The sequence below is a fragment of the Amblyomma maculatum genome, chromosome 1 (assembly GCF_055883805.1).
Source record: "Amblyomma maculatum isolate TAMU_Amacu chromosome 1, ASM5588380v1, whole genome shotgun sequence".
NCBI lineage: Eukaryota > Metazoa > Arthropoda > Arachnida > Ixodida > Ixodidae > Amblyomma > Amblyomma maculatum.
In genome coordinates, this window is record NC_139344.1 from 353,421,669 (window position 1) to 353,632,052 (window position 210,384).

General features: G+C 44.9%; 6 protein-coding genes, 4 long non-coding RNA genes and 1 pseudogene across 13 annotated transcripts; 7 read left to right on the forward strand and 4 right to left on the reverse strand.

The window, feature by feature from the left end:
• Nucleotides 1-10,638: 10,638 nt before the first annotated feature.
• LOC146207806 (uncharacterized) lies at nucleotides 10,639-16,302 on the reverse strand. The gene is made up of 5 exons (XM_084587170.1): nucleotides 16,158-16,302; nucleotides 13,962-14,113; nucleotides 13,723-13,790; nucleotides 13,444-13,527; nucleotides 10,639-10,866 (listed from the first exon to the last, which is right to left on the reverse strand). Exons 1-5 carry the CDS (start codon nucleotides 16,272-16,274, stop codon nucleotides 10,730-10,732), a joined length of 558 nt encoding a protein of 185 aa, XP_084443296.1. The 5' UTR covers nucleotides 16,275-16,302; the 3' UTR covers nucleotides 10,639-10,729.
• A 14,462-nt stretch (nucleotides 16,303-30,764) lies between these two features.
• On the reverse strand, nucleotides 30,765-73,162 carry LOC146207807 (uncharacterized). The gene is made up of 3 exons (XR_014704257.1): nucleotides 73,026-73,162; nucleotides 68,561-68,735; nucleotides 30,765-31,232 (listed from the first exon to the last, which is right to left on the reverse strand). It is a non-coding gene; the product is annotated as an uncharacterized LOC146207807 (long non-coding RNA).
• LOC146207808 (uncharacterized) lies at nucleotides 39,307-40,224 on the forward strand (annotated as a pseudogene).
• Nucleotides 43,766-60,411, forward strand: LOC146207809 (uncharacterized). Of its 2 annotated transcripts, XR_014704264.1 has the most exons (4): nucleotides 43,766-43,850; nucleotides 43,943-44,170; nucleotides 44,273-44,444; nucleotides 57,052-60,411. It is a non-coding gene; the product is annotated as an uncharacterized LOC146207809 (long non-coding RNA). The 2 variants fall into 2 exon arrangements; XR_014704262.1 differs by lacking the exon at nucleotides 57,052-60,411 and having other exon boundaries at nucleotides 44,273-45,818.
• A 6,852-nt stretch (nucleotides 73,163-80,014) lies between the features above and the next one.
• LOC146207810 (solute carrier family 22 member 6-B-like) lies at nucleotides 80,015-81,787 on the forward strand. Its single transcript, XM_084577684.1, has one exon. The coding sequence runs from the start codon at nucleotides 80,015-80,017 to the stop codon at nucleotides 81,785-81,787; it is 1,773 nt and encodes a 590-aa protein (XP_084433810.1).
• Nucleotides 81,788-100,110: 18,323 nt separating this feature from the next.
• Nucleotides 100,111-118,942, forward strand: LOC146207811 (cytochrome P450 2M1-like). Its single transcript, XM_084590502.1, has 9 exons — nucleotides 100,111-100,276; nucleotides 104,422-104,601; nucleotides 105,946-106,043; nucleotides 109,365-109,516; nucleotides 112,776-112,984; nucleotides 114,053-114,178; nucleotides 114,676-114,780; nucleotides 117,138-117,269; nucleotides 118,590-118,942. Exons 1-9 carry the CDS (start codon nucleotides 100,114-100,116, stop codon nucleotides 118,940-118,942), a joined length of 1,518 nt encoding a protein of 505 aa, XP_084446628.1. The 5' UTR covers nucleotides 100,111-100,113.
• Nucleotides 118,943-122,277: 3,335 nt separating this feature from the next.
• Nucleotides 122,278-155,213, reverse strand: LOC146207812 (uncharacterized). Its single transcript, XR_014704268.1, has 3 exons — nucleotides 155,022-155,213; nucleotides 125,040-125,111; nucleotides 122,278-122,546 (listed from the first exon to the last, which is right to left on the reverse strand). It is a non-coding gene; the product is annotated as an uncharacterized LOC146207812 (long non-coding RNA).
• Nucleotides 128,325-136,187, forward strand: LOC146207813 (uncharacterized). Of its 2 annotated transcripts, XM_084587172.1 has the most exons (4): nucleotides 128,325-128,413; nucleotides 129,926-129,983; nucleotides 131,485-131,638; nucleotides 135,802-136,187. In XM_084587172.1, the coding sequence occupies exons 1-3, from the start codon at nucleotides 128,358-128,360 to the stop codon at nucleotides 131,590-131,592; spliced, it is 222 nt and encodes a 73-aa protein (XP_084443298.1). In that variant the 5' UTR covers nucleotides 128,325-128,357; the 3' UTR covers nucleotides 131,593-131,638; nucleotides 135,802-136,187. The 2 variants fall into 2 exon arrangements, with proteins under 2 accessions (XP_084443298.1, XP_084443297.1); XM_084587171.1 differs by lacking the exon at nucleotides 131,485-131,638.
• A 1,069-nt stretch (nucleotides 155,214-156,282) lies between the features above and the next one.
• Nucleotides 156,283-196,751, reverse strand: LOC146207814 (uncharacterized). The gene is made up of 4 exons (XR_014704266.1): nucleotides 196,592-196,751; nucleotides 183,617-183,726; nucleotides 183,474-183,541; nucleotides 156,283-156,445 (listed from the first exon to the last, which is right to left on the reverse strand). It is a non-coding gene; the product is annotated as an uncharacterized LOC146207814 (long non-coding RNA).
• Nucleotides 162,462-168,121, forward strand: LOC146207815 (uncharacterized). 2 transcript variants are annotated; one of them, XM_084590488.1, is made up of 3 exons: nucleotides 162,462-162,621; nucleotides 164,489-164,546; nucleotides 167,637-168,121. In XM_084590488.1, the coding sequence occupies exons 1-3, from the start codon at nucleotides 162,554-162,556 to the stop codon at nucleotides 167,955-167,957; spliced, it is 447 nt and encodes a 148-aa protein (XP_084446614.1). In that variant the 5' UTR covers nucleotides 162,462-162,553; the 3' UTR covers nucleotides 167,958-168,121. The 2 variants fall into 2 exon arrangements, with proteins under 2 accessions (XP_084446614.1, XP_084446604.1); XM_084590478.1 differs by lacking the exon at nucleotides 162,462-162,621 and adding an exon at nucleotides 164,071-164,126.
• A 4,384-nt stretch (nucleotides 196,752-201,135) lies between the features above and the next one.
• Nucleotides 201,136-206,712, forward strand: LOC146207816 (uncharacterized). Its single transcript, XM_084590530.1, has 3 exons — nucleotides 201,136-201,295; nucleotides 203,162-203,219; nucleotides 206,335-206,712. The coding sequence occupies exons 1-3, from the start codon at nucleotides 201,228-201,230 to the stop codon at nucleotides 206,653-206,655; spliced, it is 447 nt and encodes a 148-aa protein (XP_084446656.1). The 5' UTR covers nucleotides 201,136-201,227; the 3' UTR covers nucleotides 206,656-206,712.
• Nucleotides 206,713-210,384: the final 3,672 nt, after the last annotated feature.

Here is a 210,384-nt window from a genome sequence, read left to right on the forward strand (position 1 = left end):
AAACAGACACCGAGCGTTTTGATTATCTCCTCCGCACTGCATTCAAAGCAATCACGAAGTAGACCCTGTAAGTGTGAGCAAAGCGTTTGTAAGATCTGCGCCTGCAAAAAACTGTGGAAGACCTCGTGAAAGCACACTGTCAGGCCCAATCCTCCTGTTGAGCGAAACCTGACCTGGAAGGACGCCAATGCAACGCCTCAAACACTCGATTGCGTGACCGCACATGCCCAGCTGCCACCGACACCTTCGATCAGAGCGAGAATAAAGGTAGCCCTCTTCCGCCCAGTATGCAGAAACGCAAGAAAGCAGACAAGCACTAAAAAGGACGCTATTTCTTACTAACGACACGAATCTAAATATACCTTATACCGATGACGCAATATATCCAGCAGAACGAATATCTCTAGCGGTAGTTCAGGGGAAAAGAAATCCGATGGTGGTTTTCACCATTCAAACAACACTTAGCAGAGCGGCGATAGTGTCCACATGTAGTGCTGGCCGTCCCACGATGGGAAAAGACAACACGCAAATTATTTGTTATAGGCTATAAATCAGCATGTCGCACCTTGTTACAGGGTCTCAATTGATGAAACACCTACCAGTTACTGCAGCATTCAAACAACACCAACATCCCGAAATTCAGGACTGTCTGGACTCGTGGTCAAGCCTCCCTTTCTAGGAATAACTTGGTAAAGCGTTACCTCGACATCTTTCTAACCAAGAGTCAAAGGAACAGCTTAAGAATCACCGCTACAGCCATTAACCTGCACTTTCCATCTGCACCACATCCAACACGAGAGAGCTACGACCAACACCACACCTTAAACCTACATATGAATAAAACTGTCTCACGGTGGCAGCTGCAAACAAAACTTTATCCACGCGTCTTTTTTGAAAGCATATTTATGTCGACACCTTTTATTCTTCCTCCTTTTCTTCCTGTGGAAACGAAAACACTCTGTACACTTCATTTCCTACTATTCAAACCTACCCCCAAATCAAGCTCCCATATTGAATTCCAACGATTTTTCCTGAAACATACTTTCGTAAGCAAAAAACAAATTTGTATGAAGTGCATCTCAAGTCTTGCACAGCATTCGAATTATGTTTTAAAAATCTGTCGAAACCGCTATACCGGAAAGTAAGCTTTGAGCATATTTCGAATACGTGAAAAATAGAAATGCGTTTTTAGCACGCTAAAGATGTATTCAAAATGTACTTTTGTGAATATGAAATTAATTCGCGTTAATTAGACTTCGAGTATTGCTCAACACTGACACTTTTCTTTAAAATGAACACTTCTTCCTTCAGCGCGTCTAGCTTGATTACCTGCTACATCATGCTTTAAATCCATAATCGTATAGCAGCCCTCTGAACACTGCGCAAGGAATGGTCTGGAGGAACAAATGAGACAAGAAAATTCTCTTAATTGATGCCACAATGACTTCCGCCACGGATGACGTCTATTGCTATACGATGCCTACTGCGCCAGTTGTGTTTCATTAATGTTTCCACACGCAGGCACATAGACTGATGATTTACCGCGTAATAGGGATAAGGCTCAATTCTTTCGGTTTAAAATGCATGAAATATCAACCATGTAAACGTTTCAAAGCTCGATAGCAATGGGCATGAAAACGGAGACAAGGAAATGCTTGTGTACTTTTTTTATTTTCTTCCAGTACTGATAAGTATATTTACGGTGCATTTTCCATATTTTTTGCTCGAAAAGGGCACGCTTTTCTGATGCACTTTGAGTGTATTCGAAGTATGCTAGAGATCAATGTTTTTGAACCATTACTGGTATAAGGTCATGAGTGCATTGCTAATGCTTTGAAAGTACATTTTCAGTCTACTGGTGGAACATTTTTCATCCCTTAATAACAATCTGAAGTGAATAAAGCACATTCTTATGCGTTAGAAATATACCACGCGGATGAAAAATATATTTTGAGCATAGTTGTAAAATTGTGCAGTGTTGTACGCCATAATGCACTTATCCTGCATTTTAAGTACGGGGACAAAAAATACAAGATTAAATACATACAATGCAGTTGAAATACATCTTGACACAGCCTTTTTACTCTAAGGATTATAAAAAGTCCAATTAACACTTTCCAAAGATTACTTGTAGCACTCGGGAGATGAGAGATGGAGCCGAGAAGTAAAACCTCACGAGGTAGAACGTTGAAACACAGTACCATGAATTAAGCGCTCTTCATCGGCCGGGTGCCACTCTTGACCTTGACATGTTGAAAAAGGTTTGTAAAGAAAGATATTTGCTTGAGATGCCCACTTACCCCTACCGCAACCTTTAAATCCCCCCCTTATTTGCATATACTATGAGTTCAGAGCGACACTGTCCTAAAAACCGAAAACCAAATCATATTCCCCGTCATTATCAGCCTGACTACCCCAACTGCAGAGCCTTAAAATTAACCCAGTCATATGCCAGCTGCATGCATTTGATGCCGCAAACCTCTTAATATCATTCGGTCACCTTACTTTCCGCCGTGCCCTGCTACGCTTGCCTTCCCATGGAACCTACTATGCCACCCTCAGAGACGACCGTTTATCTTGTCTTCATATATGTGGATTGCCCACGCCCATTTCTTCTTCGTGATTACTACTAGAATTAGCCGAAGCCCACTCCAGCACAAACCGGTAAAATTCAAAGAATATGATGACTGACACAAAAGACTTCTGAAGAGCACAGTATAGACCTTTGAAGCGGTCATTTACAGATTAATTTCTTAGCTGCGCGCAGGTACCATGCCGGCCAACAAGAAGCACAAAAATAAAAGATCGATGAAAGTTGGCGGGGCCATGCCCTTTGGCTCTGCTGAGACTAGAGCTATTCACGAAAACATGCCGACGAAATAGCTTCAGGCAGCAGTGTTTTCACATTTACAAAAAAAAAATCATTTTGGCGATGCATACGTTTCTAAGTGCAACAGACAAATTAGGAAGGCGGATGTATTTTGTGGGGATTATTGATACAGCTAGCCCAAGGAAGGCTAAATTAGAGTGATATGAAAGATACTTTTGCCCTCTAGTGGGTGTAGTCAGGCTGGAGGCGAAGACGTTCCTTTTTCGATTTCTTTCTTTATGTGGCTTACCTGACAATAAGTTCACGAGCCTGGTTACAGTTTAAATCGCTCCCCCAAGTATTTAGCTGGCGAATACACTTTGAACCCAACGACAGCAAATATCCCTGGAGAAGGCCATTAATGGTATTAGATGGCAGTCATACTCGAAATGAACAATTAATTTTTAAGTGTGAGAGCTTAGTTTCGTAAAAAGGAGATAGCCGCATATTTTCTATTGCTTTTTTGCCATTCTGCTAACTGTATGACGGAATTTCGAAAAAAAAACAGCAATGTAATGCAACAGGTACGTCCTGCAGCCAGACGACAAAAACCTCAGCTGTAGAAATCAGTCCTTGTCTCTCTAATTTTCCGCTGCAGCCCAGATAAGGAACGGACATATAATTAAGAACCCCCGTGCGAACGTGATAAGATTTTATGCAACATTCACAATGTTTCTTCACTCGTAAAAGCCGAAAGAGCTGCTACGTGGTGACACTGCAACAGGGCTCCTGATAAACCTCGGCCACGCATAGGCTTCATTAAACTGCATCGAAGCCTGGCACACGACCTACTGTTACTTTGTTTCTATTTCGCCGCCCATCAGCTTTTTATGTCGTCGGCATAACTCACTCTCAAGTGGCCTGATATCGCTGTACGAAGCGATTGCTTTTCCGGTCGTGTTCTTCAATTATTGGAAGCTCAATTCTCATTACAAGCATATCCCGGGCGTTGCACACCCGACATATGTGTTATTTTTCAGTTCTTCGCTCCCATCCTGAGGGATATAGAACATAGCAAATTTTAAATGTAATAAAACGAATGCTCGTTTCAGTCATAAGGCTGCACTGTCTCACTCAGTTATAATTGCGAGTAATAATATCCGACCTGAAACAAAAAAGAATAATTTTCCCCGACCTGCAATGAGAACAAGCGACCTACAGTCAGATGAGGCAAGAGATTGGGTTTCAGTCGGAGAGTGCAGTCGAGGGCGGCAGTTTGTGATGCGTCCATTCTTATGGCCAAAGCAGTACTGGGCGATTGGGGTTCAGATAAAAAAATGTATACATGAAGACATGTTTACTGATGGACATTCATAACAGCACCATTTTGACAAACGAAATGACCTCATCTGGTTACAAGCACATAAACGAATGCACCGAAGCTCTTGGTATTTGTAGTAGCTGCGGCACTATAGCCATACAATCATGAAGCACAAGAATGTACTCTGAAAAGAAGAATATGTCATTACAGGCTCGCAAAAAAAAATGGAATTACACGATAAAACAACCTCCCCAATGTTTTGGGGACAGTTAACCTCCACCTACCACGCGCCTACACAGAAAGTTAAGAAACAGTAAATTACCTGCTGGACACACCACAACCATATAAAAAACTGGGCTCCGAAAAAGCTGCAGCATGAAGATTAATGCAGGCCAGCTCATTTCTAACTCTACAAGTACAGCTAAATGAACCCCACACAACCACCGCCCAACCGCTTTGGTGTAACGCCCATCCCACATTTTACCACTTTGCGTGGGGTCGCAAAGGAATAAACCCAAACATTTAGAAGAGACTCATCCATCGTATGGGAAGCGAAACAAATGAGCATGAAGCTCTGGAGGGCCAATAAGAAGTTATCCCACAGGTTCCCAAACAGGACAAGCCGGTGGAGTGCTAGAATGAAGATATTGCCCCATTTGATCCTCAAGCAACTGTAATGTCAATCTTTTTTCCTGATACTACTCCTTCTCAACCAAGGCCCCCTTTAACGCGTTAAAGGCACTGCGCCCCAGAAATTCCGACACTGGCGTAGGTGAGGATGCCTCTAGCAGGCGGTAGCTGGTAAATCATCATCATAATCATTTATAGCCTAGCTATACACCCACTGCACGTTAGTTAGTTATACGAGGTTTTATGGCGCATAAGCAACAGTGGCTATGAGGCGCCAAGCACAAGGTTAGATGATTTGTTTTGTAGAGTGCCTAGAGTTACCATACTCATCATCATCAGCCTAACTATACCCACTGCAGGGCGAAGGCCTCTCCCATATTTCTCCACTTAAGCCGGTCCTGTGCTAGCTGCATCCACTTGACCCCTGCGAACTTCTTAATCTCATCCGCCCACCTAACTTTCTGCCGCCCCTTGCTACGCTTTCCTTCCCTTGGAATCCAATTTGTTACCCTCAGCGACCATCGGTTATCCTCTCTTCGCACTACATGTCCTGCCCATGTCCATTTCTTCTTCTTAATTTCCAATAGAATGTCGGTAACTTGAGTTATTTCTCTGACCCACTCTGCACGCTTTCTATCTCTTAATGTTACCCCTACCATTTTTCGTTCAACAGCCTCGGGAAGGAACAGCAGTTTACATTAGGTAGCGAAATACTGGAAATAGTAGGCGAATATGTCTACTTAGGACAGGTAGTAACCGCAGATCCGGGCCATGAAAAGGAAATAACAAGAAGAATAAGATTGGGATGGAGCGCATTTGGCAAGCACTCGCAGATTATGACTAGCAGCTTACCGGTATCGCTCAAGAGGAAAGTATACAACAGTTGCATCTTGCCTGTACTCACCTATGGGGCTGAAACGTGGAGGCTAACCAAGAGAGTTCTACTTAACTTGAGGACCATACTCATATTTCATTTAAAACTGACTTTCTTAATAAAGATACAAACAAGAGCAAAATCGATCAATGCTTGTTCGCCTAAAAGCAGTGCAGGATGAAATGCAATATGCACACTGTAATATACAGTGAAATATATTTTCCCAAGTTCCTCAAGTCGTGGGCATGAGATTAAAATGTGACTGTAAGCTCATCACCGCACATTTCACGTACTGGTTAGTCTTTCTTTGTGTTTGGTTTTTGTCAACCTATTGCATGGAAAAGGCCGCCCTATCTTTCTCCAATTAACCCAGTCCTGTGCCACCTGTGTTCATCTATCTGCGGGAACTCCAACCTAAACTGCCCACCTAACATTTTGTATCGCCTGCTCGCCATCCCTTGCCTTGTCAGATGGAGGGGAGGGTGCATTGGGTGGAGCAGCCCTGTGAGGGTACAGACCTCAACCAACAACCATCATCATCCTACGGCAACCCCGGACAAGGCCCCTCACACCACAGGGGTGGGGAAGTTTTTGTTTTGGGGAGCGGGCGTTATCCCAGCCAAGGGACTCATGCAATCTGGATTCGCTCCGCCGGGGCGGGTTCGCAGTGCCAATGCACCGCCCACGCAACGCCTAGGCGGATGGAAGCCTGACGCGAGCAACACTCATAACAGCAGACTTCTATTCTTCGATTTTCTTCCTTGAATATGATCATTGGGTGTCCCCATTCTTCATAAAATTTCTTTGCGCCAAGGTGCCGCACTTCTCGCTGAAGGTGGAACCAAAGCTCCTTTCTGATCTTATTCTTCACTTCGAGGAGACACGGAGTCTTGGGGCTGAAGGCAGCGCGGCATCTTGCTACCCATACTTGGTAGTTGATTTCTGTGAGTGCCAAGATGAATTGTCTCCGTGCTTCACTGGGCAGCGGATTGAGGTACCTCCCTTGGAACTAAGATGCCTCGATGCGCGCGCCCCCCTGCACCCTACTTGGAACCGTGACGGTCACCTTAGAGACCACTAGTTATGTGGCCTTCGCTTTCTTTACACGGACTGCCCGTGCCAATTCGTCTTCTTGATTGCTACAAGAATGTTAATGACTCGCGTCTGTTGCCGGCACGCTTCCTTTCTCGTAACGTTACACAAGCCGTTTATCTTCCCTAATTCCTTCCGTGGCCCTGAATTTAAGCTGAACTATTTTCGTTACCCTCCACATTTCTGCCCCATAGGTGAGTGCCGGAAAGCTACAGTTGCTATATAGTTTCCTCTTGAGACACTTTCCTGTGGACACCTGAACCGCGTCGTAACAGCAGGCAGGAAGGTGGGAGTGAAAGTGGAGAGAAAGAGGAGCCGTAGTGGAGTGCTACGGAGTAAGTTCGACCACCTTGGGATCTTTAACGTGCGCTGGCATCTCCCAGCACGCGGACGCCACTTCGTTCGTGTGCTGTGCGATGTCAGCACACGTTAAAGATCCCCAGGTGGCCACACGTTTAACAAATCTGCAGTTATATGTTCTCCAGCTGCTTTCCTCCTTTTTGTAGCCTAAAGTTTTGATCACTTTCTTCTACATTACTCGCGAAATGTTTGATTGCTACGCACTACTTGCATTTTCATTATCCTCCTCATTACATTAGCTCCCATAGATCAGTGTAGATCTAGTCGGCTGTTTTGACTATAGTATCCACATTGCCCACCTTGTCTCTAAGTGCATATACATAAGTGCATATCAGTTCAGTCGTTCAGTCGTGTCCGACTCTTCGTGACCCTATTGACCATGTCACGCCACGCTTTCCGGTCTCTCACTATCTTCCAAACATCACATAACTTCATCTGCAGTGCCTCGAGGATACCATCTAACCATCGCGTTCGCTGCCTACCCCTTCTCCGGCGACCCTCAACCTTTCCCAACATTAAATCTTTCTCCAGCGACTCCTCTCTTCTCATCAGATGACCAAAGTAGCTGAGCTTTAACTTTAGAATTTGACCCTCCAATGAGCAGTCAGGGTTTATGGTCGACAACATTGACTGATTTGATCTTCTGGCAGTCCAGGAACTCTCAAGAGTCTTCGCCAGCACCACAATTCAAACGCGTCAATTCTTCGGCGGTCAGCCTTTTTCACAGTCCAACTCTCGCATCCATACATCACAACTGGAAAGACCATAGCACGAGTTATACGGATCTTGGTTGGCAGACTAATGTCTCTGCTCTTTACTAGGCGGTCAAGGCTAACCATTGCTCTCTTTCCCAGAAGCAGGCGTCTCCTAATTTCATGGCTGCAGTCTCCTTCCGAGGTAATCTTGGAGCCCAAGAGGAGAAAATCTGTCACAGCTTCCACTTCTTGTCCCTTGATGCTCCAGGACTTGATAGGGCAAGAATCCATGATCTTTGTCTTTTTAATGTTCAGTTTAAGCCCAAACTTCTCACTCTCTTCTTGTACGCGCATCAGAAGTCTCTTGAGTTCCGCTTCACTTTCTGCCTTTAAAGTGGTATCATCCGCATATCTAAGGTTGTTGATACGTTTTCCAGCAATCTTCACTCCAGCTGAAGACTCGTCCAGACCGGCCTTCCTCAAGATGCACTCTGCATATAGATTAAATAGGCAGGGCGACAGTATGCAGCCTTGCCTCACTCCTTTCTCAATCGGAAACCAATCAGTAAGACCATGCCCAGTTCTGACTGTGGCCTCTTGCCCTTCATACAGGTTCCTGAGGAGACAGATGAGGTGAATTGGAACTCCCATCTCTTGGAGAGCTTGCCACAATCTGCTGTGATCTACGCAGTCAAACGCTTTCGCATAATCAATAAAGCAGAAGTAGATGGGTTTCTGGAACTCTCTAGCTTTTTCCATGATCCAGCGAAGGTTGGCAACTTGGTCTCTAGTTCCTCTGCCCTTGCAAAACCCAGCTTGCACGTCCGGAAGCTCCCGATCCAGATACTGCTGCTGCCTACCTTGGAGGATTTTCAACATCACCTTGCTAGCATGCGAAATAAGCGCGATCGTGCGTTAGTTGGAACAATCTTTGGCACTGCCTTTCTAAGTGCATATACATGTGACCTTTGTCTATGCCTAATTTTTTTATCGACCGCTTTTAGGCTGCAGCCAATCTTTCAGAGCAAGCTATATTTTTCCTATATTATATTATACTTTCTTATGTCTATGACTGGACCCTGCCTGCGCGGAGGGTTGTGTGACGTCACAAAACAAGAAATGACTGTTGGCAGGAGCTTTCAACTTGGGCAAATCCTCTGAGATATAGGAAAGTGACATGGGAGCCGAACCCTCCGCGTCCCTCGGACCCGAAGTAACTCACGCTACACCTATGCCACATAGCCGTGGTCGCACGGCATGGTTACATCGGGAGACTTTTATTAGGTAAGTTGCTTTATTTCTCAGTCGAGCCTTCAGTGCAGGGCTCCGTGTGCCGCCGCGATCCTACAGAGCAGCTCTCGCTGGTCTTCCAGCTTCGTGCCAGTCAGAGGGGTCTCAAAAAGTTTCAGGGGCTGCCCATTCATGGCCCCATTGGCCACCGCGACCCTCTCAGCCTACCCGATCAGCCGGCGTTGGTCGGTCGAATAGTGCTGGAATGGGGAGGGTTATGGGAGGGAAGCGCTGGGTGCGGTTATGCAGGCCCAAATGGAATAGTAGAGTGTAGGTCGGTGTTGGCAGGTGGAGCATTTGTCTGAGTAGCGGGTGGGGAAGAGCAAGACTTCGTGATACAGGTTTTAGGATATTTGTGAGCCTGAAGTTGACGCCATACCAGAGATTCGGCCTTGGTAAGTGTTAGGTGCGTTGGCAGCATTGTTCTTTGTGTACCGTGATACTCTCTGATGTGGCGTAAGTGTGCAGAGCCATGAAGGCGCCCTCTGTGTCTTCTTCCTCTTACATTTCCGTCCAGAGTGCCCGGAAGGTTGCTGCTCGGATGAGAGCATGCGCACTCTCGTTGCTGGGAAAAAAGGCGTGACTATAGGGAGTCCCAAAGACGCGAACGGTGGGGAGTCTATTTGTGACAGCATGCGAGCAGCCTGCAAAGCTAACGTACTCTTGGCGAAGGCGCTGCACGCAGACTGTGAATCTGCAATTATCGTGTAAGTCTAGTGTAACACTAATGGCTTAGTGTAATGAAATGCCAAACCACGTAAAAATCATGTATGAAAGCAAGAGCCATGTCAATGGCAGTATGTTCAGCCAACGTGCTCCAACTCATGCCACGAACGAGCCCGTAAGCCTAAGTGAGCCATCCGCGCTCGTACAGCTAGCCTCATAGCGTCTGTGCCGGACAAGTATTTCACCGCGTCGACATGGAGAACATTTTGGTCAAAGCTGTACTGACGAAAGAGTACCTTGACTCTGGTTCTGCTGGCGTAAAGCTCAGGTTTCATCTTCGAGACCGGCGTGCCTTTAATCTTACCTGCGAGTGTGGACGTGCTGCTTCTGTTGCAAAGGAGTGGATGCCTCCGCGTAGACTAAATGGCACAGAATGGTTCGGCCCATCGCTATGTCTCGAAGACGCGTAAGCGGCCCGGTCTTTTGAACTTGCGCCAGCTCTTCGGCTGCAGTGTGTTGTGCATCCTAGATGCAGCTTACGGTGTGTCGAGGTGTACGGGGACAGACCGAAGGCTACCTTGACCACCGTCCGACGACAGACATTCTGGCGATTTAGCTCGCTTCGATTTAGCTGTTGATCCAGATTTAGCCATTGATAAATAGTATTCAGAATGAAATGCTATACCGTGCAAAAACCCTGTAAAAACGAGCTAGCGATCATCAAAGTCGGCTCAACAATGGTTGAACTACTGTTACTTTTTCAGCAAATAAAGCCACCTCTTTCACTATGGACAAAGGCGCTTATTTCTCCAGCGTTAATATTTAGGCCACAGGAGTGCTCCAAAAGTATATACCCAGCATAAACTGGGAACCCAGCTCTAGTAATGAACTAACAAAAAAAGTGCGAAATGCGATGTCAGCAAAAAATGGTGTATTTGGCAATGAGGCCGTTAAGCTGAAGCTTGACGTCGCTTTTGTTTTTCCAGACGTTTTTAAGGGTCGTCCGTTTCATTTTGGCAGAGCTCCTGGGTGTACTCTTCCACTGACACATCGCAAATGTCATGCAGCTGGTCCAGGCAGTACTGAGGAACGTCATTTTCCACTCGCTTTGATACCCAAAGCTGGCAGTCTGTACGAAGAAAAGGAAAGCATGGAAGCCTATCACTCTTCAATTGCAAATATTAACCGCATTATATGAAGTATAAGATGCGAAGGTGTACATGATATATGTCAATGCTGCATTGAAAGAATAATGGTGACTTTAAAATAAACTGTGTAACCTTATCCATAATGCTGTTGCAAAATAGAGCATGTGTGATGCACAGGACTGCAATAGCACCGAAATTCAGCAGGGCGAAGAACGCGATGCATGTTAATCGTACGAAATCTTAAGCAAAATGCTGTCTCGTACTGACTGCACCCGTAGGCTACTACCTACTGTCAAAATTGTGCGAAACACACCAGTTCCCGACATCGCTGCTGCTCAGTTTTAAAACCGTAAGGTTTTAAAATTGGCTGTCGGGAACGAACCTGCAATTCGTCGACCGTTAGGACGAAACAAATTGCCGCGGTAACGAATCCACGCTTTTTCCCTGCTTTCTAATTTATTTCATAGCTCTTCCCGCTATCCTCAGTTTGAGTTGACCTCTTTTAGCTTGTATCTACGTTGCTGCCCCAAAGGCGAGTGCTGGAAACATATAAGAGGTGTTATATATATTCCTGAGAAGGATGCTGGCAAACAGCCACACATCACATGAGAGCACCTGTAATTAAGTGTGCTGCCAAATGTATCTGCCACCTGCAATGACATGAGAAAGAAGGTTATGCACGCATCTACATGCTGAACTGCCAGTGCGCTAACTAGAAAGACTGAATAAGTACCTGCCCTGGATGTAGTCAAAGCGCGATTTCGCTTGCTCCAAGCACTCGGTAGAAGTTTTTACCCACCCGCGAGAAAGTCGTTCATTTGCACGATGGCCAAAAATTGCTCATTGGTGTAAATGATTCGCTTTCGGAAATAATACCGCCAGCGACGGAATAAGAGGCGAAATAAAAAAAAAAGTAAACAAAACAAGGACACGCAAGCTCTGCATTTAACGTATGACGCGACAGCGCTAACGACTCCTTTTTGCCGCTTCCCTTGCGAATCTTCTTTCGCATAGGTGCACATTGCTGCTCATCTTTCAATTTCTCTACTCTTATCCCATACAAACTAATTATTATACAGTCGCACACTACCAGATTACATGAAATGCCACCTGGCGTAGATAAGCAGAACCGCTTTAACCAAGGCGTACGTATGTGCTTGTGTGGCCTAAACGCGTCATGTTTAACACGGGATTTAAGGATCTTAGACTGTTCCTCTAATCTCAAAGGTAAAGCCTGGCGGCACCTGTTAAACGGCAATGTTATGTGTTGTGGCCAATCCGATGAATAGTCAGTGCGCAGGATGCTCAGGCTCGTTGAGGAGGAAGGCGGCCCAATGATTGCAGACCATCTACTTTTAGTGATCGAGGCCTGTAGCCAAATACTAACCGCCAGGGGCATGCCCGAGATTTTTCGCTAACAACGATGATGCCAGAGTTTACGCAGAAAGCGGTCTGCAACGTTGTTGCGTTAAAAAAAAAATGGCGGTGGTTTAGCTCTGGTTAAACCGGGTTGAATTGCGTTAGCAATACCTCCATGGCTGCGCTTATGGTTAAGAATGTAGTGTACCTCATGGTGTAGCTTGATATGTTTAGCTATGAGTGAAGACATGGCACACGAATGAACGACTAGTTTTCTTTGCCTTTATTAATCCTAATGAACACACTACGATGGTCCGTAAAGCTACGTGAGCATGTCAGAATCAGCCTGCCAGGACCCTGGCATTCACGTTACCTATAGTCCACTAAGGCACGTTCATGCGGCTTGGTTAAAACAGTATTCGGCTCGGCTGCGGCTCAAGGTCAAACGTGGCCCTTCCCGGGACTACGCGACGGGCTGAAACCTGGCTCAGTATTGCTAGCACAATAAAAAAAAGATTATTCTCTGCCATTTCTTCTTTTAAGGCCATACCTTTAAAATGCTCGTACTACAGGAACTCCGAAGTTGTCGGTGTTGTGAGCGAAACATCACAAGCTTGACTATGGCGCGCGGTACTTGGCAGGCGGTATGACCGAATGATGATTGGTTGGCAGGCTGTGTCACGTCACGAGATCACATGACATGACAGGGGATGTTAGCTCGGGCTTCTCTTTTAAGTGGGCGGGTGAGATGGAAACCGAAACTTCTGGGATCCTCGGGCTACGAGACACGCGTTGTAGCCCCCGCTGGCACATACGTACGTACGGATCAGTTAAAGCCGCTTCTTGTAGGTGCCTATGTCGGGTGGTCTTTGACATAATTTGGTAACATACGTCTGTGTCCTAATTAACATCTGCAAGTGAGGCACAACTCTGCAATCAAGCAGCATGCAATTAAAGTGCACGTACGCGAACGAGTACACGTAAAAAGCGGAGCTTAAGTGCCCCCTCATTTTTTGTTCATGTTACTTATTGTTCGGCGCCGCGGACACTGAGCTGAATGCGCTAATTCTGGCCTGGAATCAAAAACATCAAAATCAGGCTCTACAGCAGAGACGTTAGGAGATGTGCGCGCGCCCTGCCCTGTATTCACGCTAATCACTGCAAGCAAACGCTCATTGTTTAAACGTAGTTTCTCTCACTCTGTCCGTCGTACGGAATGTCCACAATGACGCAGTCCTTGTAGTCCGTATAAATGAAGTGAGCCACCCACGTCTGGCCCGGCTCTGCAAGGAAAATGTAAAATCTGATATCAAACGAAATAGAACATCGCTGCATACATTCGAATACTTATCTCGACGACCCATTTATAGCGCTCTTCTAGTTCACACATTAGCTAACAAGCGCCAAATGTTTTTCTCCAGTCTAGAAAGGAAATGGGGCATAAGCTGCTACTTCTTGAAAGTAATGTATGTACTTACTGTCACTCAGCTTCAAGACGACCTTGTCTGGTGCATCGCCCGCTGATAAACTCAAAACGACATTTCTTCTGAAATCACAAAAAAAAAAAACTTTAAATAAAAGGTTACATGAACTGATGAGCTCTTCATTGCTTCAGAGAATAAAGCGGTTTGTTGCAATAAAAAAAGAAGGCGAATTAACTGAATGAAAAAGGCTGGCCGAAGTAGCGGTTGTTGTCGATTTAAACGAAATCAACAACCTTTTGGTTCCGCCGTGACCCTTGAACATCCAAACGTAGGTGGAGGTCTTGGCGTCCATATCCAGCGATGTTCGCTTGTTAGTAAGACATTGGAATTCGGGGTCGTCTCCCGAAGAGTAAACGAGCACGACGTAGGGAAAATGGGCAAATAGCTGTAATAGAGAGAAAAAATGCTGCAAGAAAGTCCCTTTGCATCTGCCTTTGCGTAAACAAAAATGTGACGATTGCCTTGCAAGGTTAGGAGAAATTATATTTTTATGTAGACATCAGAAGAACTTTGCGAGCAAGTTTTAAAGACATATCCCAAAATGAATCCATATAACTTTCTGCGTTGCCGACGCATTTGTAATGCAGCACGATTAATAATTTAAACCGTTTAGCAAAGGCATTTTAACGAACATGCTCCATGGCTGTGGACTTGAGGAAAACATAACAGTTTTGAGTTACGGTTCGCGTTGTTAGCCTCTAGATCACGTCGGACACGTCGCAACACGCCCCAGTGCTGTTTTTAGCGGTCTGGGAACAATCTGAAGCATGAACGTACGGGTGTTCATAGACTACCAACAAAATGTATTGTGGTACTGTGTTTGCAGTGGACGAGTTGGTGAATTATCGCATTGCAAAACACCGGGGAAAGTCCATTTACAGGGATCAATGGTGAGGAAACAAGCGGCCCACATAGAGGAAGCTTGAAGGGCTCACCGCGAAGTAGCAATGGTTATTTTGTATACAGCTGCTGGTATCTGGCAGGATTTTAGAGGACTCTGACAAACACACAGTATAACGAAGGTGTTCACAATAGAAATGAAGTTGAGGGGGAATTAAATCTCGACCTTTAGGAAATGACAGGACAGTGTTAGTGGCTTCCATCTGCGGCCCTTCTTCTGAATCCTCGTTAGTCTACAAGCAATTTGCTGTTCGTTTAACCACCAGTACCTTCACCACTGCTTCTTCTCATTAGCATACAAACATAAGTTATCAGTCACGCGGAAAGCTTAAAACAACGCCTATGTCCGCCGTGTACGCCAAGCCTCTGTCACCTCTCACGTTTTGAACGCAGAACCACCTGCCCGGTTTAGAGAGGAACAAATGGGAAGATGGAAATATTACTTTTCATCATGCAAGGAAGGACCGGTTTAAGGAAGGACAAGAATATGGCCACCGAGGTGTTTAACGAAAACCCAGGATATAAAGAAAATTCGGGTATACCGTGCATTTACTGTGCTTCTCATTACTACACAAGCGAATTCGAAGAGGCGCATGCATTTTTTTATCAATCTAGTGCAGCGTCAGTATATTTTTACTTGTACATTACGCAAATTGAGCATTCCAGACTGCTCCGCGATGAAAAAAAAAAATAAGACCGCGACCTGTAATAATGCTGATATAAGGTGTTTACTGAACTTTTTAGGCGTCATTACTTTTAGTTCCGTTACCACTGTGTTGTCCTGCGAAATAGAAAATCTTTCCACGAGGCACCGAAACCTACATTAAAAAAAGTGCTGTATGCAGTACGTTAGCAATTCTTTGCCAACTATAATTATTTCCCATGGTGGTTGATGGCGATGACGGTAACCGAAGTAGCGTGTCTGATGGATGAAGTTAGCTTCCCTAGCACTCCTCAGTGAAACTGCTGATGTGGGCTCATTTTAATATATTGCCAGCGTCTGCCATATTATAGTTGGCGAAAGAGTTCGCGGTATGCTAATTGAGCTGTACATTTTCTGCTATCCCAACTGCTTTATTTTGTACAGAATAGAGTTCAACTACTGTTCAAGACATCCGCCTCACATGCTGTAAATGATGGATACGTGTGTATGCATGCCCGTGGTCTCATGCCTTAGGCTTATACGGGGTGCATTCTTTGGGAAATCGCTCCTTGATCCTAAAAACGGCCACAGCCGGCTTCCATAGCCTCAATGTAAATTTCGGTACCTCCTGGAAAGATTTTCTATCTACGGAGGGGTGTAAATGTGATCGCTTTTACTAATGGGGCAGTTTATCAGAAATGACTGGGTCATTTTTTATAAAGAATGTTCTAGCAATCGATCACTTACTTGAAAAATGTGACTTTTCATTTACCGCTGTCATTATTTGCATTTCATATAAAATAGTTCCAATTATTTACATGATTTCGATAGCGCGAACAGAGTGCATAAAATGTAAGCCTGGAGGCAAAATATTCTATAAACTTACCTCGAAAGCGTCTGTGACGTTTCGGGAAAGAATGTGCGGTGCCTTTCCTGATGTGGGGGCAACTAACAATGCAATATGAGCAGCGACTAGAACTAGTGCAAGCATGGTTAGCCTCATAACGTCGCCTAGCTGCAGCTACTCACACTGTGGTGAAGCTGCCTCCTAAGAGAGCTGATTTATACGCGCCACGCCGGCCAACTTTGTCAATTGTGCGACCAAAGTATAAAAAAAACAGCAATGTGCTTTACATTTGCTAATCTTTTTGTTTCCGCAATTGCAATCACCATTACATTGGCAGAAAAAAGTGTATGATGGTTTTTCTGAAAAAAAAAAAAATCACTTCATGGATGTGCAAAGGAGGCTGCCGCCCCACGGGGTCAAAAAATATAGAACTCGAATTCAGTATTTTCCTTTTAATTTCGCGCTGCTCCTGTCGCTAGCAAAGTGACATTTAATTAAATAACCCAGAGGGAACGCAACCTCATTTTATGAAAAGATAATAAGATAGGGTTCTTCACATCCAGAACTGGAAAGAGCAGTTCCGTAGCATGACGTAGTGCACGGTTCCTTATTAGCCTCAAACATGTGGGCTTCATTACACTGCCTCGCAGTCTTTGTAGACCGACATGAGAGTTTTCTTTTTCGCTTTATTTTCATCCAAAAGACTTATATCGTCGGCGTGACCCACTACAAACTGTAATGCCATCAAGGGAGAAGGAAATCGTTCGTAGTGTCCAGTTTGCCATGAACAGAATCTTTTCTGTTACTGGGTGGTGCAGGAATGCACCACCCAGCGGGCGAGCGTCCACGCTTGTGTGGCAGACGGCTCCCCAGCGACGCTGAAAGGTATCCTATTAAAAGCAATTGTCGCGTCTTTCTCAGGACACAGTAGTCAGCGCCGAAGGCTTGTGGAAACTTTATTCCCGTTTTCGGATTGCTTCACAGAGAAACCGGGCAGAACTGGCGTGCCTCAGCACGAGATTGAAACGGGTGATGCGCGCCCTTTCAGATGTAACCCGCGGCTGTTAAGCGCGCATAAGAGACAGCTTCTCGACAGCGCCTTTGGCGAAATAATTGATACTGGCGCTGTGAGAGCCTCATAAAGCCCCTGGGCGTCCCCAGTTGTTCTAGTACCAAAGATGGCTCGGTCGGGCTTGTGCTTATTATCGAAAGCTGAACACACTGACGAATAAGGTTGCGTACCCTTTCCAGTCGATCGAGGCTCTGATGTACGCGTTAGGGAACGCAAGGTTCTTCACAGTCCTGGATGCAAGCAGAGGGTACCTGCAGAGTGAGGTGGCGGAAGGTGACATTCAGAAAACCGCATTCACCTGCCACCGCGGCCTCTACGAATTTACTCGACTATACCGTTTGGTTTGTTTAATGCACCGAGCATGTTCATGCGATTGACGGACATCGTACTGGGCGATACAAGGTAGGTGCAAGGAGGCACAGAAGAGTCTGTGAATAGTCAGAAATGGCAAGAAAGATAGAACAAAATCGCAAAAATTGTGCCTTAAGAATTAGCTAATACAAAGAAAATATGACTAAATTGAGCACGACAAGCACACTACAGCCTTTGAAAAAGTAAAGGTCTAGAAAGCTGTTACCAAGGTCTGCATAGAAATGAGAAAAAAATAGTACTAGAATTAAGTGTCGTATATACAAAACAAATGGAGGCACAAAGGCACACAAACCATCACGCATGAAATCCTTTACAGTTTGTGAAGACGTCCGTTACTATGAATTTCTATAAAATTTTGTCCGAATTGGGGGGGGGGGGGGGGGGACAAAGGTTTACATAAAGTACACTGAGAAAAGAATGCCTGAAACATGAAAATATCACACAGCGGCCAACGGAAAAGAATTAAGGTAACATATGAAAAAGAAAATGCGAATAAATGTATACAATAAAATATGGTCAGAGAAAAAAAGTAATTAAATACCAGTAGTTAATAATGATAGATTAAAAAAATATGAAAAAAAAGCAATAGATAATAAAAAAAAATAAAGAGCACTGCAGAATCTACATTGGAGTAATGCAAAAGTACGGATGCTGCTGTTGATTGCTTCTAGTAGCTTAATTGAATTCTTGTTTGAGAAAGAGAGAGAGGGAGAAGACTTTATTTACACCGACATGTACCTCGGGCAGGGGCTCAGCCAGGGGACGGTCTCCTTGCTAGCTCTCCTGTGCCGTGGCCGCAGAGGTCTTAAGTAAGCCTCCTCCGCCAGGCGTAGGACGATCTTTTGTTCATCCGCATTTGGGCTGCGGATGTAGGACTCTCAGGTAATTTTACCAAGGGGATCAGTTTCTTTAGCTCCCGGAGAATCGGGACACTGCCAGATTCGGTGATTTTGACTCAGAGTGAGGCTAGCAATCACTTCTTGTTTGCCCCTTTTAGTCTTTGGTACTTCCAAATTGCGCGCCAATCCCGTCCTATACCTTTTTTTTTTTCGGCTCTACTTCCGGTTGCACGACGTCACATCCTTGACGTCATATCCACTACCGGCACCCGTTTCTTTCCGCTTTCACTCTCTACTCCCTTCCCTTATGGCGCGGTTAAGGTGTCCACAGAACAAAGGTGGCAGATACTGCGCCTTCCGTTTCCTGTGAACCAGTTGTTCTAACTAACTCATTGGGCTATTTATTTTTTCTGCAGCAACATTACGTCAGCCTCTATCGATTGACACCATTCATTAACCTCTACCATTTCTCAATTACCCGCAACTGCTGCGGACACGATTTTGCGGACGCGGTCTGCGGACCTGGTCTGCGGACACCGCGGACACGGTCTGCGGACAGACATCTGTGAGAATAGCGAAGTACCGTTTTCGCGTTAAGAAAATAGAGGGCCTCAAGTTGAATTCCAATGGCAGGCAGATCGCGAGCGCTCGACCGGAGCACTAACGGAGCGCCTCGTTCGCGCTGAGATCCCTTCCTCCATATTTGCCATTGGAACGCGTTTGATTCGGCGCTAGACGCTACCGGATCATTATAATCAACAGGATTACCTCAGCATCCCATGCGTGTTTATCTTCCTGTCCGCCACTTGCGTCCCACGTTGTGCGGCGCGTTTCGTCGGCGCTGGATACACTGCTGGAAATGGACTGCGCTGGCCGTCGGCCCAACAGTGAGTGCTTTGATGCATTCAGTCGTCTTTATTCTGTCCACTATTAAGGTGGTAGCCTTTAATGGCTCATGCTGTCTTGGACAAAGTGTGTCCTGCTTTTGAGGCGTTCTCATTGGCCAATGTGGGATGCGTCCCTGCCATCTGCAATGCCACTCTTGAACGCGCACTCTATGACAGGTGGCTGTTCCTGGGCCTACGAGGCTGGGGTCTGGTAGGTCAACGCCGCTTGCGGCAGGGGCTAGCCTGCCAGCGAATTTTGGGGCGGCTGTCGCGTGGCGTTACTTGGCGTGCGTTCAATGTGGGATCGGAGATGGCTGGAACACTAAATACGAGATTACTGGAAGGAAGGCGCAGTATCTGTCACTCTCTCCGACAAGTGTGCGTTTGGATGGTGCGCCATCGCTTCTGTCGCGTGCAAGTGTGGGATTGCAGATGGCAGGAACGCTAGACAAAAAGAGACCTCGGGCTTTCGCCTTTCACTACTTTAGTCGCTTAAGTCCCCTGTAAATTTAGTGCGTAGCACTACTAGCCGCAATCACGGATTTCGCCGGGGTCTATCCGAAGCCGCTAACTCTCTCTTCGTGAGCTTGAAGCGGAGAAAGAGAAGGTAAGGCTCCTCTATTTTTTTTAAAGGTAGGATGGATGGATGGAATAACGGGGTGGTAGCCGTAGCTATCATGCTCATTTTTCTCCATTTATCTTAATTATTGATTTAGAATGGTTAACTAAACCATCATTCTATTTATTAAATTTTGCTCCTACATTACTAACATTATGTCACTTCTCTGCTTTTAAGCCACCAATCTTCCAGCCGTTTTTTGCTAGTTTCCACCGCCAGTTTATTCACCCGGCCACTGTTATCTCTAAACCCCGGAGCTTCAGGAACAGTGTTTGCGCCTGCATCAACTTCCGGATGGATACCATTGCATTCGAGTATAATATGGTCAATTGTTTCACTGGAGTTTCCACATACAGCACATGCGTCATCTCCATTGTTAATTTTTTTTTTGTAGCTGCGTGTTCTAAGGCACCCTGATCTAGCTTCAAAAAGTAGGGCACTGCCTCTTGAGTTATCAAAGAAATCTTCCTTAGCGACAACTACACGAGCGCCCTCTCGAGGGGTCCAGGGGCAGCACTAGCAGACAACGCGTGGCACTCGAGCGTATACCGCGTACTCATGAAGCGGCGCTCGGTGCATACATAAACCGGTGAATTCAACAGATTTGTGTCCTCTGCTGCTCAGTAAACTTCAAAAGACAGGAATAATAACTTAAACATGCGTGTGTAGCATAAACGTCAACAAACAAAAAAAAACGCGTGCGTTAAACGAGCCGGCTCATTCTTCTGAGCCATCCTCGACTCAGTACAGCGTCTAGGAAACTGTTCATTAATTATGCCTTGAAATTAGTAGCGAACTTGAAGTAGAAACGATATTTCAGTAAACTTATTGGGCTCGTTTCTTTACTAAAAAATAAGTAGACTGCGAGTTTTCTGCAACTTTTGGGAACGTTGTTGCGCACAGAGCTATGATCAAATAGGGGTGTCATTGCGTTTGTAACTGTTCGGGTATACACCGTTGTACGCACTTTTTTTAGCGTGAGTTTATTTCGTTTACACAGTATTCCAATAGCTTTATTTTGGAGAAAAAGTCAGTTCCTTTGCAGCTGTGCATTACCAACGCATGTATATCTTCCAACAAATACAAAAAAAAAAAACTAGGATGTGATACAAAGCTCACGGTTAATGTTTTCTGACTTTTCTATTCTTTATTTGCTTTCTATTGGTTTCCTTATAGTCTGCCGGGTAATAATATCGCCAGTAAACTTGGATGCCGCCTCTTGAAACTTGACGAGTCCCTGTGCGCGTTAAGCGGAACTTGTTTGCATTCGATGCAACGCTGCGAGACTCCTCCGTTAAAACAATGGCTGAATAGCGTTTCACGCGCACGGTTGTTTTTGCATTTTTTGTGGTACAAAGTTTAGTTTTTATTTTTTAATTTTATACACCGATATTTAGCATAGGCAAATTTTGACTTTCCATTTCGATCCCTTTGACACAATCGCACCCTCCTCTTTTTACAATGTTTCATTTTTTATTTATTTCATTTAAATGATCAACTACTGTTACGGACTAAATTTTCGTAATAAGCATAATCAAGCATTGGCTTTTCATTCTGAACATTTTGGCAGCATTGATTCCACGCGTAATATTGCAGTCCTGATCTGTTCGGGAAAGTAAAGGGGCTCGAAACGGCAGTGACTTTTCAGTATAGAAAAACAGCGCAACTGACGTGGACGGAGGTGAAGTGACGTGGACGGAGGTGAAGAACCTCCGTCTTCACCTCCGTCCACGTCAGTTGCGCTGTTTTTCTATCATGTCACCATACCAACTCGCCCAGATGTCTCTTCTATTACTTTTCACTAGACATCCACAATACAAGTAATGACTACATAGTCGTAGCGTTCTTGATATTTTGCTCATGAAATAGCATATGCCCAGACAAAGGCCATCCCGGGTAAGCGAACGGCTTTTTAAGCAGACAGAAATCCCTTCGCATAGTCGGCTGTTTTCCGTGGCCATAAAAATCTTACGCCCGATCTCATGAGGTCATAGCTTCCTTCTGTTGCTATTATCGTCACCGCGAACAATGAAAAATTGTTTTTTTTTGCGTCTTCCACACTATTTCGGCAGCCGAAAGCACAGCAGCCCGACGCAGCCGCATGTCACGCACACGCTTCAAGATTTGAGTTCAGAGATGTAATGTAATTCTTGCGTCAGCTTAAACATTAAGTACTGCATATACACTCGTAAAGATGCAATAGAGGCATGTGAAGTACTTTTTGCTCAACTAATCGGCCAATATCAAGCTGGCAAGCGCAAACGCCATGCATTTCAGCGGCGCAGCGAGCACCGCTGGACCCTTTGGGCGGAGCTTGGCGGCGAAGAGGTCACGTGCAGCCAACCGGCCTATCGGAAGGAGGGGCGGCTGGATCAAGACCTGTCGCTACCTTTAAAAAATAGAGGAGGTAGGTAGGTAGGTAGCAACTTTAATGATATCAAAAAGAACCAAGTGGGGGGGGGGGGGGGGGGGGGTAAAGGGAAGTGAGTGAGCAGGACGACGATGGGCCCTCAGGCCGCTCTAGATGGCCGGGCACTTTTAAGCTTCGGCGACCCCTCGGGCCCAGCTCTGTGTCAGAAGCTGTACCTCCGGCAGCGAGCTTCGCAGAGCAGCCTCCCATCGCTCCTGATGTCTTGGCCCTTGCCACGGGGGCTTGGGTTTGTTTGGGCAGTTCAGGAAGACGTGAGTAAAGTCGGCTGTTGTGCTAGAACACAAGTGGCAGTGAGGAGAGGTTTCGCCACGGTTTATAATAGAGAGAAGGAAAGGGGTCATGACTGTGGCCGTCTGAAGTCTGCGCCAGAAAGCCTGGTCGCTTTTGGGAAGAGATTTATGCGGAGGAGGGTACAGCAGGCGGCAATTTCTATAAAATACGGTGAGGTCGTGGTAGTTAAGAAGCCGATCTCTGGCACTGCGAGACGAAGGCACCAGGTCGCTCTCAGCCCGGTTGACGAGTGCTCGGGCTTGGGAGTGAGCGGCCGTGTTGCCTGGGTGTTCGCTGTGCGCAGGGACCCAGAGGAGGGTGATGAGGTGGTTCGGTGGAGGGGATGATGCTAGAATGTTTGCGGTCGGGGAGTGGATTTTGCGATGGGCATAATTACTAATTGCTGTTTTGGAGTCTGAGAATATATACTCAGCAGAGGAGTGTGTGATTGCTAGGGCAATTGCTGCTTCAGCTTGCCGGGAATCCTGCAAATTTGGAATGGGCGCACTGACTATCGTGTTGTGGAATCCATCCACGACGGCTAATGCGAAAGCTGGTCGGTTTGAATATTCGGCAGCGTCTACGTAAACTGCCGGAGCGCCAGGAGGGTAGTGCTTGTGCAAAGTCTTGGCTCTAGCTTTCCGTCTCACACGATTATGCTCCGGGTGGGTATTTTTGGGAAGAGGCGGAATGTAAAGATAGTAGCTAACAGCGGTGGGAGGATTGCGCGTGGCCGAGGTATGACCGGGTAGGTTTATCCCAATTCGGCGCAGAAGAATTTGGCCGGTTTCGGTATGTGAGAGTCTGTGGTACTGACTAATGAGGTGAGCTTCTACCAGCTCTCCTAAGGTGTAGTGAACCCCTAGTTGAAGTAGTTTTTCAGTAGGCGTTGATTTAGGGAGGAGGAGAGCGCTTTTGTAAGCTGTGCGGATAAGTCTGTTGAGTTGCTCGGTCTCCATGGGTGTGAGGTAGAGGTAAGGGATGGAGTAGGTGATCCTGCATAGGCAAAATGCTTGAATGAGGCGACGTGTGTCTGCTTCCCTCATGCCGCGATGGCGATTGGCGATACGCTTAATTAGTGAGGGTGTATTCAAAATGGCAGCACGAATTAATTTTATGGTCTCGGCGTTGGAGCCGTTGTCAGAAATACTGAGACTTAAAATTTTGATTCTATTGACCCTGCGGATGGGGGTGTCGTTTAATGTGACTTGAATATTAGGGGGGTTTCGTTCTTTTAGGTCCATGACTATGAGCTCAGATTTAGCTGCCGAGCAGCTTAGACCAATTCTGCTTGCATGCGTAGCAACAGTGTCAGCGGCCAGCTGAAGTTTGGATTCTATTTCGCCATGGTTGCCGGTATTGACCCAGATGGTGATGTCATCCGCATACAAGGAGTGGTAGATGGAATTTTGTCAAGATCCCTCGCTAACGGGATAAGAGTAATGTTAAAAAGAAATGGGGACAAAACTGCTCCCTGGGGCGTTCCCTTACTGCCTAGCGTGAAAGGGCAAGTTTTTACTGTGCCTAATTGTAGGCAGACGGATCGGTTGCTGAGAAAGGCAGCAACATAGTCATGCGTGCGAGAGCCCATGTTTAGATCGCTCAGTGATTGTAAAATGCAGGAGTGAGCAACATTATCAAAGGCCTTCGTAAGGTCCAATGCAAGGATAGCTCTGGTGATGTGAGGGAAAACGGGATTGAGCACATCCTCCTCAATTTATAACATGACGTCTTGAGTTGACAGGCCCGCGCGGAAGCCAAGCATGGTGGTGGGGAAGAGCTGGTTTTGCTCCATGTATCGGTTAAGCCGATTTAGGATTACGTACTCCATGACTACCTGTGCAGGAGGTGAGAGAGATTGGTCTCAGATTCTTAAGGTATAAAGGTTTGTTAGGTTTTGGTATGAAAGTTACCTTGGCTGATTTCCATTCCGGGGGCAGCGTGCCCTGGTTAATCCCCAGGTGGTCGAAATTACTCCGTAGCCCTCCACTATGGCTCCTCTTTCTCTATTTCCACTTTCACTCCCACCTTCCTCCCTTCCCTTACGTGCGGTTGAGGTGTCCACAGAAAACAAGTGAGACAGTTACCGCGGCTTTCCTTTCCTATAACAATCAGATAAGGTGGCTACGCGCGCGTCTCAGCATTGAGGAGGTGGAGCAGCCGCGGAGCTGTAATAGAAGCTTCTCTCTTTCTGTCCATCCATCACTCCGTGAACTTGAGAGGAGGAAGGGAATGTGGCGACGCCTACATCCCGCGATCTAACACTGAGGGGGCGGAGCGACAGCATGATGCACCCAGTTAGAGAGTAAGACAGTGAGAGAGGGGCGTGTCAGTTGCGGAAGTGGCGGCCGTACTAGGGCAGCGTTGCACAAGCGTGTGTGCATTTGCTTCGCGTCGCAAGAAGCGCAACCGCGGGCGCTGTTTGTCTTTGTGACTGATTTAAAAAACTGATTTATTTATAGGAAGGGAAAGGCGCGGTAACTGTCTCACTTGTTTTCTGTGGACACCGCAACCGCGCTGTAAGGGAAGGAAGGAAGGTGGGAGTGAAAGCGGAAAGAGAGAAAGAGGAGCCGTAGTGGAGGGCTACAGAGTAATTTCGACCACCTGTGGATCTTTAACGTGCGCTGACATCGCACAGCACACGGACGCCTCTTCGTTTCGCCTCCATCGAAACGCAGCCGCCGAGGTCGGGTTCGAACCTGCCTTTGTGACTGCTGGCCATCTCTTGCGTGAGCTGAGGGTCAGAGTGGAAATCGCTGAAGTGTATGCATGAAAGGTATAGCGGGGATAAGCGGTGCTACGCACCTACTTCGTATTTGATTAACTATTCAAATCAGCCATATTTTTTATTGCTCGAAGTGAGAAAAAATTACGAGGGTCTTCAGCGACTAAAGTAGTGAAAGGCGAAAACCCGAGGTCTCATCTTATCTAGCGTGCCTGCACTTAAAGCGCGCCAAGGAACGCCACGCGACAGGAGCGATGGCGTACTATCCAAACGCGCACTACTGTGCCTTTCGTACAGAAGTAATCCTACACTTGAACGCGCACCAAGGAACACCCCGCGACAAGAGCGATGGCGTATGATCGAAACGCACACTTGTCGGAGAGTGTGACAGATACTGCGCCGGTCATGACGTGAAACGGAAGCGGGTACAACGTCACACTGGCTTCCCGCCAAACCTGCCAAATTCGGCAGAGCAAATATCGTCGCTCCACGGAGCGATCCGGGATCGACACGAGATCCCGATCTGCGATTGGAACAGACAACTCGCGCTCCGGTTCTGCCATTGGAATAGAACTTCTCTGGCCAGAGCAGAAAAAACTGCTCCGGATCTGCCATTGGAATTCAACACTAGATGTCTCTTAAAAGGAGAATGGCGAAAGCCTACCCTTCTTGTCTTATAATTTGCCTCCCATCGTTAGCCTCTTGTGGGCATTCGTTGCAGTACTACATATAATTGGTTTAGAGAAAAGGAAAGGCGCAGTATCTATCACACTCTCCAGCGTGTTTGGACGGTACACCATCGCTCCTGTCGCGTGGCGTTCCTTGGCGCACGTTCAAGTGTAGCATTGCAGATAGCAGGAACGCTAGACAAGATTACTTTTATCAGCGTTCGCTACATATAACTATAATTGGTTTGCAGGAAAGAAAAGGCGCAATATATCACACACACTCCGACAAGTGTGCGTTTGGACGGTCCCTCCTGTCGCGTGACGTTCCTTGGCGCGCGTTCAAGTGTGGGATTGCAGATGGCAGGAACGCGCATCCCGCCTCGGCAATCAGAACGCTGCAAAAGCGGGACACACTGTCCACGATAGCATGAGCCATTGAAGGCTTTCGCCTTAATAATGGTAATTGGTTCACGGGAAAGGAAACTATCTGTCACACTGCACTAAACTTCGCACGTGGGCGAGTTCATGTTTCTGCTTTTTGCATACTGACCTCGCCCACTGACAACCCGCCCCGCCACGTGGAGCTTATCTGGGTGCCTGCGCACTCGCGGAACCCTGACAACGAGGCCGCCAACAGCTTAGCCCGAGGTTTGAATGCCAGGCACAGGCGGTCCCAACGTCGGAGTTCTCCCGTGAGCGCATGCACACGTTTAAGGAGATGACTCAGGCCTACCGGGTCGAGAGACAGATCTACCCCCCACCTCACTCCTCCCTCAGCAATCACCACCAAACACTGGCGCCGCCTCCAGATGCGAACCCTCCCATCGCCTTACATTAGGTCCCGTTACCACCCCACTCTCACCGTCCCCTCTTGCACCCTTTGCAACCACCCCACTGCCACCCTCGCCCACATTCTATTCCAATGCCCGGCGGATCCTCCCCCGCGGGGTCTGGAGCACTTCACCACCTGGAAGGAATGAGACGCTTCTATGCTCCGAGGACCTGGTCCGGCAAAAGACCGCCACAGACCGAGCTGCCGACGTCATGCGTGAACCGTAGGAACATGAACGTTTGAGTGCAGTGGGGCCGTGCGGGAGACCAGGGGCCTGCGCGCCCCGAACTCTTCTGTTAAAATAAATATTTTTACTACTACTACTACTACTGGCTGAGCCTGGCCCTGATGGGAATGGGACAGGTGGGTCGCTGCCGCTTGCGGCGGGGGCTAGCCTGCCACCTAATTTTTATTTGTTGTAGACCGTCATTGCACCCGCCAGCCACCAAGTGGTAGACGACGGTTGTTGTGGCGCCTTTTTTATTCTCTTTTCTATTCTGTCCGCACGAGGGCACCGCCGGGGTGGTACAGTGGTAAGACGCCCGACTACTGTCCGAAATACCCGGGTCCGAACTCGACGGCTGCATTTCGGTGGAGGCGAAACAAAGAGGCGTCCGTGTGCTGTGCGATGTCAGCGCACGTTAAAGATCCCCAGGTGGTCGAAATTACTCTGAAGCCCTCCACTATGCCTCTTCTTTCTCTTTCCACCTTAACTCCCACCTTCCTCCCTTCCCTTATGGTGCGGTTCAGGTGTCCACAGACACAAGTGTGACAGATACTGCGCCTTTCCCTTCCTGTGAACCAATTATGTCCGCACGAGGCAATGGAGGTGGCTAAGCTACAGAGCCAGTAGCAGGCCCGTGCATTTTCTTTTCCTTCTTCCTACAGCCAAAGCATCGCACACGGACGCGTCTTCGTTTCGCCTCCATCGAAACGCAGCCGCCGCGGTCGGGATAGTTCCCGGGCACTCTGGCCCAGTAGTCGGGAGTCTTGCCAAAATCTATCAGAAAATAGTCCAATGCAGCACAAGCAATAGCAAAGTGTAGAATATGGATGAGGAAGGCAGCAGACACGCAGTAAGGGCCGCATGCCGCGCTTCGTGGGGTCTAACACACGAAGCGCGGGATAGTCAGTTTGCCTCTGCCAGTATCACTAAGTATAACGAGCTAAGTATAACTCTGTTGGACAAATAAAAGTTGTCTCTCTCTTGGCAGGCATGCAAAAAGTAGCTAAAGCTGGTGTGCGAAGTAGAAGCAAAGTCGATCTTTTACGCTTGTGCATCACTCGAGGAGAGGTCGTTGGCCTTCTCAAACCTGCAAATACACCGCTCACTGTAGTATCTTTTTATCGTCATCCAGGAAAAGCATCTCCTAACTGTGGTTGGATAAGTTTTCTCTGCAATAAGTACCCGGGCACCAAAATTTTAATTGGTGGAGGTATCAACGGTGCTCATACTTTGTGGGCCTACCCTATGGATTCTTCCCGGGATGCCCATATTCATGACAGTTTTCTAGACTATTCATTTTATCTTCTAAACAGACTGCAAACTTCAACGTGGAGATGATGGGGCGGTCTGTATTCGAATCCCTAACTTATTATGATAGTTAGGAACCGACAACCCTCGTTGGGATGTTGAACCAGATACTTGGGGCAGCGACCACAGCCCTACCGTAATCTCCATTACTCCTTTGTGCCTGCGGAAAATATGCCGCACCATTTGATTGACATCTTGGGATGCTGTTTGCTCAGATAATCCGGCTATGAAATTGATATACCGCTCTCTCTACGCTTTCGGCTCTTTTGACGACTCACACATTCTCCACTACTGTAAATAAGGATGATCGGAACCCGGACATGCACCTTTTAAATCCCTGGGCTTTTCGTCGCCAGGCGGATCGTTATGCTTATCATAACCCCGATGAGCCTTCAGCTATTCTTGCTCTTCATCGAGCACATGCACGGCGCTACCCAAAGCGAATTAGCAGGGAACGCTAGGCTGCATTGTGTGCACGCCTCTCCTGTACACAGGCAATCAACATCTTTGGCAGGTATTTCACACCATGGAACACCCTTTTCAAATATCTGATTACACCGAAAGCATTCGCCCGGCCCTGAATGTGGATGTAGCTTGATTTGCACAACAGGCAGCTCACTAGTATTTCCAAAATTACTATAGTCCTACTCCTCCTCCGGTGTTATCAAAGTCTAAACCCCCTGATTAGATTAACAGATTACTAGACTTCACTATAACAAAATTGCTATCATCCATTTATCGCCTCAAGAAAAACACTGCCCCCGGATACGACAGCAGACTTAATTCCTTGTTTCGTAATTTGGAAGGGTCTGCTTTAGTCTCTGCTCGATATGTTCAATGAGGTGTGGCATTCTGGAGTAATTCCGAGAGAATGGAAACATTTTATTGTAGTGCCATTACACAAATCAGGTCAATCGCCAGTTTCTCTAACGGCCTTCTGCCCTATTTCCTTTACGCCTACGATCTGAAAGCATTAACACTTCCTAGCAGCTCGCCTGCTAAAATGGTGGTTGGAATCGAATGACTTATCCAGAATCACAAATCGGGTTCTGTCCTCAAACAGGAATGGAAGACTGTTGCTGACGTACTAAACACTGTATAGATATACTTGACTATTCTCCCAAGTAATTTGTTCGTATTGTGATTGCTACAGACATCACAAAGGCATATGATAATGTCCTTCACTCTGCAATTCTTAGCTGCCTTCAGGATCTTGGTCTCCCGAATCGATTTCTTCTCTCAATTCACTCCTTTGTAACAAACAGAACCTTTCACATTCACGTGCATTGGAAGCCTTTTGGTCACTTAACCTCCAATCAAAGGGTGCCGTAGGGCTCCGTCCTCCTCCCCACATTATTTAACGTGGCATTTACTCCTCTTGTCCGAGCCCTAGAAAACATGCCTTCTATACATGTTCTTGCATGTGCCAACAATGCAACCTTGCGGCCCTGTCATCCAGATGCGTCTGTACAACAGTTGGCACTCCAACATACGCTGGATATCTTAACATCTGAACTCCCCGCTTTGGGTCTGTCCCTATCTTGTAATAAACCATGTTTCGGTCGCATCAGAAACAAACCTGGTTAACGAAAAGCAGCCCCTTTTACTTTTACGGTAGGTAATTCTTAAATTCATCAAGTGGAATGTGATTGTGTTCTAGGTCTTCTTCATACATCAGGAACTGAAATCCCTTGGCTAAATGCTACCCATAGATCGGCTGACGCTACACTTGGTCTGATTCGTCACATAGATATGTGCTCAGGCGCAGCGCATTCTGATACTGCTCGCCAAACCATGCGCTCCATCCATCAGCCTAGCCACACTAGCCACATATAGTGTCAGTTCAGTTCAGTCGTATCCCACTCTTCGTGACCCTATGGACCATATCACGCCATGCTTTCCAGTCTCTCACTATCTTCCTAACATTGCAGAACTTTATCTGCAGTGCCTCGGGGATGCCATCTAACCATAGAGTTCGCTGCCTGCCCCTTCTCCGGTAACCTTCAACCTTTCCCAACATCAAAGCTTTCTCCAGCGACTCCTCTCTTCTCATCAGATGACCAAAGTAGCTGAGCTTTAACTTAGAATATGACCCTCCAATGAGCAGTCAGGGTTTATGGTCGACTTAACCATAGCCTCCTTTATACTCTCTCTGCCTGTCAATGCGCCGCGCGAACAATACAGCGGCGCCGTCGGGTAGACTGACGTAGGCGTTGAGGCGCACGGGTACGAACGGTGGCGTAGGGGCAGGAGCGCTGCTCGAGAGGTAACTGCTACTAAGCATGAATCGTACATATTTAGTGTATTTATTTGTAAGGCCGACATCCTCTATGCATAAGAAGGGATCACGATACTTGTTAGGCAATGACACCAAAGCTATGACATTTTATGTGAGGAAGTTTCAAGAAATGTGTGCATGGATGGAAAAACTACATGACTGCTCTGCTAGCATCAATGGTAATAGAAAAATTACAATGCTGTGGTAAAACAAAATTTAGGAAAATAAGCCCCCGCATTTATTTACACATTTTACAACAGCAGCTATGCTACAAGAGTAACTACTTTTACAGCTTCATGACTTTTCGTCAGAATGGCTTCTGTCAAAGCAGCAGCTTATACAAATCATTCTTGTCTGTTATTGAAGAGGCGTAATTCACCACCAGTAGTAGGGTGTCTGATGAATCTAGTTGCCACAAGTAGAGAAAAATGTCCACCACGACTGCTGTCGCTGACAGTGCACTTGAGCAAGCTTGATTACAGGTGGCTGGAACAGACGCATCGGTCAGGTTTTTCAGTGAATTTCGAAGTCGTGGGTTTTCTTTTAAGCTTGTCTCCACAAACAGCTGCAGCGTGACTTCTTGTGATCTGTAAGAAACATTGGAATTTGTAAGGAGGACAATGTCTGTATCAGCTGTTACTTTCAATAATTCAGCGCGTCGTGCAAGCAATTTTTTTTTTACTTGGAAAACAAATATGCGCATCGCATCTTTCAGTTTCGCTGACTCCAAAGTAAATGACACAACAGGTAAAGCTTGTGTTTTTATTTTATCACATATTTGCGCAATTAGCCTATACATTGCAAAAGCAAAAAAAAATCCTGCGCTGGAGCACATGCAACATACCAAACAGACGAACTAACCTGGAAGAAAATTAGCACCGCAGAAGGAAATTAGCACTTGGTGACAGAAAAATTTCAAAGATGTCTGCATAGGGAAATTTACGGAGCATGTCAGAAACGCTACGCGGTTTAAATATAGTGATTAGTATAAATTTCCCTCTAAAAATGCAGTAATGCAGATCAACTATGCCTGCCCACTTACAATGCTGGAGCAGTGGAAACTTGTTCTGTCCGGACCACTTTGTCTGGTGTGCGTATGCCCATTTTGTGCCAATAAAGAAGTGCACAATTATGTAAAACTACAATATTTTCGCAGGTCAACTATTCCCAACGACTTAGCGACCACCCACTCAACGCTTGGATCTTATGCAAGACAAATGGCACTGCGCTTGTTGCCCATTGCACTTTCATAGCAGATAAAGGTGAGACATGCTCACATGGGGCTTATCTCGTTGCTACGAAAACTGGAGTGCGCATCAGGAACTCAGTTTCATGCACCCGGAAAAAAATATCTGGCTGCCAGCCTATGTTGAAAAAGTGCAGTTTAAACAGCTGGAAGATATCAGCTTCACCTCATCAAGAGGACGCAAAGAGCAGAGCGATGGCACACGAGCTGAAGGTCAGCAAAAGAGGAGGTTGGAAATTCCAGGACCTTCTACAGAGGAACTGAATGCACTTTATGATGAAATCAGAAAAGATGGTGCGGTACCAGCACTTTTCTCTGCGCTTAAGGATAGATGTGATGTGTTTCCAACCAACTAAAAAGCCAGTAGCACACCTAAAAAATCTGTTCACCGACGGTGCGTTAGGCGACAGCTATGAGGTGCTTGTGAACAAAGCAAGAGATTTCATGTCTACTTTCATCATTTCAGAGGACACCGTAAAGGAAGTAGTCATTAACGAAGCAGCAGGACACCATAAAGGAAGTAGAGTCCTTAACGAAGCAGCAGAGTGACTCTCCACACTGGTTCCTTTACAGAGCACGAAGAATAACTGCTTTTTCTATGAAGAAAGCATGCCATACTAAAGTAACAAATCCTAGTGTGTCCTTAATCAAAGAGATTTGCCATCCAGAAGCCCAAACTATAAAAGTAACAGCTATCATGTGGGGTAGGAATCGTGAGAAGGATGCCTTAGCAGCTTGCACACATAGTGAAGGCACAAAACTTGACAATTTCAAATGGTCCAAGTCAGGCCTGCACCTCAGCACTGGTATCCTTTTGCTGGGGCTACACCAGATGCTCTGGTCTCGTGTAGCTGCTGCGGAAAAGGTGTGGCAAAGTTTAAATGTCCATACGTGCTTAGGAATGCAACTGCATTCAGTGATTAAAGCACGTGCCTGACTGAAGTTAATGGGATCATGCAGCTTCAGAAAAGCCATGTGTAATTATTATCAAGTGCAGACACAGATGGCTGTGTGCCGTGAAGTACTGCGACTTTGTGGTTTGGGCATCGACTCTCCTTCACATAGAATGCATCAAGTGGGATGAAGATTTCTGTGAAAACATCTCAATTTCAGGAAGGTTCTTTGTGAATGCAGTGCTCCCTGGACTGTATGCCAAGTATTTCACCAACAGTGCTGGCACAGCTAACTGCCTTTTGTGGACAGGTGTATCGTTTTTGTAATGAACCAGAGACTGGCAAAATGGTTGCTTCTGACAGTGAAGCCTGCATGTAAAAATGGTTTCATTTGTCTTGCGCTGAACTGACACGAGCACCTAAAACTAAGCAGTGGTACTGCCCACATTGCAGAGGAGGCAAATAGAAGAAGTATGCTTAATTTTGGTTTTATTGCATACGGTATGTTGTGATGGCAGAGGCTTCAGTGTGCTTCAAACTCGTCCAACTTTTATGCATCTCTACAGTTGATGCTTATTTGTATTTTCCTCTGTAGTGCATATGTGTGCGTATATCACAAGACTTAGTGTATTTAACCTCTGCCTAGTTGCACTTTCCATAGTCAAGGATTCACAGAATCCTGTCTGGCGAGGGGCAAACATAGTGGCTGAAGAAAACATACACTCAGCAAGTACTGAAAAAAAGTTTAAAACATAATTCAAACCATTTCTTAGCCGTAATTTAAAGAAACTTTTTTTTTTTTTCAATACTTGGTGAGTGTACGTTCTGATGTATACATATGTTATTTGGTTCCTTCCCTAGGAGACTACCTAAACAATATCTATATACAGACATGCTCGAGTCACCTGCAACCCAAAAAGTGGCCAAATTCTTTCACAAATATGACACGGAATCTTCTCAGTTCACCTCAAAGTTTTCTCAACTGACACATGGCTTAGGTACCATTCAAAGGCTGGGATAATTTAAGTACAGTGATTCTTCTTGCTGGGTGCAGAAATGACAGCTCCCTTTTATAGGAGATATTTTAGTGCAGTCAACATATTAAAAATGATAAATGCTGGCATCATCATCATCAGCCGGACTACACCCACTGTAGGGCGAAGGCCTCCCCCATTTTCTGCCAATTACCCCTGTCCTGTGCAAGCTGCATCCACTTGACCCTTATCCATCTTATCCACCCATCTAATTTTCTGCTGCCCCCTGCAACGCTTACCTTCCCTTGGAATCAAATTGGTTACCCTTAGAGACTATCGGTTATTCTCTCTTCAAACTACATGTCCTGCCCAAGCAAATTTCGTTTAATTTTGACTGGAATATTACTAGCTTGAGTTATTTCTCTGACCCACTCTGCATGCTTCCTATCTCTTAACGTTACACCTACCATTTTCCGTTTTATGGCCCTCTGCATTGCCCTTAACTCTTTTAATTAAACTCCATGTTTCAGCCCCACAGACAAGTAAATGCAAATGTTACACACTTTCCTCTCGAGTAACACTGGTAAGCTGTTTGTCATAATGTTTGAGTACCTTCCAAATGCACTCCATCCGAATCTTATTTTCCTAGTTATTTCCCTTTCGCGGTTCAGCTCTGCGGTCACTACCTGTCCTAAATACATATTTGCCTACCACTTCAGATACTGCATTATCAATTTTAAACTGTTGTTCCTTTCCCAGGCTGTTTAGCATTACTTTAGTCTTCTGCATATTAATCTTTAAGCCTACCTTTCTGCTTCTCCTGTCTAGATCATTTATCATTAGTTGCAGTTGGTTTCCTGAGTTACTTAAAAAGGCAAAGTCATCAGCAAAATGCAGATTACTGAGATATTCTCCAGTGACCCTGATGCTTAACTGCTCCCACTCCATGCCTTTGAATACACTCTCTAAGCAAGCTGTAAATAGCACTAGGGAGATCATATCACCATGCCTAACATCTTTCTTAACTGGAAGTTTATCACTTTCTTTATGCAGAACTATGGTTGCTGTGCAGCCACTATAGATATCTTCTAGTACTTTCACATATGGCTCACCTACACCCCGACTTCACAATGCCTGCATGACTGCTGAGGTTTCAGTTCTGAATCAAATGCTTTCCGATAGTCATTGAATGCTATGTATAAAGGCTTGTTATATTCAGATCACTTTTCGATTACCTGGTTTATAGTGTGGATATGATCGATGGTAGAGCACCCTTTCCGAAATCCTGCTTGATCCTTTGGTTGATTTAAGTCTAAGGTTGTCTTGATCCTATTTGCGATTACCTTGGTAAATACCTTGTACATAACTAATAGTAAGCTGATTGATCTGTAATTTTTCAAGTCTTTAGCGTCCACTTATTTATTAAGATGTTAGCGTCCTTCCGCAATTCCGGTACTTTCGATGTGATCATACATTCCTTATACAGGATGGCCAGTTTTTCAAGCACTATATCCCCTCTGTCCTTCAACAAATCTGTAGTTACCTGATCCTCCTGAGCTGCTTTCCCTTTTTTTCATAGCTACTAAGGATTTCTTAAACTCGTCCTTTGTTACTGGCAGAACATCTGATTGCTTTTCATTACAGCCAACTTCATTCTTGTCCCGACTACTATGGCTACTGTAGGAGTCTGTTGTGTTGTGTTGGGTTTATTGGCGCATAAGCAACTGAGGCTATCATGCGCCAAGCTCGAGGTTAAAAAGCCAGTTTGGTGTATTTATGAATTGTAATTTGTTTTGGGTTATACTGTGTGTATGATATTGGCTTCTTTTAGAAAACTAATAATGCAGGATAAGTTGATAAGGGCATCTTCACCTAAAAACAATGCTGGGTGAAAAGGAGTTTGTTGCAGAATTTTGTGAAATGTTTTTTCTTACTGTTTTAAATTTTTTACATGTAAAAATTTTATATATTTACAATAAAAATAGGACGTAAAACATTTTTATGAATTATGCACTTAAAGGTCCACTGAAACGGCCACCAAGAAGCCACTGATAAACGTGTTCAGTGTGTAGAACAAATTCTTTTGGGCATTAACCCAAAGTATAACTCCTTGCAACAAAGCCAGTGATTTATTATTAATTTTTAAAAACAGCGGTTTTTGAAATTCGCGGGCAGAGAGGTCGTTGCTTGGCGGTGTCGCATGGAACTATTCCCTTAAATTGTGACGTCACGGGTGGGTTGACTGGCAAGGCTTGAGAGAAGCTGACATTCGCTGTGGCCACTGCAGCCATGACGTCACAGACACACTTCCGGTAGCTGCGAAAGTCGTCTGCTCGTGCGCTGCTCGAACTATGGGCGGGCTGTTGTTACACAGCTCGCCGTCCTTATCGGTTAGGCGGCCATTGCGCATCAAGTACAACAATTCAGAAGCGATGCAGTGATCGGCGGAACCAAGCTGCATTTACAAATATTTATATAATATGGTTTCAAGAGTACCGGAGTGTCGTCTGACGAGGCGTCAACAGCACGGTCAAGCACCGCACGATGGCAGCACCTCCTCGACCGCCGTAAACACCGTCGCTATAGGGGAGAAAACCTGGGCCAGGGGGCGCTGCGCCGCTCTGTGCGTCAGTGCCCTCCATGGAGACCCCGTCAAAATCTACGCGCAGCCCGGCCGCGTCGTCTGCTAGCCGCCGCATAGAAAAGCATGTTGTCGTCTGCTCCGCGCTGCTTTCTAGCACGTGTTTGCGCGCGCGCGCTCGGTTGTTTCTCTCCTCCTCCAGCCGCATTGTGGCCACCGTTGCGCTCTAACAATGAGGGGGGAAGAAGAAAGAAAGAAAAGAACTAGAAGGAAAATAATGACGGCGCACTTTTTTCGCGAAGCTTGTGTGGAAACGGTAACGGGATGGTTGTGGGCCTTTCTTTTTTTCTTTTTTTTTTGGGGGGGGGGGGGGGGGATATCTCGTACCGTTCGTGTGTCGTACTTCTCTAACTGGCGGTGCTGAAGCAGCCATCGTGGAACCGGGTCGGCCTCAAGAAACAGATATTCGTCATTAATGCGATCACTTTACGTCAATCATCCTATCCTCATACGCGATCCTGCTTCGGGAGCTCAAAACTGCGCGTTCGCTATAGGAGATAACTGAACTAGGAATTGCGCAGCGTAACAGTGGAATTAAGAAGACAAAGATTTCCGTGGAGAGATGTCCCCGTCTGCATGGAAAGTCGACAGACATTTCCTCGCTGTTCGTCTCGTGGAGAGGAAACTGCCGCAAAAATGGCATGCCTCGGCTTCTGGGGAATGACCCAGGTCGTTAAGAAACCCCTCATCGTTAACGGTAGCTAGGTCATTGATTTCGGATGGCAGCGCCGCAGCAGTGAACTTCCCCTGGCCGGTGTCGGCAGGAACCAAAGGGTAAGGCGGCATGCTTTGTGCCTTTGTAGGGAACGCATCCTAAACGCGCCGAAAACAGGCCCCCCGGCGCCGGCAGCACTGCCTAAAACGTTTGTCCCCAAAGAGCTGAATAGGCCCCTTTCAAGTGAGCAGTCACAAAGGGAAAGGAAGGAGCACTCGAAGGCTGGACCCTTCATTCTGTGAACAAGGACAGAGGCATCAAGAGGTGCCGCCTCAAGTCCTTCAAGATACCTGTCGTTTGCCTCCCGCCTTCAAGCAGCGAATTCGCGTTCATTTTTTTTTGTATGTCTGAGCCTGCCAACAAGCGCTCTTTGAAAACAATGTCCGGCGATCAATTCATCATAATTTCTTGCTTTCAAAAGCACCGATAAAAAACATGCCTCCAGCCAGCCTCTATGTCAGCCGGGGCACAGAAAAAAGCAAAATTAAGAAATCCCACTGGCAAAGAGCGCCGGCTTTGCGCGCGAGAACGCGCCGCCAACCCCCCTCTTCCTCACTCTCCTTCTCCCGCTCCGCGTGCACGCGCGGCTGAACGTAGCACGCGCTCCCGAGCGAGCGGGCTGCGCAGACTCCGCAGACAGCCGCGCACAGTGCGGGCGCGGATGCGCGTAGGTTTTGTAGTTCCTCTCCGCTCCGCTGGAAACCGAGCGCTGGCGTCGCGGAGCAAACTCCAGCTTTGGTTCCCTATGGCCCCTCTTCCCGCATACCGTACGCGCACGACACGGCGGATCGTTAGCACAGATGTCCGAAATAAAGCGTGCTAAAATTTGTTGGCGTCTGGAATACTGAGCCGAATATCAAGCATGATGCCCTCTTGAGGATCGCTGACCAGCAGCAAATTGCTGGTAAGAGCGATAGCCGTGGTCAAGCCAGTTGCCACTGGTGAATTTTGGCTTATCTGGTCTGCTAGTACTAGCTCTGCGATTAATGCGCCGCCAGAGTTATTCCTATAATTATTTTATTACGGTAGGATTGGATTCACAATGAGGCAGTTTCATAAGTAGACGATTTACAACAGCGTTGATCAGTTCCAAAGCGCCGACCGCCTCAGCTTCTAAGCGAAAAAATTGAGGCCTAGCGATGACTAGGGACGGTCCCGCATGGCGCTGTCGTTCGCTGCGCTCGCGCGCCCCACCCCAGCGGTAATTGTGTAACGTACCTCAGCCTGCTCATGACATCGTGTGCTGCCAGCGTTGCAAACTCGTATACTTTCATAGCTAAGGCCGCGCATTTTTTGACGTTATGCTCAGCAACAAGCCGTTAAAACGATATGCAAGCAAGACAAGGCTTCAGTACGCAGCTGCTGCGCTGTCGGCCGCAATCGAAGACGTCAGGCGGCACCATATTCTATAAATTGATCATTAAACGCGATACAGTGGGCAAATGAATAACTATGTGAAGCAGACCTACTCATACGTGTCGTGCACTCGGGCACCGATGAGTAGCATCCGTCAACAGACGCCGACATAACCTCGGTTAACAATGCAAACCGAGGTCGCCAAGCTCGGTTTGCGATAACCGCGGTTAGTGGTGTAACCATGGTTTGGCCCGCCGTGTAAGATGTAACATGGGCTAACCTCGGGTTCGCGGTTACACTAACCGTCGCTACGCAAACTAGCAAACTCCTCAGGCATGTGCGAGCAAGGACGGTTTGACGCGAGTACGCCAGCGAGCGAGCGCGTGGCAACCGAGAGGTCGTTGAAGTGACGTATTTCTGGGTGGAGCTTTGAACTTGCTTGTATTTTTTTTTTTGTGGCTTCCTTCACCGTACGAGTTGAGAGGGAAAATTGGAAGGGTCATTTTTAATCGCCGATATCTCTGGTGTTGCAGAAGCTAGATCGAAAATTTTTGCGGGCGAACGATGGGTGGTTCATTATCTATCAGTGTTATTGCGTTGTTTACCCTTCTTGGTGACCCATTTCAGTGGACCTTTAATTTGTAAATTGATTCCTGATATTTTTCTAGGTGGACATACCCCAACCGTGTGGTCGCATTAAGGCAGACGGGCTAAAATAGAAAAATATTAATGAACTCCAAGAAGCACTTCAAGAAGCAAGAGCTCTGGCCACTGAGAAGAGAATATATGTTGCTATTGCTGACTGCTCTTCTCATTGTAATCATGGCTTCAACGAAATGGAGGGTTTTAGCCAGACTGTAGATAAGAGTAGTTGAGCAAACAGGTGTGCTGGTGAGGGAAGGCATCACATCTGTTTCTGACATGAAAAAGTACCTACATTACCATGTGCATGATGTGCTTTTTCCAGGTAAAGAAAAACCTGACAGCAGTAGCAGAGCATTTTTCCCCACTGCTAAGGACATTAGTAACCACATCCAAAACACTCTCCGGAAAGACCGCTTCAGCGCTGTTGACCAAAAAAATGCACTTTAATCTGGTCACAAAAATTGAAATTGAGCAACCTGAAAGTTCAGTACTTTTTCAGCCATATGCTGTAAGCAAGAGTGAAAGTAGTTGCATGTCTGATAATATGGAAGAGAGTGTTGCGAGTGAGTACGAGCAGACACTGCTTTTTTGTTATCAATCAAAATTTATGAAAAATATGCTTTCAAAATATGGAAGTGCAGTTATCTGCTTAGATTCTACACACAAAAAAAGTGATTGTCCTCCCACTTTTTCTTATTACAAAAACACCATCAGGCTAGACAACTGTTGGTGCATTTATTGTGCACTTTGAAACTGCTGCTTTCATAGCTGAAGTTTTGAATGTTTTCAAAAAATGGGCTGGTCATCTTTCACCACAATATTGGCTGGTGGACTACTGTAAAGCCGAGATGAACGCCATACGGCAAACATTTCCTGAAAGTAGAATATCAATCTGTGATTTTTGCAGGTGCCAGGCATGGCATATGTGGCTCCGCAGAACAGAAAATGGTATTGGACATCCTGGCGAAGCTCTGAACCTTATGAAACGTGTAGGGGCAATGCTTGTAATGCTGATGAATTTCAAACAGCATTTGAAGAACTTGTGTATTTGGAGTATTAGAAGAATGAAAGGTTTCAATGTTATTTTGAAACAGTTTGGCTTGCTGTGAAGAAGCTTTGGGTCCTTTTCTACTGCCTTGAATATGACGTCTTCACGACAAACAATAATATTGAGGCACAAAACAGAGTACTCAAGACACACTACGTGAAAAGTGCAAGTGGGAAGCGATCTCTAACTTCCCTTGATACTATGCTGATACATTCATACCTTCCAGACTGTGAAAAATATGTGGAAGCAGAAATGAGGCAGTCTGCACTTTACAGACAGCACAGCGAGAACGCCCCGCATACCTGCATGGACAACCTCACAGCTTTATCAAGCATACGTTGAGGAAGATTGCAAATGCAGAAGAATACACACAAGCTGATATAGCTGCGCTGCGCACTGAAGGAACATTTTGTGTCCGTTCTGAAAGAACTGGGGACGTTTCTCACATTGTTGACTTTAGCAAGCCCACTTGCACTTGCCTTGGCTTCTGTAAACATATTACCCTTTAAACACTTCTGTGCCCTTTTTTAAATTTGCTGATAGGCATTCTTTTTTGTCATTACCTCATGCCTACCTGAATGGGCCACACATTACTTCGAACCTTTCTACGCCAACACTTTCATCATCCTGCAGTGATGCTGAGGCAGATGAAAGCTCAACAGAAACCTCTAGGGCTGCAGTGTCTGAGCCACCAGTTCCTACAGGGTCTTCAGAAATGCATAGAAAAACGGTGGAAGGTTGGGAAAAGTGCAGTTCGATCCCCTATCATTGTCATAATGAGGAAGTTCTCTCCAAAATGAATGTTTTTTTTTACTATGCTTTCAGAAGGCTAGCCAGTTCTGTGCCAGAAGGATGTTCATCACTGAAACCTCTGCCTAAACAAAGGCGGCTGCATGACAAATGACACCATTACAATTATTGCTTCAGAAAGGCACAGTTGTGCCCTGTCTCTCATTTCACCAAATAATTGAGCAGTCTTTTTTTTCTTTTACTGAAGGGTATAGGACGATGCCTCAGTAACCTGTGATTCATTGATAATGGTGCCTTGCAAAGTAACTCAGGTGATAAATTTAGTTGGTTGGTTTGTGGGGTTTAGCACCATAAAGCGACTCAGGCTATGAGAGACGCCGTAGTGGAGGACTCCGGAAATTTCGGCCACCTGGGGTTCTTTAACGTGCACTGACATCGCACAGCACACGGGCGCCTTGCTTTTCGCTTCCATTGAAAAGCGGCCGCCGAGGCCGGGACTTGATCCCGCGTCCTTGGGAACAGTAGTCGAGCGTCGTAACCACTGCGTCACCGCGGCAGGGTGGTGATGAATTTAGACAGGCAAAGTAAAACAATAGGACTAAAATTCTATATAGAGAAAACAAAAGTAACACTTAACAGGCTAGGGTATCAAGCAGGAGTTTATGATAGGTAGCAAGAACCTGAAAGTGATTAGGATTAGTACAGGTATAGCAACTGCCTGTCTCTTTGATAGCAGTCAAATAACTAGAAAAATAAAATTGACGTAGAGTACATTTGGCCGATACTAGCTCTCAGATCATGAATGGCAGCTGCCCAGTGGTCTCCCCCCAAAAAATAAATAGTACATGTGACAGCTGTATCTTTTCGGCACTTACCTATGGGGCAGCAATGAGGAGGCTAATAAAAAGGGTTCAACATAACTTTTAGACAGTGCAGATAGCTTTGGTATAGAAAATGATATGTTTAGTACTAAGAGACAGAAAGTGAGCAGATAGTGGTCAAGAATAAACGTGAGTTATTACTATGCTAATTGAAACTAAGAAATGGACATGCTAGGGCATTTAATATTGTTACGGCGAGCGCTGCGCCAGAAAAAGAAGAGGCGCGAGACGAGCACAAGACGAGCGCGTGGCGCCAGCGCGAGGGTTAGAGAAAAAAAGAAGAGCGCCGGGGCAAGTGGTGTTTGCCTGGTGTCCTCCGTTCTTCTGTGTCTATCTCTAGGTGGGCACAGCGTCCCACATTTTGGTGTCAGAAGTGGGTATTGTGGGACGCTGTGCTTTACTGGAAAAGTTCAAATAGTAATCAGGAGTGGGTTCATGCAAGGTGACATAATGCTTTCACTACTCACGGCATGTCCTCATGAGAAATGAAAACTTGTTATAAACGCTAACAGCACACTAGCAACTTCTTCTGCTGATGACAGATATCTGAGTAACTTAGGGGAAGAACTGTAATGCACACCAGAGGACCTGAACGTGTCCAGGGTGATAATAGGACTTAAAAGTGACATCAAGAAAACTGAAGTAAGTTAGCGAGGTATGAGAAGCAGAAAATACACTTGTCTATGCCAAGTAGCACTGCTCATCAGGAACCCAAAAATAAAGTTACCAGTGGAAGGAGTAACTGAGGGCAGCTTAAATGCCCCTTCAAGTGAAAAACCACACCTTACTAATATCTCTAACACGAAGCTAACATCAAAGAAGGTGAAATGGATGTGAGCAGGATACGTAACATGTAAGACAGGATAACTGAAAGTTACCTCACATAACAAACAGGGCGGAAGGGAGTCAAGTAAGCTGACAAAATGAGGAAATTCAAAAGCCACAGCTGGTGCTGGAAATAGAAGTGAATGAGTGAACGGAAGCTAATAACGAATGAAAGGAAAAGGTGGCTCCATAAGTCATTTCATATTGTAATTTTTTGTTCCTTTCACAGTCAGATGCAGTGCCTAACATGGTAGCAATGGAAAAAGAGGGACTGAGGAAAAGCCTAGAGGGCCTTAAGGATGCAGGAGTCACGGTATGCACTTTGACTACCGGTAATTCCAGGCTTCTGTACTTCACTATAACATAAAAGGCAATCTCTTAAGTAGTCCAAGGTTGAAAAAAAGCTTTTCTTGCGAGGAAAAGGCATGATATTGAAACAAACATCGGCTGAAGGAAAAGACAGATATAGAAATGTAAACCAGTTCGGCCATGTTTATACACGTGATGACCGCCGCGATAAGCATGTTTAAGCTAGTGGCATGGGCCGATGTGTCCGGTATGTGCAGAGTTCATTGGTTGTGGAAGGACTCTAGGAATAGGTGCAATGATAATGTTGATTCTCTGGCAGTGATTGCAGCCGAGTCCTGCACAACAGTGCGATATGCTTTTGAGATAATCTGCCAAGGCATTCTACTTGGCGCAACTATTAGCGACCCTCCCCACAGTACCAAAGAAAGAGTTCAAGCGGGCCGCCATTCCGCATGCAGCAGGCGTAAGCAAAACACAAAAGAATTTTCACTAGCTACAATGTTCAAGTATGCTAAGTGCCTACTGGCAAGCAGCAGCAGCAACATGTGCGTGGTAAGGACAGCCTGGAGTGCTCAAGATACTCGGAGCAGTTTATAAAGCCTCACGTAAAGATAGCGATACAGTAATTAAAAGCTTGGCGCTGCTCTGTAGACTCCATTGTCATCAGAGCCTCCGATATAGTAGCGTTTATTTGGCCTTTGAGCTGACGGGCTATTTGTCCAAAAGCTTTCACAACGCCAGTGCGTTGAGGTATGTCACGATGCTCCACTGCTTCTGCAAACAAATATTTTTTCTCAGTAATGAAAGTGTCTTGCCTGTTCTTGCTGTCTATTTTCAGACAGGCATCCTAATGTCAGGCGCTTCTGTCAAGTCGAAAAACTAGGCATCAAACATTGGTTTGAGGTATGGCACAATGCCAAAGGTAAGCAATTATGGTACTGTGTTGTTACTACAAGAGACTCAAGGGTATGCTTTGCACGCATAAAGATTTCTCGTTTTGTTCTTGGCCTCAAGAAAAAACATCAGGTGTGCAGCCACAAGCACCTACAATAGAGAAATGGATTGAAAGCATAATTGATCACCTTTACTGGGTGGCCGCTATGGGCCGAAGGAATGGAGACCTCGTGGTCTGCATGTGGAAGGGCTTGCTGAACCATGTTTGCAACAAGCACAATGGCCACAAGGGACCCTATGAAAAATGTCTGCATGCCCCTCTTGGAAAACGCCAGTGGTTGACATAAAGTAAGTGTTGGTGTCGGATGCTGTTACTTTAATTACTCCATATTGAATTTTAATCCCTAGTAATAGGATCAAAACTGGACTTCCAAATGCGATTTCTTTCAGATCACAAGGCCTTCCAGCATCTCAAGAAAATTGTGACCAATCGTTTGTTCTTGTGCGACATCCGTCAAAAATCTCCCGACGTGCAGACCTTTTCATTGGAGTGTTTCCACTGCCTGCTAATCCAGTTCTCTCCCGAGGCAAATGCCTTCCCTGAGGAAGGCATGCAAGCAAGGTACATATGTTTTCACATATGGCATGCAAGCAGATCAATATAATTTCTCTTGACATAGGACATGGCTGGCTGTGAAGCATTTCAATGAAAATGCCCTGCGAGCGTAAGCAGAGACAGCAGACTGAGAGCAACGATGGAGGATTAGGGTGTCCAAAGCAAGGAAGGGACACTTCACTGTCTGTCCAATTAAAGAGGAGCCAGCATACAGTAAGCAAACAATGTACACCAAACGAACACCTGTATATGGAAGCATTTTTTAAAAATTACAGCCTTCCCACAGGGCCACCAGACCTTCAGTAATAAGTCTTACTAGTCTAGGCAACAGATATACCGAATTATTAGCAGCTTGATGTGGATCATGCAAATATTTCATCTAATTCTGCTGTGGCCCATAATGATAAAGATAATACAGGGAAACGCTACGGAGATCACAAATGTTATAAGCATCGCATGGAACCCAATTTACGGCCAGCAAGGGCTGGGTAACTCATTTCATGAAGTATCTTGGTTTCAGCCCGTGACGGTGGACATCCATGTGACAAAAACCTCTTGACCTTGAGAAGAAGTTGGTCGGATTCCAGCGCTTCGTTATCAAACAGCAGCTAGATAAGGACTACAAACTAAGCGAAATCGGTAACGCCGATCAGACCCCAGTGTGTTCTGATATGCCTGTAGCGCATTCACTCAATGAGAAAGGCACAAAACAGGTGAAAGTAAGAACTGCTGGGTATGAGAAGCAACACTGTACCATAATGTTATGTTGCACGGCCAAAAACTGCCGCCCTGCATCATATTTAAGTGGACGACACTTCTAGCCAGAGAGGTTTTCTCTAAAAACGTCGTCATGTGCACTCATGAGAATGGATGAATGAGTAGTGCCCTTGTTGGAGACTGGGTGAAGACCGTTTCGCAATGCCACCCCGGGGCCCTGTTTTAAAGGAGTCACCCCTGGTTCTTGACTCTTACTGCGGCCACATGCCAGATGCCGTAAAATCCCTGCTCTTGAATGGCGGTACAGACATTGCAGTAATACCCTGAGATAAGATGAGCCAGATACAACCCCTCGAAATTGCCATCAACAAGCCATTTAGGGATAAAGCATTATGACTGGCTGATGCTGCAAGATCACCAGCTCACACCGACTGAGTGCACCGAGAGTGCTTTGCATAGCCAAGCGGCGAAATGGGTTGCCGTGACATGGGATGGAATTCCAGTCAGTGATTGTGGGCGCCTTTCAAAAGTGCAGCATCTCGAATGCTCTGGACGGCAGCAAGGAGAGTGTGCTGTGGGAACAAGCCAGCGACAAAGATGACGATGAGTAGGCAGTGGACATGCTATGATGAGAACCACAAGCACAATAAAATGTATTTTCTAGTCCCAGTCAATGGCTTTCCTCTCTCGACTTACATTCGAGTAAGCTTTTCTGACCTTCTGAATTTCTGAGGTCGGCCTACAATCAAGTAAGGCCTAGATTCGAGTCTTAGTGCAAGTTCGTGGCAAAAGATATTGGTTGTGAGATGAAATATCAGTGATATTGCCCCACCACTGTCCTTTGACGCCACCATGTAACTGAACCATATCTGGGCACATGGCTGTGCATCTTCATCTCTCTTGAGCTTTGCCTCATTAAAAACCAGCTGCGCCTTGCTTTTCGCCTCCAACGAAAAGCGGCCGCCCAGGCCAGGATTCGCTCCCACATCCTTGGGAACAGTAGTCGTACGTCGTAACCACTGTGCCACCCCGGCGGTGGCCTTGTGGTAGAGCATCCGCCTCGCATTCGGGAGGTACGGGGTTCGATCCCCCGGCCTGGTGCTCGGCTATTCTGGGGTGAAATGCTTGGGAAAAGGGGCCATGAACCAAAATGTTGGTTCAAGAAAAAAAAAAAAAAAGGGCCACAGAATGGGCTTTTGCCGCGCGAGGCGGACTTACTGTTGTTCGATGGCAGAACGAATCACTGCCACATCGGCGCAACTATTTGGGATCGAACCCCGGGGGGTACTGGGGATCGAACCCCGTACCTCCCGAACGCGAGGCGGATGCTCTACCACAAGGCCACCGTCTCCCAAATAGTTGCGCCGATGTGGCAGTGATTTGTTTCGCCATCGGACAACAATAAGTCCGCCTCGCGTGGCAAAAGCCCATTATGTGGCCCTTTTTTTTTTTTCTTGAACCAACATTTTGGTTCATGGCCCCTTTCCCCAGCATTTCACCCAAGAAGAGCCGAGCACCAGGCCGGGGGAAATCTTGTACCCATTGGAAACCGGTGGGTACCCGGCGGTACTGGGGATCGAACCCCGTACCTCCCGAATGCGAGGCGGATGCTCTACCATAACGCCACCGCTTCAAGTTGCGATCAACGCAGAATATAATAGTTCCAAATGTGTATGGTGTTCTGCCAAAAGCAAGCTGTTTCAGCTTAACGAGGTCAAGTTACCGGACAACAGCGCTATCCACATCAACACTAATGCTGCCTCCGGCTACACTTGCCACGGCATAATCCATCAGATCATCTAATAATTGCCTCAACTGCAAGCAATGCTGCAAGTGGATAGACGCATCATCCTTAATGCCCACCAGATCGGTCGCACTGACAGTGTCAAGATCACCTTTCAAGGTAAAGTCCTTTCACACCATATACTGGTCAACAGATGCCTGTACCGATGCTACCCCTTTCAACCAAAAAGCCAGCTCTACATGCATTGCTACCAAATAAGACATCGGTGGGACGTTTGCTCTAATATTACCTACCACCAAATAGCGCTATCTGCAGCCAGGCAGTGGGTGAAGGCCAGAACCAAAGCCTTTGTGAACCACACTGCCACCACTGCAGAGACTACCACCTTCCCACAGGCCTCAGCTGTCCCCAAAGGAAAGTAGCCACTGAGGCAAGAATGAACACCTATATACAACGCCATGGCAGCACCCAAGTCCAAGACTCCTCCAATGCACCAGATCGTCCTCCCAACTCATTGGACCTCTACCGCACCGCCATCCGCACTACCAACCGTTTTGCTCCCTTGAGTGACAAATCCAGCAACAACTCCACAAGCCGCTATCCTGGCCGTGCCTACCACACTTCGTCCGTATCACCTTGCTGCAGAAAGGGCCAGCAGTTGCAGTCGTCACCTCCCAGCACAACAATCATGCCATCAAGTGACACATCATGGTAGACAGATTCTGAGCTCCTTCACTGCAACATTAACAACCTCCCCCCGATTCCACCAAAACCACCTCCTTGGAGAGCTTTGCCTCGTATACACATACCACTCTTACCCCACAACATGCACCCAGTAAACCATACTGGCCGCAAGAAAGCTCGCATCTGCACCCTTTGCTACCGCTACCCCAACCCGACGAAGATTACCTATACAGACAGTTCATACCATGCCGAGACTCAGCAAGGCATGGTGACTGTTATAGCCCCAAGACAACTGCCTATTATCACCCACTTCTCACAAGTTCCCACCTCCTTATCTCTGGAGATCCAGGCTTTAGCCTCAGCCATACTCTGCCCCACCAGTCCTGGCCAACACATCATACTGACCGCCAAGAAGCACTTCGTGCCTTCCTTGGTCATGTGCTTCCCCCTCACATCCCCCATCAACTCCTACCAGGGCACGGCCTATGCTCTAGATTGGGTTCCAGATTGTTGAATATTCCATGTGCCGCCTCCGCTACTGCAGTCTTCACGGCACGATATCTGGGCCATCCCAGTGACTCCGGGGGAAGGACGTATACGGACTGGAATTGCCCATTCTTCCCCGCGGGGTACGGCTGTGTGTGCGTGTTGTGTTGTGAGGTTGGCGGATGGCGCGCGGGAGGTGCGCTCCCTTCTAGGGAAAGATAGACACTCAGCGTCTCCGGAGCAGTGCAGTGTTCATTTGTGCAGTGTCCATTTGAGACGCTCCCTGGCCAGTGTCTCTGTGAGTGCAGTTAGGACAATTAAGTAATGTTTTTTTTTTTTTAAGTTCTCCCTAACGTCATTGAATAACGAACACAGATCACAATAGAGTGCCAGGCAATGAGTTGGCTGATCAACTCTCCTGTGTTGCAGCTATTCCGGGAGTTTCGCGCACTCCTAAAGACCATCTGGAGCATGATGCAAACTTGAAAACTGCCCTAAGCCAGATTGATGCTAGCGGTATTAAACTGAACCAGAAACGTGTCTTCTCTGTGAACGAAGTGCATTTTCTTGGTGATTGTATCAGTGCCCAAAGGTTATCTCCAAAGGTATATGCCATTCACAATGCTCCTCCTCCCACCAATAGTAAGACACTGCAGCCATTTCTTGGTCTAGCAAGCTATGTATTACGCAAAGTTTGTACCACATTATGGCGATGTTGAACACTGCGCCGTATGTTCTAGCAAGGCCGGACCTTTAAATAGTCTAAGGCAGCCCAGGCTAGTTTCGATAACATAAAAAGACTCCTTGCAGATAAACTGGTAATTCACATATCTGATGAAAGCCTTCCTATCATAATTACTACCGAAGCCTCAAATGTCCGACTTGGGGCAGTATTTCAGCAAAAGAAAGAAGATCAGCTGTTTATTGTCGCTTTTGCTTCGAGAGCATTGTCCCCTGCCGAGCGCAGGCATTCTGCTGGTTAACGCTAGGCGCTTGCATGTTTATTTGCTTGTTAGAAGTGGCATGTGTACCTGTGGGGGCCGGCATTTCACTCTGTGCACTGACTATCAAGCATTAACTACATTGCTGTCAGCTGGTTCAGTGGGGTGATGCCCGCTACCCATTTCAAGATGGTATGCTCGACTCATTTAACAATGTCACTGTACAATACTGCAAAAGGTCAAACAATGTCGTAGCAGATGCCTTGTACAAGTTATTCTTCAGGGTCCTGCAGCTGAACAGCTGGAGGAGGAAATCGTCTCCCTAGTCACTCCATGCATCAGTAAAGCCGACTTACAAGCAGCTACCTCACAGGGCACTCCTTTGCAGTAGGTCATCAAGTTCACTGCTGATGAGTGGCCCATAAAGAGGACTTTGCTTACTGAATTAGTACTTTATTTTGTAGTTAAGGATGAACTCTCTTACTGGTGTCGTGATGAAGACGTTACCATCACAGAATCCTTAAAAAACAAGCTTGTACAGCTTGCTTATGAAAATCATCCAGGGATAGTTCGAACTGAACAGCACCTTAGAAAAAGGTACTGGTGGCCTTGTTTAGACAAACAGATAGAAAATTCAATCCGGAATTGTTCTCGAGCCGTCGACAAACCGGCTAAACCTGTCTTTGCTCTGCTCCAACTGGTTCCTTTTCCTAATCTCCTGGGAGAAGGTAGGTATGGACATTGTCCTTTGCCTCATGCTCCACTTGACTACAGATTTGCAATTACATTAGTTGATTATTATTCCAAGTGGCCTGATGTTTGTTATGCTCGCGATCTGACTTCTGATGCTATTGCAACTTTTCTCTCCAGTTTTCAGCTGAGAGGGTTTCCCCCAATCCATCAAATGGACAATGGTCCACAGTTTAAATCTCAGCAGTTTGAGATCTTCCTTGCAGAACAAGGAATTAAACACCTGTGTTCATCTAACTCCCCTTCATGGATCACTGCCTTGTCGTGGCGGAGGGGCTTGCGAAACTCGATGAAGTCGTGAGCTCTGCTGTGTAGGGCCACCCAAGATAGACAGGTCACGGCAGAGAGTTCTGACAAAATGTGATTCACTGGAGAAGGTAATGGCAACCCACTCCAATATTTCCTGCCAAGAAAACCCTATGGCCAGTCACAATACCATTATCGATATGGCGCCGGAAGATGAGCCCCCCAGGTTGGAAGGCGTCCTACATGTTACTGGGGATGAACAAAGGGCGATTCCTAGTAGCTCCAGGACGAATGAAGCGGCTGGGCTAAAGCCAAAAGGACGCTCAGTTGTGGATGTGTCGGGAAGCGACCGGAAAGTCCGATGTTGCAAGGAGATATATCACATAGCAACATGGAATGTAAGATCTATGACGCAAGGTAAACTGGATATCGTCAAGCGAGAAATGGACAGATTGAACATTGATATCTTGGGTATCAGCGAGCTCAAGTGGACCGGAATGGGAGAATTTAACTCCGGCGACCATTATGTCTTTTATTGTGGGCACGAATCCAAGAGAAGGAATGGGGTCGCTCTCATAGTAAACAGAAGAATGGGCAAAGCAGTGCTAGGGTACAACCCCAAAAACGACCGAATGATTTCACTTCGGATCCAAGGTCACCCTTTCAACATAACAGTTATCCAAGTCTATGCACCGACCACTGCTGCTGAAGAAGCTGACGTTGAGAGATGTTATGTGGACCTACAATGCCTTTTAGACCGCACCCCATCATCAGACGTCGTTTTTCTCATAGGAGACTGGAATGCTAAGGTCGGGAGTGAAGAAATATCCGGAATTACAGGCAAGTTCGGTCTTGGTGAGCCAAATGAAGCTGGGCAGAGGCTAGTAGAGTTCTGTCAAGAAAACAACCTGACCACAGCGAATACTCATTTTCAACAGCACAAGAGGCGCCTGTACACATGGATTTCACCGGACGGTCTGTACAGGAATCAGATCGATTATATTATTTGCCGGCAGAGATGGAGAAGCGCTATACAAGCAGTAAAAACAAGACCTGGGGCCGATTGTGGCACCGATCATCAGCTTCTTGTTGCCAAAATTAAGCTTCGGTTGAGGAAAACGCAGAAAACTAGAAGGCCTTTCAGGTATGATATGGATCAGATTCCATTAGAATATGCTGTGGAAGTGAGGAATCGATTTCAAGAATTAGACCTAGAAGACAAAGAGCCCGAAGAGATGTGGACTGATGTTCGTGATATAATACAAGAAGTTGCTACTAAGGTAGTTCCAAAGCAAAAGAAATGCAAAAAAGCAAACTGGTTATCTGAAGAGGCTTTGCAAATAGCTGAGGGAAGGAGGATGGCAAAAGGTATGGGGGAAAGAGAAAGATACAAGGTTCTCAATGCGGATTTTCAGAAAATAGCAAGGAGAGATAAAAATGCCTTCCTGAACATACAGTGTCAAGCAGTTGAGGACAACAGCCAATTAAGGAACACAAGAGCTCTGTATGAGACAATCAAAGATATCAAAGGAAGCTTCTGTGCTAAGCTGGGCGTGATAAAGGACAGACAAGGCAAGGACCTCACTGAAGCCTCAGAGATAAAGAAGAGGTGGCAGGAATACACAGAAGAACTGTACAAGAAGGACCCGGATGTGCAAACCCAACATAGGACGGTTGTGATTACTGATCTCGGGCCGGGCATCCTGAAGAATGAAGTTGAATGGGCCTTAGCCAGCCTTGCTAAGAACAAGGCTAGCGGAATTGATGGTATTCCAGCTGAGTTGCTTCAAAACCTCAACCACGACGCTGTTAACACACTGCATACATTATGTCAAAAGATTTGGACAACCCTGCAGTGGCCACAGGATTGGAGGAGGTCAGTTTACATCCCCATTCCAAAGAAAGGCAGTGCCAAAGATTGTTCCAACTACCGCACGATCGCGCTTATTTCGCATGCTAGCAAGGTGATGTTAAAAATCCTGCAAGGTAGGCTGCAGCAGTATGTGGATCGGGAGCTTCCGGACGTGCAAGCTGGGTTTCGCAAGGGCAGAGGAACTAGAGACCAAATTGCCAACCTTCGCTGGATCATGGAAAAAGCAAGAGAGTTCCAGAAGCCCATTTACTTCTGCTTTATTGATTATGCGAAAGCGTTTGACTGCGTAGATCACAGCAGATTGTGGCAAGCTCTCCAAGAGATGGGAGTTCCAATTCACCTCATCTGTCTCCTCAGGAACCTTTATGAAGGGCAAGAGGCCACAGTCAGAACTGGGCATGGCCTTACTGATTGGTTTCCGATTGAGAAAGGGGTGAGGCAAGGCTGCATACTGTCGCCCTGCCTATTTAACCTATATGCAGAGTGCATCATGAGGAAGGCCGGTCTGGACGAGTCTTCAGCTGGAGTGAAGATTGCTGGAAAACGTATCAACAACCTTAGATATGCGGATGATACCACTTTAATGGCAGAAAGTGAAGTGGAACTCAAGAGACTTCTGATGTGCGTACAAGAAGAGAGTGAGAAGTTTGGGCTTAAACTGAACATTAAAAAGACGAAGATCATGAGTTCTTGCCCTATCAAGTCCTGGAGCATCAATGGACAAGAAGTGGAAGCTGTGACAGATTTTCTGTTCTTGGGCGCCAAGATTACCTCGGAAGGAGACTGCAGCCATGAAATTAGGAGACGCCTGCTTCTGGGAAAGAGAGCAATGGTTAGCCTTGACCGTCTAGTAAAGAGCAGAGACATTAGTCTACCAACCAAGATCCGTATAACCCGTGCTATGGTCTTTCCAGTTGTGATGTATGGATGCGAGAGTTGGACTGTGAAAAAGGCTGACCGCTGAAGAATTGACGCGTTTGAATTGTGGTGCTGGCGAAGACTCTTAAGAGTTCCATGGACTGCCAGAAGATCAAATCAGTCGATATTGTCGACCATAAACCCTGACTGCTCATTGGAGGGTCAAATTCTAAAGTTAAAGCTCAGCTACTTTGGTCATCTGATGAGAAGAGAGGAGTCGCTGGAGAAAGATTTGATGTTGGGAAAGGTTGAGGTTCGCCGGAGGAGGGGTAGCCAGCGAACGCGATGGTTAGATGGCATTCTCGAGGCATTGCAGATGAAGCTATGTGATGTTAAGAAGATAGTTAGAGACCGGAAAGCGTGGCGTGACATGGTCCATAGGGTCACGAAGAGTCGGACACGACTGAACGCCTGAACTGAACTGTTCATCTAACTATTATCCACAAGCTAATGGGCAGGTAGGGCGGTTCAATAAGATGCTAGCAAATTCAGCTGGCACAACTCGAGCAACAACCATTGAAGAAAGCCATAACAGAATACTTATGTATGTACAGCCTCGTCCACTTCTAGCTAGAACACGGTCACTGCTTTCAAGGTGTCATTGCATCCGACCCGGCCACACAGTAATCTAAAGTGGCTCGCCATATGAAGCAGCACATCCGTGTCTCTGTGTGCTTGCATCGCTTTGCATCGATATCTGCCTGCGTCAGATACAATGTTGCTTTAAAAGCAGTGACCGTGTTATAGCTAGAAGTGTACCACCCTGTACACAATGACAGCACAAGCGACTACAGGGTTATCTCCAGCAGGGCTTTTACATAGTCAACAAACTTGCTCCTCCATCGGCATAACTACTCTTTATTGACATAACTGATCTTCAACTATCTCCTTCAAACTTTTCTTGCAGTCCTATTGTAAAAACTAGGGTGTTCCATAGACAGCAGTACGTAAAACAACACGTGGATGTAAAGAGGAGAGCAAAGCCTCCATGTATACAGATTGAGAGTGGAGTAAGGGCACGCATTCCAGGGAAACGTCCTAAGTACAGTAGTCCTTTTACAATAATGCATTTAAACCGAATGTTGGAAATGTTTGGAATGCTTTCAAATTAGTCCTTGTGCATGCAGAGAGCAACAATAATGGTAACCAGAACACACACACTCCTCTGACAATGCTCCTATGTTACAGCAGAGCTCTACGTCGTTTTCATATGAGATTCCTAACTTAGTAGCTATCTCCATTCCCACAGTGCAATCATTTTCAGCCTGAAGGTGAGATGATCAGTTATGCATTCAAATTCCAACTGATGTGCCCAGTCAAAATGCTATGCTTACCGCACCGACTTCTGAGCGCTTCATAGGAACTGATAATTCAGGCACCAGTTTTACATCCGGCTGTGGTGCCCAGCCAAGAAGTTCTGTCGCAGTATAGATGTGTAATAAAACCCAATGGTTCAACAACACGGGCACATTCACGAATGACAGATGTGCCCAGTCCCCAAGCTTTTGCTGAAACACCTAACATTCATGACTCAGAACCTTCCTGCTCCCATGCAGTTCTTCATCAAGCTCCAGACTCTTTCGAATGTTGCTCTTTATCTTCAAAGTCTGAGGGGCTCTTCAGTGAGCTGGGAAGCCCACATGTTGATTCCCCAACCTTCCGTTATCTCCACTCATACTGTTGCCTGGTAAGTGCTTAGCTGAGCAGCAAAGTTCAAAAGCAACTTCGCAGACATTGCTGGTGTACCTGCAGAAGGTACGCACCTTCATGTACTGCAATTGACTCAGCAGTGAAAAAGGCGGCACCAGAAACCACACCTCCTAAAGGATCTTGTTCCATGATAATGTGTCATGCGTTCATATTACCTGTATTTCCATCTGCCACACCTAGACAGGTGTTCAAATATGTTGCGGGCTGGCAGTTCACTGCATTGCCACTTGTTCATTTTTTGTTTTACGAAATGCCCTATTTTGTGCTTTTTTTTTCTCACAAGGAGGGAGAGTTGGTAATTACAATGTCAAAGGAATGTATATAATCAATCGATGCATAATATGTTGCTTCCCCGAACTTCTTTAAAAAAGTTACTATAGTATAATATATTCCATTAACAAATGTATAAGGCTGCTTCCTCCACAATTATTTTCAATAAAGAAGGGGATGATGTTATATCGTGGTTTCGCTTTCGAGATCAACGTTTACTCGCCTCGGGGCACTGTATTAGTGGCACTAAGTCTATTTAAGATGCTGCGCTCTGGAAAAAAGAAAAAAAAAGCTCTCAATGTCGGTTTGCGACTGCTGTACCGAAGCGTGGCCTTGTGGTAGAGCATCTGCCTCAGGAGGTACCAGGTTCGATTCCCGGTGCCACCGGGTACCCACCGGTTTTTAATGGGTACATGCTTTCCCCCGGTCTGGTGCTCGGCTTGGGAAAGGGGTCATAGGTCCCAAATAGTTGCGCCGATGGGCCAGTGCTCTATTCCGCCATCGGACAACAATAAGTCCACCTCGCACGGCAAAAGTCCATTATGTGGCCCTTCGGACTTTGTGCTGTCTGCTAGGGAGCCTGTGGAGCCACTGCAACTCCGCACTGTTCCTGGAGCCCTCTCTGCGTCGTTGGAAAGGTTGTTGACTGCACCTATCCTCAGCTTGTCCCAATCTGCACTCTCCTGGTCAGGTGGAGACTCCTGGCCAATGTTGTCCCCTTCAAGGTACACAACGCCCGTCGATCTCTACTTTGGTCGCCGTCGCCCCGAAATTGCCGTGCCTCTCTCTCTCTGAAGGCCGCCGTCGCGGCATGCCCCAACTTGCTGCAGCGTGACATACGTGGCTGCCACGCCCACACAATACTTACCAGTGAAGCATTCACAAATCCTAGACAGTCTACAAAAAGACATCGCACTCCTGAACCTGCCTAGTGTGGTAATGGATGACTTTCATACTCGCACAGACATTAGATAAGTCCACCGACCAAATGGATAGACTGCTGATGGAGTAGGCAGGAGCAGATTTGTGCTGACGACGCTTCCTATGACCAAGGGCCATCGTTGGACTGTGCGGTGGGGAACTCGGATGGACAGACAGCCTTACCAAACCAAAACTGTACCGGAGATGACTTACGTAGGCAGATAGAAATGTGGGACCAGAACACTGTCGAGGAGCTTCCATTCCAACTTTGCCAAGAACTTTGCCAAGAATGACTTGTGCGGGCAGCCAGCATTACTGGACCACAAGCGTATGCCGGAAACGATGAAGACAACAGATAAGTGAAGAAGTAGAGCAATCCGAGTAGTGGACGATAAGCCTTCCAACACTACTACCTCGTCCATGTGTTGCATGTTTTCTCCTTTATATGATCATGTTTCTTCACTGCAACTAGTCCAAAAGCTTGTTTTACTTGACTATTTGCTCGTCTCTCCAGTCCAGTTCAAGCACCTGGTTTACGTGGCCACTGACACAGATGGCAGTAATAGTATTGGCAGCGACCACTGCACCATGATCCCGGCTTTTGGAGCCAGCAGCCATGGTAAACAAACCATGATGTCTACTGCCAAGCATTGGTCCCTTCCAGACCAGGCTCCTGAAAAGGTTGTTACAATGTTTGAAGAGGAGGTTATGGAAATAGTGCCATAAACTCCCATGTGGGTTTTGAGACATGGCTACAAGGCGTCATTGTTGTGTCACACCACCCCACCCCAACCCGACTGTTCTCGCCAAGGCAGTTTCAAGTAAATCCAAGACAGCAATGTGAAACCATGCTACAATGGGATGTCTCCACGTACTCACTCTCGTATGACCCTTATGGAAAGAGCAGCTGCGCCCTACATGTTCTTTGCTTTTCGGACAGAGCCAAGTCTACTCATAGACCACAGCAAAAGCACAACAGAAATGATGGACGACAAGCGTACCTTTCCCACAAGCAGCAACACTTCTGACTCGGGTGAAAGTAATACGAGCTCTCGCGAAGGAGACTGTGCTAGTTAGTGTATCACAAAACGGCATTCAGCACCATTAGGTCACATTATTTTACAACACTAGCTCTTACCATTTTACTCAATGTAGTAAGACAGTTTAAGAGAGATTTGAATAACCTCCATTGGCTAAGAAATGTCTAGTCTGTTGTATAACTTCTAATAGTAATTTGCAATTGAAAGCGTCCCCATACTGGACCACAATTGCTGCTCTAAAAGTTTTCGTGTGCATGATGCAGTGGTCACAGATTTCATTCTCAACGCCTGCTTCATGTTCTTTGCTTTTCAGACAAAGCCGGGTCTACATATGGATCATAGCCAAAGCATGGCAGATGTGATGGATGACGGGCATGTCCTTCCCACAAGCACAGAGCCGAGACTACTCATGAACCGCGGCGATAATACGGCAGATGTGATTGATGACGGGTGTGCCTTTCCCACAAGCATAGAGCTGAGTCTACCCATGGACCACAGCGAAAACACGGCAGATGTGATGGATGATGGGTGTGCCCTTCCAAACAGGCATAGAGCTGAGTCTACCCATGGACCGCAGCGAAAACACAGCAAATGTAATAGATGCCAGCAGTGCTCTTCTCACAAGTACTAAGCTGAGTCTACCTATACACCGCAGCGAAAACACGACAGATGTGATGGATGAAGGGTGTGCCCTTCCCACAAGCAGAGCTGAGTCCACCCATAAACTGCAGCGAGAACATGGCAGATGTGATGGATGACAGGTGTGCCTCTCCACAAGCCCAGAGCTGTCTACCCATGGACTGCAGTGAAAACACAGCAAATATAATAGATGACAGGTGTGCTCTTCTTACAAGCACAGAGCAGAATCTACCTATAGACCGAAGCGAAAACACGGCAGATGGGATGGATGACGGGTGTGCCCATCCCAAAAGCAGAGCTGAGTCCACCAATAGACTGCAGCGAGAACGAATAAGGTTAAGTAATCATTTTTACAAACTATTATTCTACATCACCATCACCAACAACATAGAAGTGCATGCTTTTTCTGCCTGTCACAAAAAGCTATAATTCATAACCAAAAGCATTACTCCATGCGCTTTAACATGCATTAAGAGATTGTAGCGCCCGTTGCGCTATGCTCGGTCGCGAGCCATGGCACAGCGCCAGACAAGGAAAAAGATGGAATCAGGCGCAGCAGCGCAAATAAAACGTATCAGTTCGAACATCAGCACTGTTGAAGCTGGTTCTTCCTCATACTAGCTCTGACAGGTTCCTTTATCATTCTACATTGCCTCCCACCTAAGCTCAGCCCTGCAGGTTCGCAAGGTCTGAGGCAGCAGGGCCGTGGCCCTACCGCATTTGGTAGCAAAAGCTGCTTCAGACTTGCAAGGCACTGCAGAAAAGCCAACAACAAAGCTTTGCACAATACCAGAATAAGAGTGCGACTGAATAGAAGTTGGTGGCCATTGGAAAAATATATGTAGCTTGCAAGAGAATGTCTTTAATATTAGTGAGCTCAAAGAACAGAAAAAAACCCAAAATTATAAAAACCAACAGGGAGACTGATGAGAGCCTACTTTGTGGTTTGAAGACACAGTAAGCTACTAAGAAACACCCTATAGACCACCAGAAGAGATCCGAGAGACTGAGACCTAATACTCTTTCAGCTTTCTTTACATAGCATGCCACAGGCCCTTAAAAGCCATCCCCAGATCTGATAACTTTTTCTGTGTGGGAAACTTTGTCCTTCACAGTGCATATTCACGAGGCTTCTTGGCACTGATACTAGAGAAACCACCCAAAAGTCTACATAGCAGTACTTTAGTGTGTTCAGTGAAGCACAGGAGAGGGCGTGCTGGGCATTCGAAAAGTGTGCACTTGGTGAAATGTACATGCTTCGAGAGTACTCAGCACATTTTTCTTTGTACGCAGTTTTGTTTAGACATTGTTATACCAATTACGATCAGTGATACAGAAATACTGCAGTTAAGGTACATCGGTGAGCATAAAAGACATTCCTAATCACTGTGTAGCATTTCGAAGCAGATTAAATAATTTCTGTACAATATTTCAAACGAAAAACATTATTTCCATTTGTGCTGCCGCTACAGTAGAATCTCGATGATATGATTACGGCTGATACGAATTTCGGGATGACACGAATTTTAAGAATGGATGATATGAATTTTAACAATGCTTTGAACGTTACATTGTATAGAATATTTCAAGATCCGGGATGATACGAAGTGTTTCTGAACCCGCCGCGGTTGATACAAACGTGCAAACGAGTGGCGCATGCAAGCGGGCCAGCACGGCAGGCCTCAAGAGGGGAACACGCCAATATGCAGAAAAATGAGCCCCAAGAGCGCAACAGAGCCTGTAGCACCACTGCCATGCGACAGGGTGTCGGAATTAGTTCCCTTTTCAGTTACAGGCCTCGACTTTACGAGGCCCGTTATGACGATGCCAGAATGCAAGATAAAGTCTTATATCTTGCTCCTGAACTGGACCTGCGCAGTGACCAGAGCAATACACCTAGAGATTGTGAGCGACCGCTCAACGAGTAGCTTAGTCTTGGCATTTCGCCGCTTCATAACGTGACAAGGTATCTGCAGCATAGTGTACTCTGACAATGCAAATACCTTTTATCAGGCTGCAGCGGAACTGAAGAAATTCTGGAATGTGTCACGCAATCAAGAAATTCAAGACTATTTGCTTCATCAAGAGATTGAATGGAAATTCATCGTGGAGAGGGCAGCTTGGTGGGGAGGCTTTTGGAAGCGGATGGTGCAATCCGTAAAGATTGCACTACAGAAACTGCTTGGATGCAACTGCGTGAACTTCGAAAAACTCTGCACCATCTTGGCAGATATAGAAGCCGTGATTACCTCGCGACCCCTAACCGCGGTTCCCTCTGATGCAGGGGAACCGGAACCATTAACACCGGCACAGCTTACAGTTGGTAGGCGCCTGAACTCCTTACCAACTTGCAGTGGACATCCCACAGCTGCCAACACCAGCAAGCTCACTCGTCGTTGGAAATACCGACAGCGCCTGACTGAAAACCTGTGAAACAATGGCGAGCCGAATACTTGTGCTTGCTGAGGTCTTACCATCATTCCACACCTACAACCTCCAGTAAGCTACAAGTTACTGCTGCTTCATGACAATTTGCACCCTCGACAGACTTGGAAAACTGGTCGCATCACCGAGATGCTAACTGGGTGAGACGGAAGAATGCAATCCTGCATGATCCGTTTGCCAGGTGGCACTACAGTAAGGAGCCCAATTCAACTTTTGCACCCGTTGGAAGCCAGAAATTAATGAACTAGCACTCACTCGGCGGGGAGGATGTTAAATATTCCGTGTGCCGCCTCCGCTCCTGCAGTCTTCATGGCACAACATCAGGGCCATCCCACTGACTCCGGGGGAGGGACGTATACGACTGAAATCGCCCATTCTTCCCCAAAGGGTACGGCTGTGCACGTATGTGTTGTGTTGTGTGGTCGGTGGGTGGCACGCGGGAGGCGCGCTCCCTTCAAGGAGAAGAGACACTCAGCGTCTCAAGAGCAGTGTGGCGATCCTTTGAGACGCTCGCCAGCCAGTGCCTCTGTGAGTGCAGTTTGAACAATAAAAATAATGTTTTTGTTGCTCTAAATATGTTCTCCCTAACGCCATTGAAAACGAACAGTGTGTATTACGTTTTTCGTCAGAAGTGCCTTGCCAGGTTTGCAATAGCAAGTAGTTCATAATTCACTTTTCTTGAATGTATCTTTGAATGCTGTAAGGAGTTATTGTCGGGGACAAAAATGGAAAAATGCCAGAATCGAAGGGCATGTCAGGAGATGGCGGTTTTGTCCACCTGATCGCCGGCCGAGCGGCCACTCGTGGGTGTGTGTGTTTGTGCGCGCGCGTGTATGTATGTATGTATGTGTGCGCGCTGAGGTGCTCTTCAGCGGCTTGTGTAGCGTTTCTGGCATGACTGCTGCTTGCACTGCCGGCCAGTCGACCAGCGACGTGTCGCCTCTCAAAGCATTCTGCTCCACTGGCGCCATCGAAAACACAACCGGGGCCATAATTCACGAAACTAAGTGGGCCTGCACCACATGTCAGCAGGGGAGGTTCTTGGAAACCCAGTGGGAACAGCGATGGGCTGAACCAAGTCCATGCCGGGCCTGGACATGTGTACGCGCTGGTAGCTTAACCAGACGCGGACGCCTGCCTGCCCTGAAATTCGAGCCTACAAGGGGGCTGCGAGCCAGCACCGAGGAGGCGAGGAAGATTCCTCTGTTGCCGACACCACCGAACGAGCATGGCGACTGCCAGGCTCCCAGGGCCCACGCAAGCGGGGGGCCCCCCTAAAGCAAAAGGAAACAAGGGAAAGAAGCCTGGAGAGAAATACGGCCAACCATCCTCGAAAACACAGTAGCTTGCAAGACGCTGAACGAAACGGTTGTCAGTTTGAACTTCTGTAACGTTTCTTCCATTTAGCCATTAAATCAGTTTGTTAAGTTTCACCGGAGTTTTATTCTGTGACCAAATTATCCCAACGCAGACACGCCGACACGACGACAACGATTACGACAAAAAAGTTTTGTGCCGAAACCCGGGACTCGATTTGCCGTGGATTTGGGAGCTCAACGGTTTCTTTCGACGCTCACCTTTACGCATCCACGCCAGAGACGTCTCGGTAACGATTGGTCACAACTACCGATGCATACCTGCCAACCTGAAGATTTCAAAATTCGTGAAACCTCCGCGACCGGGGGGGGGGGGGGGGGGGGGGGGGGGAGGGGGTGCTCTCTTTATTTTTTTTTTTACTTTTCAAGAATTTACCTTTAGCGACACCCTTGCTCACTCACCCACAAGCAAAATCCGTGTCCCGTAGAGTAATGAGCGAAAACTCCATTGTGTCACGATTTCTTTTTGCAACACTTTTGCAGTTGCTGAGTTCGCCTACTTCAAAAACTTCTCTGTATAGGCTTGCTCAAAGCAGGTGCCACTCTGGTGTCCTTTCACCATCAGCAGACTTTATAGAGTTTTCTCAGAAACAGATTCAGCATTACTGTGGGGAATGGAGAGTATGCCCAGTATAACCATTGAGATTCTGCGGAATCTTGGCGATCCGTCGACATCTCAAATGCTTCCCAATTGCGACCACTGCATGCCGCACCTTGGCTCATTCAGTATGTCTGCTGGAATCTGGTAAGTTTGTATGTTGGCAAACTCCACTTCGAGTGCATCAATTGTTTCTCCTCTCGTTTCCCCACTCTGCTGGGGCAGAATAGCAGGAAACGCCATAATGAAATGATGTACACTGCTGAATGAAGCAGTTTCTAGAGCCTGCACTTGGGCAGCTTCAGCCATCTTCAGGCTGACGTCTTCCAGCGGGAACTTGTGGCGAATATAATCACATGGTGCAGTGAAGTAGAGACGTACAGCCGAGAACTGCTCTTTCTCATTCGAGGACAGCGTCTCAACTACAGAGGAGGTTGTCATGCCAATGACGATGTCTTTATCATCTTTTTGATTCTCTACAGTTCCATAGGCAACTTAAGGCAATGACACCTCGCCGCACAAATCGAGTCAAGAGATCCTCAAGAAGGTGGTTCAAGAGGCCCCTGAGCACATGAATCTGAGGAGCCTGTGACTGAAGTAGGCAGTTTGTCTTCTCATAAAGAGGTATAACATTTTGGAGAAAAAGACAGCATGCCCTGCTTAGCTCCGATGACAAAATAAGAAATAGGTGCTCTTCACGGGTCACGTGGCTAGCTTCTGCAGATGCCTCGCATTGAAGTTTCAGTTTCTTTGCTTGTGGTGCAGAATGAACTCCTTTTCTTTTTAGTGAAGGTCCATCACAGTCGGTGCTTTTTTTTTCCAACACCTGCAGCAGCCTTGGGACGGTGTGCAGCAGTATTTGAGGCCTGTGCAGGGTTCTTGACAATTTGTAGAGAAGTCTTGGGAATCTGGTAAGACTCCAAGAACAAGCTCTGCTTACTGCACTGTTTTGTTTCATTCAAGAAAAAGCTAAGTAGTGGTTTCCACTGGTCCAGCAGCCTCTTCAAACACTTCCCCAAAGACAGCCAACGTGTCGGCGAATGCTTCAGCTCTTCCTTACGTCGACGTCGCGCAATCTCTGAAAGTCTTTCAGTCGATCTTTCCGCTTTGAGCTTTTCTCTAAGTAAAAAAAAGAAAATGTCAACCAAGGCCTCATCAACCTTTACAGGAAGACATGCAGCTCCTTTTTGGGCGGCCAAGTTGATGAGGTGGCATGGGCAGCCAACCCCGATCAAAGCTGGTTGGGCCTCCCTCAATACAGTCGAAACGCTGTTTTTTTTGCCAATCATAACATGGGCATTGTCCGAAGACAATGCCAACAGGTTTTCAAGAGGCAAACTTCGGGACTTCATTTCGTCCAGAATCAGATTTCCAATTTTCTGACCCATCCCTTCCCCTTGGATTGTACCGAGGCAAAGGAGGCGGCTTTCAACTCTACTGGTCTCTATAACGAAGTATGTCGCAACAATAGGGTAAAGCTGCGTATCCCTATTATTACTCCCATCCACAGCAATCGAAAATACCTGCTTTTTTAATGCATTCAGCAAAGGAGTCTCAGCGTTTGCGGCCATTTCACGAACAATTGCCATCGTCTTCGTCCGTCCACAGGCGCAGCGTTTGGCTCCCTCGCACTTGGGGAACATTTTCCGGAAAAGTGGTCCAGCGTGATCACTGACACTGAGTGGTATGTTGTGTTCAACTAAAAACGCCGTGAAATGGCATTCCGCACGAATCACACCGAGGTCGCTGTCACTGCGAACAAAACTTGTCAGGCTCGGCTGGCTGTCCGCGGCTCGCATGTATCCTTGGTGCTTTTTCGAAGCGATGTGAATCTTTATGTCGGACTTGCCACCATGTGAAATGTTAACATCACAGGCACACGTGGTGAAAAATCTGAACTTCTCTCCTTTCTTAGACGGCACGAAGCACGGAAATTCTGCCGTGTACAACTTCAAAAATACTTGGAAGTACTGTCGCGGCTTTGAGACCGCCACTGCACTGCGAAACCGCTACTACTAAAACTTCAGAGTCACACTGAGTCGGACGCGGCCGCAGATCATGCAAAAACAGAGGCCAGCACCAAAGTTGTCCAAACACGTGAACAAAGGAACAGCCACTAGCCTGGCGGAGGCGGTATCGACTTTTGGACATGGATTCGTGTTCCCTCGAGTAGACGATAGAAGTCACTACAACGTTTGCAGCTGCTGCTGATGATGTCACAAATATGTGTTGCCCTCTCGTGGCCGCCAAAGGTACCATAATAGTGTTAACATGGCCTCCAAGATTACCCTTCCGCGCGTGTGGTGTTATCTCGGAGGCCATGATGTTAATAAATGTCCCCACTTTTTTTTTTTCTGAAAATAAAACATTTTCCGTAAAATTTCCTGCAAGATTTGTAAAATCGTAAGACTGGTCAAAATTCGTACATTTTATGGAAAATTCGGAAGAGTTGGCAGGTATGCCGATGTCATCGATCCGGTGAGCTTAATTATTGGCTAACTGCGAAGAAAATGGAACGCCTTTTAACGAAACGCAAGGTTTTGCGCTCACAAGTTACGAAGCTCATCAACGAAGTCAAGGAGCGGCAAACGTCACTCCCAACTACTGAAGCTATGTTGCTGCATGCTAGACTCAGCAAGCTGGAACAACAACTTGATACTGTCAATACGGAAATTGAACCATTGGTACCGGAAGATGACGCAGAAAATGGATATGAACAAATGTTCGAATATCATGACTGGATTATAACCTGCCTTGCTAGACTACAGCTTCAAGTTGATAGTGGTCCATTATCAACGCAGGCTGCCGTGGAATCGGCGAGTAGTGGCATCATCAGTCAAACGGCCATGCAAGCTACTCAAACGACCAAGCCAGTCACCCAAACGGCCACATCTGTGAAGACAAGAGTGAAGCTGCCGAAGATCGACCTGATGAAATTCACCGGACGACGTTTTGACTGGCAACCCTTTTGGAAAGTTTTCGAGCAGGTAGTAGATAAAAACGAAGATTTGTCTGACATAGACAGATTTCACTACCTGCGAGCATCAGTCACGGGCGAAATGGCAGCGGCACTCGCTGGTCTTCCACCAACCTCAAGGTGTTACGACGCCATCCAGCTGCTCAAGAAATGATTTGGCAGTGAGGAGCTTCTGTTTCAAGAGCATCTCAAGAGGCTGACCGACTTGAAGCCTGTGCGCTCATCAGAAGGTATCCGTGGTCTTCGCCGTCTCTACGATACCTTGGCGGCACACATCTGAGACCTCGAGACGCTCGGACAAAAGCTGGAATCCTACAGATCGACGCTACTTCCAATCGTGCAAACAGCGATACCACGTGACATCCTGTTGGACTTCAGCCGAAAGTGCGTCGTGCACGGACAGACAGCCTCGCCTGCGAACAGAGCTCCCTTTCCGATGCGTCGTCACACGCAACAAACGAAAGCGGCAAAGGTACTGTTTCTTCCCTTTTAAAGTTACTCTCCTTTCTGAGAGTAGAGGTCCGAAGTCGGGAGAACTTGACTGCATTGCAAAGCATGGACCTCAAACAACAGCCTGAAGAAGGCCTTAAGAACATTTCGAAGCTGCATGAAAAATCGCATGACAAGCATATCGATCGCCTGCGATGCTGCATCAAAATGCCACCCCATTGACCTGCTTCTTCTGTGGCTCCAACGAGCACGAAACACCGAGCTATGACGTCGCAAAAACTTTGAAAAAAAAAGAAACGGCTTCTACGGTTGTCTGGTCAATGTTTTAAGTGCACGAAAACCGGACATCAGTCACGAGCATGCCGCGCAAGCATCCAGTGCCACAAATGTCGCAAGAGGCATGCCAGCATGATGTGCGACCCATCGTACACAGGTAACAAACCGCCTGAGCCAAACCGAACTGTCACGAACGCGCCAGTAAGCCTCAAAACTACAACGGGAAATGGCTCAACTCCCAAAGGAACCATTTTACTGCAGACCGCAACTGCATTATGTGTAAGGCTAGGGTATGAGTTCTGTTCGATGGAGGAAGTCAGCGCTCTTACATCACTGCTGACACCTCGCGGAAACTGAGATGCACTCTTCTCGGTCATGGAAGGTTGACTATCAGTGTGTTCGGAGGCCACCAAGAGGAACGAGAGTTCCGAAAAGTATGAGTTATCCCAAAGACGAAGTGCGGAGGCGAACGGGAAGTCGATGCGCTAGAAGCGGATATAATTTACAATAAACCGATTCCCTCACCACCAAAAGGGGTACTGGAACGACTTAAGTCTCTTGGGTACGAACCGGCCGACTTCTCAAACGACAACGGGACAGAACGTGTTCAGCTGCTAATCGAATCTGACCACATATGGAACCTCATGACAGGTAGATCGATCAAACTGGGAAACCGACTAAGGGCCGTGGAAACATCTTCTGGCTGGACTGTTCAAGGGCCCATTGAGAATGATGTTGAACAGACCCACTGTTTCGGAACCGTGGCACTACGAACATCTGTAATCGAGGGGCAGACAACAGATATTCTGACCAAATTCAGGGATTCGGAATCAATTGGAGTTGAACGAGATAGAGGAAAACGACAATATGTGTCAAGTTTTGGAATTCTTTGAGGACAACATCCAGCGAGCCGGTAACCGATGTGAGGCTGCGTTGCATCGGAAATCTGAGATTTTGGTTGAGGATAACCGGGAAATTGCGCCGAAGCACTTCAATCAGTTGGCAAACCGATTCAGAAGGGCTCCTGATCTTATCAAACAGTATGACACGGCGCTCAGACAGTACCGAATTCTGGACATGACAGAACGGCTAGAAAACGAGGCCAACCATAACCTTTGTGTTTATCACATGCCTCATCAAGCGGTCATCTGCGACTCCAGAAAACTAAGGGTTGTATTTGACACTTCTTCTCAAGCCAACAATCCAAAAAGTATTGATGAAAACCTGGAAACCGGACTGAACTTACCGGCAGACCTCATCGGGCTTTTGCTTGACTTCCGCAAATATCGAGTTGTTTGTTGCGGACAGTGTCAATGACTTTCTGCAAATTGGAATGCGAGAGCAAGACAGAGACACTGTGTGATTTTTTTCATTCCAAGAGACCCTCAGCACGATACTTCGCTGCCTTCCATTGAAACGTGGCGCATCAAGCTAGCACCGCTTGGAACCACCGAAAGCTCGCTTCTCTCCGCTGGCGTTCAGCCCCATCTGAAAGCTTGCGAGGAAGAGTTTCCGCACACTACGAGCCCGCTGCAGCAAAGCCTTTGAACATACGACCTGCTAACCGGTGCAGATGACGAAGTGGAGGCTGCGAAGCTCTATAACGAAGCCAACGCGATATTTGCCACCACCTCGATGAAGTTGCACAAGTGGTCATCGAATAACGAAAGGCTGCGCCGACAAATGACTTCGTCATTTCGGGGGGGAATGTGTAGGGGACAAAAACGGAAAAAGGCCAGAATCGAAGGGCGTGTCAAAAGACGGCGGTTTCGTCCCCCTGATCGCCGGCCGAGCGGCCACTCGCGGGTTGTGTGCGCGTGCGCGGGTGTGTGCGTATGTGTGCGTATGTGTGCGCGCCGAGGTGCTCTTCAGCGGCTTGTGTAGCGTTGGGCACAGTGGGCACAACAATGGGCTGAACCGCGTCCATGCCGGGCCTGGGCATGTGTACGTACTGGTAGCCTAACCAGACGCCGACTGCCCTGAAATTCGAGCCTACAAGGGGGCTGCGAGCCAGCATTGAAGAGGCGAGGAGGATTCCTCTGTTGCCAACACCGCCGAACGAGCGCCGCGACTGCCAGGCTTCAAGGGCCAACGCAAGCGGGGCGCGCTCCTAAAGCAAAGGGAAACAAGGGAAAGAAGTCTGAAGAGAAACATGACCAACCGTTCTCGAAAACACAGTAGCTTGCAAGACGTCGAATGAAATGGTCGTCAGTTTGAATTTCTGTAACGTTTTTTCCATGTAGCCATTAAATCGGTTTGTTAAGTTTCACCAGAGTTTTATTCTGTGACCAAATTATCCCAACGCAGACACGACGACAACAACGATTACGACAGTTATGCCATCAAGTTTTTTGTACAATGGCTTGTCTTTTTTTTTTTTTTTTGTAGAAATGGTGCGTATCAAGTTTTTGGTATGCTGGTTTTTCTTTCTTGAATGGTGTGTATACATAGTGTGTACATTAGTCAAGGAGTGCCATGCCAAATTTGCAGCGCTGTGCAACTAGTTCATAATCCACTTTTCTTGTAATAGTTTTCATCGATGTCATCAATGAGTTGAGCAACATTGAGGTTTGTAGAGCACACTAAATCTGCCGTGTACTGTTTTTGTATACTCAGCATGGCATGTCGATACTGCTTTGACTCATCTGTAATGTCGGAGCCTCCACTTTGTTCTTTCAAACTGAAATGTCAGAAAAGCTGACATTGTAACAAGTTGAGGTTGTTTGAATAAAACCTTGTGCAAATATCCTGTGTAAATAAGTTAGTATATAAAAGTCATAATCTCTTCATCAAGGCCCTTCTGTCTCTTGCAAGAGAACAGTCTCTGGCGGTGGAGCACCACTGGTGCAACGGGCCCACTGCCTGTGCAAAGAACCTGTTCTTGTCAATCACTGGTTGGCGGAAGGCAAGTTGAAATTTACCGACATATTAAACGTGAAGATTGTGCATGCTCTTCCTGGAAGCATCCACTTGCCGTACAAGACAGTTTCTTACCATGTGTGATGTCCAAGGTGTCAACCATCAAAGTGCAGATAGACACTGGGCAAACACAGCCACTTACCAAAGGCAGCATGTCCACCCATGACTACAGTGAACAGCTCACTGGAATTTTACAAGGCATTCAGGTCAGGCATTTTATCTTTCCCCTCCCTGCTTATGGATGTGGATACTCGGACACGAGTAGCACTCCATGCAGTGGCAGCAGTAAATACGCCACAATGCTCGGTTCATGAAATCTGAAAGACAGATATTAGAAAGACAAATTAGAGTATCTGGAAATTGTCTGGAAACAAGTCAGGAAGGCATGTTGATCTTGGCAGAGAGAGCCTCAGAACGAGGACATGAGTTGCGAATAAAATTTTCTCTCTCACCTGAAACACAAACACGCTCAAAGCAAAGTAATCCTGCTTCATGCTAAAGGTAAGCATGTTTGCAACATTGTGCGTGAAAACTTCTCCGCCCCACAACTCAAAGCAGTTCAATCATTTGTAAACTTCATTTGAGAGAAAAAGATGGCATGGATGGTGTCATGCACCTAAAAAGGCCTCCATTTTAAAACCCTCTAGTGATTTGAAAGTCCAGCATTCAGAGCAAAAGGGATGTTTATTGGTTTGGTTTATAACAACTTAGCAACCAACCTCGAGCTGTACTCCTCATGGGAGTTTCTACCAATACCACAAATGACAAGTCACACTCGTTTGGCCCGATGCTGAGCTGCTTCCTCTGCCAAAGACGAGTTCCAGTCGTCAGTATGTTGGTTTCTAGTGTTTACACTACAGGATGGCAGTTGTTCATAAAAAAAAAAAGATTTTTGTCTTTCACGCACAGTTTGAGCCTAGAAACAGACATTTCATAATGGCTCTCCCTATGAAAAATGTTGGACGCGACGATGTTCCAAGGAAAAGGTCCTTCTTGGAGTAGTTATGTCAGCAACAGTGCTTATGATCTCGAGTTAAACATCTAACAGTGACTCCAACTTCGTTTTTGAGCAGGATATTACTCCAGATGCGGCAAAAGCGACAATATGGTGGCAGCACTGCTAAGTTAGGATTCATGCAAGACTATGCTTCGGCATCTTCCCCACAGCGTTTGACTACTAATCATGAAAATTTGTGTTAGGACAAAGCAATTTGTGTGCACTTCTTAGTGTGTTACAGAGTACTCCAGCAAATAAATACTTGAAATTTCAGTATGTTATGGGCCATTACTACTGTATGCACGCACTGAGAGAAAGCAGCCCTCAATAGCAGTCTTTCGATTTTAAACATTTGTGAAAATTTTAACCATAAATCAGTGATGTAATATATTTTCAAAATCAAAATTGCACAAATTAAATTCTAAGACCTAAAAGAAAAGCAGCGATTTTTGTATGTTTCTGGGAGTAAAATTGGAGGTTAAATGGTTAATATCCAAAAGCAACTCAGTCTATGGGAAGGAAGCGGGGGAGGGAGGGGAGGCATAGCAGAGAGTTCTGAAAATTTTGACCACATAGGATTTTTTAATGTGCACAAACATTGCACAGCACATGGGCACTTTGCTTTTCACCTCCGTTGAAAAGCTGCTGGCACGCTGCAGCGCCCTTATCATTGAGCCACAGCAGCAAGGAGATCTCAATCTCAATATCCAAAGTATTCGAATTTATGAGAATGTGCAAAAAACCTAAATGAAAAATGCCAAAGGGGGTGAAGTAAACACTCATGTCCCGGCTGCCAAAGAGGGTATCCAAGAAATGTTCAGTGAACGCTTTCGCGAAATCTCAACTAGAAATTGCTGAAACATGCATCAGGACAGCAATGTTGTAAGCTGTTTGTTACAACAAGCATGCTTGCCTTTTTAGGAAGTGATTTTAGGGGTATATTAGAACTTATTTTTATGTGGTCTAGTAAATGGCCCCGCATTTTACTGCCTCAAACAATTTTTTGCTTACCTCCCATTTGTGCAGCCTTATAAAAGGCACACTGTTTCACTGCTTGACAATAAAAGTTTTGCTTGATGAGAGTATCCTGCTTGCCGACTACCTGTGCGCTATATGTCGGGGCAGACTAAGCAAGAAGTTTTTATTCTAAGCTGAAATTTGTCTCTGCTGTTCAAACAACATGATATTCTGGAATTTTCCGAGGGCACGTGCAAAAAAGAAACTAGACGCTTACATCCATGTAAACAACACATTGCAACAGCATTGATCATCACAGTATTGATCAGCTTCAAGGCATGAAAACCTGCGCAGCGGTGACACTTGCAGGTGTGACTGGTGCAAGGATGGCATCTGAAGACTGCCGCAGCGCTCATACTTTTCGGCACATGCCGTACAGTAGCTCGCCCATTTTGCATCGGCATGCTTTTAAGCTGTCTTATCACCCCAGTGCTCTTACCCTTGTGCATAAAAGTTGTGCATGCCTGCACTGTGTGAGCACTGCGTCCTCATTTCCTTAATCACTACAGACTTTTCTTTTTCCAGGCTAGCGAGGCAAGAAAACTTTCCTGTGTAGGGAGCAGCAATGCTAGAGAGTATTTTAATGTGACAGTGTTAGTACTCCCATGTCCAAATAAATTATTTTTCAGGAGTATCAGCAGCACTGACCATATGAAGCCTCCCAGCCTTGCAAAACTACGAGTTTACCTCATGTAGGCTTTCAGAGCAAGAGCGTTAGTAAACCTACATTGTCAAAAATTGCTCGACGGCTGAAATCTCACAGACTCAAAAAAATTATGAGTATACCTCTGGCAGATGGTGGTTGACCGGTGACTAAACATTGTGATCCTTGCAACTGCACTTTGCCTTGAAAAATTATGGGCATGGCTCTGGCAGGCGGTAAATATAAAGTGGCATGGACGGTCACTGATAAGTTGGATGTGCAATGGTGAGCCAGCACCCATTTCTCTCTGACTCACGGAAGTTGCTGGACATGTGATTGGCAAACGGGTTGTCTGATGTCAAGAGACTAGACGACATGGTCGAGGAGGAAGGAGTTGCTGGCTTGGGTAACTACCTTCATGTAGAAGGCTGGGATGAGAATTGAGCACACGAAACCCTTGTAGCCACCCTCCCTCCCCTCTTTATTTGAAGCCTGACAGCCTCCAAAAATCATGAGCATGCCTCAAGAGGTGGCATGGGACTGTGCATTTCTTTGCACAGGCTATGATGACCCCCTTGAGCACGAAACCTTCAAATGAAAGAAATGCCGACGGCTACTGCACATCCCATGTGATTTAAGCCCCAAAAATGATAATCGCCACCGCACGAAAAGAAAATTCAGAAATTAGCATTACATCTCTGTCATTTCTTTACAAGAGGGATAACATAACCATGCAGCATGCTATAGAAAAATAACGCTTTCGAGCACATGACACATGAGCATCACTAATAGTCTCATTTTCTTCTCTTCTGCACATAGGCATTACATTCGTCGGCTCTTGGAGCAACAGGCAATGCTTGGAGCAATAAGCTACAATAGATACATTTATTTCAGAGCTCGTGTTTTTAATGCAGAATCCAATCCAATCCTTTTTAGGCGACACCTAAGGCAGACAAGATGCCCTGCATCTGTCTTATACCCCTTAGTGTTGTGCTAAAAAGGATTCCATTTTGAACATGCTGGAGCAACTCTATTTGCATTTGCATATTTTATAACAGTGCATGCAGCAAATTCTAGCAAATAATTTCTATTTTACCCCTTTTGAAGCACGTAACAAATTGCCAAAGAAGCCAATATACCTAGAGACAAAAATTTTTTTTAAAATTGAAAGGATCTTTGTATACGCACAACGTATTTACAAAATGGGGCTTGTACGCATGACAAGCACCACTTCTTACGCTGACTAAGCAGATACAAGCCAGAGTTGTGCGGTGATGGTTCCCTTGCGGTCAAATTTTGGCAGTTTCGCTCGGATTTTTTCATGTCAGAACAGACACTGGTGCGCAAGGTGAATGACTGATTCGGCTGGTGTGATCAGGCTTGATGTTAAATTTAAGTTTGTAAATCAACTGCATATGCAAGCATGAGGCTGCTTAAATTAAAGCAAGCTTTTGAATATCTTACAGGATACGTTCTAAGCAGATGGGCTCACTTAATAATGTTACTCAGCACCTGTAATTAAACGTGAACAAAATATAGCGAAAACAAGTCAAGGCTTACGTATGTACCGCATCCGCAGAAGCTACGACCAGGAGTAAAATTGATCAAATCCCCTAGAATCGCGCGAACTGACGCGTTTTCTTCGTTCACTCAAGTTGGGCTAGTGCGTTTTCGTCGCTCTTGCATGCCATGTCGTGCTTACAAGACACCGCTTGGCGAACACTACGACAAAGAATGAAAACGGCAGCACAACACGGAGTTCAGCAATATGACGGCAGTGTTTGAGCAAGCTCTCTGCGATGTTTTCGTCTGTATGGTATGCCAATAAGCAAGGGCTCTCTAATAAAGCAAATGTAACAATTACCTGTTCCGGTGCGCGTCAGAGTTTCTAACCACTTCACTGCGCTGTCAGTCATCAACATAACGAAAGTCAAGCCCGAGCTACTGTACCTTTCATGTGCTTGTCACTGCGCGGCATTCTATGCTGCGCGAGGCTAAGAAATCGCATTCACGCGGGAACAGAGTTTTGTCCCCTCCATTTGAACTACAGTTAACAGCCGTGGTTAACAGTTATCCAAAATTTGAACTTTTTTTTTTTTAAATAAGATCACGTTGACCGCTGCGCCGCCTTTGTTTACAAATATGCAAGGTATTCATTAATTTGTAAAATTAAATGATTTTCCCTTCCTACAGAATGACTAGAATGCAAAGAATACAGAGATAAATAGCAAAAAGAAATGAAAAGCGATAGAAAACATTTTCAATGACATTTGGGTAGATGTATGGATGCTACTCAAAGCCACCTCACCATCTAACAACATAAGATAGAAGTATCTTAGGGAAGTTAAATACAAAATAATATAAACATTAAAAGCACTACTCCACCTCATCCAACCCTAATAATCGACAGGGGGCGGTAAAAAGTCTGGCGGATACGGCGCGAAACTCAAGTATGGCTCAAAGAAGCGAGAGAGTGAGCTGGAGCGCAGATGAAATGCGACAACTGCTGGAAAGGGTCTACCTTGACGAGGGCAAATTTGAGGCCCAGCAGACAGTAAATGCAGCGAGATACTTCACCTGAAACCTATGTCTGCTGCTAGAGGCAATCCATGACAGGCTACACGCGGCATATGTCGTTACACTAGACAATCTGGCGTTACAGCAAACGATGGGTCACTGGTGATGGTGACGCACGGTGCTGATTCTGCCTCCTTGGAGCCTCAGTAGGAGCCTCAGGTGACTCTCCTAGTCGGGTTATGACAACGAGGATAGCCAAGAGCGCAAAGTCGACAGTTGTCGACCAAGCAGCTCTTTGGGGTGAGGACACAGGGCACCCAAACGAATGGCCATCCAGCGTCGCACGCAGCGGACCGCCCGGCTCTCAAAACTGCACATGGCTGGCACTGGGTGGCACGGCGGGGACCCGAAGGCTGGAGAAAGCAGGCTGAAGATCGTTGCTCCTTACGCGGTGAGAAGTTATGGTATACCAGACATCCCGAAAATTGCTGCTGGCAAATAAGACAAGCCCGTATGTAAACGGAAACGGCAATGTGAGCTAAGGCAAACCTCCTATTGCCGGTCACGAAGCGATTCGTACTGGCGCGGAAAAATAATTGTCATTGCGGACGCAAACGTCCCACGCATGACGAAAGCCCACACGCCGCTATACACTAGTGACGGCGCGAAGTGGCGCTTCGTCTAACAGGCGACGGTGAACGATGCGCAGCGGCTACCTCGTCGTTACCAGAGCCATGGCATTTGTGCGTCTCTGGTTTCGGTTCAGGTAGGAATGGCCGACATGCTGCAGGGTGTCCATTCATGGATGGAGCTACAAGTATGCATGCAAGGGTATCGAGGGTTGGCCAGGAATAGCATGCACTACCGTGCTAGAAAATATCTGCAAGTAGCAAGAAAACTGATTATCCTAGAGCTGCAATTTTTAGGCGGGGAGAACGGCACACAGCCAACGACCAGGGAACATTGTGTCAAATGTAATCTGACTACGGCGCAGTAACGGCAAGTGCAGACCATTTCTGCACCGCTCGAACAGACCGGCGTAAGCAGCGACAGCCTATAGCTGTACACTTGCGGGGTCAGTGAGCTGGCAACGGATTCTTTTGAAGAAGGAAGCACTCCGCTCGGAATGGCGGTTCCACCTCCGCAAATGTACCGAAGTGTTGTCTTGCAAAAGTCAGGCAATAACGAAAAAAAAAAAAAATCGTGGCCTTGTGGTAGAGCATCCGCCTCGTGTTCGGGAGGTACCAAATTCGATCCCTGGTGCCGCCGGTTTTTCAATGGGTACAAGCTTTCCTCCGGCCTGGTGCTCGGCTCTTTGGGGTAAAATGTTTGGGAAAGGGGTCTTAGGTCTCAAATAGTTGCTCCGATGTGGCAGTGATCAGTTCCGCCATCCCACAACAAGTCCGCCTTGTGCAGCAAAAGCCCATTATGTGGCCCTTTTTTTCTGCTTTTTTTCTGTCAGTCCGGCCTTTGCAGGCCATTAGTTGTTCGAAACTTTAAGCCCTCGAAGGAGCACAGCAGGGTTAGCAGAGCCTCTTCCAAACGCACACCCCTGAAAGAGCAGGGCGCCGGGCCGGGGGCCGCTTGTACCCAATTTTACCGGTGGGTGTCCGGCAGCGGGTTTCGAACTGACCACTTGCGATTGCCCTGGTTCCAGCCCACCAATCAGGGATAGACCAACATACCTACCTTCACAAGTCCACCCCAACTGCCCTTTCCTCCAGTCCCATTGTTTCGCGATCGCCAATTTTGTGTACCAGTGCCGACACAGAGTGTGCTGCAACACCAATAACAGGCACTCGACCCGCAACCTACTATGTTCCAGGCCCATGGAATGAACACCGAAATAGTCCGCGACCTGTACCACATGTGGCCGAGATTGTCCATCATCACATGGTGTAACAAGTGCCGCGACCGGCTCAGTAAAAGATCTGAAATCTCGTTGTCGGGTTGCCGCCGCAAACGCCAGCGACAGCTCCCTCCACTGTCCTATTTTCTCATTCTCGGTTTTCGGGGAGTCGCTGTCGACCGCGGCTTCTCATTTGTCGGGTGCAGCCATGCGTGTAATATTTAAAGCATAAAACTTGGATTCGTTTTACTTTCACTTAACATATTCGCGGACCTCCGCACTCGCGAACGTACCAAAACTTGCTTAACCTTTTTCCTTCGTTTTTTAGTAGCGACAGACAGTGGCAGCTAAGCGCGGCAATTGTACGATCTCATTACTGTAAGTAGTGATATTGATCTCGAAAAGTTTCACGGCAAGCTATCTCTCAAAGCTAGCTTGTTGGGCCATAAGATTATTGAAATCTGGCTGCTGAAGTGAAAAAAAAAAAACAACGGAAAAATGGCTCTGCCTTTGCGAATGATCCGCGACCGTGTACAGCTGCGCGCTTGCAAGTGCTTTTAGTTATAGTGGTATTTGCGCGCACGTAACTGTCTATATTTACTAGCACAACATTTGTGTGTGTGTGGGGGGGGGGGGGGGGGGTATGTACTGGCGACGGCATTACGCGTCATTGCGCGAATACGCGTGGCAAGGCTAAAGAATTTTCATTGTGGTGACAGTATGATGTTCAAAAGTTTCACGACATATATTTTATTAATGAAACAGTGCACTAAAGCCTCTCCCCTGTTGGGCCGCAACAGCATTGGAATCTAGTTGCTGAAGGACACGGAAGAATGGCCTGTCGCAGGCTACTTCCGTGAAAGAGAAAGAGAGAACCTTTAAAAAAAAAAAAAACAAAAAAAAAAAAAAAAAAAACAGGAGATCGTTGGCGGCTGGGCTGGGCTACCGCACAGCCTCACTACGTTCATGTCCCTGCGGTCGATGACGTCAGAAGCTCGGTCCATTGCTGTCTTCTGCTAGTCAAGCGTGTCCACGGAGCGCAGCAGAACCTCTCAGCTTCCCATGAAGTTGAAGTGCGCCAATACCCGCGGGCCGCGGGGAAGAACTTGTCGGGGCAGTTGCGCAGGGTTCAGGGCAGTATATATAGTCAAGTGGGGCTTGGATACAGGATTGGGGACCTTGGGGAGGGGACAGCGTACGTCTGTAAATAACGCTCAAATGTAAAACTGCATGAAGCAATACGAAACTCTGCGCATTGTTCACAATGCACTCCAATCAGGGAGTTTTATGAATTCGTATCATCCCGAAATTCGATCGTGTCAATCGGGTTTATGTTTCTGTTTATTTATTTATTTAGAAATACTGCCGATCCTATTCGGGGTCATTATATGAAGGGCACAAACATCAAAAAAAAATCCAACAACTAAATACAGAACATACAGCGGTGCAAAGAGGTGTGGTGAAGGTGGTTCAGTTAATATATATGTTCTGTCATGTTTCTCAATGCTACTACCAAATTATTTATTATATTATAAAATGTCTTTTGAATAACTGCTTTATAAGCAGAGCAATAGCAGTAACCCACTATGACCCTGAAACTGCAGCAAAAAAAAAAAAAAAGAAACGAGTTTCACATTGAGTGAAATTTGATTTTTGAAGAAAGCAGTGCTCTTCTGCACGATACCTAGAAGTTTTGGCTTATAGTGCTTGACTAGTGCCTTTTGTACTAGTAGCTCAGATTATCACTTGTAGATGACATAGTAATGAAGACATCACCTGAAGAAACAATTATAATTGCATCCTTTCTGCTTTCCAGGCGAGAAAAAAGCCAACAAAAGAAAAAATGAATGTGCTTCCTCTAGAATGGCATCCGCTTGAGCAACGTATCAAACAAAGGAACCGGGTGCCACAAACATGAGAAAGCATGATTGGCTTTCGAAGAGAAGTAGGTGGACTCGGGAGATTACGCATATGATGGTCAAGAAAGAACAAATGACGATGCAGAGGGCACATCAAGACAATGCACAATTGCTACAAGAGGAGCAGGAAAAAGCTCCGAATTTTCCTTTCTTTGTCTAGCTGTATCACCGCCTGGAATAAATGGTTTGAACTCCTCGCTAATAATTATTATGAAATTTGAGCTACAGTGCCATGCACAGAAGCAAAACCTAGATATTTACTTAAGATACAAGTGTATATAGCAATCGGTGCAAATTGTGTGCCTTCCAGTACTGTACATCCTGCACCAGTACTCCCTTTTGGTACCAAACTCAAAGAAAAAGGTACAAATCTGAAATTGTGCTATGATCTACGCAGTGATTGCAAGAAAGGAAAATGGCAGAAATCGCAATGGGTAAAGGGAGCATGGATCGTTGTATGTGGCCGCGTAACATTTATTACAAAATGCAGCTTTGAAACTAAAACACTTCATCCGGGACATAAGGACATACTAAGGAAACAACTTAGAGGGCTCCCTAATATTCTAATAGTAGACTTCGCAATAACTTCCGAAACATTGGCGCCAAGACGGTCACGGCACCGCCTTGATCCGACTTCCGGTCAACATAGCAAGGCGGAAGACCTTGCGTATGCTTAATCCGATTGGCATCAAGTGAAAAACTGATTCCCGAGAAAGGAATTACAATTTTTTTTTTCATTGCAATACTTGTCTAGAATGCCTATTTGAACGGTTCTTGGCGCGGCGCATCGTCGTGCTTGTTTTGAAGCGCAGCTCTTATAGCTCCGATAGCTCCAATAGAACTTCGATAGCAGAGCCGCGTCGCCGTTGGCTTTTTGTTTTTTTTTTGTTTTTTATTGCACTCGAAATATACAATATTTACACAGGGGCCGTCAGCCGTATTTGACTGACGTACCAGGGTTAACGTTGGTGTCGGTGTAACCGGGCGAGTCACGAGCCGAGAGAGTCACGATCCAGAGAGAGAGAGCCAAACATTTATTCGGAGCAGGCATGAGATATTCGTCCTAGGTGCACGGGCAGCCTCCTCAGTCCAGGAAGCCGTGGACCCGTGCTATTTCCCGAGTCTGGTTGACCAGACTACGCTGATCATCCAGAGTAGAACTTTTTTATTCAGACCAGTGGATGAAGGAGCTCCGGCCCTTCGTCGCTTGGGACAGATGGCGGGGGGCTATGCCTTAAACGCAGGCCGGTAGATGTTGGCCGGCGCTAGCTGGAGCCCAGAGTCCGAGCAGTGCAGCGCAGTTCCCCAGAGTTGCAGCGTCAGATTTAGGTACCTTCCGGGAGAAAAGGGACCATCCCAAATGATGTGCTCGAGGATCCTTCTCGAGCCACAGTTTATACAGGATGCTGATATTATGAGCATATCGCTCACCAGGAGCGGCTGTGAATGCCCCAGTCTGGAGGCGGCGCCAGGCGACGGCCGGCCTGCAGTTTAGAGTAGAGCGTGGCGCAGCAGCCACCTGCCTACTCAGTATAGTGTTGCAGAACTTCGTTGTAAGATTTGGCAAACTTTATACGCTCCCCGCTCCAAGCCCCCCTCTCTGCCGAAGGCTCGTTGTTAGAGCCCTCAAGCCAGGGCATGGGCGGATACGTTGCCGGGAACGCCACTGTGCATCAGAGTCCAAATCAACTGTACAGTTCGCGAGGGGGGGGGGGGGGGGGGATCAACCCACGACTGTCATTTCGTATCAGTTTCGCTGTCGCAGACCATGAAACGCGCCTTCGTCTTGGCGCAGGCTAGAGCTACAACCACTTTCTCAGCTATCTCCGGAGATCTAGTTTTCAGGGTGGCCACGGTGATCGGTCTATACCCGGCATGCTCGTTACCGCTGCATCCATAAAGGAGCTAAAAAGGCTACTTCCTCCGGCGGCAGGCGGCTAAATTTTCTACTGAGCATTTTAGCTCTTTTCTCGACGCTACTTATTCTGTTCGGGATGCATGTTTTTTGGCAGCGGGGTAACCATAACCTGCACCTTACAGCCTTGTCTATTTCAGATTATAGCTGGGCGCCTCCGCAAGTGTCGATCCCTAGTTTGCCCAGTTAAGCGAGAGATGTAACACCGTTTAAGTCCCCATTCAAAGATAATTTATGCGACGAGAAAGAAGAGCTGCGAGCAAGCGGAGGAGAGATCATGGCTCTTCTTTTTCTTCTTCGGAGAAATTCTCTCTGGCACATGAGAAAACTAAACCACTCTATAGGTCCCGTAGTGATCACTCCGCTTTCCCTAGACACCTGGTGCTCGAAGCGGGAGAGAGCGTACGTGCACCGACACGCCCACATCGTTGATGAACCCATGATCGTGCTGCCTTTGTAACTGCATACATATATATATATATATATATATATATATATATATATATATATATATATATATATATATATATATACAAGCATTCCTAAATATTTTTTGCCTCAATATATCGCAAAAAAGCTTAAATAGCTGAGCTCAAATTTCGCTATAATTTTTTTTCTACAGCTTTCTTTTCCTGAATTTCCGAGCCGCTCAGTTCTTTGCCAATATCTTAAAGAACCCGGCCTATAGCAACGTTGGTATGCCTATCAGCCAGCCGATGTAAGACGATGAGGAAGAAGAATGGCTGATGCGCGGGAGATTGCTCCCGCAAACCCCCAGACGTCTTCTCTTGGACTTACGAGAACCGAAGGTTCAGTGAAGGGTTCAGGACGCGTGGAGCCGCCTTACGGCGTTGGAATCTTCCAGCTTCTAGCCCTGTTCAGCCTAACCATTGCGAGCGGAGCCTACATGCTTCACGACCAGAGTGTCAGGCTTACCGCAGTCGTCATGGACCACTGGTGCCGCCGACCACCAAACTTCACAAACGTTAGCGTGGCTAAGTGGAAGCGAATGGCCATCCCGCTGGATGAGAACGGACAATACAGCCGCTGTACAGTGCGCGATCCCCCGGATGGCGGAAGCAATGCTCGCGTGGTCCCTTGCACTTCATGGGAGTACGACCACGTGACGTTCGGCAACAACATCGTCAGCGAATGGAACCTCGTGTGTGACAGACAATGGCTTGTCGACCTCGCCAAGTTGACCTACTCAGCCTCCTCGATGGTCTCCCTACCTCTTCTGGGTGCGCTAGCTGACCGCATCGGTAGGAAACCTGTCACCCTCTACGCCGTGCCAGTGGTCCTGGTAGCCGGCAGTGCCATCAGCCTGCCCATTAACTTCCCAATTTTTGTGGTGCTGCGCGCCATCATCTCGATATCGACTAGCGCCCTAGTGCCGCCGCTGCTCTCAGTCGTGTACGAAGTGTCTCCTGTGGATAGAATTCCGGCGTACAATGTGGGAGCTTGGATGTTCTCGTTGCTTCTGGTTTCCTCTACCTTCACGGCCGCCGCACTCCTCGGAGGAGGCTGGACAGTGGTCCAAATCGGGGTCATGGTGCCTACGAGCTTTCTGACGCTGCTGTTCTGCACGGTCGATGAGCCGATGGCATGGCTTTTGGCACGAGGCGATGTTAAGAGGGCGCACCGCGCTGCATTGCGCGCGGCAAAGTTGAACAGAGCGTCTATTGATAGTTGCCATGAATCTTTTGCGGGGCTCCTCTTGTCCGCCGGTGGTGACAGCGATGAACAACGCGCAGGAGTCCTCTTAATGTGCTCCAAGCAATTCCGGACTCGCACAGTGCTGTTGGCTTGCGGATGGACGACACTGGCCTACTGCTACACCACCGTCATCTCCAACGATGTTCCGTTGAGCGAGATCGCAAGCGTCGTGGGTATGGTTCTGTCAGTCGTCGCTGGCGTCCTTGCTGCATTTTGCGTTCCATACGTCGGCTTCAGGTTTGTCCTGGTCATTTCGGCGATTGCATTCAGCATATCATCTGCGCTTAAGGCCAACGTCTACTCGGTAGACATAGAACACCTTCGCGACTCTTTGACGTTAGTGACGCATGCGGCAGGAAATGTCGCTGTAATGATGTTTTTTGCTCCAGCAATGTTTTGCTACCCTGTAGCCGTGCACTGCACGGCAATCGGCGGTGGACTAGCGTGGAGTCGCTTGGGTGATATTCTAGGCAAGATTAGTCCATTCCTTCTTGCCGGGCGCCGCGTTCAACTGCAGTGGACCATCGCAGCCATTTCGATGGCAGTCTTCGCATTCGTGGTCAAGATGCTTCCTAAAGAGTCTGACTGGAAGCGACGGCACCTCCCAGCTGGAGTGACACCATCGACGAGTGTGACAAGCCCGGACTTGAGACAAGGAGCGCCGCAATCTTTGACAGTGATGCCGCAACCACAGGTGCGCAGGTCTCGTTCGACGACACGAAGTCGAAGGAGACCTTTGTCAATACAGGCCTCGCCGGCGGCGCGCTCCCCTTCTGCCATAGTGACTAGCCCATAACAGGACTGCCGCAGGATACATTTCTACAGAGCACATCCCTCCCATCTTGCCGGTTGCGTTCATGAAGTTTTCTGCAAATATACTCATGTTCAAACGACGGTGTGTTGTTTCGGCGTATGGAGTGGGGCAATGATGCTGTTTTCTTTTAAATCCCGCGAGTGTACAGGATGTTCCAGCTACCTTGACTACCGATACTAATAGATTTAAAACCTAGGGTATAGTGCATCAATACTTTGGGCAGATGTACACTAATATATACTGCAGTATCCCAGCACCAGAACACACCAAACATCCTAGACTATGCATTTCATGAATGTGTTGCTAGCAAGCTTACTGGCACGCTGGGGTTTGTTGCATACAGTTATTACACCTTTCTAAACTTTACGTACCGCTGCCTTGTTCACGTGCATGCATCTCTGGTCTCATCGAGAATTCATTATTGCCATCACCACATACGTGAAGTCTGCATATAACGCTTATGCGCAATGTAGTTTTTTTATTACCGTCTTGCACGTGCATAGAGTGCCAGAAAGCAAGCTGCACAATTCCTAGGCCTTCCCTATGTTGTGGCTAGTCGCCACTGAAGGACATTTTGAAGCTTTAATATATTAAAGCTATTCATTGTACTATATTAAAGAATCCCATTGTAATACTGCATCACTTGTAATCTACTGGGACAAAAGAAATCCAACTTTCATGACTTAGATAGTATCTGTACATATATACCTATGCATATGTATGCGGCTCCTTTAACAGGGTTCTTATTTGGTATAACTGGCACAAATATACTTAGGGGCGAATTCAAAACTCTTATATAGCTTCAGCGGTTTCTATACATCGCCTGAGAAGCCCTGCATGCTTCAACTCAAATTGCAGGAGTCGCGTTATTATCAAATCTTCCTAAGCCACTTTTTGGGTTAGGAGACACACTTAACGACCATACACAGACGCTTGTACCGTATGGCGTCGAAAATTATCTTGTGTCTAATATTCAAACACATATTGGTCAAAATTTAAAACAAATGCAAGTATGTATGTGTCGCGTTGTATTATTTTAGAGTTACGGTCATAAGGGCTCTAGTTTTGTATTTTACGCATTTTGTTTCAATGCTCATAGTCGAATACAACTCAGGAAGGCTCTCGCGAATGCGTCTCAAAGGCTTTCCCACCAATTAACCGCTACGTCATGAAACCGTCGACCAGGTATTATGATGTAGTGGTTATTTCCATAGCACGTGAAATCACAGGTGAATGAGGTGCGTTCGTTAATGGGAGCAACTGCAACGTCACGATTCCCGGTCGACGCCATTGGCTGAACAGCCTCCTGTGGGGGGCCACCACTAACTTACATTTGACCATAGATGAAAAAAAAAAATGTTGGTCTGCGATGGTATACAGCGGCTATGCAAGGGCCGCAGCGAATGTTCGCTCCGTGTTCGCCTATCCAAACCTGATATACCCTAATCCCAACGCCACCTGGGAGGACTGGGAGGCGACCCTGCTCGGCTGCTCTGACCTGCCGGACCTAAAATTGTGAGCGACCGGCTTCTTATGGGTCGGTCCAATAGCATATCCGCGTGCTTACTCTTTTCGAGCGATTAAAAGTATTTTACCATTTCCACCCCCCGCTCTGGCACTATGAACCGTGGTCGCTTTTCCCCAGCCGATGGGGACGCCTAACTACTCAAGATCAAGGAGCAAGGAACGTATTAAGGTAGTATTGTGCCTGATTCAAGAAAAAGACGCCCCGAGGAAGGCTTTATTCAGAGCTCGTTACTAAGGCCTCCTCATTTAAAAATTGACCAAAGAAAGGCGAGCTATCTCTTAAAACATTGCGACCTCCCAGTAAGCAGTCCTTTAAAACTGAGCCCTTAGTTTTCGTGTTCAAAGCCGCCAGCACGCATTTTTAGGAATTTTTGTGCCACAGCATAGAAGATCCGATTTTCCTTTATGGTTTGGTTTTTGGGTTCCTAATGTCCCAAAGTAACTCAGACTATGAGAGACGCCATAATGGAGGGCTACAGAATTTTCGATCACCTGTAGTTCTTTAACGTGCACTGCCCGCACAACACACGGGTGCCTTGTTTTTCGCCTCCATCGAAAAGCAGCCGCCGCGGCCGGGAGTCGGCGGAGTGTGAAGATCCGATTTCTCGAGAATTCTCCCAGTTGTAAGCGTTTAAACTTTTTCGAGACTGTCGGTCGTTGTGCAGGTGGTCTTTCTCGAAAGTTCATCGTCGCTTTCAAACAGAGTGCACCAATTGTCGTCAGTGAGTATCTGCAGCTGTCTTCTCCCCTAGGTCAAATGCTGGACAGGTAAATGGCGATCGCCGACCCCGTGAACACGAACTCTTTCCAAGTCCTGACCCCTACGCACCCGAATATTTTTCCCCGGCCCCTCGCAGTAGGACAAAAGTACAGACTTCGTTTTGTCACAACAAAATTTCCGTGCATGGTTTTCGACAGCGAACCAGTTGTGACTTTTTTATTTTTAGAAAACATGTTGATTCTTTCTAATACTAACGAGCACAGGTTTCGAAACGATAGGGGGAAATGTTCCTGCCACCACTGACAAGAAGAAAAACAAATATCTTAGCGCCGAAGTGCGTTGAATTCTTGCCTTTATGTCACTCCGCTATCCCAAGTGAATACTCGGAAGAAAAATTGACACTGCTTTGATTTCTTGCCCTTAATCATCAGCTGTTTCGACTACATGAGGTTAATAGGCTTAGGTTCTACAATTTGTGCCTTTCTAACATATAAACTTGCTCAGTGTTTAAGGCGCTAGACTACTGAACCCAAGAACGCGGATCAAATGCCGGTTATGGTGGTCGCTTTCGTTGGAGGCGAAAAGCAAGGCGCCAGTGTGCTGTGTGATGTCAGTGCACGTTAAAGAACCCCAGATCATCGAAATTTCTGAATCCATCTCCTCAGGCGTCTCTCATAGCCTGAGTCGCTTTGGAACGTTGAATAAAAAACAAAAAGAAAATGCATAAACTAAAATCGGATGCAAAAAATGCAAAAAAAAGCAAACTGGTTATCTGAAGAGGCTTTGCAAATAGCTGAGGAAAGGAGGATGGCAAAAGGTATGGGGGAAAGAGAAAGATACAAGGTTCTCAATGCGGATTTTCAGAAAATAGCAAGGAGAGATAAGAATGCCTTCCTGAACATACAGTGTCAAGCAGTTGAGGACAACTGCCAATTAAGGAACACAAGAGCTCTGTATAAGACAATCAAAGATATCAAAGGAAGCTTCTGTGCTAAGCTGGGCGTGATAAAGGACAAACGAGGCAAGGACCTCACTGAAGCCTCAGAGATAAAGAAGAGGTGGCAGGAATACACAGAAGAACTGTACAAGAAGGACCCGGATGTGCAAACCCAACATAGGACGGTTGTGATTACTGACCTCGAGCCGGGCATCCTGAAGAGTGAAGTTGAATGGGCCTTAGCCAGCCTTGCTAAGAACAAAGCTAGCGGAATTGATGGTATTCCAGCTGAGTTGCTTCAAAACCTCAACCACGACGCTGTTAACACACTGCATACATTATGTCAAAAGATTTGGACAACCCTGCAGTGGCCACAGGATTGGAGGAGGTCAGTTTACATCCCCATTCCAAAGAAAGGCAGTGCCAAAGATTGTTCCAACTACCGCACGATCGCGCTTATTTCGCATGCTAGCAAGGTGATGTTAAAAATCCTGCAAGGTAGGCTGCAGCAGTATGTGGATCGGGAGCTCCCGGACGTGCAAGCTGGGTTTCGCAAGGGCAGAGGAACTAGAGACCAAATTGCCAACCTTCGCTGGATCATGGAAAAAGCAAGAGAGTTCCAGAAGCCCATTTACTTCTGCTTTATTGATTATGCGAAAGCGTTTGACTGCGTAGATCACAGCAGATTGTGGCAAGCTCTCCAAGAGATGGGAGTTCCAATTCCTGTCTCCTCAGGAACCTTTATGAAGGGCAAGAGGCCACAGTCAGAACTGGGCATGGTCTTAGTGATTGGTTTCCGATTGAGAAAGGGGTGAGGCAAGGCTGCATACTGTCGCCCTGCCTATTTAACCTATATGCAGAGTGCATCATGAGGAAGGCCGGTCTGGATGAGTCTTCAGCTGGAGTGAAGATTGCTGGAAAACGTATCAACAACCTTAGATATGCGGATGATACCACTTTAATGGCAGAAAGTGAAGTGGAACTCAAGAGACTTCTGATGCGCGTACAAGAAGAGAGTGAGAAGTTTGAGCTTAAACTGAACATTAAAAACACGAAGATCATGGCGTCTTGCCCTATCAAGTCCTGGAGCATCAATGGACAAGAAGTGGAAGCTGTGACAGATTTTCTGTTCTTGGGCGCCAAGATTACCTCGGAAGGAGACTGCAGCCATGAAATTAGGAGACGCCTGCTTCTGGGAAAGAGAGCAATGGTTAGCCTTGACCGCCTAGTAAAGAGCAGAGACATTAGTCTGCCAACCAAGATCCGTATAACCCGTGCTATGGTCTTTCCAGTTGTGATGTATGGATGCGAGAGTTGGACTGTGAAAAAGGCTGACCGCCGAAGAATTGACGCGTTTGAATTGTGGTGCTGGCGAAGACTCTTAAGAGTTCCTTGGACTGCCAGAAGATCAAATCAGTCGATATTGTCGACCATAAACCCTGACTGCTCATTGGAGGGTCAAATTCTAAAGTTAAAGCTCAGCTACTTTGGTCATCTGATGAGAAGAGAGGAGTCGCTGGAGAAAGATTTGATGTTGGGAAAGGTTGAGGGTCGCCGGAGAAGGGGTAGGCAGCGAACGCGATGGTTAGATGGCATTCTCGAGGCATTGCAGATGAAGCTATGTGATGTTAAGAAGATAGTGAGAGACCGGAAAGCGTGGCGTGACATGGTCCATAGGGTCACGAAGAGTCGGACACGACTGAACGCCTGAACTGAACTGAAAATCGGATGCTTCTATGACGCGCCAGAAAAATTCCTAAAGCATCGTGCTGGGCTTTGAACACGAAGAGTAAAGGCCAGATTTAAAAAAAAAAGAAAGAAAAATATGCTTAGTGAAATGAGAATGCGTTAAGGATAGTTCGCCGTTCATTGGTCAATTTTAAATGAGCTTTAGTAATTAGCGCTTAGTAAGGCCTTCCTTTTTCCTTACCTTGCTCCTTCAAAGCACGCCGGTGGCTGAGGAAAAGCGTTGCAGCGCACAGCGCCAGAGTGGGCAGAGCGGCGAACATTCGTTGCTGCCCTTGCACAGCCGCTGTACACTGTAAGCAGTTTCACGCATAAGTGTACTCTGTCGTTATTAGCGGCCTCATGTCACTTACTCGAAGTGTCAAATTCGTTTACTTTCATTACTCGTGCCCGATTAGTGCGCTCACCTATTTCTGCAGATTTTTATAGCTTTTATGTGAACGTACCCATCCGGCTACGCTCAAGGTCGTCGTGTGTTGGATCAGCGCCCGGCCAGTGGGGCCGTCGCCATCGCAACTGTGACGTGAGTCCTAGTCGAGCCACGGAAGTTGTCGTCCATGGAGGAACTTCCTCCATGTTGTCGTCTCTCTTCTCTCGCGCGCCATTAAGTGGTACAACATCACTAACGAACGGCAACCTGACGTTAGAAGTGAGAGGCAGAAGATGGTACGAGCCGCTTGAAGAGCAGAAGGATGGGCTGCGACGGTGGAGGCCGACGTAAATTTAGAGCGTGTTAAACGCGCTCTTCAACCGGAATGGCGTACTGGTTTTGCGCGGCCATTCTTTTTTAAAATATCAGAAACCTGTTTAACTTTAAGACCAACGAAATCTGCACCGACGATTACGGTACTGTGGAACGCAAAATTTAAGCGGAGCTCTCTACGTGTGTTCAGGTAAACAATTTTAGATAATGCAGCTATGTTGCAGTTATACAACATGCTTTATTTCACGCATGCTCATTCTTTAATTTACATTCTTCTCCCAATCCTCAATTGTGATCAAGGAATCTCTGTGGTCGGAGAAATGAATGGAGATACGTACTACTTGCTGCACCAAAGGCTGGTAATGAAAGCACTTCGTGAGGTCGTCACAGCAGCAGGAGGAGTTACGAGGGAAATGAAAGGGATATTTTTTGCTAATACGCGGTATGAACTTTTTGTTTGCATTTATATTTAAGTCTCCCATTACGAAAATTGGTGTGGATATATGTGTGTTTATATGTGGCGCAAGTAGCATACGACTTGTTTGGTGAGCGCGGTAGGCGAGAAGTATAGGCAGCCACTACCGGCAAGTTTGGACAGCCCTTCAGTGCACACTTCTGGCGGAAAACTCGTACAACGTCTGAATTTATGCTTGTGTTAACTATTCCCATAACGAAGCAAACAGAGTGGTCCAAATTTCGCGGAAATTATCATTTGCCGCGAATCTTTCCCGGGGCTTCTCTCAGCGGCCAGATCGCTGTCCTCAAAAAGGACCCCCCCGCTCCCTCTCCCCCAAAAAGGAGACCCCGCATTGTGCTCGATGCGGTTCCAGAATTGCAGCTATGCTGTCAGCTTGCGACTGGACGACACTGTCCTACTCTGTCACCCCTGTCGCGTCCTATAATGTTATTTTGAGTGACATCTCAAACGTCATTGTCATCTTTATGTCTGCCATCCCCCTGTATGACGTCGTTGCAACATTTTTCGTCGCCCTCGCCTGTGTTCGGACTTTTCCTGATTGTATCAATAATTGCATCAAGCCTGACATGTGCGCTTACGGCCAAAATCTACAAGTGCCCACGTGCGCGATTCTGTGAGTGACACATGCGTCTGGGAAAGCCGCCGAAATTAATGCTTTTCTTTTCCTATCAGGTCATGATGCACTGTGCGTGAATTGTTTTGGTGAAATCAGCGTGGGGGGGGGGGGGGTACAGATATGATCGAATATAATAACACTCTCTTCGTTTTTTGTGTGGCGTGTAGTCCTACTAAAACTGACCGCCCTGTTTTGTTGGCTGTGCTCGCAAGCGATGCAGAGTTCCTTTTTGAACGTGGTGAATGGAAGTGATGGGGCCTCTCTCCTGCGTTGCAGCAGCGACACGTGTGATTAGGGAGTACTTGCGACAGGCCATGGAGCCATATTTGATGACAATGACTATGTCTTGTGATATGGTTACACTTCACCAATCCCAGCCAAGACTTCATCGTTGGGTACCTCATCGCGGCGCCTACGTTTGGCTACGTTCACTGGCCAATAGCACAACACTGGTATAACAGAGCATTCTACAAATAAGCAGCTGTCTGTCCTTGGTACCCGTTAGGTTGCCGCCATTTTGTGTAAGTTTCTGTGCATATCATAAGCCTATTTTTTCTGTACATGAGTGATGAAAATAGGGCGTTAATTGATCGCTTATATTCTCTGAAGCTTATACAGTGTTGCAGCTTCCCTGATGGCTGATATGAATGACTTTAAAATTCAAGACAAAATGCGTCAGCATTTTCAGTTGCCGAACTTCAGTACAGGAGAGCAGCACCCGACAACAGCACACACCCAAAGCTGCTGACGAATGACGACTTACATGCTTGACATGACTCTTGCATGCATAGAGTTTCTTACTCTTACCTAGAGGGAAAGCTGTGCTGCCGTCTATGGGAGTTTACATGGAGTTTCCAGACGGCCAGTTCAGCTCCCATGGGCGCTCAAAGCATCATGGGCCGGAGAGTACCGAGTGCAGAACTACAACTTTTGGCCAAAACTAATGCAAATATAAGTGCTGTTCTACCATAAATAATGTCCTAAGATTGAATATTGTGACTATAAATTGCAAAAAGAGAGAGAAACAGCATGTCAGTGTGATATTTATCCAATATAAGCGAGGGCTCTTTCTCCTATTGGCTTAGTTTTGAGCAGCACAAATATCAATATTTCGCACTTAATAGGCAAAATTTGAAACAGAAAAACGTTATATAAATATTTATGGTTGTGCAATCACTTAAGGAAGTTTTTAGTGGCATTTCGGGAAACAAAAACCATTTATTGGCGACGTCTGCTTTTGCGCCTTCGCTACTATGGCTTTAGCGGTCTATGTACGCACCTTCACATGATGATGATGACGAAAAAAAAAACATCGCAGTAACGCCACTCCACATACCCGAGAAAAACCGACTGTCCCGCAACAAGTAGCACACCGGCCCATGATTCTTAGCGCGCCCATGGTGGCTGAAGTGCAGCGCCCTCAGCTTTCCCTCTAGTTAGTGTGAGGAACTCTATGCTTGCATGAGCATAGATAGTGGACCTTCGTATTCTTGTGTTTGTACTAAGGTAGATTTGGCTGGAGGAGCAGATATCGACGTTGTCGCCACTTCCTGCGCGTGTGGATGTAGCCAATGGCGTGCATGGTAAACTTGGAGGGTGCAACTTATTTCCTGCCTTAAACGCTTCATTCATCTGGAGACAAAACTGTTAACATTACGGGCTACTTTGAGATGTAACCTTATTTAATGGCGTCATCGTTCTTTCGAAACTTTAGTTACGTCAGCAATACCTTAATAAGGGGTGGTGCCCATAACGAGAGTCATTGGTCATTTTCATGACATACGGTTTTTTGCCAGCACCAATATAGGGGAAGGTGAATAACAGAATAGCAGGCAGAGTAGGGACAAAATGATATACTCACAATATAGTCTCATGTCTACGTGCCTGGCAGACCAGTTACCAGCATAGATATATGAAGGACATATTTGGCAAAGAGACCGCACGTGGAGCTATAGGGGAAGCCATATCAGCAATGTAATTTGCCACACTCATGCATGAGCAGGACCGTTGTTAATGAAGTTCGAGCGGCGTATAGAGAGATAGAGACAAGAAGGTGCTTAGTTTCCCGGATGCGAAAATCGGCAGTTGTAGAAGAGGGCACAGCTTCAAAGAGTATGATGCTTGCTGTGCATACAAATGCCTCACAAAAAGCGAGGGCCTCCGCACAATAAGCACTGGAGGCCGTAGTCAATCGGAGGTGTGCCACAAAACGCAGGACACAAGGCGGGAAAAGTGCCACGTTTGCTGCTCACGCGGAAACAGTGGTGTAGAAATTATCCATAAATATATGCAAACAGAGAAAGACTGGCTGGAAAAGTGAGAAGGAAAGTTTAATTTTGATTTGATTTATTGGCTTTAATGTCTCATAGCAGCTGAGCTGGCTACGAGGTAAGCCGTAGTGGAGGGCTACGATAATTTCGACCACCTCGAGTTTTTTAACGGGCAACGACATCACACAATTCACGAGTGCCTTGCTTTTCGCGTCCAGCGAAAAGCAGCAGTCGCGGCCTAGATTGGATGCCACCTCTTTGGGTTCTGTAGTAGAGTACCCTAACCAGTTAGCCAGCGCATCGGGGCTGACAAGGGAGGAAGCAAGTGAGAGGAGATAGGTGACAATAGATTAATGGTCGCGCCACGAGTTAGAGCACAAGGCATATGGTCAATGGAAAGATAACAATGACCACTAAAATGCACCTGTGGGAGAGCCGCCCAAAGACAGCGTACTCGAAAGTACTCAGAGGTTTTGAATCTCCTATATTCCGTTTGTAAAAGTCGTACATAAAGCTCGCGCTTTTTCGTTCATAAAACCCCCTTCATCTCAAGGTCCTAGCTCTGCTTCTGAAAAAGCCGCTTATGACGGAGGAACACTAGTACGAGGACCAGATACCTAGAAGAACCAAGAAAGAACATCACCGTAGTTTTTCCAGGAGATGTGGTCGCATTTACTTCCTATTACACTAAATGTAACTTCGGTTCGGTTTTAGGATATCGCTGATTTCGAGAAAGTACTCTTCATCTTTTGTGTTATTGATCTAGCCATGCACAACTACATGATCCGCGCATCACTATTTCCATCTCTTGTCGGTGGACACAGCGTGGCCTCTACAGGTTAAGAGTGAAGTTTCGATAAAAATACTTTAGAAACCGAAAGGTACTAGTGTGATCCCCATGGTCATTTTTTTTTTCTATGTCCTTGAAATAATCTGCGGAGTAAGTAGGTTTGCTTTTCGGTGCCATGAAAGAGCAACGCTAGAGAAAACATGTCAAAGCAGTGCAGAAAAAACTGCAATGGCGACAAAACAGCCCCTGTAATATTCAAGAAGCGTGGATTGTTGGGCCAGTTGGTGCTTAATTGAAGGTAAAAACCAGCGAAAAGAGGACGCGTTAACAAGGAAGGAGTGCACAAGGACGACGCTAGATCCAGCCTCCTTGTTAACGCGTCCTCTTTTCGCTGGTTTTCACCTTCAACTAAGCCGCTGTAAGAACAGCACGCGTCAAAACAGTACGCCATATAAAACAGTGAAAGCAAAAAAAAAAAAAAAAAAAAAGAGCTCTATGGCACACTATCAGAGTGGAAAACATCACGTTGCTCTACGCATAGCAAAGGTAGTAGCTGTTCCGTCTTCACCTGTTTGGCTTTGATGGCGTAATTTCCTGTGCAAGGCCATTTTACTTGTGAGATAAATAAATAAAAAAAAAACTAGCATATATTTAATATGGTCTACCTATAGCTGGAAGTGTTATGCTTGAGGCTGAAGGAGGTGATTTTGTACTTCGATACATTAATGATCATTGGCCACAACGTTGCACCAACCGATAAGTTGAAATATGTTTGGAGTTCCAGGGCTCTTTAGTAGATGTAATATGTTATTTGATAATACAATCGTCCACGGAAATGTGCATGCATATGTGTGCAAGGGTATATTTTGTTAGGAAAATAATTCACAGTATGATTAGGAAAGTAAGAAGGTACCAAGCAAGCTACCCCGCTGCACATCACACCCTTGGAAGAACGTTTGTAAGAAGCTAGTAAGGGCAGCAGTTGCTAACTTCGAATGCGTTTTACCACATTTTTCATCCTTAAACTAACCTACAGTTTTCTATGGGAAGGCTGTCATCACTAACCAATAAATGAGGTTCTTCAAACAGTTTTGACGCGTTGAAGTTTAAAATCACCGGTTGGCAGCTTTTTTATCGCATTTTACTAGCGCGTAACTTCGCGAATATATTCAAAAATAATATTTGTTTTGGCGCGGTGCACATTCTACTGTTCTTGGGAGGTGATTTTCAGATAATAAAGTTCATTCTGCAATTAACGACATATTATTTTTGATTATTTGACTGCTCTTTGGCTCACAAAGCAGAGTGGCCATCGATTCCAAAGGAAAGTCAAGCTGAAAATCTGACCTCGCATAGAAGGCAAGACAAGAGCAATAATTCTAAAGCCTTCATGTTTTTGTGCACATTCTCAGCAAAAGACAAACGGAACATAGATTTGAATTTTCGTACCCTCTAGAGCTAACTCATAAGGCTAATGTAGTGACAAAAAAATATCTGACTCTCTCGTAATCGAGAGTAAATGTGAACATGAAATGAGTTTATAATCTACGTAGCACATTTTTTGCACATGTTGACGGGGAGGACGTCTAGAAGGATGGATGTGTGCGCTGGTTCATGACTCACGCACCGGGGCAAGCCGAAACCTAGAGGCGTAGTTGGAAACAAGGGTTTCATTCAGACACCCCTGCTGACCATGGCTATGCGTTTGTGCTGAAAGCGGCGTCTAGAACAGCCACGGAGGCGCACTGCTAATCCACTTAGCGTGGCAGAGATAGCTGTCCTAAAGGTGCACCGATCTCATGGGCGTCTCATTTCTGCTTCGGCACATGTCTCCTTTGAAGGCGAGTTTGAAGTGTCCACCGAGATGATGGTAGTTTTGTGCCTTTTCAGCTTCGCAGTACAAAACAGGGCATGCACTTCTGACACATGCGCAGTTTCGGTAGTATAGCTTCAGGCGTCCACCAGAAAGAGAGCGCGTGAGACCGCAGCGCAATATCCTTGAGGACGGCGCGCAAGCCATTGTCCCAAGCTCGATCTCGTTCTCGTTCTGCTCCGCCGCGCTTGCGCACTGGTTAGAGCGCTCGATTGCTTATACCCAAGTGTGCGGGATCAAATCCCGACGCGGGGGTCGCTGAGCGATGTCAGTGCACTTTAATAAGCCGCCGGTGGTCGAAATTTCAGCAGCCCTCCCCTACGGCGTCTCTCAAGGCCAGAGTCGCTTTGCGACGATAAAAACAATAAACCAAAACCAAGTCAAACTGAATCTCGTTTGGTGTACGGATGATGCAGTTTTGGTGCCCGGATGACGGAAGTTACCTATGTTGGCTCGACGTCACCTCTCTGTGCCGACGTGGGAGCTGCCCTCTACACCTGGCGCCTAGCCGAGCGTCCTTCAGGACCCCTACTGTGGAAATAAAGTTTTACCAAACCAAACATCACCTCAAGGGTGCTGACAACGGCAGCTTTCATGCTGAAAAAGTCAATACGACCCTTGTTAGCATATGTCTTATTAAGGTGAAAGCCTGATATGGCTCACGAGACGCGAGCCTGCAAAATGCCTACAACACCTATCCAAGAACAATGAATGAATGAATGAATGAATCCTTTATTTGAAGGAAGGGATGGCTCTCGGCCGCAATTTGGGTAATTAGAGAGCACGACGACATGCCCACCCTAGCAGAACCGATTCTATCAAACACCGCAATACAACATTCCATTGCTACATACGGCAGTGAGAGCGGCCTGTTTCGAGCATTGTGAGAGAGGTCGACTGAAGCGCGAAGATCGGCAGCATGGCAAGCAACAAGCAACGGCTTGAAGAACAGTGAAGACGAAGCTACACTCTGTCCAAGAAAAGTGGTCCCAGTCACGTGATCAAGTGAATGAGCAAATAAGAGTAAGTGAATCGTGTCCACGCTAGCAGTCGAAACACCATATTTCTGCGCCTCAGATGATTGCGCTGACCACTACTCTTACGCGGAGTTTCTCTTTTTTATTCATTGCTTTCACTTTCTTTTTTCTTTTAATAAAGGGACGTACCAAGCAGGTGTTTTCACATAACGCTAAACCTTTTTCAATGCATTGAAATTATCAAACATGCTCAGCCATTCGGGCGGGTCGGGCTGAGCTTTGAAATCGTGACTTCACGCTCTATAGGCGAGAAAGTCAGTGAGACTTTCACGCCTAGAGCAGACATTTTCTTCAGCGTAAATGACCTGCATTCTTCTCTTCCAGAGGCTGTGAAGGTTCAGAACCATTATCATGTCGTATGACATCCCATCTTCATTTCTGACCGATAGATTGTTTTTATTGTTTTGGATACCTGCATCGCCCATAGGGCGTTATAGCAGGGGCATTACCGCAGATAGCAAATGCCGAGAGGTATGATTGGTAAATCTTCTTTTCAAGTTTCCTGTAGGACGTCCTAGTAGAGAATAGCGTCATAACATTCTGTTAAACGTATTCTAGTGTTCCAAGTTTGTTGCAAAGAGTGCAGTTAGTTGACCAAGGGACGAAGATACCTTCCACATTAAATTATTTTCACTGAGAGGATGTTTGTGTGAAGTTTACAGAGAACTGACTTTACTGGGATTGCGGCATTTCTTAATCTTATGAGGATATCTTGTCCTGAGCCATGGCTCCGGCATCAAGACTTCAATTAGGTCACCGTATAGTCAAAATGCTTAAGTATTATACAAAGAAACGCACCTTAAGCATGCGTAATGAGGTTACAACTCCCCAAATATACCCTTCAAGTTGTATCGTGGACTCTATCAGGTGTTGTGCGCAGGTGTGCGCGGCCAGAAACCCGCCTGACGAACAAAGGTTCGACCGACTGGAAAAATGGGCCTTTTGAGTGTGTGTGTGTGTGTGTGTGTGTGTGTGTGTGTGTGTGTGTGTGTGTGTGTGTGTGTGTGTGTGTGTGTGTGTGTGTGTGTGTGTGTGTGTGTGTGTGTGTGTGTGTGTGTGTGTGTGTGTGTGTGTGTGTGTGTGTGTGTGTGTGTGTGTGTGTGTGTGTGTGTGTGTGTGTGTGTGTGTGTGTGTGTGTGTGTGTGTGTGTGTGTGTGTGTGTGTGTGTGCGCGTGTGTGTGTGTGTGTGTGTGTGTGCGTGCGTGCGTGCGTGCGTGCGTGCGTGTGTGTGTGTGTGTGTGTGTGTGAGCGTGCGTGCGTGCGTGCGTGCGTGCGTGTGTGTGTGTGTGTGTGTGTGTGTGTGTGTGAGCGTGCGTGCGTGCGTGCGTGCGTGTGTGTGTGTGTTTATTTTCCACCACGGTCGCACTCGCCGGCGCACCAGTCGGCAGTACTTAGCCCGCAAAGAAAAACATGCAAATCGGATAGACTTTATCTTTCGAACACATAGGTCGAAACAAAAGGTTCCAGGTGCAACAGCGCTACAGGAAACAATGAACTGTGGCAAAATTTTTTAGACGCACTTTATGACTATGCGCAAGACAGGACCCTGGTCAAAAAAAAATATGAACGAGAAACAATTTGCCGAGCAAATAAGTGATGCAGACCGACAACTCCGCTGCAGACCGGCCGGAAGGGGTTTAGGCGAATGAACCTTTCCCAGCTCGAAGCGCAAATAAAAATCGCGAAAACGCGATGCATCATCTGAACATTAACCCACCTCATGAACTATACTTGTAGCATATGCCATACTTTGGCTAATAAAAAAAAAAAAGGAAAACGTTGGAAACTGCCTTACGAGCGAATATTGAAAGCTCTCTACATGCCAACCTTGCGAGATCTCCCTAGGAGCCTGCTTTTCTTGTTTTCACACTAATTTGCTTTTGCGACTCTTGCTCAGGAGTTCGGCGGAGGGTAAGGGTAATCCTACCCTACGCCGACCGCCTGAGAACAAGTTCATAGTTCTCCTTGTGTAGTGTAAATACATCAGAGGCCGCTGAGAAAAGGAAAAAAAGCGGCGCTGCAGTAGAGGAGGAAAATGTCAGTGGAGGGCGACACCACTCGAGAAACATGACAACGTCGGCAGCACGCTCGCAGAGCGCTCGCCAGCCTTGTATACGTCCCTGAGTAGGCTCAAAGCCTTATTCCACTTCGCTCTGGGTTAGGATGTACAAGGCCCCAGTCGCGGGCGGAGAAGATTGAGAAAGTACGCCATGGAGGAAGAGGCTAGATCAGCGCTAAATGCAGCTGGTTGTAACCGGCGTGGGGAAATGGATGTGGAATATCTGTGCTTTGGTGATTCAAATGTGTACTGGAGAGTGCGATGTCATGGAGCGTGAATAAAAAATGTAAAGATTTTAACAAAATTTCTAACTAGTTCTCTTCATATTCTTAATATGATTTAAACAATCTCCGGTAATGTTTTCCATTGCGGAGACACTTCCCGCCTGGGCAGCGGCTGCGCACATCTGGCGTGTCAGTGCCAATCAAGTGCAGTCTTCTTTGCGTGTGATGTCCTTAAGAGATCGCGCATTGTGTCTGCAGCGGCGGCTGTGCGATCGTGAGAATAGAGGAATTCACGTATTGCCGGCCAAGTGAGCAAACTTGCCTTGGACCTGCGTGACCCTCGGCAGGCTTTTTTCACTCGCCGGGCTTCGACCCATTCTGACCTCAGGAGCCTAGAGATTCACAGTCTCATCACCAATTTTGATGGGAAAGGTGATGCCGGACAACGTCAGAGGAAATGCAGGTGGTGTCATTGGGGCCCGTTCAATGTTTTGCAACTCGGAAGGTTCATAAGAAAGTAACTCCGTTTAACATATTCATTGTAATGGTCCATCGTTATGATGCGTAGCAAGAACTTGCTTGTAAATATTATCTTGCGCTCGCACCGAAGAGCTGAGACTGCAATAAAAAAAAAATGAATAGGCTGCGTCTTTTGAGCAAGAGTACAAACGCTCTGAAGGGAGTTCTTCGTATATATCTCGAGGTTTAAGGTGCTAACCCACCTCATGTGAACGAATAGCATCCATAAACAACTTGTCGTTGAAAGAACATTCTTCCACAGTGTCTGGGTATGATAACCCTGAAAATAATCAGTTTGCAGAAAAGCCAATACCGCAGAGGCACGAAAGACCGTTCTCGTAAGTGCTTTTCTATTAATTATGAAGCCTGTAATTATCAACTCGTAGTGGAAAAGGCAGAGGAACAACGCAGCACGGCCGCCAGTTATCACGTTAACCTGTTTCGGAAATCATATCTCGTTCGAATATGACCTCATGCGCATGGAGACGGTGCTTGAACAAAACTGATCCCGAAAAAAAGATACCTAAATATCGATAATGAGTATTTACAACGCCAAGACACATAATGCGAAAGAACTAAACCTGGCGTCTGGGAAGTGAAAATTTAATAATAAAACGGCAAAACCTAGTTTTATTGGTCTGCGGCACCTTCGAGTGGTCGATACAATTGGTTTTCAGTACGCTAGCATAAAGGTTTTCCCTCAGACGAAAAGACACGGTCAGTCTGTGCGACAACAGCTGTTTCGCTTCAAATAATGAAATGGACCGAAACAAACTTCACGGGTATGTGCGGGTTTCTAGCCCATGCCAACACGAACAGATCAGCTTCGATTACTGCACTAGACGACAGTTTTTTAGTTTTTTATTTATTTACTAGCATTAGACCATATTCCATCGCTGCAGATTACAAATGGCCTGCAACTTGCCCAGCGTTCTGTTTTATTTGCGAAAATAGCAATTGGTAACTCCGAACGTGGTAACTCTGAACGGCGCTGCCGTATGGGTTGTTTATTACACATTCGCGATTATGACTGCGATAATTCATCGCTCCGGCAGCGGTGCACCATACTTCGCTGCACTGTTTTTTCACCTTGCCGTTAATTCCGTGTACTGCCTTGCTACTATGCTAATGTTTTTCCGGTATTCCATTTTGACGCGTGTTGGGTTTCGCTGTGCAATTTTTTTCCCTGTGATGATTTGTCATTGCATTGTTTCTTTTGTGCTGTTGTGTCATCTGCCGGTGTTTCGTGTCCATAACTCATCGTATTCATTGCGCACTGTCTTGAAGCGAGCATTGCTTACAGGCAAACAATGTCGAGCAGTAAACCCAGCTGCACACGTGTCAACAATTTCTATGTCGCCAATTTCACATTGTTAACTGTACCGCTAACGCTAACTACAATTCTGCTATTGTCACAATCGTCACTTATCTCCTGGCTCAGAAGCAGCAAATATATTGCAGATCCAGGGTAGAATGACAGAACACAGACAAGTTGCAGAAACTTTGACTGAGGCTTCCCCTCAGCAGTTGTTCAGTGCTCTTTCATAAAATATATTGCAGCGCAAAACTTGAAGCACATGCTAGGGCAGGAACGTAATTTCTGGAACTCAGCGTAAAAATGACAACATTTAATCCACCAGTATTTCCTACATTCTGGCTTTTTTACTCGTGATGAACTCAATCTTTCAGTATGAGGAACTTTTATCAGATAAAAAGGATTGGACGCGAACATTGTACTAGTATGTGCAGTCCCAAATATGAACTGAGAACTGCAGCTTTCTGCATATTCTAACTGAAAAAAAAAAAAAACAACTGATTCTTTGTGCTTGGCATATATTTTTTTTTCGCAACACAAAGTACTTGAACTTTCTGGCAGTGTAAGCAATGAAACGCGCCTTCTTTCATCCTGCCACGTAGCAGATACTAACTGGTACGAGCGATGACGAAATTAAATGAAATTTTGCCCGATTAGACGTTATGCTGTGCACTGTTGTAATATTGGCATGTTTATTCAGCGAGGGGAGAATCAATGGTAGTTATTAGTAGTCATATGTGCACAAAAACTCTTATATGAGGGCAAATGAGGCGGTTGGTAAAGACGCAAAATGTTTTGTAAAAGTGACCTGATACCCTCTGTTATCCACGTTAACCATTCGGATATCAAGCGTGCCTTCAGCCTTGTCGGATGTCGGACCGTAATGAGTGACCTGATACCCTCTGCTATCCACATTAACCATTCGGATATCAAGCGTGCCTTCAGCCTTGTCGGATGTCGGACCGTAAAGCCGCGCTTCTAACAGGTGCGGAACGAAAGAGGGACGTATACTTTGCAGCGGGCAACAAAAGAGACTCGCTGCATGCCGCATTGGCGCTGCAGGAAGTCTTTTTTTCATGTCAGAACAGAAATACAACCTGTGCTGCTTGTATGGGTTTTTTAACCTCATTCCAGCTTTCACAAGCCCCGCAAAAAGCTTGCGCGAGCGCACTGTGCTAAGAATTGGTCTGCTCATAAAACGCAGAAAACGTTACAGGCTTAAGTTCAGAACAAGAACTTGCAGCAGCATTGCCGAAGGTTCGCACAAGTGGGCGTGGTCACGGCAGGATTAGTCGCTCCTTAAACCAAGTGAGTTAAGTAGTGGCTCCGAAAGCAACACTGGCATTTTACGTTTACATTGGAATGCCCATCCCAACGCCAAAATCCCTTTCCAGTTAATGCTGTCAAGAATCGATACTGTGGTAAATTAACGGTATGTATAACTTAATAACACACAAAAAGCAAATGAAGCTCTTGAAATTACAGGAGCAACTATGGCCATTCAACTCGAGCAGTTGGTCTCCCATCTGTGGGACTGGCGATGGATCACCACAGCGCTGGTTTTTGTCATGACATACTTGGTCGGCAGCTTCTACTACAAGGTGTCCAGATATCCCAGGGGGCCATTTCCGTTGCCGCTGTTCGGTAACCTGCTCGGTAAGAAGATTTAGGCTAAGCGATAAACGCAAAGTGATTGTTCGTCATGATGATGCCTGCTATATCTACCGTCTGAGGCCGAATGAAGTTTAAAATGTCTAAAAAAAAACAACATAATGCGTGTTATGTGTCGTTCTTCGAGTTCAGTTTTGAGCATCACGGCAGAAAAGAGCGAAGACGGCCGCTAGAGTTAAAGTTCGAAAGGCTCCTCCAATTTATTTTATATCTTTATAAATTGCAATCCCATACGGGATTTTGGCAGGGTGGGATACAGTATGATGCCCAGTAATGTAGGCAAAAAGGAGACAACATAATAAGGATGCAGAGTTCAATAAAAAGCAAAAACTGAAACAAAATAAATCGTGGCAAACAGCAACATTGTAATGATTATCCAAACGTTGCAGATCGAGGCTTGCGCAAACAGGTTTAGAGGCGGCAGTAAGAAATCTAGTGTCTAGATTATTCCATTTAGTAATAGTCCTAGGCAAGAATATTTGCAGCAATTGTGAGCGCAATAAGGGGCTATTGTTAGGGCGTGTCTTTGCTTTGTGGCGTATGCTATAAAAAAAAAAAGAAATTATATGTGAAATGTCTACTTTATACTTACCTTTGATTAACTGAAATAAAACATTTAGGCGCAATGCTCTTTTCTTCGGTAGGGGTAGAAAATGTATTTCGCTCTTCCTGTGTTTCTTGAAAGGTCTAATTAAATAAGCACTGGGGGCAAATTGAGAAACAATCGGTGAATGAATTACTATTCATAATACGCACAAGGATGACCCAGTGTACGGCGGAACTGAAGCAGACGATTTGGGCCGAGGTGTCCGCTTTACCTACGCATTTAGCTCCTGTGCTTGTGAGGACGCCGTGATTGTTGCTGCTGTCTCCTCAAGCTCGTGGCGTCTACCGCAGGCACGGAGAGAATATCTTCCGTGCAGCTTCACAATAAATAAGGCGGTAGCGGTCCCTGCTACTCCTCTGTTAAACATGGCGTCCCTTCAAATATGTATGTAGAGCGAACTGCACATGCGAAAAGAAGAGTAAATATGGAACAATATTTGTATCTCCAGTGATATTAACGCCCATAACTTTGTCTTTGGGAGAAAGAAGCATGGATTGGCGAGAGCGTAAACTTGTAGACATCATTGACAATTAGAATCTGTGTGCTTCGAATGATGGAAGCCCCACTCTCTAGCGACGCCGGCTTCATTCATAGCTATAGACGTGACTTTATGTTCATGCGATGCCGTAATGAAACGGTCAAAGGCATCCGACTGCACGATAAATGACCCTTACGTAGTTTATGTGTTTTAAGCTGACTTCCACGTTCCTGGTTGCAAAATCAGCGATGTTGCCATCTGCGACAAATACATGCTGAAGCCAGTATGTATTGTGGGTGATATTGCGGTAAAATGCTTTCCAGTAAGATAAGAGCAACTACGGCGGTATAGTTACTCCGCCATTTTGTGACCAATTAAAGCTAAGAAATGTTTGTTCAGCGGCAGAAGGGTGGAGGTTGCGAACTAGTTTGTAAGGTTTAACATCCCAAACTGACTCAGGCTATGAGAGACGCTGTAGAGGAGAGCTACGGAATAATCTCGACCGCCTGGATTTCTTTGACGTGCACTGACATCACAGCGCATGGGCGCCTTGCTTTTCACCTCCATCGAAAAGCGGCCGGCGCGGCCGGGATCGAGCGTTGGAAATCTTGAGGAAAAAGGATGGCGGAACCTAGAAAACGGCCTTCAGTTGGCTGAATCCTGCCATTCGATGACACACGAGCAGACTATGCAGATGGCAACAGGCTTTCTTTCGTTGCAGCTTGGCTGTATCCTCACCGATGACGAATTTAGACAAATCATTAAAGTGCTGTGGAACCTCTCCCTTTGAAGTCTTTTGATGAGTCATGCACTAGTTCGCACTTATCGCACTATACTGAGCAAGGCTCTTGTTTGAATTTCAGAATTTTTCAGGTGAATAAACTGCTGTTCCGAATTGCAAAGTATATTATGTATGGGACTGTCCCAGAAAACTTAGATGAGAATGCTAAACTAATCAATGCAGAAATCTGTCCTCTTTTTGCTTTAGTACTTATCACAAGAAATTTTTTTTCGAATAAATTCAAACTCCCTCAGGATAGACCTACAGTGTTTCGCAGGAATGAACGTTTTAAACCACCAAGGGTGTACACTAGTTACAGAAAAAGGTGTCGTGCCTATTCTGTTCCCTATCACTTTAATAGATTGCCAAATGAAATTGTACAGTTGACGTCTCTTGCTTAAGTTAAGCGAGAAGCACAAAAATGATTGTTTACTAATTCTACACAGCATGCTACGTGAAAGTGTTTTTTTTTTTTGCCATGTACTATATCGTATGATGTACCTTTGGTTTATTATTGTTCATTTTGGCGTGGAGCACGCGCCCGTCGATTGCCGTGGCCCGCCCACAAGCGCTCCTGCGCTTCTGCGGGCACGAGAATGCAATCTGTATTTATGAATGGTAATAAAATCATGTATGTATGTATGTATGTATGTATGTATGTATGTATGTATGTATGTATGTATGTATGTATGTATGTATGTATGTATGTATGTATGTATGTATGTATGTATGTATGTATGTATGTATGTATGTATGTATGTATGTATGTATGTATGTATGTATGTATGTATGTATGTATGTATGTATGTATGTATGTATGTATGTATGTATGTATGTATGTATGTATGTATGTATGTATGTATGTATGTATGTATGTATGTAAGACCTGTCTCTAGGCTGGCCAAGTTCCAGTTTGACCTTGGATAAGCTTGAAGGTCAGGTTGACGGGAAAAGAAAACGATCAAAAGCAAGCCTCAGTGGGCTAGCCAAGTGTTTCAACACGAGGACTTGCCTTCGTACAGGCCCAGACGACTTATAGTTTCTGGACCCAAAGACAAGCCATGTCGAAACGTTGGCTACTTCCTCACTGAGTCTTCCAGTCAACACTTGTACATTTTGCTTTGTGTTCTGTCAATACTATAGACAGTTTATCTGTACTTTTGCAGCGTTATCATGGTAGAGCTTCGGAACTGCTGACCGTCTGTGATGATACCAAGTAGGTTATTATTGATGGCTCAGGGTATTCACCTCAGCAGCCGCTACAATAGTCGTAACCTGCTCTTTAGCTAAAGCCAAGCTGCATAAGCAAACTAGCGCATTGTTCGTTACCACACTGGGTAAGTATTTTAAATTTAGCGGACGAAGACTTATAATTTTGTGGTTCAGAGTTTTTAGGTCAAGTTTTATTGGCAGTGTGCAAGTCAGGACACCAGTCATATCAGGTTGAAAATTTCTCCTGCGGTGAAAATTTTAAACCCTTTCTTGTCGTAGAAAAGTCAGATTTACTTTCCACGTCCTTTATAGTTTAGTTTACTATCTATATTAAATGGCTCTGTAGTGATGGTCTCATGTGGCGAGTTCCAAATTTAAGCGATTGCCTTTTTCTTCTTTATGTTCAGATCTGTAAGAAAATAGCATTACCAACCTTAAGGCATTAAGAATTTACTCTCCCTTCTTGAGTATGTACGCCCCGGTATTAGAGTTAAGTACGCAACACCTCGAAACTCGTCTCGCACCATTTACCAAATTAGGAAGTGTCATTAGAGGGCTGCTTTGAAGAAATCGAGTAAGAAGGCTGAGCAGACCAGAGATATCAGCTTTCCATAAATATAGTGTGCCAATATTGTGTTCGTATTCCGTGCGATGAGAATACTTTAAAAGAAATATATTTCGCACTGTCTCTTGAAGACAGCGCAAAAAAGAGACGGGGACAACACAGATGTAGACAGGACAGGCGTTGTCCCCGTCTCTTTTTTGCGCTATGTCTTCAAGAAACTGCTACCAACTAGCCCAAACCAATCATCTGGTGCATTTCGCACTGTATTTTTGACCAGACACTTTGGGTCTCAAACTCATTTCCGGCACTCACCTTATAATCGCTCAAGCCGAGGGCCCCACGCTTGGACCAAAAAGCAAGCTGGCGTCTTTTCTACACGAGGTTTCACTTATGAGCAAACAATACCATTCTAGTCTGTAACCTTGCGTGCTTTCGCCCGCACAAGTAGTGAGCGTAGCTTGAACACTATGCCTGTTGCGGAACGCAGCAATACGGAAGGCCAAGGATCTTCACACTGCAGCGAATGAGTGGTCCAAGACGTACGGTGACGTCTTTACTCTCTGGATGTCGCACTCTCCACTGGTGTTCCTCAACAGCAACAAGGCCATCCGAGAGGCGTTCCTCGATCGAAAGCACGACTTTTCCGGACGAATTCCGACAACAATGGGTGAGTAAAGGAATAAGCCAGTTTGATCAGACATGCGTGGGCTCATGAGTGCACAGTCGTTCACAGACCTATCAGGAGCCCTATGCAGCGCGAAAAGGTTGTAATAAGAGCTATTAACGGGCGTTGTACCTAGCCTGCGTGCGTACTCCTGGTAATAAACAAAAACAAAAACAACGCTGAACCACTGCACAGGAAACAAGCACAAAGTCGTTTCACGTGTCTCGTGTAGACTAAGAGCAAACATATCTACGTGTAGAGAACCGACTAGACTTGTCCAGAAGAGCCGAAAGGAAGCTCTAAAATGTGTTTACAGCGCCTGACTTTATTCCCTGGACTTCGAGGTCATTTGGTCGATAAATCTTCGAGCGTGGACGCGATCTGCATTTGCGGCCCCTAGCTTTGGCTGGATTAATTGGTGCATGAACAATCATTGAATATATGAGCTTGAACACGACAAAGCGTGCCGCGCTGTATCATCGCGCAGCCTGGCAAGCGCCGGCAGTGAGTTCGCGCGCGAGATATCCGCGGATAAAACTGTTAAACGAGCGGATGCACTCCCTGCCATCAGTGTGGTCTGTTAGATACTCTGCTGTGCCAGCTATCTACAACACGTAGCCGCAACAGCTCGAAAAAGGCGCACGCATATCAATGCTACATCCCGAGCGTGTAGCGTGTAGAAGGGAGCGGTAAAGCGCAGCTCTTACGCTCCTCTTCGTCGACTGGGCCGCGTCGCCGTCGGCGCTGCCGGTGCAACCGAGTGAAAGAGTGTAGAGGATGGGAGAAAGAGGAGCTACGAGCTTTGCCAGCGCCGTTGTTATCATTTATCGCCGTGTGTTGCAGACAGCGAGCTTGAGCTGGAAGGGAGTGAATCCGTTTGTCTAACAGCCCTAGCCACGTATAGCTTGCACGCGAAGCCACTGTCAGCGCACGCTATAGGCTTCGATGATTGTACAGAGCAGCCCGCTTTGCCGTGTTCACGCTCATAAATTTTATGACTGTACATGGCCTGAATGGTTTCCTGTCGTGTAAATAATTGTTTAACACATGCGTCAGCTTTCGGCAAGAAATTTTGAAGATAAAGCTGCCAATTCAGAGCGACTCCTGATCTACTGGTAGCAAGCGGGATATGTATAGGGTAGCCCCGAATATCGGTTCGATATATGTGTCGCATCGACCAATGTTGTCAATATGGTTGTACTGTGGATTTATCGTCATACTTCGTTGTCTCTCTGAACACTACGCCGTAGCAGCAATGGATTGCAGTGCTTTGTTTCGCGTAAACAGAATGAGCTGGTGGGCTCGTGCTAACATATTAGAAAATAAGGCTTCACTGCCACTTTCCAGGAGATATTATAAATCAAGGAGACCATGACATCTTCTTCGAAGACTACACTCCACGATGGAAGGCACTTCGAAAGGTTCTTCTACTAGCTGTGAGGCAAGTAATCCCTGACAATCTCTTCCCCTTCTATTGCACTCGTCGTACGCATCTAATATTTTACATCAAGTAATCCACGAGGCTTGAAATAACTTCGCTTTCGCGGTTCTTTGATTTTGAGTTGGCAGCTGCAGCTTCAGTATGCCTCCCCATGACCATGAGCAAGTCAATTATAACGTAGGCGAACCTAAACAAAAGGGCCATAGGTGACCATATCGGCAGTCTTCATCATCATCAGCAGCAGCAGCCTGACTATACCCACTGCAGGGCGAAGGCCTCTCCCATATTTCTCCAATTATCCCGGTTCTGTGCTAGCTGCATCCACTTGACCCCTGCGAACTTCTTAACCTCATCCGCTCACCTAACTTTCTGCCACCCCCTGCTACGCTTTCCTTCTCTTGGAATCCAGTTTTTTACCCTAAGCGACCATCGGTTATCCTCTCTTCGCAATGCATGTCCTGCCCAAGCCCATTTCTTCTTCTTAATTTCCACTCGAATGTCATCAACTTGAGTTATTTCTCTGACCCACTCTGCACGCTTCCTAGCTCTTAATGTTATCCCTACCATTTTTCTTTCCATAGCCCTATGAGTTATCCTTAACATAAGTAGAATCCTCTTGGTTAGCCTCCACGTTTCCGCCCATAGGTGAGTACAGGTAAGATACAACTGTTATATACTTTCCTCTTGAGCGATACCGGTAAGCTACTAGTCATAATCTGAGAGTGCATGCCAAATGCGCTCCATCCCAATCTTATTCTTCTTGTTATTTCCTTTTCATGGTCCGGACCTGCGGTCACCACCTGTCCTAAGTAGAGTAGACATATTCGCCTACTACTCCCAGTGCTTAGCTACCTAACGTAAACTGCTGTTCCTTCCCGAGGCTGTTGAACATTACCTTAGTCTTCTGCATATTGATTTTTAAGCCTACCTTTCTACTTTTCCTGCCTAGGTCATCAATCATTATTTACAGTTCATCCCCCGAGTTACTTAACAAGGCAATGTACTCCGCAAATCGCAGATTACTGAGGTATTCTCCATCTACCCTTATCTCTAACTGCTCCCATTCCAAGTCTCTGAATACTTCCTCTAAGCAAGCTGTGAATAGTACTGGGGAGATCGTGTCTCCTTGCCTAACACCTGTCTTTATGGTTATTTTGTTGCTTTCTTTATGCAGAACTATGGTTGCTGTGCAGCCACTATATATATCTTCCAGCACTTTCACGTACGGCTCGTCTACCCCCTGATTTCGCAACGCCTGCATCACCGCCGAAGTTTCAACTGAGTCAAATGTTTATTCGTAATTAATGAATGGTATATATAAGGGCTGGTTATATTCCGAGCATTTTTCTATCCCCTGGTTGATGGTCTCGATATGATCGATAGTAGATTATCGTTTCCGAAAACCTGCTTGATCCTTTGCTTTATTGCAGTCTAAGGTTGCCCTGATTCTTTTAGCGATTACCTTAGTAAATACCTTATACGTAACAGATAGTAAGCTGATTGGTCTGTAATTTGTAAGGTCCTTAGAGACATTATCCTCATTCTTATGAATGAGGATAATGTTTGCATTCTTCCATGGTTCCGGTACCGTCGATGACACCAGGCACTGTGCATAGAGGGTGGCCAGTTTTTCTAGAACGATATCCCCCCCCCCCCCCCCCCCCCGTCTTTTAACATATACTTGACCCCGTCCTTCGTCACTGGTGGAACGTCTGACTATTTTTCCCTACCGCTAATCTCATTTAGGTCCTGGCTACTTTGGCTGCTGTAGAGATCTGTATAGAACTCCTCGGCTATTTTGACTATATTCGTGATGACGTTTCCCGCCTTGTCCCTTATCGCATACATCTGGTTTTTGCCTATGCCCAATGTTTTCTTTACCGTTTTAAGGCTTCCCTCGTTCTTTACAGCATGCTCAATTTTCTCCATGTTATACTTCCTTATATCGGCCACCTTACGCTTATTGATCAGCTTTGATATCTCGGCCAATTCTATCTGGTCTGTTGGATTGGAAGCTTTCATACTCTGGCGTTTCTTAATCAAATCTTTCGTCTCCTTAGACAGCTTACTGGTATCCACTCTAACTATCATACCGCCTACTTCTACAGCGCACTCAGTAATGATATCTCTGAAATTATTGTTCATTTCTTCTAGGGTAATGTCGCTATCCTCGGTTAGAGCTGAATATCTATTCTGTAGCGAGATCCTGAACTCTTCCGCCCTCCTCCTCACCGCTAATTCAATGATGGGTTTCTTTTCTTACTAATCTGTTGCGCTCCTTCTTCAGATTTAGGCTAATTCTGGACCTAACCATCCTGTGGTCACTGCATCGCACTTTCCCGATTACCTCTACATCTTGCATAATGGCGGGGGTTGAACACAGCATGAAGTCAATTTCATTTTTATTCTCCCCGTTAGGACTTTTCCATCTCCGTCGGCAGTGCTGGGTGCAAAAAAGAAAAATAAGACTGAGTGAGAAATCCAAGCGATATCATTCATCCCAATATATATTCTACACAAAGTCACTTATGTGGCTGTACGGTTTCCCCCACCAATTGCGAGAAAGAACTGCGAAGCTGGGGAACCATGTCCGCGAGGACAATGTCCTTAGGTGCGTGTAAACAAAAGAAGAAAAAACATGAAAATTCTCCTTTAAGTACGTATCAACCAGAATTCAGTACTTGTTAAAGCTCCGGAATGCTAATGGCAGGTAACTGAGATATGTCTCAGAGTGACAGAGTGATTTGCGTGTAGTGGAACTGTCACTTAACGTGGAACATGCATATGTGCAAGTATGCATGTTACGTTATGTGCATGTTTGGAAGCATTGTATAATGTTTTGGTTGCGGCACCTGAAAAAAAGTGAGAGTCCTTATCTACGGTGCAATATAGAAAAATTCTTTTGTAACTTTGGCTGTCGCTAACATGCACGGTCTGGAAATGTTTTCCTATTTTATTATTTGCATGTAGTAGAGCTAGCGCATGTCTCATAATTTAAAAAGTACATATACTTACTAGCGAAGACAAAAGGTGCAAGCTAGGCTCAGGGTGCCTTTACCGTTCTTCTTAAGCACCAAACCAGCATTTTCTATACTTACCCTTTTACGAGGCAAGACGTGAATATTACTGAAACGAAATGCGTATCATAGAGGTCTCCCGAAGACTGACCGTTGTGCTTATTCATGAGGCCTAACCATTCAACTTATGACAATGATCTGACAGCTGCTCTTTTTTTTAGAAGCGCTCCTATCGTTACGGTTCCATACCGTGCGTCGATTCGCATAAATATACGTAGGCTAAAATTGGTTCACATCGACGCAGGAAGTACGCCGTCAGCGAAGCCGTGGAGAAACTGAGCACGGAGGTAGTCGACACCTGCGTGGAATCCTTGCAGTACGGCTCACAGCTTGTTGATTCCAGGAAACTCATTTTCCACATTTTATACACGCTCATGGGAGTTTCTGTCTACGGTACAAGGTAACAACCATTTTTATAAGACACTACCAGTGTGGGAAAACTGCACATTGTTGGTCAAGCGTGTCTCGACATTATGCGAAAATAGGCTCTTTTAAAGGACCGCTGTATTTCTATGCTTTCTACGAGCACACGAAACAAGTTCGGAGATTTGGTCGGAAGGACTTGGTAGGTGAACGCATGGGCGACCGTAGGCATGTCGCAGTAATGCTTTTCTGAGAGATTTAAGGAAAGATTGGCCGTGATCTATTGAGGATCTGACAGGGGCAAATGAATGAGGCTCCTTCGACACACTTGTTGAATGAGGCTCCTTCGTCACACTTGTTTTCTTCCGTGTAACGCTTTAGCAGCACGTATTCATTCAGGATTCTGGAACACGTTTGAGTCGACTTTTCGATATTTCAAGGCCCTGCTGTGCAAGTGTTGACGAGAGGGCTTTAAGCTTCCATTTCGCGAAAAAAAAAAATGTTTTTAATGTTTTTCCTGTGGTCGCACCAAGTAGTTAAAGCTGCCATAAATATCTAATGGGCTCTGTATTTAAAAATAATTGCAAATAATATATGGAATACTGTGATATATATGTTTATGAACATATTAATATAGATGGTGTAAGCTTCTGATATGTCAAATATTTTGCTTCGGAAGTCTGTTCTGCGCTCACAGCAATTAAGAATACCATACAAAAGCAACGAAGTATGTTTTTATATATTTCGCTGTTAGATGACATTGTAATATTACTTGCGTAAAGGTTTCCCTATTAGCTGGTCACACTGTGCACTCGTTCATTTGCTCCAGGTATATTTCACTAAACTTGACTGAGATTCACGCTTGTATTTTTGCTTATGTATAGCGCCCTTTCCTACAGCATTCCCAAGTGAGATTAACAGTAAGTTATAACCAAGCAGATAACTTTGACGCAACTGTAGAATATTGAAAGGTGGTTTTATGGTTTTTACGTATTGCTAGAAATGGCCTACGCTCCCGTTGCGTACCAATATTTTGCTTCTGAAGTTAGGCCCGCACTCACAATGAGTAATTAAGACCACCACAGAAATCAATGGGCGCGTTTTTTGGAAATTGATAGCAAAAAAACTAGCAACCTAGCGCGAAAGAATGTGTAGGCAGTGTGCAGCATGTGAAAAAACTGCGTTCAGAAACTCTCCGAGAAAATGTCCAACATTTCAGAGTATGATTTTCTGACGGGTAATAAATAACGTGGTGTTATACAACACATGCCTCAATTTCACATCTTCGATTTTTGTAAGGCAGAAGACCTGAAGGTTTCTACAGAACAGTTTCAGTATATTAAGCTTCAAAACGCTGATTGTACTTGCACTAATGCGTTTTGCTGCCTGAAACCGAGAGGAGGACAATTATTTGTCCATTATTGTGTTGAGAAGTGCGCCAATGGCATAATCTTGTGACATGGGGAGGATGGGATGCAGCTTGGCTTTGCGCAGCTATAATAATGAAATTAGTTGCGAGCGAGAGTTCTCTGAAAAGGCTTTCTGAGATTCTTGTGTAGACTTGAAGATCGAGTCCGACTGCGCCAGCGATGGCGCGTTTGATGCCGAATCCATTTGAGGCAACTACAGTGACTACGCGCGTTCGTGTGTACAATCGTGTGTATGCAAAGGGCGACACAACAGATATACATGGTACATCTATTACAGTGACTACAGGAGCTTAGCACTGCCATATATTATTTGCGTGCGTTCATAACTTCATAAAACCACCATGACACAAACACCGTGTCAATACCTCTGCAGCTTAACAGGTCGAAGCATGCAGCCAAAACACACGCGTTCTGGCAGTCAATTAACATTTTCGTGGAAGCCTACCTGCGATATTATATGCCTTTCCACCATGACATTTGATGCTTGCACAAGCTCTCTGCAACGAAAGCAGCTATAATTTTTTTTTCTATTGCGGATATAGCTAAGTACTTAACGACAATAGCGCTCATTACAGATATGGCGTCCCATATCCCAAACGGCGTCATGGTTACGTGGGCATTTTTCCAAGAGAAATGCCTGATTGTACGAGTAATAGCTTTTAAATTACACATTGTTCACTATGACTTATACCATGCATGTATGTCGAGGTGTTGTAGACTGTGTTAAAATTACTTTTGAGGGAAAAGTTATCTTTTGTGACGTCGACGGCATATGCCCAGGCTTTATTGAGGGAAACGTTCCAGCCGCCGGCGAGGACATTGACGAAGTGATATCGAAACTCGGGAGTAAGGAAATAAAGACTTCAGAGATATATTTCTTGCACGCGTATGTATATATAGGCATTCATCGGAGTCTTACTGATACTACACGACAAAGACAGCACAATGTTTGCGTTACGGGCTTTTGCAGTCCGCACCTCACTATCAGTGGTCGCTTGATGTAGAGCGCAGTGGTCCACTTCCCCTTCGCACTTATATCTGCCCCCTCGTATGCCCCTCCTCAGTGAGTGTTGAGAAGCTGATGAGAACAGAATTTCCCATGGAACTTCGTATAAACAGCTAGCGGTGCAATAAAAAATTAAGGCGCATGAACTGTGCGTATGCGAATTGCCATGCATTAGACTGAAGCCTGGGGGCGTCAGTATCAAAAGTCTTGAGACACCATGCAGAATAATGCCCGAAATGGGATCAGGAAAAGCGCAGCTAGTTATCAAGCGATAAATGGCAGCGGCAGTATGTATGTTGGGGTATGGCGATGACGTTTGACGAAGCGCTTTTGAATCGGGAAAAAAAGTGTTGTAAGACAGCTTTTAGGTAAACTTTTCACATGCAATGGGCACGGCTTAGCTTGCGCTGCTATTGCTTCTGCTTCCGCGAGATGAAGACAACCGCCATGAAATCATTTGCTCGGTTTAGGAGCGGGTTAAGAGTGTGCAGTTTTATCTTCCTCAAGGAGGGACTTAATGTTGACTCCATTGGCGACATCTGTCAGTTGCCAATGTTCCGCTGTCAAAAGAAATTTTATGTGAAGAGGATATATTATTGCCTATAGGACTGTGTGTGGGACCGAACAGCGTTCTTGCATTTATATAATCTATGCGCACCTCACCCCGCACACAGTCTGTCCCAGGAAGCACTGCGAAATGTGTCCTCACTATGTATATACACAGCATAGGTGTCCCAAGAAGGTTATGACCAATGAAAATGACCTGGAGCTGTCTTTAGCTAAGTGCAGCCATTTTGGCTTTCCACATGCATTATAAGATGGGCCGAAAATTTCGTTGCTTGATAGCATTAATTACGCAGGCTTGACGGAGACAACGAGGAGATCCGCCAGTTTGAGGAAAACAACGAAGCGTTTCGAACACTTGCTCCTAATGGCCTCCCGAGTGATACAGCGCCTTGGCTTGCGATTCTGTACCGTGGGACCGAAAAGAAGGTCGCCTCGCTTCTACGGGACAGCCGAGACATCATTTGTCGGCTGTTTGCAAAGGCTGAAGACACTTATATTTCAGGTAAGATCAGAAATTCAAGCCCTTACATGACCATTATATAGGGCATGCAGGCCTTCTTCCAGCTTTGTTATGCTATAAAAACAAAAATATCCCTGGGCTCTAGAAATTTCTGTGTATAATCTGTAAACTTTGAGGGTATACACTTAGTCGATAGACGCACATATGGGAGCAGTACGCGTCGATTCGACGGCACGGCTCTGCTTAAGGACAGACTCAGACACGCGCGGCCGTTCATGAGATGAGTAGTAAAACGTCGTCGTATCTATCCCTGTTTTTCATACATGCCGGCAGCTAACTTGGGCTCGACTACCAGAGTTGCTCGAACCCGTGCGTGTAAAAATAAAATAAGATCACACCTGTTTACTCGCAGTAAACACACACACACGCACGCACGCACGCACGCACGCACGCACGCACACACACACACACACACACACACACACACACACACACACACACACACGCACGCACGCACGCACGCACACGCACACACACACACACACACACACACACACACACACACACACACACACACACACACACACACACACACACACACACACACACACACACACACACACACACACACACACACACACACACACACACACACACACACACACACAGATAGAAAATGCATTGCTGAATATAAATATCCAAAGTAGACTATATTATACTGTCAAAACTACAGCGTAAACTGTAGGGTGGTCGCAAAGAAAGATATGTATAGCAGTCCTTCGGGAAAATGTTTTGCAAACTATGTGCAGCCGCCTGAGCTACACGACCGGTCTTTTTCTTGAAGCTCCGCAGGATCTGGCCGACGTTGGGTTCGCATGATGTTTAGGAATCGACTCCAGTCTGCTCACATATTGCGTGCAGCTGCGATACTGCTCTTTTTTAGACTGCTGCTTCGAATGCAAAGCAGTTCTCTGGTAACATCAATAGGAATACAACGACTGCTTGGAGAAACCTGCAAATCGGCTTGCATTAAACGCTGATATTTAGGCATTCAATTTACCTGTCACTGATGATATCAAGCTTGCACATTTTTTTTTATTTATTCTTTAGGGCAGTCTGACAACTTCACGCATGCCATTCTTGCCGCACGAGAAGAAGCCATTCGGGAAGAGAAAGAAGACGCCGAGTATCTGACCAGAGGCAATTTGATTCTGCTTGTCAGAAACACCTTTATCGGTATGTGTGAACTCCACTGAATGCTGTTTATCTTCTAATTTTTTATTTATGGGCCGTTAATTATCCAATTTTCATCTCTGCTGCTGATTTTTCTTTGGTCCTGAGGCTATCGTACACCATGGTCCTAAGAATTAGGTCAGAAATGGGACAACAATGCTAATAGCGCTTATACAAAAAACCAGTTTCTTGCTGTCCGAATTGGAAATAGTGATTATTAAAAGCGCAGCATCCAACAATACCGCATGCGCATTTTATTTTTTACTTGCAACGTTAGCTGTTAGCCAAAAAACAATACGAAAAATAACCGTCCACACAAGTGAAGATGTGTAACGGTGGTTTGGTCAGAGGAGCTTGTGAGCCGTACCACTAAGCTATTGAGGATACACAAATTTTGTCTTACAGTTTCGGCATATCTCTCTCATATCCACTGTTAAAACACGTATGCAAGTCCCCTTTGCCACTATCGCAGTTATTCACCAAACATCATTACATTACAGGTGGTACAGATACCTCTGCCGGAATACTCCAATGGCTGTTTCTAAGGATGGCTAAAGAGCCAAAAATCCAAGAGAAGATTCAAAAGGAAATCGAAGACAATATCGGCAAGCACAGTCGCTATTTGAAGTCATGCCCTAATTGTGCTATCCAACGTGTTTAATATTTAAAATTAAGTTTGAAACCACGTAACCCGTAGGAATACTGTGCCAATCGGAAAACTGCCACCTTGTCTTAGAATATTTCGTGAATCAGTTGTGATCAGAACTTTCCAGAACCATTGTCCAGCTCAGCAAAAGAAAAACGAGAGCTAGCATGCCCTCCGATAGTAAGCTTGGTTTATTCTTTATAGGGCTTAGCGTCCCAAAGTGGTATCGGCTATGATGGACGCCGTAATGAACGCTCCGTAAAGTTCGATGGGAATTGTACATTACGCGGGTGCCTTGCGTCTTGCTACCGTGCAAATGCGGCAGCCATTACCAGAATCGAACGTGCGTCCTTAGATCGACACTTCCAGCAGTCGGGCTGCCCTAACCACTGAGCCACCGCGGAGAGGCCGCTCCAAGATGATGGTGGTAGTATTAATAGTAAAACATTTCTTGTTGACCACGAACCGACGGTCTATTATATCTACTGACTGGGGGACAAGTCGATGCTGTTCTTCAGCCCTAAGCGTCTCGAACCACGTGTTAAGGGAAATTGAAAGTGACTACAGGAACCCAGCCGCTGATCTGCCGAGGAGCTGAAAAAGCAATGAGGTCGGTCAGCATATGAAGTGAAGCAGTCAGGACAGGGAAGATCGGATGAGCCCGATCACTTGCTACAGAGAAGGTGCGAAGGGGTGATGAGCAAAGGGGTTATGAGTTATTTGGAGGTACAGAGAAAGCAAGCCTCTTACAAGAGTGAATGATGGATGTGAGGTGGGAAGAGGCACTTGTCCACATAGAGCTGCAGGTACACCTCCTGGATGGGACGGCGCAGAGAGTCTCACGCCACCCTTCGAGGGCTTGGATTCAGAGTTAAAGTTACGAGTTTCACTGCTCACCTGACGCTCCAGATCATTGTCGTCAGCTCCTTGTTACGCGGGGGCCCAGAGAAGCAAAATGGTGAGAGGCTGCAGTGGAGTGACCATTCCAATTCAACCCTTTCTTGTGAAGAAAGGGGCAAGGTATGTTTCGTTATGGGAAGGGAGATGGTAGTGAGGGGAGGCGTCGTGCAGTGGCGAGTACCTCGAAGGGTTATACATCTGGAGGGTCGCGGTATGGGCCGTTGCTTTGTCGTTTCAGGCGTGAGGAAAAGGCGGTTGGTACAGGAGCCACGAAGAATAAATTTGTGGAGTCCCTTCTCTGGGCAGCGGAGAGAGAGTGTGTTATACTTCTATACCAGATCATAAAGATTGGCTCGCTAGAATTACGACCTGCGTTCGGTATTTCGCGCTTGTTTCTATTTGTCTGGTTTTCATCAGAAGCATGCCTCTGACAGGTGGTAGTTCTCAGATGACATGACCGGGCACTGACTCACTGCTGGGTTTTATGACCTTACGAGACCACGTGTCATGGTAGAAGTGACAGGTGGCAGCGGCCGGCTTGGGCAACACAATCGAGGTGAGAATAGAAACCACTAAAATTCTTGCATACTGATTCATACACGCTACTCCGGGGCCACACAGGCACGTTCGTACAGTTTGGTTAAAGCGGCGATTTACATTCATTTCAGATGATCTTTCATAAATCCTGGTAAACTACGACTTGTGACATGACACCGGAACAGAAGTGAAAATTGAAGCGCTATCATTCCTAATCCCCGCATTTGGTCTGACTACGACAAATCACCGGCCATCCTTTTTTTGCGACCCTGTAATTTAGAAAAACGCCACCGAACTCCTTGGGCGGGTGTTTGAGTCGGCGAAATTCTTTATTGCATCATGAATCCTCTTAGCCAGCCATGTACGGGCTGGAACTATTCTTTTAGTCTCAGTCCTCCACTTTTCAACAGCGAGCGATGATTATTGTTGTTATCATGAAGAGCAATTCATATGAAAGGAAGGTGGTTTGTGGGGTTTAACGTCCCAAAGCGACTCAGGCTATGAGAGACGCCGTAATGAGAACTACGGAAATTTCGACCACCTGGGGTTCTTTATCGTGCACTGACATCGCAAAGCACACGGACGCCACTCCGTTTCGCCTCCATCGAAACGCAGCCGCTGAGGTCGGGATTCGATCCCGCTTCCTTGGGCACAGTAGTCGAGCGCCTTAACCGCTGCGCCACCTCGGCGGGGCATATAAAAGGGAGAGGAAGATCCGAGGATTGCTTCTAATGTTCGTTTGGTGAAAGCAAACAATTCCTATTATTTACCCTTGTTTAGAAATGCACAAATCACATCACACTGAAAGGAAAAGTGTTATAAACTTGTAAAACATCTGTTAAGAATGAATTTGGAAGTTATGTTTACGCGTTTTTCTAGGAAGCACTGCTCCAGTGTATGAAGACCGAGCCAAGCTGCCTTACACGGTTGCCTGCCTGATGGAGACTCTTCGCTGCCACCCTATATCTCCGCTAGGGTTGCCCCACAAGACGTCTGCGGACACGAAAGTTGGTGAGCATGTACCAGATTCATATAACTGAAACCGAAAAAAATAACAGCCCGCCCCTTCTCTCTCTCCGACAATGACAGTGGGACAGTTGCATTATTGTTAAGATAAAGGGCCTTCTTAATTTCATGAGATAAGACTGGCCAGGAAGGCAGATATTGCCCACTATAGAAAAAACTATAAAAAATGTTTGCTGTCACAACCGAATTTCTGTGCGGTTTTTGAAAGTGAACCTGCGTGCCAACAGATATTTCTGCAGTTACATCAAAGTTTTGTGTTGTTACAGTATAAACGTACCACAGAGCTACAGACTACAGAAATGTACTACAGGGAAAGACTAAAGAAAAGCAAAAAAGACTGACATTAGAACAGTAGTAATAGTACGGAATATTCTTTGGTATTTTGTCGCAGTTTTGCAGTTTTTCAGCTGGGTTGCAGATGAAGCCACCCATGCATGCGCGCGTGCTCATGTAGAGCTTGATAACCAGCTGTTTCTAAATCAGTGCGCCTTGAATGTCCTCTTTACAACATGAAACGAGAGCACGCCTGTGCAGCCTGGGCTCTCAGTTCATCCAGCAAAGGTCAGAGTTTAGACACCTGGGTATTGACATCAAATCCCGGTGGAACTTGTCACGCAGAGGAAGGAATCACAAGTGACTCAGGATCTGACATTTTTAAGGCAAACAGTCAGGTTTTAAATTTATAATAATTCTATATTTAGACTAGTTAGCGAAATGAATTAAAATGTATTCACTGATCATTTTCCAGGCTGCTGGTTTTCCTATAAGATATAAGGGAAGACACTATACTTCAAATGAGCCTGGTTATCTTGAGTAAAATGGTACGTTGAGCGAGTTGGTACATAATTAAGCAACAAACAGCGCAACAACGGAGACAAGAGAGTAGAAAGAAGAAGGAACCAGCGCTGAGAGCAACTGCAGATTTTATTAAAAAGAACAGAAATATATACTACATTCACAACCAAGAGCATGCATGGGCAGAACTAACAGCACTGATACCTGAAAACGCGAAACTGAACAATCAAGACACCGCAGTTCACAGTACGCTATAAGTACCCGTCGCCGCATTTAGAGCGCAGCTCTCCGGCGCCCGTACCTGCGTTTCGCGTCGTCGTCGCCGTCGACGGTGCAGCTCCGCAGCCGGTGCAGCGCGCGCTCCTGCCGCCCTTCGCAGCTGATATTTAAGGGTCAGAAGAAAAAACTTAAACTGAAATCGTTACTAGGGAGCTGCGTAAGGAAAACACTCTCAGCAAGCATTCATGGCAGCATGAACTCTAAAGGGTATACTCGTGTGCTTATCTCCAGGTGATGTACGTATACCCAAGGACACGGGCATCATGTTCAACATATACGGCGTGAACCACGACCCAGAAATCTGGGATGACCCTCAGCAGTTTCGGCCCGAGCGTTTCCTTGACCCGATGACAGGAAAGCTGAGCCAGGACGCCAAGCAAGTGCTCACTTTCAGCACGGGCCCCCGCACTTGCCCCGGAGAAAAGCTGGCGCACGTGGACATGTTCTACGTCCTCGTGCGACTCATGCAAAGGTTGAGCTGCAGCGCTCCGGGGAAGCCCTCGGACGTGAACGTGGATGACATCGCTTCAAAGCTCCTCATGTTGCCCGTGAAGCAGAACATCATTCTCACCAGAAAGAAGTAAAAGATCTCAACAAATTTCATATTCATGTCAAAAAAAAAAAAAAAAGCTGAGCTTTTCTTGTCCATACGAGGCGAAAGGTTTCCATGTGTGCCATATTAAAACTAAAAGGGTACACTTAGGCCTCTCTACGTGTGGTAATGCGAAAGCACCCAGGGCTGCCTTGCGTTTGCTTTGATTCCTTCCTAGGTGGTTTCGGTTGGCTTGTTATAAGAATTCTGGGTTGGATTCGTGGCTGACTTGGATAACTAATGTGGCTAGCCATTATGGAAAGTTATTAAGGTATGATAGCACATTAAACATGACTGGATTCGGCACTGGCTTGTTACGTGAATTCTGTATAAGATTCTCGTCTGTGAGTTGGATTCAAGTTATGATTAATGTGGCTAGTCATTATGCAGTGACATTAAGGGCAAGTAATCATGACTCAATGCGGTATTTCGGCTTTTATGGCGTATGGGAATTGTGCTGGATTGGCTGTGGATCTGTCTCGTCGGACGCACGCCGCTGATGATGCTATTGCTTTAACATATTTGATGTTTATGGCATCCTGCTCGCATCCTTCGAGTCGGCAATAAAGTGTTTAAACATCATCTCAGCGTCGTCACTTTCGTTAGAAAAAAAAAAAAAAAAAAAACATCCCGGGTCGTAACACCCTGACCTAGCCTATCAAGCAACATGTTGCGCCAAGTTGCGTTACTAAGAAACTCTGAGGTAGGTGCAGGCACACGGTAACGCGAAGAACACTGTGAAGTATTATAGCCTCCAGTAGCAGTGGTTCCTGGCGTATTCATAGAATACAAAGGGTTTGATAGATAGATGTATTTATTGAAAGGAAAGGCAGAGAGGTTGGCCGGAATAATTCAAATCTGGCCTGCTACTCTGCACTGCGGAAGGGAAAGGAGAGAAGAAAGATCATGATGGGTGACGATGTGGGAGAAGGCATATTAAATATATATACAGGCACAGTAGCTTGCCTTACAAGCGCGCATCAAGCCCGCTGGTGCACACACACACACACAAAAACGGCAAAGAGCACGCACTGCTTGGACACCCTTCCCCTTGTCCTGCCAAGCGCCCAGCAACATTTCCTCCTAGAGAGGCCTCCTGTCCAAATGCTTCAAGGCAGCGGCAAGCACACTTCTTTCGCACGCATACACTGGGCACACCAATGATATATGGTCCACAGTCTCTAGGATGCCACAGGTTGAACGTTCCGGTGAGTTCCCCTGTCCAATTAAATGTAAGTACTTGCGCGTGAAAGCCATGTTTAAACGAAGTCTATGTAGCAAGCATGCCTGATGAAGCGGAATATCAAGCGGAACATAAAATTTCAATCTTCAATCGAGCCTTTTTAGACGAATGTGTCGGGCGTCTGGCTGGGCCCAGTAAGCTGCTGTAGCATTCTTCATACAACTCTTAAGAAGACACGTCGTATCCGCTCTTGAAAAAGGCACAGCTGCTTGGAGGCCATTGCTGAGTGCGCTTTTCGCTTCAACATCGGCCTGTTCATTCCCATGGAGCCCGCAGTGGCTCCATACAAAGGGGCTTGAAACTGGGGTATTCGCTCAGTGCAAGGTGTGGTACCTATGAAGGCCGTTCGAATGACAGGCGCAACTGGGTCTAACGACTGATGAGTCGAGGTTGGAACGACTTGTCCCATGAATGACAAAGAGGTGCAGATTGTGGGAGACGGTGCAGATTTTGGGAGAACCGGCGAGCCAAGACTACGGCCACTGATCGCAGTGGATGGCACCAAGAAGTACAGTAAATATGCGTCGAAACGACACCACCAATTTGGCATTGACAACCGTAACGCTGAAATAACCAGGTGCGATGTTGACACGTATAGACCGATACGGGGCGCAAGGAAACGTTGCATTCTATTGCTTGTTTTTCCCCCTCTCTGTAAGAGGGGCCCGTGAACAGGATATTGGTGGCGCAGAATTCGGATTTTGGCAGGCCAATGGTGGTCGCTGGGGTCACTGCTGTTTGTATGTTTTAACTGTTTGGTTGAAAATTTTGCTTGCATGTATGCGTTGGGATAGCGTGGTAATCTTCAATAAAGTTGAGTGTGTTAGGCAGCAAGCAACCAAACAGGATGATACTTCCTGCAATGGGCTTCTATTCAAGTGTGGACTGGGTTCCGAGACATTAAAATAGAACTCGAGGGTTCTGAGCTATGGCTTAACGCATCATCTTCGGCTGGGCCGAGCTAGCCAGATCTAGATTTTGCATTGCCTTGCCGTATATACTGCACAGTTTTGTGTATACACATCAGTTAATCTCTAAGCCCTCATCTAGTGTCGTCTTCTATTATCATCATCGTCTGTCAAAATGAGAGCTGTAATTTGAAACATTTGCACACAGATTTAAGGCCATAGGGGCGTGGAAAGCGAGAATGGTGCATTTTCGCTGAATATCAGAAAAGTGCAGTTCTTCAGAAAACATTTCGCAGAATTGTGCGACATTCTCCGTCTTGCCTTATTCTAATCCGTAGGCTTCGGTCCAATTGAAGACTTCCAGCCTTTGAAGATTTCCAAGCATATGAAAGCGGCCCAAACGAGCGTGCTATTGGTCTCTAGCAGTACACTGTACTAATTATAAAATTATTTAGTATATTTAGGCAAGTTAGAAAACTAAATAAAGCAGCTTTTAGTACTGTCCGCCTCTGCTGTTGTACCTGACCGCTTAACGGCATTTAATTGCTTTTTTACTCGAACCATACTTAATGACCCTTCGCGGTACACAAATTCCAGCCCTCTTATTTGTGTCGCTCACCAGAAAAGTCACCAAGCGTTCAAATACATCAGTATGTGTATATTTGCATGCAGCTGATGCAGTGTTTCAAGGACCGTGATAAAAAAAATGAAATCAAAACCATTTATAACAGGCATTTCCTGCGGAGACAGGGACTAAAGGCAAATATTGTTACGGGGTGGTAAGCCGATAAACAAAAAGAACAGGGAACAAAAAGACGACGTCCAATGACCATGAGACGATTTAATGAATCACGGTGGGCATAGCGCAAGCACTGTTATTGTTGACTAAATAGCATATGGCACATACCCACATAGGGGCATCGACCAATAAATAGGCAGCTTTGAAGTATGCTTACATGTCAGAAAATACACAATAAAAGTTACAATACTGCAGGTGACAAAAAGAAAATAAATATACTTTGTATCTATGGGCTTAAACAGAAATCACATGCCGAGATAAAATTAGCCGGCAACTTTAGCCGCACTGCAAGTATTTAGTGAACACCAACGGAGCATTGCTCAGTGCGTACAACATAAAAAAAAAGAAACGAAACTAACTGAAGGATCTCTGTGTTGTTTAAAGAGCAATTTTCATTTTATTTCATTATTTTTTTTGCAGTTTTTCAGTGCGCTAGCATTACGATCCCAGCTCCAACATTTTGACAAGGCCAGTTTGTTTTGAGCGGTCCTCCTCACTGGCATGCTTACATTGCAGGTGGTATTTGGCAGGTGACGTAGCGGGGCTTTTACTTGCTCGCTGTTTGAGTGACGCCACGGGACCGCATGTCTGGCTTTAAAGGCAGATGCTTGTAACTTGAAAAACAGTTTTGACATGGAAATCTAATCTGTCGGGAACAATGCATTCCGAGTCACAGACTGCGCAGGCACATTGCTACTATTTGGTGGCCGCGCGGAGTTTCATATCGACGTCGACAGATGCTTCACGCATTGTGGTAGATTGACTGTATTGTGATAAATAAATATGTACGACGTGAAACTGAAGTTGAAATCAATTTGGTAGGGTACCGAATTCGCATTTGAACTAACCCTGCTATTTGGCTGTCGTTTGGGCCAATGCTAATAATCGCTGCTGGAACTTCTGCAGCTAGATAATCTTTATCGAAACATGGGGCGGGGGGCAGTCAAACACAGCAGCAAATGTCACTGAGAAAGCAACAAGTTTAACAGTCACGTGCATAAAGTTTCAGAAATCAAATGAGTGCTTCATTAGTTAATAGCCTTTGCATTCTCCTTGAGTGTTATGCCTACATGCTTAAATTTTATCATACACTCTCACGAAAGGTTTCCTCTATTACGTAAGGTCGCATTCGAAATGTACAAGTTTAAATAAATTTTCATTTCTGGTTTTTACACGCAGAGAACAAATTTGTCCTGTGACGGGAGAGGTTGCTTCCTGAAACCAAGGAAGTTGTACGGGGAGAGAAATGACATGTGTTAGCGAAGCTGTGACGACAATTTTTTTGCTGCTTTTAACGAGACTGCGCCCGGATAGGACTGCGCGAAATGGCGCCCAAGCTAGTCGTTTATTTCCGTCGCACTGCCACATCATTCTCTTCAGCTCTCTAAGCACGCCCTGCTGCCTTTTCCGCTCCAGTACTTGAGACGGAGCGCGCAGTGCGGGGCGGTCACGGGTGTCACGGATGGCATGTCGGGTTCGATATGGCTAGCTAATGTTGGTACGCTACGGTTGAATTGTTATCTCAACAGCAACTGTAAACACGCCATCTGTGGGAGCGAAAATTTCCTTGTGCTTCACTAGTTGCCATAGCGACTGTGTCGCCATACCATTTTTCGAGTCAGCGGCGAGTGGGATAACAGCGCGCACAACAGACGCTGCCATGGCAATACCTCTTCCCCCATATCGCCTTCCAGATTCATATGCTTGTTCGTCATGCCCATCGAATCATCATGTGGCCCCGAATTTCTGCTCTTTCGCACGAAAGCTTTGACGCAACCGTTTCTGTGCAGCGTTCAGAATGGTGTCATATCATTTGACGTCCTATTTAGCATCCATCTGCTAGTGAAGATGGAGGTTAGCTCGCGATAAAGAATCGAACTGATGACATATGTCCCTGTAACTAAATGCCGTTAAATTAGGAAGTGTAGCACACTGCCGGCCTCCCTGCTAACTTCTCAGTGCTAATTAAACCGCCAAGAAAAACCATGCCAAACAGCGCTTTCGCACGTATTAATTGGTTTAAGCGGAGTTCACCCGCGGCTAATCTTTTGCGAAAGAATAGACTGCAGCAAGAAGGTAGTAAATTTATCATGCATGTTAGTGGCGACATTCTCGTTTCTCTTAGAGTGTAGGCGTAAACGTGAAACGGACAGCTTGAGAATGTACTTGGGCTGTGAATTTGCTGTGAGAACATACAAATGGCGCGCACCATAAACTACACAGGTGTTACACACTGAGCGCAAAGCTTGATTACAGCTTCCGAATGCGATGAATATTTATACGCATGTACGCCCAAACGCTGTTTAACACTGTAGCACGATTCCATGTCACGATGGAATCTCTTGTCGATTAGCCCACCGCCTATAAATATACCAGTGCTGTATAAACCGATACATTTTAGCAATCCTATGAGGGAAACAAAAACGCTACCATTGAACAACTTTGCGTAAAAGCGATGATCTATATATATATATATATATATATATATATATATATATATAAGCTTACTCATGAAGCAACAGAGAGCTTGACGTCCAAGCAACAGATGTGGGGACTGGGGCAGATGCGCTGTTAAAAGTTTGCCATGTAGTAAACAGTAAAGTGTTCTCGCCAACAAATGAGAAAATAACGGATCCCAAATCAAGTAACGCCTGATGTTACAAAAGATTGTGATATTAAATTCGTTAGCATAAACGCACCGCAAAGGAGTGTACTTTGTGAACATCTTAAACTGCCCCCAGAAATGGCTGTGAGTTGAGCTTATGTAGTCCAAAGGTAATGCGCTATAACATTTTTTGGTCACTCAAGTTCACATAAAAAAATTCATGCAACGCATTAACTGATCATCCAGAAAACCAGCAAAAGCAACCAGACATTTTGAGCATCGACCTTATTTTAGCAGTTTCTGATATGGTGGCTGCACCAAGTATTTCAAATTTGTCGCCCCTCATCTGGCCGGAGATTTTATTGTAAAGAGGAAATTGCTGATCATCGCTATAGTTTCCTAGCCACATGACCATTAGATTTATGAAGTAGAAAGTTCTTCGCTGTGCATCAAAATAAAACTGTTATACAAGGCTCTTAACATTTCTTGTTAATGCGACTAAATTTGAACGGACTGCCTTTCATGATTGATTACCTGCCTTCCACGAGGGACGATATCAAGGATGCTTTGCTGTTGTCACATATTACGAACATTGCTTGCTTCAATCTGTAATAAACTGTTTGTTAGGAAAATATTGTGATGCATTGCACAGATTACACATTTCTCAGTCGAAAGAAAACATTTTACGCCTATGGGACACTTCAGATTTTGGTTTCAGTTGCGTACTTATTGTGAGTGAAATGCGTTTATTAATTTCACACCTCGCAAGATTTATTTCAGCAAAAAAAGTCAACGTGAAATTCGAACTGATTGAAAATTAGTGTTTTTAACACGATAGCGTTAAAGGAAATGTTACTTCGAAAATACATCGAATGTTACGTCGAATTGTCAAGGGAAAGCGCGAAAAAACAGATGTGCTCTTAGAATTGCTTAGCTGACCTTTTCGGAATGAATATGAATGCGCAAATGTTTTCACGGCGGAATGATAATGGCGAAACTAGCCTACGAAGTGGTTGACGTTGCACTGAAATGGACCTTATGTTGAGCTTACTTTCCCGGCAAAGGAATCAAGCGATTCGGCGGTGGCGAGAGCAGGAAGCGTAGTGGGCGGTCGTCGAGCTGAGTGTTCAATGCATCAGCAGCGCTTAATTGAAACGTCTTGATGAAACCCCTTGATGAAACCCCTAGCCAAAGGAAATCAGAACATTCTGGAACAACATGGAAGTCGTCGAGCGTTACTTCAATCATTCTGGATAAATCTACGAGGATCTTGCACAACAAATAAAGTAATGAAGGCTTGTCCCTGTGAGTCTGGGCGTGAAGAAACAAATAACATAAGGTCGTTTTACGCACTACAACCAAAGCAATAGCGACGCATGCTAGTGGCTCTTTGCAGCAACAAATAAATATTACAGTGCCTTGAGGCAACATCAAGAACAATAGTGGTTGGTTCGAACTCCAAACCAGGGAGAATGTTTTGTCAATGCGAAGTTGTGAGAATGTAGAAGGGTTTTCCTTGTAGCATTAGGATCCAGCTTGAGCGGGTGCTGATGCAAATTAGCATTGTATTTAAAATCTACTCCACCTTAGGGAATTCGCCTAAATATTGAATCAACGCTGTACCAACTTTGAGTTGAAGATCTATTTGCTCTCGCTCTGCGGTCTGACCTTCTAGCCGTTCTGCTTCTGGTAAAGCAACTACTCCGAGGCGTTGGTTTCGGGCTCAAGCACCCCTACCAGGGCGAATTTGAATCCTGGTGAAGCATTTAGGGCAATCCCCCAAGGTGGAGGCATCTGCCACAAGGGAGTTGTCACTAATTATCCTCCACCCAATCGCAGCCCTACAACTGCAAAGTAAAGCTATGGAAGTGTAATTAAAATTCAAGTTAAATTTTGTCCTTTCCTCAAGTTAAAAAACAATTCACTGACGAATTTTATTTGTAAACTTCACCGCGAGAAATAATTCGGGTATCATGATCGCTTGTTGAAAAGCATTCGACTCTCACAGCAAGACAATAACCAGTACCGTAAAAGGCGCAAAAATTGAGAGTGTCCGTACTGGCGGAAGCGCTATAAAGCATTGATATTACCTGTGCTATAAAGAGACATCTCAAATACTGCTTCGCCATGCATTCTGCACCATGCTTTCTGCAATGCAGATGGTTGTACGCACTTGGCGAATGATCGAAAATAACACCTGTTGACGCAACAGCCTTTTTAAAGGCCTATAAATAGTGTGGCTTAAGACGTACCGGGACGGCAATAATTTAGGCATGGGGACCAAATAACATCATTTTGATATCAAATTAATGTTTGAAATTCTTCTTTAGCACAGACATTTTTTGTTGGCAAAGGACGTCCCCCCATATGAAAGAAAAAAGTAAGAAGGACGCTTAAGCTTCAATTTTTTAGTGCATGCGATAGCGTAAGCTATCACACGACATATAAGGCCCGGATTAACCAAACCTTACCAAGCGCCCCACCTTGGCGGTGCAGTGATTAGGGCGCTCGGCTGCTGTGCTCAAGGATGCGAGATTGCATCCCGGTCGCTTTTCAATGGAGGCGAAAGGCTAGGCGCACTTGTGCTGTACGATGTAAGTGTACGTTGAAAGCCCTCAGATTGTGGGGATCTCCGGAGCCCTCCACTACGGCGTCCCTCATAGCGTGCTTTCGTAGCCTAGGTGTATCGTGCCTCACCTTCCCACATAAAACGAGTATCCCGAGTTGGCAGCTCTTCCCAACATTCTGATATCGTATGGCGACGTTCAGTGACACAAACCATCGGATAATCAGTCGTCGGCCATTTCTTCTGCTAGCTCTGCCGGCCAGCGCCACCTCTGTGATTCTTCGCTCACAGAGCCGATACCAATGGCGACTCCTGATTTTCAGCGTAACGTGCCTTTTAACGCTATCACGACATATTGATCAATGTATGTAATAGCACCAAATCTTAACGACCTTAACGCAAACCATACAGGTGGCATTTGAGCAGATCATGCATAGCCTGGCTTATCATTTCACCCGCCTTATAAGCCGCAATGACAAGAAAGCAAGCCATATGTAGCACATTTAACTGACGGAGAGTGTAGGGTAATGTATTACGGTGCAGGTGCCAAACTTAGCTCGTAAAAGAAGACTAGAGAAAACACTTTTGGCTGCATACTTCTTTTTAGTATTATGATATAAATATTTAACTACTCATGAACCACCCGTTTGCTTTTCGAAATACAATATTAGCAGTTGGTAAAATGTGTTCTTTTTCTCATGGTCTTGCTCTAGTAATTTCTTTATAACCAGTAACAAATGCTTAACCATTAAACATTTCATTTATTGTTTTTTTTTCTCATGCCCTCACCTCTTAGTGAGGACCTAGGACGCAGAGCCCCCAAAAAAGGCTTGCGATGTCCCCGGCCAGCGTACTAGGCACTGGAGTATAAACGGCTACATCGAAACCGACATCAGATATGTGATCCTTATAAATTCAATATACATTATGTTTATTATTTCGGTGAATGTCGATTATTTTCGTCACAGCATTTCAGCACCAGTTATTGATTAAAGGCGAACAGTTGAAGCAGTCGGCTCTTCTTCAAAAGCGCAGTTTTATTCGTCTGTCAGTGGAAAACTAGGCGTCACACTTGCCCTTTGCAAATTATATTTGATAGCTATGAACTTCGGATATAAATGTCATCCTCTCGCTTCTCTGAAATAATAAATTATGTTTCTATTCGCCTTTTTTGCAAACGTGCGATTGCGCTATGCATTCCTGGAGGATATAAATAATCAGTTCGCAGTGCAATAAAGTATAATTTTAAACATCCTAAATTTTTCCACGTTTATGCTCCCTGGAAAATGAGCTATTTGTCCTTCTTTCTTCTTGTCATGCAGTACCTCTTGCGTGTTTCCCAGTAAGTACGACCGGGCCTGTAATAACGCACGCAGAATAGGCCTAGATTTTGAAATAGTTGCGTAAGTTCTCCAAGAAAAAAGCAACCGAACAGATAAATTTGTTTCAGTTTCGGGTAGGCGACTTCGAGTTACACTTAGGTTGTGTATAAGACTACCTCTCCTGTTACCGGCGATCAGGACTGCGTTCTAAACGTGAGGGGCTTTAAAGTAAAACAGAAGGTTTTCAGCTGACATTTTTTATTGAAGATAGGTTTTCCTTGCTATGAAATTGAATGCTTTCGCAGAATTATTTTTCCTAGAAAAACTGCCGAACTTACATTTTTGTGCCATCATAATGAGCTTTTTGTCAAAAAATTACGAAGTGAGCTCTTTATAGGCTATTTAAGACTCAAGTTTGACGCACTGGATGAGTTTGAAAACTCGTTCTGCACTCGTTAGTGCGTTCTACATTTCGATGGCTACAAGGTAAAAAGCTTGGGAAGGTAGAGCTTCAATGTTAGTATTCTATGAGAGACCATGTGTCAAGACCTGCTTCACTGACCGGCATCTTGGTTCTGAATATATCACGCACGCCCAAAGCAATTACAAGATCATAGGAGAAAAAAGTGATATCAGGCAAGAAAAAATGTTGACTGTTTCGAAAGAGTGTGAAATAACATCTCTTTTGCGAGCAGACATAATTAAAAGATGTAAACGCCTTCACAAAATGCTAAGAAGAGAGTATGCGCAAATGGAGTAATTGCACTACATCAGACTATCTTGCGCGACTGAAAGCAATCAGTCTACAGCTGGCTTTCGAAATAAAGTTGAAGTGATTCGTGAACTTGAGGATTTTATTTGCATAAAATGGTGAAGTCAAGGGCTGATTGTGCCTGGCATACAAGAAAGTCTATTTTTCTTAAGGCCTAAGCAAAAAAAAAGGTCCTGAATATGAATATGGCGAACATTCCTGCCCTGCACGTGGAAAGCGAGATGTTTTCTTCGCTGCGCGTAATGATCATATTTTATGTTCTTCAGCTATAAGCCTTAGCAGTAAGCACTAGCATGTGTTTGGCACTATGGTCGTTTATGCCAGCGGTAGGAATCTTCCACAGAGGCACTGTCCAGCCAACCGACACGTTAGCGCAAATTCTTTTCATATAGCAGCCAGAAGGCCGACTGGCATATCTTATCATCGCTGTTAAGGCAAAGGCCGATAATAGAAAAAAAAACACCGTCGAGCTGACATCGAACCAGCTTTTAAAAAGATAAGGGAACTTCACACAATGACGCTTTAGTCAAGCCGGCCACCTACACTGTGCAATAAAGTGTGCGCTTGAGCAGGAATTCTGCCCTTTTATACTATATATTCGTTTCCTTCCAGTTCGTCAGTGCAATAAAGTAGTTGAGGCCGAGACTAACTGAAGTTTGCAACCCTTGTCCCATGCGAACTGCAGCGCATGGAACACACTCTTATGCGGCAACCTTAAGATATAAGTACTGTGATTTTAATATATTTTTTTTTATTTCAGATCATGTGACTGGTGTGACCGTAGTGCCAAAGACCCTTACCAAGGCTGCTTAGGCAGCGTGAGTAAATGTGCTGATGTTTGCGACATCGCTGCTATCGACGAGGATGCTAATTTTAACCCTTCATATCCCAAAAGGGCCTCACGAAGTAAACATCGCCGCAATTTACAATTTTAAAGCTATTTCTCATATGAATATAAGTAAAAGAAAGTTACAGTGATTCCTCTTAATTTTAAAAGAAATTATATTATGCCACAAATGTTGCCGCTAGGAGTTGAACATTATGAAACACACATCTGAATAGACAACGATGTAGAAGGCGCGCACTCACTCACTCACTCACTCACTCACTCACTCACTCACTCACTCACTCACTCACGCACGCACGCACGCACGCACGCACGCACGCACGCACGCACGCACGCACACACACACACACACACACACACACACACACACACACACACACACACACACACACACACACACACACACACACACACACACACACACACACACACACACACACACACACACACACACACACACACACACACACACACACACACACACACACACACACACACACACACACACACACACACACACACACACACACACACACACACACACACACACACACACACACACACAATAGGACGATGCTGCGCTGACAACTAATAGATTACACCCGCACATCTTCTTTCTCAACTTCCGAATAGCAAACATTATCATACCGCACAGAATGTTCAACATGATGGAATTGTAAACACATTTGGCTGCTGAGCTTGATGCCCTCGATGAATTAGACGGTGAAGTAGCAGTCTCAGGAGCAAGATTACCTTCCCCGTTCAATCCAAGAAAGCACTCGTGTGAGGCGCCTCGGGAACCATCCTGAACTCGAAGTAGAGCTGCTGCATATCCGCTTATTTAGCAGGAATGCGCTCACAATCGCAACGTCGACAAGATGGAAGCAAATCTCTCTGTACAAACTCTTTGTTTTCAAGCCCTCTTTGCACAAATTCTTTGTTTTCAAGCTATTTATGTAAAATGAAAGAAGCATGTCTGCTTTGTCTACACAATCCAGGCTCTGGTTGTACATACGCCCTGATTATGTTGGGCCTCTGTACATCCACACAAGTTTTGGGTTTTCTTTTGTTGTCCCATCATGTATCAAGGGATTCAATGCTGTGGGTGTTTGATGCAACTGTCACTGTGCGGTTATCATTTTGGGCTAAGATTATATTTACTGTGCACCTTTCTCAGTAGAATTCACCTCCTACCAACCTACACAAGTTACTGCTAAATAACACGTATGAATTTTCACGAGATGAGAAGAAATTAGAGGCCGCAAATACTCATATGCGAGTGCTTAATGAAGCCAAACTCATTCATCCCTTTCTCTGGAATGACGGACATCAACTTCCTGGCTGCCACGAACTTCGATGTAAGTTCAATTGGGTGAACTGCTCTCCAAGGAGCAGTCATAGAAACGTGAACCTGCGTAACTATATTCACTAAGCTTCCGCAAAAATTGTTCTCGGTGTTCAATGAATCGCAGGTGTTGAGGTCACCACAACAGCAAAACAAAGCACACACACCGCGTTGGTCGTCTGCCCCTGCAGTCCATGCTTTTGATGCTCAAGATACCGCTGTACGTTATTTGTAGCGATTTCTAAGGACAACAAGTGAAAACACCGGCTGCCACGTTCATGGTAGGTAAGAGCACGGAGTTCTCAGACAATATTTTCTTTGCAAAAAATTAAAATAAAGCGCTTGTGGCACCTGGAATAAAAACGGTTACTTTTATCCCAGGGCGTTTCTGAGAACGCTCTATCAAGCTCTCAAGCTCAAAAATATAGAGAATCCGGAATAGATAAAGAGGTGCATTCGAATACTTATCTAGCTATTCGGGTAGTGTGCTAGTAGGGCCAAAATACCGCTGGGGACGTTTAGGTGTATGAATGTTTCTTAAAATATACACGAAGAAATTGTGAACGTTGTTTGAGCTTATAAGAGAGCGCAGGAGTTATATTAATTAATAACTTATAATACAGGTCGTTCGGCCGAAAAGCCGTCAGCGCCGTTGTATTAGTAATTTTAGTGTTTTTAGTTGTTTTCAGCACCGCGCGTCAAAGATGATCGGGGCTGTGTATAAAGTAGCATCATCGTAAATCGTAGCTCTAGTCATTGATGATTCATTGGTCTGTGCTAGGCAATCAATAGTTAATGAAATCATTGTAATTAATTGATGGATTAAAAAAAGAAATGAAAAATTGGGGAAAGGGATTTAAAGGTGCCAAATGCTAGAATGAAAAAGGCAATGCTTGATGATTGCAATAAAACAATTTAGTCTGTAATTGATGAATAATTATTTGCAATAATTGAAAACAAATGAAAAGGAGGGTTCAAAGGTGTCAACTTGTTTGGAATAAAGCACGAAAGCTGCTGATGTTAATTAAGTAAATGTAGAGTGCTAAGTGATCACTTTTTGAACCAAATCACTGAACAAATGAAAAATTGAAAAAGGTAGTTTAAAGATGTGAGAATGCTCATCATTAACAGTCGATGCTTGACGATGCTAAGAAAATTTAGAGTATTAACTGATCAATCAACTAATTAGATTAATGAAAAAGTGGAAAGAGGGGGTTCAAAGACGTCAACTGCTAAGAATAAAGAGAAAGCCAATGATCGATGATGCCAATTAAAAATTTTTGCGTAACTGATCAATTATTCATTATAAATTAACAGTTAAACATATGAAAGAAAGGGAATGAAAGGTAGCAAAATACTCAGAATGAAAACCTAATGCTTGATGAAGCTAATTAAGAAAGTTTAGTGTGTAATTCACTGATCGAAATCGGTATAGTCCGGCCGATTATGATGATGACGATTAAGACAATATTGAAGTGCGTACTATGTGCGCTGTAGAAGTAGACGGTAGGATAGTTAGAGAGGATACCGGTAAGCTGTCTAAGGAAACGAAAGATTTGATTAAGAAACGCCAGAGTACGAAAGCTTCCAATCCAACAAACCAGACAGAATTGGCCGAGATAACAAAGCTAATCAATAAGCGCAAGGTGGCCGATATAAGGAAGTACTATACCATGGAAAAAATTGAGCATGTTGTAAAGAACGGGGGAAGCCTTAAAGCGGTAAAGAAATGGGGCATAGGCAAAAACCAGATGTATGCGATAAAGGACAAGGCGGGCAACGTCATCACGAATATGGACAAGATAGTCAAAGTAGCCGAGGAGTTCTATACAGATCTCTACAGATCTCTGCAGTAGCCAAAGTAGTCAGGACCGTAATGAGATTGGCGGTAGGGAAAAATAGACGTTCCACCAGTGACGAAGGACGAGGTCAAGAAAGCATGAGAAATTATTAAGAGGGGAAAATTAGCTGGAGAGGATCAGATAACTAATGATTTGTTGAAAAACGGGGGGGGGGGGGGGGGGATATCAAGCTAGAAAAACTGACCACCCTGTACAAGCAGTGCCTGGTGTCATCGACGATACCGGAAACATGGAAGAATGCAAACATTATCCTCATTCATAAGAAAGAGGACTCTAAGGACCTTAAAAATTACAGACCAATTAGCTTACTGTCTGTTACGTATAAGGTATTTACTAAGGTAATCGCTAATAGAATCAGGACAACCTTAGACTGCAATCAAGCAAAGGATCAAGCAGGTTTTCGGTAACGGTACTCTACTATCGATCATATCCATACCAACAACCAGGTGATAGAAAGATGCTCATAATATAACCCTTATACACAGCATTCATTGATTACGAAAAAGCATTTCATTCAGTTGAAATCTCAGCAGTCATGCAGGCATTGCGAAATCAGGGCGTCGACGAACCGTATGTGAAAGTACTTGGAGTTATTTATAGCGGCTGCACAGCAACCATAGTTCTGCATCAAGAAAGTAACAAAATTCCTATAAACAAATTTGTTACGCAAGGAGACATGATTTCCCCAGTACTATTTACAGCTTGCTTAGAGGAAGCATTTAGAGACTTGGGAATGGAAGCCATTAGGGATAAGGGTTAACAGAAAATACGGTACTATGCAATGATACGCTGATGGCATTGCTTGGTAAGCAACTCAGATGAGGAATTGGAAAGAATGATTCATGGCTTAGACACTGAGACAGGAAAAGCAGAAAGGAAGGAAGGGGTAGGCGAAATGTCTTCATAGGACAGGTAGTAACCGCTGATCCGTACTAAGAAAGAGAAGAATAAGATTTGGATGGAGCACATTTCGCAACTAACTTCAAATTATGACTAGCAGCTTACTGGTATCGCTCAAGAGGATAGTATATAATAGTTGCATGTTACCTGTACTCACCTATGGGGCAGATACGCGGAGACTAACGAAAAGGGTGCTACTTTAGTTAAAGAAAACGCAGAGAGCTATGGAACGGAATATGGTAGGTGTATTGTTAGGAGATAGGAAACGAGCAGACTGGGTCAGAGAAATAACTCGAGTTAATGACATTATAGTGGAAATCAAGAAGAAATAGACATTGGCAGGGCATGTAGTGCAGAGGGGATAACCGGTGGTCGAAAATGGTAACAAATTAAATACCAAGCGAAGGAAAGCGTAGCAGCTGGGGAGGCGTTTCGTCATGTGGGCAGAGGAGGTTAAGTTCGTAGGGGCAAGTGAATGCAGCTATCGCAGGGAGGGGTTAATTGGAGAGATATGGGAAAGGCCTTCACTCTGCAGTGGGTATAGTCCGGATGTTGATGATGATATATTGCCTTCTTATGTTCGCTTGGTATTGGTGTGGCGATTGGTTGGAGAAGTGAAGTCTGCATGAGTTAGTCAGCGGATATGTATAGACGTAGGAAATGGGGGATGCTCTATAAATGGTAACTTGCAAGAAAACAAACATGGTTATCTCTTTAATACGAGTGCGTGGAGCTGAAAATTTATTTTTACGTTGCGATGGTAAAGAGTTTCTAAAATAGTCATCGTCACCTCCACGCTTCCTGGTATTTGCAGAAACTAATGCTGGGGGCGGAGCTCCTTGCGTGGAAGTTGGGTGCTCTCTCACTGTGAGCGGACACCCTTACAACACAAAACATACCCCTTTGAGCAAAATCCTTCTCATGACATTGGAAATTAACTGGTGCTGGTCTCGAGTGCAGACGCTGATCATACTTCCTACACACCCACACACTCCCTACAATCCTTGATCCCCAGCTCAGAATGTTGCTTTCTTACTGGGACATTCCTATGACCGAGAGGAGATATTTTTGCGGTATTGTTACAATTCATTTCCCATATATATCCCACAGTTGCGTGTACCCGAATGATAGTACGAGCAAGTTGGTGGATTAAATCTCCTATTGAAATGTATCCGATGCAGCTGTTATTGTATACGTACGTTTCCGTTGCGCACTTGAATTGTATCACAAAACCAACCCACTAGGCAACAAGGCGGTGTTGTCACTAAACTGTATTTACCAAAAGTAACTACAAAAGCGTGGTTTGCTTCTTAGCAGTGTAGCGATTCAGTTAAAAGTCTCCTTAGCCACTCCATCTCTGTGAAGTAAGGAAAGGTTGTTTTGTCTCCTTCCGAAGCCGTTTTATCTGTAGGGCTGCCTTGAGCGCTTGAAAGTATGTCTTAGGAGAAAAATATATGGGAAATGTGGCCGCGTCGCCTGGCTACGTTTGACAAACGTGGTACATCTTTATAGGCGGCTCGGCATTGTTCCACTCATTGAGCATCATAACAGTTTCACTCATAGCAATGCACATCATAGCTCACAGCGCATCACTGCATCACACATAGTAGCACAATTTGCTAATGTGTATATAAAACGACCGGTGTATTCTAGGTAATGACGATCATTTTTCTCCCTAACAGTGTGACCCATATCAGCCCTACGAAGGATGCGGATCTGGCTGCTGGTGCTATTATGGCGGTATTCATCCTGTCGAAGGTTACGACATGGGTGGATTTTGCTCCGAGGCTGGTGACGACAGTGATTCTCAAGAACATAATACCGAGACTGCTGACAATACCGAGGCTGCTGCAACGGTCCTTCAGTACACCGCAACCGCAATGAGCGCCGGCGCGGCTGTAGCTCACAGAATTCCATTCTCGAAGGCGAAAATCGGCCAAGCGGCTGCGAAATTTGCTTCAAAAATTCGTATCCCTAAGATTAGGATCAGAATTCCTAGATTAAAGCTTTCACGAGGGTGAATTAGAACTGAATACCGTGAAATAAAAGTTTAATGTTTGCGTCTAAACAGGCTGAGATGTCGTTGCAATTTGGTACCAAGTGTTAAAGCTTGCACATTTTCTGCCCCTCTTCGACAGCGGAGCAAACCGACCAAAACAAAATATTGTGCTTGCAAAATTCTTCTACACACGAGCGCGTCCAGTCAGTGTTCGTTTAGTAATTGGGAAGCCTGCCAACACTGTTTGCTTAGGCAGATACACTTGTGCAAAAAAAAAAGCAAAAAACCCTCTGGGTGGATATCACCTTTAGATCGCATGGTCAGCGACATCTGTGGTGATATCAAAGCTTCATAATTTCCTTACTCTTGTCTTCTCTGAAACGCAGTTACTTCTCAATCCCAGGTATTATGCAACACTTATATATGCACTGGCACTTATGACAGCATTAATATTTCTTAGGCTTTTCATTGTTCCCGCGTTGTATCTCAATTTATCTGAACAGTTCTTCCGGAGTATGTCGCTTTGCTACCCAATCATGACACATTCCTTTATAATTTAGTAAAAAAAAAAACTCACAGGATGGTTTTTCTTTTGTAACCCGTGATTCGTTACGGGTATGGAGAATTGTCATTCCCTGATATACGTAAGCAAGATATTTGAGAGCGACGTGTATAATAATGCTTTCCACTGCAACTAGGCCATTGCCACGCGACCCAAGGAATGGGCGCTTAACAAATGGCGCCATAACATCATAAATAGAGTTCTGCTATACTATACTCAGCCTAGGCCTTACTCCGCTTTCGTCATACCTTCTTCGTTTTGCATTAGACTTTCTCCTCCCATTTTGTTTTCTGCAGTAACAACCCTCCGAATGCTCCCATGACAAACTGTGCTTGGGTTACGACGTCCACTACTACTACTACAAACTCAAAATTGTGGGGCTGGCGCTTAAGCAGTAATTGTAAAACACTCGCTTTTTTATATGAAGCAACCATTGCTGGCAATAACGAGCAATAGATACACTTCAATTATAAGGGCGAGGGTGAGAATTTTGATGTCAAAATACAACTAGAAGTTCTTTCCAGCAACGTCAACTTCCGCTAGTGCGCCTATGGAGCGTCCGCGGGCAATTTGAGAAAACTTGAAATTCCTAATATTGTCACCAGTTGGTTTCAGGTAGCGCCTGAGAGACGAAGAAGTTTGAGACTCTCGTGCGCTTCATCTTCTAGCTGGGACGTTTGACTCTTGACTCTTAGTATTCTCCTACTGCGTGCGTTAGTAATTACCCTTTTAATTTTGTTTTTTTCATATTTACAGTTCCTTCTCTATTCCCTAGCAATTATTTCTATTTATTTTTTTTGCGATGTAGTTATACATCTCAAAATCTAATATCTCTGCACCCCAATTCTTGGCCGATCCCCCTGTGTGAGTATGTGCCACCAAATTAGAGAACAACAATAACTCTGTGTCTATGCCCTGTGACCGTTTCCCGTGAATCCCTGACATCGTGACAGTTTTGTTGGAGCTGCTGGGTGATTGGCCTTTCTATGTCGCACACCCCTCCGCGAACCGAACGCACCGAGCTCTTGCCTGTGGACACGCTAGTGCATCGCGTCAGCCTCCGGAGAAACCTGGGCCTTCCTCCCGAACATTAGCCCTTAGAGTCCACTTTAACAATGAGCCTCCGAGCAGCCACGCAAAGTACTTCTTCAGTCAAACACGGTACTCCTGTGTACACCCTTCAGAACTCCAGAGTGCCGAAGTCTTTCCAAGGTACTGCGCATGAAAACGTGGAGGACTGGCTGACTCAGTTTGAACTAGTCGTATCCTATAATCAGTGGGACAACTGAAAAGGTAGAACGCCATTTTCTGTCAGGAAGACCATGTTTTACCATTTGGTATGAAAACCGAGATGGTATATTAAAATCGTGGCCTCAATTCCGCCGCCTTATCCTAGAGGCGTATGTCAGCCTGAATAGGCGCGTACAAGCAAAACGGGCTGTACAATCTCGAATGTAGATGAAAAACGAGTCCGTCATGTATGTTGAGGTCATGACGAAACTCGTCCGACGGGCGGATCCAAACATTTCTGGATAAAGAAAGTTGCGCCACCTGATGCATGGGGTTAAAGTACAGCTTCTTGCTGGTCTTGTGCGCAGCCCACCAAATACAGTTACCTCATTTTTAACAGAGGCAGTCATAATGAAAAAGATGCTACACCGGCACTAGGCTGTCTACGACAGTCCAATCCTCGCTATGACTGCCGCCGAGCCTATCTTACAGATGTTGGAAGCAATACCGACCACCTCCGCTATCTTATTCGTGCAATTGTACGCGAGGAATTAAAGAAGTTTTGTAGCACATTCCAAAACAGGGGCGATTCTCTTGCACATGTCATCCCCGAAGAGATTCCGCAAGTCACGCGGCTATCTCTGCTTGTTGCTGAATCTCAAAGTTCCCCTGTTCCTGCTTATTCTTCTCCGACTTACGCCCACATCCTTCGACGCCCAGCTCCAGTCCAAGCTCCGTTGTCTGCCTTAATACAGGTGACACCAACACCCCAGTGCATGCCCGCCCAGCAGCCAACGGAATGCATTCCCGTGCAGCAATCAAAGCGGTATGTGTGGCCACTGCGGTCACACAGAGGAAGAACTGACGTCTGGTGGTCCTCTGACAACCGGCGCCTTAGCTAATAATGCGGGGAACCTGATCCCATTTTCCGGTGGTGCCCTTATCGGGAACTCGGTCTGGAGAGGATTTCTGCCGACGCGCCTAGACGCACGCTCGGTCCGCGACCTCATGACATTGAAGACAACCTCTCAAAAGAGAGCTCCCGATGAAGCGCTGGCAATTCAGGTCTCCATCCCCACGAATGGTTGACAATCCAGGTCTCCTTCCACCAGCCTGCAACTAAGGTGACCGTCCCACCTTTCGGGGCTAACCCCCGAAGAGCGGAATAGTCACTCTGTTGGACAAATAAAAGTTCTCTCTCTCCATCCCCACGCCGGCCATCACTTTCAACAACAGCTGACTTCCCGCGAGCAACGCTTGGCCACTCGCCAAGCCCCCGCCGGTAAAACTGAGTAGACCGACATCCGGAGGTGTTGCCGCTAAAAGTCAGCACTAAGAAGACCCCCGATTAGAGCAGAGATAGATTTGAGAGCAGAACCGACAGCACTTGGTTCACGATACAGGCTATCGCTGGACATCCCTTTGTGTATAGATTATCATTACGTCAGTGCTGTAGTGGTTACCGGAGCAGGCTTTTCGAGTTTGGGTGAGAAACCGGCAGTGTATATTTGGAAGGTATGACACAATGCTGTAGCACGCAGATACGCACGGCTGGGGGGCATGTAATTACTGCTATAGGACAGTGCAGGATTGGAATCCAGATTAGTAGGTCAACATTTGCTGTCAGCTGCGTCGTTCTCCGGGAATGCTGTCGTGATTTGATTCTCGGTGTGGATTTCCTGCGGAAGTATGGCGCCATCATCGATCTTTGACAGCGAACTATCTCCTTCTCAACGGCAAACGCGGCCGCCATCCCCACTGACGGTGAACGTACAGTCTGTGTCAAAAGTGTAAAGCCCAGGGGATCTGCTTCTGAGCCGTGTAGTGGCGCTAATTTATAACTAGTGGAGTTCCTTTCCATTGGAGAGGGCAGCACAAAAAACCTTCTTACCACCAAGAAATTGGGAACATTGGAAATGCATTACTTGGCCGCACGCCATGACCCAGAAGCAGATCCCCTGGGCTTTACACTTTTGACACAGACTGTACATACTTCCCCTGAGTTTCAGACGAGTGTGTTTCGGTGCCTCCCTGTTCCAGCATTTTTATGAGTGTTGGGTGTTACGGGGTACGTGACAGGCCGATAATGACTAAGACAACCGTTCGCTTTCATTTTCTCACGGCGTCTGTGCTGCTCGAAGCTTAATTATTCTCAACAATAGTCACTCTAAGCTTCTCGTCACGAACTTCACGAGTGGATGCCGCCACCTCTATCGCTCTACTGCCATCGTGTTTGCCGAATCGTTAAACGAAGTTCCGAATGCTTTGCGTCCAACATTACTGATGCTCCTTCGATGTTAGCAGTGACCTTTCGGGCGGTCAACATGATAACCTGCGTGCCTTACTGCTGGCGTACGCCCCATGTTTTGCCTCATCATCGAACGTCCAAGCATCGTCATCACCAAGCATCACCATCAATCACCAAGCATCACTCATCCCCAAGCATCCCATCTTAACGACTGACGATTTCCAGCCTATCCAACCACTCTAGTACCCCATTTCGATCAAAAAACGTGAGGCAATCCGGACACAAGTGCAGGAAATGTTTAATAATGGTGTTATTCAGCCGTCTAAAAGTTCATGTTCGTCACCAGCTGTGGTGGTTAAGAACAAAAATGGCATGCTGCGCTTTTGCGTTGATTATATAAACTGAATGGCATCATTAAAAGGGCGTATATCCACGGTCTCGTATCGACGAAGCGCTCGACCATCTTTGCAACGCTAAGTTCTTTTCCTCCATCGATTTGAAAAGTGATTATGCGCAGATACAAGCTGATGAGCGCGATCGGGAAAAGACTGCCTTCGTCATGCGCGATGGCTTATATGAATATAAATTATTGCCTTTCCATCTGCATTCAGCGTCTGCGACGTTCCAGCGAATGATAAACACCGTACTTGCTGGCCTTAAATGCCAAACTTGGTTGGTTTATTTGGACGACGTCATCGTGTTTTCATAAACGTTTTACCAACATCTTAAACAACTGCGAACGGTATTAGATGATGCTCTTCGCTAGGCTGATTTGACACTCAAGCCGGAAAAAGGCCACTTTAGATATTAGCAGCTGAAATTTCTCGGACATATGTGGTTAGTGTTGATGGTGTCCGGGCCTATCCCGACAAAGCAGCCGATGTGGCCAACATTCCCATTCCTACCATGAGGAAAGCAATGCGACGTTTCTTGGGCCTGTGCACCTACTATCGCCATTTTATTGTTAATTTTGCCAAGATTGCAGAACCCTTGATACGTCTGATAAGTGATGACGTCCCGTACGTCTGGTCTGCCGAGCAACAGGAGGCGTTCACCTAGCTGAGCCAACGGCTGCACAAACCCCCGTTCTTGCACACATTAGTGATGGTTTGTTTGGTTTGTGGGGTTTAATGTCCCAGAGCGACTCAGGCTATGAGAGATGTCGTAGTGGAGGACTCCAGAAATTTCGACCAGCTGGAGCTCTTTAACGTGCACTGACATCACACAGCACACGGGCGCCTTGCTTTTCGCCTCCATCGAAAAGCGGCCGCCGAGGTCGGGATTCGATCACGCGTCCTTGGGAACAGGAGTCGAGCGCCGTAACCACTGCGCCACCCTGGCGCGACACACTTCAATGAGGACGCCGCCACTGAAATTCACACCGACGCCAGCAACGTCGCTCTATGTGCTATTCTTGTCCAGCACCAGCAAGGCCAGGAAAAAGTGATCGCTTATGCCAGCCGCATCCTTTCTCGGACCGAAGAAAACTATTCAACTTCCGAAAAGGAGTGTCTCGCTGTAGTTTGGGCGAAAATAAAATTTCGACCTTACCTCTATGGCCCTGAATTTAAAGTTGTGACAGACAATCATGCTTTGTGCTGGCTGGCCAGTCTCCGAAACCCATCAGGAAGTCTTGCACGTTGCAGTTTCTTTAAGCAGGAATTTGATTACTCCATCGTTTATAAACCTGGATGTAAACATGAAGATACTGACACACTGTCTCGAGCACCCGTGGAGTTGACCCATGACAATACGGACGAAGACACCCATTTTCTTGGCATCATGAAATTCTCTGATTTAAAGGCCCGGCAACGGGCTGATGCAGACCTCAAAACAGCGATCGATCACCTGGAGGGTCTCGATTTTACAGTATCCCGACTGTTTGCTAACAACTGGTCACCCTTCTGTACGCGCGACGGAATCCTATAAGAAAAGGGGCTACAATTGTGACCGAGCTTATCTTCTGGTCATCAATGCAGATCCCCGCGACGAAATTCTCCATGCTTGTCATGATGAGCCCACTGCTGGACACTTGGGCTTTGCATGCACTCTTACCAAAATGCTCCAAGCGTACTACTGGCACAAATTTGCTGCCATCGTCCATCGATATGTTTTTGGTTGCCACGAGTGTCAGCGACGCAAGACACCGTCATTTGTTGCCAGCGGGTGTCCTGCAGCCTATTCCCCCCTCCCAGTACCATTCGACCAAATTGGCATGAACTTTCTCGGCCCTTTTTCTCTATCGTTCGTCTGGTAGATTACCGTGGCTACCGACTATCTGACTGGTTACGCGGAAACTATGGTGGTGCCACGTGCAACGTCCTCCGAAGTGGCAAAATTTTTCATGCCACAGATTGTCCTCCGGCATGGCGCCCCTTCATACTTTATCACTGATCGTGACAAGGCATTAATATTAATCAATAGTGCGTAGAAAATACAATATTGCAAATGTAAGGTGGGGTTTATTTCTACACTGCTTGCCACATCAAATAGGTGTAACATCCGTCTGCGATCAGCGAGACCAGCCAGGCGCTTGAACTAGGCGATGACCACGTGGCTCGAGCGTAAGTTCGTCTTCTTCTTTACACAACCAATATCCTATTTTACAGAAGGGGTCATTCTGTGTGCCGGCATGCTGTGGAAAACCTCCTATTTAAAATGGTGCTGACCACTATTTCTTCAGAACTAAAGGAAGACTACTGCAAAATATATCGAACACACGCCAAAGACAAGGCAGAAGTTCTGATTGTGACATTCTTGAACGCATACAGTTAATAAAAATTCAGACGAATGCAAATGACCCTCGTTGCCTTTTGCAATTCATATATTAAGTGGCGATTTGAATATTTTTTCGAATGTATCTGACTTTCTGCGCTGATAATTTCATTCGTTCTCTTCAAATGCTTAGTAAAAGCAATGCTGCGGACGATTTGCATCTCATTATTTATATCTACTCAGACTAACATCTCGAAGCGATTACACCTTCGTTCTCTTGAAGGATGAACCATAACGTGATTGATGGCTGGACGCGTGGGCTGAATACAAGATGCTGGTTTCGTTAGGCTGCGCGCGCTTTTTGTCTGATTATTCAATTTTTCCGAACGCACTAGTACCTTGCTTCTACTGCGTGACTCATTAAACTTATTGATTTTGATTTGCCAGCAGTTAAAATTGGAAGCCGCAGTACAGTTTTTCTTATTGCGCCAGCATTAGAGGCCTTGGCAGCACACAAATATGTGTTCAGTCATAAAATTTGTCATTCGCGTCAGAGATCCTAAGTCACAAGACCGGAAGTGTAAACTATATGTTTCGATAGTCTTTTTTTTTTCTGCGTCGCCCCAAATAGACATAATCGCAGAAATATAAGACCGCAAGCATGGTGAGAGCTCCAGATGTCTGGTTGTGTGTAAAAATGCGCGTAGGCGTTCTCCAATACAACCATAACACTAACACAATAATCGATGCAAGGACATCTGCAGGTATATAATGCTTCTATGCTCGGAATAATGACGGCAAAATAGCTATATTCAAGCGGCTCCTTGTTACTTCACTGTGTAATATATATGATCAGGCTGTTGCATCCCTAGCTGTTCCCTTTTATTGCTTAAGAGCGTAAAAGAATATGTAATAATTGATTTGTTTATAAATTCAAAATATCATAAAACAATATACCACTGTGTTTTTGTACGTACTTATATCGATAGAATAACTCTCCTTTTTCATTCAGGCCCAGTTATGTTCTGTGTTCTTTATTCTACATCCAGACAACATGCTTCATCCGTTGCTACATTTTTGGAGTGCTCCTTATTGTAGCGCGAGCATAAACAATTCTGTATCCATGATAACTACTTCTTGCTCTGCATCACATATTATGTAGCTAACGGAGTATATATCGGTGGTCATCGCTGAAATTCAGTTATTGTCGAGGGTATTTTTCCCGTTGTCGAAGAAAAACTACGTTTACTTCCACTTGTGCACTGCATGTTGCTGTTCTATTACTGACATACATCTGTACCTCACGTGTGACATATGTGATATGCAGGTGTCGATCACGCTGAGTAACAAAATAAAGTTATCGGCTCAAGTGCTGTGTGAGCGCTATGCCGGACCGAATAAAGTTAAGTCCCGAACAGCACTTCTCCATACGCTACGATGACTAAACAGAACCTGCTGAAACCTGCCTGAGCACTAAGTGTACCGGACTGTCCTGATATATTGTCATGTTGGACCCGGCTCATTTTGTTCAAGCGCGGAAAAGTATCGGTCTTATTTATATGAGCACTGACGCGGATAAGAACCAACTTGTGTGGCCCAGTATCAACCTATTTTGGGCATACAGCACCAAAAGAAAACCTGCGTTTTCGCGTGACAACCTATCTTGAAGAATACGAGCTTGTTCAGTAGTATACTATACCAGTGGAAAAAAATGAGAAATCCATGTCGCAAATACGATAAAGATCCTGAAGTTCTGTCGCAACGCCACATTTTTTGTATTTCCTTAATACTTTTTTCTGTTGTAAAAACGAAAAATTCCGTTACCATTAGTTATGGCAACAGGTTGACTTTCAAACACTGTACGCAAATTGTAATGGGACGGCCGAAAATTTTCTGGAGGTTCTTTGTTGTTTTTTCGACTGGCTTATAACTTACACGCGGCCCTTTTTGTTAGCTTACGAATGGTTTAGAAGAAGCGCCCAGTAGAGGTGAGTGTAGAATTCGAAGTTGTGACTACACAGTGCACATGTTATATTTGCAAAACTTTAAGCGCGCAAATGTGCACTATAACGTTATTTATTTGTGTGATTGCAGTAGCAACCGTGTTTTCATGCAGTGTGGAACCTCTAAACGGCATGCACGTTACACTCGGATAGCATACTGAAACGATACTAAGGATAAGATGGAGATAATAACACCATGAGATAGCGATTGCCCCTTTCTGCGTTGGCCAGGCTGGCAACTAATGAAAGGTTTGGCGCTTAAATGCACTCGCCTACTGACGGAGGTGATAACAGGTGAAGAAACTACGTGCCCCAGGTTTATCGTGCTGCTGTCAAAATGCACTGAGCTCAATCTCAGTTACCACAGCATACAATCAAGTGAAAAGCAGTCGCCAAACACGTTTTCTACGTGCGTGGTGCGGATAGGTTTGATCATATCTTTAGCGGTGAAGTTTACGTTTGTGCGAGCCTATGTTTATACTTCGACAAACAATGGACCAAACCTAAGTGTAACAGAGAGATGCGGCAGTTACCTTGTACAGTGCATTACCATGCGGAGCCTTCTAGAAGAAATCATTCGTGTTGAACACATGTTACGAGCACTACTCAGTGGCAAAGCACGCAAGTAACAGGCAACGTTGCATCCAGACCACAGTACTCAGGCAACTAGGCACAAATACATTTTAGTGCGTATTCCACATCACACCGAGGGGATAGTGGGCGAGGCGGACCTCTATTTGGAAGATTTGTATGTTGTTGTGCGTGCATATATGTCCAGAAAACTGTAAATTGAGTTGTAATGAAAGCTTCTTTTTATCTAGAACAAATACCGAGGATAATGGGGAGTTTCGAAGATAAAAAAAAATATGTGTACATTTTTATCCGGTAGGAATAAAAAACTCCATTGCTACGTTAATGCATTACGCCTTGCGTGCAAAGAATCCGTTCCTCATACTAAAATCAGTCACCCTGTCATTGTCCTCCACTCGTCCTTCTTTGTAACGCAGAGATTTTCACCAAACAATACATGACAAACTCGCCAAAAAATATGCGCTATTGCGATTCCTTTTTTTGAACCGGGCAAAAGGAAAGTATTCCGCGAAGTCGGCATACGCCATAAACTATAATCATGAAGCCTGTAAGACCAAAAAATCGATTAACGCATCACATCAAAAAGATGTCCACCGGAGATGCCCAACGAAATCGAGGTAAAAGGCTGAGACATGCGTGCCCAACCTGCGCAGCAAAGGTTTGCATGCACAATCTGCGTGGAGATAATGACACCTAGACGAAAATAGCCTTCCCGTACCATCTCTGCGTTCCATGTTCTGTGTTTTCATGCGCACCAAACGGATGGTCATTATTTATAAAAGCAATGTTAACTTCCTGCATTTATTAGAAATGCGTGACAATATTTGATGGCGCGAGAATTTGCCGGTGGTCCTTGAGTACATGCCAGCTACAACCCTTAGCGGCTGGTAGTAGTCTGTAAACTACTGAAGTATGGAGAAGTTGTAAGCAGCCTGTAGGTGGCTGCTGTACCAAAGCTTTGTGTTCGGTTTACTCGGCTTCAAGGTGCGGAAAGTAGAAACAGCAAGAAGTACACAGTAAGAAAAAACAGAAGAGTTATTTGTCACGTCCCACACTCATAATTCATTATCACAAGCACATATACCGTCTCTTTATATACAGTATCAAGCGCATAAATGAAAGCGCCTAGCAATGACATTTTGCAAAACGAGTTTGATTTTTATTCAAGCGTCAAGTCAACACCTGCAGTACATAATTGTATCAAAATCACTCCTCGTCCAAAAATACTATTTCCACAGCGAAACCAGGTCATCTGTTGAAGAGTTTTGTATTAACAGCAGTAGAAATATTGTCCCGTTTAGCTTGCGTATTGGCTTGATTATTTACGGACCTCTGCCTTTTCTCAACGCTTCATACTCTTAAAAATGAAAACTCCCTTCCTGGGCTTTGAGCGCAAAAATATCGAAAGTGGTTTCGATGAAGAACCGCTAAAACACATTGGAGAATTCTAGAGGATCCCGTTCTTTAGGTAGCAGCCAATTAGGACATCAAACTTTATTCCATGCGCAAAAGCAGAAACCTTTCGCTTATCGCTGCCAAGAGTCTAAAGCTTATATTTTGACGTCCACTAGTACTGTATAGACCTTCCCTCGCGTGAGAGATGTGTGATTAGCTTAGAATGAAAGACGTAACAAAGATGAATATGCACAATTACGTTAATAAATTCTCCCTAATGTCGTTTGTTTTTGTTTTGGTTTATGGGGATTAACGTCCCAAAGCGGCTCAGGCTATGAGAGACGTCCTAATTTCGTCTTTAGTGCTCTGATATTTTTCGAATGAATGTATAAAATCCAGCGTTTCCAGAAAAACTACTTCAGCAAAAAAGTTATTACCCAACTAAATGTATTTCGTTATTTTTTCTTAAAAATGAAAAAAAAAAGAGATGCTTAACCAGGTTACACCAAGGACGGTGGGCTCAGAAGTACTGTTTTGCTCGACGGTTTAGTTTTGGTCTGCTGTTGTTTAGCAGTAGATGACAAGATATGATTGCTCACTGTTTAACCACCATTCATTGCAATGTCAAGCACCTTCAAATTAAAGGCTAAGTCATATCAGCCTGGTTTTAAATTGCCTACGCAAGACCACGTGGTTGTGACGTCACAACGCAGCTTAGCCAGTCAGAGCGACGGCTCACGCAATTCGGATGCTCAGCTTGGGTAGTCCTAGCAGGAACCTCTAGGCACACTAAAACACGATAGCACAAAAAAGGCACTGGCCGCAGTGGACTTGAGGACAGGCACTCAACTTCCCTCAGATTATTCTGTGTACAACATCTGCAAACATTTTAGACTAGCTGGCTGAGGCTACCATCTGCTCTCCCGCAATTAAACACGATTTTTGACCTACATAGGCTTTTGTTTTTATACAATTCATTAATATTTATTTTTACGTAACCCATAGGTAGCGCAAGGGCCCTTCATAAGGGCGACATGCATTTCTCCTCCATTGCAGCGCAGCCATCGTGGCCAGGAGCTGTACCGCGTCCTAAAACTGAGTATAAGAGCATTCTAGCCACCGAGCCACCGCGGCAGGGCTGGTCGCATAAAGACCCAAATAAAGGTTGTATTAACAATTGGAAGCGTCTTAAAGATTGATGGATTATCGTGTGCAATTCTTCTTATCATTTCTACCACACAAGTGTGATTTGTAACTTACACACTTCTTTTTATAGACATAACATCGGATTTGTAATTTTTTTAAACAACTTTTTCACAATGAAAATACATCTTATGTTCCATGCAGCTTCGATACTTGCGCTGCGCAAGCTAAGAGTGTCGTATTTCTCTGGCACAGGTGCCGCTCATAATTATTCTGTAATTCTTTATCAAAAATTCCAAGTCCGAAAACTGAATCGTATCAACATAAGTATTAATTTGAGAACTATTTTCGTAATCCACTGCAATTTTTATTCGAAGATTGCAAGGTTGGTTTGTGAATTAATTAAATGACCCCGTAGTCACTCCTGCAGCCGATGCCTTGGACTATGTAGTTTTGAAGATGACTGTACGTCCTTACTAATGTATACACAGATATTACTTGAGAATGGTAGATAGATTTCAAAAGAATACTTGTTCACACAGTCAAAAGAACCTCACTACCACGGAGGTATTTATTGTGCGATATGTCGTTTTCGTCCCATCGTTTCTGCAGCACGTAACGTCAGAGTTCACAGCATACTCCCTGTCTTTTTTATGGTTGCTTTGGCACACCTATGGGATAATCTTGAGCAGTTGCTGGGACGAAGCTACAATATTTACTATGCGTATGATATTCACGGATTCTATAAGCGACCATATTCGTTTATGGCTTGCATCCATATGTTGGCTTCTCTTCCTGGTCAAGCCCACTGCTAAATGTTTAAAACTCAGTCGGCTGTATAAGGCTATGCCAAACTGCCAAGGCTGCTGATGAATCATTTGGCAGAGTTACTTGCTCAAGATATTGGCTTTTTTCAAGATAAGATTCGCTTCTTTCATTTTGACCGATCTGTAACCGCCATTTTCAAGACGGATAATCGTTTGTATACATGCCGGCAACCGCCGGATATTATGTGCGCTTCTGTTGTTCATACTTTTTGTTTTTGTGTCTTATTTGTTTGATTTTAGGGGATTACAGCGTTGAACACCGCATTGTATGTTTTCATGCATGTCTTACTCATCCTCTCTTGCCACAATGTTTCATTGCGCCGCAGTATGCTTTATATAAATAATAATGAATGTTATAATACTAAATCTAGAAGCATAATCCCAACCGTAACAAAACAATTTGGCTTTTTCTGTGGGCTTCCTTAAATATATGAACTAAAGAGAAGCATCCGCAATTATGGAACTGACACCAAGAGTAGGGTGATGTTCCCCCGCATCTCCGCGGCAAATTTGGAGGACATTGCTTCACATAAATAACCTTACTTCGCTGCGTAAGACTAGGATTTACGCGAGAAAACACTGGACAAGCGTCCTACACTAGTTTATTTAATAGTTACAGTATGACATGGTCAAGGAAAAGTTAACACATTAAAGAATCTGACATTCTATTCTGATGCATAACATAGAGCACTTTCTTCCTTAAATATTAGCAACGATTAAACATTGTCCCTTAATGGATTAGTTGTCTTAGACAGTACACGTTGTCTTTTCGCGTTTGTTTAGGTTGCGCCCGCCTTTTGCCACCATGAGCCACGAGTAAGACACCTACCGACATGCGCAAAGCTCTTTGTATGACGTTGCCATCATTCATGTGGAGCAACACCTGGAACGATTGCCTTAAAGTTATTTTATTAAGCAGCGCCTACCGTGCTGTTTCGCCTCAATCACAGGCTTGATTTTTAATTACATATACTAGGATGGAATGTTTTACAGCTATTATAATTAGCTATGCTGCTACGATCGCTTGTTCGAATGTAACTCTGCAAATGTAATTGTTTTCCAGTTTTTTATTTTGCTGCCAGTTTTGATGCAGTCGTTTCAATGTGTTCCGTACTTCTCTTTAAAATCGTTATAACCGTTACAAAACAATATATACGGCTGGACAGATGCATTGTACGGTGTAATTTTATGTTTTTCTATTATGTGTCGCTTCTTTTTAACCTTTTGTTCACTGTTCGCCATATTTTGCTTTCATTTTGCAAAATATCTCAGCAGAGTTTTGATCCTCTATTTCATTTCAGTGTATGTCCTGTACACTTCTTTATTTTAATATATCAGTATGTCCCACAAACTTTGCATCTTAATTTAAATCGAATTCACTGCAGCCGGGTATACAACAAAAACGATCGAAACAGAAGTGCCCTGGAAAGCAGGGCCTCCAAGCTCTTCCTATGGTATGTTGTGACCTGGTGTCGATGAGCCGCATTTGCCCTGAGAAGGTGCACTGAGAGTGCACTGCGTTCGGCAGGGATATCATAAAATTAGTCCACATTATACACCCTTCCATTAAGTGGTCACTTGGTATGGCCATATTGTTCGTTGGACAGTTGTGAGCACTGGACGCTAGCTGGGTGAAAGCCGCAGCATAATCTATTTGTAGAAATCCAGAGAGGAGAAGCGAACAATATGGGACGTCCATGTCGTAAAAGCGTATAGGGGGCCGCCTTGAAGATGCAGATGGCGTTTTAACATTCAGCGGTCTCTGAAAGTATCAGCCATCAGTAAAACGGGCCTATCCTGTAAGCTACATTTATAGACCGATAAAGTAATAAAATTTATATCCACTCCTTCCGGTTTTAATATTACAGTAGACTCTGCTTAACGGTCACACCTGTTATACCAGGCGATGTGTCTGGCGACTTGTGACAGTGCAACTGTTTTACTAGCACTCACCTTAGGATACTTACACTTCTGCCCATCGCTAGTATCCTGGTTCGTATGGACGTCCTTGCTCATATACTTGCGAACCAAGGGGCAGATGTACCATGCATTTACTGCTTCTGCGTCGTTCCTTTCTTTGAGAAAGAGGTATATTTTAGTGATCAATAGCCCATGAAACAACTCAAGAGAGACCTGCTTCGTCACAAGTTTGAACCATGGCATTGTGGTACGGCCGCAAAAGAAGACGACAGGGTCATTAAGCCTGCCGAGCACGCGCAGATGGTTTTTTGTGGCTGCAGGAATGAATGCTGGTGGTTCGCTGTCCCGTTCCCGCCTGGCTCAGCGGGTCCGGTCAATATATTTGTAGACACCCTACAACGAGTGTGTCTGTGATTCATCTCTACAAATTTGGTGACTCCGGACTTAGCGTCTTCGCTTTCTGCTTCTGCCCTGTGCGTGCATCAGTCACTTCGCAAGACCTACCAGCGCCCCGAGGCCCCGCTGACGTCTGCGCTGACATCCAGCAGTTCGTCGTATACGCTCCTCGCGAAATCAGGCAGCTCGCTTACATTTATGAATTTACCTGCAACACTACTCACGTCAGCGGCAAGTCGAACATAGTTGCCGACGCTCTTTCTCTCGACGGCCAATCATCGACTTCACAGCTATGGCTGCTGCTCAACGAGCCGATGCCGAGCTACAACGGTTTCGCACGCGCGGCACCTCTCTGGTATTGAAGGATGTCTTGCTCCCTGACTGTGCCATCCCTCTCGTCCATGATACGTCGACTGGTCGTCTTTGCCCCTACGTGCCTCCATTATACAGCCGAACCTTTTTTGATGCCCTCCATCGTTTGGCCCATCCTGGCATCCGAGAAACTCAGCGCCTGGTCACGGCTCGTTATGCCTGGCCTCGCATCAACGTAGATGTTCGCCGCTGGTCGCGCACGTGTCTCAGCTGTCAGCAAAGTAAAGTGCACCGACACACTGCGACTCCTCTTGGCTCCTTTCAGACCCCAGACGCCCGCTTCAGCCATCTGCACGTCGATATTGTCAATCCCCTTCCTCCCTGCAGGAATCACTGCTACCTGTTAACCTGCATTGACAGGTTAACGAGATGGCCTGAAGCGATGCCCCTTCAGGATATAAACGCGGAGTCGATCGCAAGAGCACTCATCACACTCTGGATAAGCAGCTACGGTGTACCTGATTATGGCGGTCAATTATACTCAACATTATCTGCCAACTTATCTCGGCTCATCGGCGTCACACTAAGACGACCTCCTGATTACCACCCGATCTTTAACGGTATCACTGAGCGTTTTCACCGGTTGTTGAAAGCTTCCCTTATGGCGTCCGCTTTCCCTGAACCCTGGATTGAGCGCCTACCCTTCGTCCTGCTTGGTCTTCGCATCGCACTTCGCAGTCACTCTTCCACCTGTTCAGCAGAGCTGACGTTTGGCACTACTCTCCGTGTCCTTGACGAGTTCTTTCAGCCTTCACCACCCACGCCTGCTGACGTCACATATTACGCCTGCGGTCTGCGTAACGCTATGAGCACTGTCGTTCCACCACGTTTATGCCAGTATTCTCATCATGACCACGTCCTCCCGGCCTTCAGCGGTGCACTCAATCTTTTTACGACACGACGCCGTAACCACTGTTATGGCCACCATACAATGGTCCATTCCAGGTGTTCCAGCGTGCTCCTAAGCACTTTCTACTGCGCATCAAAGGCCTGGAGGGCACGATATTCGCTGATCGCCTCAAACCTGCTCACCTTGAATCAGACGTCGTTGCCAGGTGTGCCACTGCACCCCTTCCCGATCGTGTCAGTTCTCGCTGCGTAGGATTCACACCCACAGTATCCGCTTTTAGTCATTCCCCTTCGCTCGTGGCTTCATCGCTAGGGCAGGGGGAGGGGAGAGGCTGTGGCACGTCATCGTGGTCCGGCTGCAGAAGAACCCAACAGCCCCATCACTCCTGCCAAGCACGAGAAGATTGTTTTTCGTGGCTGCAGGAAGAGTTCTTTCAGGCGTTCACTGTCGTGTGAAGCAACGGAGTCTCCAGCCAGCATGGTCATGCGATGTAACAGCCCGGTAGGCTTGCGATCTCCGAGCTCTACTGAGGTAAGGAGCTGCTGCAGACGACGCGGCTCCGTTTCAGAAGTTCGCTGGATGAGCGTCGCCCGAAGATGATCGTAAGGATGATCGGCAGGCGGAAAGCGGAGGACGTCGCGAACAATCGCAGCAGTAGTAGGCGTGTGCGCGCCAAATAAGTGCTCGAACATGGTCACCTGTGAAGTGACATGGTGCCGGCGGAACAATGCCTAAAAGGTGAGGAACCAAAGTTCAGAGTTCGATGACCAGGCGCCAGGGAGCTTGAGAGCGGAGACTGCGAACTCGTGAGGTGGCACCGTGTGAGGCGACGGAGACATGCATGTGTGGGGGGATCCGTGGCCATGACTTAAAGGTTAATGAAAACGTCACAGATTATTTGCAGCTATCCAGGTGGTCACTGGTCGCCCAGAGTATGCTCTTCCATCATGTCAGTGACCTGGCTTTTTTGTAAGGTACTTCACTCACATATGATTTCTGGTGCTTGCTCTAATGCGATTTTGTACGCTAGTTTTAGGCCAGAAAGAATTTGGGACACTTTTTAACGCAAAGGCATACCCTTCTGATGCCCTGCTGAGGCATTAAATATCGCTTATAAAAATGCATTTTCAGGATTGTTTTGCTGAGCTCGTTGATTCAAGCTATGTATTTCATATACAAAGCTGCGAGTAGTTAGAAGAGGATCATTAAACTTGTAGGCTTAGATATGACAATGATCATGCTGGGTCACGGGCTATAAGCAATAGAATCGAATCTGCAGATTGGCGAATATGAGCATCACATCGTATTCTTTTCTGTGTATTTTTATATGCGCATCACAACAGTGGTTGGAGCCAGATACATTGAATGGCTGCAACATGTTCGTGGCAGCATTTGACACTAATCGTATTTTATTTGAAAGTTATAAAGCAGTTCTTACTATGTGCAATACTTCTCTAATGCTTACTGTGCACTTCATCTTCAATCCATTGGCATAAAAAAATTGTGAAATAGCCTTAGTTAAGGGCACTGGTGTTACGCTCAGGTATGCCGTATAGTTTCAGGGAGGCTTGAAGGAGTTTTAGGGGGCACATCAATGTCTTACTTTCACCCAGTAGTGCATTATTATATTGCATTTTCTGAAACACACGAAACCTCAAAGTTTTTTTTTTTTTTTAATATAAAAGGAATATTTTCAAGAACAGCTTGTGTGCGAGTCTACAGCGTCCTCTTTCACACAAATGAATCATCAAAATTGCTTGGTCAGTATTGGTCTAATAGGCCTCCTGTTCCTAAAAGAGTACAATCTTCTTTCCGACATGTAACACTCATTTCACGCTTTGACTGCTGAAATTCCTATATGAGCTTGCCAAATTTACGAGCAATAGAGCAATTATAGGTATTTACTACAAGCTTATGACGATCAGTTTGTCTAAAGGCATTACCTAAAAAGGGGTTCCGATATTTAGTTTGTTTTAAAAGTGCATGATATTTCAAAAAGTATTGCCAACGCAATACACGTCTTATCGTTATAGCTAATGCACATGTAGAGAATTTACTTTGACCAAAGTGATAGGTGATTGGTCGCTAGTGTACCCACTGTAGATATAGCTGCACTTTTGTGAGAAACGTGAAAGTTACATGGGGCAACTATGCATCTCTCTGGATATCCCCAGAACAAAAAGGGTCAAAAAAGCAAATATTGTACTGAGCCTGAAATACTGAATTACTGCTACACGACACTCGATGCAAAAATACCGCACTGATATTTCTTGCATAGAGAAAGAGAAATAAAAATTTTTGACCGCAGTCGTGAAATATTCGCTTCTGCGTAGAGTTATCTTACATTGAGGTGCATTAAAAATAACAGTGTACAACGCGTAGGGTCTGGTGACACGACTAAAGATGAGTTTCAAAGGCGGCACAACAGAAAAATTATAGAATGAGCTAAGGAATTTTCGCATATGTATATGGCAAGTAGAAAAATCACAATATTTGAAAAACGAATTCCACTTTTCAGCAGCCTTCCGCTGATCAACTGCCTCTATAAGGTAAGGAGCTCACAGGATATTGTCGTAGGCTCAGGTCACCATAGTATACCATCTAGGGATACAGAATAAAGCAATATGAGCATTTTATATGCTAGATTTTACCTTTCGTTTTCAGCAAGGGAGATAAAAGCCGAGGAGAAATATGGCCCCCAGAGAATTAGCCAGGACACCCACTAAAGAGGTGGTCTGTGTTTCCAAAACTGTTACATCAACTTTAGTGAAACGCTGTCAGCACTGACTACTCCAATCACGTACTTCGGTATCTGACTCGTCCACATATTGCTACTACATTAGACAAAAAAAAAATAGATATTTCAAGCTTGGCTTTCGCCTTGAACTATTATTTGAGAGTGATAAAAGGTGCGATGTCACAAGAAAGAATATTCTATTTGACATGCATCATAGTCCCTAGCACTTTGACATTAGTATATGAAATGTAGATTGTAAATGATCCATCGAAAATTATGTCAAGTGAAAGAAAAATACAGCGCAGAGAAGGACGAGGACAAAATGAAGACACATAGGACGCACGAGCGCTCGTGTGTCCTATGTGTCTTCATTTTGTCCTCGTCCTTCTCTGCGCTGTATTTTTCCATCATGAATAACCAACACGCCCAGACTGCTACGGTAGTCAAGTGAAAGTCGCACGCTGAAGATATTCTTTTAAAGCGTAAGCGTTAAGGGCTTACCCTACCGCTGGCAAAGAGATTACAAAAATTATATATATATATATATATATATATATATATATATATATATATATATATATATATATATATATATATATTCAAACAAGGTGTCACACAACTTTCCCGATTATCTATTTTATTCCAACAGTTTCGGACGGTGGACCGTCCTTCTTCAAGGTAGAATTGCAGATTATCTATTTTATTCCAACAGTTTCGGACGGTGGACCGTCCTTCTTCAAGGTAGAATTGAGTACTCAATTCTACCTTGAAGAAGGACGGTCCACCGTCCGAAACTGTTGGAATAAAATAGATAATCGGGAAAGTTGTGTGACACCCTGTTTGAATTTAACTCTGGCCCATTAGTAACAAGCAATCCATGTCTATATATATATATATATATATATATATATATATATATATATATATATATATATATATATATATATATATATATATATATAAGTGCTCGTTAATATTGCTGGATGTAGCGGAAAATCGTTAATCTTTCGTTGGCTTACTTCATTCAAGAGTCAGTACTTGGAACAGCTATTAGGGTAAAACGTACAAGTTACAATACCATTATAACCTTATTCTCTTACCTGTACAATATATTGCGTTGATCCGGCGAGAAAGGAAAGATCAATAGAGAGTATGCCGGAAATGCTATAGTGATGCTGCAATTTTTATTTCTCGTGTCATGTGCATAAAAAAACAGTGCTGTCACCTACCCATGTCCTGGTGTGTCTGAGGGCAGTGGTCTCTTTGTGGTCAATTCGAAGGCGAACGAAGTCTTTCCAGGTGACAGCTGGGAGTGCAGTACAACCAGAAGACAACGTGCTGAAAAGAGAAAAAGGAAAATTTAACTTGAAAGAACGTGATATTTCGTGAAAAGCGCTTTTCTGATAATTGCACGAAATAAGGCAGATTATGTTTCTGCGAGGAGTGAAACAGATGTGAAGTCAAAGTATTCGGAGACAGACTTGCAGGGAAACATACAAGGATTAAAACGGGCTGGTACAATATTAATGACCACAACTGCGAAGCACTACGAACGTAGCAACTGATGCAGTTTTGAGACAAGCGCACCGCGCTGAAACCGCATTTAGTTTTCTGACTACAGCATTCATGTTTTCCGAATTGAATTCTACACTATACGTAGTGTTCGACTGCCACAAACCCCACATGAGGGTCGAAATGTACAGCTGTGGAAGACAGAGCGAAGTGCTTTTTTTATGCATATTGCAAGACGTCTTGGTATTTTTGCATCGGGCGCCGTCAAACTACATAAATAGTGACCGGCATGCCATATCAGAACTTTGTACACTGCAGCCAAATCCCGTATCCAGCGTGGCAAGATTGGATCAAATTATGTGTTCAGGCATCATCTGGTGGTAGCTATAACAGTACTTCAGCAACTCAGCATTCGCTGCGTGCTTCTGCCTGTTATCCAGGTACACGTAAATGTGTGCAGTAATAACCGCCTGATGTAAAAAAACGCGAAGTATCAAGTGGAGCATCACCCTTTTTTCTGCCTCGCGAGCGCTTGAAAATGCGCCCACTTCGCACTACTCGCATTTCGCGGGCGAGTCGACGCATTACTTCACTGCCTGGGATTCCACTGTGACCAAACATTCACCTTAGTGTAACAATGTGGGTACGTAGTTTGGTAATAGCTTCATGTAGATCATGCTGTATTTTACTTGCTACTAATGACGCGTATAGCTTATATTGAAGCAGTGTTTAATGATATATGCTGAAGAGTTAGGGGGTGCTTTAGAGGGGTCTTGAATACAGGTCATTATTGCTACGGTCCCTCTGGTCGCTGTACGAGGAGGGCCACTGTACACTGTAAGGGTGTGTGTCACCACCTCGTTGTCATTTTCAAGAGACTAAACAGTCACCCCATTGTTAGTTCGTGATGCGTCTTCTTTCACGATCGTTAAATCAGTAGGGTGAATATGATTGCGAAAACGTGCAGAACGTCTTTCTTGGTTAGTATCGGCTCCAACGTTTTTTTACGTCTTTCTTGGTTAGTATCGGCTCCAACGTTTTTTTGTTATATGGGTGCGGGGACCGAGGGTAAAAATAGGGAGACCAATAGTTTCAGTAAAACTTGCTCAAATATTTAGTGTGCTTGTTTAGCTAGAAAAACGTGCTTTTTGCCGGTATGGATGTTGTATGAGGTCTCTCAACGGCAAAAACAGACCCGTAAAGAATATGCGCTCAGTGGAGATATGTATGGGAAAGTTAAATACGGGCTTTGTGCAACGTATGAAGCGCAACATGAATATTATGTTTTTGTAGGCAGGTTAGAGTAAGGTATGAAAATGCATAGAAAACTTTGCTGGGTGTTAGTGCGTGGGCAACCTGAATGAATTGACCCTCTGGTTGGCCAGCAGGCTTATTGACAATGCGCTGGACAGGATGCGTACGTTCATTGCCAACTTTAAAGGTTGTAAAAACAATGATCTGATTAGCTGACTCATGGATGTGAAGTCCAAGGATCCGGCAGGAGGACGTGTGAGGGATGGGATGACTTCAAAATTTGCAAGAGTAAATAGAATAGTGTGTTGGCGTTCACAGCAAGGTTTTACAATGAGTAGCAATTCGAATTTTTCAGGTACGACAGATAGGCCTACTGTGCCGGGATAGCTAGTGACTGCATAGATTCTTTGTTTTAAGGCGTCATCTGCTCTCCTAGAATACCCAGAGATGCACAGGAGAGTAAATTCGTCGGCATAGAATGTATATTGTAGGTTTGGGGCAGTGACCTAGCCTGCAACTTGACTAAGAAAGTATGCTATGAGCAAAAAGAAAGCTTGTGACACCTCCTTGAAGCTATATGACAAACTGGTGCGTCACAAGTTTGGCAGGACTCTCGAAAAAGGCTCAGAATACTTATCATTGGAGATATATAAGACGTTAACTGTAATCCCTGTCGCAAACTAGCGTCTAACGTAACTAAAACGTGTATGCTAATTTGGACGAGAAACTGGATTTTACTTTCGGCTCCGTCAAAAGTTTGACACGAATCTCAGAAAAGGCTCTGAATACTTATAATTGGAGATATGTAAGACGTTAGCTGTAATCCCTGTCGCAAGCAAGCGTCTAACATAACTAAAAGTTGCAGGCTATTTTGGACGATGAACTGTATGGTAATTTGTTCCGTCATAAGTTTGACACAAAAATTCTTGAAACTGGCGCCACATTGACGTCCGCCTGGGATGACGTCTATTTCTGCACGACGGCTGCTGCAGTACCACAGTTTTATACCAGCGCGTTTCCACAAGCACGCACTGAGACAGATTTTTTATCGCACAATGGAATTAGTAAAGAGCCTTAGTCATGTGACGTCAGGTCGTGTAACAACTTAAAAACTTCCTAGCAAGGAGAATGAGAACGAAGATGAAGGTGTTATTGAGACCTTTGTGAATATTAGCGTTCTTTGTTAGTAGCTGTGATAATTTTGGTGCGTTTTAGTTCTTTGCAGCCTTGAAAACTACACTTCTGGTGCAATTTCCGCATACTAAGACGAAATCCTCTATAGGCTCATCGGTGTTATCAGGATCTGTGCGTTCACTATGTGTCCGCAAGATTCCGCAGGGTTCCACGGGATACCAACGAGGTTCACCTTAACCTTTAAAAAATCACCGTCCACCGCGAATCGAACTCCAACCCCTCCGATCACCAGCCAAGCGCGTTCACCGATGACGCCACGCCGGACTATTTTCAGCATGATATTTATTGCACGCTTTTAAATGCTGAATAAGGTGCCACGGCGGGAACGCGAGAAACAGATCTTAGTTCTTGTCTATAGCATTCCTGCCACCTCCATGGCAACATAGGGGAGCAATGACGATGCCTTCAATCCGGTTTCCAGGACGGCGCATGGCGCACGCCATCTTCCGCCAGCTACGAAGACCAAGGGCTGCAACAAGTGCGCGCCATCGCCGTTGAGTGGAGCTGCTCACATAGAATCCGGCACGGAAGAAGCACTGTCTAATCGGTGAGGTTCCGGCAAATACCCACTACAATAGAATCAGCCCCAAAAGGATTTCACTTTGTCGATCCTTAATGGTCTTAATTACAGGAAGAATTTTTTACTGCAGTTTCTAAAAGTACATCTTGTTTCTACAGATTCTCTTCTACAGATTCTCATAAAGAATATAATCCAAGTGCCAACAACATAATCCTAGAGGCAACCGTGTAATCTGCACGCCATGCAATTTAATACTAGTTAGAAATGTTTAGTGTAAGCGCCAGCGTATCTAACTTAAAGGCCGAGTAGAACCATACAAGCGGCAATTAATTTTACCTTAAGTGGAACGCAATTAACAGAAGCGCCAGCTGCTTTAATCTGGGTGTAAACCTATTTAATTCACATGTTCAGAAGGAACACGGGAGTTACTTCAGAGCTCGGATAATACGAATTCTAAGAGTATAGCTAGCGGAGGAAAGCGCGGGTTTCCGCACTCATTATCCAAAATCAGTGAATTAAACGGTCTTTTATACTGAATAGAACTCCCTTGTCTGGAACGTAAAATATTAATATTTAAGAAGAGTAAATTGAGTCTTACGTAAATTTTGTAGAAAAATTTGGCAGTGATTTAGCTGTGGTTAAGCTGAATTGCGATAGCAAAAGGCTGCATGGCTAATTTGTGGCCTAATGAAGACTCGAATGCATAAGTTCACTTACCGGTGTTAGATCATTTTTATGCCACAGCTGGTCGCACACCTTTTCATTTACTTGTCATGTACGTTAACCAGCCGGTTTTTTCTCCATGGAAGCCTATGATTCCTACTCTGACGTTCTAATCAAACTCGGAAAGGGGACCGCCGTTCGAGCTTCTAAGCTCACCAAGACATGAGAACAGCAAAGTTTCCGAACACCCCAGGGCTACAGTTCTTGGTGTCCATGCGTGGGGGGGGGGGGGGGGGGGGATATGAAGAGAAAAGCAACATGCTCAGTATCGTAGTAAAGGCCGCAAGATTCATTACAGTGACTGATATAGAGTCGTTCAAGAAAGACAGTACCTCTACAAAATTTGGAAATGATATTGTAGCTGCCATAAAAATACTGTCCGTAAGAACCTAGATTAGGAGAAAATGTAGGCAGTGGAAGAAGAATTGCCCGGACTGGCAATTAGAACAATTACCGTCTATCGTCTGCTCGTCGCCAACGGTTACTCTATGAATTTAGTGACTCAGAGGCCGCTCGACCGCGATAGAGCACAGCTTTCTTTCTTTTTTATTTTTTTTTGCTAGAGAAAGACGCGCATATGAATGTGAAAACAAATGGAGGATTCCTAAGCTCCACGTTTGAGTCCACGGTGCGATAGCTTAGGCTACCAGTCGAAATATAAGGCCCGGTTTAACCAAACCTTATGAGTGCCTCGAGGGGCTGGTGCAGTGGTTAGGGCATTCGATTGCTGTGCGCAAGGATGTGGGATTGGAATCCCTGCTGTGGCGGTCGCATTTGTATGGAGGCGATAAGCCAGGCGCCCATGTGCTGTGCGACGTCTGGTCGAAATTTCTGCAGCCCTCTTCTGCAGCTTCTCTCATAGCCTGAGTTGCTTTAGGACGTTAAATTCATTCAACCGAAATCAAACCTTATGAGCATTCCTGCGTAGCCTGTAGGTGTAGCGTACCTGTCCTTTCTACCTCAAATGAGAAACTCGAGTTGGCGGCTCCTCCTAACTTTCTGATATCATGTGGTCACGTTAAATGGCACAAGCCATCGAAGAATCACTCCTCGCCATTTTGGCTGCCAGCTACGACCGGCCAGTGCCATGCCCGTCATTTTTCGCTTACCGCGCCGCCACAAATGCCGGCGCTTGATTTTCTGCGTAACGTTCACTTTAACGCTATCGCGTTATATTGATGAATATATTTAACGACATCCAACCTTAACGACCACGACTCAAACCATACAGGTGGTGCTTGAGCAGATCATGCATAGCTTTAGCGTTTCGCCCGCCTTATAAGCACTAAATACAAAAACGCCAGTCATATCTTGCACGTTAAACTGACGGGAAGTGTAGGGTACTGTTTTGTGTAGAATGATGCAGGATGCGCCGAACTTATCGGGGAAGAAGAGACTGCAGAGAACAATTTGGGCTGTGTACGTTGCTTTATTATTAGGATATACAAATTTCTTTCCCGAAGAACCAGCCGTTAGCGTTCCGCAAGCAAATATTACCCGTTGGCAAAACGTGCTCCTTTCGTTATTGTATTTCTCTTGTTAATTCTTCATAACCAGTACAAAATGCTTACACTATTAAATATTTCCTTTATCCAGGTCCTCACTAAAAGAGCTTGCGATGTTCTAAAGATTTTCAGGTGGTCGAAATTACTCCGTAGCCCTCCACTACGGCTTCTCTTTCTCTCTTTCTACTTTCACTCCCCACTTCCCTTACGGCGTGGTTCAGGTGTCCAAAAGAAAACAAGCGTAACAGATACTGCGCCTTTTCCTTCCTGTGAACCAATTATACACATATATTCACGGCCCGCATATTAGGCACTGGCAATTAACGGCAACTCCATAATCATCAGACGTGTGATACTTATAAATTCAATATACGTTACATTTATTATTTCGATGAATGCCTAATATTTCCGTTACAAGCATTTCGGCACCAGTTACTGATGAAGAGTGAACTGTCGAAGCAGGTGGCTCTTCTCTAAAATCGTAATAGCATCCAGATGACGTCTTACAGTGGGAAACCAGGCGTCACACTCGCCACTTGCAAATTATAGTTGGTAGCTATGAGCTTCGGATCTAAATATCATCCCCTCGCTTCTCTGACATGATAAATTATGTTTATATTCACCTTTTCTACTCATTTGCGATTGCGCTATGTATTCCTACTGGATATAAATCACGAGTTCTCAGTGGTCTAAAAAGTTTGGTCTTTACCATCCACTAAACTTCTTTCACGTTCATACATGCCTGGAAAATGGGGCTATTTGTCCTTCTTCCTTCTTGTCATGCAGTACCTCTTGCGTGTTTCCCAGTAAGTACGAACGCGATTGTAACAACGCACGAAAGTCGGTCAAGTTTACAATGGTGGCAAACCTCTCCAGAAAAAAGCGACTGAATAGATAATTTTCTTTTAGTTGAAGAAAAATGTTGATTCGGAAAATTTTATGACGCTAAAGTAATTTTATTTACTGTAGGAGACTTCAAGTTACACTTAGGTAGTGGGTAACACTACCACTTCGTTTACCGGTGATCAGGACTTTGTGCTAACAGTGAGATGCGTTAAAGAAAAACAGGGGGTTTTCAGCCGATGTTTGCTGATTTTCAAATTGACAGGTTGCTTATTGTGAAATTCAATGTTTTTGCAGAATTATTTTTCCTCAAAAAAGCCACCGAACTTAAACTTATTTTTGTGCCATCATAACGCGCTGCTTGCCTAAAAATGACGAAGTTCGCTCTTTATTGTTTATTTAAGACTTGAGTTTCGGGATCTAGACGTGTCTGAAAGCTGGTTAGTTCGCTGTTTACTGCTCATTTAGGACTCCAGTTTGGTGTACTGGACGTGCTTTAAACTCGTTTTGCACTCTTTGGTAAGATGTGCGGTTCGATGGCTGTAAACGTAAAAGATCAAGGTGGTACAGCTGTAATGTATTTTCTGAGAGACCATGCGTAAATATCCGCTTGGCTCACTACCATCCTGCTTCTGTATATATCATGCAGACCCAAAGCGATTATAAGATCACAAGGAAAAAAATGATATCAGGCAAGAAAAAATTTTTGTTGTCTGTTTCCAAGGAGAGTTAAATAACTTCTGTTTTGTGAGCCGGCATTTTTCAGTATAAGAGAGACAAACGCAATCACCTAATGCTAAAACAGCGTGTGCGCAAACGGAGTAATCGCAGTACGCAGGACTATCTTGCACCGCGTTGAAGCAGATGCCAGCAATAGGCACCTGAAAGCAATCAGTTCAACAGCTGTCTTCCAACAAATAGGTAATTTGGTAAGTTAACTGAAGGATTCTATTTGCATACGATCATGAAATCAAGGACTCATCGTGCCTGGCATGCAAGAAAATCTTTTTTCCTCAAAGTAAAAACACACACAAAAAAAGGTCCTGGATCCACATATGGCGAACATTCCTGCCATGTACGCGGAAAGCGAGACATTTTCTTGACGGTTCATAATGAACACGTTTTTTTTTTTTTTTAATTCGAAGTGCTTACATAACGTTTATCCAGGGAAGAAGCTTCGAACTGATAGTTGAGGGTTTCGGAGTAAGTGAACTACATCGCTTGGCTTTTGACTAGCGTAATAATCCAAACGGAAATATGTTATGCAAACGGCTCCTCTAATGAATTCACAGATGACTCCAATTCATCAATTCACTCATCACGAAGTTCTTCAACCATGTGCCTTAGCAGTAAGCTGTAGCATGTGTGTGGCACTGTGGTCGCCTACGCCAGCGGTACAAAACATCTGCAGGGCCACTACCCACAAAATGAGACCTTATCCCCAATTCCTTCCATATAGCGGCCAGAAGTAAGCCGACTGGCGTGTCCTATCATCTTTGTTAAGGGAATAGTTTGCGGCAAAAAAAAAAAAAACATCACCGAACGGACCTCGAGCCAGCATTGTAAAAGAAGAAGCTTCGCATTTCAGTGCTTTAATCCAGCCGACCACCTACGCCGCGTGTTAAGCTGTGAGCCTACACAGGAATGCCGCACTTTCATGCATATATATTTGTTTCCTTTCAATTCTTCGGCACTCTGATGCAGCTGACGCTAAATCTAACTCAAGTTTAGAACCTCTGGCTCATGAGAACTATAGCGCCTCTACACACTTCTAGGCGGGAACCTTACTACTACGGAATGTCATTGTAATTTTTTTTTTTTTCATTTCAGATCATGTGATTGGTGTGACCGCAGTGCCAAAGACCCTTACCAAGGCTGCTTGGGCAGCGTGAGTAAATGTGCTAATTTTTGCGAAGTTGCTGCTATCGACGAGGATACTAATCTTAACTTCCTGCCTTAGTACATAAACAGGGCGTTTCTGTAAACACTGCGGAAAGCACTAACATATGAAGAATTCGGAATCGAGAAAAAAAAAGACCTTCGAAACTTGTCTACTTATCTAGTAGTGATTTAGATAGTATGCTAGTAGGACCAGAATAGCACTCTGGACGTTTAGGCGTACCAACGTTTCTTAAAAATTACGCGAAGAAAATATGACGGTTGCCTGGGCTGAAAGTGAGCGCGGGAGTGATCACAATTGGATGCGAAAACATACCGTGACGCCACCTGTTGACAACGCCGCGTGACGCAGTAAGTGAGATAACGCGCGTTGAGCTGATGCTGTGTGATGCTTTCTTAGGCAGTTTAGCTCCGTATTGATGCTCAATTCATATATTTGCTTTTCATATACACTTTGGCCTAAGCCTGTTGTAGGTCATTTGAGGTATTAGGCCAACTCTATTTGGAAAGAAGACCATAAGCTGTCGAAGCGTAGTTCGGCAAGTTTGAAGTACTGCTACAATGCTGCACGTGCAGCTTTGTTGTCGCTGTTGTTAAAGAAAGTGAACATGCGACAGATCCAGTCACAAATAAGCGGTCACATATCCTCTGATCAGTTGGAAAAAATACGCGCTGCCCTGTCACATCGCTGCTTTGTTCTGCTATTTGCATGTTCCCTGCTAGCGGAACGGAGCTCGCAGGTGGTGACAGATGCGAGGCACTTCGCAGAGTGCCGGCAGAAGCGGTGTCATTCGGCTGATCCTTGAATAGCCAAATTTAACAGTGCGGAAAAAATCTTCTAAAACAACTGTTCAGATTTGTGTTACTTTTTGCAGATTCACCCAGATCATTGCCTCTCGAACTTTGGGTGGTGCTCAGTTTTCCGCTTAGTTTTGTTGACTCTTACGAGAGCAGATCATGATAAGCATTGATTATTTGTTTTGAATTACGGCTGAAGTTTCCTAAGGCGAGTCGCAACGCATACCGCTCCGCGTGGCAGCAGAAATGTTTAGAATAAATTTTACACCTCCGCACTTTCAGACGAACATTCTTTTCTCTGCATAGGTACTGCTCGGCGAAGAAGCCAGTATATTTTCTATCCCACCAGCGATCAGGCTTCGTTCGCTTCACAAGTGATAAGTGCAAGTACATAAACCTTAATTAGCGCCAGTCCTTCGGCCGCAACTCACGGAACTCTCCAACTCCATATCCATGGAATCTTGTTCGATGAAACGCTTGTTGCACACAAGAATGACCACCTAATTATTTGCACAATTGGAACTTGTTTATCCAAGCTTACTTGCAGTTGTCGGCACCGCGTCTCGAAATAATCGGGGGCTGCGTTAAAAAAGAAATCGTATCATGGTAATTTGCGGTTCTAGTGATTGAAACTGACTGCTCTGTGATGGGCAATGACAAGTTAACAAGATCATTATAATTATTTTGTTAATGATTAAATTAGAGAAAGTGCAAAAATTAAAACTTTGGAAACAAGGGTTCAAAGGTGTCAAAGTGCTCAGAATGAAAAAGGAATGCTTGATGATGCAAATTATTAAACTTTGGAGCATTAATTGACCAATTAGTAAGCTGATATTATTGAATAAAGGAAAAACCTGTACTAAACTGTCAAACCGCTCAGAATTAAAAGCTAAAGGTTGGTGGATTCTAAGATGCTAAAAATAAACAAAAAAAATTAAGCCTAAAAAAGGAAAACTGTCAGCGTGTGTGAAATACTATTGCTTCATACGCTAACGATGTAGTCGAACGCGCACTGGGATGATCAAATTTCAAGAAGCGGCGCCCGAACTTATCAGTGACGCCACCAAAACAGTGCAAAACATCGTCGATGAGCGTTTATACCCTTAACGCAGCACTTCAGGTGTGCCATCGGTTTTTTCTTTGGCATATATGCTGCCTTCTGATGTTCGCTAGCTATTAGCAAAAACGTTTGAATGAGTTCAGCTGTGAATATGATTCTGCGTAAGAAATGGGGGATGCTCTTAAAGTGGTATCTTCAAAAACAAAATGTTAATATTTCTTCAGTACGACTGCGTAGACAGGAAAAAAAAATCATGTTATATATAGTGATGGCGAATAGCGTCTAAAATAGTCATCATCAGGCTCATGCTACCTGGTGGTGGCAGAACCAAATGGTGGGACGGAGCTCCCTGCACGGCACTTCGGTGCTCACTCACTGCGAGGCGACACGCTTAAAACGCAAAAGAAACCCCTTGAAGCGCAATCCATCTCACTGCACTGGAAATGATCTGGCACTGGTCTTGAGTGGAGGCACTGGTTACACTTCCTACAAACCATCTTCACATGCCCTACATTCTTTCATCTCCCATCCCGGAATGTTGCGGCCTTACTGGGAGACTCTTATGACCAACTATAACTGGCCCAGTGCAGGGAAGATGTTTTCGCCTTATTTTACAAATTACCTACCAATATATCGAAACATTTACTTGTACCCAAACGATAATAAGAGTAAGCTAGTGCATTAACATTCCCATTGAAATATATCCGATGCAGCCGGTACTGAATGCGTGCGTTTCCCTTGCACAGTCTAACAGCATTATAGTGCCAGCCTGGTAGGCAACAAGGAGGTGCTGTCACTATACTGTCACATTACTGTAAGAAGCAAACCCAACAAAGTGGTTTGCTTCTTAGGCATGTAGCGATGCAGTTAAAAGTCTCCTTAGCCACTCGATCAATCTTAAGTAAGGAAAGGTTGTTTTGTCTCCTTCCGAAGCCGTTTAATCTGTAGGGCTGCCTTGAGCGCTTGAAAGTATGTCTTAGGAGAAAAACATATGGGAAATGTGGCCGCTTCGCCTGGTTATGTTTGACAAACGTGGTATATATCTTTATAAGCCGCTCGGCATTGTTACACTCATTGAGCATCATAACAGTTTCACTCATAGCAATGCACATCATAGCTCATAGCGCATCATTGCATTGCACATAGTAGCACAATTTGCTAGTGTGTATATAAAACGACCGGTGTATTCTAGTTAATGACGATCATTTTTCTCCCTAACAGTGTGACCCATATAAGCCCTACGAAGGATGTGGCTCGGGTTGCTGGTGCTACCATGGCGGTACTCATCCCGTCGAAGGCTACGACATGGGCGGATTTTGCTACGAGGCTGATGAAGACATTGAGCCTAACGAAGACAACTCCCAAACTGCTGCAACGGCTATTCAGCTCACTGCAACCGCGCTGCAAGCCGGCGCGGTAGTAGCTAGCAGGATTCCAATCTCGAAGGTGAAAATCGGGCGAGGGGCTGCGAAATTTGCTGCAAAGATTCGTATGCCTAAGATTAAGTTAAGGATTCCTAGATTCAAGCTTTCACGAGGGTAAGTGGTACTGCATACCGCGAAATAAATGTTTAGTGTTTGCGTCTGAACAGGCTAAGACGTCGTTGGGATTTCTTACCAAGTTTTATACCCCGCCGATTTGCTGCCACTCTTCGACAGCGGAGCAACGCGACCGAAAATAAATATATTATTGAAAGTTCTGCACAAGAGCATGTCCTGTAAGTGTTCGCTTAGTAATTGGGAAGCCTGTCAGCAGCGTTTGCTTGAGCCCATATACCTGTGCAAAAAAAGAAAGAACTTAAATGTCACTATCACCTCTTGATCGCAATCTCAACAACATACGTGGTGACATTGAAGCTTCTTAATTTTCCTACCCTTGTCTGCTCTGAAACATGGCTAATTCTTAATCCCAGATATTAAGTAGTAGATAGATAGATGCACCGAAATTTATGGCAGAATTATTATTTCGAGGCTTTTCATAGTTCCCATGTTGTCTCCTAATCTATCTGAAAATTTCTTCTAGAGAATTATCGCTATGCCGCTCAATCATGTCACATTCCTTCATCATCTAATCAAAAAAGCTCACAGGATAGTTTTTCCTTTGTAACACGGAATTTGTCAGCAGGTATGGGTAGTTAGCATTGCTTGATATACTGAGACAAAGAATTTGAGACTGACGTGCATGAGCATGCTTTCCGCTGCAACTACCACAATGACACGACACCGAGGGAACAGGTGGCTCCATAACATCATATACACTCCTGCTATACTACATCTAAACCTTACTCCGCTTTCGCCACACCTTCTTCAGGGCACATTAGCCCTTCTGCACATTCTTCTCTTTCCGCAATAATAACCCTCCAGGTGCTTCCATGACAAACTCCGCTGGAGTTAAGCCGCCTACTACTACACAAATACTATATACACCAACTCCTAAAGCAGGACCTGTCGCTTAAGCTGTAGCTCCGAAACACTCGCTTTTTTATATGGAGTCAGCAAGCATCCTTGGCAGTAAGGAGAAATAGATGCACATTAATAACGCTGAGGGTGAGAATATGGACCTGAAAACAACCTGACCTTTCCTTCGTGCTGTCAACTTTCGGCAGTGCTCATAAGGCCTCAGCGAGCAATTTGAGAAAATTTCAATTTTTTTTATACTAATGCAATATTGCGTTGTAAATATATTGTTGCGACCAATATTGTATTTTGCAAAAGAAGCCCTTCTGTGGGACGGCACGCTGTAGAAATTCGCCTATTCTCAATGGAGCTCGCAACTAATTCTTAGGAATGGAAGGAAGAATACTGCAGAATATATCGAACACAATCAATGGTGGAGCCGGTACTCGTGATTGCGAAATTTCCGAGCGCATACAGCTAATAAAAATGCAGAAAAATAGCAAATGAGCCTTCTTACCTTCTACAAATTAACATGTTAAGTGGCGATTTGAATATTTTTCAAGATGTCTTCGACTATCTGTGCTGAATATTTTAATGAGTCCCAGGGAAATGCTTAGTGAAAGCAATGCAGCGAAGGATTTGCATTCCTCTTTATTTGTATCTATTCCTACTTTCAGACGGTTTTGCTTTTAAGCAAACCATTGGCACATTTTTGATGAGCTGACATGTGGGTAGGTCCGTAGATATTTTTAGAAGGGTTTACTTCTAAAACGGTCTTCAGGTACCCCACAATGCATGGTAATGGCGTTTTGTTAGAGTAGTATTTCCAGATTTTCCCTCCTGCTATGTCGCTCCTGTACCAGTGCGAATCACGCCTATTATTTAGAGAATACAGCATTTTAAAACGATGTGCTTTGTATTCAAAAATCCCAAAATAAAATCTGGACAATTTTCGGAATACGGACATTGATACAATGCCTACCGAAATATTCGGGTTAATGTTGAGAAAAATATATATTATATTTAACCACCTCATGCAGTCGTCGATGCATTCTAATGGCGTTTTGTTAGAGTAGTATTCCCAGATTTTTCCTCCTGCTATGTCGCTCCTGTATCAGTTAATTTGGGCGGTACGGGCATGTGTAAGGATTAGGTAAAATAGCGTTCAAGATACCTGTGACTTCCCCCGCCCGAAAGGTTTCCCACTTCAGCTCATTCAGAGAACGCAAATCAGGTTACGACGTGTATCAATACAATGATACGGGTGGATAGCATATGCTTGAATGAAAAAAAGTAGCATTTGGTAAGTAAAGGGCGCACTTTAGTATATTATATGCATAGGAGAAATCTTCAATAAAGTTACTACACTGGAAAACTCCCCTGAAAAGAAGGCTGACGACTGATCTGCGTTGACGCCTCGAGTTTACAAATACGTTGTCTCGCGAAACTTGTTTTTTTTTTTTTTCGCAAGATTCGCGTGAATATTTACGGAAAAAGAAACAGCGCCTTATCAGGTGGGCGGTCCATACAGCAACAGGAAAAAATTGCGCTCCTCCATGCACTTGCCAGGCTTACGAATCAGGATACTACGCCATCAGCTACTGTGTTCTACCTGGCGGCGATTACGGTGGCGTTGGGGGTGGTGTGCGCCCTAATAATGTGCTAATGACTTCGGCATCACTCGCGGGAGACCTGAGTGGCACCACGTCTCACTGGAGGTCGCCGACGATAAAGGAACTGTCGCTACCAAAGGTTTCACTTCCGAAAGTTGAGTTGCTGAAGTTCAAGCTTCCTAAATTCAAACTTCCCAAATTCGGCTGAAATCTGCGAATACTCTGAAATAAAGGTCAGGAGTACTAATGCCGAAATGGTGTTCATCTCAATCGGAACCCCTACACAATCACGCACGTAAAAAAGTTTTCGTCATTACTAAAGAATTAATGAACGTCGTTGAGCGCGACCTTCAGCATCACAGCAGAGCCGAGCACAAAGGCCTTCCAGGTTAGTCAGAACGTCTCCTTGATGCTGCGACAACAGAGCTCCGTTCCAACAAAACCAAGCTGTCGTCAGTACCAAAACTTCTTGATTGATAGAGACTATACGATGACGCCATAGGGGTCAAATGACACGGAGAACAAATCCCAAATTGCCACGGAGGGATCGTGACGTAGTTATGAGGTGAAAGCTCCAGCAAGCTTCTGTTCATTTCTGCTTGTTTTTCAGGTCATTAACATATCCTAACGTCAGTTCAACATCATTATACGGTGTCTGTGAACAAAGGAAAGCGATTAAATGTTAAATAAAACAGGGAACAGTAAAGTTATAGAAATTAATTTATCGCCCTTCGGTCGCGAGCAGGGCCAGAGGTTCGATAACACCATTTTACTATTAACATCTACGCCCCTAGAGAGAGGATGGACAGGAGGCTAGAGGGAGGAGAGTACAAAAACTTACTGAAAAATAGAAACTTTAGGTTTCCTTAGAGTTTTATGGGGGCCTAACCTAGATTGTAGTAGAAAAATTCAGGGTGAGAAAACATCTATACAATATTCGGCTGATTGAGTTAGCCTCAAATTCAGTAAAAATAATAGAACGAGTAGCACACAGTAGCCTCAGAAAACTTGTTCACGATGTCACTGACCTCCGCTCAGCTCAGATTAGCTTTATTCGTAGGGTCCGCGAATGTCGATCTAGAGAGCAGACTCCATCTTTCGCTGCTCAGAAGGTACGTTTCGACCTTGGCGACACTTGCTGTAGTTGAGCCAATGACAGTGTGGACGACACTATACTGCCTAACGAATTTGCTCGACGAAATTCTCCATGCTTGTCATGATGAGCCCACTGCTGGACACTTGGGCTTTGCATGCACTCTTACCAAAATGCTCCAAGCGTACTACTGGCACAAATTTGCTGCCATCGTCCATCGATATGTTTTTGGTTGCCACGAGTGTCAGCGACGCAAGACACCGTCATTTGAAGCCAGCGGGTGTCCTGCAGCCTATTCCCCCCTCCCAGTACCATTCGACCAAATTGGCATGAACTTTCTCGGCCCTTTTTCTCTATCGTTCGTCTGGTAGATTACCGTGGCTACCGACTATCTGACTGGTTACGCGGAAACTATGGTGGTGCCGCGTGCAACGTCCTCCGAAGTGGCAAAATTTTTCATGCCACAGATTGTCCTCCGGCATGGCGCCCCTTCATACGTTATCACTGATCGTGACAAGGCATTAATATTAATCAGTAGTGCGTAGAAAATACAATATTGCAAATGTAAGGTGGGGTTTATTTCTACACTGCTTGCCACATCAAATAGGTGTAACATCCGTCTGCGATCAGCGAGACCAGCCAGGCGCTTGAACTAGGCGATGACCACGTGGCTCGAGCGTAAGCTCGTCTTCTTCTTTACACAACCAATATCCTATTTTACAGAAGGGGTCATTCTGTGTGCCGGCATGCTGTGGAAAACCTCCTATTTAAAATGGTGCTGACCACTATTTCTTCAGAACTAAAGGAAGACTACTGCAAAATATATCGAACACACGCCAAAGACAAGGCAGAAGTTCTGATTGTGACATTCTTGAACGCATACAGTTAATAAAAATTCAGACGAATGCTAATGACCCTCGTTGCCTTTTGCAATTCATATATTAAGCGGCGATTTGAATATTTTTTCGAATGTATCTGACTTTCTGCGCTGACAATTTCATTCGTTCTCTTCAAATGCTTAGTAAAAGCAATGCTGCGGACGATTTGCATCTCATTATTTATATCTACTCAGACTAACATCTCGAAGAGATTACACCTTCGTTCTCTTGAAGGATGAACCATAACGTGATTGATGGCTGGACGCGTGGGCTGAATACAAGATGCTGGTTTCGTTAGGCTGCGCGCGCTTTTTTGTCTGATTATTCAATTTTTTCCGAACGCACTAGTACCTTGCTTCTACTGCGTGACTCATTAAACTTATTGATTTTGATTTGCCAGCAGTTAAAATTGGAAGCCGCAGTACAGTTTTTCTTATTGCGCCAGCATTAGAGGCCTTGGCAGCACACAAATATGTGTTCAGTCATAAAATTTGTCATTCGCGTCAGAGATCCTAAGTCACAAGACCGGAAGTGTAAACTATATGTTTCGATAGTCTTTTTTTCTTCTGCGTCGCCCCAAATAGACATAATCGCAGAAATATAAGACCGCAAGGATAGTGAGAGCTCCAGATGTCTGGTTGTGTGTAAAAATGCGCGTAGGCGTTCTCCAATACAACCATAACACTAACACAATACTCGATGCAAGGACCTCTGCAGGTATATAATGCTTCTATGCTCGGAATAATGACGGCAAAATAGCTATATTCAAGCGGCTCCTTGTTACTTCACTGTGTAATATATATGATCAGGCTGTTGCATCCCTAGCTGTTCCCTTTTATTGCTTAAGAGCGTAAAAGAATATGTAATAATTGATTTGTTTATAAATTCAAAATATCATAAAACAATATACCACTGTGTTTTTGTACGTATTTATATCGATAGAATAACTCTCCTTTTTCATTCAGGCCCAGTTATGTTCTGTGTTCTTTATTCTACATCCAGACAACATGCTTCATCCGTTGCTACATTTTTGGAGTGCTCCTTATTGTAGCGCGAGCATAAACAATTCTGTATCCATGATAACTACTTCTTGCTCTGCATCACATATTATGTAGCTAACGGAGTATATATCGGTGGTCATCGCTGAAATTCAGTTATTGTCGAGGGTATTTTTCACGTTGTCGAAGAAAAACTACGTTTACTTCCACTTGTGCACTGCATGTTGCTGTTCTATTACTGACATACATCTGTACCTCACGTGTGACATATGTGATATGCAGGTGTCGATCACGCTGAGTAACAAAATAAAGTTATCGGCTCAAGTGCTGTGTGAGCGCTATGCCGGACCGAATAAAGTTAAGTCCCGAACAGCACTTCTCCATACGCTACGATGACTAAACAGAACCTGCTGAAACCTGCCTAAGCACTAAGTGTACCGGACTGTCCTGATATATTGTCATGTTGGACCCGGCTCATTTTGTTCAAGCGCGGAAAAATATCGGTCTTATTTATATGAGCACTGACGCGGATAAGAACCAACTTGTGTGGCCCAGTATCAACCTATTTTGGGCATACAGCACCAAAAGAAAACCTGCGTTTCCGCGTGACAACCTATCTTGAAGAATACGAGCTTGTTCAGTAGTATACTATACCAGTGGAAAAAAAAGGAGAAATCCATGTCGCAAATACGATAAAGATCCTGAAGTTCTGTCGCAACGCCACATTTTTTGTATTTCCTTAATACTTTTTTCTGTTGTAAAAACGAAAAATTCCGTTACCATTAGTTATGGCAACAGGTTGACTTTCAAACACTGTACACAAATTGTAATGGGACGGCAGAAAATTTTCTGGAGGTTTTTTGTTGTTTTTTTCGACTGGCTTATAACTTACACGCGGCCCTTTTTGTTAGCTTACGAATGGTTTAGAAGAAGCGCCCAGTAGAGGTGAGTGTAGAATTCGAAGTTGTGACTACACAGTGCACATGTTATATTTGCAAAACTTTAAGCGCGCAAATGTGCACTATAACGTTATTTATTTGTGTGATTGCAGTAGCAACCGTGTTTTCATGCAGTGTGGAACCTCTAAACGGCATGCACGTTACACTCGGATAGCATACTGAAACGATACTAAGGATAAGATGGAGATAATAACACCATGAGATAGCGATTGCCCCTTTCTGCGTTGGCCAGGCTGGCAACTAATGAAAGGTTTGGCGCTTAAATGCACTCGCCTACTGACGGAGGTGATAACAGGTGAAGAAACTACGTGCCCCAGGTTTATCGTGCTGCTGTCAAAATGCACTGAGCTCAATCTCAGTTACCACAGCATACAATGAAGTGAAAAGCAGTCGCCAAACACGTTTTCTACGTGCGTGGTGCGGATAGGTTTGATCATATCTTTAGCGGTGAAGTTTAAGTTTGTGCGAGCCTATGTTTATACTTCGACAAACAATGGACCAAACCTAAGTGTAACAAAGAGATGCGGCAGTTACCTTGTACAGTGCATTACCATGCGGAGCCTTCTAGAAGAAATCATTCGTGTTGAACACATGTTACGAGCACTACTCAGTGGCAAAGCACGCAAGTAACAGGCAACGTTGCATCCAGACCACAGTACTCAGGCAACTAGGCACAAATACATTTTAGTGCGTATTCCACATCACACCGAGGGGATAGTGGGCGAGGCGGACCTCTATTTGGAAGATTTGTATGTTGTTGTGCGTGCATATATGTCCAGAAAACTGTAAATTGAGTTGTAATGAAAGCTTCTTTTTATCTAGAACAAATACCGAGGATAATGGGGAGTTTCGAAGATAAAAAAAAAATATGTGTACATTTTTATCCGGTAGGAATAAAAAACTCCATTGCTACGTTAATGCATTACGCCTTGCGTGCAAAGAATCCGTTCCTCATACTAAAATCAGTCACCCTGTCATTGTCCTCCACTCGTCCTTCTTTGTAACGCAGAGATTTTCACCTAACAATACATGACAAACTCGCCAAAAAATATGCGCTATTGCGATTCCTTTTTTTGAACCGGACAAAAGGAAAGTATTCCGCGAAGTCGGCATACGCCATAAACTATAATCATGAAGCCTGTAAGACCAAAAAATCGATTAACGCATCACATCAAAAAGATGTCCACCGGAGATGCCCAACGAAATCGAGGTAAAAGGCTGAGACATGCGTGCCCAACCTGCGCAGCAAAGGTTTTCATGCACAATCTGCGTGGAGATAATGACACCTAGACGAAAATAGCCTTCCCGTACCATCTCTGCGTTCCATGTTCTGTGTTTTCATGCGCACCAAACGGATGGTCATTATTTATAAAAGCAATGTTAACTTCCTGCATTTATTAGAAATGCGTGACAATATTTGATGGCGCGAGAATTTGCCGGTGGTCCTTGAGTACATGCCAGCTACAACCCTTAGCGGCTGGTAGTAGTCTGTAAACTACTGAAGTATGGAGAAGTTGTAAGCAGCCTGTAGGTGGCTGCTGTACCAAAGCTTTGTGTTCGGTTTACTCGGCTTCAAGGTGCGGAAAGTAGAAACAGCAAGAAGTACACAGTAAGAAAAAACAGAAGAGTTATTTGTCACGTCCCACACTCTTAATTCATTATCACAAGCACATATACCGTCTGTTTATATACAGTATCAAGCGCATAAATGAAAGCGCCTAGCAATGACATTTTGCAAAACGAGTTTGATTTTTATTCAAGCGTCAAGTCAACACCTGCAGTACATAATTGTATCAAAATCACTCCTCGTCCAAAAATACTATTTCCACAGCGAAACCAGGTCATCTGTTGAAGAGTTTTGTATTAACAGCAGTAGAAATATTGTCCCGTTTAGCTTGCGTATTGGCTTGATTATTTACGGACCTCTGCCTTTTCTCAACGCTTCATACTCTTAAAAATGAAAACTCCCTTCCTGGGCTTTGAGCGCAAAAATATCGAAAGTGGTTTCGATGAAGAACCGCTAAAACACATTGGAGAATTCTAGAGGATCCCGTTCTTTAGGTAGCAGCCAATTAGGACATCAAACTTTATTCCATGCGCAAAAGCAGAAACCTTTCGCTTATCGCTACCAAGAGTCTAAAGCTTATATGTTGACGTCCACTAGTACTGTATAGACCTTCTCTCGCGTGAGAGATGTGTGATTAGCTTAGAATGAAAGACGTAACAAAGATGAATATGCACAATTACGTTAATAAATTCTCCCTAATGTCGTTTGTTTTTGTTTTGGTTTATGGGAATTAACGTCCCAAAGCGGCTCAGGCTATGAGAGACGTCCTAATTTCGTCTTTAGTGCTCTGATATTTTTCGAATGAATGTATAAAATCCAGCGTTTCCAGAAAAACTACTTCAGCAAAAAAGTTATTACCCAACTAAATGTATTTCGTTATTTTTTCTTAAAAATGAAAAAAAAAAAAGAGATGCTTAACCAGGTTACACCAAGGACGGTGGGCTCAGAAGTACTGTTTTGCTCGACGGTTTAGTTTTGGTCTGCTGTTGTTTAGCAGTAGATGACAAGATAGGATTGCTCACTGTTTAACCACCATTCATTGCAATGTCAAGCACCTTCAAATTAAAGGCTAAGTCATATCAGCCTGGTTTTAAATTGCCTACGCAAGACCACGTGGTTGTGACGTCACAACGCAGCTTAGCCAGTCAGAGCGACGGCTCACGCAATTCGGATGCTCAGCTTAGGTAGTCCTAGCAGGAACCTCTAGGCACACTAAAACACGATAGCACAAAAAAGGCACTGGCCGCAGTGTACTTGAGGACAGGCACTCAACTTCCCTCAGATTATTCTATGTACATCTGCAAACATTTTAGACTAGCTGGCTGAGGCTACCATCTGCTCTCCCGCAATTAAACACGATTTTTGACCTATATAGGCTTGTGTTTTTATACAATTCATTAATATTTATTTTTACGTAACCCATAGGTAGCGCAAGGGCCCTTCATAAGGGCGACATGCATTTCTCCTCCATTGCAGCGCAGCCATCGTGGCCAGGAGCTGTACCGCGTCCTAAAACTGAGTATAAGAGCATTCTAGCCACCGAGCCACCGCGGCAGGGCTGGTCGCATAAAGACCCAAATAAAGGTTGTATTGACAATTGGAAGCGTCTTAAAGATTGATAGATTATCGTGTGCAATTCTTCTTATCATTTCTACCACACAAGTGTGATTTGTAACTTACGCACTTCTTTTTATAGACATATACATCGGATTTGTAATTTTTTTAAACAACTTTTTCATGATGAAAATATGTCTTATGTTCCATGCAGCTTCGATACTTGCGCTCCGTAAGCTGAGTGTCGTATTTCTTTGGCACAGGTGCCGCTCATAATTATACCGTAATTTTTTTTTTGAAAAGTCCAAGTATGAAAACTGAATCGTATCAACATAAGTATCAATTTGAGAACTACTTTCGTAATCCACTGCAATTTTTATTCGAAGATTGCAAAGTTGGTTTGTGAATAATTCAATGGTCCCGTAGTCACTCCTGCAGCCGATGCCTTCGGCTGTGCAGTTTCGAAGATGACTGTACGTCCTTACTGATGTATACACAGATATTATCTGAGAATGGTAGATAGATTTCAAAAGAATACTTGTTGACACAGTCAAACGCAGCTCACTACCACGGAGGTATTTATTGTGCGATATGTCGTTTTTGTCCCATCGTTTCTGCAGCACGTAACGTCAGTCTTCACAGCATACTCCCTGTCTTTTTTATGGCTGCTTTAGCACACCTATGGGATAATCTTGAGTAGTTGCTGGGACGAAGCTACAATATTACTATGCGTCTGTTATTCACGGTTTCTATAAGCGGCCATATTCGTTTATGGCTTGCATCCGTTTGTTGGCTTCTCTTCCTGGTCAAGCACACTGTTAAATGTTTCCAACTCAGTTCACTGTATAAGGCAATGTCGAAACTGGCAAGGCAGTTAATGGATCATTTGGCAGAGTTACTTGCTCAAGATATTGGCTTTTTTCAAGATAAGATTCGCTTCTTTCATTTTGACCGATTTGTAACCACCATTCAAGACGTATAATCATTTGTGTACATGCCGGCAACAGCCGGATATCATGTGCGCTTCTCTTGTTCATAATTTTTGTTTTTGTTTTTATTTGTTTCATTTTAGAGGATTACAGCGGTTGAACACCGCATTGTATGTTTTCATGCATGTCTTACTCATCCACTAATGTCATAATGCTCCATTGCGCCGCAGTATGCTTTATATAAATAAAAATGAATGTTATAATATTAAAGCTAGCAGCATAACCCCCACCGTAACAATACAATTTGGCTTTTTCTGTAGGCTTCCTTAAATATATGGACTAAGGAGCAGCATGCGCAATTACGGAACTGACCCCAAGAGTAGGATGTTGTTCCCCCACATCTCTACAGCAAATTTGGAGAATATTGATTTACATAAATAACCTCACTTCGTTACATAAGACATGGATTTACGCGAGAAAACACTGGACAAGCGTAACATACTAGTTTATTTAATAGGCACAGTATGGACATGCTCAAGGAAAAGTTCACACAGTAAAGAATCTGACATTCTATTCTGATGCATAACATAGAACACTTTCTTCCTTAAATATTAGCAACGATTAAACATTTTCTCTTAATGGATTAGTTGAGTACAGTACACGTTCAGTCTTTTTACGTTTGTTTAGGTTGCGTCCGCCTTTTGCCACTATGAGCCATGAGTAAGACACCTACCGACATGCGCAAAGCTCTTTGTATGACGTTGCCATCATTCAGGTGGAGCAGCACTTGGAGCGATCGCCTGAAAGTTATTTTATTAAGCCGCGCCTACCATGCTTTTCGCCCCAATCACTAGCTTGGTTTTATATACATATAGTAGGATGCACGGTTTTACAGCTATTATAATTATCTATGCTGCTACGATCGCTTGCATCGTATGCACATTGCTCGGATGTAACTCTGCAATTGTAATTGTTTTTCAGTTTCTTTTATTTTGCCGTCAGTTTTGATGCAGTCGTTTCAATGTGTTCAGTAACTGTCTTAAAAATCGTTATACCCGTTAAAAAAAAAAAGCAATATATACAGCTGAACCAATGTACGGTGTAATTTTATGTTTTTCTATTATGCGTCGCCTCTTCTTAACTTTTTGTTCACTGTTCGCTATATTTTGCTTTGATTTTGCAAAATATCTCAGCAGAGTTTTGATCCTCTATTTCATTTCAGTGTATGTCTTGTACACTTCTGTATTTCGATATATCATTATGCCCCACAAATGTTTGCATCTTAATTATAATCGAATTCACTGCAGCCGGGTGCACAGCAAAAACGATCTAAACAGAAGTGCCCTGGAAAGCAGGGCCTCCAAGCTCTTCCTATGGTATGCTGTGACCTGGAGTCGATCAGCCGCATTTACCCTGGGAAGGTGCATTGAAAGTGCACTGCGTTCAGCAGGAACGGCATAAAATTAGTCTATATTATACACCCTTCCAATAAGTGGTCCCTGGGTGTAGCCATATTGTTCGCTGGACTGTTGTGAGCACTGGACGCTAGTTGGGTGAAAGCCGCAGCGTAACCGATTCATAGAAATCCAGAAAGGAGAGGCGAACAATATGATGACATCCATATCGTAAAGGCGTATAGGGGGGCCGCCTTGAAGATGCAGATGACGTTTTAATATTCAGCGATCTCTGAAAGTATCAGCCATCAGTAAAACGGGCCCATCCTGTAGCTAAATTTATAGACCGATAAAGTAATAAAATTTCTATCCGCTCCTTTCGGTTCTAATATTACAGTAGACTCTGCTTAACGGTCCCACCTGATATACCAAGCAATGTGTCTGGCGGCTTGTGAAAGTGCAACTATTTTACTAGCACTCATTTTCGCCTCAAACCTGCTCACTCTGAATCAGAAGTCGTCGCCAAGTGTGCCACTGCACCCCCTCCGATCGTGCCAGTTCTCGCTGCGTAGGATTCGCACCCACAGTATCCGCTTTTAGACATTTCCCTTCGCTCGTGGCTTCATCGCTAGGGCGGAGGGAGGGGAGGGGCTGTGGCATGTCATCGTGGTCCGGCTGCAGAAGACGACAACAGCTTCATTACTCCTGCCAAGCACGCACAGATTGTTTTTCGTGGCTGCACGAAAAGTTCTTTCAGGAGTGCGCTGTAGTGTGAAGCAGCGGAGTCTCCAGTCAGCGTGGTCATGCGATGCAACAGCCCTGTAGGCTTGCGATCTCCGAGCTCTTCTGAGGTAAGGAGCTGCTGCAGACAACGCGGCACCGTTTCAGAAGTTCGCTGGATGAGCGTCGCCCGAAGATGATCGTAAGGACAATCGGCAAGCGGAAAGTGGAGGACGTCGCGAACAATCCCAGCAGTAGTAGGCGTGAGCGCGCCAAATAAGTGCTCGAACATGGTCACCTGTGAAGTGACATGGTGCCGGCGGAACAATGCCTCAATGGTGAGGAACCAAAGTTCAGAGTCCGATGACCAGGAGCTTGAGAGCGGAGACCGCGAACTCATGAGGTGGCCCCGTGTGAGGCAACGGAGACGTACATGTGTGGGGGAAGCTGTGGCCAAGATTTAGATGTTAATGAAAACGTCACAGATTATTCGCAGCTATCCAGGTGGACACTGGTTGCCCAGAGTCTGTTCTTCCATCATGTCAGTGACCTGGCATTTTTGTAAGGTGCTTCGCTCACATATGATTTCTGGTGCTTGCTCTAATCCGATTTCGGACACTATTTTTAGGCCAGAAAGAATTTGAGACACCTTTTCAGCGCAAAAACATACCCCTCTGATGCCTTATGCAATAAATATCGCTTATAAATATGCGTTCTTACGATGTTTGTTTTTTCTGAGCTATTTGATTCAGGCTATGTATTTCATATGCAAAGCTGAGACCAGTTAGAAGAGAATCAGTAAACTTGTAGGCGTGGAGGTTACAATGATCATGCTGGGTCACGGGCCATAAGCAATAAAATCGAATCTGCAGATGGTTGGCGAATATGTGCATTACATTGTATTCTTTTTCTGTGCATTTGTTATATGCGCATCACAACAGCGGTTGGAGCCAGGTACATTGGATAGCTGCAACATGTTCATGGCAGCATTTGACACTAATCATGATTTATTTGAAAGTTAAAGCAGTTCTAACTATGTGCAATAAAACTTCTCCCATTCCTCTTCTCTAATGCTTACTGTACACTTCATCTTCAAGCCATTGGAATAACGGTATTGTGCATTATCTTAAGTTAAGGGCACTCGTGTTACGCTTAAATATGCCGTATTATTTCAAGGGAGGCTTGAAGGAGTTTCAGAGGGGACATCAAGGTCTTACTTTCACTCAGACATTATATGACATTTTTATATGGCATTTTCTGAAACACAAGAACCTTCAGAGCTTTTTTTTTTTTAATTTAAAGAATATTTTCAAGAAAAGCTTGTGTACGAGTCCACAACGTCCTGTTTCACACAAATGAATAATCAAAATTGTTTTTTCGGTGTCGTCTAACAGGCTTCCTGTTCCTAAAAGAGTACAATCTTCTTTCCGACATGTAACACTGATTTCACGTTTTGACTGCTGAAATTCCTATATGAGCTTGCCAAATTTACGAGCAATAGAGCAATTATAGGTATTCACTACAAGCTTATGACGACAGTTTGCCGAAACGAAACCTAAAAAGGGGTTCCCATATTTATTTTGTTTTATAAGTGCATGATATTTCAAAAAGTATTGCTGACGCGATACCCGTCTTATTATAGCTAATGCACAGGTAGAGAATTTACTTTGACCAAAGTGATAGGTGATTGGTCGCACTGTAGATATAGCTGCACATTTCTTAGAAACGTGAAAGTTACATGGCGCAACTATGCATCTCTCTGGATATCCCCAGAACAGAAAGGGTAAAAAAAAACAAATATTATATTAAACCTGAAAATACTCAATTACTGCTAAAGAACACTCGATGCGAAAATACCGCACTGATGTTTCCTGCATAGAGAAAGAGAGAGAAACATTTATTGACCACAGTCGTGAAATATTCGTTTCTGCGTAGAGTTATCTTACATAGAGCTGCATTAAAAATAACAGTGTACAACGCGTACGGTAGGATGACAGGACGAAAGATGAGTTTCGAAGGCGGCACAACATAAAAATTATATGATGAGCTAAAGAAGTTTCGCATATGTATATGGCAAGTAGAAAAATCACAAGAATTGAAAAATGAATCCCGCTTTTCAGCAACCTTCCTCTGATCAACTCCCTCTATAAGGTAAGGAGCTCACAAGATATTGCCGTAGGCTGAGGTCACCATAGTATAGCCATCTAGGGATACAGAATAAAGCAATATGAGCATTTTCTATGCTAGAATTTACCTTTCGTTTGCAGCAAGGGAGATAAAAGCCGAGAACAAATACGGCCCCCAGAGGATTAGCCAGGGCACCCACTAAAGATGATGTGGTCTGTGTTTCGAAAACAGTTACATCAACTTAAGTGAAACACTGTCTACACTGACTTCTCCAATCACGTACTTCGCTATCTGACTCGTCCACAAATTCCTACTATGTAACACAAAAAATAAAGGTATTTCAAGCTTGGCTTTCGCCTTGTACTATTATTTGAGAGTGATAAAAGGTGTGATGTCACAAGAAACAATATTCTATTTGACATGCATCATAGTTTCTAGCACTTTGACATTAGTATATGAAATGTAGATTGTAAATGATCCATCGAAAATTATGTCACCTTAAAGTCGCACGCTGAAGATGTTCTTTTAAAGCGTAAGAGTTAAGAGCTTAAAGAGATGGCAAAAACTATATATATATATATATATATATATATATATATATATATATATATATATATATATATATATATATATATATATATATATATATATATATATATATATATATATATAGTTCTAGTTAATATTGCTGAATGCAGAAGGCTCTATAGTATCAGTAATATGCAAATGTTAATCTTTCGTTGGCCTACTTCGTTCGAGAGGCAGTACTTAGAACAGCTATTGGAGCAAAATGTACAAGTTACAATACCAATATAAACTTATTCTCTTACCTGTACAATATATTTCGTTGATCCGGCGAGAAAGGCAAGAGCAGTGGAAAGTAGGCCGTACTTGGAGGCTGTAATTGCAATAGTAATGCTGCAATTTTTATTTGTTCGTGTCATCTGCATAAAACCACTGTGCTGTCACCTACCCATGTCCTTAGTGAGTCTGAGGGCAGTGGTCTCTTTGATGTCAATTCGAAGGCGAACGAAGTCTTCCCAGGTAACAGCTGGGAGTGAATTATAACCAGACGACAACATGCTGAAAAGAGAAAAAAGAAAATTTAACTTGAAAGAACGTGATATTTTGTGAAAAGCGTTTTTCTGATAATTGCACGAAGTAAGGAAGATTATGTTTCTGCGAGGAGTGAAACAGATGTGATGTCAAAGTATTCGGAATAGGCTTTACGTGCAGGGAAACATACAAGGATTTAAACAGGCTGATGCAATATTACTGACCACAACTGCGAAGCACTACAAACGTAGCAACTGTTGCAGTTTTGAGACAAGCGCGCCGCGCTGAAACCGCATTTAGTTTTCTGACTACAGCATTCATGCTTTCTGAAATGAATTTGACACTATACGTAGTGTTCGACTGCCAGAAACCGCACATGAGGGTCGAAATGTGCAGCAATGAAAGACAGAGTGAAGTGCTTTTTTTTATGCATATTGCAAGACGTTTTGACATTTTTGCTTCGGGCGCCATCAAACTACATAATTAGGGGCCGGCATGCCATTTCAGAACTTTGTACACTGCAGCCAAATCCCGTATCCAGCGTGGCAGGATTGGATCAAACTATGTAACTTAGGCATCATCTGGTGCTAGCTATAACTGTACTCCATCAACTGAGCATTCTCTGCGTGCATCTGACTGTTATCGAGGTACACGTAATTGTGTGCGGTAATAACCGCCTGATGTAACAAAAACGAGAAGTATCAAGTGGAGCACGAACCTTATCTTTGCTCCGCGAGCGCTTGAAAACGCACCCAGATTTTCCAGGAACATGTCTGGGTTGTGGAAAAGTTTCGCGTCTAAGGACCATTATTTCTGACGCGCACACACACACACACACACACACACACACACACACACACACACACACACACACACACACACACACACACACACACACACACACACACACACACACACACACACACACACACACACACACACACACACACACACACACACACACACACACACACACACACACGCACGCACGCACATATATATATATATATATATATATATATATATATATATATATATATATATATAATTCCACATAGGGGGGGAGTGATGAGGCCAGGGAATCCCAGCTGCCAGGTGCTCTAATTCGCGGGCGAGGCGACGCACAACTTCAATGCCTGGGATTCCAGCGTGACCAAAAATTCACCTTGGTGTAACAATGTGGGTACGTAGTTTGGTAATAGCTTCATGTAGATCATGCTGTATTTTACTTGGTACTAATGACGCGTATAGCTTGTATTGAAGCAGTGTATAATGATATATGCTGAAGAGTTAGGGGGTGCTTTAGAGGGTTTTTGAATACAGGTCATTATTGCTACGGTCTCTCCGGTCGCTGTACGAGGAGGGTCACTGTAACCTCCAAGGTTGTGTGTCACCACCTCGTTGTCATTTTCAAGGGAGCAAACAGTCACCCCAATGTTAGTTCGTGATGCGTCTTCTTTCACGATCGTCAAATCAGTAGGATGAATATGATTGCAAATACGAGCAGAATGTCTTTCTTAGTTAGTATCGGCTCCAACGTTTTTTGTTATATGGGTGCGGGGACCGAAACCAATAGGTTTCAGTAAAACTTCCTCAAATATTTAGTGTGCTTGTTTAGCTAGAAAGACGTGCTTTTTGCCTGTATGGATGTTGTTTGAGGTCTCTCAAGGGCAAGAACAAACCCGTAAAGAATATGCACTCAGTGGAGATATGTATGGGAAAGTTAAATACGGGCCTTGTGCAATGTATGAAGCGCAACCTGAATATTATGTTTTTGGAGGCAGGTTAGAGTCAGGTATGAAAATGCATAGACAATTTTTCTGGGTGTTATTGCGTGGGCAACCTGCATGAATTGACCCTCTGGTTGGCCAACAGGCTTGTTGACAATGCGCTGGACAGCATGCGTAAGTTCATTGCAAACTTTAAAGGTTGTAAAAACAATGATCTGATTAGCTGACTCAATGATGTGAAGTCCAAAGATCCGGCAGGAGGATGTGTGAGGGATTGGATGACTTGCAATTGCAAGAGTAAATAGAATAGTGTGTTGGCGTTCACAGCAAGTTTTTGCAATGAGTAGCAATTCGAATTTTTCAGGTGCGACAGATAGGCCTACTGTGCCGGGATAGCTAGTGACTGAATAGATACTTTGTTTTAAGGCGTCGTCTGCTCTCCTAGAATACCCAGAGATGCACCGGAGAGTAAATTCGTCAGCATAGAATGTATATTGTAGGTATGGGGTAGTGAGCTAGCCTGCAACTTGACTAAGAAAGTATGCTATGAGCAAAAAGAAAGCTTGTGACACCTCCTTGAAGGCTATATGACAAACTGGTGCGTCACGAGTTTGACAGGACTCTCGAAAAAGGCTCAGAATACTTATCATTGGAGGTACATAAGACGTTAACTGTAATCCCTGTCGCAAACTAGCGTCTAACGTAACTAAAAGGTGTATGCTTATTTGGACGAGAAACTGGATTTTAGTTTCGACTCTGTCAAAAGTTTGACATGAATCTCAGAAAAAGCTCAGAATACTTATAATTGGAGATACTTAAGACGTTAGCTGTAATCCCTGTCGCAAGCAAGCGTCTAAAATAACTAAAAGTTGCAGGCTATTTTGGACGATGAACTGTATGGTAATTTTGTTCCGTCATAAGTTTGACACGAAAATTCTTGAAACTGGCGCCACATTGACGTCCGCCTGGGATGACGTCTATTTCTACACGACGGCTGCTGCAGTGCCACAGTTTTGTACCAGCGAGTTTCCACACGCACGCACAGACAGGTTTTTTTATTGCACAATGGAGCTAGTAAGGAGCCTTAGCCATGTGATGTCAGGTCGTGTAACAACTTTTAAAAAACTTGATAGCAAGGGGAATGAGAACGAAGATAAAGGTGTTATTGAGACCTTTGTGAATATTAGCGTTCTTTGTTAGTAGCTGTGATAATGTTTGGTGCATTGTAGTTTTTGCAGCATTGATAACTACACTTCTGGTGCAATTTCCGTATATTAAGACGAAACCCTTTATAAGCTCATCGGTGTTAGCAGGATCTGTGCGTTCACTATGTATCCGCAAGATTCCGCAGGGTTCCGCGGGATACCAGCGAGGTTAACCTTAAGCTTTAAAAAATCGCCCTCCACCGGGAATCGAACTCCAACCCCTCCGATCACCAGCCAAGCACTTTCACCGATGACGCCACACCGGGCTTTATTTTCAGCATGATATTTATTGCACGCTTTTAAATGCTGGATAAGGTGCCACGGCAGGAACGTGAGAAACAGATCTTAGTTCTTGTATATAGCATTCCTGCCCTCTCCATGGCAACGTAGGGGAGCAATGACGATGCCTTCAATCCGGTTTCCAGGACGGCGCATGGCGCACGCCATCTTCCGCCAGCTATGAAGACCAAAGGCCGCAACAAGCGCGAGCCATCACCGTTAGGTGGAGCTGCTCACCTTAAATCCGGCACGGAAGAAGCACTGTCTAATCGGCGAGGTTCTGGCAAATAACCACTGCACTAGAATCAGCGCCAAAAGGCTTTCACTTTGTCGCTCTTAAATGGTCCTAATTACAGGAAGAATTTTTTTCTCCAGTTTCTAAAAGTACATCTTGTTTCTACAGATTCTCCTAATGAATATAATCCAAGTGCTAACAAAATAATCCTAGAGGCGACCGATTTAATCTGCACGCCATTCAATTTAATACTAGTTAGAAACGTTTAGTGTAAGCGCCAGCGTATCTAACTGAAAGGCCGAGTAGAACAATACAAGCGATAATTATTTTATCGTAATTAGAACGCAATTAACAGAAGCACTGACATTGCCTTGCTAAGCAACTCGGGGGATGAACTGCAAATAATGATTGATGACCTAGACAGGAAAAGTAGAAAGGTAGGCTTGAAAATCAATATGCAGAAGACTAAGGTAATGTTCAACAGCCTCGGGAAGGAACAGGAGTTTACATTAGGTAGCGAAATACTGGAAGTAGTAGGCGAATATATCTACTTAGGACAGGTAGTAACCGCAGATCCGGATCATGAAAAGGAAATAACAAGAAGAATAAGATTGGGATGGAGCGCGTTTGGCAAGCACTCGCAGATTATGACTAGCAGCTTACCGGTATCGCTCAAGAGGAAAGTATACAACAGTTGCATCTTGCCTGTACTCACCTATGGGGCTGAAACGTGGAGGCTAACCAAGAGAGTTCTACTTAAGTTGAGGACAACCCAGAGGGCTATGGAACGAAAAATGGTAGGGGTAACATTAAGAGATAGAAAGCGTGCAGAGTGGGTCAGAGAAATAACTCAAGTTAACGACATTCTAGTGGAAATTAAGAAGAAGAAATGGACATGGGCAGGACATGTAGTGCGAAGAGAGGATAACCGATGGTCGCTGAGGGTAACAAACTGGATTCCAAGGGAAGGAAAGCGTAGCAGGGGGCGGCAGAAAGTTAGGTGGGCGGATGAGATTAAGAAGTTCGCAGGGGTCAAGTGGATGCAGCTAGCACAGAACCGGGTTAAGTGGAGAGATATGGGAGAGGCCTTCGCCCTGCAGTGGGTATAATCAGGCTGATGATGATGATGATGATGATGATGACTAGCTGCTTTAGTCTGGGTGTAAACCTATTTAATTCACATGTTCAGAAGGAACACGGGAGTTACTTCAGAGCTCGGATAATACGAATTCTAAGAGTATAGCTAGCGGAGGAAAGCACAGGTTTCCGCATTCATTATCCAAAATCAGTGAATTAAACGGTTTTTAATACTGAATAGAACTCTTTTTTTTCTTTATTGCCGACTTTGACATTTGAAAGTGAAATCAGAAATACAGTGCATGAAACGCGTAAGCCAGGCTTCGGCAAACACGGATTAAAATTCTCTGAGCGACACCAAAACATCAAGCAAGGTAATTCATTCTGGTGGATCAGGGAGTGCTCGGTAACACTCTCTTAGGGAAACTACACTTTCAACAAAATGCTCGCAAACAGAACGCACGACAAGATCAGCATGTTCAAATTGCATCCTCGTTTTCAATATTGAGTGCAGGCCCAGAAGTATAATCAAATCATATGGTATATCCTGTGATGTTTCTATCGGCAAGAAACATTCCATATGGATCGAGTGGTAACTGTTTCTTAAGCGTGCGCTGTAAAACATCCCAGTGAAATATTGGGTCCCAGCAGTCAAGAAAAACATGTTCTATTGTTTCAGGTTTTTTGCATAAAGAACAATTGGTAGTCCAGGGTACGAAGATGCCTTTGCTATGAAGCCATGTCTTAACGGGTAGCGTGTTAGTGTGCAATTTAAAGAAAAAAGTTTTGACTGAAGATATTACCGGCATTCTTTTAACTCTTTTAAGGACGTCTTGTCCGGGGCCTCCGCGGTATGGCAAACGGTACAATGGCTGGGGAAGCATGATGTCAGTGAGGTCTCTATAGAGTTTCTTCTTGGTGACATTGCACAGATATTCATGAGAGAAACGCACATACACAGAATACTGAATAGAACTCCCTTGTCTGGAACGTAAAATACTGTCACGCACTTCTCACGGTCCTTATTGAAGGAAGATGAGGTTTGGCGGAATAAGCAGAAGAGGACGAGGAAGCTGGGTCTGTCCACTGTGGTGTGCTAATCTCCAGCGCATACTAACATCTGTGTAAAAAAACCTCGTAACAAGTGTGGTGGAGGTGCGGGGTGCAGATCACCACGGAACCTCTCCTACTTCGCCGAAGCAGAATTGCTGGGCTACCCCCCTACGGACGGAGATGGCGCAAGCAAATGGTTCAACGCAGCCCACGCCAGCAGCTCAACCGGCCACCGCGCAGCCTTATCGGAAACCCCGGCACCTCTATGGCAAGCCCGGAGAAGACGTGGATGACTGGCTCACCCACTACAATCGGGTGAGCAAATACAACCGCTGGGATGCGAATACCAAGTTAGCGAATGCAGTATTTTTTCTTGAAGAAACTGCGCTTCTCTTACCACCTGAGATCGCTTCATAGAAGAAATGAGAGCGGGATTTGGCGATGCCGATGCTCGAAAAAAGAGCGCCGAACAGACTCTGGCTCAACGAGCGCAAGTACCGGGGGAGACCTGCACAACGTACATAGAAGAAGTCCCCAAGCTGTGCAGAATAGTTGATGCTCGGATGACTGAGGAAGACAGAGTGGGTCACCTCCTTAAAGGAATAGCGCAAGACTTGTACAAATTTCTTATCTGCAAGGACGATTTGAATACCACCGCTGATGTAACGCGACACTGCCGCACGTTTGAATGTTTGAAGCGACGCCGTATCATTCCGAAGTTTGGTCGGTTGCCTAATGTCACAACTGCCGCCAGTGTGGATGTGTCTGAAACGACAAGCATGGCAGATACAATTCGACAGATCGTCCGCGAAGAGCTTCGGAGGCATCAAGATATTGGGGCCACGCCAGACCTGTCTACAGTGGCACCTCTTCGTCAGACCTGTCTACAGTGGCACCCATCTTCTACCTGTTATTCTCCCTCTGTTACGTCTCCTTCGGACACCAGATGCTCTGCTGCTCATCGCCCGAACATCCAGCCTCTCACCATCAATGCCTACAACAGTGAGCACTCTCGTCTTCCTCGTCGACTACATCCAGAACATGAAGCGTTTAATCCAAACGACGATGAGTCTTATTCATCGAATGAACGTGAGCCGCCAGTGTGTTATGCCTGTGGGATGATCAGCCACATTTCGCGTTTTTGCCGCAACCGCCGTCCGTACCAGCAGTATCGCCGACAGTGGATGAACTCCCGTACAAGGTTTCCTGCTGACAATGATGATTAATATAGAAGAACACCTGGCCGGAGTGAGTACAAAGCAACAGCTAGCCGACAAGAACGCAGAATGGCGCTGAACCGAAACGAATCACCGGCCTCTGACCGTAGCCTGACACCACCATCTCGGCGCCTACCACGCTCCCCTTCTCCCCGACGACGGTCGCCACCTCCGGGAAACTAGCGAGTGCGGCCGATGGAGGTGAGGTCGCACATTATTCTAGCTTACCCATGCCCCTGTCCGTTTCGATGTTAAAGAACCGAATTGAAGTGTTTGTGGACGGTGTACGTGCTATGGCGTTGTTGGACACAGGTGCAACCATTTCTATTATAAGTCTCGCTTTTAAAAACTGCCTTGGTCGTAAAGTTATGTTTGCTTGGAATAGTGCGACAACATTGTGTGGTGTTGGTGGCGAACCGCTTAGCCCACTTGGAGTCTGTTCCGTGAATCTTGTTATCGCCGGCCACACATTCTGAATTGAATTCGCTGTACTTGCTCGATCAACGCATGACGTAATTCTTGGACTCGATTTCCTGGAACAATGGGGGGCCACTCTCGACTTTCGCAACGGAGAAATTTCTGTGAGCACTCGAATTGAATCTGCTTTGAGTGAAAATTCGCGGACGAATCCTAGCACGCTTTCGGTTTCGGCCGACATAGTCATTCTTGCAATGTCAGCAGAGTTTATACAAGTTGTTAGTTCAAGCTGTGCCAGTGATGCGTTCGACGCTGTGGTTGAACCACTCACCCTCAACTGCGCGAAGAAAGTATTCTGATTCCCCGCTGCATCATCTCAGTCATGAATGGCCATTCTTCTTTGTGGACGACTAACTGCTCTAACGAACCTGTTGTATTACCACGTGGTCTAAAACTTGCCAACTTTGACGAAGACACTTTTAAATCAGTGGCCATGCTCAGCACAGACAATTCCCAGCCTACCGCATGCTCAGAAGTAGATGAGACAAAATTTCTTGCCATGATTAACAAATCCCTGCCAACAAGTGACCGTCACCGTTTAGTGGAAGTTCTGGCGAAACATACTGCGGCTTTCGATTTCTCTCGGGACTCGCCACCACGGATTTCCATTTCCCGTACACAGCACCAAATCAATACTCGGACTGCTGATCCAATCCGTCAGAAGCCTTATCGTGTATCCCCATCAGAGCGCCAAACCATCGAAGAACAAGTTCGTGATATGCTGCATAAGGGCATCATTCAGGAATCGTCTAGTCCGTGGGCTGCCCCTGTGATTCTAGTCAAAAAGAAAGATGGAACATGGCGATTTTGTGTTGATTATCGACGGGTGAATACTGTTACCAAGAAGGACGTGTATCCCCTGCCACGTATTGATGACGCCATTGATTGCTTACATTCCGCCTCCTATTTTTCCTCAGTTGACCTGCGATCAGGCTATTGACAGATCCCCATGCACCCGGAAGATAAAGAAAAGACGGCATTCATCACCCCAGACGGGGTGTATGAATTCAATGTGATGCTGTTTGTATTACGTAATGCTCCAACCACGTTCGAAAGATTCATGGATACAGTTTTGCGCGGACTGAAGAGGCATATTTGTATGTGTTATTTGTACGATGTAGTGATATTCGGGACTACTTTTCATGAACACAATAGTCGATTAAAGATTGTCTTGGAATGTATTAAAAAAGCTGGTCTAAACTCAATTCCAAGAAATGTCGTTTTGGAGAACGCCAGACTGTGGTACTTGGACATCTCATAGACAAGGATGGAATCAGGCCTGATCGGAAAAAGATCGAAGCTGTCACTTGTTTTAAACCGCCGAAATCGTTAAAACAGCTCAGGAGTTTTTTGGGGCTTTCCTCCTATTTTCAGCGTTTTGTTCCGAATTTTGCTCACTTAGCATATCCCCTTACTTGTCTTCTGCAAAAAGATGTGCCTTTCAAGTGGACTGCCGATTGTGACTCCGCCTTTCGTCAGTTAAAATTTATTTTGACATCAGGACCAGTACTACGCAACTTCTGTCCATCAGCTCCAACAGAACTTCACACTGACGCCAGCGCAGTTGAAGTTGGCGCTGTGCTTATACAGCGCCACAATGGCGATGAACATGTCGTTGCATATGCAAGCCGTTCTTTGAGCAAGGCTGAGCGTAATTACACAGTAACTGAACTGAAATGCTTAGCTGTTGTATTCGGTGTGCAACGGTTTAGGTCATCGTAACTCGTCATCGTAACATCGTAACTGCGGGCCACGGCACCGCAGTTACGATGTCACGCTCACGGCTGATGTTCTTCCAGGTGCTGCTGCTTTCGTTCTTGGGCCAGCCGTCACCTGTCACGCCGGCACCACTACGACTGGTCCCGCCACAACCTTTTTCTTGTCCTGATGCCTCGAGGAATTGTACGACCGAATCGTCTGTCAAGTGCGCCGCATCATCGCCTCCTTTACTGCCGCCGCCAGTTCTGGATGCTACGGCATATGAAGTCCGGCAACGTGGAACGGCGTCAGCTGACCAAGCAGCTGAAAAATGCGCACATTTCTCGGATGCACCGGGCCACGGCACCGCAGTTACGATGTCACGCTCACCGCTGATGTTCTTCCAGGTGCTGCTGCTTTCGTTCTTGGGCCAGCCGTCACCTGTCACGCCGGCACCACTACGACTGGTCCCGCCACAACCTTTTTCTTGTCCTGATGCCTCGAGGAATTGTACGATTGAATCGTCTGTCAAGTGCGCCGCATCATCGCCTCCTTTACTGCCGCCGCCAGTTCTGGATGCTACAGCGTTTGAAGTCCGGCAACGTGGAACGGCGTCAGCTGACCAAGCAGCTGAAAAATGCGCACATTTCTCGGATGCACCGGGCCACGGCACCGCAGTTACGATGTCACGCCCACCGCTGATGCTCTTCCAGGTTATTCAGTACAAAACATACTGTTACCGTAGCGATGATGTTTGTCTTTTCGCGGTGTCGTGGCCACCCAATTGTTTCAAAAGTGCTCGTGCTGCATTGATGTACCTTTGGCGCCTCCTACTTATTGGTGGTGACGTTGTACCCAATCCTGGGCCCATGAATAAAGCACAAGAGGAAAAGTTGGACAGCGTTGCTCTTGCGGTTCAACGTATGGAAACTAGCCATACTACCATCTTGGAATCTTTGAATAAGGTCCTTAACATTCACATCAGCCTGAAGAATGACTTGGATGCACTAACAAATCGTGTGGTTGAATTGGAATCCAAAATCGAATTGGCACCGTCTACACAGTCCTCATTAGCCACTAACCTAAAATTATCTAGAATGCAAGACAAAATTGATGACTTGGAAAACCAATCTAGGCGGTCGAATGTTCTTTTTTACGGAATCAAAGATACAGACGATGAAACGTGGGCTACTTCGGAGCAAATTATAGGTGAATTTTGTTCGGTTAAGCTTGGTGTGGTGCCAACTTCAATCGTGAGAGCACGTCGTTTGGGTCGTTTTTCGACACAAAAGACGCGACCTATTGCTAACTTCTATAATGATAAAGACGTAGATTTGGTGCTGAGCAACGGTTCCAAGCTGAAGGACACAGACTACATCATCTCTCGTGATTACTCTGAGGCCGTCCGACAAAAGCGCCGTAATCTTTGGCAGTACGCGAAATCTGTAAAAAAGGAAGGTGACCGAATTCGTCTCGCTTTTAATAAGCTGCATATTAATAATGACGTCTATGTGTGGGACACTCAGGCTGCCCGCGTAGTCTGCGTTTTTCGCCAATCCACAGAAGAGTGACGTTTTTCTTTTATCCCAGATAAAGCACCAGCTTCCCATTCTTCACAAAGATCATCATGTAATACCAACAAAACCATTGCTTTTCTTTACACTAACATCAGAAGTGTTGTATCAAGGATTTTTGGAATATCTTCGCTGATCGACTCATGCTCCGCATCAGTAATAGCACTAACTGAAACATGGCTCACTGACTTAGTTCCTGATAACACCATTTTTGTCACCGAAACACGTTTTAGTAATTTTCGAAATGACAGACAAAATCGTAGAGGAGGTGGTGTACTCTTGGCGGTAAAAGACGATTTGTTGGCTGTACCTGTGATGGTTAGTTCTTTTCTTGAATGTGTATGGGTTTCTTTAAAGTGCTTTTCAATTGATGTAATCATTGGTGCTATCTACCGTCCTCCTAATATGACTGTTTGCTTTTCTGCGAATTTAATCGAATCCTGTGTGAAATTTGTGCGCGTTTCCCTAACTCTACACTGCTCATATTTGGAGACTTCAACTTCCCTAGCATAAACTGGTTAACACAATCCGTCACAGCGAGTGAAACCGAAGCTCATATGTTTCTTCAATCATGTCTTGATTTTTCGTTCTCGCAACTTATCACCAATCCCACACGTCGCACATCGAGCACCGCCAACATTCTTGATTTATTACTAACAAATAATCCTGATATTTGTTTAGACATAATTCATTTAGACGGCATTTCTGATGACGACGTAATAACAGGACGCATTACCGGTTCCTTTAACGAAAAGAAAACTACTGTTAAACAAATCAGATGTTACAACAGAGCTAATTATGAAAGAATTAACACTGAATTAGATTATTTCGCTGCCCAGTTCAAAAATCAATATTTATTGCGCACTGTTGAGCAAAATTGGGATTTATTCAAAACTACCCTTACTAACCTTATCGACAACTTTGTGCCTCTTACGTCCATTAGATGTAGCAGCAATACACCGTGATTTAATCACAAGCTGCGGCGTATGAATAACAAAAAAGGCGACTTTATCGGCAGGCCAAAAAAGATGGTAGTTTAGGCACGTGGGAAAGGTATAAGAAATGCGACAGAGAATACCAGTTATTATTAAAATCCACTCGACGTCAGTTTTTCAAGCATGACTTCTCCTCTCTGTTAACCAACAACCCTCGTAAATTTTGGCGCGTCATAAATCTTAGCTTTCATCCTGACATTTTGCTTTCCGACAGTAATAGCGTCATAATCAAGGAATCAGATTGTGCTCAGGTTCTTAACGTTACCTTCTCATCAGTTTTTACTAACGAAGACATTAGCTCATCTCCTATCTTAACTGCATTTCATGACATGAAATGACTGGCGTGTAGCAAAGGTAATACCTATATTCAAATCAGGTGATCGTTCCTCCCCACTTAACTATCGACCCATCTCGTTAACCAGCAACTTTTGCAAACTTCTTAAGCATATCATTCATAGCCAAGTCATTAACTACCTCGAAGATCATAACATTATTTTCAAATATCAGCACGGTTTTCGCAGGGGTTTTTCATGTGACACTCAACTAGCTGGCTTTGTTAATGACTTACAATCATCACTTAATGCAGACTTTCAGGTTGACGCAGTTTTTCTGGGTTTTTCAAAAGCATTCGATCGGGTCCCTCATCACAGACTTTTACTAAAACTAGCACACCTTAACATCCACCCTAATGTGCTCGCCTGGATTAATGACTTTCTTCTAGAACTCAGTATACCTCAGTTAATAATTCTAACTCTTCTTCGACTTATGTGACATCTGGTGTACCCCAAGGAAGCGTGCTTGGTCCTTTGCTTTTTCTAATCTATATTAATGATTTACTTGCCTGTGTAACATCTAGAGTTCGTCTTTTCGCAGATGACTGCGTAATTTACCGTAACATTATTAATGACAGTGACCGCCAATTCCTACAATCTGACCTGAACGCAGTAAGCTCATGGTGCTCATCCTGGTTAATGACTTTAAACGTTTCTGAAACTAAGCTTATATCTTTCACCCGTCGTACCGCTCGCATTTCAACCACTTACATGCTCAATGACAATGCTGTTGAACTAACAAACACTTACAAATACCTTGGCGTGCACCTTCAGTTTGATCTAACATGGCATCACCATATCGACCTCACCCTAGCTGCTGCTAACCGTTCACTTGGTCTTCTTAAACGTACTTTCAAACACGCTCGTATTCATGTTAAAAAAAACTTGCTTATATCACTCTAATACGCCCTAAAATTGAATATGCTGCGGCCATTTGGGACCCTGATCCAGCCTATGTTATCACCAACATCGAATCCTTGCAGAACCGTGCTGTGCGTTTTATTTTTTCAGACTACTCACCTTTCACTAGCGTCACAGCATTAAAACAACGTGCTGAACTGGAAGACTTATCATGTCGTCGTAAACATGCTCGGTTAACACTTTTCCATAAGCTTTATCACCATCCACTACTGCGCAGTGATTTGTTTCAGTCACCTGATGTCATTTTTCCACGACTTGATCATGCCTTCAAAGTGAAACGCGCAAAGTGTCATTTATCATCTTATGCCAATTCATTCATACCTCGCACTATCATAGAATGGAATAACTTGCCATCGCACATCTCTACAAAAACTAACATAAAAAAATTCCAAGAGCTACTTCGCTGTGACGGAAATGTGTAGAATATTTGATGTTATATTTAATGGTTGTGATTGTAATTGTTCCTAATTGCATCGTGTTTTTTTACAATTGTATCCCCCCCCCCCCTTATGTAGTACCCTCCTTTGGAGGGCCTTTAGTGGTAACCTGTATAAATAAATAAATAAATAAATAAATAAATAAATAAATAAATAAATAAATAAATAAATAAATAAATAAATAAATAAATAAATAAATAAATAAATAAATATCTTTATGGATGTGAATTTCAAATTGTGACGGACCATCATTCCTTATGTTGGCTTGTAAACCTTCGTGACCCCTGTGGACGCCTTGCGCGGTGGGCTTTGCGCCTTCAAGAATTCAATTTTACTGTCTTTTAAGAGTGGTCGTAAGCACGGTGATGCTGATTGCCTGTCACGGTTGCCACTTGAAAGTACTGATTGCGACAATGACGTCTTGGATGAATATATAGCTGCTATCTCTACAAGTTTCCCCGATATTGGTGAATTCAAGATTGCACAGCAGAACGACGAGTTGGCGCCGTTTTTTGATGCAGCAAGTTCCCGGAACCCTACAACCTCATTCTGCATTCGTGACGGTGTACTATACAGGAAGAACTACTCGTCAGTAGGTGCGCGGCTTCTTCTGGTAGTTCCTACAAGTCTTGGGCGTCAGGTTCTTCAGGTAATGCACGACGATGCCACAGCTGGACACTTGGGTTTCGCGAGGACGTTGCACAGGACTAAGGAACGTTTTTATTGGCCGAAGATGCGTCAAACTACTCAAGGTTCTGTGGCCGCCAGTGCCAGCGTTTCAAACACTCAACCAGCTCACCGCCGGGTCATCTTCAGCCTGTAAGGCCACCACGAACCCCATTTGAACAGGTGGGAATTGACCTTCTAGGACCGTTTTCCCGTTCCTCCAACGGAAACCACTGGGTCATAGTGTGCGTAGACTACCTTACGCGGTACTGTGAAACCACTGTTATACCGTCAGCCACTTCTTATGATGTCTCGGCGTTCCTTCTACGGTCCATCATTCTCCGACATGGGCCTCCTCATGTGTTAATAAGCGATCGGGGCCGACAGTTTACGGCAGAAGTTGTAGAAGAACTTCTTCGCCTCTGCTCATCCCATTTTCGTCATTCAACTCCTTACCACCCACAAACAAATGGTCTTACCGAACGCACCAACCGGACGCTTAGCAATATGCTCGCAATGTATGTCGACTCCCGCCATAAAAGCTGGGATGAAGTCCTTCCGTTCATAACATACGCATTTAACACTGCTAAGCACGAAACGACAGGCTACAGGCTTTTCGATGAAGGCGAAAAGCAAGGCGCCCGTGTGCTGTGCGATGTCAGTGCACGTTAAAGAACCCCAGGTGGTCGAAATTACCGGAGTCCTCCACTACGGTGCCTCTCATAGCCTGAGTTGCTTTGGGACGTTAAACTCCACAAACAAACCAGCCAACCAACCGTTTTTTCTTCTTTATGCACGACCTCCACGAAGCACTTTGGACACGTTTCTGCCTTTCTCACTCCCTGCTGAAACTTCACTTTGGCTGAAGAAGCTCGTCGACTCGCTAGACTTCGCATTCTAGCCTCCCAGGAACGCTACTAGCAACGCTATGACAAGCGTCATCAAGATGTCAATTATGCCCCTGGTGACTTGGTGCGGCTTTGGACGCCGTTGCGTAAGCGCAGCTTGTCCCAGAAACTGTTGCACCACTATACTGGCCCTTTCGTTGTACTGGAACGCCTCAGCGCAGTAAACTTCGTAGTCTCTCGCCTGACCTCCCAAGGGCGTCGTTCTCGGAAGACTCAAGTAGTCCACGTGGCCCGCATGAAACCCTTCTATCAACGTGACGAACCTTGACTCACCCGGCGGGCATCGTCTGCGAAGGGGGCAGTGTCACGCACTTCTCGCGGTCCTTATTGAAGGAAGATGAGGTTGGCGGAATAAGCAGAAGAGGACGAGGAAGCTGGGTCCAACGTTACTAGATCCTTTAACATTGGCTGGGTCTGTCCGCTGTGGTGTGCTAATCTCCAGCGCATACTGACATCTGTGTAAATAAACCTCGCAACAATATTAATATTTAAGAAGAGTAAATTGAGTTTTACGTAAATTTTGTAGAAAAAGTTGGCAGTGATTTAGCTCTGGTGAAGCCTAGTTGAATTGCGATAACAAAGGCTGCATGGCTAAGTTTGTGGCTAAATGAAGTAAGTTCACTTACCGGTGTTAGATCATTTTTATGCCACAGCTGGTCGCACACGAAACACACACTTTCAAAGAGGTTGTTTGTGAAGCGGAGGTGAAACTCTCGCGTGGCCGACTGGTGCTCACCCACTCTTTATGCAAAGTCTGCACGCCAACCACCTTCGACGTCTCCAGGCTCCATGAGAAACGTCTCCAAGAGAAAAGCAACACGCTCGGCATCGATATAAAGGCCATAAGGTTCATTTCAGCGACTGATATAGAGGCATTCAAGAAAGACTGTACCTCTACAAAAAGTTGGAAATAATATTGCAGCTGCCATAAAAATACTGTCGGCAAGAACCCAGATTAAGAGAAAATGTAGGCAGTGGAAGAATTGCCCGGACTGGCAATTAGAAGAATTACCGTCTATCGTTTGCTCGTCGCCAACGGTTACTCTATGAATTTAGTGACTCAGAGGCCGCTCGACCGCGACGGAGCACAGCTTTTTTTTTTTTTTTTCCTAGAGAAAGACGCAGCATATGAATGCGAAAATGCCTCGAGGGGCTTGTGCAGTGGTTAGGGCATTCGATTGCTGTGCGCAAGGATGTGGGATTGGAATCTCTGCTGTGGCGGTCGCATTTGTATGGCGGAGATAAGCCAGGCGCCCGTGTGCTGTGCGACGTCAGTGCACGATAAGAAAACTCGGGTGGTCGAAATTTCTGGAGCCCTCTTCTGCAGCTTCTCTCATAGCCTGAGTTGCTTTAGGACGTTAAACCCATTCAACCGAAATCAAACCTTATGAGCCTTCCTTCGTAGCCTGTAGGTGTAGCGTACCTGTCCTTTGTACCTCAAATGAGAAACTCGAGTTGGCAGCTCCTCCTAACTTTCTGATATCATGTGTTCACGTTAAATGGCACAAGTCATCGAAGAATCACTCCTCGCCATTTTGGCTGCCAGCTACCACCGGCCAGTGCCATGCCCGTTTTTTTTTGCTTACCGCGCCGCCACAAATGCCGGCGCTTGATTTTCTGCGCAACGTTCGCTTTAATGCTATCGCGTTATATTAATGAATATATTTAACGACATCCAACCTTAACGACCACAACTCAAACCATACAGGTGGTGCTTGAGCAGACTATGCTTAGCTTTAGCGTTTCGCCCGCCTTATAAGCACAAAATACAAAAACGCCAGTCATATCTTGCACGTTAAACTGACGGGAAGTGTAGGGTACTTTTTTTGTGTAGAATGATGCAGGATGCACCGAACTTATCGGGGAAGAAGAGACTGCAGAGAACAATTTGGGCTGTGTACGTTGCTTTATTATTAGGATATACAAATTTCTTTCCCGAAGAACCAGCCGTTAGCGTTCCGCAAGCAAATATTACCCGTTGCCAAACGTGCTCCTTTCCTTATTGTATTGCTCTAGTTAATTCTTCAAAAACAATAAAAAATGTTTACACTATTCAATATTTCCTTTATCCAGGTCCTCACTAAAAGGGCTTGCGACGTTCCAAAGATGCCCAGGTGGTCGAAATTACTCAGTAGCCCTCCACTACGGCTTCTCTTTCTCTCTTTCTACTTTCACTCCCAACTTCCCTCTTCCCTTACGGCGTGGTTCAGGTGTCCAAAAAACAAGCGTAACAGATACTGCGCCTTTTCCTTCCTGTGAACCAGTTATACACATATATTCACGGCCCGCATATTAGGCACTGGCAATAAACGGCAACTCCGAAATCATCAGAGGTGTGATACTTATAAATTCAATATACGTTACATTTATTATTTCGATGAATGCCTAATATTTCCGTTACAAACATTTCGGCACCAGTTAATGATGAAGAGTGAACTGTCGAAGCAGGTGGCTCTTCTCTAAAATTGTAATAGCATCCGGATGACGTCTTTCAGTGGGAAACCTGGCGTCACACTCGCCACTTGCAAATTATAGTTGGTAGTTATGAGCTTCGGATCTAAATATCATCCCCTCGCTTCTCTGACATGATAAATGATGTTTCTATTCACCTTTTCTACTCATTTGCGATTGCGCTATGTATTCCTACTGGATATAAATCATGGGTTCTCAGTGCACTAAAAAGTTTGGTCTTTACCATCCACTAAACTTCTTTCACGTTCATACATGCCTGGAAAATGGGGCTATTTGTACTTCTTCCTTCTTGTCATGCAGTACCTCTTGCGTGTTTCCCAGTAAGTACGAACGCGATTGTAACAACGCACAAAAATCGGTCAAGTTTACAATGGTGGCAAACCTCTCCAGAAAAAAGCGACCGAATAGATAATTTTCTTTTAGTTAAAGAAAAATGTTGATTCAGAAAATTTTATAACGCTAAAGTAATTTTATTTACTGTAGGAGACTTCAAGTTACACTTAGGTAGTGGGTAACACTACCACTCCGTTTACCGGTGATCAGGACTTTGTGCTAACAGTGAGATGCGTTAAAGAAAAACAGGGGGTTTTCAGCCGATGTTTGCTGATTTTCCAAATTGACAGGTTTGCTTATTATGAAATTGAATGTTTTTTTAGAATTATTTTTCCTCCAAAAAGCCACCGAACTTAAACTTATTTTTGTGCCATCATAACGCGCTGCTTGCCTAAAAATGACGAAGTTCGCTCTTTATTGTTTATTTAAGACGAGTTTGGGGATCTAGACGTGTCTGAAAGCTCGTTAGTTCGTTGTTTACTGCTCATTTAGGACTCCAGTTTGGTGTACTGGACGTGTTTGAAAGTTCGTTCTGCACTCTTTGGTAAGATGTGCGGTTCGATGGCTGTAAACGTAAAAGATTAAGGAGGTACAGCTGTAATGTAAGGATTTTCTGAGAGACCATGCGTAAATATCCGCTTGGCTCACTGCCATCCTGCTTCTGTATATATCATGCAGACCCAAAGCGATTATAAGATCACAAGGAAAAAAATGATATCAGGCAAGAAAAAATTTTTGTTGTCTGTTTCCAAGGAGGGTTAAATAACTTCTGTTTGGTGAGCAGGCATTTTTCAGTATAAGAGAGGCAAACGCATTCACCTAATGCTAAAAGAGCGTGTGCGTAAACGGAGTAATCGCAGTACGCAGGACTATCTTGCGCCGCGTTGAAGCAGATGCCAGCAATAGGCACCTGAAAGCAATCAGTTCAACAGCTGTCTTCCAACAAAAAGGTAATTTTATAAGTTAACTGGAGGATTCTATTTGCATACAATCATGAAATCAAGAACTAATCGTACCTGGCATGCGAGAAAATCTTTTTTTCCTCAAAGTAAAAACACAAAAAAAAAAGAGATCCTAGATCCAGATATGGTGAACATTCCTGCCATGTACGCGGAAAGCGAGACATTTTCTTGACGGTTCATAATGAACACGTTTTTTTTTTTAATTCGAAATGCCTACATAACGTTTATCCAGGGAAGAAAGCTTCGAACTGATAGTTGAGGGTTTTGGAGTAAGTGAACTACATTGCTTGGCTTTTTGACTAGCGTAATAATCCAAACGGAAATATGTTATGCAAACGGCTCCTCTAATGAATTCACAAATGACTCCAATTCATCAATTCACTCATCACGAAGTTCTTCAGCCATGTGCCTTAGCAGTAAGCTGTAGCATGTGTGTGGCACTGTGGTCGCCTACGCCAGCGGTACAAAACATCTACAGAGCCACTACCCATACAATGAGACCTTATCGCCAATTCCTTCCATATAGAGGCCAGAAGTAAGCCGACTGGCGTGTCCTATCATCTTTGTTAAGGGAATAGTTTGCGGCAAAAAAAAAAAAAAGAAAAAAATAACACCACCGAACGGACCTCGAGCCAGCATTGTAAAAGAGGAAACTTCGCATTTCAGTGTTTTAATCAAGCCGACCACCTACGCCGCGTGTTAAGCTGTGAGCCTACACAGGAATGCCGCATTTTTATGCATATATATTTGTTTCCTTTAAATTCTTCGGCACTCTGATGTAGTTGCAACGCTAAATCTAACTCAAGTTTAGAACCTCTGACTCATGACAACTATAGCGCCTCTACACCTTACGACTATGTAATGTTATTGTAATTTTTTTTTTCATTTCAGATCATGTGATTGGTGTGACCGCAGTGCCAAAGACCCTTACCAAGGCTGCTTGGGCAGCGTGAGTATATGTGCTAATTTTGTCGAAGTCGCTGATATCGACGAGGATGCTAATCTTAACTTCCTGCCTTAGTACATACACAGGCCTTAGTACATACACATACAAACACTTCGGAAAGCTCTAAAATATGAAGAATTCGGAATCGAAAAAAAAAAGGCCTTCGACACTTATCTACTTATCTAGTAGTGATTTAGATAGTGTGCTAGTAGGACCTGAATAGCACTGTGGACGTTAAGGCATACCAGCGTTTCTTGAAAGTTGCGCGAAGAAAATATGACGGTTTTCTCGGCTGAAAGTGAGCGCGGGAGTGATTACAATTGGACGCGAGGACACACCGCGGCGCCACCTCTTGACAACGCCGCCTGACGCAGTAAGTGGGATAACGCGCGTTGAGCTGATGCCGTGTGATGCTTTCTTAGGCAGTTTAGTTCCATATTGATGCTGAATTTATAATTTTTTTTTCATATACACTTTGGCCTAAGCCTGTTGTAGGCCATTTGATGTATTAGGCGAACTCTACTTGGCAAGAAGACCATAAGCTGTCGAAGCGTAGTCCGGCAAGTGTAAACTACTGCTACAACGCTGCACGTGCAGCGTTGTTGTCGCTGTTTTTAAAGAAAGTGAACATGTGACAGATCCAGTCACAAATAAGCGGTCACATATTACTCTGATCAGTTGGAAAAAATACGCGCTGCATAGTCACGTCGCTGCTTTGTTCTGCTATTTGCATGTTCTCTGCTTGCGAACGGAGCTCGCAGGTGGTGACAGATGCGAGGCACTTCGCAGAGTACCGGCAGAAGCGGTGTCATTCGGCTGATCCTTGAATAGCCAAATTTAACAGTGCGTATGCCGCGAAGAAATCTTCTAAAACAGCTGCTCAGATTTGTGCTACTTTTTGCAGATTGACCCAGATCATTGCCTCTCGAACTTTGGGTGGTGCTCAGTTTTCCGCTTAGTTTTCTTGACTCTTACGTGAGCAGATCATGATAAGCATTGAATATTTGTTTTCTCGATCATTTGAATTACTGCTGAAGTTTTCTAAGGCGAGTCGCAACGCATACCGCTCCGCGTGGCAGCAGAAATGTTTAGAATAAATTTTACACCTCCGCACTTTCAGACGAACATTCTTTTCCCTGCATAGGTACTGCTCGGCGAAGAAGCCAGTATATTTTCTATCCCACCAGCGATCAGGCTTCGTTCGCTTCACAAGTGATAAGTGCAAGTACATAAACCTTAATTAGCGCCAGTCCTTCGGCCGCAACTCACGGAACTCTCCAACTCCATATCCATGGAATCTTGCTCGATGAAACGCTTGTTGCACACAAGAATGACCACCTAATTATTTGCACAATTGGAACTTGTTTATCCAAGCTTACTTGCAGTTGTCGGCACCGCGTCTCGAAATAATCGGGGGCTGCGTTAAAAAAGAAATCGTATCATGGTAATTTGCGGTTCTAGTAATTGAAACTGACTGCTCTGTGATGGGCAATGACAAGTTAACAAGATCATTATAATTATTTTGTTAATGATTAAATTAGAGAAAGTGCAAAAATTAAAACTTTGGAAACAAGGGTTCAAAGGTGTCAAAGTGCTCAGAATGAAAAAGGAATGCTTGATGATGCAAATTATTAAACTTTGGAGCATTAATTGACCAATTAATAAGCTGATATTATTGAATAAAGGAAAAACCTGTACTAAACTGTCAAACCGCTCAGAATTAAAAGCTAAAGTTTGGTGGATTCTAAGATGCTAAAAATAAACAAAAAAAATTAAGCCTAAAAAAGGAAAACTGTCAGCGTGTGTGAAATACTATTGCTTCATACGCTAACGATGTAGTCGAACGCGCACTGGGATGATCAAATTTCAAGAAGCGGCGCCCGAACTTATCAGTGACGCCACCAAAACAGTGCAAAACATCGTCGATGAGCGTTTATACCCTTAACGCAGCACTTCAGGTGTGCCATCGGTTTTTTCTTTGGCATATATGCTGCCTTCTGATGTTCGCTAGCTATTAGCAAAAACGTTTGAATGAGTTCAGCTGTGAATATGATTCTGCGTAAGAAATGGGGGATGCTCTTAAAGTGGTATCTTCAAAAACAAAATGTTAATATTTCTTCAGTACGACTGCGTAGAGAGGAAAAAAAATCATTTTATATATAGTGATGGCGAATAGCGTCTAAAATAGTCATCATCAGGCTCATGCTACCTGGTGGTGGCAGAACCAAATGGTGGGACGGAGCTCCCTGCACGGCACTTCGGTGCTCACTCACTGCGAGGCGACACGCTTAAAACGCAAAAGAAACCCCTTGAAGCGCAATCCATCTCACTGCACTGGAAATGATCTGGCACTGGTCTTGAGTGGAGGCACTGGTTACACTTCCTACAAACCATCTTCACATGCCCTACATTCTTTCATCTCCCATCCCGGAATGTTGCGGCCTTACTGGGAGACTCTTATGACCAACTATAACTGGCCCAGTACAGGGAAGATGTTTTCGCCTTATTTTACAAATTACCTACCAATATATCGAAACATTTACTTGTACCCAAACGATAATAAGAGTAAGCTAGTGCATTAACATTCCCATTGAAATATATCCGATGCAGCCGGTACTGAATGCGTGCGTTTCCCTTGCACAGTCTAACAGCATTATAGTGCCAGCCTGGTAGGCAACAAGGAGGTGCTGTCACTATACTGTCACATTACTGTAAGAAGCAAACCCAACAAAGTGGTTTGCTTCTTAGGCATGTAGCGATGCAGTTAAAAGTCTCCTTAGCCACTCGATCAATCTTAAGTAAGGAAAGGTTGTTTTGTCTCCTTCCGAAGCCGTTTAATCTGTAGGGCTGCCTTGAGCGCTTGAAAGTATGTCTTAGGAGAAAAACATATGGGAAATGTGGCCGCTTCGCCTGGTTATGTTTGACAAACGTGGTATATATCTTTATAAGCCGCTCGGCATTGTTACACTCATTGAGCATCATAACAGTTTCACTCATAGCAATGCACATCATAGCTCATAGCGCATCATTGCATTGCACATAGTAGCACAATTTGCTAGTGTGTATATAAAACGACCGGTGTATTCTAGTTAATGACGATCATTTTTCTCCCTAACAGTGTGACCCATATAAGCCCTACGAAGGATGTGGCTCGGGTTGCTGGTGCTACCATGGCGGTACTCATCCCGTCGAAGGCTACGACATGGGCGGATTTTGCTACGAGGCTGATGAAGACATTGTGCCTAACGAAGACAACTCCCAAACTGCTGCAACGGCTATTCAGCTCACTGCAACCGCGCTGCAAGCCGGCGCGGTAGTAGCTAGCAGGATTCCAATCTCGAAGGTGAAAATCGGGCGAGGGGCTGCGAAATTTGCTGCAAAGATTCGTATGCCTAAGATTAAGTTAAGGATTCCTAGATTCAAGCTTTCACGAGGGTAAAGTGGTACTGCATACCGCGAAATAAATGTTTAGTGTTTGCGTCTGAACAGGCTAAGACGTCGTTGCGATTTCTTACCAAGTTTTATACCCCGCCGATTTGCTGCCACTCTTCGACAGCGGAGCAACGCGACCGAAAATAAATATATTATTGAAAGTTCTGCACAAGAGCATGTCCTGTAAGTGTTCGCTTAGTAATTGGGAAGCCTGTCAGCAGCGTTTGCTTGAGCCCATATACCTGTGCAAAAAAAGAAAGAACTTAAATGTCACTATCACCTCTTGATCGCAATCTCAACGACATACGTGGTGACATTGAAGCTTCTTAATTTTCCTACCCTTGTCTGCTCTGAAACATGGCTAATTCTTAATCCCAGATATTAAGTAGTAGATAGATAGATGCACCGAAATTTATGACAGAATTATTATTTCGAGGCTTTTCATAGTTCCCATGTTGTCTCCTAATCTATCTGAAAATTTCTTCTAGAGAATTATCGCTATGCCGCTCAATCATGTCACATTCCTTCATCATCTAATCAAAAAAGCTCACAGGATAGTTTTTCCTTTGTAACACGGAATTCGTCAGCAGGTATGGGTAGTTAGCATTGCTTGATATACTGAGACAAAGAATTTGAGACTGACGTGCATGAGCATGCTTTCCGCTGCAACTACCACAATGACACGACACCGAGGGAACAGGTGGCTCCATAACATCATATACACTCCTGCTATACTACATCTAAACCTTACTCCGCTTTCGCCACACCTTCTTCAGGGCACATTAGCCCTTCTGCACATTCTTCTCTTTCCGCAATAATAACCCTCCAGGTGCTTCCATGACAAACTCCGCTGGAGTTAAGCCGCCTACTACTACACAAATACTATATACACCAACTCCTAAAGCAGGACCTGTCGCTTGAGCTGTAGCTCCGAAACACTCGCTTTTTTATATGGAGTCAGCAAGCATCCTTGGCAGTAAGGAGAAATAGATGCACATTAATAACGCTGAGGGTGAGAATATGGACCTGAAAACAACCTGACCTTTCCTTCGTGCTGTCAACTTTCGGCAGTGCTCATAAGGCCTCAGCGAGCAATTTGAGAAAATTTCAATTTTTTTTATACTAATGCAATATTGCGTTGTAAATATATTGTTGCGACCAATATTGTATTTTGCGAAAGAAGCCCTTCTGTGGGACGGCACGCTGTAGAAATTCGCCAATTCTCAATGGAGCTCGCAACTAATTCTTAGGAATGGAAGGAAGAATACTGCAGAATATATCGAACACAATCAATGGTGGAGCCGGTACTCGTGATTGCGAAATTTCCGAGCGCATACAGCTAATAAAAATGCAGAAAAATAGCAAATGAGCCTTCTTACCTTCTACAAATTAACATGTTAAGTAGCGATTTGAATATTTCTCAAGATGTCTTCGACTATCTGTGCTGAATATTTTAATGAGTCCCAGGGAAATGCTTAGTGAAAGCAATGCAGCGAAGGATTTGCATTCCTCTTTATTTGTATCTATTCCTACTTTCAGACGGTTTTGCTTTTAAGCAAACCATTGGCACATTTTTGATGAGCTGACATGTGGGTAGGTCCGTAGATATTTTTAGAAGGGTTTACTTCTAAAACGGTCTTCAGGTACCCCACAATGCATGGTAATGGCGTTTTGTTAGAGTAGTATTTCCAGATTTTCCCTCCTGCTATGTCGCTCCTGTACCAGTGCGAATCACGCCTATTATTTAGAGAATACAGCATTTTAAAACGATGTGCTTTGTATTCAAAAATCCCAAAATAAAATCTGGACAATTTTCGGAATACGGACATTGATACAATGCCTACCGAAATATTCGGGTTAATGTTGAGAAAAAAATATATTATATTTAACCACCTCATGCAGTCGTCGATGCATTTTAATGGCGTTTTGTTAGAGTAGTATTCCCAGATTTTTCCTCCTGCTATGTCGCTCCTGTATCAGTTAATTTGGGCGGTACGGGCATGTGTAAGGATTAGGTAAAATAGCGTTCAAGATATCTGTGACTTCCCCCGCCCGAAAGGTTTCCCACTTCAGCTCATTCAGAGAACGCAAATCAGGTTACGACGTGTATCAATACAATGATACGGGTGGATAGCATATGCTTGAATGAAAAAAGTAGCATTTGGTAAGTAAAGGGCGCACTTTAGTATATTATATGCATAGGAGAAATCTTCAATAAAGTTACTACACTGGAAAACTCCCCTGAAAAGAAGGCTGACGACTGATCTGCGTTGACGCCTCGAGTTTACAAATACGTTGTCTCGCGAAACTTGTTTTTTTTTTTTTTTCGCAAGATTCGCGTGAATATTTACGGAAAAAGAAACAGCGCCTTATCAGGTGGGCGGTCCATACAGCAACAGGAAAAAATTGTGCTCCTCCATGCACTTGCCAGGCTTACGAATCAGGATACTACGCCATCAGCTACTGTGTTTTACCTGGCGGCGATTACGGTGGCGTTGGGGGTGGTGTGCGCCCTAATAATGTGCTAATGACTTCGGCATCACTCGCGGGAGACCTGAGTGGCACCACGTCTCACTGGAGGTCGCCGACGATAAAGGAACTGTCGCTACCAAAGGTTTCACTTCCGAAAGTTGAGTTGCTGAAGTTCAAGCTTCCTAAATTCAAACTTCCCAAATTCGGCTGAAATCTGCGAATACTCTGAAATAAAGGTCAGGAGTACTAATGCCGAAATGGTGTTCATCTCAATCGGAACCCCTACACACTCACGCACGTGAAAAAGTTTTCGTCATTACTAAAGAATTAATGAACGTCGTTGAGCGCGACCTTCAGCATCACAGCAGAGCCGAGCACAAAGGCCTTCCAGGTTAGTCAGAACGTCTCCTTGATGCTGCGACAACAGAGCTCCGTTCCAACAAAACCAAGCTGTCGTCAGTGCCAAAACTTCTTGATTGATAGAGACTATACGATGACGCCATAGGGGTCAAATGACACGGAGAACAAATCCCAAATTGCCACGGAGGGATCGTGACGTAGTTATGAGGTGAAAGCTCCAGCAAGCTTCTGTTCATTTCTGCTTGTTTTTCAGGTCATTAACATATCCTAACGTCAGTTCAACATTATTATACGGTGTCTGTGAACAAAGGAAAGCGATTAAATGTTAAATAAAACAGGGAACAGTAAAGTTATAGAAATTAATTTATCGCCCTTCGGTCGCGAGCAGGGCCAGAGGTTCGATAACACCATTTTACTATTAACATCTACGCCCCTAGAGAGAGGATGGACAGGAGGCTAGAGGGAGGAGAGTACAAAAACTTACTGAAAAATAGAAACTTTAGGTTTCCTTAGAGTTTTATGGGGGCCTAACCTAGATTGTAGTAGAAAAATTCAGGGTGAGAAAACATCTATACAATATTCGGCTGATTGAGTTAGCCTCAAATTCAGTAAAAATAATAGAACGAGTAGCACACAGTAGCCTCAGAAAACTTGTTCACGATGTCACTGACCTCCGCTCAGCTCAGATTAGCTTTATTCGTAGGGTCCGCGAATGTCGATCTAGAGAGCAGACTCCATCTTTCGCTGCTCAGAAGGTACGTTTCGACCTTGGCGACACTTGCTGTAGTTGAGCCAATGACAGTGTGGACGACACTATACTGCCTAACGAATTTGCTCGGCTGCATTCGGCGATCTATATTTATGTATGGATATATAAATATTTCAAGGATAGATTTTTCTCCTG

Coding starts and splice junctions, on each gene's coding strand:
- LOC146207806 (XM_084587170.1), bottom strand. CDS start 16,274: ATGAGGCTAACCATGCTTGCACTAGTTCTAGTCGCTGCTCATATTGCA. Junction 13,528..13,722: donor CGTCTTGAAGCTGAGTGACA/GTAAGTACATAC, acceptor TTTTCCTTGCAG/AGCCGGGCCAGACGTGGGTG. Junction 10,867..13,443: donor CATTCCGTACGACGGACAGA/GTGAGAGAAACT, acceptor TTCTTCGTACAG/ACTGCCAGCTTTGGGTATCA.
- LOC146207810 (XM_084577684.1), top strand. CDS start 80,015: ATGGCTGATGCGCGGGAGATTGCTCCCGCAAACCCCCAGACGTCTTCT.
- LOC146207811 (XM_084590502.1), top strand. CDS start 100,114: ATGGCCATTCAACTCGAGCAGTTGGTCTCCCATCTGTGGGACTGGCGA. Junction 104,602..105,945: donor ACGAATTCCGACAACAATGG/GTGAGTAAAGGA, acceptor GCCACTTTCCAG/GAGATATTATAAATCAAGGA. Junction 109,517..112,775: donor GTTTCTGTCTACGGTACAAG/GTAACAACCATT, acceptor TTAATTACGCAG/GCTTGACGGAGACAACGAGG.
- LOC146207813 (XM_084587171.1), top strand. CDS start 128,358: ATGAGCTATTTGTCCTTCTTTCTTCTTGTCATGCAGTACCTCTTGCGT. Junction 128,414..129,925: donor TACCTCTTGCGTGTTTCCCA/GTAAGTACGACC, acceptor TTTTTATTTCAG/ATCATGTGACTGGTGTGACC. Junction 129,984..135,801: donor ACCAAGGCTGCTTAGGCAGC/GTGAGTAAATGT, acceptor TCTCCCTAACAG/TGTGACCCATATCAGCCCTA.
- LOC146207815 (XM_084590488.1), top strand. CDS start 162,554: ATGCCTGGAAAATGGGGCTATTTGTCCTTCTTCCTTCTTGTCATGCAG. Junction 162,622..164,488: donor TACCTCTTGCGTGTTTCCCA/GTAAGTACGAAC, acceptor TTTTCATTTCAG/ATCATGTGATTGGTGTGACC. Junction 164,547..167,636: donor ACCAAGGCTGCTTGGGCAGC/GTGAGTAAATGT, acceptor TCTCCCTAACAG/TGTGACCCATATAAGCCCTA.
- LOC146207816 (XM_084590530.1), top strand. CDS start 201,228: ATGCCTGGAAAATGGGGCTATTTGTACTTCTTCCTTCTTGTCATGCAG. Junction 201,296..203,161: donor TACCTCTTGCGTGTTTCCCA/GTAAGTACGAAC, acceptor TTTTCATTTCAG/ATCATGTGATTGGTGTGACC. Junction 203,220..206,334: donor ACCAAGGCTGCTTGGGCAGC/GTGAGTATATGT, acceptor TCTCCCTAACAG/TGTGACCCATATAAGCCCTA.